This window comes from Eschrichtius robustus, chromosome 14, assembly GCF_028021215.1.
Source record: "Eschrichtius robustus isolate mEscRob2 chromosome 14, mEscRob2.pri, whole genome shotgun sequence".
In the NCBI taxonomy this organism is placed as follows: Eukaryota; Metazoa; Chordata; class Mammalia; order Artiodactyla; family Eschrichtiidae; genus Eschrichtius; species Eschrichtius robustus.
This window is the reverse complement of record NC_090837.1, coordinates 49,059,653-49,348,010: the sequence shown is the minus strand read 5'-3', so window position 1 is coordinate 49,348,010 and position 288,358 is coordinate 49,059,653. Positions and strand designations below refer to the sequence as shown.

Here is a 288,358-nt window from a genome sequence, read left to right as displayed (position 1 = left end):
CACTAAAAGCCTGAGACGGAATCATAGGCCTATGGAAGGTTTCCCCTCCCCCACCACACACCTCAAAACCACATCATTTACGGCCTATTTACAACAGCTCCTTATACATAGTACATTGAGTGCGGCCACTAAGAAATATTACAAGGCATACCAAAAGACCAAAAACACAATTTGGAGAGACAGAGAAACAACAGAATCAGACATGGCAGGGATGTTGGAATTATCAGACTGGGAATCTTTTTTTAAACTATGATTAATATCCTAAGGGCCCTAATGGATAAAATAGCATGCAAAACCAGATGGGCAACGGAAGCAGAGTGATAGAAATCCTAAGGAAAAAAACGAAAACAAAAAGAAAGCCTAGAGATTAAAAAAAAAAGCTGTAATAGAAATAAAGAATGCCTCTGATAAGCTTATTAGTAGACCGGACACAGCTGAGGAAAGAATCGCTGAGCTACAGGATATACAACAGAATTTTCAAAAACAGAAAAGCAAAGGGAACAATGACTAAAAAAAAAAAAAAGAATTAATGAAATTGAAAATAGGAAATCAATAGAGAAAATAAGCAATATCAAAAGCTGGTTCTAAAAAAAAAAAAAAAAGCTGGTTCTTTGTAAAGATCAGTAAAATTAATGAGCCTCTAGAAAGTTTAAGAAAAAAGAAAGGACACAAACTACTAATATCAGAAATACTAATACCAGAAAGAGGGGATATCACTTCTGATCCCATGGAAATTCAAAGAATAATGAAGGAATACTATGATCAACTCTACAACCACAAATTTGAAAACCCAGATGAAACAGATCAACTTCTTGGAATACACAAGCTGCCAAAAGTTACACAAGAAGAAATAAACAGTCTGAATAGTTCTATAACTATTAAAGAAATTAAAGTAATATTTAATAATAACATGACTGCACGAAGGGGATGGTGAAGAAAAGAACTAACCTACTAATATAGGAAAACAATAGTTTGACCAGATGCAGAAAGGCTAAAAACAAAAAGATTTGTATACAACTACCACAGTTAGCAAGTGTGTGTCTCACAGCAATATGGGTTAGACATTCTGAAGGTACTTTATGTATGTACTAGAGTTGGACAAACAAGTAAATACATTGTTAGATAATGAAAGCCAGGCTGCTCACTCTTACAGAAGGAAGTTACAAATAAGAAAAAGGGAAAAAAAGAAAAAGGGAAAGCCTAGAATGAACTTTGTGGTATTAAGACTGATCAAAGGTATCAATATATATGCGTTTGCAAGCATAGGTTAGTATACATACATATATACATGAAAATATACATGTGTTTGCATGCATAGGTTGGTGTACATACATATATTCCAACTTCTGTCTGATGACAGGTTTAGAAGTAGTGACACTCTATCTACTAGCGATGAGCACACCTAGGAGCCCAGACCTTGGTTTATAAATATTGTTCTCCAAAAAATAAAATAGAACCAGAGCTCTCTGGAGAAGAAGTGGATTCCAGGAATGGGCCAGGGAAAATGAGATGAGGCTGGGGCGTTGTGTAGTGCCTGAAAGTAAATAACTTCTCAAACAGGATGTAGACGTGATGAACAAGCACAGGAGCCACTCCAAAGGAGCTCCCAGTGGCCACAGCTGGAGTGATTTAAGCAAATAATAAATAACTACAATATTGGATTATAACACATAGAATGAAATAAATACTCATAAGTCCATACTGACAAATGTAAATTAGTGAACAAATTATGGATGTATGGAGGATTCTTCCTTCCAAACTTTCAATTAATAAGTGTTGAAGAAATAAGAGAAAATCACCATTAGAATGCCCCAGTAATAATTATTACAAGCAAGATCCACCAGTGGGGCAAAAGTTTGAAAAGAAAGAATATTTGGATAGTGTCAAACTGGGAAGTGTGAAACTTGACACAACCTTGGTCTAGTGATCAAGGTTAACATCACTACTGATAAGATGTATCAAACTCATATGCCCTGCGATGTGATGAAGCACTAAGAAAGTCACATCACTTGTGTGATATTCTTGCCCAAAATGCATAACCTCAGCCTAATCATTAGAAATGATCAGACAAATCCAAATTGAGATACAGTCTATTAAAAACTGACCAATAGAGAATTTCCTGGCGGTCCAGTTGTTAAGACTCCGTGCTTCCACTGCAGGGGGCACAGGTTCAATCCCTGGTCAGGGAACTAAGATCCTGCATGGCGCGCGGTGAGGCCAAAATAAAACAAAATAAAATTAAAAAACTGACCAATAGTCTTCAAAGATATCCAGGAAAGACTGATAGACAGTCACTGATTGGAGACAACTAAGTAGTCATAACAACAAAATGCAATGTGGGATTGGATACTGGGAAAGAAAAGGGATGTTATTGAAGAAACTGGTAAATCCAAATTAAGACTTTAGTTAACAGTATTATGCCAATGTTCATTTCTTAGTTTTGATAACTGTGCTATGGTTATACAAGATATTAACGTTAGGGAAAACTGATTGAAGAGTAAACAGGAACTCTGTATTATTTCGTAACTTTTCTCTAAGTCTAGAATTATTTCAAAATATAAAATTTTAAAATCTTTTTAGAAACATGAGTATTCAGGGAAAATAAGGGCTCAGTTAATAAACTCCAAAAACATTTTATCTCCCAGCTCAAGCTCAAAGACATACTAATATAACATTACCAAAATAAACATATTACAACTGTATTAAAGTTGTGCAGGAAATGACATTCTGCCTCACAGCATGTAGATATGTGTTTTATATTTGTGTAACTGCAGGCTAATTCCTGGAGTTTCCTTAACATGAAAGGAAAATCTGCCCCAAGTGTGTGTTGAAATTACTATTTCTAGAAAAGAGAGGAACCGCTGGCAACTTGTAGATGACAGTTTTTCCCCATGTCTTCTCATCAAGTTTCCAAATCCTCATGTCTGGATTCCTCCAGGGCAACCTGTTAACAATAATATAATCTGGACTTCACTGTATGCCATGTATGTTGTGTCAAAAAAAAAAGACTGTTTTCTGTGGGTTAATTATAGAGCCTCATGATATCTCTGCAATGGAAATGAGATTTTATAAGTGCCAAAGCCTCCACTTCAAAAATTGAATAGGATGATACTTACCAAAATTCAGCTCGCTGAATTTAGGGCAATAAAATGAGTCCAATCAAGAATATTCTCTGGCTTTGGACCCACCTCATTTCATTTGATTGTGAATAGAATACATTTCCTTTCTCAATAATCACTTGCCTTCTAGTACTTGGCTATTCTTAGAGAGGCAACAAGTGTCAATAACCATATTTGGTCCATGATAGCTGTTTTTTCACATGAAGGATCTATTTATGCTTATTATTGCCAGTTCATGTTGGCCACGTGCTTTCCTACAGTTTACTAGAACAATCAATCAAGATGTGTTTCTCTTCCTTGGTTTGCCTGGTGTGCAGTTTGTACCTATGCAGTCCCACCCCTTCTCCTGTTTGAACTAATGTGTCTTCTGGTCCCAATGCAGTACTAGAGACTGAATCAGAGATTCCGAGCGCATCATATATTTGGTGCAAGTAGAAGAATATAAGAATGCCAATGTGTTTTATTATTCTCAGTTTTCCACCCTTCTTGAACCAGTTTCCCCTTTTCTGTCTTATTTTGTGCAGACTGGAGGTCCCTACTTTCTGGCTCTCATGTGAGTGTGACTAATGAGGGTCACAGAAAGCAATCAAGAGGTGGGAAGAGATAGGTCACAGTATTTCCCCTTGTCTTTCTAACTGCTTTGCAACTCTCTGACAGGGATTGCATTCCCAGTATTCTAGACATGGATTTGCCTTCCCTTACTAATATGCTCCTGCGAAACCATCATACTTGGAATGGCTGAATGTATTATTTACTGCCATAGTATCCCACATGACATCATCCTTGACCTTGGGACATTTTATGGCAAAAGAAGTTTAAAAGTATAATCACCCTCAATTTTACTTGTCTTACAATGGACCCCATCATCCAGAAGCCACTAGGCTTTGGGGGGTTTTTGGAGATGTTCTTTATTAAGTTGAGGAAGTTCCTGTCTAGTCCTAGTTTGCTCAGAATTCTCAACGTAATGGGTGTTGAATTTTGTCTTTTTTTCCCCTGTATCTGTTGATATGATCATATGATTTTTCTTCTTTAGCCTATCGATGTGGTGGATTACATTAACTGATTTTCAAATGTTGAACCAGCCTTGTATACCTGGACTAAATCCCACTTGGTAGTGGTGTATAAACATTTTTATACACTGCTAGTTGATTTGCTAATATTCTGCTGAGGAATTTTGCAACCAAGTGCATGAGAGATACTGGCCTGTAATTTTCCTTTCTAGCAACTTCTTTGTCTGTTTAGGGTATTACAGTAATTCTGTCCTCATAGAATGAGTTAGGATGTTCCATTTGTTTCTATCTTCTGGAAGAGAGTTCAGACAATTGTTATAATTTCTTCCTTAGATGTGGTAAAATTCATGAGGGTACCCATATGGGCCTGGTGCTTTCTGTTTTTGTAGGCTATTCATTACAGATTAAATTTTTAAACTGGCATAGATCTACTCATATTATCTATTTCTCCTTGTGTGAGTTTTGGTAGATTAAGATAATCTTGAAGGAGACTTTCAAGGAATTGGTTCATTTCATCTAGGTTATCAACATTTGTGGGCATAGAGTAACGGTTCATGGTATTTTAATGTCTATGGAATCAGTAATGATGGCCCCTCTTTCATTATCAATATTAAAAATTTATGTCTTCTCTCTTTTCTTTCTTAGTAAATCTCAGTAAAAGTTTATCAATTTTATCAATCTTTTCAAATAACCGGTTCTTGATTTCATTGATTTTCTCTATTGATAGTCTATTTTCAAATCATTGATTTCTGCTTTTATTGTTATTACTTATTTTCTTATGCTTACTTTGGATTTACTTTGCTCTTTTTTCTGGTTTCCTATGATGGAAGTTTAGATATTTGATTTTAGATTTTTGTTCTTTTCTAATACATGTATTTAAAGTTATAAATTTCCCTCAATGTACTGTGCTTTTGCTACATACCATGAATTTTGATAATTTGTGTTTTCATCTTCATTTAGTTCAAAATATTTTAAAATTTCTCTTAAGACTTCTTTTTGACTCATGCATTATTTAGAAGTATATTGTTTAATCTCCAAATATTTGAGGGTTTCTCAGCTATCTTTCTTTTACCAATCTAGTTTGATTGTAGTGTGGTATGAGAGCACACTTTGAATGATTTACCTATTGTAAATTTGCTAAGATGTGTTTTATGGCCCAGAATGTGGTCTGTCTTGGTGAATGCTCTGTGTGAGCTTCAGAAGAATCTGTATTCTGCTGTTGGACGAAGTATTTTATAGATGTCAAGGACTGCTATGTCTTTTTGGAGAACTGGCTGCTTTATCATCATGTGATGCTCTTCTTTATTCCTGATAATTTCACTTGCTCTGAAATCTGCTTTGCCTGAAATTGAGTTACTCCAGCTTTCTTTTGATTAATGTTAGCATGGTATATATTTTTCTACCTCTTTACTTTTAATCTGTGTCTTTATATTTAAAGTGGGTTTCTTGTAGATAAAGTACAGTTAGTTCTTGTTTATTTATCCCCTCTGTCTCTGTCTTTTAATTGGTTTATTTAAACCATTGACATTTAAAGTGATTATTGATATAGTTGGATTAATTGCTACCATACTTATTACTGGTTTATATTTATTGCCCTTGTTCTTTGTTTCTTTTGTTGTCTTTCATACTAAATATTTTTCTTCTCTGGTGTTAAATTTGTCCTTTTAAATAATTCCATTTTTTCTCCTCTCTTAGCATATCAATTTTACTATTTTATTCCTTTCATCAGTGGTTACCATTGAATTTGCAAGTACATTTGCAACTAATCCAAATCCTCTTTCAGATAACACTATACCACTTCACAGGTAGTGTGAGTACCTTCCTGATAACCCTCTCCCATTCCTTATGGCATTGCTGTCATTTTTTCGTTCATTATACAAGCTATTCACTGTTGCCATTATTATTTTGAACAAACTTTTGTCTGTTAGATAAATTAAGATTAAGAAAAATAAGAGATTTCATTTTCATTTATTTATCTTCTAATTCTTTCTTTATGTAGATCTGAATTTTTGACATAAGTCATTTTCTTTCTTTCTTAAGAACTTCTTTTAACATTCTTGCAAGATTGATCTACCGGCAACAAATTCCCTCAATTTTTGTCTGAGAAAGTCTTTATGTTTTCTTCACTTTTGAAAGATAAATTCTAGGTCGGTGTTTTTTTTTTCTTTCAACACTTTTAAATATCTTACTCCACACTCTTCTTGCTAGCATGGTTTCTGAAGAGAAGTATGATGTAATTCTTTTCCTTGCTCCTCTATATGTAAGGTGTCTCCCCTCCACAGTTTCTTTCGAGATTTTTCTTTGTCTTTGATTTTCTGCAATTTGAATATGATAGTCATGCCTACATGTAGTTTTTGGTATTTATCCTGCTTGTTGTTCTTTGAGCTTCCTGGATCTGTGATTTAGTGTATATCATTAAGTTTTGAACATGTTCAGACATTACTGCTTTAAATATTTCTCTTCCTTTTACTCTTTCTTCTCCTGATAGTTCCACTGTGTGTAACTTCCAACTTTTGTAATTGTTCCATATTCTTGAATATTCTGTTCTGTTTTTTCATTCTTTTTTTTTTTTTTCTCTGCCTTTCAGCTTTGGAAGTCTCTATTGACATTTCTTCAAACACAGAGAACTTTTTCTTGGCCATATTAAGTCTATTAATGGGTCCATCGAAGGCATTCTTCATTTCTGTTACAGTGTGGTTGCTTTAATTTCTAGCATTTCCTTTTGAATCTTTCTTAGAGTCTTCATTTCTCTGCTTCCATCACCCATATATACTTGCATTTTGTCCACTCCTCTACTGGAGTCCTCATAATGTTAACGACAGTTTTAAGTTTCTGGTCTGATAATTCCAACATCTCTACCCTATCTGAGTCTGGTTCTGATCCTTGCTCTACCTCTTCAAACTGTGCTTTTTGCCTCTTTTTGCTGAAAGCCAGATGTGATGTGCTTAGTTAAAGGATCTGAGTGAAATAGTTTTTAGTGTGAGGTGTTACGTTTATTTGGCCAGGAGTTAGTCTGTGTTTATGGTTTGCTGTAACTGTGAGTGTCAGAGGCTAAAATTTCCTCAGGTGTCCTTGTTTTCATCTCTGCTGCTGTCTTTGGTTTTTCCTAGAGACTTTTTAAATAAGTCTAATTCATGCGGTTCTTTCTGCTGTATTTTCCTGTTATTACACGGGAGTCCTGTTGACGTCATGTAAGATGTGGGGAGAGCATAGCACAGTCTTAGAATTAGGTCTCAGTCTCTTAATGAGCTGTACCCCTGGTCTGTGACCTTTACCAGCATTTCAGTTGTTTCCCCCTTAGGTGAGACAGAAAGGCCAGAGGGGTCTCGAGTTAGATGTTTCCCTTGTCTCAGGTCCATTAGTCTCTGGTAAGACACCAGTTGGTTAGGCTCTGGTAAAATAGTTTCCCTTGATGATAGGCTTTGTTAAGAAGAACAGAAGGCCCTGGACATATTTCAGTATGGCTACTTTCCCCCTCTCCCTGCCATAAACAAAGGGAATTTTTTTTCTGATGTTTACTGTGAGAACCTGGTAGGGCTTCTGGAGGTAAGACTCACAAAAGTATCAGGCCCCCCTGAGGCTGGGCCCCCTGGATTTGCCTATCCTGACCTCTAGCAATTTGTTAATTGCAATTTAAGTTTTTCTACCCTGGTACTTATTTCTGAGGATGTTTCTATTCCTGGGCTTTTGCTCTAGTACCTGGGATACTCTGTGTCCACCTGTCTGTCTCTTCTGTTTTAGTGTCAGCAGTTAGTCTTGTGACTTCAATTCTCTGATAAATCTAAGAAGAGTTATTGATTTTCAATATGTTCAGCCTCTGTGAGGATGGGAGTGATGACTTCCAAGCTTCTTACATGCTGGACCAGAAACCAGAAGTTCTCAACATGTTATTTTTAGTCCTGAAAAATTGAAAACACATGAATGTCCATTACCTGGAGAATGAATAAATATATTGGGTTATAGTTATATAATAAATTATCTTACATCATAAAAATTAACAACTAATGAACTTGAAATTTCTATCTCAACACGGATGAATATCATAAACATTTTGCTGAGGGAAAATATCAAATTTATTTTGATACTATTTATATAAAGTTTAGAAACATGCAGGAAAATATTATATAGTGTTTAAGCATACATAAATAATGTAATAAAAAGTAGAGAGTACAAAGAAATGTGAAGGAATAGTAAATTCCAAATTCAAGTTTGGAGTTACTGGAGGAGGGGAGGGGCAGGGAGGGATTGGGATAGGGTCATGGAGGGTTACATAGAGAACTTCCATGATATTGGTAACATGTCATTTCTTAAACTGGACAGGGATTTTATAAGAAGTAATCCTTATACCTTTTATCTTAGATATTACAAAATAAATGAACATCCATATTTTGTAATACTATATAGCTATTAAAATGAATGAAGTAGAATTATGTATACAGAATTGGAAAGATCCCCAAAACGTCTTTTTAAGAAGGCAAATCATACAACCATATGAATGAAATGAGCATGTTTGAATGTGAGTATATATGGATATAACACACATGAAAGTTTACATATCAAACTTTTAGTGATGGTTACCTCGGAGGGGACAACTTCAATTTGGAGGAAAATAAACAAAGAAAAAAAATCATGTTAGACTTTGCCTATTTATGTATTGTTTGAGTACTTTACCATAAAATATATATACTACGTATATAATAGAACAAAATGGTATTCTTTCTCTCTCCTAAAATGTTTAAACTCTGTATATGTGAATAATATAAGCAAGAGGAAGAAACTAATGAGGAGGAATGATAAGAAGATTGTGAGAGTAAACAGGGTAACAAAAAGACTTTAAGTTCCAAACTGAAACACTTAAGTTTTGAAATGAGGAATCCCCTCTCCTTTAAAATTCATTACAGTAGAGAGGTCATGAATTGTCAAGGTAGAGAGGACTCAAGAATCTGTGGGCAGTAAATAGAGTAATGGATGAAATGATGGTTCAGCAACCCAGGGACGTGAATTCCTTGGAAAAGAAATTCCTGGAATAGCATTATAACACCTTTATGAAAAGCCTAGTGGTTTGGTTTTGTTTTCTGTTTGTTTATAGGGTATAGTCATGAATATGACCCAAGGAACACCTCATTCAAGGAGACTCCCAAAGGAGGAGATCTGCCATCTGAAAAATGTTTGCTTCCTTTGTAGTTGGTTAATAAATCTCAAAGAGGCATTTACTCCATATTTTGGATTTGTCTAGGGAAAGGACAGAGATTGTCTAGGATAGCTGGTTATGTTCTTGAATGGTTGCTTAACATTTAAAGTTTTACCAGAGTTTAACATTCACATTTTGGAGATAGAAAACATAGTTGTAAAATTTTGATCCACTGTTGTTAAAATTGAAATAAACTATAGGTCACAAAAATATTTTATAAACTCTATGGAAGAATAGTATTGGTCAATAACATTTCAAAGTTATAATGGTAAGGTTAGAATATTTATATTCGGTGATCATAGACTCAAAGCAAACTAAGTGCAGGGCAAGAGACATGTCAGAAGGGGGAAAAGGTTCTATTTACATTTGTGAAGGCTCTGTCTCTTGCTATGTCTTAGTTATGATACTACAAAAGCAGCAATATCTTCAGGAGATACTCAGTGGGAATTGCAAGTTAGTTTGGTGTTTGTTCTGCTGGGGCACTAAATAGTTCTTGTTTCACCTCCCCAAAACAGAACATTCAACATTCATGAGGCATGCAAAACACTGGATTTTTAATTTAGTCTATAGAATACATTTGTTACAGAAAGTGGAGTATTTTCATCAAAATTGTAAATGAACTGACCAGCCTTGTATATCAAGAAATAAATTATATGGGATACTTTGTTAGAAAAACACTAAGATCTCTGGATCTAGTTTTCTCCTATAGATTACAAATAAAATACAAGAGTGCCTCTAGCAGATCACAATTATATTTCAGTGAAAACTTCTCTGATCATCATACACAAAATCACCCTCTGCATGTATTGGCATAATTTTAATTATTTCTTTCTTCTGTAAATCAAAACTATTTAAACTAACCTGGGTGGTAATTTCTTTATGATGAGGAAATGTCTATTCTAATTGGCTATTCTTTTCCACCATGCCCACAGGTCCTTAATCATTAATATCATTCTTTTAACTATAATAATCACTTTTCTTAGCATCTCTTTCCTTTTTTTATTGACTATCTGACATGGAAAGTCCATAAATATTAAGACATTAACATCCTAATATAAATTCAGATTTCATCTTCATTGATTATTACATTAGGAAAACCCAATTATGAGATTTTATATTTGCAATATGAAGTTTTCACTTTTTTACCTAGGAAGGAAATAATATTTACTTTCTGGAGGTCAGAAGTTAAATAAGAAAGAAAAGGACTGTGTGTTGTGGGTTTTGTAGAAATCATTTCTTCAAAAAAAAATTACCTATGAAAAGAAAATGAGTTAAAATCTAATTTTAATAGTTAATAACAAGAGTTAGCAATTATTTACTGAGAGCCAGGCTCTATTTTAAACATTTGCATTGTCTATTGAATCCTTTCAGTAACCTTATGAGATATAAAATTTCATTTCATTTTACTAAAGATGAAACTGATCAACAGGGAACCCAACTCGTCCAAAACACACAGCTGGAATTGCAAGAAATCAGAGCCAGTCAGTTTGGCTCAAGGTTGACCTTGTAATCTTATCATCATTGCTTCCAACATCCTACTCACATCAAGGGTGCTGCAGTATAGTATCCAGTCCACGCCCAGTATCCTTATTTATCTGTAGTTGTGGCCAGTAAAACAACAATGAAACAAACTAAAATTGTAAATATGTACATCAAAAACAAACACATGCAGGGACTTCCCTGGTAGTCCAGTGGTTAGGACTCTGCACTTCCATTGCAGGGGGCACAGGTTCCATCCCTGGTCGGGGAACTAGGATCCCGCATGCCGCGTGGCATGGCCAAAAAAATTTTAAAAACAAAAACAAAAACACGGTGAAACAAAACAAAAAAACACATGCCAAACCTACAGTACTGAGTCTTTCTAAAGCCTAAAGTGAACAAAGAACAATTTCCCCTTTATTTCTATTATGTGTAAATATAACCTTAGGCATTTTATAAATATATTTTTATATTTTTTTCTGACATATATGTTCTATATTTTCTTTACAATCTTTTTGTTCCCCACATCGTTCATTATTATTGTTCTTCCTGTCTCCTTACCAAGAAAATTACTTTTACTCTTTTACATTGTTTCCTATAAAAACATGGTCCTGCTTTCCCATAAGACCCACTGCCCCATATCTCTATCTGATAAAGTTAACTTCTTATAGTATCCATGATAGGGCGTATCTTTGGATTGTCGCAAGAGACAATTTTCTTTCCTGTAGGTAAATTCTATCTGCTTCTACTTCACATCTTTTTAGTCTTCTCTTCCTATGTTTCACAATGGCAAAATGTCACATCTATATTATAGAAAATGTATATTTGCCACCTGGTGTTTTTCCTGATTTAAAAAATTAGTTTCTCCACATGGTTTAAAAGAATTTTTAATGGGGGCAACATAGATTCTTAGCAGAAACTTGGAAATGGAGGCATATTTTTTCTCAGGTATAATAACCTCTAGATTGTTCTGTGACAGTTTTAAAATATTACCTTAAACACAGTGGTGAACACTAATGAAGGTTCATGCCAGATGAAATGGGAAGTTGAAGGTCATATGAAACTCAATATATTTAATAAAACTAACTTTGCATTTCACAATTAAATCAGATGGTTATGAAATATTTCCTTGAAAGATGGGGAGGAGAGTATCAAAGATTCACATTTCATCCAAAAGCCTTTCTCACAGAAAAGTAATAAATCATTACTGAGTGGTTCTCTACAATAATAAATGCCAAGATGTGGTCAGTTTCCACCTCGGTGAATATGAACCAGCAAGGGTGCTCTTAGAATGAACTTTATCTCCTGAAGAAATTTAAACTAGATTTGAATTAAAGAAAAGAAAGAAAAATCACAATTTCTCCAGTGCTTCACTTGTGTCTAGTATTATCCTAGGTGCTTTTATATATTGCCATTTAATTGAAATTCCCTCAATAGTTTTTAGCTGAAGGTGTTGATATTCTCTCCATTTTCACAGATGAAGGAACAGAGCTTTAAAATGCTGGACCTAGTTGGCAGATAGCCAAACTGGGATTCAAATCACTGCTCCAGCCAACCTTCTGCCTCTCTTAAGGAAATACATGTGAGCTTCATTAAGGATTGACATGAAAGAGCCAGTCATGAAGCATGTGCATGCAAACCAGAAATGCCTTTGCTTCCCAAATACACCCCTCTCTCTTTGCTGATCCTTCACATTTCAGAATTAGGGTTTTGTTTGTTTGTTTGTTTGTTTCCCTTGACCTAAAATGTATTACTTGCTCCTAAAATGCAAATGTTCTAGGAACAAGTAACAGAATATTCTATATCAGTCATTGATGAATGAATAATATGAGTAAGTTCTTAAGCTTCTTTTTGGAAAGGCAAATTTTGGGGGCTTATTTTATTGATTGATTGGCTGTGTTGGGTCTTCGTTGCTGCACGCGGGCTTTCTCTAGTTGTGGCGAGTGGGGGCTACTCTTCATTGTGGTGCGTGTGCTTCTCATTGCGGTGGCTTCTCTTGTTGCAGAGCACAGGCTCTAGGCGCGTGGGCTTCAGTAGTTGCGGCACACGGGCTCAGTAATTGTGGCTTGTGGGCTCTAGAGCGCAGGCTCAGTAGTTGTGGCGTACGCGTTTAGTTGCTCCGCGGCATGTGGGATCTTCCCGGACCAGGGCTCGAACCCGTGTCCCCTGCGTTGGCAGGCGGATTCTTAACCACTGAGCCACCAGGGAAGCCCTATTTTATTTTATTTTTATTTTTTTAAAGCAAACAACTTTTTACTGAAGTAAAGTTGATTTACAATGTTTCAGGTGTACAGCAAAGTGATTCAGTTACACCTAGAGATTATGGTACTAAGTCAGACAGAGAAAGACAACTATCATATGATATCACTTATATGTGGAATCTAAAAAAATGATACAAGTGAACTTATTTACGAAACAGAAATAGACTCATAGACATAGGAAACAAACTTACGGTTTGTTTCCAAGGGGGAAGGGATAAATTAGTTGGGACTAACAGATACACACTGCTATATATAATTAGATAAACAACAAGGATTTACTGTATAGCACAGGGAACTATATTCAATATCTTGTAATAACCTAATGGAAAGGCAACCTTTAATAGAAGAAAGGAAATGGAAAAAAGGGGTGCATGAGGAGTAGGTTGAAGATACACTTCAAATACCACAAACTGTTAGCTCTGTTTAGCTTCCTTGTCTGGGGGCAGAATATCAGGCACTTTTTCAATGGAAAATTAAAAGCACAAAAAATATAGTTCTAAGATAACACCATTAGACTTCTTTATTGAGCTTATTGAGTTTCCACAGCTCTAAGACTGATGGAAGAATTTTTTCCCGGTAGATGGCTAAGACTTGTCAAGCATGTTTTAAAAGGGAGTCTAAATGTGTCTCCTGAGTTCATCTGAGGAGGTTTTAATACCAAAGAGAAAATAGTTGTGATCTAACCTTTGGAATATCTCTAAATTTCTATGTCTTCCACAAGAAGTTTTCCATTGTTCGTGTAATGAAAACTAAAGACCTAAGTCACATTCGTGTTCCAAAAAAACAAATCCAAAAGCTGTAGTAATTCTTTTCATTTATTTATTTCCAGGATGAATGTTAGGTACTTTTCTTATGTCAACTATTCTAAGAAGAAACAAACTGTGACTAAAAGCAAAGACAATGAGAAGCTTTTCGGCAGTGGGAGAAAATAGTCTGATAGTATTTATGGTTTCATAAGTCAGTTTGGTAATGATAATTAATTATTAACATATGATGTCTCTAGGTAACACTTTTTTTTCCTACTTGGGGTGTTTTCTATGCTCTCCAAATACAACCGATAAATGTAAAGTCATAAAATCTTCATAATATCCAAAATATGCTTGTCTGCAGTGGTGAGCAAGAAAGTGCTTACATATATCTCTTCAGCCCTTGGTGGAGGGCACCGTAGCCGTTTCCTGCTTTGTCAGCTAAACCCATAAAAGATTAAATGTTGTGTACATAATAGCCAGTTAGCACAGGTCTGTCTTGGAGGCTGGCAGGTGTTTTCATAAAATTTTGCCCCACCTGTCACAGCACATAAGGAGGCCAGCACCTGGCAACCTTATAAAGAGCACCCTCTTTAATTGCTTTGAAACAGCACAAGCAGCAGCCGCCACTGCCAACACTGTTAAGTAAACAACAGGTTCTACACCTGCTGGAGCAAAATTCTGCCCTTACTATTGGCCAATCATGGGACACCCAGGTAACTCAGGCAGCCTATCCTAATGCGAGTGGCCTAGGAGAGTAGTAGCTGTACATCAGGATTGAGTCTTTCCCTCGGATGCGTAACATTTGCTCCCTGGTTGCCTCTGGAGGGCATTTGATTCAGCCCCTCCATATGAAAATCTGGATAATTAAATTTGTCCTATAGACAGTTCCTTTTTGCTCTTCCTCCTTCTCTCCTCTGCCTTCTTTTGAGGATGATAACAAGAAAAGATGACTTAGCTCTAATTTTCCATTTTCTACATGATCAACAATACCTATTAGAGATCCACAATGGAAGATGGGGATGGGCAAATGAACATGCTACCAATGGCCGCTCAAAGATCCAAGCTTTCAGCCTCCATGACCAGAAAATCGAGCACCACCCCCCCCCCATACACACATATATGATTCTGCAATTTGTGGCAAGATCTATTCCAAGCCTCAGTAAGAAACACAGTTCAGGCTTCAGGGAACAAAGGCCAGAGAAATGGAACACAAAGGGACAATGGAGAAATACAACCCCAAGGTGTTCGTGAGAATGTCCTCCCTCCTTGTTCACATCTTCTACAAGCTGTAGAAGTCTCTCAGCATTGGATTTGACTGAAACACACATGCACATCACTACTTCTAGGTGGGAAAAGTCAAACTACACAAGGCTAATTCATAGAGAAAATTATTTGATACTCTCGAAGTTAGCAGATGATCATGAATTGGGCCTTGGTATGTATTTATTTGTACACCGTTTAATCCTCAGAACAAGTCTCCTTGAGATTTGACTGTTTCTCAGAATGGTAAAGGAAAGGGCTTTGGTTTATCAGAGCTAGCACATTTTCAACAAGAAAAACACACAACAATATAAGCTGAGCCTTGATAAGGAGAGAGAAAAAAAAAGAGTATTGTGAATCATGGGTGGAAATATACCAGAACATGCAATGTTTTATTTTAGGTTCTTTCATTTTCGTCACAAACACAGAAAATTCAACCAAAAGAACAAAGATTGGATAGGCCTGAAGGCAAATGATCAAAAGTCTGTTTCAGATCCTAAAGCCAAGAGAGTATTTTGCCTATGACTTGTTTATACTATTTTGATCAAAAAGAATAATGTAATTGTGGACTAGCCCGAGGTTAAAGAATATTTCCAATGAGGTAAGTTAATTATTTATTACCATTGATTTGGGAGAGCATTTCTGCAAAATCAAGGTATATTTCTTTCTCTACTTTAATATTTCTAAGAATTATATAACAACTCCCCAAAGTTGTTATTAAAACAAATAACAATTTCTGTAACATGAAGCAGTTGGTTAGTGTGCTATATCAGACACATGCATTCATATATATTTTAAATAAAATAACGTATAAGTTCCGTGCCCCATACCTAATAAATGAAGCATATAGGAATGTAAACTTTCACTTTTGGACTTTCTCTTGGGTCATACGAACCACGAAAAGACTAGCAGTGTACGAATGGAGAGAAATACAATCAGAAATTTATGAAGAAATCTCTAGGGTTTGTTGAATCCAGTTTGCTGAAGTTCCAAAGAACTTCAATTAGAGAATTTTAGCCAAGATCTATACGTTATATAAATGGAGTATAAAGAAATAGTGAAACAAAAACACATCACTCCAGCTTTTTCTCTTATTTTATCCTTTCTTTTAACATCTGTAGCAACATCAAAAGGAAAACAGATATTTAGATGCAAAGGGGCAAGTTTTGTGATCTGGATTATAGTAGGACAGAAGGAGCACTATCTAGTCCCCAAAATTATAGAGGAGTATTTTGAGATATATAAATGGAATTATACAGTGAAAACAAATTTTTCGTAAATATGAAAGTGGGGCATGATGACATCTGAATCCCAGAGTTTTGAGGTCTTGATATGTGAATCTGAGAACACTATTTGGCCTGACCATCAGAGTCTTCATCTGTACAAAGACAATAACAAACTGATATTCAATGATTTCTTGTATGAAATAACTGAGAGGGATGACAACGAAAGTCGGATGCTTATCTGTTCATCTCTCTATTGTGCCGATTTCTAAAAACATAGATGTGGCTACATCTTCTCAAAACTAACAAAACAAGCAAATACAACATCTTAAGATCATTATTCTTACTTTAATCAAACCAGACTCAAGAATAAAACAAACGAGATAACTGATAACTGCATGTGGGTGAGAAAGGTGGCGGGCAGGAAGGAGGGATCAATAAGCATAGTTTTAGGGGAGACTAACATCTACATAGAAGGGAAAGACCATCTTTTGTAAGTAATGTGAAATTGTATGCTAAGCTTTCATACCCAGAATTTTGCCTTACACACAGTAGAAACTAAATAATTATTCAATTAAATATTTTATCAGTTTTAATGAATTATAATTTATCTACAAAACGCACAAGTTTTAAATATACAGTTATGTGAGTTTTAACAAATGTATACACTTCTCTAACCAGCTCCTTATAAACAAGATATAGAACATTTCTATCACCCAAAAAAGTTCTCTCATGTCAATAATTCCTGTTTCCCCTCTCACTGTCAACAGGCAACCACACCTAAATTCTGCAACTACACTTAATTTCACCTGTTATAGAAGTTCATGTAAATGGAAGCATACAGTGTATATTCCTTTATCAGGCTGCTTTGCCCAACATGGTTGTGATATTCATCCATGTGATTGTGTGTATCACAAGTTCATTCACTGTCATTGCTGCCTAGCATTCCATTGTATTAATATGCCATAAATTGTTTATTTATTCACCTGTTAACAGATATTTGGATTGCTCCCAATTTTTGGCTACAATGAATAGCATGCTATAAATATTTAAATACAGATATCTGTGGACAGCATTTTCATTTAAGGCATTATTAGTATAAAGTTATTTATAATATTCCCTATTTTCTGTTTTTCTTCTTTGTTTTAATGAAGCACTATTATGATTTCATTTTCTCTCTCTCTCTCTCGGCTCATTAGCTATACTTTGGTTGGTTTGTGTGCTTATTTGTTTTTTTGTGGATGAACTAGGGTTTACATTTCCAAGGTATGTACTCCAGTGAAATAAGTCAAAAGAGTTCTTTTTACTTCTCCCTGGTCCATCCCTCATTACTCCAATCCCCTGTTAAAGGTGATAAATCTGTACATTAAACTTTCCCTGTTCAAATTTCTCTGTGGTTTCTGTCTTCTGCTTGAACCTTGATTGATAGATAATTGTCTTCAGAATGATACTTTAGGTAAGGTAGGCAGAAATCTGACTTGATTTACTGTTCTGCTGAGTTCAGTTTCTAGACCTGACTTCAGCTTGATTCGATCAAAGGTTGAGCTGGTTTGGAGTGAGGTCGTGTCGTGGCTTTAATTCCTCTAACAGATCACTGGAATTAGAACACCAGGAGTTTACTAAATCCCTCTTTGCTCTTCAGCCCCACTTCTTATATGGATGCAGCACTGATATACATGATCTCATCACAAGTTGAATTGAGTGGGAGTTTAGTTATGACTTTGATTAGACTCAGTTCATCTCTGGCTTCAACTGCTTTGACTTTGAGTTAACGGTCTCCCTACAGTAGGGCCCTGGGACCAAATCACAAAACAGGAGAACCTCAAGACTGCATATCTGTGAAACCATGAGACTGTGAGACCATAAGACTTCAGGACTTAGGATTGCAGAACAGAAACCTGCAGAGATCTCTTTCTGTTCTCCAGTCCCACCCCCAGCTTCTCCTTACTTATTAAAATTCCTATGTAAGACAATTTATTGATAGAAAAAATTTGTTTTCTGCTCTTGAGCCTCCTACAGTTTCAAATCCAGCATCCAGCATACCAGGGCATGGGCTTGTTCAAAGGTAGCTGGTTTCTCCTTGTCTAAACAAAATACTGCAGGCTTGAACCACTACGAGCCCTGCCACCACCTCCAGCAATTGGTCTCAGAGGGCTTATCCCTCTGGAGTTTACTATTTTTTTGTTTGTTTGCTTGTTTTTTAGATATTTTTGTATCTATAGGTCTTCATTAACTTTAAAGAAATGTATGATTTTTGTTGTTGTCTGGTGATTTCTTTTAGTTTCAGTGGGAGTAAAGATTCCATCTGAAGATTATATATGGCCAATAGATATATAGAGTGTCCATGCCAAAGCACAGAAAAATACCTTTATAAGGTAAAGGTCAGATACTAACATTAATAAAAATTAATTTTTAAAGACCAAAAGCTACAAAAGTCACCCTTAAAATCACCCACTTCTTTTTAAGTATTTATACAATGAAGTAAAATTTTCACTGATTTCAGACCTCAAAGGCAATCATTATTAACATTTTGGTGAATATAGTTTAAGATATTTTCCCACTGGGAATTTTTCTTTTTTTTTTTTTTGCCGCCCTTATACAGACATTGCCACATGTACATATAATCACATCTATATTTTTATAAAAATTGATTATACAACATGTATTACCCTATAACTTGCTTCTGTCACACTTCCAGACCAAAATATATAGGTTTTTGTTTTATTTAACTGCTACAGGGAACAACATTGCCCAAACCACAACTTATATTAACAGCCCTCTATTGATAGCCACTCATGTCCTTTCCATTTTCACTACATTTACTATTCTTAAAATTATATATTTTAAGCATTCCTAAAAAAAGGATTTCTAGAACCTAAAATGTAAGTTTGCGGGGCGGGGAGGGTAAGGGAGAATGTTCAAAAGAGGAAAGAAAAGCTTTTTGTCTCATAGGTAGAAAAAGCTGATGAGTGGCAAAATAGTAGGCCATTTTAAAATAAATGATGATGTTCTTATATACAGGGATAATTTTGTTCTCTAAATGCCAAAAAAAAGAGGAAGATCTCAGTTTCATATTCTACTGGTCAATTAAGCCACAGAAAACAAAACCAAGCAAACAAATTGCATTTTCCCCTTTTGATGACATAGTATGAATCCATCTTTAAATCCATTCAAAGAAATTTTCTGCCAAAATCATTACTGCTCACTGATTGCACTGCAACTATTTTCCTATACAGAGCAGAGTTATAATGACTAGAGACATACAATTTCCTAAAATAAGGCCATGTGATAACACTCCCCTGGATACCATATGACAAGGACAGACAGACAGGAGGAAGCCTAAATAACCCATTGCAGGTAAAACATCTCCTTAGACTTTCAGCTCTCCACTCCTGCCCCTTGGAGCCTGTGCTCCTCAAATGTCCCTGCCAAGCCTCGAGGGACAGAAATCCATTGAGTCCTGAGCAAAGACTGACAGGCCCCTTCCACTATCCGCTGTGTTGCACACAAAGTGTCAGCTATGATGCATTTCATGAACAGGCTAATTAATTGCACACTGAGCCGACAAACTGAGCTGTGGAGAAAAAAAAGGTATGGGTGGCAATTCCACTCAGCTGCCTTTAGTGGGAGCAGAAGATGGGTATCAGAATTGAGAGTTTGAGTTTCAGATTTCCCCTTGCATGTCCAGATACAGAGAAACAGAGAACAGCGAATGAAAGGATCCACTAACGAGCAAATGTCATGATGCCTCCCACTCGGCCTTGTTCTGTGTCTGGAAAACTCCGTAACCACCGCTCAGTGACTGATGATGCCATTACCAGATTTCTCTGTACATAAAGAATAAGTAAATCAGCTGTGACCATGGAAATATGGGCCAATACTTTTTTAAAAATTTGCTTTCTGCAAGATTTAGTGCTCAAATTCCCTCTTTATTTTGTACCCTTTTCCCCCAAGTTTTTTATAACCCAGGAACAGGAGCTTTTAACCAAGCTAGACTTTAAGGAGATTTCTTTGGGATCCCTGTCTTACAGCATCTGGGAAAGTTTTGAAACAAAGCAGAGAACTGCACATTACCTTTATATATGTTAAGTTTTTATGCCTAACAAGTAGGCTGGGGAGGAAACCCCATAATGAGAACAATTACACAGAAAAAAGAGAGACACATGCACAGTCAATAAGTCTTTGTTATTGTGGGATACACTTGCCCACTTGTCTATACCAAAATTAAAAAAGAATGAAAGGGGAAGAGTTATTTTTCATTAGGTGTCAAAGGCAGCCTTAGCAAAAAGTTACCATATTAAAAAAAAAGAAAAAAATTACTATATATCATTGTGCTAGGCACGGGGAGGGGAGGTCAGGATCCTGCAAAGCCTCTGCTTAAAGACATTCAAACAAATCAGTGTATATTGTTCTCATTACGTTTTTCTTTTTAATTATAAAATATTAACAGCTGTAGAACTTCCTTAGTTGATTTATTTGTTCATTCAACCCATCAACCAATATTTTCTAAGAGTGTGTATGTGTGTGTGTGTGCACATGTGTGTATCCAGTACTGTGCTAAGAACTGGGAATCCAGGACTAACACACTCCCTGCCCTTTAGGGGTTCACAGCCTAGGAAAGAAACTGAGACTGGTAGCCCTAGCGAGTCCCAAGCACCGGGCAATATTTTAAGTTTGTGTCTTGTACCAAACCCACGCAGTAGGTTTGTGAGATGTATGTATTTAATAAATGAGGATACCAGGGCTCAGAGACGTGAAGTAATTTACCCCAGGACAATCAGCTTCTAAACAGAAAGAGTAAGATGCAACACAGTCTCTGCGGCTCCAAAGCTCGGGTTCTTCCCTCTCTACCACACTACCTCTAGTGGGAAAGACGAAGGCAAACACGGCACAACACAACCCAGAGCGTGATGGACATAAAGAACTCTCCAGCATCATGTGATTTTTTTCTTCCTCTCTCTAAAATGGTATGGGCAGGTTAATCAGAAGGAAAGTCAATATTATGACTGCTTGTTTTTATATTTCTGCCTGACAGTCCAGATAAAAGGCTTTAATTCTGAGTATCTTTGAGAACACAAAGCCTCGGAGCTCTGAAGCATTGCGTCAATAAGCACTTCTAATTAAATGGTTTAATAGTCAATTCTTACTTAGTTAGAGTCATGAAAAATTTACATATGCATTCCATACCCAGCCCCCATTATGCTCAGCATATCACATTTCCTCCAAGAGTAAATGGACCGGACTTTTCCCCAGCCCAGAATTCTGTCTATATTTGCAGCCATCCTAACTTCTTTCTTTCTGATCTTGTCCCTTCAAAGTCCAATATCTTCATCTCGCTTCCACACCACTTTCTCTGGTTCTTTGTATTCCAGCACTTTCTCCCTCCTGTACGTTCAAAGTCTCTCTCCCCTGACTGAAGGAAATTCAACCCATAAACATGCTAAAGTCTCTTCTATTTAAAAGTAAGAAATAAAGCAAACAGAAACAAAACAAAACCCTCTTAACTTTGCATCACTCTTTTTCTATTGGTCCTGCCTTCCCATTTTCCTCAGTTTTCTGGCAAGTTTTTGTCTGTATTTGCTGTATTCAGTTTCTCACTTTTATTTTATTTATTTATTTTTTTAAACATCTCTATTAGAGTATAATTGCTTTACAATGGTGTGTTAGTTTCTGCTGTATAACAAAGTGAATCAGCTATACGTATACACATATCCCCATATCCCCTCCCTCTTGCGTCTCCCTCCCACCCTCCCTATCCCACCCCTCTAGGTGGACACAAAGCACCGAGCTGATCTCCCTGTGCTATGCAGCTGCTTTCCACTAGCTATCTATTTTACATTTGGTAGTGTACATATGTCCATACCACTCTCTCACTTCGTCCCAGCTTACCCTTCCCCCTCCCTGTGTCCTCAGGTCCATTCTCTATGTCTGTGTCTTTATTCCTGTCCTGCCCCTAGGTTCTTCAGAACCTTTTTTTTTTTTTTTTAGATTCCATATATGTGTGTTAGTTTCTCACTTTTTATTCATTCCTCAACTGCTATGTTGTGACCTCTGGCTCTTCAAAAAATACCTTGAATTATTGGAGGATTTTATTTTGTACTCATTCAGTCATTTAATATATATATATCCCAAAATGCTTTGGAAAATCTTAAATCCGTGATTCCAAATACACAGGATATCTTTACATCCTGACTTTTGCTGGTATTTTCAGCTGCATGTGATATTGCTGACACTTGCCTTCTATGACGTTTCTTCTTGTTCTTTTTTTACTCAAACCATTACTTCTTGGTCACCTTTGGGAGTGCTTGCGCATCCTGCCCCATTTATACAGGGGTTTCCCAGAGTTACGTCCTCAGGCCAATGGTTTCTTCTCTCTACACACTATCCTGGAACATTCTCATTAATTCTAATGATATGAATAATTATTTATAAGCTGAGGACATGCTAATATTTAGCTTTGGCCCACATCTTTTTCCAAAGCTGCAGAATCATTTAGTCAATTGTCTACTACAATTTTGATGCCTCACAAACACATCCAAGTCAATATGTATCAAATTGAATTTTACACCATTCCCCTAAATGGACTCTCCTCCTTTGTGGGATAACACAGATATCAGTGTGTTTTGTACTCAACCCTGAAAACTAAAGGTTATCCCAGTCTCATCCCGTCCCTCATCCACTTATTCATTCCCTCCCCACTACACACAGGTTAAGGGGGTTCCAGAATCTTGTTTGTTCTAGACTCTACACATCTTCCAAATCTATACCGCGTTATCTCTGCTGGTAGGGACCAGATTCTCATTATCTCTTTCCTGAGTGACTGTAAGAGTTCGCGAGTGCCTCTGTCCATTGTCTCACTCTTTTTCTCCACGGTGACATCAGAGTTGTTCATCCAAAACATAAAACCAACTGTGAATCAGCCCTGCTGAAAATCCCTCACTTGCTGGCTCTCACCCATGGGATAAAGCCCTAACTCCTTAGTGTGGCACAGGGGCCCTCCACGACCTGACTCCTGTATCCCTCTCCAGCCTCTATCCCCCACTACTCCCTACTTACACTTTAGGTTCCAGGAACGATAAATTGCTTAAAATTGCCTGTCTATGCCAAACTCTCATATGTCTTCCTAGTCTTCCTTTGCTTGAAATATTTATCTCCATTTTCTTTGCCTGGATAAACCCTACTCAATAGTCAGGATTCAGATTTAGTGTTGTTTCTTCCAAAAGCCACTTTCCAATCCCAGCTCTGACTTAAGTGATGGTTCTCTGTACAGCCATAGCTACCTATATCATAGTATCTGTCACGTTATTTTGAAATTTCTGTTTAGATGCCATCTTCCCATCTAGAACTTGAGTATACTGACCATTCTCATCCAAGTGTTTATCTCCATTGCCTACCTCCAGGCCTTGCTTATGATAGGAACAGTGTGAAATTTTGCTGGAATGTCCATTACTACTTCGGTGCTGAGGAATTTGTTCTTTTGTGTGCTTGTTGTTTAAAACGAAGTCTAATTCTACAGTCCAGCTGAACCAGACGGAAGAGTCACAACATTCCCAAAACAGCTTACCGTTCATTTGATTACTTTTAGAGTCATCACACACATCATGGGTAGTTTGCTATGAGTTTCCTGTTGGGAATCTCTATTCTCTCTCCTCCTTAGGCTTATTTTGAGATCCTCACAAAGACGCCTAAGGCATACTTCTCTAAAAAAATACAACCACAGAACTTATCTATTATTAATGCTTTCAGGGAAAACAAAGAACTTTATGGTAAGTAATAGGCTAAAATATTAAACAACTCTCTAATATTTGCTACTCTCCTTCTCCTTCATAGTTAAACTAGCCAGTTTAGGAATCTCTAAAAATCCACATGGTAGCTAATTCTTTGCTGAAAGTTTCCCATTCGATGCCCCAAATACACATATACCCCTGAATTATAGTATTTGTATTATTTTATATGACAGTGATTTGCGAATATCTTTAGAGTAACAAATAATAAAAACTCAGATTTGTATAATGACTAGAATTTTCCAAATAGTTTGCAAATACATTATCCCAATCTTTAAGAGAGCCCTTAAATAGATTATCAATATACCTATTTTATAGCTGTAAAGATGTGAATCCATTGAGAATATTAACCAAATGTGTGTGGTTTTTTTAACATCTTTATTAGAGTATAACTGCTTTACAATGGTGTGTTAGTTTCGCTTTATAACAAAGTGAATCAGTTATACATATACATATGTCCCCATATCTCTTCCCTCTTGCATCTCCCTCCCTCCCACCCTCCCTATCCCACCCCTCTAGGGGGTCACAGAGCACCGAGCTGACCTCCCTGTGCTATGCAGCTGCTTCCCACTAGATAGCTATTTTACGTTTGGTAGTGTATATATGTCCATGGCACTCTCTCACTGTGCCCCAGCTTACCCTTCCCCCTCCCCATATCCTCAAGTCCATTCTCTAGTAGGTCTGCATCTTTATTCCCATCTTGCCCCTAGGTTCTTCTGACCTTTTTTTTTTTTTTTTAAATTCCATATATATGCGTTCGCATACGGTATTTGCTTTTCTCTTTCTGACTTACTTCACTCTGTATGACAGTCTCTAGGTCCATCCACCTCACTACAAATAACTCAGTTTCATTCCTTTTTATGGCTGAGTAATATTCCTTTGTATATATGTGCCACATCTTCTTTTTTATTTATTTATTTATTTATTTATTTATTTATTTATTTATTTATTTATTTTATTTTTATTTTTGGCTGTGTTGGGTCTTCGTTTCTGTGCGAGGGCTTTCTCTAGTTGCGGCGAGCGGGGGCCACGCTTCATCACGCTGCGCGGACCTCTCACTGTCGTGGCCCCTCTTGTTGTGGAGCACAGGCTCCAGACGCGCAGGCTCAGTAGTTGTGGCTCACGGGCCCAGTTGCTCCGCAGCATGTGGGAACTTCTCAGACCAGGGCTCGAACCCGTGTCCCCTGCATTGGCAGGCAGGCTCTCAACCACTGCGTCACCAGGGAAGCCCTGCCACATCTTCTTTATCCATTCATCTGCTGATGGACACTTAGGTTGCTTCCATGTCCTGGCTATTGTAAATAGAGCTGCAATGAACATTTTAGTACATGACTCTTTCTGAATTATGGTTTTCTCAGGGTATATGCCCAGTTGTGGGATTGCTGGGACGTATGGCAGTTCTATTTTTAGTTTTCTAAGGAACCTCCATACTGTTCTCCATAGTGGCTGTATCAATTTACATTCCCACCAACCTTGCAAGAGGGTTCCCTTTTCTACACACCCTCTCCAGCATTTATTGTTTGCAGATTTTTTGATGATGGCCATTCTGACTGGTGTGAGGTGACACCTCATTGTAGTTTTGGTTTGCATTTCTCTAATGATTAGCGACATTGAGCATCCTTTCATGTGTTTGTTGGCAATCTGTATATCTTCTTTGGAGAAATGTCTTTTTAGGCCGTCTGTCCATTTTTGGACTGGGTTGTTTGTTTTTTTGATATTGAGCTGCATGAGTTGCTTCTATGTTTTAGAGATTAATCCTCTGTCAGTTGCTTCATTTGTAAATGTTTTCTCCCATTGTGAGGGTTGTCTTTTCGTCTTGTTTATGGTTTCCTTTGCTGTGCAAAAGCTTTTAAGTTTCATTAGGTCCCATTTGTTTATTTTTGTTTTTATTTCCATTTCTCTAGGAGGTGGGTCAAAAAGGTATCTTGCTGTGATTTATGTCATAGAGTGTTCTGCCTATGTTTTCCTCTAAGTGTTTGATGGTGTCTGGCCTTACATTTAGGTCTTTAATCCATTTTGAATTTATTTTTGTGTATGGTGTTAGGGAGTGTTCTAATTTCATTCTTTTACATGTACCTGTCCATTTTTCCCAGCACCACTTATTGAAGAGGCTGTCTTTTCTTCACTGTATATTCTTGCCTACTTTAACAAAGATAAGGTGACCATATGTGTGTAGGTTTATCTCTGGGCTTTCTATCCTGTTCCATTGATCTATATTCCTGTTTTTGTGCCAGTACCATACTGTCTTGATTACTGTAGCTTTGTAGTATAGTCTGAAGTCAGGGAGCCTTTTGCCTCCAGCTCCGTTTTTCTTTCTCAAGATTGCTTTGGCTATTAGGGGTCTTTTGTGTTTCCATACAAATTGTGAAATTTTTTGTTCTAGTTCTGTGAAAAATATCATTGGTAGTTTGATAGGGATTGCACTGAGTCTGTAGATTGCTTTGGGTAGTATAGTCATTTTCACAATGTTGATTCTTCCAATCCAAGAACATGGTATATCACTCCATCTGTTTGTATCATCTTTAATTTCTTTCATCAGTGTCTTATAATTTTCTGCATACAGGTCTTTTGTCTCCTTAGGTAGGTTTATTCCTAGATATTTTATTCTTTTTGTTGCAATGGTAAATGGGAGGGTTTTCTTAATTTCACTTTCAGATTTTTCATCATTAGTCTATAGGAATGCAAGAGATTTCTGTGCATTAATTTTGTATCTGGCTACTTTACCAAATTCATTGATTAGCTCTAGTAGTTTTCTGGTAGCATCTTTAGGATTCTCTATGTATAGTATCATGTCATCTGGAAACAGTGACAGCTTTACTTCTTCTTTTCCAATTTGGATTCCTTTTATTTCTTTTTCTTCTCTGATTGCTGTGGCTAAAACTTCCAAAACTATGTTGAATAATAGTGGTGAGAGTGGGCAACCTTGTCTTGTTCCTGATCCTGGAAGAAATGCTTTCAGTTTTTCACCATTGAGGACAATGTTGGTTGTGGGTTTGTAATATATGGCCTTTATTATGTTGAGGAAAGTTCCCTGTAGGCCTACTTTCTGGAGGGATTTTATCATAAGTGGGTGTCGAATTTTGTCAAAAGCTTTCTCTGCATCGATTGAGATGATCATATGGTTTTTCTCCTTCAATTTGTTAATATGGTGTATCACGTTCATTGATTTGAGTATATTTAAGAATCCTTGCATTCCTGGGATAAACCCCGCTTGATCATGGTGTATGATCCTTTTATTGTGCTGTTGGATTCTGTTTGCTAGTATTTTGTTGAGGATTTTTGCATCTATGTTCATCAGTGATATTGGCCTGTAGTTTTCTTTCTTTGTGACATCTTTGTCTGGTTTTGGAATCAGGGTGATGGTGGCTTTGTAGAATGAGTTTGGGAGTGTTCCTCCCTCTGCTATGTTTTGGAAGAGTTTGAGAAGGATAGGTGTTAGCTCTTCTCTAAATGTTTGATAGAATTCGCCTGTGAAGTCGTCTGGTCCTGGGCTTTTGTTTGCTGGAAGATTTTTAATCACAGTTTCAATTTCAGTGCTTGTGATTGGTCTGTTCATATTTTCTATTTCTTCCTGGTTCAGTCTCAGCAGGTTGTGCATTTCTAAGAATTTGTCCATTTCTTCCAGGTTGTCCATTTTATTGGCATAGAGTTGCTTGTAGTCATCTCTCATGATCCTTTGTATTTCTGCTGTGTCAGTTGTTACTTCTCCTTTTTCATTTCTAATTCTATTGATTTGAGTCTTCTCCCTTTTTCTCTTGATGAGTCTGGCTAATAGTTTATCAATTTTGTTTATCTTATCAAAGAACCAGCTTTTAGTTTTATTGATCTTTGCTCTTGTTTTCTTCATTTCTTTTTCATTTATTTCTGCTGTGATCTTTATGATTTCTTTCCTTGTGCTAACTTTGGGGTTTTTTTGTTCTTCTTTACCAAATTGCTTTAGGTGTAAGGTTAGGTTTTTTATTTGAGATGTTTCTTGTTTCTTGAGGTAACGTTGTATTGCTATAAACTTCCCTCTTAGAACTGCTTTTTCTGAATCCCATAGGTTTTGGGTCATTCTGTTTCATTGTCATTTGTTTCTAGGTATTTTTTGATTTCCTCTTTGTTTTCTTCAGTGATCTCTTGGTTATTAAGTAGTGTGTTGTTTAGCCTCCATGTGATTCTATTTCGTACCGACTTTTTCCTGTAGTTGATACCTAGTCTCATAGTGCTGTGGTTGGAAAAGATACTTGAGATACGATTTCAAATTTCTTAAATTTACCAAGGCTTGATTTCTGACCCAAGATATGATCTATCCTGGAGAATGTTCCATGAGCACTTGAGAAGAAAGTGTATTCTGTTGTTTTTGGATGGAATGTCCTATAAATATCAATTAAGTCCATCTTGTTTAATGTAACTTTTAGAGCTTGTGTTTCCTCATTTATTTTCATTTTGGATGATCTGTCCATTGGTAAAAGTGGGGTGTTAAAGACCCCTACTATGATTGTGTTACTGTTGATTTCCCCTTTTATGGTTGTTAGTATTTGCCTTATGTATTGAGGTGCTCCTATGTTGGGTGCATAAAGATTTACAATTGTTATATCTTCTTCTCGGGTTGATCCCTTGATTATTATGTAGTGTCCTTCTTTGTCTCTTGTAATAGTCTTTGTTTTAAAGTCTATTTTGTCTGATATGAGAATTGCTACTCCAGCTTTCTTTTGATTTCCATTTGCATGGAATATCTCTTTCCATCCCCTCACTTTCAGTCTGTATGTGTCCCTAGGTCTGAAGCGGGTCTTTTGTAGACAGCATATATATGGGTCTTGTTTTTGTATCCATTCAGCCAGTCTACCTTTTGGTTGGAGCATTTAATCCATTTACATTTAAGGTAATTATCCAATGTATGTTCCTATTACCATTTTCTTAATTGTGTTGGGTTTATTATTGTAGGTCTTTTCCTTCTCTTGTGTTTCCTGCCTAGAGAAGTTCCTTTACCATTTGTTGTAAAGCTGCTTTGGTGGTGCTGAATTCTCTTAGCTTTTGCCTGTCTGTAAAGCTTTTAATTTCTCCATCAAATGTGAATGAGATCCTTGCTGGGTAGAGTACTCTTGGTTATAGGTTTTTCTCTTTCATCACTTTAAATATGTCCTGCCACTCCCTTCTGGCTTGCAGAGTTTTTGCTGAAAGATCAGCTGTTAACCTTATGGGGATTGCCTTATGTGTTACTTGTTGTTTTTCCCTTGATGCTTTTAATATTTGTCCTTTGTATTTAATTTTTGATAGTTTGATTAATATGTGTCTTGGCGTGTTTCTCCTTGGATTTACCCTGTATGGGACTCTCTGTGCTTCCTGGACTTGATTAACTATTTCCTTTCCCATATTAGGGAAATTTTCATCTATAATCTTTTCAAATATTTTCTCAGTCCCTTTCTTTTTCTCTTCTTCTCTGGGACCCCTATAATTCGAATGTTGGTGCATTTAATGTTTTCCCAGAGGTCTCTGAGACTGTCCTCAATTCTTTTCATTCTTTTTTCTTTATTCTGCTCTGCAGTATTTATTTCCACTATTTTATCTTCCAGGTCACTTATCTGTTCTTCTGCCTCAGTTATTCTGCTATTAATCGCTTCTAGAGAATTTTTAATTTCATTTATTGTGTTGTTCATCTCTGTTTGTTTGCTCTTTAGTTCTTCTAGGTCCTTGTTAAACTTTTCTTGTATTTTCTCCATTCTATTTCCAAGATTTTGGATAATCTTTACTATCATTATTCTGAATTCTTTTTCAGGTAGACTGTATCTTTTCTCCTCATTTGTTAGGTCTGGTGGGTTTTTGCCTTGCTCCTTCATCTGCTGTGTTTCTCTGTCTTCTCATTTTACTTAACTTACTGTGTTTGGGGTCTCCTTTTCGTAGGCTGCAGGTTTGTAGTTTCCATTGTTTTTGGTGTCTGTCCCCAGTAGCTAAGGTTGGTTCAGTGGGATGTGTAGGCTTCCTGGTGGATGGGACTAGTGCCTGTGTTCTGGTGGATGAGGCTGGATCTTGTCTTTTTGGTGGGCAGGTCCACTTCTTGTGGTGTGTTTTGGGGTGTCTGTAGCCTTATTATGATTTTAGGCAGCCTCTCTGCTAATGGATGGGGCTGTGTTCCTGTCTTGCTAGTTGTTTGGCATAGGTTGTCCAGCACTGTAGCTTGTTGGTCATTGAGTGGAGCTGGGTTTTGGCATTGAGATAGAGATCTCTGGGAGATTTTCACCATTTGATATTACGTGGAGCTGGGAGGTCTCTTGTGGGTCAGTGTCCAGAACTTGGCTCTCCCACCTCAGTGGCACAGCCCTGACGCCTAGCTGGTGCACCAAGAGCCTGTCCTCCCCATGGCTCAGAATAAAAGGGAGGAAAGAAAAGAAAGAAAGAAAAAAAGAAAGAAAGAAAGAAAGAAAGAAAGAAAGAAAGAAAGAAAGAAAGAAAGAAAGAAAGAAAGAATAAAATAAAGTAAAATAAAATAAATGTTATTAAAATAAAAAAATAATAATTATTAAGAAAAAAAATTTTTAAGTAAAAAAAAAAAAAGAACAGACAGAACCCTAGGACAAATGGTAAAAGCAAAGCTATACAGACAAAATCACACACAGAAGCATACATATACACACTCACAAAAAGAGAAAAAGGGGAAAAATATATATATATCGTTGCTCCCAAAGTCCACCTCCTCAATTTGGGATGATTCGTTGTCTGTTCAGGTATTCCACAGATGCAGGCACATCAAGTTGTTTGTGGAGTTTTAATCCGCTGCTCCTGAGGCTGCTGGGAGAGATTTCCCTTTCTCTTCTTTGTTCGCACAGCTCCCGGGGTTCAGCTTTGGATTTGGACCCGCCTCTGCGCGTAGGTCGCCTGAGGGCATCTGTTCTTCGCTCAGACAGGACGGGGTTAAAGGAGCAGCTGATTAGGGGGCTCCGGCTCACTCAGGCTAGGAGGAGGGAGGGGTACAGATGCGGGGTGAGCCTGTGGCGGCAGAGGCCAGCGTGACGTTGCAGCAGCCTGAGGCGTGCTGTGTGTTCTCCCGGGGAAGTTGTCCCTGGAACACGGGAGCCTGGCAGTGGCGGGCTGCACACGCTCCCGGGAGGGGAGGTGTGGATAGTGACCTGTGCTCGCACACAGGCTTCTTGGTGGCGGCAGCAGCAGCCTTAGCGTCTCATGCCCGTCTCTGGGGTCCACGCTGATAACCGCGGCTCGTGCCCGTCTCTGGAGCTCCTTTAAGTGGCGCTCTTAATCCCCTCTCCTCGCGCACCAGGAAACAAAGAGGCAAGAAAACAGTCTTTGTCTTTGTTTTTTCTTTTTTCTTTTACCCTACCCAGGTACATGGGAAGTTTCTTGCCTTTTGGGAGGTCTGAGGTCTTCTGCCAGCGTTCAGTAGGTGTTCTGTAGGAGTTGTTCCACATGTAGATGTATTTGTGGGGAGGAAGGTGATCTCCACGTCTTACTCTTCCACCATCTTGAAGCTCCTCCCAAATGTGTTTTATTCCCTCCATTTAGTCGTGTTTCTAGGTGGTGTTTCTGCCATTATAATTTCTGAGAGAGAAACGGAATAAATGACACACTGGTAAGGAAGAGGCCATGTTGTAGAATGGAGTCATGCAAAAGAAAAAGAACAAGGGGAAAACTAGGCCATTCTTCTTGGCCCTGAGCGGTTCCTGAGATGAAAAAGGAGATAAAATGCAGAGGCTGCTAGAGAGACGAGGTTGTCACGAGATTGTTTAGCTCCCTTTGAGCTAAAATTCCAGTTAGGTACGTTGAGAGCAGAGTCAGAAGAGAGGCTTTTAACATTGACTATTCGGGACTCAGAGGGAGACTTGTCTCTCAGATTGGTCCTTACCCTACGAAGAGCTACATGAAGGATGTAGCTTCCTTCCAGATGCAGATTAAATAGGCGGCGTGGCCATAACTGTGGAGGTCGGCAGTTTCAGCAAGGTTAAGGTGGGGCTGGGTCAGCAGAGATGACTATCAGAGCCAGGAGAGAAAAGGTCATTGACTCACTAGTCACAGAGCTCAGCTGCTGACACCTGCTGAGCAAGCAGTAACCAGGTATGCAAGTCACACCTCAGGGAAGATCCAAGATGTCACCAAGCAGAACAAGAACCTAGGAATAGGGGGACCTTCAAGATGGCTGAAGAGTAAGACGTGGAGATCATCTTCCTCCCCACAGATATATAAAAAATATATCTACATGTGGAACAACCCCTACAGAACACCTACTGAAGCCTGGCAGAAGACCTCAGACTTCCTAAAAGGAAAGAAACTCCCTACATACCTGGGTAGGGCAAAAGAAAAAAGAAAAAACAGAGACAAAAGAATAGGGACGGGACCTGCACCTCTGGGAGGGAGCTGTGAAGGAGGAAAAGTTTCCACACACTAAGAAGGCCCTTCACTGGGGAGACAGGTGGTGTAGGGGGGGAAGCTTCGGAGCCACGGAGGAGAGCACAGCAATAGGGGTGCAGAGGGCAAAGCAGAGAGATTCCCGCAGAAAGGATCAGTGCCAATCAGCACTCACCAGCCCGAGAGGCTTGTCTGCTCACCCACCAGGGCGGGTGGCGGCTGAGAGCTGAGGCTCAGGCTTCGGAGGTCAGATCCTAGGGAGAGGACTGGGGTTGGCTGCGTGAACACAGCCTGAAGGGGGCTAGTGTGACACGGCTATCCCAGAGGGAGTCCGGGAAAAAGTCTGGACCTGCCTAAGAGGCAAGAGACCACTGTTTCAGGGTGTGCAAGGAGAGGGGATTCGGAGCACCGCCTAAATGAGATCCAGAGACATGCGCGAGCCACGGCTATCGGCACGGACACCAGAGACGGGCATGAAACACTAAGGCTGTTACTGCAGCCACCAAGAAACCTCTGTGCAAGCACAGGTCACTATCCACACCTCCCCTCCCGGGAGCCTGTGCAGCCCACCACTGCCAGGGTGCCGTGATCCAGGGACAACTGCCCTGGGAGAACACATGGTGCACCTCAGGCTGTTGCAATCTCACATTGGCCTCTGCTGCCTCAGGCTCACCCCGCATTCTGTACCCCTCCCTCTCCCTGGCCTGAGTGAGCCAGAGCCCCTGAATCAGCTGCTACTTTAACCCTGCCCTATCTGGGCGAGAACAGACACCCTTAGGTGACTGACAAGCAAAGGCGGGGTCATATCCAAAGCTGAACCCCAGTAGCTGTGCGAACAAAGAAGAGAAAGGGAAATCTCTCCCAGCAGCCTCAGGAGCAGCGGATTAAATCTCCACAATCAACTTGATGTACCCTGCATCTGTGGAATACCTGAATAGACAATGAATCATCCCAAAACTGAGGTGGTGGACTTTGGGAGCAACTGTAGACTTAGGGTTTGCTTTCTGTACCTACTTTGTTTCTGGTTTTATGTTTATCTTAGTTTAGTATTTAGAGTTTATTATCATTGGTAGCTTTGTTTATTGATTTTTTTGCTCTCTTCCTATTTTTTTATACACATATTATTTTTTTCCTTTTTCTCTTTTTGTGTGTATGTGTATGCTTCTTTGTGTGATTTTGTCTGTATAGCTTTGCTTTTACCATTTGCCCTAAGGTTCTGCCTGTACTTTTTTTTTTTTTTTGGTATAGTTTTTAGCACTTGTTATCATTGGTGGATTTGTGTATTGGTTTGGTTACTCTCTACTTTCTTTCTTTCTTTCTATTACTTTTTAATTTTTTTTATTTTTAATAATTTTTTTATTTTAATAACTTTATTTATTTTTTTCCTCCCTTTTCTTCTAAGCCGTGTGGGTGACAGGATCTGGTGTTCCAGCCAGGTGTCAGGCCTGAGCCTCCAGGTGGGAGAGCTGAGCTCAGGACAATGGTCCACCAGAGACCTCCTGGCCCCTCGTAATATCAAATTGTGAAAGCTCTCCCAGAGATCTCCATTTCAACCCTAAGGTCCAGCTCCGCTCAAGGAACTGCAAGCTACAGTTCTGGACACCCCATGCCAAACAACTAGCAAGACAGTAACACAACCCCACCCAATAGCTAAGAGGCTGCCTAAAATGATAATCAGTTCACAGACACCCAAAACACACCACTGGACGTAGTCCTGCCCACCAGAAAGACAACATCCAGCCTCATCCTCCAGAACACAGGCACCAGTCCCCTCCATCAGGAAGCCTACACAACCAACTGAACCAACCTTAGCCTCTGGGGGCAGACACCAAAAATAATGGGATGTACGAACCTGCAGCCTGTGAAACCCCAAACAGAGTAAGTTAAGCAAAATGAGAAGACAGCGAAATACACAGCAGATGAGCAAGCAAAATAAAAACCCACCAGACCAAACAAATGAAGAGGAAATAGGCAGTCTACCTAAAAACAGAATTCAGAGTAATGATAGTAATGATGATGCAAAATCTTGGAAGCAGAATGGAGAAAATACAAGAAACGTTTAATAAGGACATAGAAGAACTAAAAAGTAAATAAACAGTGATGAACAACACAGTAAATGAATTTAAAAATTCTCTAGAAGGAATCAGTAGCAGCATAACTGAGGCAGAAGAACAGATAAGTGACCTGGAAGACAAAATAGTGGAAATAACTACCACAGAGCAGAATAAAGAAAAAAGAATGAAAAGAATTGAGGACAGTCTCAGAGACATTTGGGACAGCAGTAAACACACCAACATTCGAATTAGGGGGTCCCACAAGAAGAAGAGAAAAAGAAAGGGACTGAGAAAATATTTGAAGAGATTATAGTTGAAAACTTCCCTAATATGGGAAAGGAAATAGTCAATCAAGTCTAAGAAGTGCAGACAGTCCCATACAGGATAAATCCAAGGAGAAGCATGCAAAGACACATATTACTCAAACTATCAAAAATTAAATACAAAGAAAAAATATTAAAAGCAGCAAGGAAAAAACAACAAATAACATACAAGGAAATCCCCTTAAGGTTAAGAGCTGATTTCTCAGCAGAAAACCTGCAAGGCGGAAGGGTGTGGCAGGACATATTTAAAGAGATGAGAGGGAAAAAAATACAACAAAAATTACTCTACCCAGCAAGGATCTCATTCAGATTCGACAGAGAAATTAAAACCTTTAAAGACAAGCAAAAGCTAAGAGAATTCAGCACCACCAAACCAGCTTGAAAAAAAATGCTAAAGGAACTTCTCTAAGCAGGAAACACAAGAGAAGGAAAAGACTTACATTAACAAACTCAAAACAATTAAGAAAATGGTAATAGGAACATACATATCGATAATTACCTTAAATGTAAATGGTTTAAATGCTCCAACCAAAAGACATAAACTGGTTGACTGGAAACAAAAACAAGACCCGTATATATGCTGTCTACAAAAGACCCAGTTCAGACCTAGGGACACATACAAACTGAAAGTGAAGGGATGGGGAAAGATATTCCATGCAAATGGAAATCAAAAGAAAGCAGGAGCAGCAATTCTCATATCAGACAAAATAGACTTTAAAATAAAGACTATTAGAAGAGACAAAGAAGGACACTACATAATGATCAAGGGATCAATCCAAGAGGAAGATATAACAATTATAAATATTTATGTACCCAACATAGGAGCACCTCAATACATAAGGCAAAGGCTAACAGGCATTAAAGGGAAATCGACAGTAACACCATCATAGTAGGGGACTTTAACACCCCACTTTCGCCAATGGACAGATCATCCATAATGAAAATAAATAAGGAAACACAAGCTTTAAATGATACATTAAACAAGATGGACTTAATTGATAATTATAGGACATTCCATCCAAAAACAACAGAATACACATTCTTCTCAAGTGCTCATGGAACATTCTCCAGGATAGATCATATCTTGGGTCACAAATCAAGCCTTGGTAAATTTAAGAAAATTGAAATCATACCAAGTATCTTTTCTGACCACAAAGCTATGAGACTAGATATCAATTACAGGGAAAAAAATCTGTTAAAAATACAAACACATGGAGGCTAAACAATACACTACTAAATAACCAAGAGATCACTGAAGAAATCAAAGAGAAAATCAAAAAATACCTAGAAACAAATGACAATGAAAACAGAACGACCCAAAACCTATGGGGTGCAGCAAAAGCAGTTCTAAGAGGGAAGTTTATAGCAATACAATGTTGCCTCAAGAAACAAGAAACATCTCAAATAAACAACCTAACCTTACACCTAAAGCAATTAGAGAAAGAAGAACAAAAAAACCCCAAAGTTAGCAGAAGGAAAGAAATCATAAAGATCAGAGCAGAAATAAATGAAAAAGAAATGAAGAAACCAAAGAGCAAAGATCAATAAAATTAAAGGTGGTTCTTTGAGAAGATAAACAAAATTGATAAACCATTAGCCAGACTCATCAAGAAAAAAACAGGGTGAAGACTCAAATCAACAGAATTAGAAATCAAAAAGGAGAAGTAACAACTGACACTGCAGAAATACAAAGGATCATGAGAGATTACTACAAGCAAATATATGCCAATAAAATGGACAACCTGGAAGAAAACCACAGCCTTCTGAGACTGAAACGGGAAGAAATAGAAAATATAAACAGAAAAATCACCAGCAATGAACTTGAAACTGTGATTAAAAATCTTCCAACAAACAAAAGCCCAGGACCAGATGGCTTCACAGGCGAATTCTATCAAACATTTAGAGAAGAGCTAACACCTATCCTTCTCAAACTCTTCCAAAACATAGCAGAGGGAGGAACACTCCCAAACTCATTCTACAAAGCCACCATCACCCTGATACCAAAACCGGACAAAGATGTCACAAAAAAGAAAACTACAGGCCAATATCACTGATGAACATAGATGCAAAAATCCTCAACAAAATACTAGCAAACAGAATCCTACAGAATCCTAAAGGGATCATACACCATGATCAAGTGGAGTTTATCCCAGGAAGGCAAGGATTCTTCAATATACGCAAATCAATCTATGTGATACACCATATTAACAAACTGAAGGATAAAACCATACCTTAATCTCAATAGATGCAGGAAAAGCTTTCGAGAAATTCAACACCCAATTATGATAAAAACTCTCCAGAAAGTGGGCATGGAGGGAACTTACCTCAACATAATAAAGGCCATATATGACAAACCCACAGCCAACATCGTTCTCAATGGTGAAAAACTGAAATCATTTCCTCTAAGATCAGGAACAAGACAAGGTTGCCCACTCTCATCACTATTATTCAACATAGTTTTGGAAGTTTTAGCCACAGCAATCAGAGAAGAAAAAGAAATAAAAGGAATCCAAATTGGAAAAGAAGAAGTAAAGCTGTCATGGTTTGCAGATGACATGAAACTATACATAGAGAATCCTAAAGATGCTACCAGAAAACTACTAGAGCTAATCAATGAATTGGGTAAAGTAGCAGGATAAAAAAGTAATGTACAGAAATCTCTTGCATTCCTATACACTAATGATGAAAAATCTGGAAGATAAATTAAGGAAACATCTCCTTTACCACTGCAACAAAAAGAACAAAATACCTAGGAATAAACCTACCGATGGAGACAAAAGACCTGTATGCAGAAAACTATAAGACACTGATGAAAGAAATTAAAGATGATACAAACAGATGGAGAGGTATACCATGTTCTTGGACTGGAAGAATCAACATTGTGAAAATGACTGTACTACCCAAAGCAATCTACAGATTTAATGCAATCCCTACCAAACTACCACTGGCATTTTTCACAGAACTAGAACAAAAAATTTCACAATCTGTATGGAAACACAGAAGACCCCGAATAGCCAAAGCAATCTTGAGAAAGAGAAACGGAGCTGGAGGAATCAGACTCCCTGACTTCAGACTATACAACAAAGCTATAATAATCAAGACAGTATGGTACTGGCACAAAAACAGAAATACAGATCAACGGAACAGGACAGAAAGCCCAGAATAAACCCATGCACATATGGTCACCTTATTTTTGATAAAGGAGGCAAGAGTATACAATGGAGAAAAGAGAGCCTCTTCAATAAGTAGTGCCTGGAAAACTGGACAGCTACAGGTAAAAGAATGAAATTAGAACACTCCCTAACGCCATACACAAAAATAAACTCAAAATGGATTAAAGACTTAAATCTAAGGACAGACACTATAAAACTCTAAGAGGAAAACATAGGCAGAACACTCTATGATATAAATCACAGCAAGATCCTTTTTGACCCACCTCCTAGAGAAATGGAAATAAAAACAAAAATAAACCAATGGGACCTAAGGAAACTTAAAAGCTTTTGCACAGCAAAGGAAACCATAAAGAAGAGGAAAAGACAACCTTCAGAATAGGAGAAAATATTTGCAGACGATGCAACTGACAAAGGATTAATCTCCAAAATATACAGTCAGCTCATGCAGCTCAATATCAGAAAAACAAACAACCCAATCCAAAAATGGGCAGACGATCTAAATAGACATTTCTCCAAGGAAGATATACAGATTGCCAACAAACACATGAAAGGATGCTCAACATCACTAATCACTAGAGGAATGCAAATGAAAACTGTAATGAGATATCATCTCACACTGGTCAGCATGGCCATCATCAAAATATCTACAAACAATAAATCCTGGAGAGGATGTGGAGAAGAGGGAACCCTCTTGCACTGTTGGTGAGAATGTAAATTGATACAGCCACTATGGAGAACAGTAATGGAGTTCCTTAAAAAAATAAAAATAGAACTACCATATGACACAGCAATCCCCCTACTGGGAATATACCCTGAGAAAACCATAATTCAAAAAAAGTCATGTACCACAATGTTCACTGTAGCACTATTTACAATAGCCAAGACATGGACGCAACCTAAGTGTCCAACAGCAGATGAATGGATAAAGAAGATGTGGCACATATATACAATGGGATATTACTCAGCCATAAAATGGAATGAAATTGAGTTATTTGTAGTGAGGTGGATGGACCTAGAGTCTGTCATACAGAGTGAAGTAATTCAGAAAGAGAAACACAAATACTGTATGCTAACACATATATATGGAATATAAAAAAAAAATAGTTTTGATGAACCTAGGGACAGGACAGGAATAAAATTGCAGATGTAAAGAATGGACTTGAGGACCCAGGGAGGGGGAAGGGTAAGCTGGGACGAAGTGAGAGAGTAGCATTGACATATACACACTACCAAATGTAAAATAGATAGCTACCAGGAGGCAGCTGCATAGCGCAGGGAGAACAGCTCAGTGCTTTGTTCCCACCTAGAGTGGTGGGATAGGGAGGGTGGGAGGGAGACGCAAGAGGGAGGAGATATGGGGCTATATGTATGCATATAGCTGATTCACTTTGTTATACAGCAGCAACTAACACAACATTGTAAAGCAATTATACTCCAATAAAGATGTTTAAAAAAAGAATAAATGGAAAAAAAAAAATCAAACAACATTTGAATAAATGGAGAGATGTTCCATGTTCATGTTGGAAGGTTTAATATTATTGCCAGTTCTTCTCAACCTGATTTATAGATTCATTGCAAGCTCAATCGTGATCCCAAAATGGTATTTTGTCGATATTTATAAACTAATTCTAAAGTTTATACCGAAAGGCAAAAGATCCAGAAGCACCAACACATCACTGAGGAAGAAGAACATAGTCATAGACCAATACTAAAACTACAGTAATCAAGTCAACATGGGGTTCATGAAAGAATAGGCACATTGATCAATGCAACAGGATAAAGAGCCCAGAAACAGACCCACACAAATATAGTCAACTGATCTTTGGCAAAGGAGCAAGGGAAAGTAGAGGAAGGACACTCTTTTCAACAAATTATGCTGGAATTGTATGTTCATGTTCAAAAAGTAAAACTAGACATAGACCTTATACCTTTCAGAAAAAAGAAAACATCTCAAAATCAATCAAATACTTAAATGCAAAAAGCAAAACTATGAAAGATCTAGAAGAACATAGAAGAATATCGATATGACCTTTGGTTTGCAGGTGAATTTTCATGTATAACACTAAAGCAATGATTAATGAAAGGAAAAAAGTTAGATTTATCAAAATTAAAAATTTCTACTCCACAGAAAACATTGTAAGAGAATTAAGACAGCCATGGTTTCGGAGAAAATATCTTCAAAACAAATTTGATAATGTACCTGTATTAAAAATATACAAACAATTCTTAAACCTCAACAATAAACAAACAACTCAATTAAAAAATGGACAAATGATCTGAACAGATACATAAGAGAAATTCCTACAGGGGGGATTCTATAAAATTCCTTACCAGTACTCCTCAAACTGCAAAAAGCCAGGAAACTGTCACAGCCAATAGGAGCCTATGAAGACATATTGACTAAATGTAATGTGATATACTAGATGGGATCCTGGAACAGAAAAAGACATTAGTTAAAACTAAAGAAATATGAATAAACCAGGGACTTTAGTTAGTAATCATGTATTGATATTGTTTTATTAATTATAATAAATATACCATAGCAATGTAAGATGTTAATAGGCAAAACTGAACACAGAGTATATGCAAACTCTTTCTACTGTCTCCTCTATTTTTATGTAAATGTAAAACTGCTCTGAAAAATAAAGTCAAGTACTTTTCTAAAAGAGGGCATAAATAATTTATAATAATTGGATCAGACAGAAGTTACCAGATTTGACTAAATTTAATTTCTAAATTTCCCTCATGCTTTCTTCAGTTAGAATGTAAAGATGATAAATTTTCTTTGCACTCCTGAATGTAATGTGTGTAAATTCGGCAAAGAAATTAAGAGTCAGAGAATTAAAAATCACGTAGCTCCTAATGGCAGAGCTGTGACTCAAACCCCTGATTTCAGACTCTAGAGTCCAAGTTCTTTCCACTTTACATGTAAAAAAGCACTCTGGGAAGTTAACCAAAAATAAAAACACTCTTTTCTTTCAAACAAGCTACATCATCCTTAAGAAAAACACACTTGAATGTGAGAAATAGTAAAATTCAGACAGTCTGAGAAAGCCAGGAAATATATTTCAGGAGGATGGTACAAAGAGAGCCACAGTGTAGACAGAGAACGTGTAAGATATATATTGAAGATAATAAGTCACATTCATATCCGTATGGTTCAAAGAACCATACTTAGGAATGAAATGAGAACAAAATGAATTCAATCATTCACATCAAAAGAATCTTTCTTGCTGTGTTTTTTATGAGCTTTGTCTGGGGTCTTCTGGTTTCTATGGATCAAAAGCTTAAAGGCTTCACCTGTAATCTAATTTGTTATGGTTTGTTACTATTTTATTATCTAAAGGATGAGAAAAATGCAATTAGTTCACTTTACAACATTCAATTTTTTAACATCGCAGCAGTTAATTGTCCAATATCTGAAATATCCTCTTCTTTTCAAATTCTGATCATCAGTACTTTTCTTTTTTTTAACATCTTTATTGGAGTATAATTGCTTTACATTGTTGTGTTAGTTGCTGCTGTATAACAAAGTGAATCAGCTATACATATACATATATGTCCATATCCCCTCCCTTTTGTGCCTCCCTCCCACCCTCCCTATCCCACCCCTCTACGTGGTCAAAAGCACCGAGCTGATCTCCCTGTGCTATGCAGTTGCTTCCCACTAGCTATCTATTTTACATTTGGTAGTGTATATATGTCCATGCCACTCTCTCACTTCGTCCCAGCTTACCCTTCCCCTCCCCGTGTCCTCAAGTCCATTCTCTATGTCTGTGTCTTTATTACTGTGCTGTCCCTAGATTCTTCAGAACCTTTTTTTTTTTTTTAGATTCCATATATATGTTAGCATATGGTATTTGTTTTTCTCTTTCTGACTTACTTCACTCTGTGTGACAGACTCTAGGTCCATCCACCTCACTACAGATAACTCAATTTCGTTTCTTTTTATAGCTGAGTAATATTCCATTGTATATATGTGCCACATCTTCTTTATCCATTCATCTGTCGATGGACACTTAGGTTGCGTCCATGTCCTGGCTATTGTAAATAGTGCTGTAATGAACATTGTGGTGCATGACTCTTTTTGAACTATGGTTTTCTCAGGGTATATGCCCAATAGTGGGATTGCTGGGTCGTATGGCAGTTCTATTTTTAGTTTTTTAAGGAACCTCCATACTGTTCTCTATAGTGGCTGTATCAATTTGCATTCCCACCAACAGTGCAAGAGGGTTCCCTTTTCTCCACACCCTCTCCAGCATTTGTTGTTTGTAGATTTTTTCATGATGGCCATTCTGACTGGTGTGAGGTGACACCTCATTGTAGTTTTGATTTGCATTTCTCTAATGATTAGTGATGTTGAGCATCCTTTCATGTGTTTGTTGGCAATCTGTATATCTTCCTTGGAGAAATGTCTATCTGTACTTATTTCCACAGCATGATTTAGAAAAGTAGAGAAGACAAAACTTTAAATTTTTAAATTGTGTATTAGTATTTATGAAGGCAAGTGTTCGCCAAAATCTTGTTTAGTGATTTTGTGAGCAAATTCAAAAGTTAGCTTGAGGATATTATAAATATAATACTATCAATTCTATGAATTAAGTGCAGTAAAGTTAACTCCATATTAAATTTGTAATATATGAGTCCATGTATATGTAAACAAAGATGATACAAGATACTTAGAATAACACACTTATTCAATTATATAAATTTCATTTCAAAAAAATATGTACTTCTGGTTTCTACACAAGGAGATAAATGACATAAGTCTAGCTGATTCAGCATAAGGGCTGATTACAAGTTGGAAAATAAATTAAAGCTAAGAGACTTCACTTTTAACCAACAGGACACATTTGCTTTTCAAGTGAAATGTTCTTGAATGAAAAGGCTAATAGAAAATAATATTAAGTACATGAAAACTCATAGAGTGGATTTTAATTTGCCAAAACTTACTTTTATCCCTGTACTCAAATAGCTTATGGGGTGAACAGTCAAATAAATTAAAAAGGTAAAATGGAAGAGACAGAACCCTGGAGCTGAAACTAAATTGAAAAGGCAAAGGAAAGGGGAAAAAAAAATCATTTGCCAATGTGTAAAACTGTGAAATGACCTCATTTCATATGTTTGGAAAGTCTCATATGTTTTTTCCCAAAAATCCAACAAACCATCCTCCTCAATGGTAAGCTTACCTGTCAGAGGTATTGATATTATGGCTTGCATTGCCCACTTTTCTCCAGGAATTACTGACTTCTAAAGGAATTATTAGAGTTACACTACATGTCTGAATATAATAAAAGCAGATGACAAGCACATACTGTAAATCTCTAGACTATGTGTATAAGAATTACCTGAGTTGCCTACTGCATATAGAGATTCTTGGGTTCTATTGCTGATATACCAATTCTGATGGCTGAGACCCAGAATCTACCTTTTCAACGAGCATCCAAGTTGATTGTTGCCACACTAATACTTAAGAACTTCGCTTCAAGCTAATATAATTGATTACAGTGTAAGATATATAACTACCAAATAGGAACTAAAAGTGGAAACAAATAAGATATAAAGGTTTAATGAGCTAACAACGGGATTTGTTTGTTTACAAAGTTAAATGAGAATACGTCTAAGAATATCACAATATAAATTAAGTAGTAGTAATATGGTTCAAATCCCAGATGGATTTCAGTACTGGTTGAAGACAGTTTGTGGTTGAAAAAGAGTCCTTTTTTCCTTCTTCTTTCTTTCTTTTCTTGCTTAAGTGAACCAATCTCACGCTGAGCTAACTCTGAGATCAGAAAAAGATAAAAGCATCATATCTATGTTATATAACTGATCGCTGTGCTTTTATTCTTATCCCCCATTCTTCAAGCTTTGTCTTTGGTAATGATAATTATACAGAAGAGAATAGAGCAGGTAAGGGGAAGAGAGAGAGGTGACTGGGGAAGGCTACTGTATACAGGTGGTCAGCAAGTATTCAATTTTATAAAGACATAGAAACTAACACTTTAATTGGTCTTAATGTATTTCCTGTATTGTTTACTCAACATTGGTAGTTTCAGAACTATATTCAGAATTATATTCAGAAATATAAATGTATACCAACTGTTACTGTCCTGAAACTAAGAAGATAAATTTTGTATAATTGATTTTCGAACAGTTCAGAAACAGAATTTGAACAAAAATGTGGTCATTTTACATATTCTTAATTTAATAATAAAAATCACTTATGTGTTTAAATTGATCAAAAGAAGGCAGTCAAAATCCTACCTTTTTAGGTTTGTAAGAAGTTAATTCTCCAAGAAGACAGAAATAAAAAACAGATCTCCATATGTCTTTGATGTCACAGCCATCCAAAGTCAAAAATCTGTCAGGAACAAGCCAAACCAAAAGAGTGCTTTAAAGACAAGAGTCCTGGGACACACACACTACACACACACACACACACACACACAATCAAGTAAAAATCATGCCTATCCCTCTGAGCATAAAATGGCAGCCTGGGCCAAAAAAGCTCTATTCATGAATGAAAGACTTTGAGATGCAAATCTTTACAACTGACCAATCCCTGTTCTACCCTTCAAAACCTCCAAAGCCACTTCCCTGATTTAGAATTAATGACACATAGGTATCAGTCATGAGTATGATTTTCACAATTACTGAAGGGTTTTCCAGTCTGCCCCTGTTCAGAGCAACTATTGTTGGACATTGTGGTTCAATTAGAATTTGAACTGTGCCATTATTCCATATAAACACTTTTTTACTCATTTTCCTTTAGCTCCTAAATTACTTTTGACATTGCCCTTTCATAAGCTCGACTTAGTATTAGCTTCAGTTTCGTGAGATAACTTTCAGTCAGATGATACCTCTGTCTTAACGTTTGTTGACCTGGTTCTATTTGGGCCCCAAGTTGCCCGGCTTCGTGTGGAAGCATCTCTACCTTTCCCCTTTCTTACATTCATGTCTTTTTTGGGAAAAATGACCCTTTTACAGCCCTGAAGACAATTTCAGTTTGCTTTTTTCTCTTCCTACTCAAAGAAATACAAGAAGGAGTCACTAGACCAATACTTATTATATTCTCCTTCATTTCACAATAAATATTTCATAGGGTTTTTCAAAAAAATTACATTTACTGTTATGTACGTTCACTGTAACAATCAAAAAAAGGAGAGAGAGGAGAAAGGTAGTTTTCTCCTTTTATTCCAGCGACATCATGTAACCAATGATAATATTTTGGTATTTATCTCTCCATTCTTCTCCCAAGGCTTTTGCAAACCTATGTAAACACTGATTTACATATCTGACCTTTACAGTTTTCATTTGGTTCTCTAGATGTGGCTTTTTTTCTAAAATTTCCTTGCACTGGAACTGGAACTTGTTCAGGTATTATTTTCTTATTTTTCCTTCATGATTTTTTTACATATTTTCATTTACATCATACTCTGGGGACCTTGCTTCAGCTCTTAGCAGAACTGCCAGCCCCGTTTTGTCTAGCTTTGCCCTTATTGAACTGCAGGTGTCTGCCCTCTGGAGATGTCCAAGTGTCATTTGGCCTCATCCCCAGCTTTTCTCTTCTCTGAGAGTTAAAAGTGACTGGATCCAATTCAGCGAGCAGGTGTTAAATGCGACTGTGTGGCAATGGTCCCTTGCATGGGACTCATGGAATATTAGCTCAAGAAGGACTCTGTTATAGCAAGAAAGAGATGCTAGAATTTGTGGAACAAGCAGGGTTGTTGGAATGTTACTTACGTGGATCCAAAACATCTTAGCGCTGATCTGTTGAAAATTTTTTTTTATTACTTGATAAGGTTTAATTGGTCATTCTCAGAGCTGGAAAATCACGGCTTCTTCCAGGAAAGCTGATTTTACCTACAGATGTCGAGTAACTTTACTGGTCAATTAGCTAGGTGAACAAAATATGTAAAACAGCTTGGGCAGCCACTGGGTGGCAGCAGAAATTTGATAAATATACTGCATGAATATACTTTCTTACTGTTTATCTTATCTCTTACAGTTTAGCATACTAAAAGACAACACTTTTTCAACAAAATATCTTTTGATAGATTATATTCATCTAACTTTTCTCCCTAACATAAACTAGCATATTCGACTATGAGAAAACTTCAAAACATTAAACCTTATGACCCATTAGTCTATGAACATAATATGAAATTTTAACATTCCTCAGGATAACTTTGTAGATGGACATACATTGTTTTCCTAATAATTAAAAGTTGCCATTACTTTTAATAGCTTTAAAAATCTACTAACAGAAGTTTTATATATTCAAAGAAAAAATGTTGAAGAATTCAGAAAGGAGAAAGAACAAAATTACTCAAAATCTCCAAACCTAAATTAACCATTGATAGTCACTTGTTATTATTTATCTTGTCTTTTTCAACAATAATAATGTCTATTTTTACATAGCACTTTAAACTTTTCTTTTTTTCTTTTAACATAATGTGAATTATTTCCCCATGTCCTTCAATATCCTTTTGCAATATTATATTCAGTTATTCAATAATATTCTCTCACATGGCTAGAACAATTTATAACCAATTCCTTCTTGTTAAGCATTTGCCAATTATTTACCAATTTTTCTAGTATTTACTCATATAGACAACTGTTGCTAATTTTGAAGGCTAGATAGCTGATGGTTTTCAGCCTTCCAACGTGAGCTGGTAAATTAGTATTTCATATAGTGAGAGATCCTGGTGCAATGTGTTTTTTAGTCTTCTGATCAGAACTTTTGATCAGATTTACTTGGATTGGTTCTAAATCAGAACTCCGGGTTTGAGGCCCAGACTTCTGCAGTTTTTAACAAGCTACCTGAGCTATTTAAATGCATACTGAAGTTTCAGAACCATTCACACTCTAAATAAAACTATATGGTCAGAGGCCTCAGTAATACTGTTAACAGGAAATACACAAACTTGGAAAAACATTTACATTTCACTTGTTTCCATTTCTTCCTATATGAAATGGAAATGAATGATAAATCCTAAGGTTAGGGTAAGGTCACTGGAATACTGATATTTATAAAGAGTTCATTTCCAACTAAAATGCAGGCATTGGAGACACTGTGGGGAAGAATATGTCTCTTTGAATACAAGAGGTCATGTATCTTGAGTGCAACATGCAACAAACATTATGCTAAGCTGTTTTATATGTATCGTTATCTCTCATAACAAATTTTCCAGGTTACATGGATAAGCTCAGAGGTTCAGACTGATTAAGTAAATTAACCTAGATTACATTGTTTGTCAACATCAAAATCTGAATTCAGTGAAGTCTTTCTGGTGCTATGACCTATATTCATTCATCTCTAGGACTCTGTAAGGCTATACGCAGAAAGGTGCACATATAGGTAGGCAGATGAAGTTTCTTCCTGGTTCAGTAAAGGGTTATTGCATGGTTATTGCTTTGTCTCCTCCCCATGCTGTTTACAAATGGCAAGGGAATACTTCAGAGCTGATGACTGAGAGGCAAAACTGTTCTTTTGATTTTTTGTAAGCTTTTGCATTTTAGATGGTGCAATTATCGATAACAGGTCAAAAAGTGGTGCATATATTGTTCAGAGGTTTTGAATAAAAGATGTAATAAAATGCTCTACGAGACAAAAACATATCCCGGCTGACAGTTTCTTTAAAATTGACAGCTACTCATAACCAGAAGGGGGCTATGACAGAGAAGCTAAATCTGGAGTCGTTCACGCATGTTGACATGTACCCAGGACTGCATGCTTTACAAACGGCATGGCCTTTGGAGACAGAGGGTCCTTTTCAGTTGACTTAATGTGTTTGACTCTTACTTTCCTTATCTGAAAATGCGGATCATACACTTTCTTAGCTCTTAGAGGTGGCTTTAGAGCTAGCAAGGCAGTAGATATGATATATGATGCCCTTTTAATATCTTGCATGGTGAATAAATAAATAATCCAATGTTTTATTAGAAGCTAATAACATGGGCAAAGGAAAAATAATTGATTTCAATTATTTCCTGGGAAAGTTACACTTTATTCTCAAGTTGGGTCTTTGGAAAAAGCTGATCCCATCAGTCACGCAAGAGTCTTGGTAAATGGAAGGCCTAGAAGTTCACTATTTTGCCTTGTGTGAGAGCTTCCCCTTCTTTAAGGGCTATTCTGAGAATTAGGATAATTATATGTAAATTATCTACCACAGCATAGAGACCTAGGATGTTACATTTGCTTTTGCCTACACCCTGAAGGCTCTCCATCAGATAGATGCCCACTTGGCATACCTCTGCACCCTCATACCTTCTTCAGTTCTCTACTCAAATGTGCCCTTTATATTAGCTCAGGAAATCACAATAGACCATGGACTGGGTGGCTTAAACAACAAAAATTAATTTCTTACAGTTCAGGAGGCTGGGAAGTCCAAAATCAAGGTGTTGGCTGACTTGGTTTCTGGAGAGACCGCCTTCTTGCATGTCCTTACATGGCAGAGACAGAGACAGAGAGAAACTCTGTAATCTTTTCTTACAAGAACACTAATCCTACAGTATTGGGTCCTACCTTTAGGGCCTCATTAAACCCTAATTCTCTCTTTATAGGACCTCCTCCAAATATAGTCACAATCAGGATTAGGGCTTCAACATATGAATCTGGGGGGACACAATTCAGTCCATAGTACTTTCTCAATGAGGCCTTCCCTGGGAACCTATCTGCATTTACGACTTCTACACCACTATCCTCCTTATGCCCTTACTAGACTTTATTTTCCTTCATAGCACTTTCCATTTTCAAACGTACTGTGTATATTATATGTTCAACTCTTTGCTACCTGTTGCCCCACACGAAAATAAAACTCAGGGATTTGGGGCTGTTTGTTCATTTTGGTACTTGTAGCAGCCATGACAGAGCGTGGCACAGAGGAAGCCAACAATATAGACAATGCTTGCTGTGCCCATGGATGGACTATTCTCTCTGATGCACAACGGGACCTTTTAGAGATACCAAAACAGATGAGATGCTACAAGCTGCTCTTCAGTAAGTTTCAGTCCAGTGACATATACGGGGCTTGCTGTAAATGAATGAAGCTTCCTAACTATAAACTGTAATGCAGGAAATGACCAGAAGGAAAGTAGAAATCTGTGCTGTGCACAGTTCAGGGAGACATCAGCTTCTCACACAGGAGCTAACCTCTTCAGAGCTGCATAAATCTATTTGCTGAACTAGGGCTTAGGAAATCAGATTTCCCGTTATTCAATTTATCATTCCTTCTTGGTAATATTTATATGTATATCAAATCTATATGCTGAAGTACGTTTTAAATATCCATTCTCACAGGCAAATTATACACAGAAATAGCCCCTGTGACAATATTTTAAGAAATGACCATGTGTAAGAAGAGCCAATTGCCCAGCCCAGTTTTTCCTTTCTGATAAATTAGTATGATATTCACTAAAAAAAAAAGAGGAATGATTTGCTCGACCTCAGCCAGAGGGCTTTTTCAGTCAAGTCATCCTGAATTTTATTAAGCTTGCAAAGGTATTTTTAAAGCATTGCCTCACTCACTTGAATGTTAACTATAGGAAAAATAATCTCTTATTTCATTTTCCTGCTGAAGTCTAAAGAATGGTATTGACATTGCTATCTATTATTACAACAGTGAACCCAAAATGAAATGAGATGCTGATTTACCTTCTCTGGTGAGTCATGCAGGGCATGAAACCACAATTCTGAAGCCAACCAGACCATCTGTGCTGTTTTCTCCAGATGAGTCGAATTTGGTGACAAATCATTCTCCACACAAAGGAGTTCTTTCTTTTCATTTTTCTATTTTAAGTGAGAAAGTGTAATTCCTCCAGTAGAAGTTGCAGAAAAGTATTTTGCTTCCCATACTACATTGCCTAAATATTTTGACTCCGAACCTAAAGTAGGCAATAAATTAAATTATGACTTCAAAGGAGATTTCTCTCTCTGAAACTTCGATTCTCTCATTATTCCTCCCATCCACACCCACGCTGTTCTGGGAAATAGGATGCTTCCTGGAAAGGTGCATTTGAATGACATCTTCTAAGAAAACTCCTTCTATCTTATGACAATGCTTCGTGGCACAATGCTGAAGCACAAAACACTAAAAACATGTTTGGTAACTTTATATTTCTTGAAGGATCAAGTCATCAATAAGAACATTTGTCTTATATAATTCAGCACCCAGCATAGCAATATGGATCAGTAAAATGTTTGCTCATTGAGTGTTGGATGAATCTTGGCACCAGAAGTGCCCCAATTGTTAGAATCCCCTTACAAGCTTTATGGGTCAAGGAGTAAGCTCTGCTTACCGTCAGTGAGACGACACACTCTCAAGTAGAAAGGGAAGTTAAAGCATCTATTTTTGGAAATAGCTAAATGAAATTTTTCACACAATCTAACCTTACAAATAAATTGATTGTTACTTTGACAGGTCTTCAAATATTTGCTTATTAAATACTTAAACTATTAGCTTGCCAGAGGGCTTTAAGAAACATTTACAAGTAAGAGGTGATAAAAGGTGGCTTTGTCCTGGGGGTAAGATGGTGAGTCAGACACTGAATAGGAGTGTGAATAATTCCAAGTCATGTTCTTACATCAGTGGCATAACAGACGGGGGGTGGGGGGGTGGGGGGCAGAGGCTACTGGGGCTCCCAAATATTTTTCTCTGTATGGTGGCAGCTTATCACCCATGTTCCCAGTTCCCCGGGGCGGGAATAATTGGGGCTGTAGGACTCACTTAACCAGTCAAGATTTGCTTGGAAAAATATGGATACTGGTGATGTTTATCTCTGGTACTGTATGTCCTGGGGTTACCTGTTGACCGCCTCTTCTGTGCTTTTTCATTTCCCCCAATGGTCAAAATGTTTCCCTCTTGTGATTACCAGCAAATCGGGAAGCTTTTATTTCTCAGAAGTATTGGACAACACACTGTGAGTTCCCTGACTTCAATCAAAACCTGCAACTTGCAGGTGCAGGACTTGTTCTTTGTGTTCTTATCAGAACCCTATTGAATAACATGAATACTCAGAAGAAATGTCAACTCCTTAAAAAAAAAAAATAGCCCACATTGCAATGTATATCAGGGCACTGCTATTTTTTGCTATAGTCTCTGTAATATGATTTGACTTTTTAATATTGGAACATGTATTACATTGATTTTTAAAAAGTATTAAAGAGTATCATCAACACTGGGTACCACAAACATTGTTTTCACATGCTGTTAACTTTTACAAAATCAATTGTCAATATTACCAACTTCCAAACAAATTCCTAGAGTCATGTAAGAAGGGCTTGGTGACAGGGCTTCTGAAATGTGTAAAGGATCGTACATCCTGCAGAGATCATTAGCAGGAGGACTGATACTGATGAACACTGTTCAAGGGAAACGACTGGGGTGCTGGCAGGGAAGAGCGTGCCCTCCCTCCCGGTGGGACTGCCCTGAATCTGTGTCAGGTGCGGCAACCGATGCCCCTCTGGAGGTTTCATTCTCGTGCAGTTGCAATCTTAAATGGCTTCATCCAATCAGCTACTTTTCCCACTGCACTTTGTACCTGTCTTGGTTACACTCTTGTCATCATAAAATTGTTGATCATCTTTCCCACTGGCCTATAATTTTTTAAGATTTTGGGACCCTCTGATTTTTCTCAGCATCCCCAGTATTTAGCAGTATGTGTAGCAGCCATGGTGTCTTATAGCAAATAAGAGGATGGGCTTTGGTCTCTGAGAAACCTTCTTTCACACTCCAGATCTTAGCTGTGTATTCTTTTCTTTAAACTTTCTAAGCCTCAGGTTCTTTGTGTGTTCCATGGATATAATAGCAGTGCCGCCCTTATGGGATTTTTCTCAGGATAAATGTGATAATTAACACCTATGAAATGCTTTGCAGCACTTGGTACACAGCATTTCACAAGTATTATCTATTACTATTTTTTAATAAGGAAAGTCTGCATTTTGGGAACTCTGGGAAATTGCCATATTCGGGGTAGTACATAGCTAAATCTCTAAAAGTTTATTTATATGAAGAGAATTTATAAAGTCTCCTTCATATTCAGATCATGAAGGCTAAAGACTTGGAAAGGATTTATTTATTACTAAGAGAATCACAGTTAGGAAACTGAGATTGCAGAGTGTGGTGTCTTTGATTACTCCCAGTTTTTGCCAAGGAAAGCATTTTGGACAAAAACGATTCCACAGAAGAACCTTTCCAAGCTCACAGATACGAGAATAGATCGTCAGGTGGTTGTCAGAAGTCGGGGGAGTGAGGTGGGTGAAATGGGTGAAGGGAGACAAAAGGCACAAACTTCCAGTTATAAAATAAATAAGTCTTGGAGATATAATGTATAGCATGTGACCATAGTTAATAACACTGAATTGCATAGTTGAAAGTTGCTAAGAGAGTAGATCTTCAAAATCCTCACCACAAGAAAAAAAATTTTTGTAACTGTGTATTATGATGTTGTTAACTACACTTACTGTGATGATCATTTTAAAATATATTCAAATATCAAATCATTGTGTTGTATATCTGAAACTAATATAATGTTGTATGCCAATTATACCTCAAAAACAAAAACAGAGAACCATTTCAATGTCAAAATATAAAAAAAAAGAAAAAGAAAGAAAGAAACTGTCTGCTACCAATCTCACATTGTCCTTCTCTTGGTAAAAAGATGTCTGGTATGCTCTGGACTGGCCCTCTAACAGTAAGGAAATTACATATTTGAAGATTAGAGATAATGAATTATCCATAGATTCCTACTCTAAATGTAGTTTTTAAAATGGGTTTTTTTTTGAAATATTGAATTTTTTAAGATGCCAACTCATTTCCCACAGCTTATTCCCCTGAAAAATATAAATTATTTTACCAAAAAAAAATAAAAATAAAACCAAACAAACCTATGTGGTACAAAAAAAGTCTACATTGAGCTCACATGTTAAAGGAAGAAGAGGTATACAATGTGTCAGTGGCTTCCACTTAGAAGCCATCATGGAGAACTGTTCCCACTCAAGCCTTTCAATTCCACATTACGAGATTTAAACTTATTGGCAAATGAATTTTATATTACAGTAAGAAATCATGTTTTTTAAATTTCTATATAAATGGACATGCATAAATGTTGCCACTTATATATAGGAAAGGAACATCCAGGAGAAACTCTTGTGGTCCGTACAGTCATTGAGGCCAACCACACTCTCCCATCTCTCTGTGTCTGGAAGATGTTCCAGCATCCCAGAATTGGACACTGAAAGCCAAATGAATCAAGGAAAATAGAACCATAGTTCTGCACTCCTCTGAAATCCCTCCATGTTCCCTCGTCATTAAAAGAATGAGGATTTGGAACACAGCGTTTTCCTGAAATAAAACCATAATTTGAAACTATAGATATAAGTTTGGATCAAAGGTGAAACCTATTTTCCATTTACCAGCTTATGGTAAACAAAGACGTCGTGATGAGTACCCAGAAAACGAGATGAATCTTACTTGATCTCAAGTGTCCAGGACCTTCTGTTGAAGCAGCTGGATGTTCCCACCCTTTAGCCAAGTTGCTATTTATGGGTCGTGTCCACCGAACAAGGTATCTGGAAACAGCAAAAGGGGGAAATGCCTGGACATTTCGTTGTGTTTGGGTTAAAGCTCACCTTTGAACCACCTCTAAATGATTTCCTTAAAAAAAGAGAGAGAGATTGTAGATGGAAATTTTAGCTTAGAAAGGTACCTCAGAAACAAACTTTCCCCTAAGTGCAATGGATACACTAAGTATAAATCCTAACTATTGATAACAGCAGATTCAGGGAGCTCCTTTGTTCACAAAACTGATATTCAGCCACTCTTCATTGATTTGTTGTAATAGGGCCATCTCTTTGGATATGTCTGGCATCTGTTTGGATTGGTCTACGCTTTGCAGGATTGCTAAATATATTCAATATCAGCTTTACTGGTAGTCAGGTATCACAATGGGATATTACTCAATATAGCTGAAAAACAATAAAACTATTCTAAATAAAATGGCAAAGAAAATCAGCCTCTGCTTTGTAAATCAGGGGACCTTCCTCCAGTTAGTGAGAATGTATGTAATTTATTGCACTGGCAACTGGAGAAAAGTTTCTGCAGGTAAAAATACTGGGTTCATTGCCCAATTTAGACTTCCAGATTAGCTGTGACATTGGAGGACTCCAACTTCTGATTTCTGCGTATCACTGTGGATAATTGCGTGTGCTCTGAACTTGAAATATTAAGTCTAGGCAAGCTACAACCAAAGTCTTCAAATAATTTTAAGGAGACACACTTTCTAGGACTTATGTTCAACTGTCTTCTGCGGAAAGAAGTCCAACTACTCTCCTGGCTAAGCTCTTTCTAAATAACGTACATAAGTTTGTTGAATCACCGGGTAAATCACCTGTTCTCAGATAAACTCTATGGTAGATACAAACACATACTTTAGATCCTAAGAGCAATTGTTACTCAAATTAGGTCACATTAATGTATTAAGAATAATGAAATATTTATATAAAAATTGTTTAATGTTGTACCTATTATGAGACTAAATGAATTAAAACATATAAAGCACGCAGATAAATTTCAAGAAATGTCAGCTTAACGAGTGCTTGACTGTACAATTTTCTGTAATGAAATTTGGAATAGATGATGCCTGGGGAGTAATGCAATGAAAACAATAAAAAATTTCCACGATGCTAAATAAAATTAAGAATGCATTCTGTAAATATTTTAATAGGAAAAATAGGACAAAAAAGGGAATGCCAGTATTATAGTGAAAATAATTTAATGAAACTTAGAAGTATCTATCTTCCATTGTCTTACTTGAATAAGTTGTACTTTCATTATTATAATAATTTAATTTATGAGGAGGAAGAAGCATGTTTTTAGGGTTTTTTTTTTTTTTTTCCTGCAAAGTAAACACCCTCTTTTGCCATCTGGTGGCTAAAGATAGCATTTTCCGTGTAGATAAAAACAGCTGAACTCAGATTTAACAGCCAGTTATGTTGAATGCTTTCAGATTCATCTTGCTGTAAAGATATGCATATTTTCTTAACCAATGTAAATGTAGCTGAGGCAATTTTGTTCTAATGGTTCACAGCATTTTATTCAAATCACTCTAGCTGTAATATTTAATGCAAGATAAGAAAAACTAACCAGAGCAATTCTTCTAAAAAGAATTTTGAGAGGTAATTCATTTTAAAGTTAAAATTAAATATGGTAGTAACAATTTGCTTGACTTACCTGTCTTTTGGTATAAAGAATTAACAACATCTTTACAAAACAAAAAGGTTCAAATATAATTTTAAATAAGCACAGTACAATAGACATGGTTAATTTCAAAGAGGTTTCAACAAACAATAGTTATAACTGTATGTTGACAATTCACCAGACCAAGAAGGGTAGAAAGTTTAAGACCATATGGTTTGTTCTCCTTATAAACTTTTTGTTAAGTAAAATTGTGAATGTATTTATTAGTATCTTTTATGTGTATATATTAACTACCTCATTTCATAAAAAATTAAAGATGACAATAATTGAAGGTTTAATTTCTTTATTTTCTCCCAGAATATTTTAATATTGAAACCCAAATTGTTACTTTAGAGAAAGGGAAAAACGGAGAAACATGAAGAGACAAACATTTCATTTCATTTAACTTATGGTATCGTGAGCAGTCACTTTTGTAGGCAACACTTTGTTTTTTCTTTGTAGAAAAGAAATAAAAAACAAACAGCACCATTAAAGAATGCATGATCCCTGAATTCTAAACAAAACACCGTCTAAAAATCGTTTCAATGCTTGTTGCACTCCGTCACATTTAGTCAGGTATCAAAGCAAGCATAACAGTATTAAATTGTAGCAGTCTTACTGATTCAACTGCTCCCCTTCTGAGGATTTTACACACCTTTTCTGAGTTTTTCCTGTGGGAATAATATATTCTTTGGTAGAGGACTGAAGAAGGGTTTGACTTTTCTGTATGCTGATACAAAATGTCTTTGTACGTTCAGGGACTTTGCCCCCCCATCTGTGTTTGCCATGCATGTTATGTTTGGGTTGATTCACATTTTGCTGTTACACTGTAAGAGTAATACCGCCTTTTAAAAAAGGCATTAAATGGCTAATGTTAAACAGATGTAAACATTCAGAATACTGACCAAAGGAAAAAAAATACTCACAAACACATTAAAAAACAACAACAACAACAAACAAAAAACTGTACTGAGAAGAGGAATCAGATTAGGTTTCCATGAAGCCAGGGGGAAAAATACAGCAGTACAAGAAAAATTATGGCAAGCAAGTAAAGCACTTTTTTTTTGAAACATTCATGAACAGTACAAATACAACAAAGTTTTTCTACAGTCTAAATTATTCTGCAACTATCAAATAGGGTACAAAGCGAAATAGTATGTGCTATAAAAAAAGCAGCTCCTTTAAATTATAGTAAAAATGCTTTTTGTTTGCTTTACAGTGACAAAGCATGAGGACTGAAGACAAGATTTTTATATTCAGTGACATTTTGGCTACATAGGCCCCTGACAGTCTGATGAGTTCCTTTCCTAGGACTCTTCACATCGTTCTCTAGAAACATAGACAGTGACTCTGGGCTTGGCGTGTTCAGCGGGCTCACTCTCTCCAGACGGCTAGCGCGGCGCTGACTTCCACACCACTGAGAGGGTGCAACCCTTAACGGCGCTTCAGCTTCTGTCACCTGGGACTGGACCAGACCCAGGAGGAACTGGGAAACCAAGGCCACAGTAACTTCCCCTTTTGAAATCGTGCAAGAGTGTTTGTAAAGGACATGGGGCTGTAGCATCATGTATTCTTACTCTTGGCTGCTTTATGAAGCACTGTACACACCAGCTTGTTTGTATCTGTTTATTTTGGATGAATAAGAATATCCAAGCTCTAGAAGTCAGCTAAACCTTCCATAGCTCATCCCAGAAACACATACCACCACAAAGTCTTTATAGCAACCAGGCTCAACCTCAAAGGTTTGTTTTCAAGTTTTTTCTTCAAACTAGACCTTAGCAGGGAAATAGTCTATATAATTACGGTGCTCAGGTCACCGACATTTCTGCCATTCTCACTTTGGGGAAGGAAAACTATTTTCATTCTGAAAATGAATTTGCATCAGAACGTTTGTATTAACATGCCCGTTAACTACCTAAATGTCTTTGTACAACCTCAGGCATATGAATACTGTATATAGGAGGGGGATCAGGGAATAGCAGTTTTCTTCCTTCCCCTGTTCCAAAAGTGCTACTTAGGGAAATACATCCTTTGTGAAAATAATAATTAAAAATTACATGTTAGATGTGCAAGCTCCATTCCTGATAGGGATATCACAGTGTCCAATCATCAGGATAATGCACACACTAAAATTTGCACATTACACCACAATAACCGTGTACTAAATGACATACTCCATTTGCACATAGGCAGATATCGGTGGATATCAGGAAACTAAGAACCTGCTCGCCTAGTCCAAATATACTGGCTTTTGTGTATATATTAAATGGCCACTTGTAACATATCTGACCCACTTTTTACTTCTGAATTTTTCTTTCCATTCTTCTAGCCCAAAGATATTAATTTTTCAGTAATATAAACCATATGCAAACACTAGGAATTTAAACTGGGGCAAAAAAGAGCAAGGGCAGAGAAATATTACGCTCTTTGGATCAGGGTGGTACAATGCACGTGTGATCAGCAATTGATTTTCCAAACTAATTATGAGAAAAATCAGAACATAGAGAAGGATACTTTTCTGTGTTCCCAGTAAGTAATCTGCGCGCAGTATCCCACAATGATGGAACTGATAATGGGCTCGGTATCATATCAACCTCAATTTTGCCTCATATGCAGAGTGCAAAGGTTTTGAAGACCACAGTTTCAACACGGTGTCAGTTACTGATGTGGTAGTGTTGAATCTGCTGGTGTAGACAGTATCTGACACTGGTAGAGCAGCAACTGAATTTGGAAGAAGGAGCTAGCATGCAAGCGTCTATATTATAGGGGTGCCCCTCTGTGAAACTAGAGCATGCCCTTCTGAACCAAGATGGCATCAGAGCCAAGCAGACCACAGAGACACCGCTGACGAGGACACGACCCAAACCACCTGGTGCAGAGTGAAGTAGGGATCTGCTGGAACTAACGCTGCCTTGCTTGGGAAGGGCCGGTTAAGTGCATTGCTAATATTCTCAGTCGTTAATTCTGTTAATTGTTAACGTGAAAAACAGAAGTGACAGCAACTGAAGCACCGAATCTCAGCCGCGGAGGTAGGCCTTCTTTGCTTTGCTTTCTTTCTAAGATAAAGTATCTTTCACTATCAGCAATTTGTTAGTAAAAATAACATCTCTATCACCTAATGATATTTGGCAACATCACAATAATAAATATGGAGGAAAAAAATATACCATGGTTGATTACTATAAAAAAAAAAAAAAGCACAAGTTTTTTTTTTTCCCCAGGAAGGAAATTTCTGCTCATTCAATTTTTAAGACATATTTTAAGGGAATGTCAAAAGTTAACATTGATTAGGATGAGCCCTTGCGAAAATATCTGTCAAATTCTTACCCTGGATACAGAAGGTTTTCCCCCGTATTTTTTGAAAATTCTACAGCCACAATCAACCAGTGGGTTAATGGTACTCCACATTTTGTGCTCTGTAATCGGAAGTTAAATGGACATGGTCTTTGTTCTTTCATCTTCCCACAAGGTGCATGTGCTTTTGAACTTGCTTTAGGGAACAGAGCCTGCTGAACTACAGCTGTTCTCTGGCATGAGGGTGGCCACAGTACATGGAATGGAGCTCAAATACTCAACACCCAGACTATTGGATAAACACTGACAATAGTTGTAAGATGCAGTATCCCTTTTTCAAAAGCAGTTCCACTCCCCCAAATATGAAGAATGTACTGAATTCACCTGAGGGGGGGGGGGCGGGAAACAAAACATGCAACACCCAGAACAATTTTTTAAAATAAGGGCTAGTTTAGAGTCAAATATAATTACATAGATCGTGACTCATGAGGAAAAAACTGTTCAGAAAAATGTTGACACTTCAGCCTTCTATAGTCCCTCTCATCATCAATGACGCTTTAAAAAAAAGAGGTGGCCAACCTCTGCAAAGTCGGAAGCCAGAATGCACTGTTGTCATCAATAAAGGGTTACGATTATTTCCCCCCCAATTTTAATACCTAGTAATTGTATTAGAGTGAATAGAATGGACCGATATTTACATCACCAACCCATTTAGGTGTGTTTGCATACACAGCATTTTACTTGTTTGCTTTGAATTTTAGGGCATTTTTTTTCATACTTGCTCTTAGAAGCCACACATGAAGCTCTGAAATCCTCTGGGCCTATGGCTCTGTGTTGTCCAACTGATCTTACAGTCTCGGGTGTCAAAGGGCTTGAATCCGATTGCTGGGCATGAGGCCCACACTGCAATTTCAGGTGGAAAAGACATTTCACTACAATACGTGTACCATGTCCAAGGCAGATCCAGAGAATCTGCCAGTCTCTGAAAAGAGTCAAAAGGGAGGAAGGAGAATAAGGACAGTGGAGTTCATTAATGGCATACCTCCTTTAATATCTTTTGTGATATGAGTAAATACAAGGAATCATACACTTAAATCAGATTCCCTTTTCCAAATATGATGTAATCAGTACGGTAAAGGTAGGTCCAAAGGAGTCAACTGTTGGAACCCTCGCTGTAATGGTTAATCTACAGAAGAACGCATCACCGCCTTAAATTGCTGTTACCGATCTCTCTCCACATCTCCATTTCTGGTTACCATTAAGTAATTTAAAATGTCCTTTTCCTGTCTACACCTGGATTAAAAAAAGAAAGAAACAAATTGGGAGTGACCTGTATACACACGAATAGAAACTTTCCAAAGCTGCAAGTGGCAACTAAATATGTAAAAGACATGCTGTTGAGCCCCTCGGCTGGAATGCGATCTCTCCTTTCCCAGAAATGCAAGAAAATAATCATCTAGAGAAAAGATCATCTGTTCCAAAGTAAAATAAATTAGCACGCTATAAACCACTGAGCTGTTCAATTTGTTGTTGCTGACGCCGTGTGGCTTTTCCGTGGTGAAAAGGGATACTGCATCTTTCACTCAGCTCTTATCGCACAACCAGGCAAGCTACACAGAGTTTAGAAGGCCCTATGCAGTCGTCGTGGCAGAAGGCCCCGCAGCCTTTGCACACAATCATGGCTTTCAGCCGGCAAGAGCATTTCAGTTCCAACTCCTCCGCGTTGCTGCTGTCGGCAAAGTTCTGAACGGGCATCTGAGCGTTCTGACCAGGCAGACCCGTGGTGGGATTGGAGCCACTTCCCAAAATCCCAATGGACTTTTCAATTGCAGATGCTGCCCTTTTGAAGCTCGTGCTACCGAAGTGTATTGTTGGATAATTTCCACAGAGCTGCTGTTGCTGCTGCACCTGCATTTTCTGAGCAGCTAATTGGGTAAAAGGCTTCTGTGGCTCAGAAAGCAAATAGGAAGAGAAATCTGCATTTTTCAGCGCAAACGCCTTCAACTGTTCCTTCATTTCATTCTGGTCATAGGAAACTTGTTTCATGGCCAGTTCACAGCTGCTGCTTAAACCTTCCTCAAAAGAAAGAGGTTCCGATTTTATATTGCTACATATGCCCGTGGACTGTGGCCAACTAAGTCTCTTAGTGGTTTCCATGGTAACTGGCGGTTGTTTTTGATCGGAGGGGACTTCTGGATTAGGAAGAGGTGGAGGTAGTGGCGGTGGTGGAGGGGGGGGTGGGGGCAAAGCCAAGGGGGGAGGGGGCGGGGGATGCACTAGTGCTTTGTGCGGCATCCCGTGCGGGGTCCCCCCCATGTCATCACCTTCTTTAATGGGCATGTTGGGGGGCACCATATTGGCTAACCTTAGCTGGTGAGGTGCTGAGGAAAGGCCAGCCTCTCCCAGTCCCGTTTGCTCAAGATGCCTCTTGAAGGAAAACGTGTTACAGCCCACGGGGGCTTTGGCAGAGGCTGGTAACAGAGCCGCGGTAGGAATGGGGCCCCTGGCAGCCAGAGGCATTTGGTAAAACTGCTGTCTGTGGGAGGTCCCAGCGTCGGGGTGGAAGCCGCCGTTCTTGTCGACGTGAAACAGGTTCTGCTGGAAGCCACACGAGGGGAGCAGCCGCTTCTGCTGTTTGACCTCAGGGCTGTGAGCCATCTTGCTCTGCCCAGGGTGCTTGTTCAGCCACTCCTGCTTCAGCGGCTGGCTGAGTCCCAGCTGATTCATGCCGGGGCTGATGACACACGGCCCCCCTTTCACATCTGCGTCCGCCAACAACTTCCCTGGCTCACATTTCACTTGAGTGTGTTCCCCCCCGGTCCTGGCGACTCTCTTCTTGGGGTGGTTCTCCCGCTTCCTCATTGGTAGTGGTGCGAGAGCTCCTGCCAGGTAGCCTTTCCCGTCTGGATTGGGAGAGCTAGGGGGCATTTCAACCACGTTCCTCTCGGGGGCTGTTTTACCCACTGAGGTAGTTTGAAGAGGCAGAGGAAGCCTGTTGATTTCGAGCTTGGCTCCCAGTCTGGGCTGGGGCAACACTTTTTCCAAAGGCAAGTTGCCCTGGAGTAACTGTGTGACGAGGGGATTGTTCGCCTCCACCGATGACAGACGGCAGCTGGAGCTCCCTGCGCTGGGAACTCTTTTCAGGGTGTCTGTAGCCAGAGAGATGGCCTCTTCCATGGGACCAGAGGTGGGGGCCTGCACGCTCTGCGTCTGCTGCGCACTCGGGGCTGCCCCTGCAGCTGCAGGATGCGGCTCAGGGCCAGGGAAGTCGCCGGCGTCCATCCTAAAGCCCTTGTCCACGTCGTGAGGTTCGGACTTCACTGGGAGAGGGACGCTTGTGATGAGATTCCTGGGGTGAAGTTCCGCCACATGCGAGGAGCTGGCGTGCTCGGTCTTGATGGCCTGCGGACAGCCCTGCTCCAGATATTCCTTCTGTTTACTGGAACCAGGGTGGCAGAGCAGAGGCTGTCCTGCGCTCCTCACCCCGTCCTCGCCCCAGCAGATCCGGCCGCCCGGGTTATACTGATGGCCACAGGTTGTGTCGGCTTCACTTTTGAACGTGGTTATGCCACGCGCCTGCTCAGCAAAGCTGTGACTCAGAGGAGTCCCCGCGTCTAATTTATCTGGAACCACGAGGGGTCCTTCACGGAGACCCGGGCAGGTGGCCTGCATCGTTTGACTGTCTTGTTTTGCCGCGGAAGCAGCAATGAAACTGGGACCGTGATCTCCGCCTTCACTTGCAACCGGCTCGGGCCTGCTGATGACAGACACCTGCGGACACGCCACGGGCTGGACGGCTGCTTCCGTCCTCCCGGACCTGCTCTGGAGGTCCAGGCCGGCTTCCGTGCTCTCAAGAGAGACAGTCAGAGACAACGTGGAGGTCAGCGTGGTGCTGTGGTCGACGATGACTTTACACGGAATCGAGCGGTTTATGGCTGCTGGTGGGAACCCCCCCGGGGGTGGCTGAGGTTTCCCAGAAGTGTCTGCCCTGTTCCGAGTCCCTGAAGTTTTGTCCAAGCTTTCAGCACTTAACGTGGGAGGACTGTCGTAAGAGTGTACAGTCAGCATGCTTCCAGTAAACGCTGCGACAGGTGGGCGTGCCACCAGGGCGTCAGTGACTGCGACGGGGTCCCTGCAGCCGAGGGCGGCCCTCACAGTGGTGCCCATGGACATGGTGTCCCGTTCTTCGCTCCCAGGCATGGCTATCTTCTCAGAAGGAAATCTGTTGTTCACTCCCGTTGGGGGAATCAAGACAGCGCTAGTGGAGAGATGGTTTGGCAAGTTGCTTCCGATGGAGGGAGTTGGCACAGAGGTGTACTGACTGGAGACCAGGCTGCCAGCGCCGCTGCTGGGTGCCAGCAACCGCTTGTCATCCCGGGGGCTCGCTGCGCTGGAGCCCTCCGCGGCGGCCGGAGGAGGGGTGCTCTCGATACATTTTGGTATAATGGCTATGCATGGAGTGTCCGTTCCCTGGATGGTTTTCAACATGCTTATGTTACAAGCAGAAATTGTGGTGTTCGCACTGTCAACAGACATTAGGACAGAGGATTTATCAACAGAACTCACAAAGGGATGTTCTTTAATTGCTCCCGACATAGCAGTGCTGCAGACAGACACGGGGACGGGACTTTTATTAAAAAGCACGGGCACACTGCTATTTTCCGAAGAGGTAGATGAAACAATTTTCTCAGACAAGTGTGACACAGGTGTGTTTTCATCAGAACTATGCACAGATAAGTCCGTGGCAATTTCTGGAAGTTTGGTCGGGTTGAGAGACTGCTGTAGTACAGTGGTGGGCTCCCGGAGGTGCGCAGCCTTGTTGCTGGGAGATCGGCAGTTTGGATTGACAATGATGACACCGGGCGAGCCTTCGATTTTTGTTTCAGGGGCAGAAGACACTTCTGAGCTTGGAGGCCCTTCCTTTGAGCCGAGGGGAGGCAACCGGGGCTCTTTAGCGTTCTGGAAGAGGTGGGCTCGGGCTTGATGCTTTGCGAAGAGCTTCACCTTCGTCTGCTCTTTGATATGCGCCAGAGTTCTGGCCTTTCCGCCCTCTCCTGGGCTCCCCATAGCTCCCGAAACGATGCTCGCGGCCGCCGCCACGGCTGCGGCTGCTGCCGCCTCTCGCTGGGCCCTTGCTTGCTGGGCTCGGGCCTTGATGTCCGCCAGGGTCCTGGCTCCCGTGTTCCTCCCGCCACTGACCGATGTGCCAGATGACGCGCGAGCCTCTGGTTTGGAGACTGGTTGGCTCTTGATAATAAAGGGTGGCCCGATTTTGGAAAGCTGGATCTACAGGAAGGGGGAAAATGGAAAGATAAAGTGCGTGTACACGATCACAGACAAGGCGCGTGTGCACGTGATCACAGAGGGACGTGGGGACGCAGGCACGCGAGGGCGGGGAGTAGCCGCATCCTCTCCTAAGGGGGCAAGAATGGCACCTAATACCCTGAATGGGCCTTTGGGGTATAAGGCAGCAATAAATGCAGCACGAATGTGAAAATTAAAAATTTTAACCTCTGTTTTTAATCTATAAAATATTAACCGGTGACTTCATTTGGCTTGGAAATGAAACGTCTTTTAAAGCCTCATATAAATGGAAACAAAACCCAGGCTTCTTAAAATGAGGTGAGCTAAAAAGAGTTAGAAATAGTTAGCTTTCAACTTATCTTCCTGGCTGGCATGAAGATACTCAGGCCAGCCAGGAAGAATAGAGATATTCAAAACTCTATTTGAATTTATCTGCCTTAATTTATCTGTCTTAATTTGACACAAAGGAAAAAGGAAAAAGCCCTAACCAAAGGTCAGAAGACTAGAATTCTCAGCCTGGCTTGACACAAAGGAATGCTGTGAACCTAGGCAAATCACTGTGTACTTCAGTTTCTCCAATAGTCTCCCCAAGTCAGAAACTCTGTAGGTTTTATGGGGTCCCATACCACCTAGCATGCCGCCATATATATATATACATATATATATATATATATATATATATATAAAATATATATATATATATATAAATAAAATAAGCACACAATATGACTTTGTAAACTGTAAACAGTAAGACTAGTTATTTCTGGTCTATTTCTTTCACAGAGGTGTTATAAAGATGGAATGAGACTATACTTGTGAAAGTGCTTTGCTTTCCAAAGGGATTTTATTATTATTCTTACGTTTTCTTGAAAGCAAGGGCAACTCTAGTTTTCTGCCTCCAAAAGAGAGTATGGGTTGGGCAGCTTATTTGATATTGGAAATCTACAATTTGCTGAATTTAGTAAACGTCGCAACCCACACTGTTCACCCACTCATCTAATTAAGAGACTCAGTCATCACCAAATTCATGAGTCACAAGACCTAACAACAAACATCCCAAAGCAATGCCTATGATGCTTTAGTCACTAAGAATATTCCCAGAGTCACAGATTTGTAAAGCTGGCAGGGATCTAGTTAAAGCCCTTCGTTTACAGTTGAAAAAACCGAGCCCCTGGAGATGGGCTGCCCTGGGTTCATATAACTAGGGAGTGACAGAGCCTTTGGGCTCCCCATTCTGTGCTGTTGACACGTACTATATTTCCTTATATTTTTTCCTCTAGAAACAACTTTCCTAGAAAACTTACACCTCTCTTCTTAACATATGTGCATTTACATATATTGACATTATAAATACCTGACACATACTACAAGATCGTATCAATTTGGAATTATGCTTTAGTACTTTGGTAGATGGATTATCTTCCTGAGCTATCTCGTTTCTCATTTTCAAATTTCTGATGGCTCTCTTCTAATCCAAAGGTTCCAAAGATAGATGAATTTAGAAAAGAAATTCAGTTTTACCTTTTAAATATTTCCCTTAGTTAAAAAAATTAAAAACATTAAGCCTAACGAACATTAAATATATATATTGTATCTGTCTATCCATCTATCTTTACATAAAGGGTATATCACTTTGAAAATAAGCTTTTGACAAAAAAATTCGACTGAAATGTTTAAAAATATTTCCTATGGAAAGCATGCTTATATTTTTCTTTTCATTGCTTCAGAAATTAAAATGCATAGCAGGGTTTTAATGGGAGCTTAATAGTCATCTTTTATATCTCTAGAATCTTATTTAATAGGGACTGCTTTATTAAATAGAATAATTACAATCACACCCCTAAAAGTCAACCTTAGGGAGATCATGAGTCACATATTAAAAGTAGATGTCAGAGCAGAGCAAAATAAAGAGAAAGATTACGAAAAACAAATCTTGAGTATGTTTGTAATCCTTTGAGTTAACCTTAATTTTTAGTTTAGTTAGGCAGAGTCAATTTATATACAAGAGTTGTTTTCTGAGAGTTAAAATCTACCTGGGATCAAAATAAAATATATAAATAGGAATGTTTGTCTACAGGCTTTATTATTGTATGAAGTTAAATACTTCTTTATTATTTTGGAAATAAAATAGTAGGATTTGTATACCTATGTACCTATAGCATTTTCCTCAGGGTTTGTGAAGTGATTTCACTGATTTATTCAAGAAATATTTAATGAGGCTCCTTCAGAAGCTAGATCCTCTCTGCTAGGCAGAGGGGGTGTTCCAACATTTGTTGGAAAATGAATGAGGAGATAACACGTACCTTCATTTCTTGAGTGCAAGCCTCTGACTTTTGACTACTGCTTTCTCTAGTCCTACTCAACTTTTATAGGATGCTGAATTATCTTTCAAATTTTTCCAAGTTTATATAGGTCTCTGTCCTACACTGTGGAGTCCCCCAGAGACCCGGTATCTCAGTGGCCTGTGGGCTCCTCCAGGCCCCGTTCTCCCTCCCCCCTTCTTTTTCCTTAAATGCCAAGGTCTAAATATGTACATCTATCTAAACTTATTGTATGAGCTCAGTGCAGTCTGAAAAAGGATCTTTTAATATTAGACTGGTGCTGGGAGTATTAGATTATAAACTGCTACATTTATTTTTTTGAAAAATTAAGTATCTAAATAGAAAAAGCCTATCTATGGAATTTCCTTTTTTTAAAAAAAAATACCGTACCTTGAGAGGTGGAACCCTTGGTTCCTCTCTTGGAGGCTGTTCTTTCTCAGATGGACTGCTGGAGGACATGTTCCGGCTTGACTGGTCATCTTCTATCCTAGCCCTCTTCTCCTTACAGATCCCAAAGCTGTGATGCTCTGCGGTTTTCCTCTTCGATATCTCAGACTCTCTACTTTCATTTCTTACCCCATCTGGGGACTTGGAGGGCTCTGACAACTTGGAAGTATGAGAGGTCTCCAACCGATTCTGTGAGCTCCCTGGCTTATGCATTTTATTTCTAGAGCCTTCGGAAAACGAAGCCTTATCCACTGATGAGATGTATTGCTTGTCCTGTAATTTAGCTGATGGGAGCTCATTTCCCTTACTCTCTGTCTCTTCAGAAAAGACAGGTAATTCCAATGGTGAAGACATCGCTTTCTTTTCTGTTCTTTGCAGGACATTATGATTTTTAACTTTTATCATTTCTATAGAAGGAAGTTCTGGAATCGAAGCGGGATAGGGCTTCTCAGTTTCAACATGGGATTTACAAGGCTGCTGATTCAGGGTCTTATTGTGCAATTCTTCTGATGAATATGCTTCAGGAGCAATGGAAGAAGAACCCATTTTGATAGGTTCAGGAGTATTTGATAGAGTCTTCTGCTGAGAGGTAAGGCTCTCTCCCAGGGGCTTGGCAGGGGCAGAACCTTCATCTTTCTGGGGGGAGAGTGGTTCTTCAGATATGGAAGTCGACTTTCTTTGTTGATGCACCATTCTTTCATTCATGGAAGAACTGGAAATTGGAGAAGTTTCTGAAGGAAGTGGCAAACTGGATATAAAAGTGGTCTCAGATGTGAGAAGCATGGAAGACACTGAAGAAGTTTCTGATGTCAAAGGTAAATCAGACATGGGCGAGGTTTCTGATGTTAAAGGTAAATTTGATACTGGGGATGCTTCAGATGTTAACGGTAAATTGGACATCAAAGACGCTTCTGATATTTCAGGTGAAGTGGATATTGGAGAGATTTCTGACATCAAAGATGCATGAAGATTTTCATCAGTGGCATTTCGCTGATTGTATTTGTCCACATTTTCAGTGCTGGACACCTCAGAACAAAACGTTGTCTCAAGGGAGGCTGGGGTACATGATTCTTCTGAAGTGGATTGGGTTTCCCCTCCTGGGGATGTCAGGCTGGTACAGGCTCCCTCTGGGCTCTCGGAAGAGAAGGACGTTTCAGAGATGCAAGCATTTTCAGAAAGCTGTTCATCAGGATCACTCTGCAGCTCCATATCTACAGCAATTCCTTCACTTGGAAATTGGCCTTCTAAAGACGATGACCCTGTTTTAATTTTTGGAGTGTTGGTCTCTAGTGCAGTTTCTGGCTCCTTATGTTCTGTGTCATTGACATGAATCACAGATGAAGTGGAAGGAACGAGAGAGTCACAGACTTCCAGCTGATCAATGACAACTGACATCTCTTCCTGGGGAGATTCTGATTTCTCTTCCACTTTAACTTCAACATGAGGCAAAGTTTCCAAAACATCATTCATTATAACACAGGATTCCAAGTTATCTTCAGGAGATGCTATCTGGGGCTCCTCATGAGAGTTGGCTGGACTTTCTGACTCCTCAGAAAATTCAGGTATTGTCTTGTGATTCTCATCCTGGCACTCACAGATGCTAGTCTCTACCTCTTCCTCAATTTCCTCCTGAATCACAGATTCTTCGGGGATCAAGATGTCCTCTGATTCTGACTCTGTCATTACATCTTTACCTACGTCTACCATGGGACAAAGTGTAGCACAGAAATCAGGCTCTGGAGAAGTTGGACTTTTCATGCTTTTTGGCTGTTGTTCTTTCAAGGGAGTCTGTGCAGATAGACCAGGAAGGCCAGAGGTCCCACATGAAGAACTACTTTCAGCTCCATCATTGTTTGGTCCAGATGTGAGCTTTATAGAGTCCTCTCTTGACATGCCCAACCTGAACAGAAATTAGAAATATTAAATTATTGTTCAACCACAAAACATGAAAGGTACAACTTGGATCTCTCACCAAATATAGTATTCATAGAGGTAAATGCGTAAAATTAATTTTATAATCACTAAGTAACATGTTTAGCTTATGTAAACTAGTTTATGATGGCTTAGTTTTTCCACTGCTTTTATAATCATAACTAAAATAAACTCTACTTCTGTTTAAAAAGTATTGATTTTTATTCTGTAAGCAAGGGAGATTGCATACTAAAAAGATTTTTAAAAATATGGGCTGAAAAGCAAAAGAATGTATAAGACCTAAATCTTTTAAAGTCAGAAAGTAGAAATATGTCCTTATACTAGAAAATTACATAGTCCTTAAAGGATGCAACATAACCAAATAATTAAGATCAATGGATGATGGGTATGTTGTAAAATCTTGAAATGGAAATGACTTCCAAAGATTAAGTTCTCTTAACCCAATGTAAAAGGTGTCCATCACCATATTTTAGTACAATATCTAAGTGTCTAACCTAAGACAAGATGGAAATTTCACTAAAGAATAATAAACATATTTGGGGTCATCAAAGTTGATTCTACTAGATTACATTCATGTGAGGCAAGACTTTTTAAAATTCTTTCATGTAGATCTCTTACTGTAAAGATATTCCATAAAAAGTTAGTGTAGTTGAGAGTCTGCCTGCCAGTGCAGGGGACACGGGTTCGAGCCCTGGTCTGGGAGGATCCCACATGCCGCGGAGCAACTGAGCCCGTGAGCCACAACTGCTGAGCCTGCGCGTCTGGAGCCTGTGCTCCACAACGAGAGAGGCCACGATGGTGAGAGGCCCGCGCACCGCGATGAAGAGTGGCCCCCGCTTGCCGCAACTAGAGAAAGCCCTCGCACAGAAACGAAGACCCAACACAGCCAAAAAAAAAAAAAATTAATTAATTAAAAAAAAAAAAAAAAAGTTAGTGTAGAATATCAAGAAATAGCCCAGCCTAATGTTCAGGTCATAAGGTAAAGTTTATCAGAATTGCAATCAACAATATTGTAAATCACTAATTCCTGTCATACTAAGTTACAATGTCAGCATCAGATGGTAGGGAAATATGCTGTTCTAAATGAAGTTAAATTAGAGTACAGGCAATTAGAAAGATGAGCAGAAGAGAGAACATTCCCAGAGGAAGAAACATATTTGAGTGAGGAAATACAGCTATAACAGGAAAATACCTCAGTAAAATCTTCTTCAAACTTTTAGTTAAATTAAATCCCCAAAATGAAAGGGAAATAAAGTTGAATACACTTTTTGGGTATTTGATCATTGCCTTCTTCACTAAAATTCAGAAGGCTGAGAAAGGAAGATAGAGGACACTTCCTTCATAATTAGTCTCTTTTCTTTCAACTTTCCCTAAGATGGGTTCAAATTAAACCACAATTTATATTACAGTGAGAGGAACAGAATAATATAACTACACTACAGATGAATTTAGAGCAGAATAATCAGCTAGGAATAAGGTCTCTTGGGGCCAGATCAAGCAGAGATACCACTGATACTAGGTTAGATGGAGAACACACAGAATCTACCCACTGGCAGCCAAATTTCAGCTAGTTGATTAATAAGAATATTATTAAATATATTTAATATTACTAAATATCATATATGTATATAATATATTTATATCTCATATGGAAAACAGCACTGTATAAAACATACATGTAAACATTTTATTATTTTCATGGGAAAATAGATTTAAGGTGGCATAAGGCATAGAAGGAAGACGTTCACAGCACACCACATAACCACATAAAGGGAAACTCTGCCCGCCTGAAATCTAGACCGCAAATCAACAGACCAACTCCTATAATTTTGAGTTAGCATATACATGGGATCCCTACAAGTAATTAAAACGAATATAGGACAGTACTGTATTATAGGCAGAAGAAGCCAATAAGAACCAAAATAAAGATCTCAAAGAGCAGAAAACTAAATCAGACAGATCTTAACTAAAGCTGAATTTCAGTGGTAACATTCTTGGGAAAACTTAGAACAATGAGAAGGCACATGGTGTCAGTCAACTGAAAATTATCTGATGCTAGGAAAATATCCCTCACATATTGAGGGAATGTAGGTAATCTAGAAGTAACAAAATTAGAAGGGCAGTCAATGAAATGTCCAAAATACATCCGTCATCCAATATGTAATCAAAGATAGGAAAAGACAAGCAAGAAGTCCAGGGATGTAAGGGGACAGAAACTCTATGGATAAACTACAGCAAGAAAAGGGTCAATCAAGTAAAAGAACTGTTTGTATTCAGAACTCAGTGATGTTGATGGGGAGTCATGTTTACTCACAGTATTGTAGCTGTCCCCTTCCAGGACAGGAGTCTTTAACCTGATACCCATGAGAGTCTACAGAGCCTCCAAATTTCATGCAAAAAACTGTAGGTGTGTGAATTTTTCTGAGAAGGATTTGCAGGTGAGCAAATTACTTAACCACACCATGTAAAACTGGGGAAATTACTTAGTTTCACTGCCTCTCAGTTTCCTAAATCCTTTTTAAAATAAGAATAATAATGGTATCCACCTTATAGGACTGTTGGGAGGGTTAAGTGAAACAATATTTGCAAAGCTCTTAGAAACGTATCAGAGCCAGAGTATGTTCAATGATTATTCGCTGACTGAGGAAAAACTCTCTGTATGGTCTCTACAGTGCTGGCTGTCTGGCATCTAGGATAGTGTGTGGCACGGAGGCGATGCTGCATGAATACTGAATTGATAAAAGCACAGGCCCAACACTCAACAAAAATTAAGGACCAGTTTTTCGGAGGTAACTAACTTGGTTATGCTTCCGCCATTACCGACAAGAGTGCTCCCAACGTTCCCTTTGTCAGAAAAGGTAAGGAAGGCAGGGTTCTTAATCCTGCTGGACATCAGCACGATGGGGAAGCATCTAAAAATTCAGATTCCTGGGCTCAACTCCTGGAGATCACCCATCAGTACATCTGGGGTGGGTGTCGGAAATCTGTACCTATTTGTAAAAGCTCCAATGAAGACTGTGATGTCGCCAGGCTTGAGTAATACTGCTGGTAACTAGCCTGTAACTAGCCTGCCACAATTTTAATTTTTGAGAAAGGACATTAATTACCTCCTTTTAGCTTTGCTTCAATATGTATATGCATCCAAAGTCCTAGGGCAGCAACTGAAAAGGAGGCTTCCTACTCAAACTCAGGAGCACAACTTAGCACAACTCACCAGAGGCGAGGCTGTTCCGAGTAAGCAGGCTGTTCATCACGTGATGTCTTTTTACAACGAGCGCTCAGGTGAGACTCCCCCTGACGGCTTTCCCCATTTACAGGGGGAGTTTTGTGAAATTAGATCAAATGGTACAGGTTGTGTTGCCTGCAACCGCCTCAGTGTCTTTTACACAAAACAACGACTTTCAAGCATTAATTGTGTATGTGGGAATTAAAGCACAAATTCCTCTACCCATGATGATCTAAGGTTGCTGTCAATTGTCAGCTCTTAAATCCTTCTTTCTTTCTTAGGGATTTGATTGTCTGTGAGATTCAAATTCTGCCCAAGGAGAATATGTTCCTGTTAACCATGAGGCAAAGGAGAAACTACTTTCAAATTAGCTCAGTCACTACCATACTTAGATGTGACTGGTATTATTTTTAAAACACACACATGCACAAATAAAAATAATAAATTAAAAAGCGGTTATAGCCTCCTACACTATTGGTGGGCACGTAAATTGGTGCAGTCACTATGGAGAACAGTATGGAGGTTCCTCAAGCTAAAAGCTAAAAATAGAGTTGCCGTATGATCCAGCAATTCCACTCATGGGCATATATCCAGAAAAAACTATAATTCAAAAAGATACATGCACCCATATGTTCACAGCAGCACTATTCATAATAGCCAAGACACGGAAACAACCTAAATGTCCATCAAAAGATGAATGGATAAAGAAGATGTGGTGTGTATATATACACAACGGAATATTACCTAGCCATAAAAAAGAATGAAATAATGTCATTTACAGTAACACGGATGTACCTAGAGATCATCATACTAAGTGAAGTTAAGTCACACAGAGAAAGACAAATACTGTATGATATCACTTATATGTGGAATCTAAAATATGACACGAATGAACTTATCTATGAAACAGATTCATAGACACAGAGAACAGACTTTTGGTTGTCAAGTGGGGCTGGGGGCAGGATGGACGGGGAGTTTGGGATTAGCAGATGCAAACTATTATATATATATGTAGAATGGATAAACAAGGTCCTACTGAACAGCACAGGGAACTATATTCAATATCCTATGATAAACCATAATGGAAAAGAATATGAAAAATAATGTATATACATGTATAACTGAATCACTTTGCTGTACAGCAGAAATTAACACATGGGAAATCAACTACTTGAATAAAACACGTTTTTTAAAAAGTGGTTTTACATAAAGAGGAAAATGGATAGAGGAAAGGGTAATACCTTAGGCTCTCCCCCAAACAAGGACTAAACAAATGTATATGGAGAGTCAAAATTTTTGGAAAAAAATGTGAGAATTAAATATGTGTCCAAGACTACTTATCTCTAACGCATTTATTAATGAAAATGCTTAGATTTAAAAAAAAAACAAACAGGAGATTTTTACTAAAATCCAGTTAGGAACGCCAAAATTGACTTCTATAGAATTTCATGTGCTATTTTCAGTCCAAAATGAATTTTCATGGACGAGTTATAAACCCTTGAAAATGCATTTTTAAAAATTTAAGTGCTGATATGCCACTATAATTTTACCTGCAATTTCTTACACTGAGAGACTATTGCCTTTTATCACAGGTTTATAAAGTTTTATAGCATATGATTGTGCTAAGTGAAACAGAGAATTACATTTTCATTTCCTTCCAAGAGAAATAAGAAGAAAATACTCTAGTACTTACTTTTCTCCGTAAAACCTTTCGAAGAATTTTTCTTTCCAGGGTTCTGTTTTCTTTTCCTTTTCAATTTCTTGCCTTATCCGCAATTGCATTTCTGGAGTAAACTCTCCTAGAAAGAAAATGCTTAGATATTGAGTAAAAGATGTCATATGTTTTGCCAGTTAATAAAGAAAACATGTAACTAATTTGAATAAACTTTTATGGATGCCAAAAGGTAAAAAAAGTTGAGTACTGATAATATTTCTACAGCTTCTTTTTTTATGAACATCACTCAGTCATTTAGTCACACACAGACTCTAAAGCATTTAGCAAATGTACTGAGTGCTAGGGGTTGCGAATGAAAGTGTATATTCACTGTCCTTGATGAAACCAGTCTGGTGAAAGAAAAAGCACACAGTTGAGTATAATAACACAATGTGGAAGCCCTGTATAGGTCATAAGAATAAATGGAGGGAAAGTACTTAATTCTCCGTAAATTGATTAGGGAAGACCATACATAGAACCTGATTCTTGAATTAGCTTTTGAAAGATGACCAAGCTTTCATAAAGTAATTAGTTCACAAGGCACAGAGGTACGAATACGTATATTTATGTGCTTTTGAGTGGCCAATTATGAGTAGAACACAGGATGAAATGAAATAGGAAAGGTAGGCGGTGGCCAATTACCCAGCACATGTTTTAAAGAGAGCCCTGAATTTTTCCTGTAAGAGACAGAGGGAGGTCCTGGCGGTGTTCAGTGAGGGAGGAATATGGCCAAATAAGCAACTTAGAAACTGGCTGGGAGGCTACTGAGTAGCGTAGATGAGAGATGGAGATTACAGTCAGGCCAGCATCTTGAGAATGTTGAAGAAGATTCAAAGACACAAGTAACAGTTCATAACCAGATGGACCTGGGGAGAAGGAAGAGGAACAAAGACATCATAAAGGTTTCAAAGTGAGGAGCTGTGAGAAAAAGGGGTGACCTTAGTAGACAGAAGACAGAAGAAATAGTAGACATTAAAAGGGAAGAGAGTTTAATACTGGCATTTTGGTTTTAAGGTGCCTGATACTGGAAAGATCCAGCAGGTTTGTGGAATGGAGCAGCAAAGGTTTGGGAAAGAGGAGTTCCAGCCAGATTTGGACATTTTCAGCATGTGGGCTATATAGCTGAAACCATGGCTCTGAATGAGGTTCTTAGAGCACGTGAACAGTTACAAAACCAAGTAGCAGGGAAGAGAATGGTGGAGACATCACCATTTACCATCAGGTGGAAGAACAGGAGCTCCTGAAGGAAGCTGAGAAAAGGCTGTCAGAAAGGTAGCAAGAGGACACAATTTAAAATATATTATGAATGTCGAAGGCAGATGGTTTCAAATTAGATGGGGTAGAAAACAAGTGAGACATAGGAGAAGGAACATGAAATGCCAAGGACTGAGAAGAGGAAAGTGAACTTTGCAATGAGAAAGCCATTCGTATTCTCTAGAAGGGATTGTTCCCATTGTGTATGGTGGGGTCACATCCAACCATAAAAATGTGAGTGGGTAAGGGAGTAAAAATGTGGTAACACTGGGTATTTTTTAGTCTTTCATGAAGCTTGGTGACTAAAGGAATGATAAGATGAAGTGGTGGCTTCGGGGGAAGACTGTATTAAAAGAAGATTCTTCCAGGCTCTCGGACATCAGAGAATCCACAATGCATCAAACACATAATTAAAATGATTATTCCAAAGAAAATCTTGCTATATCAAAAATTTTTATTATGTTCCAGATAAAGTCATGCTTTCTTCAAAAATACTGGACATCAAAAATGCACAGTAGGGCTTCCCTGGTGGCGCAGTGGTTGAGAATCTGCCTGCCGATGCAAGGAACACGGGTTCGAGCCCTGGTCTGGGAAGATCCCACATGCCGTGGAGCAACTGGGCCCGTGAGCCACAACTACTGAGCCTGCGCGTCTGGAGCCCGTGCTCCGCAACAACAGAGGCCGCGATAGTGAGAGGCCCGCGCACCGCGATGAAGAGTGGCCCCCGCTTGCCGCAACTGGAGAAAGCCCTCGCACAGAAATAAAGACCCAACACAGCCAAAATAAATAAATAAACAATTATTTTAAAAAAATAAAATGCACAGTATAACAAAAGAATTAATGAAGTCACTTGAAATAGGATGTGAGTTTTTACTCAAGTATACTTCAGGGGGGAAAACGACTTGGGAAACAGAGAAAGGTGCAAATCTCAATACAGTCTGTTGACTCAAATATGTCAAATAATAATGGAAAATAGAAATTTACCTTCTGCCAGTCGCTGTTTCCAGCCTTGTGCTGCATATGCAAAGAATTCATTATTTAGAGCTGAAGTACTGAGGCGTAAAATTCCATCACTTCCCATCTAGGAAATAAGCCGACAGAAACAAGATTCCATCAAGAATAATTCAAAGCAAAAGTATGCAGGAAAGAAGCAAAAACTGAGGGTGTGAGTGTGTGTGTGAGAGAGAGAGGAAGAGCGAGAGAGAGAAAGAGCAGGGTAGAAGGCAGGGAGGAAAGGAATCTAACGAAAGATGAATTTCCTAGTAGGAAAACTGCACCGCTTACAGTGACTATTATAGTGACTAAATACATCAACTTAAAGGAAATCTGTATTAGGCATTTCCGTTATCAGTGGTGAGTATAACAAATGTATGTGATTTAATCAAAAAATTTATATCTTTGTCATTTTTATATGCCTTAAATGATACCAGATTAAAAATCTGCATATGTGTACACCTTTAGATTATTTTTTTAATTAAATTCTCTAAAATTTGTGGAAGCTAAAGAAATCTAGTCCGATCACTTGGATTCTTCCACTGTCTGAGGTTCAGACGACAAAGTTCTGAAACATTAAAACAAATACGCCCACACTGTCATACATACCCTTCCCTCTATTCTTCTCACCTCTTTGGGTGCACACAGAAAACAGGTATACAAAGTTTAAAATCTGTGCAACTATATGCTACTAACCTTTTTCCTCAAATTTATTATTTTTCAAATTCATGTACGTATAGAAGAGATTTGGATAAGCATCATCGAACTGGATGCTTTTAACTTTCCAACTATTTATTACATCTGCCCTGTGCATGTATTCTGCTTGCTGACACAGGGGATACAAATAATTAGTGTTGTCCTTGGCTGGCTTCTTATGTAGTTGAGGAGTGAAGACAGAACACATAAAAAGTTAAACAGTGCCGAGCATGAGGTGAGTGGGAATTAAGAAGGGGGAAAAAAAAAAAAAAAGCTAGGGGAGGGTATCTAGGTGGACGTGAGTGGTTAGGAAGAACTTGATGCCAGAGGTGCAGTGGGTTAGGGTCTTGGGCAAGTAACAGGACTGGGGCATAATGGTTTTATATAAAGCATACAATACAGAGTGGGAGCTTTGTTGTAGAGGCAGAACAACACAAACAATCAGTAACTGGACCGTTCATGAAGGCGTGAAGATGTTTTAGCCTGCTATTGAGTCGGTTTGGCAAACTGTAGCTCCAGTTACATTTTCAAAGATTTCTTCTTACTCTCATAGACACCCCCGTCTGTCCTAAGCTCTAATAAGTCACTGCTATCTGAAAACACACTCAGACACGTCTTAGCCCCATGTTTTCGTTCGTTTGCAGTCTTCTCTACACCCCATTTTCACCCACTGAAATACTGTCCCTCTTTTAAAATTTAACTCAAATCATGCCTTCATGAATATGTCAGCTAAACCATCATTTGGGAGCAAAGGAGAATACTGAGTCTAAAAGTAAATATTATACTAGCAACTCAAAGCCGGATAATGGTCAACAAATCCAGAAAAGAGAGACACTGAACAGATGTGAGACATCCTGGGTGCTGCCATCATGACAGCCACAGATTTAAGATCCTGAGTTTCCTCATCTAAGAAGATACTGAAAACCGTACTAAAATATTCAATACACTTGGAAAATTTCAGGCAAGACTTTGTTCACTCATGGATTCACTGTTTACTCACAATTATTTCACCTTCATTCAGTAGATACTTATTAAGCCACTCATATGAACCTGTATACCGGGCGTTTTTTGGGTGCAGGCAATACGGTGGCAGTAAAGAAAAAGGCTCTGCCCTTATATTCTGAACATATTCCCCATACAGCAGATGGTCTGGTCCCTGTGCATCTCTCCCACCCACCTGAGCTCAGCACGGCTGTGACGTACAGTGACATCGCCATGCACGTGTCCCACCTCAGGGTCTTACCACAGCCCCAAGACGTGAGTGGCTAAATGTCCTCGCCTTCCCACCTTTTAATTGGACACTTCTAGGACACTATCCGCTGGCACGCAGTATATGAACTGAGTCAAGGGATGCCATTTGGTGCTGTGTCCCCAACAGTTAGGACTAGAAGGTGGAAGGCAAGTGCCCTGAAGAGAAAAAGGAATTGGTTTACTCTGAAGTACATTTATGGAAGGCACAATGGAAAAGGTTAGATTTTCTACATTTGAGAACATGCATGGTGCTTTATAATTTGGAGTCCATGCACAATGCCTATTATATTGCAGGTACTCAATAAATGTGTATTGCCAGGACACTGGCTTCGTGTAAGTGAAAGATTTAAAGTTTAACTCCGGTAGCTGACATATAGGATTTTAGTTTGGTGTGTTCTGCCAGGCCAGGGGAATGATTAGTTATTAATTGAAATTTCAGCATAATTTTAAAACACAAAGAAATACCAGATCCAGATTAGCTCTGACAGAGTCTCAAGATTTCAGCACATGAAAATGCAAGGCAGTGTGAAATGAACACATTCAAGAATATGGAAGCTAGCCCGGGAGGAAAATGTTTTTCTTTTAAAACTGAAAAATAATATTAACTGCCAGCCTTCCAGCCTGTCTGAGACAGCACAATTAAACACTAGGGCTAAATTAAATATGTGCCAATAAAACTTTTAAAATACACTATTGATTTTATGGCGTTTAAGAAATACTGTCCAAAAGACATGGCATTTTAATGAGCTGGAACAATAAACGTTTCTGAAAGTTTTATTTATTTATTTATGGCGGAGCTATAAATTCTTGTTTTTCTGATTACCCACAATAGAAACATTCATTCTAAAAACTCCCCTAACTCTCTTATAGTGAAGTATCCAAATAAGCTATTGATAAGCTATGCTTCTTTTTTAATTAGAAGGAGAAAAACTCTGTGCTGTTGTGGAAGAAAATAAGTATGGTTAAAGGAAAACTTATTTGCGGAGAGATCCTTTCACAAAGATTTAAGTCTCTATTGGTGCGTATATCATTTGCCTTTGGGGTTGATTATATTAACGTACATTTTATGGGATGGATATCAGTGGAATTCAAAGGATTAAAATGTTATTGCTACTTGCAAACCATCCAGTGTTTGAAGTTTGAGGAATGTTAATTCTGTATGAGAATATATCTACATTTAATAATAATCCTTTGCACCTCTAAAAGATTCTTTATCCCTTTTTTTTTCTAATCTGGGGTTTCTTGCAAGTGATTCGGAATGCGTGGCACGTGGGTTGCTTAGAGGAAGCGTGAGAAATGTGCTGGAGAGTCAGAAAGTGGCTAAGTCATAACAGGACACCTAGATATACACAGCAATTTGGACTTCATCCTACAGGTAATGGGGAGCGATTCAAAGCGAAGCCAAAACAAGACGAAAAGGTTTGTGCTGAGTGTGTGCGGGGAAGTGGACTGCTGATGTAGATGATGTGTCCAGGACGAGCCTCTCTAATGCTCACTGTTGATCAGGACAACAGAGCTGACACCTGAATGCGTGAAGAAGGAGCCACGCAGCCATGGTTGGGGGAGCGTGCTTGGTGGAGGGATGTAAATGCAGAGGCCCTCAGGTGGGGCTTGTGAGGAGGCCCTAAGAGATGGAGAGACCTTAGAAGCAGGAGAAACAGGGGCTGAGGGGCCAGGATCATACTGGGCCTCGGAGCACACTGTAAAGACTGGCTTTTCCCCCACGCGAGCTGGAAAGCCTCTGGGATTTTGGCCTGACAAATGAAAAGATGTGACATTTCAAAAGGATAGCTCTGACCGCTGCATTTAAAAAAGACTTTAGAGCTGTCCAACAGCAATATAAACATTGGGCCACATCTGTGATTTTAATTATTCTAATAATCACATTAAAGTAGTAAAAAGAAACATGAAATTAATTCTAATAACACATTTTATTTAATCCAACCTATCCGAAATGTTATTGTTTCAATATATAATCAACACGAAATATTATTGAGATATTTCTCATTCTCTTTGTATACTAATTTTTTCGTATCCAGTATATATTTTTATAACACATCTCAATTCAGATCACCCATAGTTCTAAAGCTCAATAGTCACTGCTGGCTAGCAGCTACTGTACTGGAGAGCATAGTTTCAGAAGACTCACCAGGGACTTGAGTATGTAGTTACTGAGATAATCCAAATAGTAGCTTGACTAGGTTGACAGCTATAGAGGTGGTGAGAAATGGTTGGGTTCTGATTATATTCTGAAGGTTGAGCCAACAGGACTTGATGATGGATTGGATGTGTGGTATGAGAGAAAGCAAGCAGGCAAGGATGACACCAAAGACTTCTGGCCTTGGCAATTGAAATTACGAAATTGCTATTTATTACAACGGAAAACACAATGGGAGTACGAGGTTTAGTTTTGAACCAGTTAAGGTTGAGATGCTGATTATAATTCCAAACTGATGTCTTAGATGTATCATTCTGCATGTAGTGTAAAGAATGCCCTGGATAAAGACAGGACAAGAAACAGGGACTTCTGTCAAGAAGTTCCAAGAGAAGGCCATGGAACAAATGATGAAAAGTCTTAAGACTGTTCAGGCAGTGGGAGTAAAGATGCATGTCCTCCAGGAGGAATAAGGGAACCAGAAATGATGGGGCTGAGCGAGCATGTGTGTAGGTGGTGAACGAGATAAAGGCATGAAAGATGATGGCCAAGAACAAGGCTTGGATAATTTGGTAGATGCTGGAAACAGCCATCAGGACAGGAAAAGGCACAGGAGGGGCAGTGTCTTGGACAAAGAAATGATGGGTCTTTCTTTGGATATGCTAATCTAAGGACATCATGAAGGCATCCAAGTATAGATGATCTAATCAAGAGCCGAAACTCGGGGAAGAAGCTCAATGGTGAGGAAGGAATCAAACACAGAAAATTAGTCATTAGTAGCAAAGAAAGTGTAACTGCAAACATGGATATGGATGAGAACACCCAGGAAGGATTTACCAAAAGAGAAGACGGCTTAAAGCAGGGCCCTGAGGAACACCAACGTAGGAGGAATGGGCAGAAGAAGTAAATCCTGTTAGGAAGACCGAGAAAAAGCAGTCAGAGGTAGGAAGAAAATCAAAGCAGACGGCATCGTAGCTGAAAGGAAAGAAAGAGTTTCAAGAAGCTCTGTAGTGTGTATGTGCTAATATCTATCAAGCCATGTGCAATTACTTAGGTCAACACCGTGTACAGTACACTATACTAGCTGTTGTGTCCAATGAAACAATCAATAGGGTCTTTAGAGCAAAGACAACCTAGTCAGTGAGAGGCCAACCAGGAGTCTAATGCAAAAGCAAAAGAGTAATGAGCAGAGAGACTATAAGCTGTTATTACTGACCCTCTTCTACCCTGATCAAGCATCCAGTGCCCTTGTATTCTATACCCCAGTAGGAATTAAAGTCAGGATGTTCATTCTTTCTAAAGGGTAATTTTTCATCTTTTTACCTTACCATTAAGTATGATTCAGATGGCTCAGGAGACTCTACATAAGTACAGCTCAAGTTTAATCCATAAGAGAAAATGTAATTCTTTAAGCATAAAGCTAGGCATAAGAAATGAAAGAGGGCTTCTGAGAAAGACAGTATCAGTAAGGGAGAGAGGAGCAACGGTATACTAAAGACAGTTTGGCCAATAATTTTTGATTGCTATTTCTAAAACTGCATTAAGACAATATTTCCCAAACTGTGCTTTGCAAAATAGCAATTTTAAGAGGTAATTATAATTTTAATGGGTAATCTATCTAGAAGGAAATTGATTCTACCATCCAATAAATATAGCCTATATCTACTAAATATGGTTAAATGGTTTTCTTTACTATAAGTATTCTCAAATATGCTAGAATTTACTTTAAACCCTTAAGAATATATGTATCATGCAGTATTTCCCAAACTTTTAAACCCTGTAATCCTCTTCCAGAACAATTATCAGTATCTCATGCAACAAGTACAAGTGTTCTCCAGAATACAGTCTGGGAAATGATGCATTAAAAGTTGTGAAAGTATTATTGTCAGAAGCAGTCAAATGAGATAAACCTAGCACAATGAATTTGCACACACTAGGTACTAAATCCTTGTTAAGCAACATGAATGCAAATTTCTAAGATCTGGACATGGGATAATTTTCAGGATACTGCAAAAATCAAATGTTAAAAATAAATAAATAAAATAGTGAAAACTAGTAAAGGATGACGCTATAAGCCTAAACAACCTCAATTTCAAAGCCCACTGCAGAAAACAATTATTCGACATTACTTTTAAAAATTATATCAAACTATAAATACATATAACAACTTTTCTTTAAATACATAGAGACCGTCATTATAAAGTTGTAATCAAGACTATCTGGAATTATATGGAGGTTAAAGAAAAAAAAACGCAGCACCATTTTCATCTTCCCTCCACCTCGTTTTTTTTTAGGTGTGCATGGAATTAAGCTAATGTGAACAAAAGAGAAATCTCAGAAAATATTACCCCCCAAAATCAACATTTAGATGGAAAAGTAGAAGGCTTTTGTCATCACTGTTATGATAGGCCATTAAAGTTGATTTTATAATAAAAGCCTCTCTTCTGAGTCGAGCTGGTTCCTTTTCTTCCTACTACTACTTGCTGCTCTGGGAATCACTGCTGAGCACTGGGCCAGAAACCACAAGGTATGAAGTTCAGCAGGGAAGAATTTGGGAGATGGAAGATCCACTGTACTTAGGATGACGGCAGGTGTAATTGTTATCTAGAATAAAGTCCTTGAGGCAGAGGAGTGGGTAACATTTAATTATTACATGAGATGTTCAAGTATGTAAATTGCAAAGGGCTTTGAAAACAAAAGAAGGTTATAAAATGACAAAATAACAGCTGGTCTTGTGGGAAGAGATTATCACCTCATTAAAAAATACATATAAACATACATATGTGCATGTATCTGTATATCTATATCTATACATTCATATACATCCATATGTGTGTAATAAAGTTTTCTTCCTCTAGAAACACAATCTGTAAACAACCCAACCACTTAGCTAAGATAACCATTGCCTTTGGAATGGAATCTCTCGCACCTCCCAAGAGAACCGTCCTCCCGTCCACCAGACACCTGCCCAAGCCTCCAGGATGGCACAGGAGGTCTTCAATTAGAGGTTGGGAAGGCCATCCCCTAGAGTAAGACCTGCTGGTAAGCAATTTCTCAGGCCCCAATTAACAGGGAAAAGGAATTCCCTAGAAGTAAGAGAAAAAGATATTCTCATAATTGGTGCTACGAATTTCAGCATATACAATCAGAAGATCCACACTTGAGGGATGTATATGGTATTAAAAACACATGAAAAAAGAATCCTGATATTGATTCTTAAAAGACTTTAATTATTGAGTTTCGATTACTTTACTTACATGGGATTTCCCTTAATCTTCTGGATTAAAAACAAAACTCATTTTCTAATGGCATTGTTTTACACAATTTACATTCTGCCACTTTTGCTAAGAATCACCCGGCTTTAAATTGCAGAGGGAGGAATCTCTTTTCAATAATGTCTCTAATGTGCCAGCATCCTGCTCAGAAGAGATGTAGCCTGTGGTGAAGTAGGTAAAAATAACGAAATAAAGACATCTACAGACAGAAGTCAAGTCATGGACAGATCAAGCTTTAATCAACCTCTCAAAATTAGAGAAATATGTTTTGATGTTTACGGTTCATCTCTTTCATTAAACTTTGTGGACAACCCCTGGCCACACACTGGGACAACCTGATAGGCCTTGATGAGAAATGACTTATTTTTTTGGATCCAAATGAATATAAATACAATTTAAACACGTTTTAGCAAATATGAGAACGTGTGCATCTTAAAAGACATTCTCTCATAATTGTATTTTCATCAATGTTCCCTCTGTGGGAGGAAAATGAAAAAGCAAACTTCCAATGCAACCACAGAACACTAGGGCTTTATTTATTGAAAAAAAGCTCATGTCCTTGTAGAGATAAAATAAGGTTCTGTTATAAGGTTGTGGGAATCAAAATCACTGTTTCCACTTTAATACACTGAACAGCTGTGTTTAAGTGACTATCTATTAGTCACTCATTTCTTTAACAAACATCTCATAAGCAGCCAAGAACTACTTGCCAAGAACTGTGAAATGGACATACAGCTTCTGCTGCCGTAAGAGCTTAGTACCTAGGATGGGACCGAAAAAAAGTAATGTTCGCTATAACAGTACGGTAAGTACCTAGAGAAGGAAAAGATGCCAGAAGAACTCCCAGGCCTGGGTACCAGTATGCCTTTAATTCCCCCTTTATAGTCTGTTAATATCTATGCCTGAAGTTTACTCCTCTCCCCAGTTAAACAATGGCCCAATCTACTATTGTTGAGTTACAGCTGTATTTATAACCATAATAACGACTCTAATTAATTTAGTAGCTACGACCAGGGAGGTAGGTAAGTGGTGAAACAGGATTTGACCCCTCAAAATAATACCTTTTCTATTATACCATGGGGCTTCCTTTAATTAACATGCAGGCATTCATTCTTCTACTCAAAACCTTTATGTGCTAGGTGCTGGGAAAAAAAATAATAAACAAAAAGATAGGTCCCTGTTCTATAAAGTTATAACGACAAACTGTTTTGAGGCCCCGGAAGGGAAAGCAACATGTACAGTGAGAGAATGTTCTAAGTGCACGTGTATGTAGGAAGGATTCTCGGAGGTATTAATTTCTAGGCAAAGATGTATGTGAAGGACGGGGAGGAGTAAAGGTGAAGGTACCAAAACTCCAAAAAGGGAGGTAAAGAATACTGTTATGAAGAGAAATGGAGTGACACTGTGGTAGCTGAAAGGTTATGTAGCATCTAGAACTGTTGTTGTTGTTTGTGCATGTTCACTTTTTTTAAAAAATGGATATTCTTAGCTGAGAAGGATCCACCTCTACATGCTTCAGTTTCATTACTTGTAAACTACGGATGACAGACTATTCACTTCATAGAGTTTTTGTGAGGATTAAATCAACAAATATATATAAAATGCTTTGACTAGTGCTTGTTCAGGGCAAGATCTCAAGAAGTTTAGCTATAAGAATTATTATTATTGGGTAGCAGGTGTGACAGACACACCCCAGAGTACCCCCAATGTGTCTGTGTTTGTGCGTGTGTATGTGTGTTTGTGTGTATGTATCTGTGTACAGGGGATTAAAAGAGAGAATACAAGACTCCAAGCAGCATTATCAAAGAAGATGGATTATAAAGAAAGAACAGACTGTAATCTCCATGAGGACAGGGATTTGCACTCCATGAGAGAGTAGGTCCTTAACAAATATTGTTGAATAAAATAATTTTGTTGTGGTTTAGCTGTATCACTATTTGATGCATCTATGTAACCTTATCCAGTCTTTTGATGATGGTACCCCAAAGATACTTTTGTTAGGGTGAATAAACAATTGATTTTATAAGGAATGTACACAGAGCAGGAGCTACTTTTAGTTATTGTTTTTGATGTAAAGTAGCAAAGAGGAAAAAAAGCAGACAATGGATTTTAGCCTTCACCTACGGGGTTGTCAATACCAGGGTTATGTTACTGTAATACAACGTCCCAAAGTGTGCACAATGTATATTTTCAAATTAAATCAAGCAGTTGTGCAGCAAAACAGAGAACGGAAGGAATACTCCGGTAGGATTTAAATTGTATGTATATACAAAATATTTAAATCCTACCAGAGTAGGATGTAGAGGTTGCGCAAATAAATTAAAACAAAAAACAATAAACAGACTTCTGATATGTGCAAAGGTGTTCTTGGCATCCTCCTTAGGTAAGTAACCCAGCATGTCACAGTGGAAAGAGGGCTGGATTTAAAGTTAGAAAATCGGGCTGCTGATCCCAGGTTTGCATTTTCATATCTGTCTGAAGATGCTTCAGGTTCCTAATAACAGCTTCCTAGTCTCTGTTTGTCTCATTATTCAAATGGAAAAAGCAAACATACTTGCAACGCTGTTACATGAATTAGAAATAACAAATGTAAAGAAACCAACCACTACCTAGTGAGTGCAATTTTAAAAGATACTACTTACAAAGAGTGAAGTTGCAAAAGATCAATATATAATAATACTAGCCATCCCTTACTGAGTGCTTAGTCTCTGATCTTTTATATCTGGGAATTCTTAAGTATGTCCTTTATTAAGTTTACATCACTTGAACACAGACACCATGATATCCAAGAAGCAACATTTGGAAGGAATTATCTGCTTTTGAAACTAGGTGTCACAGCTGGAGAGCCTGTGTACCAGGTAGGCATTGCTGCCTTAGTGCTGGCTGGTCACCTGAACTCTACTATTCCCTTCTGAGAAATCAGCCCCTTAGCCTTGAGCGATATCAGTCCTGCTACCCAGACCAAAGCTCGTTGGTCCAGAGATCAGTGTCAAAGACAAAGCTGTCACAGAGAGACATTCTATGAATTAGGATAACCAATTAATCACCTCCTCCCTGTTTCAGGGAAAGAGATAAGGTCTGAAATACCATAATAGATGTCCTGAGAAGAACCAAGATATCCCAGATCACACAGCAAAAGAAGAGAGACGTCTATGCACTTAACTCCTTCCTCCTCCCCCGTACTTACTTAAAGTCCCCCCAACTCTCAGCTCATCAGATCTCTATTTCTTGCAACCTGAGCAAGGCTGGATGAATACAGCTAAAAAAGTACTACACTGAGTAATCTATTAAACATTTTCCACTTTGAAGAGAGCGTGCAGTTCATTGGAGAAAGAAATTACATTTGCAAAGAGGGCCAAAGACCATGAAAAAAGTTGGACTGCAATGCAAATTAATAACAAGCCAGCAGTTCAACTTATAGCACATTATAAGGGTAGAGTTTCATAAAGATAAGACTCTAAATCAACTTGTAAATTTTTATAACAAAATGCCAAACATGTCACCTAAATCAAACTGACACCAAGCACCTAAATGAAAATCCTAAGACACACAACTCTCTTTTTGTTAGTAAGAGAATGCCTGCCCATCCCTGATATTTGAATTACTTCTGTCACAGACATGACACACCTAACCTTCATTCCTTTACCTCCTCATTTCCCCACTACATTCTATGACAGGAATCCTTGAGATATTCCTCGGGAAATAATTTTATGTTCAATTAACTTTGTTTACACAAAGTTCAACAATTTTCTTCACTACAGAACTTTGGAGCCTTTACTATGCCAATGAGAGTGGCCTTTCTCAAACTCCTGAAAGCTCAGAGCATTGCTCCCCATAGAATATTCTGTGGGAATGATATTGTGCAGACTGTGTTCACTATATAGGAAAGGTTACCTGGTATCTAAAGTAGAGCAAGTCAGAGCATTAGAGAATCACAGAGTGAGACTCTATTACTCTACCCCTCAACAGACATGTCTTTAAAACTCCAATTCAGTGAACTCTCAAACTGTTGTCAAAGGCCAGAATAAAAAAATGGCCTTTCTGAACCATGTTCTGGTCACTCTTACAAAATTGCCATTGAAACATAATTCAAATGCTGTTGGGTTTTTCCTACATGTACACCTATTAGTCTCTTTTTAAAAATGAAGTCTATGTGACTTTCTGTGTTTGTACTCGGCTCCAGAGTATGGACACCGTGAACTGCCTCATTGGGAAGCAGGAATAAAATAAAATAAAGTGAAACACCGAGACCTCACTTGAGCTTCATGTCCACGGTTCTGAGTCACTTGCTGTTGAGGGGTGTGCTGAGAGGAGGGAGAGACGGACCATCTGCCAAGCGGAAGAACATCTTCACCTTCATTCGAACTCACTGCACTTCAAACTGTGCACTCAACTTGTTTCCAGGTAAGGTACTTTACCAACTGTAAATCTTAACTAAACTTGTCACCACAAAATGGACAAGGGGCTTGGAAAGATTCCTTCCAAGAAATGAATTCAGCACTAACAAGCAAATTTAAGCAAAAAGAAATAGAGTAGAGCTGCCATGGGTCCTCCTAGTGTAAATCCACCATGGGCCACATAGAAAGAAGGACCAGTATGAGGAGGCTGGGGGAGACTTGGAGAGAGGGGTGGCGGGGAGACGCACACACCATGGGTCTAGAGGATACCGTCAACTCAGGGAATGAGTTGTGGTCTAAAGCTGAGTGAAGGGAAACTTGGACAGTATAAAAAAGGATGCTCGCTTCTCAAGGGAAATATGGGAGCAATAATTGGCCTGCTTTAGAGTTAGAACTAACCATATGTCCTTAGGCAAGTTACTGTAACCATGTGAAACTCATTTACAAGGTCTGTAAAATGGAGTGATTAAAACAGAAGGCCTCGAATGTTTCTTCCAGGCCCAAGGTTCTACGACATTGGTAGAGGGAAGGAAGAAAGAACGACTGTGATCCCAGAGATCAAGCCCAAAGGAGCGCCTGTTAATGAAAATAGGGTGAAACGAAGTAAGGAAGAAAGTAGGTGCTGACAAGCTCAAGGAGTGGCGTGATTCCAGCACTTGTGGCCACTTAAGGCGATCTGAATCCTTGAAGGTGGCATCCTAAAGCCTGTGAATAGACACCACTGAGATGCAAGGACCAAGTGTGTATGTGAGTGTAGGGGTACCCCCGAAGAACCGCAGACAGCGGGAGACAAGGATGACGTCTAGCAGAAAAGTTTCTGGAAATAAGAATTGCCAATTGAAGTGTGTCTGCTGGGGAGAGTGGGGTGGGGAGGTATTTTCACATTTATGGGAATATTCCCAGCCTTTTAGAGGGCAGAGTGGAAAGATACAGAGGCCCAGCAATGGGCCCACATTCACACGACAGAGAAATGCCCTGCACCCCATATGCCTTAGAAATGACTCAAAGGACATGCATGCAAGGCAAACGCCTGCTATGCTGGTCCAAGGCTAGAATATAACACCATCTTTTTGCATGAGTTTTGATACCTACTGAGTTTTCTTTCTTGGAAAAACTCAGTAGATATCAAATGCATCTAATGTGTTTTTTGAGAGAAAACTGCAACTTGCTGTGTTCAGAACTTCTGTGAAAGTTGTTCATGGAAAACTGCATCACTAAAGTTAACTCCAAACCTCTATCGACAGTCTGCTATATGTGTATCAGTCTCCAACTGCAGCCATGGCAATCACAGTCACTCCACATATATGTGCATTATTCTACTCCCCAGCAAGCCTTCCCAGATGCTTATGCCTGGCCATTTACATTCTGGAACACATAACATTTCATTAATAATAATTTCTGTTTACTTCTCTTGCATACTATAATTACAATACATAATTTATATTTTTAAAAAATATGTGTGTAGGAAAGTTATTTTTTTCTGTAATTTTTGTTTTAAGACAGTAAAAGAGCTTTACAAAATATGCATTTAATATAGGGTCACTATTTCTGAGGAATTTACATCAGTGGTTTTAAATGTTTTGGGTTCACAGTACCTTTTCTATATTTGATGAAAACTATGGATGAAACTACAGATGAAACCTCTTGTGTGGCAGGCTGCTAATCTCTCAGCATCCATTCTGCCCTTTATCCTTGCATAGTTTACACACACTTCCTCTGAGTCTGAGCAGCATTAGAGAGGATATTTCCCAGACTCTCTTGTAGTTCGATGTGGCCATGAGACTAAGTTCTCAACAAAGGAATGTGAGCAAACATGATGTGTGTATCTTGTATGTTACTTCTGTAAGCTTGCCCTCCACAATCCTTGAGCTAGAACACAGATGTGCTGGCTTCAACCACTGGGAAAGAATAACTCTAAAGGGTAGAACTGCCCAATCCCCACGGACCAACGCCACTTGTGCACTATCATGTGAGAGAAAAAACTGCTATTATGTTTGGGTTGCCCTTTTCTGGAACTCTCTGTTACAGCAACATAGTCTCTACCTTGACTAACACATCTTGGAAATAAATAAAGAGACAAAAGCACACGTGTGCGTGCACACACACGTGCAACATAATGCACACAATTTCAGGAATTTCATAGACTCCTAACGCCTTCCTTGGTGCTCTGAACCAAAAATTTTGTAGTAGTTTTTGTAGTAATTTTGTAGCAGTTTTGGTAGAAAGTCTCCTAGGAAAACTAGCTTAGAAAACATCAGATGAGCATTTGCTGTGGAGCGGTCACAAGAAAACTCATTTTGTCACCTAGGATTGCAATCAACAGGTGAAATAGGAAAGCATTCTGAAATATGAAAGCATGGTAAATGATTGGCTCTTTCCTCAGTAACCTAAATTCTTCCATATCTCTCCTCTCTATGTTCAGGACTGCAAGCCAGTACTCTTAATGAATGTCAAGCTTACTTGGGTGTGCCAATGTAAATATCAGGAGCAACAATCATTTAGACTTTAAAACTAAAATACAGCTCTTCTTTAAATGAGAGAAATCGCTAACATATCATAATCCATATTCTCTTTCTGTCCTTAATATAGGGTGAATTACTAAAGTGAGCATCTTGCAATAAGTATGTAAAGTGGAAAACAAAGAGCCAAAATCATACTTTATGACTAACTACTATGAACAAATACACTTTGAAAAGGAATACGAGAATTTTAGCAAAATTACAGCAACTGTAGGATCAACAGTAGTTCTCAATTTTTTCCAAAACAACACTATTTTCCCTTTAATTCTCTATCTCATCTTAGCAAGCAAATAATAATGCCTAAAGAATAATCTATTGTTCATAAATTAGAAATTGCAGGAAGATGCAAAACTAATTAATTTCATATAGTATGAAAATGTAAGACAATAAGGATTGTAAATTTTATGACTGTATCACTGTTTTTCCAGCAACTACAGGAGTGGATAGAATTTTAATCTTTTTGACAGAAGTTCTGTATTGCTGAACAATATACAAATGACTAGACCAAAAATGTGAAAATATGGGAGCCCAGAGAGGAATTTTTAGGGAAGCAGTACTGTAAAAATGCAGCACTGCCTCTGCGAGGGATACCCACAGACCTCCACCCCACCACAAACACAGAGTGATCTAATCACACCATATGCTCTCACCCACGGGACACGTATGACCTACATGCAAACAATCAACTCAACCACCGAACTGTATTCAAATGATAAAAAGGACGAGTGGCTTTTAAAATTCCAAGCTGTTTAAAAATCAGTTACTGGTGACAGTTCATTATCGTAATAACTGAAAAATGTTTCCATCTAAATAAATAATAACCATATACTAACAAGTGAACAATCAGTCATTTGGGAGTTTGGATAGCCCGGGATATGGTTCTTACCTCATAAACAGGAATCAAGTGCAGTTAAATAAATATTCTACACAATTAAGGCAGGGGAGCCAAACTAAATTTTGGAAGAAAATCATGTGTATTTTGAAAGCCAGTTTGAGGCATATGGCACAAAATCAAATCAAAAATTAAATGGGAAGAATATTCACCAGATTTACATATAAAAGCAAAAAAAAGGAGCAAATGTGAATGCCATCAACATTAGAAATTTTTTAAAAATCCGTTTCCCCAAAAGGAGTAAATAAGTTATGGAAATAAAATAAATTCAAACATCTGTTTACAAAATAATATGTTATTTAGTTAATTCAGAAATCAGGAAAAACCATAATATCTACATTAATTCTAAAATGACAAAATTGCTCTCTCGGGCTAAAATACAGGAAATCAAATAGAAAATCTAAATGAAGTAATAAATCTGGAAAAATGAAAAAGGGAAGAACGTCTTTAAACAACATTAGAGAAAAGAATACAATGATATGTATAAGGCAGTGTTTTATATATAAATTTACGTTATCATAAATTTTTGTAGACATTTTATAAAATAAAGTCTTGGTAAATTTTTTTTCCAAAAACAATCAAACAAAACTTCCCAAATATTCAATAAAAAAATAGAATCAAAAGTATCGTATGGTCAGGTAAACTGAAAATCTATATATTTCATTATATGGTTAAAGGCAATAATTTAATGCATAAACCTCTCATGTTTGAATGAAAAAAATTGTTAAATTTTTCACCAATAGATCCATATCTAACTAAGCAGGGAACTGTAAATTAGATATTCTAATCAGGGACAAAAATTCAAGGAAAGTTTTATATTGGTTGGAATGAATACTATTTCAAACAGATTTTTTTTTTAATGGTAAATGTGGATCTGACTCTATACATTTATTATTTGCCTTTTTAAAAATGAAACTTTGTATTTTGAGATAATTGGAGATTCAGTTGTAAGAAATTACACAGAGATCCCCTGTACCCTTTACACAGTTTCCTAACTATAGAGATATATGTCTTTAATAAGATGAATAGGGAGAGTCTACTTTTTGTGTCTTTGAATACAGTATGTTTTCAGAAGTTCATAGGCATCCCTCCCCGAGTGAATATAATCAAGTGAAAGAGGAAACTCAAATTACAAAAAAAAAAAGTTAATTATGAACAACTCTCTCTAGTCAAGACATTCCAATTGTGGACCCATGTGGACCCAATTTTTTATTCTGACACTAATACTAATTACAGTTTCCTAGCTAACCTTAATGAGTTACCTATGAAACAAGGTACAACAAGAAGGGGAAAAATAACACACTTTGTCTAGATCAAAAGCCATGGCTCAGCTTCTAAGACAGACCTAACGAACTTCGTGATGTTGTAGCTGGGGGTTGTGGTGGGAGTGGAGTGACCAGGAAGTGGTGGTGAGAAGGAAGAGTAAGAGAATTCTCCTTGCATGTGTGATAGAACAGATTGGTTATTGCAGAGCCAAATTATGGAAAGAAAAATAACTGGTTTTTTAAAATTTGTACAACTTCTCATTGAAGTGCAGCATATATAGAAAATGAACAAATTACAAGTACATAGTTTGATCCATTTTCACAAACTGAACACTTTCATGTTACCAGCATCCAGTTTAAGAAACAGAATAGTGCTACCTCCCAAGTACTAATCCCTAAGTATAATATAACATGACAGATTTGTTGTGTCTGTTTTGACCTTGGAGATCGACTACACAGTACATATACTTTTGTATTGGGCAGTTATGCTCAATATGCTTGTGAGATTCATCCACACTTATGAGTAGAGGTAGTTCATCCATTTTCATTGCGGTAAATGAAAACACTGGAATACTACACAGCCATTTATTTATAAATAAATACCATTCTGCTGCTCATGGGTACCTCAGTAGTTTCCAGGTTTTGAATCTTTCTAGGTTTTGAAACAGTTTGGCTATAAACATTTTTGCTCATGTCTTTTGGTAAACATATATATAATTCCATTGCGTATAGAGGAATTTAAATGCTGGATGAACTTTAATAAATATTGTCTGACCATTTTTCAAAGTGGTTGAAAACTCCTACCAAAGCAAGAGTTCTATGTGTTTCACTTCCTCACCAATATTTGTTATTGTCTATATATGATTTTTAAAAAATTTTTAATGTTTATTTGCTTGTAATACTAGCCATCTTCCTGGGTGTGCAGTGTATTTCTTTGTGGTTTCATTTGTGTTTACTTCATGACTAATGAAGCTGAGAACCTTTTCATATGTTTATTGGACATTTTTATAACATACTTTTTGAAGTGCCATCTCAAGGTTTTTTCCCTAAATTTATAAAAATTATTAGCATTAACAAGTAAATTTAGCAAAATTGTTGGATCACAATCCATAGAAATCAATGTCATCACTAAATGCCAGCATCAAATAGAAAATGAAATTTTAGAATGACACAATGGCATGAACACTACTTTGGAATAAATAAATCCAAATGAAAGATGTGAGACAGATCCTCTGTACCAGTGGTTCTCAACCTCTTAGCCTTAGGATATTTGTCCCCCTGGGGACATTTTGCAATACCTAGAGAATATTTTTCACTGTTAGGACTAGAGGTGTGGGATCCTACTGACATCTAGTGGGTAGAGACCTGGTGTGCTGGCAAACAGCCTCCAACGCACAGGGCAGCCCTCCCCCAAGCCCACTTCCCACCAGAAGACGATCCAGTACAACATATCATTAGTGCCAAGGGTGACAAACCCTGCTGTACACTGAAAACCACAAAACATTTAAAATATTAAAGAATATCTAAGTAAATAGGGAAGTGGGGTATACAATGTCTTATGGATTAGAAGACTTTACCAAGGTAGAGAGGTCAGAAAGCCATGAGGAAATTCTCCGGGGTGACGAGTATGGTCATGATTTGAACTGTAGTACTGGTTCCATGGATGAATATGCATGAATACATATATCAGCTTGTACACCTTCAATGTGTGTGGTTTATTTTATGTCAACTATACTTCAATAGAACTGTTAAAATTTTCGTAATTCTCAAAACAAAACACCATAATTTATAAAAACTGACTGAATTTAAGAGAAGTTCTACATCTACAAAAAATTGAATCTGTAATTCAAAGTTTCCCACAAAGAGATTTCTATGCCTAGAAACTTTGTAAGTGAATTTTTCCAAGCATTTTGGGGAAAAAATCCTATACAAACTTTCCCATCAAATAGGGTATTTACCAAATAATTTTAAGAGTCCAGCATTACTTTTACTAGCAAAACCTGACAAAGACATTACCAGAAAGGAATTACTACAAGCCAAATTTTCCCTCGATCATAAATGTAAAAATCCTAAGCAAAATATAAGCAAATTGCATTTATATGTATGTATGTGTGGGTTTTGTTTATTCTAGGAATACAAAGTTCAATGTCTGAAAAGCAATTTGTCACTTATCACGTTAATATAATAAAGGGAAAATCATACTAATAGATGCAGAAAATACCATTTGTGATTAAAACTCAGAAAACTAGGAAAAGAACGAAACTTCCTTAATATGATGAAAACCTTCTTTTAAAAAAATCTGCATTAAGCTTCTTGCATAAAGGTGAAACCATAAAATCTTTATCCCAGAGACTGAAAACAAGATACAGAAGGCAGCTAACACCACTTCTATTTGAAACTGCACTGAAGATATCAATATTATCCAGTGCAATAATGCAATAAAGAATTTTAAAAGAATAAGTAAAACTGTAAGTAGTATAGAAAATATAATTGCATATTCAGAGAATCCAAAAGAAACCATATACACTTTTTAGAACTAATAAGTGACTTAGTACATTGACTAGGAAAAATCAACAGACAAATATTTACAGCGAAAACTCAGCAAATATGGAGAAACTAATCTACTGAAAGATGTATAAGACCTTTCCAAAGGAAACTGTCAAATCATTGAGAGAAGTTAGAGAAGACCTAAATCAATGGAAGGACAAGCTACTATTCACTGATTAGAAGATTCAGTGTGCAAAGTTTTAATTCTTCCCTAACTTAGTCTATATATTAGATGTATTCCCTAATCAAAATCCATGTACTTTTATGAAAATTGATACTGTTATTCCAAAATCTCTATGAAAATACAAAGGGCCTCTGATAGGTAAGGAAAAAAAAATAAAGTTGGTGGATTGCCTCTGCCAGATATTAAGCTACCAATGATCAAAATAAAATGATTTGGGTGCAAAAACAGACAAAAAGACCAATGCAAAAGAATCGTGTCTGTAACAGAAGTAAACATTTCTGGTCAAGTGGTTTTTGACAAAGGTGACATTACAGTGCAATCGGGGAAAGAATGCCCCATTCAATAAACTATGTTTGGCAAATTGGATATCATTTAAATAAATCAAACAGTCTGTATCTCATATAACACTCTTATTCAACCCCAGATGATTTGTAGATGTAAATCTAAAGGTACCATAAGGACATTTCTCATCATCACACAAAAAAGCTTAATATAGCAATAAAAATCAACAAATTGGGGTACATTAAAGTTAAGAACCTCTCTTCATCAAAGAACACCATTTAGAGAATCAAAAGACAAGCCACAATGTGAGAGAAGAAACCAGCAAGAACAGCCAAAAATCAACAAAGAAAAGATGACTGAACTGGACTAAAGACTTTGAACTGGTAATTCACCAAAGGGACTATCCCAAATATATAAAAAACATAAAATACTGTTCAACCTCATTAGTCATCATAGTAATGCAAATTAAAACCACAATATAAAATTATAAACACTGACAATTTCCAGTCTTGGTAAGGATGTGGAATAGCTGAATGTTCACAAACTCCTGGTAGAATTGGGGTAACCACTTTGGAAAGCTGTTTAATACTATTTTAAAAAGCTGAATATATACAAATTTTATTATCCAGCAAGTAGACCATATACTCCAAAGACTTTTGTACTTAGGCAAACCAAAATAGATACAATAGTGTTCAGAAGCAGTACCACTAAAAATAGTGCAAACTGAAAACAACCCAAATGTCCATCAAAAGATTCAATAAGGAAATAATGATGTAGTCACTCACAGGAATACTACACAGCACGAGAATAAATTAATTACTGCCTCACACAACAAAATGAATCTCACACACACACATAATATTTAGCTTAATAAAACAGAGTACAGGGCTTCCCTGGTGGCAGAGTGGTTGAGAATCTGCCTGCCAATGCAGGGGACACGGGTTCGAGCCCTGGTCTGGGAAGATCCCACATGCCGCGGAGCAGCTGGGACCGTGAGCCACAACTACTGAGCCTGCGCGTCTGGAGCCTGTGCTCCGCAACAAGAGAGGCCGCGATAGTGAGAGGCCCGCGCACCGCGATGAAGAGTGGCCCCCGCTTGCTGCAACTAGAGAAAGCCCTCACACAGAAACAAAGACCCAACACAGCCAAAAATAAATTAATTAATTAATTTAAAAAAATAAAATAAAAAAACAGAGTACACATGGAATGATTTCATTTACATAAAGTTCAGAAACAGACAGAACTAGTTGATGGTGACAAAAGTCAGGATATCGGGTTCCTCTGAGTGAGTGTTAACTAAAGGGGGCAAAGCAGAGTTCTGAAATGCTAGGATACGCTCCATCTTTGTAAAAAATCTGTATGCCAGTTTTAAGGATATGCTCACTTTTCAAAAATTCATAAATTATACAAATATCAGATGGGCACTCAGTTGTCTGAGTCTTCAAATAAAACATTTACATAAAAATGAAGTAATTACATTTTCCTTCCATTACTCCCTCATTTTAAGAAATAGCTGACCTATAGGACAACAAGTAAGAGAAATGTGGTTGCTGAGAAAGACCTAGCACTGATAAAATCCGAAAAGGCCAAGGTAAATTTGGGGGCTTGCTTAAAATAATGCAGGTTTAACATTTTCTGCAATTATCTGTAGCTTGGCATATGTTTTAAAAAAAGCTAGAGTAAAAACTTGATTTTGCTGCTGAATATGGTTCCTTTTATATAAAGTGAAAGCTTATAGGAGTCCACTGACCACATTAAATTTAAATAAAATTGTCAAACATTTGGTATAAGGAAAGTATTTTCAGTTAAATTTAAAAAAAAATTGCAGCATATCTTCAAGTTTTGAAAATGTATCTGTGCAAAGTTGGTCGATGGTATTTTCCAATACTTTTTCTTCCCTAATGAAATACTCTTAATTGATATTAAGAACACAATAAATGTTAGCTTCATTATTGCTATAAAATTATTTTGCCTTTTGTAACATTAAGTGTATGCATGTGTATTTTAAGATATTCAGAGGCAAAAATATTCCTCATTTCTTAAGAACCAAATGTATATCAATATATTGAAATATATTAATATAACAAATATCTCTAAGCTATTAAACATATCAAACAATACCTGCGCATCAGTAAGAGCTTAGTCAATCCTGTTTAATAGGTTTTTTCCTAGCTTCCTTCTTTTTCTTTCAATAGAATCTCTGAGTAGATAAAACATCAGATGAATAATTTAAATGAGAACACAGAGCACAAAAAGTAACATTCTGGAAACAATCCCAAGAGGTAGTTAAAGAAAATGGGGAAACTGAACCACCTGAAGCATTTCCTCAACCCTCCATGAAGGCATTCATTCTTTCACTCACCATTTATTTAATGATATCTTATGCCCAAAACACCAGATATAAATAACCAAAATTTTGGCACTAAAACATCAATTAATAAAAACAAATTTATAAAGGCTTGATGCAAAATTACTCTAGGCAAGAAAAACAAATGAAATATATATTCTACGAATCTTTATCACCTCTGAACTCCCACATTTCAATAGCACACTTGTATTTTAGAACTTATCACACTATTTTCGAAGATTCTTCTAGCTTGTAAAGTCCTTGAGTACAGGCCTCTACTCATTAATTTTATCCCTACTGCTTACCAAACAGGATACATACTTAGAAACAGGCTCAGTATTTATGAGTTGCAAAATGCAATTTTATTGTGACCAGTGAACATACATTAACTATCCTATTCTCCAAAGCAAATATAAACAAACACCTCAAAATTATGGAAAATAATGATAAATTAAAGGTACAATCAAAAGAAATATTCTGCTTCTTTGAGGAAAAAGTACTTTAAACAATTACTACAGGTAATTAATATAGGTATTAATAATACTGTCAAGTTCTCTGTGTTGTTTTTTAGGTTGCTGTTTTTTAAATCTATACTTTAATACAACCCTCTCTTTATAAGCTTCTGTAAAATAAAAGAGCTTAGCAAAACTGCAATTTTTCTCTTTGAAGTCTGAATGTGAAATATAATCTAAGGTGCCAGGAAGAATGTAAAGCAGTTTTTCTGAGGTATTTTTACTCACAGAAATGTTCATTTAAATTTCATTTAAAAAGTGTCTATTGAGTACCTATTGCCTTATAACATATATCAAAATATCCATGCATTATTAATATGTCACTTTTAGATAAAGGATGGCTTATTCAATAAATGGTTCTGGCATACTTCGTAATCCAGCAGAGAAAAACAATTTGAACCAATATTTATTACCACCTATAAAAGTTACATTAAAATCTAATGGTAATGGAGTTGCCTTTGCAGAATGGTGGTGTGAGGAAGTCTGTGAACCTGTCCCCAGTGATACAACTATAATGGTGAAAATTATTTAAAAAAACCCAAAAACAGCGGTGCCTTCAAGATGGTGGAGGAATAAGACATGGAGATCACCTTCCTCCCCACAAATACACCAAAACTACATCTACATGTGGAACAACTCCTACAGAACACCTAATAAATGCTGGCAGAAGACCTCAGACTTCCCAAAAGACGCCCTCAGGTGACCTACACGCAAAGACGGGGCCAAACCGAAAGCTGAAACCCAGGAGCTGTGTGAACACAGAAGAGAAAGGGAAATTTCTCCCAGCAGCCTCAGGAGCAACAGATCAAATCTCCACAATCAACTTGATGTACCCAACATCTGTGGAATACCTGAATAGACAACGAAACATCCCAAAATTGAGGCGGTGGATTTGGGAGGAACTATAGACTTGGGGTTTGCTTTCTGCATCTAATTTGTTTCTGGTTTCATGTTTATCTTAGTTTAGTATTTAGAGCTTATTATCATTGGTAGATTTGGTTATTGATTTGGTTGCTCTCTTCCTTTTTTTAATATATATATTTGTTTATATATATATATATTTTTTTTCCTTTTTCTCTTTTTGTGAGTGTGTATGTATATGCTTCTTTGTGTCTGTCTGTATAGCTTTGCTTTTGCCATCTGTCCTAGGGTCCTGTCTGTTCTTTTTTTTTTTAGTATAGTTTTTAGCACTTGTTATCATCAGTGGATTTGTTTATTGGTTTGGTTGATCTCTTTTTTCTTTCTCTCTTTTTTTATTACATTTTAATGCTTTAATTTTTAATAATTTTTTTATTTTAATAACTTTCTTTTCTTTTCTTTCTTTCTTTCCTTTTTTTCTCCCTTTTCTTCTGAGCCATGTGGCTGACAGGGTCTTGGTCTCTGGCCAGGTGTCAAGGCTGAGCCTGAGATGGGAGAGCCGAATTCAGGACATTGGTCCACCAGAGACCTCCTGGCTCCATGTAATACCACAGGGAGAAAGCTCTCCCAGAGATCTCCATCTCAACACTAAGACCCAGCTCCACTCAATGACCAGCAAGCTACAGTGCTGGACACCCCATGCCAAACAACTAGCAAGATAGGAACACAAACCCACGCATTAGCAGAGAGGTTGCCTAAAATGATAATAAGTTCACAGACACCCCAAAACACACCAGCAGAAGTGGTCCTGCCCACCAGAAAGACAAGATCAAGCCTCATCCACCAGAACACAGGTACCAGTCCCCTCCAACAGGAAGCCTAAATAACCCACTGAACCAACCTTACATACAGGGAGCACGCACCAAAAACAACGGGAACTATGAACGTGCAGCCTGTGAGAAGGAAACCCCAAACACAGTAAGTTAAGCAAAATGAGAAGACAGAGAAACACACAGCAGATGAAGGATCAAGGTAAAAACGCACCAGACCAAACAAAGGAAGAGAAAATAGGCAGTCTACCTGAAAAAGAATTCAGAGTAATGATAGTAAAGATGATCCAAAATCTTGGAAATAGAATGGATAAAATATATGAAATGTTTAACAAGGACCTAGAAGAACTAAAGAGCAAACAAACGATGATGAACAACACAATAAATGAAATTAAAACTTCTCTAGAAGGAATCAATAGCAAAATAACTGAGGCAGAAGAATGGCTAAGTGACCTGGAAGATAAAATAGTGGAAATAACTACCACAGAGCAGAATAAAGAAAGAAGAATGAAAAGAATTGAGGACAGTCTCAGAGACCTCTGGAACAACACTAAATGCAACAACGTTCGAATTATAAGGGTCCCAGAACAAGAAGAGAAAAAAAAAAGGGACTGAGAAAATATTGGAAAAGATTATATTTGAAAACTTCCCTAATATGTGAAAGGAAATAATCAATCAAGTCCAGGAAGTGCAGAGAGTCCCATACAGAATAAATCCAAGGAGAAACATGCCAAGACACATATTACTCAAACTATCAAAAATTAAATACAAAGAAAAAATATTAAAAGCAGCAAGGGAAAAGCAACAATTAACATACAAGGGAATCCACATAAGGTTAACAGCTGATCTTTCAGCAGACACTCTGCAAGCCACAAGGGAGTGGCGGGACATATTTAAAGTGATGAAAGGGAAAAACCTACAACAAAGATTCCTCTACCCAGCAAGGATCTCATTCAGATTCAACGGAGAAATTAAAAACTTTACAGACAAACAAAAGTTAAGAGAACTCAGCACCACCAAACCAGCTTTACAACAAAGGCTAAAGGAACTTCTCTAGGCAGAAAACAGAAGAGAGGGAAAAGACTTACGATAACAAAACCAAAACAATGAAGAAAATGGTAACAGGAACATATATATCGATAACTACCTTAAATGTAAATGGATTAAATGCTCTAACCAAAAGAAACAGACTTGCTGAATGGAAACAAAAACAAGACCCGTACATATGCCGCCTACAAGAGACCCACTTCAGACCTAGGGACATATACACACTGAAAGTGAGCGGATGGAAAAAGATATTCCATGCAAATGGAAATCAAAAGAAAGCTGGAGTAGCAATTCTCATATGAGACAAAATAGACTTCAAAATAAAGACTATTAGAAGAGACAAAGAAGGACACTACATAATGATCAAGGGATCGATCCAAGAAGAAGATATAACAACTGTAAATATTTATGCACCCAACATAGGAGCACCTCAATACATAAGGCAAATACTAACAGCCATAAAAGGGGAAATCGACAGTAACACAATCATAGTAGGGGACTTTAACACCCCACTTCCACCAATGGACAGATCATCCAAAATGAAAATAAATATGGAAACACAAGCTTTAAATGATACATTAAACAAGATGGACTCAATTGATATTTATAGGACATTCCATCCAAAAACAACAGAATACACTTTCTTCTCAACTGCTCATGGAACATTCTGCAGGATAGATAATATCTTGGGTCACAAATCAAGCCTTGGTAAATTTAAGAAAACTGAGATCATATCAAGTATCTTTTCCAATAACAATGCTATGAGATCAGAGATCAATTACAGGAAAAAATCTGTAAAAAAATATAAACACATGGAGGCTAAACAATACACTAATAACCAAGAGATCACTGAAGAAATCAAAGAGGAAATCAAAAAATACCTAGAAACAAATGACAATGAAAACACGATGACCCAAAACCTATGGGATGCAGCAAAAGCAGTTCTAAGAGGGAAGTTTATAGCAATACAATCCTACCTCAAGAAACATGAAACATCTCAAATAAACAACCTCACCGTACACCTAAAGCAATTAGAGGAAGAAGAACAAAGAAAGCCCGAAGTTAGCAGAAAGAAAGAAATCATAAAGATCAGAACAGAAATAAAAGAAAAAGAAATGAAGGAAACGATAGTAAAGATCAATAAAACTACAAGATGGTTCTTTGGAAAGATACACAAAATTGATAAACCATTAGCCAGACTCATCAAGAAAAAAAGGGAGAAGACTCAAATCAATAGAATTAGAAATGAAAAAGGAGAAGTACAAAGTGACACTGCAGAAATACAAAGGATCATGAGAGATTACTACAGGCAACTACATGTCGATAAAATGGACAACCTGGAAGAAATGGACAAATTCTTAGAAAAGCACAACCTTCCAAGACTGAATCAGGAAGAAATAGAAAATATAAACAGAAGAATCACAAGCACTGAAATTGAGACTGTAATTTAAAACATTCCAAAAAACAAAAGCCCAGGACCAGATGGCTTCGCAGGCGAATTTTATCAAACATTTACAGAAGAGCTAAATCTATCCTTCTCAAACTCTTCCAAAATATAGCAGAGGGAGGAACACTCCCAAACTCATTCTACAAGGCCACCATCACTCTGATACCAAAAGCAGGCAAAGATGTCACAAAAAAACAAAACTACAGGCCAATATCACTGATGAACACAGAGGCAAAAATCCTCAACAAAATACTAGCAAACAGAACCCAACAGCACATTGAAAGGATACTACACCATGTTCAATGGAGTTTATCCCAGGAATGAAAGTATTCTTCAGTATATGCAAGTCAATCAATGTGATACACCATATTAACAAACTGAAGGAGAAAAACCAAATGATCATCTCAACAGTTGCAGAAAAAGCTTTTGATAAAATTCAACACCCATTTATGATAAAAACTCTCCAGAAAGTGGGCATAGAGGGAACCTACCTCAACATAATAAAGGCCATATATGACAAACTCACCGCCAACATCGTTCTCAATGGTGAAAAACTGAAAGCATTTCTTCCAGGATCAGGAACAAGACAAGGTTGCCCACTCTCACCACTATTATTCAACATAGTTTTGGAAGTTTTAGCCACAGCAATCAGAGAAGAAAAAGAAATAAAAGGAAACCAAATTGGAAAAGAAGAAGTAAAACTGTCACCGTTTGCAGATGACAGGATACTATACATAGAGAATCCTAAAGATGCTACCAGAAAACTACTAGAGCTAATCAGTGAATTTGGCAAAGTAGCAGGATACAAAATTAATGCACAAAAATCTCTTGCATTCCTATACATTAATGATGAAAAATCTGAAAGTGAAATTAAGGAAACACTCCCATTTACCACTGCAACAAAAAGAATAAAATACCTAGGAATAAACCTACCTAAGGAGACAAAAGACCTGTATGCAGAAAACTATGAGACACTGATGAAAGAAATCACAGATGATACAAACAGATGGAGAGATACACCATGTTCTTGGATTGGAAGAATCAACACTGTGAAAATGACTATATTACCCAAAGCAATCTACAGATGCAATGCAATCCCTATCAAACTAACAATGGCATTTTTCACAGAACTAAAACACAAAATTTCACAATTTGTATGGAAACACAAAAGACCCCGAATAGCCAAAGCAATCTTGAGAAAGAAAAATGGAGCTGGAGGAATCAGGCTCCCTGACTTCAGACTATACTACAAAGCTACAGTAATCAAGACAGTATGGTACTGGCACAAAAACAGAAATACAGATCAACGGAACAGGATAGAAAGCCCAGAATAAACCCATGCACATATGGTCACCTTATCTTTGATAAAGGAGGCAAGAATATACAATGGAGAAAAGACAGCCTCTTCAATAAGTGGTGCTGGGAAAACTGGACAGCTACATGTAAAAGAATGAAATTAGAACACTCCCTAACACTATACCCAAAAATAAACTCAAAATGGATTAAAGACCTAAATCTAAGGCCAGACACTATCAAACTCTTAGAGGAAAACATAGGCAGAACACTCCATGACATAAATCACGGCAAGATCCTTTTCGACCCACCTCCTAGAGAAAACGAAATAAAAACAAAAATGAACAAATGGGACGTAATGAATCTTAAGAGCTTTTGCACAGCAAAGGAAACCATAAACAAGACGAAAAGACAACCCTCAGAATGGGAGAAAATATTTGCAAATGAAGCAACTGACAAAGGATTAATCTCCAAAATATACAAGCAGCTCATGCAGCTCAATATCAAAAAAACAAACAACCCAATCCAAAAATGGGTAGAAGACCTAAATGGACATTTCTCCTAAGAAGATATACAGATTGCCAACAAACACATGAAAGGATGCTCAACATCACTAATCATTAGAGAAATGCAAATCCAAACTACTACGAGGTCTCACCTCACACCGGTTAGAATGGCCATCATCAAAAAATCTACAAACAACAAATGCTGGAGAGGGTGTGGAGAAAAGGGAACCCTCCTGCACTGTTGGTGGGAATGTAAATTGATTCAGCCACTATGGAGAACAGTATGGAGGTTCCTTAAAAAACTAAACATAGAACTACCATACGTCCCAGCAATCCCACTACTGGGCATATACCTTGAGAAAACCATAATTCAAAAAGAGTCATGTACCCTAATGTTCACTGCAACTCTGTTTACAATAGCCAGGACATGGAAACAATCTAATTGTCCATCAACAGATAAATGGATAAAGAAGATGTGGCACATATATACAATGGAATATTACTCAGCCATAAAAAGAAACGAAATTGAGTTATTTGTAGTGAGGTGGATGGACCTAGAGTCTGTCATACAGAGTGAAGTAAGTCAGAAAGAGAAAAAGAAATATCGTATGCTAACACATATATATGGAATCTAAAAAAAAAAAAAAAAGTTTCTGAAGACCCTAGGGGCAGGACAGGAATAAAGACGCAGACATTGAGAATGGACTTGAGAACACAGGGAGGGAGAAGGGTAAGCTGGGACGAAGTGAGAGAGTTCCATGGACATATATACACTACCAAATGTAAAATAGATAGCTAGTGGGAAGCAGCCGCATAGCACAGGGAGATCAGCTCGGTGCTTTGTGTACATTTAGAGGGGTGGGATAGGGAGGGTGGGAGGGAGATGCAAGAGGGAGGAGATATGGGGGTATATGTGTACGTATAGTTGATTCACTTTGTTATACAGCAGAAACTAACACACCATTGTAAAGCAATGATACTCCAATAAAGATGTTATAAAAAACAAAACAAAATTAAAAAAACCAACAACAATTTAATGTTTCTGGAATCTGTCCTAAGGGAATAGAGCATGTGAAGGAAGTATTATCCAAGAAATCTACTAAATCTTGGTAACCACAGCAAGAGTGTGCCAATGAAGCCCCAAAGCAATGCCTCCATCCAACAGGTTTCTGTGATGGAAGCTCCTCTCCAGAGAGAGCCCCTCTTCTGAGGGAAAAGGGGCTCCCTCTTTCCTCAGCTCCCAGTAAAGGAATGCAGTAACTCAATGGGAGGGGCAGGTCAACAGCTTTCCTCATCCCCTTCTACCCCTGACGTGCAGAGGTTAAATTCCTGGCAAGTGTAGCCAAGAGCTCGGTGGCACCTTTCCTCTACCAGTGATCACTGTACGATGGTAGCTTTACCCGAGGGGAGGCAGGCCCGGAATACTGGGACCTTGAATGTCCTCACCTAAGCCACCTGTAGGGTGGAGGTTCCATTCCAGCAGAGGCAAGTTGTGAAGAGCAGAGGCTACCACTCCCACCAATCTCTGCTACTAAAGCAGGAGTGTCACTCCTGTCCCTGCCTCTGGAGCAGTGGCTCTAGATTTTTCCCAGGCCAAGAGGGAGTTGATAAGAACAGAGACCTTCTAAGGTTTCCCCCCAAAAGCTGATTTTACTTAAAACAGAATGCAGGGAAGCTTAAGCTGAAGAATGCTCTTGAAACAAATGGAGATTTTGCTGGTGAGCAATTAAGAGGAGACTGGTAGCTCTCTAAGAGCAACAAGCTAGACCATAGGTCAACTAATTTATCAGAGAGAACCAGGGAAAGATACAGGTAAGAGGTGCCCTCCTGGAGTTCAAACAAATCTCAAAAACTAGCCTCAAAACCATCCCTGCAAAGGGGTCTAATTTAATTGGATCAGACTGTGGACAAATTTATGCCCCAGGGCATTGTTAAAAACAGTAAAGCAATTAGGCAGCAATTAATGGAGCCTAAGGGCTGAGTGTGATACCAAATGAGATTGTAAAATTCTTTAGCACAGTCATTATATCTACCCATTAATTTTATCCCCCTTGCTTACCAAGGAAACAGAATACTTAGAAAGAGGCTAACAATGTTTGTGAGTGGCAAAATGTAATTTTATTGTGACCACTGAAAACCTAATGTAAATTGATTATCCCATCCCCCAAAGCAAATATAAACAAATTCCTCAAGATTATGATAAATAATGATAAAATTACAATCAAAATAAATATTCTCCTTCTTTAAGGAAAAAAAATACTTTAAAAACTTACTAGATTCAGCATAGGTATTTATAATGGTTTAACAGAGAGATCAGGGAAAGGAACAAAGAACTTCAGCATGACTGTGATCATGGCCAAGGCTGTGCTCTTTGAGAAGAAACATCAGAGGCTTCATAGTGCAGGAAAAATCAATTTCACTAAAATAATCCAGCCAAGTCTCTAATCAAATTAACAAGAAAACAACAACAAAAACAATCCCTGGAGAAGGGTTTGGAGTGGAATCAGTATACAGATGCAGATAACCTAAAATGTCCGGGGGTGGGGGGTGGTGGTGGGGAGGAAGGGAGAGGAGCATAAAGAAATAGGAAAGAGTGACCTATAGGCTGGAAAACAATCAGGCAAGAAAACTGCTTGTAAGAGGCCCTGATGTTAGATTTAACACAAAAAGGCTTCAAAGCAGCCGTTATAACTACCTTTAAATAATTAAACAAAACCATTCTTAAATACATTGAGGAAGGTATGATGACAATGTTTCATCAAACAGAGAATATCAATAAAGAGATAATGACTATGAAAAAGAACCGACTGAAAATTCTGGATTGAAAAGTAAAATAACTAAAATGAAAATTTCACTAGAGGGGCTCAACAGTAAATTTGAATTGGCAGAAGAAAGAATCAGCAAACTTGAAGGTACAGCAATAGAAATTATGCATTCTGAAGACAACAAAGGAAAAAGGATGAAAAAAATGAACAGAGTCTCAGAGAAACATGGGAAACAATTAAGTGTATCAATGAATACATAACAGGAGTAACATAAAGAGAGGACAGAGAGAAGGAAGCAGAAAAATAGTCAAAGGAATAATGGCCAAAACGTCCCAAACTTAATGCAAAATGACCTAAAAAATTGAAGAAGCTCAGCATACTTTAAGTAGGATAAATATGAAGAGATCCACACCCAGACACATCATAGTAAAAATGTTGCAAGCCAAAGAGAAAAGTTTGAAATAAACAAGAGAAGAAAGACTTATTATGTACAAGGGAACTGCAATAACATTAACATCAATCCAAAAATAAAATGAAGGGAAAAAATCCATTTACAATAACATTAAATATAATAAAATAGTAAGGGATAAATTTAACAGAAGAAATGAAAAACATACTCTGAAAACTAAAAAAAAAAAAAAAAAAATAGTTGAAAGAAATCAAAGAAGATATAAATAAATGGAAAGACATCCCAAGTTATGGATTAGAGGACTTAATCTCGTTAAGGTGGCAATATTCTCAAAAGTGATCTACAGATTTAAGACAATTCCTATCAAAATTACAACTGGCTTCTTTACAGAAATTGACAGGCTGATCCTAAATTCATTTGGAAATTCAGGGTCCCAGAACAGACAAAACCACCTAGAAAATGAAAAAAAAAAAAAAAAATTGCAGGACTCACACTTCTAAAAATCTAAAGGAAATTTTTTTTAAATATAAAAAAAAAAGATTAGAACAGTTTAGGTATTGACACAGAGAATATATTCTTAAGCTAGACACGAAACTCCACATCATACATGAAAAATCAAATTTTCTACAGAGCTATGGATAATTTAAAAAGAGACTATAGACGTTTGAGGAAAAACAGAAAAATCCCCAAAGCTTCTCTATCACAATAGCATTTAATCATATATTATTCTGACCCAGCTCCCTCCTTCCAGTTTGCTTCTTCACCTATTCCTACTATGACCATTCTTGGACTCATTATGACCTGCTGTCCCTTCATCACTTTAATTTCACCCAGTCCATTGTTCCTCTCTTTTCATCATTCCCTTCCTTGTCAAGTTTAGATTTTCTGGCTCATCATGTTCCTATGATTCTTGCCCTTCTCATCATCTGGATACGCCCATATGACAAAAGCCCAATCCATGGTGGACCTTGCCATTCTACAGCCAGTACTTTTGGAAAAATCCACTCTTTAAAGCAGACAGGTTTGCTAATGAAGTCTTCAACTCCAGGCCACGTATCACTCACTCTCCAGCTAGCTTATTCTGCTGCTTTCAGTGAACTCAATTTCTCACTCTTCAGTGACTATTTCAAGCTCCATTCACCTCAAGCTCTTTACCTTCCTCCCTATCTCAACATACCCATCACTACCAGTCCATGATTTTGACTTCTACCTTTTCTAGGGGGAAGAAGAACCTGTGGTGATCAGATGGGAAACCCCTAGACTTTCTATTACCAAATGTCACACCCATCTTCTTCACCCGCTTTCTTCCTTCCTTCCAGTTTTCCTGGAAATGGTGCTCTGCTTCCTTTCTAAGGAACACCTCTCCACCCGTGCTCTGATCACTGCCTTCTCCACCCCTGCCTTTTAAGAGATCATTATAATAGGCAACCAATTTCCATTTTTACTTTGACTATTTAACTGCTCCCTCTCAATGGGTCCTCTACTCCTTTGACAATAAACATACTAAATCCTCCCCCACATGAACAAAATTAATCAAACAAAACCCCACCTCTCTTCTTCAGTCATGCTGTTCCAGTTACCCTTACGACTGTTTACACTTTATAACAAATTTCTTAAAAGACAGGCCTGTCTCAATTTTTTCCTTCCTTTCTTCTTTAAATCAATCCTGAACCTATTCCAATCTGGCTTTCCTCACTATCAAATAAACCAAAGAAATGGTTCTAAAAAGTACACTAATTGAGAAACAAGGAATTAAAATGATCATCATTTGTAAGTGATATGATTATCTGGAAAACTCAAGGGCATAAAATGAAAAACAATGAAAAATCATCAAAAATTGAGTAAGATGGCTAAGAAAAAAAAATAGCTTTCACATACACAACAATTCTATTACAGAAGGAAAGACCCCATTTACAATAGAAATTTTTAAAAGAGAACAATGGCCTCAAGGTACTCAACAAGAAATTCTTAGATCTAAGAATTTTCTCAACAAGGAATTCTAAGATCTAAGAAATTCTAAGATTTACATGCAGGGGGAAAAAATGAAGCAGTCTATCCAAATTGTCTCCTTCCATTCTCTTTTGAAGCCACTTCTAACTGGTTTTTCCTCCCTATCATGCCTCCAAAATTGCTCTTGTCAAGACCACCAGTGAACTACACATGTGAAATCTGATGGTGACCTCTCCATCATCATCTATTCAATACTTAAGCCTTAACAATATAAACCACTTACTCCTTAAATATTTACTCCCTTGATTTCAGTGATACAAACACATGGTTTTCCTCTACCTCACTTCATTGGCTATTACTTTTCAGTTTTATTTGCAAGCTTAATCCCTTTTATTCAGCCATTAAGATATGGAAATCTCAAGGCTCAGTCTTGGGTCCTCTTCTCATTCTATTCTATAGTACATGTCATTTATATCCATGGTCTTAATTAACATCTATATGTTGGTGGTTCCCATTTTTTTTAAAACTCCTGCTTAGAACTCTAACCTTCAGACCTATGGAGCCAATTTCTTATTCAAAATTTCCATACAGACTTCTCAAAGGCACCTCAGATGCAACATGGCCAAAACTAAAAACATGCTTTTTTTTCCAGTTTTACCTACCCCAGTAAATGGCACCAACCCATTCATCTATTGGCCTAACAAGACACTGAAGCTGAGTATCAGAGGAAACCAAGGCAGTTATAGTTTACAGGAAGAGAATCATAGGACCAAAGAAGAGAACCAGAGCACCACAGAGAGAAAGTTCTGGACTTCTCCTTGGAGGAAACAATCAGGGGCTGGGCAAGAACTACTCACAAAGTCTGTTCTCACCAGGCAGACTGGAAAAACACAGGCCTCAGTAATGGGGAAGAATCTGCCACGGACTGAACACTTCTGGTTCTGCCTAAGACAGCTTAAGGTTCCAAAGTATCGAGCTATTTACAAATACAGGCATATCTCATTTTGTTGTGTTACACCACTTGACAGATACTGCGTTTTTTACAAATTGAAAGTTTGTGGCAATCATGCATCAAGCAAGTCTATCAGCGCCATTTTTCTGACAGCATTTGCTCACTTTGTGTCTCTGTGTCCAATTTTGGGAATTCTCACAATACTTCAAACTCTTCCATTATTATTATATCTGTTAGGGTGATCTGAGATCAGTGACCTTTGATGGCACTATTGTAATTGTTTCAGGGCACCACAAACCACACCCATATAAGAAGGCAAACTTAATAAATGTGTGGGTTCTGACTGCTCCCTCTGAAGGCTCAGATGAGGGTTAGCATTTTTTAGCAATAAAGTATTTTTTAATTAAGAAATGTACGTTGTTATTTTGGATATAATGCTGTTGTGCACTTAAGATACTAAGTAGAAACATACTTTTATATGCACTGGGAAACTAACAAGTTCACGTGACTTGCTTTACTGCAACATTTACTTTATAGTGGTGGTCTGGAACCGAATCCAAAATATCTCCGAGGTCTGCCTATACCTTAACTACATCAAGCTCACTTCCATGCCTGCTCACAAGCTTCCTCTCTCTTCTTGAAAATGATATTCCCAGGGCCTTCCTGTACACTCCCTTCTTCAATGTTGTTTCTCCTGCTAGACTATAAGCTCGGTGAAAGCAGACGCAGGAAAATCTCATGTAACATGGTACCCCCAATGTCTAGCACGTTGCATAGCCCACTGTAAAACTTCAATTACCATTTTAAATACAACTAATTTTTCCTCAGTCGTCTTCAGCTTACTAATAGATATTGTCGAAATCATTTTTATTGTTTCAGTAACACACAGAGGGTCTTGTTCTCTGAACTGTCACACTGGGTCTATTTTTTGAACTGCCACATCTTTCCTATGTCGCATTATTGATCTGTCTTTTCGTCGTAAGACAGGGAGGTCAGTAGGTGCTGGATCATTACTGGATATTGAGGTGGTCTCTTCAGAAACTCTGTTGGACCCTGTACAAGTCTTTCAGGCTCAGGTAAGGCAAAAGTGCATGTTTACCCCACTGATGCTTCCCCAAGTAAAGGTTTGCCCTTGTGGGGAGTAGCGATTCACTCTTTAATAAAAAAACGTATTAACCACATGTTTAAGGATACATCAGTGAGGCTAGGCCTCCCTTTAGCTGGCAAAACAGCCAGCCTTTGGACATAGAAAACCAGCCAACCCCTTAGGCAAGCATAGACTGGAAACATTGTCTGCAGTGGTAAACGTCCGCAGTTGAGAGACTAAATCCTAGGGAACATTTCCAGAGAGCAGGAGCCAGATAGAGATTTGTTTCCCCCGAAGGCTCCACTCTTGCCTCTGGCCCTGACAACTCAGCTGGCTTTGTCTAAGGTGATTTCTACAGTCCCTTTCAGTGAAATCCCACAAACAGTTCTCTATAGGCAGTCACTTGCACTTTGGACACCTCTTAGTTCCATCTACTCTCACCTCCATTGTCTCCAGCAGAAGCTCCTCACAGTTTCTGGAATCTGGATGGCATTCTTCCCCCAGGTTCCAGGACTGATAAAGAAATATACTGATGGGAAAAAGCCAGTGTCATTTTAATGGGAATCTAGAAGCAGAGAAGTAAATTAAATATGCAGACTTATACTGCCACCTCAATCCAGAGGCTCAAACGTTATTAGACTGTTTACTTCCTGCCTATAATTGATTCTTTATTCCTTTACACTGACCTTTAATAAATTTTACAAATGGAATCAAAATATTTTCTCAGGCAACTTTATTTTTTGAATAGGGTTTGATAACTACTATGAGTTCTGAAGGTGATTTAATAAGTGAAATCTGTTCTCTTCTTTCCACTCTCGAGCCTAGTTTAAGGGTAAGTCATTGTATGACACCTGTCCCTAATGGTCCACGGTGACCTTGGCATTACAATGCCCCTTATGAAAAGGAGAGGCACTGATATGTAATCTGCCACGTGCATGACTCCCTTTCTCAAATTCTAGTCATTTGTATGATAAAGCAAGGTTAAAGTTCCTTATTCTCCATTCCTGTATAAACTGGTAGTTAAGAATTAAGCATACACATATTACTAAATAATTTATATAACAAAAGGTAATTATGCAAATATTAGATGACAATAGTAAATATTTATTAATCTGATATGCCAATGGCTGGTGATCATACAGGGCCAAAGACACTCCCACAGGCCACAGGGTGGCCACTTAGTATTCAATATGAAGGAGAAAAAAAGTGGTTTAATGCACAGAATGGGATGTTGTCCAGGTTAAATAAGTTTGTGCTCTTCAATTGACTACCTTATGCATGGGACAGAGTAGGCTCCATTTGTTGGATTGCCTATTATGTGCAATTACTTGCACATCTGTAATTCAATCCAGTCTAAACATTATTTGATATACGCTGAAGCAGATCCTGATAAGCATAAGTTGATGTTAACTATCCAGTTAGCTAAGAAATGAATAATATCCAGATGAAATCACTTCCCTGCGTGAGCGTAAAGCTCAAATGGCGAGAATGGAAATAGCAAGGCGTGGTCTGCAAGGATATCTTTGGCCATGTATGATTTACTATCACCAGTAAGTGACTTAGGCTGGAAGGAATATTGGACTTCCTAAGTACTTTAAGATATGCTTTCAGAAGCAGGGAAAAAGCCAAAGTGTCAGTTCCATTAAAATAATTACATCTCAGGTACGTGCTTACTTCTACCTAAAGGCTTAAGATATGAGTATTTTTTCACATCTTTAATAGTTTTAAATTTTTATAATGTTTGGTAAACTGACATTTCATTGCATATGCTATCTGTAGAATAAAATAACGGTATAATTTTAAAATCAACATATACAGTACATAGAGCAATCTCTAAGAGGAGCCTGAGTTATTGCAAGTGTATGAGCTACTTCCATGGAAGAAAAAGATGGAAAGCCCTTTCCCATTTGCATTTATAAAGGCTGCGTGACTCTTTAAATATATACACTGATGCCAACAGAGCCATCAGAAATCAATAAATCACATTCTCATGTGCTGTAAAATGTCTGACACACACATTCATTTTCCTGGTCCGAAATGCTCTGCAAAAGGGACAGTGTAAATGTTCCATTTTAGTTTAATGACATTCTCCACAGTTAAAATGATGTGCATTATTGCCAGTGAGTTCAAAAACCTGAAGAGCACAAAGCTAGATAGGGTTTTATAGAGACTACATAGTACATATCCTTCATAGTACATATCCTTCAGTGGCCCGTCATTTAACAGACCACAGACACACAGATATGAATGCAGAACCAAATTGGGAGATTAGTAAGAATGGATTGAAATGCTGCAAGTACCATTTGGACAAAAAAATAACAGGCATAATTTATTTAGAAGCAGCTGGGGGATGGTCCTATAAGTATTTGGAGAGACAGTCCTGATAGGCCTACGCCACCGAATGGAGAAAGAGATGAACATCACTTAAAAATGATACAGACGACAGAAATGACAACAACCTATTCATCAGTGATGTTCAACCTGAAAGTGTAACAAAAACCTAAATACGACTCCACTTGAGTTGACATTTATTCCACCAGCTGCCGTATATTTTAAAAAGGTCTCAAAATTGTTCTACGTAGACATCGTTTATTAAGTACAAATTCTTAAAGAAGGGATCTGTTATGTATAATCTAGAAGGTTCTAAGAATTCCACAAGCACATCTTGCAGAGAGCTAAGCAGAAAAGGCACATCTGAAATAAACCCAAGCCCTGAATTTATTAAGCCAGTATTCCTACGTGGGGACTGAAGGAAGAAGTAGCTACAATTCTGCCTGCTCACTGGCACCGACCAGTGTTGCTCTGGCCTCTTGTTTCTTTGTATTTGATCTCTGAACCAAAATGCTGTGGCCAAGGAGATGACATTTGACTCACGCGTTTACCCAAACCTGATCTTATTCAAAGTGTGTTATTCTGAGACTCTTCATGCAAAATGTAGCTTTCTTCCTTTAATCCACATTTTCCTTTCCCTGAGACCTCCACTCACTCTAGCTCCTCTGACCTAACTTTTCTTCCTATCCAGCCTGGACCCCATAATCAACCACCCCAACAAGCATCTCACAAGTCCCCTACAACCTTTCAGCTCCTTTGTAAACCTCCAACAACCCTGGCAAAATCCAACTCCTGGCACCAAGCTAAATGTACCAATATTTAGCACTGCGGGGTGGAAAACACAGAAGCAGACCAAGTGTGTCTGCTGGCATCTAAACTCAGGTGGGGCCTCAACACTGTTCAGCAGCCACTTCTTCCCCAGGATGAATCCATAGTACAATCCATCAAGCTGCTTTCCAAAGCCTTTAACTCTTGCGAAACCCCTAATTCTCTAGTCTCTGAGAAGACAAATACACCACCACCCAGCTGAAAACCCCTCACTCTCCACCATACTCTTCACACTTAGTTATTTCTTCACTCCTTCTTTCCTGCTTCTCTCCTCTCTGATCTCAGAAATCAACACTTCTTTTTTTCTTAAACCAGCTTCTTTACCAATAGAGTCCATTCCTTTCCATCTCTTCTAAGACTTTCGACCATAAATCAAATCCTCTCTCTTCTATCTTCAATTTCTTCTGACAACTGCCTCAATTTTTAGGACAAAAACATGTTTAAGCCTATCCTAGCTTTAAAAACATACCAATCTTTTGCTACTCTCAAATGCGTAATAAATACTTACTGCCTAAAAGGGGTATTCAATTCTTCCTTCCCCCTCAAATCCAATTACCAAGTCATGATGATTTTATTTCTAAAATGCCTGTATTGGATAGAATTGCCCCCCCCCGCACAAGTTCATAGGTTGAAGCCCTAACCATGTGACTATATTTGGAGACATGGCCTTCAAAGAGGTAATTAAGATTAAATGAGGTCATATGGGTGGGCCCCAACCCAATATGAAGGGTGTCTTTATAAGAAGAGAAAGGGACACTAGTGATGCAAGCATGCAGAGAAAAGGTCACATGAGGACACACAGAGAAGGAGGCTGTCTAAAAGCCGAGTAGAGAGGCCTCGGGAGAACCGAAATATGCTAGCATCTTGAACTCGGATTTGCAGCCTCCAGAACTGTGAGAAAATAAATTGCTGTTTCTAAGTCACCCAGTCTGTGGTATTTTGTTATGGCAGCCTTAGCAAACTAATACAATGTCTCATGAATGAGGCCTTTCCTTTCCACTCTTTGGCTTTGGCAAAAGTTCTTATGTTTATCAGATATGTTAAACTGGCTTTATAAGTGGCTTCCCAGGCTATATTCAATCACTAGGAAAACACTTAACTGAGCACTTACTATATGCCAGGCACAGTGAATGGGAGAAACAGAGCCACTGTCCTGGGGCTGTTTATTTTCATGAGGAAAGACAAATGAACAAATACATAAACAAGTTAATCATAGACTATGACAAATGCAGGAAAGGAAATAAATAGACAACTAAGACAGAAAACATCCAGAGAGGCTACTTTAGATGGGAGGGGAGGAAAGAAAAGCCTTTATGAGGAGCTGACATTGAGACTCGGTGGAGAAGAATGAGCTGGCCTTGGCAAATGATGCTGAGAAAACATTCCTGGCAGAGCTGTGAGCAAGCACAGAGGCCGAGAGAGAACACAGGCTGAGGTTTGAGGCAACAGGAAGGAAGATAGTGTGGCTACACCACAGCCAGGTGGAGAGTGGGGGAATCTCTCCTCTATTCCATGCTTCATTCCTCCAATAGAGCTCTTTTTCTATAATATAATCTAGTAATGTCATGCTCCAAATGTAAAATCTTGCTATGTTCTACATGGCCTTTTTCACAGGCTTGCTCCAGCCTTCCTTTCTAGCCTCAAGTTTCTCACCCTATGCCCCAGTCATCTAGAATTGTGCGTGGCTAGACATCATATACTTCTCTGCCTCTTTCTTGGGTGCCAGGGAGCATCCTGTAGGGAAAGAGCATCAACTTGGCACTAGACAAATCTGTGTTCAAATTCTGGCTCCCGCGTTTTTACTTGGAAGAAGTTAGGTTAAGTCCTTTTCTCTCCCTGATCCGCAGTTTCCACATATAAGGTGGGGTTAATAATGCAGACTCTTTGGAGAGTTACTGTAAGCCTTAGTGCTCATCTCTGTAGGAGGCCTAGCACTGTAGGTAATCAGTATTATTATTGGCACATATGTTTCCTCTACTAGGAATGCCTGACACACTTCTTAACTTGGGAAACTTCCTCCATTGTTTCAGACCTAGTTCAGTAATACCTTCTCTTGAAACCTTCTCCAACTCCCAGAGACAGAACATAATCACCTCCTCTATGTCACCTTAACACAATGCATATACTAACACCATGGCATAGTTCTGGACCTACAGGCCTTCACCTCACGCCCACCCCCACTCTTCTCTAACCACTACTTCCCTCAAGGTAGGAAGTGGAACTTATTAATGTTTATATCATCAACGCTTATCTGGCACATAATACATGTTAAATAAACACTGGTTGAATGAATGAACTATATATCCTAGTCCTCCCCCAAACCATCAGAGTCTGCTTACATCCACAGCATTCTACTTCCTCAAAAGGTCTGTCATTCAGGAGCCCGGCAGGTACAGGTGGCGCATTCAAGTCATCATCATTCAAAGAAAGTAGATGAAAGTGACTGTTTAGAAAGGTGTGGGCAGGATGCAGCGAAACCACAGAGGACAGTGCAGTAAACCAGAGCTGACGATGGGGGCTAGTATTTGACCTGGACGGTAAGGGGAGAAGGGGGTGATTGGAATTTGGACGGAGAGAGCTGTGTGGCAAGGGCCTTCCGACAGAAGCTGGTAAGCGGATGTGGCCCGTGCTGACCTCACAGGGCAGGTGAGGGGCTCAGCCTCACTTTCCTTCCTCCACCCGATCCCCTGTTGGGGCTTCCCGAGAGCTGAAACCTATTAGAATCCAGAGGGCCTTCTCTTCCGCCTCCTGAGGAATTCAGGCCTGAAGCTAAAATTAACATCGGCCCCTGCATGAGGGGCTCCTGATGGCTCAGAGTGGGAGCACAGCGCCCAGCGGGGTGAGGTAGAGGGGAGGCCTGGGGAGGAGCTGCAGAGACAGAGCGTGGTGGCGGGGGGTGGGGGGAGTGGTGCCTGTATAGGACGGGCCTGATAAGCAGTGTCAGGGGTCAAGCAGGAAGCGGGGGAAGGTGCCCAAGCAGGGTGGGTGGGTACGTGGGCCGTCATGGAAAGTCAGAGCCTCAGGGCAGTAAGGAGACCATCCCCATGGGGAGGTATGCTGGCCAACATGGAAGACTGGTTACCTACAAGGGGATTAATCGACTATTTAGATATATTAAGGGTAATAGAAACTGAGTTTCTCACTGTCACTGTCAAACAGCTTTGGAAAGGGAGAAAACTAGAATGAACTACGGGGTATTAGATTAGCGTTGAAGGTATTAGTGTGAATTCATGGTTTACAAGATATAGAGGAACATATCGAAATAAATGTAGATAGAAATTGTGCTATATTTATATATAGGCTCATACTCTTTCTTCTATAAGGTGTTCCTTATCTCCAAGACACAGAAGGAGGTGTTCACACACACATGCACACACATGTATGGATGTATGCATTCCTATATATACATACATATATTTCCTAGGTCTGTCATAGATCTGGGAGAAGCAACACCCCAATAGAAAAAATGTTTCATGAGATATTGACTTCGAAATACCATCTTCCACTAAAGGGAACCATGGCTCCTTGGAGAAAGGGTTCATTCCAGGGCTGAGACAGGGAAAGTACAAGATGAGACTGAAATAATTCCATGTATTTTAAAGTAATGAAGTGCTCGAAGAGTGATGGAGACACGTCAGAAGACACAGGAGCCAGCTTGAACAGGGTCCTCGTGACCAAATGTGGACAACTGGGCATAATAACCTACTGAAAAACTAGGAAACAAGGAAACCATACAGATAGGAATAAGTGGATAAATTGAGAGTCTGAAGAACAGGATATTTGCAGTTTAAAAGAACATCCTCACAAAATACTATTTAATTACAAAGAGGGAAGAAGTAACTTTACACTGAAGAAACTCGGCAGATACATTTTAATCAAATGATCGGGAGAAATCAAAATCGTGTGCTACCTCATAGGTGCAAGGAGAATATAGCATCATTTATCATATTCCTCCCAATGGTACACAATCTGAATCTGCTCACTAGGAAATATGACACAAACTAACATTAGCTTATAATCTTCAAAAGTGTCAAAATCATGAAAGTCAAGAGATGACTAAAGAACTATTCTAGAATGAAGGACACTAAAAAGATATGACAACCAAATAAAATGACAGATTCCATACTGAATCTTGTTGCTAAAAGTGGCATAACTGGGACAGGTGCCTAACTTGAATAGAGTCTAAGAATCACACGGTAAGAATGATCAATGCTAGCTTCCTGATCTTGATTGGCTGCACTGTGCTTATGCAAGAGGACGCCCTTGTTTGTAGAAAAAAACAGGCTTAAAGTCATAATATACTGGGGGCGGGGCGTGGGTGGGATGGATAACGAGGCTTGAAACTTCTTCTCTAATATATCTTTAAATCTTGTGAAAGTTTATGATTATTTCAAAATTAAAAAAAAAAAAAAGAAAGGAAGACAGAGGCATCCTTTCTCTTGATGCAGTATACGTGGATTAGTCTCCATATACAGCTTCCTGGCACAAAGCAGAGTAAAGAAGGTGGAGGGTGGATCTAAAGGAACAAAGAAAAGATGTCCCACTTACTCCCCAGTGACTTCCTAATGTCCATCTGAGACACTTGCCTGTACATAACCTCCCCATTGATGATCTCTCATGGATTTGCTATTTTCTATCTATTCCCTGGCTCCTCCCATACCCTTTCTAATACACACTTTCTTACAAATACATGTATTCCTTTGGGATGGCCATGATATCTCACGGTCTCATCAAATCCCATAGCTGACAGTATAATCTATGTAAATTTTAATCACTAATTCCATCTTCTCCAGTCACAAAACCTGAATATATATATAGCCATCTTTGGACATTTCATATAGTTTATAGAAGCATCTCAACCCAACGTGTTAAAAACCAAACTCAATACCTACCCTACTACAGTGGACACTGACAGTCGACTTCTCTCCCACCCTCCATTTCATAGTCTCTAATAGAACTTCCTAAAAACCAGATTTCTAAAGTTTTCCTGACATCTCCACAGTGCACCATTTTACTTCAGGAGTTGGTGAGCACACTAAAATTCAGGAGTAGGCCTGGTTCCTTTAAGCCAATTTGCATATTCCACTTCCTCAGCTACAGTCATTGTTTAAGAAGCAGTCACTGTGATCTACTGATACATAGTATCATTCATGTGACTCAGGTTTGTCTTTGAAATACTGGGACAGAAGTATTTTCCCCATGAATGTGAACTAATAGGCAAATACCCATTTTTTGATTCAGGTAGCCATCCTACTACAAAGGGATTCGTGTTTAGAATAGTGCCAACAAGGGAGAGATTTTTTTAAATGAATTCATTAAACACAGTTAAATGGGTCCTTGATAATAACTGAATTCCAGGACCAGCAACCAGAAGCCCACTCTAACCTCCATCTTATAATTACCTGAGCCAATAAATCCCCTTTATATTTAAGTCAGTTTGAGTTCAGTTTTCTGTTACTTGCAGTACAATGTGTGGAAAGCAAACTTAAATATAAAACTAGTTGTGACAATATTATAAAACAACTAGAAGTATGTAAAAAATGTAATCTAAGATAACAGACCTCTAGAAAAAGAAAGAAAAGTACAAATATAGAAAAAAAAAAATACAGGTTGGCTTAATGATAGTTGGCACTGGCAAGGTAAATGGGAAACCTAGCTTCCCTTATTTTAAAGATGTAATAATGAAATAAGCCTTGGCTTCATTTGGCCCAGAATAGGACAGCCTGTAGGACTGCTTCAGGGGAGAAATCAGGCAGAAACCTGGGGGTAGTCAAAGGAGGGAAACGAGAAAACTGGGAATTTCAAATTTTGTAAAAATACGTGAAAACAAGCTTTCGTACAAGTGAAATTCATAGGTATTTCACATAATTACAGTACCTTCCACTTGCTCAAATAAATCTGTGTAATCAGATTCACATTTCCATGCCTTTTCTACTCATTCTGGCCTAGAAAATGGTGATGTTCAGCGCCTTTTGGGTTTTTATAAACTGAAGTGAAACAGACCAGTTTTGGAAGGTTGTTTCATCAAGTTGCCTGTTCCTTTCTGCTGGGAGATAGGGCTGAGCTCAACTCCAGCAGGGCCCGGAGAAAGAGCTCTAAACTTCTTGATGTCAAATGTTGATAGGCCCACAGTGTCTTCCTGTCCTCCCAAGTCACCCTAAATAAAATCTCCATTTGCCTTCCAGACCTTCTACAGACCTTCTTCTTCCAGACCATCCCATAGGCAGTGTCATTTACTCCCACTCTTCTGGGTTGAAAATATGCCGGGAATTCAGTCCTTTCTTTTCTTTTCCAAGGCCAATGTCTAAGGTCAGACTCTTATCTCTTATTTCCACTACTGTGACTGTCTCTTACCCAGTCTCCCTGGGTCTTATCTTTCTGCTTCTCCAATACATTTTTTACAGGGCTACTGGCTCCTAAGAGAACATAATGACAATATTTTATTTATCCTTTGGATCTTCTTCTCCTACCCTATGTCCAGGTACTAAAATATTTATTTAAATTATGTTATGTATGCTGTTTCTCATTTGAGAAATCTCTGATGGTGCCCACTGGTTTCAGACAAAGTTAAAAGACCTTAATCTGCAACCAGGGTCATCGAGGTTTAGACCGTATTACCCTTTAGCACAGCATCCTACCACACACACAGCAAGTCTTTGTAAATGACAAGCTCTCCCTCTGTAAAATTCACTTTCCCTTGGCTCTACTTACAAAACACCTATTAGTCCTTCAAGGTTCAAGTTAAGTATCTGTTCCACCATAAAATCTTCTCCAATACTACTTTCAGATTAAAGTTCTTCATCCTTCGTGCCTTCTGAGGACTTTATATTTCTATTTGACATTTATGTTACTCTGTCTGGTCTTATACTAAATTTGGTATAGATCTATCCAGTTATCAGACTTCTTTCCTAGTAAAGAGGAAACTGTATTTCAGCATGAGGTTTTCTTTCTCCTCCGTCTGTTATTCCTCTGGAAGATTCATTCCTGAAGTCTCTGTATTTAGCACAGTATATGCAGCACATAATACATGCTCAGTAAGTATTTCTTGAATAAATGATTTCCCAATGGACTACATGTTCTTTGAGAACAGGTATTGTGCCTTATTCATTTATATTTCTCACAGTGACTGGAAAAAACTGAGTAACAGAAACTGCTACAGGTTGAATTTAATATTAGGCTTATTGAGACTGCCTCCTGGGTTACTGAAATATTTGGCTAATCCAAGGACAATTTGTCATTTCTTCTTTCCAAAAAGATTTGAGTACTTTATATAAGCCAAATCTTATTCCAGGAGCTGGAGGTACAACTGTAAACAAGACAAATCACACATATGCTGAAGTGCAGGCAACAGTCACATAGCTAATAAATCCACCTCCCCCTGCCAAAAAATAAAGTTTTTCTAAACACCTGAACTCAATCCTCAGTCACACCAGCTTGAAACCCAAGAATGATCAGTGGCTTCTCTCTATACCTTGCTTCAAGTGTTATTTGACAAAATGTAAAATTGCCACCACTGGATGATGGTGCTAATGATGATGGTGGTGATGATGAAGGTGACTGCACGGTCCTACTCCTCTTCAAGTTCAATGCTATTCTCCAAATTCAAGCCCTCATTCTGCCTTTTGGAATAACTAAGGTTGCTTTCTAACAACACTTTCATGCTTCCCATCTCTAACATTCCCTTTTCAGTATTGCCAGAATAATTTTCTTAAAAAGCAGTGATCTTATTACATTATCGCTCTGTTCAAAAGCCCTCAGTGTCTTTGCACTGAAAACACAGCGTGAACACTGTTTAGATTCTTTAGCCTCATACTCAAGGCATCTTCCAAAATTGACTTCTAATTTGTCTTTCCAGACTCATTTGCACTGTTGTTCCTATAATCCAGACTCCCACAAAATTAGCTTTTGATTTTGTGTATTTGAATCTTTCACATAAAATACATCTCCATCTACTTTATTCAAATTCTGCCTATACCTCTAGTCCCAATTCAAGGATCTTACATTTGTCTCTGATTTTTTCCCTTCTACATATAAAAGCTCAATTTACTTTGTGCTCTCCCCCCTAAGCTTACCTGTTTCTACCTCATATTTTCATTATTCAGGAATATAGCTTCTGTATCCAACTAGAGTGTATTTAATTATTGATTCAATAAACATGCAATAGGCACTTACTAATAGCTATTTCCATTATTCCAAAGCACCAAACATGTATTATATTCATAGTAAATACTGAACAAATTTTCAAACAAAAATGTACTCAAAATCAAAATAGTATTTTTCTAAATATGAACAATAATCTCCACCAAAGAGATACATAAGAATGATAGAAGACAGCAGCTTATCAAATTTTAAGTATGTATGAAAGGGTGGGTAAGTTAGGAGAAAACAGAATCAAATAAAACGCTAAGAAAATTTATTCAAAATAATATGGAAATATTGAATCAATCTTGCCCATTTCAATTTATGGATGTACCTATCATTTTGAGATGCAAATTCATAAACACATGCACATTATGTCCATCAACTGGAAACTATATACAGTGTCAAAATTTACTGAAATGAGAATCACAAGGAAATGTAATAGTTTTGTGAAATTTAATAAAAGTTTACGCGATGAAATATTTTTTTTCTTTTCAAAGGAAACAGCTTTAGAAGATGATTGATGTCTCCTATTATGAGTCTATATTTGTATTTCCTTATTTTACAGGCTTTTAAAAAATACAAAAATACACTTAAAGCATTTTTAGTTATACTAAAAAAAAAAGATAAAAGGTGATTATTTATAGGCAATCATATTCACGATGATAGACTCTCAGAAGCCAAATCCAAACATAAATTTTAAATGGTTTTTGGAAAGAATTGAGAATGAAAATATTTACATAATTTCTTAGAAACCCTGGCTTTTTATTGCTGCACTTCAGTATTCCCTCAGGGCAAAGGGGAAGCTACTTCAAAGATTTATTTGATAATGGAATGTTTGATTTCTTTGTTTTTCCTTCGCAATGTGGGTAGGTCTGTTGTTTTCACTCTGTGGCAATGTGCTGTATTTTAAATTTTGAATTTGCTCACTAGTGATAATGAAAAATGAGTCTGTTTAGGCAGATTAAGCAAACACACCAATGCTAGCATTTAAGTATATAAATTACATAAATATACTAGATTATTAGAAAACTATCCATCCATGTATCAGTCATCTTCAATAACAGACCTGCAAGTTCATAATAATATAACTGGTGACTAATACCAAATGTCTGAAACTTCTACTTACCTGCCTATCCACTTCTGGGAGCAAAAGCAGGAGGTATTGTTGAAAATGCTGAGGTAAGGAAGCAAACGTATGTTTATTTATTAATGCCCTCAAGTTAGTGTTGACAAGAATAGATCCCGGGGTTTCTATGTCAATATCCTCAGCTTTGGTCCATTTCAAGTGTCCTGTGATAAATAAGCAAGAGGTATGAATTCACTATAGATTGGGAAAAACATACACCTGTACACACACATATGTATACTGACTATATATATATAGATATGTGTATATATATATATATATATATATATATATTTGATAATGTATTTAATTCTATCTCTTTTAAGAATGATATTTCAGAACGAAATCTCCAAAGTTTCTTTGGGTTTCTATCTTGCCTTAGTTGTCTTTAATTTTCATAATGTCTACTTCACTCAATACCATCTGTATTTTTAACTCAAAGTAGCACCAGGTCTAGATAAAGAAGTATTTTAATTATGGTCTTCCAATTAATCAGAATCCTCAAAAACTTTAGGAGCATAAATGGTAACAACTACAGTTTTTGTAGATTCTATAAGACCTAGGATCAATGATAACAATAAGAGTGCTGTTAATTTTAACAGAGATAATGAGAGCATTATAGCTGATAGCTGTGTGCTCCCCAAGTGTCATGCAGAGCACTAAGCACTGGAGTATTTCAGAAGATTCCTATTCAGGGTAATTTAAGGGTAATACTTTAAAACAGCAATCCTTTATAAAAACATTAGCTGTGAGGCCTGAAATGCCAGTATGCTTTGTAGGATCATTCTACAACTCAGGTACAATGACCTCCAACAGATGGCTGTATATAGAGTCCACAATTCGAAATTATGACACACAAGGGAAAAATCCACCATAAGGGACAGTCAGCTGATGCATCAAACAGAAGAATTACCACTCTCAGTTGCTTGAGTTAAGAGAGTCACTTGAATGTGATTTTAATAGAGTGTGATTTAAATCAAGGGGCAGCAAATTATTGCCCATGAACTATATCCAGTCCAGTGGCTGCTGGTAAATAAACTTTTACTGGAACATAGGCATGCCCAATTGTTTAGATACTGTCTAGATGTGCCTTCGCACTACAATGCTGAGTTGAATAGTTGTGACAGAAATCGCATGACTCGCAAAGCCTACAGCATTTACTCTCTGGCCCCTAACAGAAAAACTTGCTGTCCCTTGTTTTAAACAATAGAAACAAAAATGGAAATAAACTCATTATGAAAAAACAGGACACTGTAATTTTAAAAATAGGCAGATTTGAAACAGAAACAGATAGAACTTCTAGAAATGAAAATTTAGTTTAAAATTTTTTTTAAATATTCCATGGATACAATGAAATAACTATTGAATAAATATAGAGTTGATGAAAATATCTAGAATGCAGCATTAAAAATGATGAGTCAAAAACGCAGGATAGAGAAAAAATAAAGGGAATGGAATAAGCAGTCAGGATACACATTTACAGGAGTTTGAGAATGAAAAAACACAGCAAATGGCAGAGAGGCAATATTTGAAGAGCTAATGTCTGAAAGTTTTAGAACTGAAAAAATGACAAGAGTCCTCAAATAAAGCAACATACCAAATCTCAGAAAGGATAAATACCCATTCCTCCATCCGATGTGTTGAAATAGCAAAATATCAAAAATAAAAGGAATACCTTAAAACAATTTTGAACAAAAATAGATTACCTCCAAAGGGATCACAATAAGACACAGGAGCCTTATCATCAATAAATTACAGATGACAATGAAATATCTTCAAAGGGCCAAAAGAAAAGAAGCACTGATCTAGAATTTCATTAATAATAAAGTCCCTTCAAATGGCAATGATATTAACGATATAAGAATATTTTCAGTATCCAAAATGGAAACTATCCCTTAAAGAATCTTGCTGAAAAAGTACTAGTGGATGTTCTTAACAAATAAAGAAATTAACTCAAAGGAGGAATGAGTGGGTTGCAGAAGCAATGACAAACTAAAAGATTAACAGACATGAGTAACTACAAATAAACATTAACAGTGAAAAATAATACTAACAACTAATGAGAATTAAAACAAAATGGAAAACAAACAAACAAACAAACAGGAGACAGCAATTGCATGAGAGACAGGAAGGTGTGATTGAAATGAGAACACCATATAACCCTGGCACTGTTTGGAAACAGGAGAGATACTGTTAGTTCTTCATTTGTTAAAACTCTATAGGTAGTGTCCTTCTTTGTTTCTTGTAAGAGTCTTTCTTTTGAAGTCTATTTTGTCTGATATGAGAATTGCTACTCCAGCTGATTTCCATTTGCATGCAAGGGATCAATCCAAGAAGAAGATTTAACAATTGTAAATATTTATGCACCCAATTTAGGAGAACCTCGATACATAAGGCAAATGCTAACTGCCATAAAAGGGGAAATTGACAGTAACACAATCATAGTAGGGGACTTTAACACCCCACTTTCACCAATGGACAGATCATCCAAAATGAAAATAAATAAGGAAACACAAGCTTTAAATGATACATTAAACAAGATGGACTTAATTGATATTTATAGGACATTCCATCCAAAAACTCTATAGGCAGTCAATGGGAGAAATGGAAAAGACTTATAACTTCCAAATAAATTCATGGAAGGAAAACTCAATCACATGAAGGCATAAAAGGAGAAAAAAAATTTTTGATTAAGTCCCCAACACAGTAAAAAAATACAAATGGATTTCATATTAGATTTTAAAAGTAACACAATCTGATTATATGCTGCTTTACAAGAGACATACTTAAAATAAAAATCACATGGAACAGAAGAAAATGAGGAGATAAACCAAGAAATACCAGGCAGACATTCAAAACAACAACAAAAAAGCAATACTACAATATTAACATCAAAGATAAACAAAGGTAAATAAAACCTTATTGGGGATAAGAAAGTAATTCCTTGAGTATAAAAGGAATAATTCACTGGAAAGATGCAATGACCTAGAGCCTGCATCCATTTCAACAGCATAGCATTCAAAATTTAAAATTGAGAGAATTAAAAAGAGAAACTGGCACTACATAATGCCAGTGGAACATCTGAACATATTTTACCAGACACTGAGATAACAAGCAAAAAACTTGTCTTATGAATACCAAGGACTTTAAAAACTCAATAATCAATCTTAAACCAATGAATTTAACATAGGACACTGCACTGAGCCCTTAAGAGAAAGCAATTTTTTGGTCAGCACTCAGGAAACAGTAAAGAAGACAAAAAAACAACAAAAAAACCCAAAAACTGACCACTGAGTCTCAACAATACTGAAGAATAATATAAAACCTCATCTCTCTAGCCACAAAGAAGTAAAATTAGATATCAGTAACAGAAACATAGCAACTCTCCAATCTTCCCACACTCATTATATATTTGGACATTTGGAAGTACACTTCTAAGTACCTCATAAGTTAAAGAAATGGTTTGTAATGGACATTACAAAATATTTACATTCTAAATAATAATGCCAAAATTTGTAAAATGCACCGGAATTTGTTTTAAAAATAAATTGTATATATTCAAGAGTAGAAAAAAACTGAAAATTGAAGAGTTAAGTGTGCAAATCAAGAAGTTAATGAATGAACTATAGAATAAAAACTGGAGAAAGAAGAAAGGAGAAAGATTGTAGAGGAGCAGCTTCAAGATGGCGGAAGAGTAAGACGTGGAGATCACCTTCCTCTCCACAGATACATCAGAAATACATCTACAGGTGGAACTGCTCCTACAGAACACCTACTGAACGCTGGCAGAAGACCTCAGACTTCCCAAAAGGCAAGAAACTCCCCACGTACCTGGGTAGGGCAGAAGAAATAAGAAATAACAGAGACAAAAGAATAGGGACGGGACCTGCACCAGTGGGAGGGAGCTGTGAGGGAGGAAAGGTTTCCACCCACTAGGAAGCCCCTTCGCGGGCGGAGACTGTGGGTGGCAGAGAGGGGGAGCTTCGGATCAATGGAGAAGAGCGCAGCAACAGGGGTGCAGAGGGCAAAGGAGAGAGATTCACACACAGAGGATCGGTGCCGACCGGCACTCACCAGCCCAAGAGGCTTGTCTGCTCACCCGCCGGGACAGGTGGGGGCTGGGAGCTGAGGCTCCGGCTTCGGAGGTTGGATCCCAGGGAGAGGACTGGGGTTGGCGGCGTGAACACAGTCTGAAGGGGGTTAGTGCGCCACAGCTAGCCGGAAGGGAGTCCGGGAAAAAGTGTGGCGCTGCCGAAGAGACATGAGGTTTTCTCTTGCCTCTTTGTTTCCTGGTGCGCGAGGGGAGGGGATTCAGAGCGCCGCCTAAACAAACTCCAGAGACGGGCGCGAGCCGCGGCTATCAGCACGGACCCCAGAGACGGGCATGAGATGCTAAGGCTGCTGCTGCCGCCACCAAGAAGCCTGTGTGCAAGCACAGGTCACTCTCCACACCGCCCCTCCCGGGAGCCTGTGCAGCCCGCCACGGCCAGGCTCCCGTGAGCCGGGGACAACCTCCCAGGGAGAATGCACGGTGCGCCTCAGGCTGCTGCAACGTCATGCCGGCCTCTGCCACCTCAGGCTCACCCCGTATCCGTACCCCTCCCTCCCCCTGGCCTGAGTGAGCCAGAGCCCCCGAATCAGCTGCTCCCTTAACCCTGTCCTGTGTGAGCAAAGAACAGATGCCCTCAGGGGACCTACCCACACAGGCGGGTCCAAATCCAAAGCTGAACCCCGGGAGCTGTACGAACAAAGAAGAGAAAGGGAAATCTCTCCCAGCAGCCTCAGAAGCAGCGGATTAAATCTCCACAATCAACTGGATGTACCCTGCATCTGTGGAATACCTGAATAGGCAACGAATCATCCCAAATTGAGGAGGTGGACTTTGGGAGACAAAAGATATACTACTTTTTCCCCTTCTTCTCTTTTTGTGAGTGTGTATGTGTATGCTTCTGTGTGTGATTTTGTCTGTATAGCTTTGCTTTCACCAGTTGTCCTAGGGTTCTGTCCGTCTGGTTTTTTTTTTTGTTTTTTTTTTTTACTTAAAAAAATTCTTTTTCTTCATAATTATTTTTCATTTTAATAACTTTATTTTACTTTATTTCATTTTATTTTATCCTCTTTCTTTCTTTCCTTCTATTTTTTCTCCCTTTTATTCTGAGCCATGTGGAAGAAAGGTTCTTGGTGCTCCAGCCAGGAGTCAGGGCTGTGCCGCTGAGGTGGGAGAGCCAAGTTCAGGACACTGATCCACAAGAGACCTCCCAGCTCCATGTAATATCAAATGGCAAAAATCTCCCAGAGATCTCCATCTCAACGCCATGACCCAGCTTCACTCAACGACCAGCAAGCTACAGTGCTGGACACCCTAGGCCAAACAACTAGCAAGACAGGAACACAGCCCCATCCATTAGCAGAGAGGTTGACTAAAATCATAATAAGGCCACAGACACCCCAAAACACACCAACAGACGTGGACCTGCCCACCGGAAAGACAAGATCCAGCCTCATCCACCAGAACACAGGCACTAATCCCCTCCACCAGGAAGCCTACACAGCCCACTGAACCAACCTTACCCACTGGGGACAGACACCAAAAACAATGGGAAGTACGAACCTGCAGCCTGCGAAAAGGAGACCCCACACACAGTAAGTTAAGCAAAATGAGAAGACAGAAAAACACACAGCAGATGAAGGAGCAAGGTAAAAACCAACCAGACCTAATAAATGAAGAGGAAATAGGCAGTCTACCTGAAAAAGAATTCAGAATAATGATAGTAAAGATGATCTAAAATCTTGGAAATAGAAAAGAAAAAATACAAGAAACTTTTAACAAGGACCTAGAAGAACTAAAGAGCAAACAAACAATGACGAACAACACAATAAAAGAAATTAAAAATTCTCTAGAAGGGATCAATAGCAGAATAACTGAGGCAGAAGAATGGATAAGTGACCTGGAAGATAAAATTGTGGAAATAACTACTGCAGAGCAGAATGAAGAAAAAAGAATGAAAAGAACTGAGGACAGTATCAGAGACATCTGGGACAACATTAAATGCACCAACATTCGAATTACAGAGGTCCCAGAAGAAGAGAAAAAGAAAGGGACTGAGAAAATATTTGAAGAGATTAGAGTTGAAAACTTCCCTATATGGGAAAGGAAATAGTTAATCAAGTCCAGGAAGCACAGAGAGTCCCATGCAGGATAAATCCAAGGAGAAACACACCAAGACACATATTAAACTATCAAAAATTAAATACAAAGAACAAATATTAAAAACAGCAAGGGAAAAACAACAAATAACACACAATGGAATCCCCATAAGGTTAACAGCTGATCTTTCAGCAGAAACTCTCCAAGCCAGAAGGGAGTGGCAGGACATATTTAAAGCGATGAAGGAGAAAAACCTACAACCAAGATTACTCTACCCAGCAAGGATCTCATTCTGATTTGATGGAGAAATTAAAACCTTTACAGACAAGCAAAAGCTGAGAGAGTTCAGCACCACCAAACCAGCTTTACAACAAATGCTAAAGGAACTTCTATAGGCAGGAAACACAAGAGAAGGAAAAGACCTACAATAACAAACCCAAAACAATTGAGAAAATGGGAATAGGAACATACATATCCATAATTACCTTAAATGTAAATGGATTAAATGCTCCCACGAAAAGACACAGACTCGCTGAATGGATACAAAAATAAGACCCGTTTATATGCTGTCTACAAGAGACCCACTTCAGACCTAGGGACACATACAGACTGAAAGTGAGAGGATGGAAGAAGATATTCCATGCAAATGGAAATCAAAAGAAAGCTGGAGTAGCAATTCTCATATCAGACAAAGCAGAATTTAAAATAAAGACTATTAGAAGACACAAAGAAGGACACTACATAATGATCAAGCGATCGATCCAAGAAGAAGATAAAACACTTGTAAATATTTATGCACCCAACACAGGAGCACCTCAATACATAAGGCAAATACTAACAGCCATAAAAGGGGAAATCAACAGTAACACAATCATAGTAGGGGACTTTAACACCCCACTTTCACCAAGGACAGATCATCCAAAATGAAAATAAATAAGGAAACACAAGCTTTAAATGATACATTAAACAAGATGGACTTAATTGATATTTATAGGACATTCCACCCAAAAACAACAGAATACACATTCTTCTCAAGTGCTCATGGAACATTCTCCAGGATAGATCATATCTTGGGTCACAAATCAAGCCTTGGTAAATTTAAGAAAACTGAAATCGTATCAAGTATCTTTCCGACCACAACGCTATGAGACTAGATATCAATTAGAGGAAAAGATCTGTAAAAAATACAAACACATGGAGGCTACACAGTACACTACTTAATAACCAAGTGATCATTGAAGAAATCAAAGAGGAAATAAAAAAATACCTAGAAAAAAATGACAATGGAGACACGACGACCCAAAACCTATGGGATGCAGGAAAAGCATTGCTAAGAGGGAAGTTTATAGCAATACAATCCTACCTTAAGAAACAGGAAACATCTCAAATAAACAAGCTAACCTTGCACCTAAAGCAATTAGAGAAAGAAGAACAAAAAACCCCCGAAGTTAGCAGAAGGAAAGAAATCATAAAGATCATATCAGAAACAAATGAAAAAGAAATGAAGGAAACAATAGCAAAGATCAATAAAACTAAAAGCTGGTTCTTTGAGAAGATAAACAAAATTGATAAACCATTAGCCAGACTCATCAAGAAAAAAAGGGAGAAGACTCAAATCAATAGAATTAGAAATGAAAAAGGAAAAGTAACAGCTGACACTGCGGAAATACAAAGGATCATGAGAGATTACTACAAGCAACTCTATGCCCATAAAATGGACAACCTGGAAGAAATGGACAAATTCTTAGAAATGCACAACCTGCCGGGACTGAACCAGGAAGAAATAGAAAATATGAACAGACCAATCACAAGCACTGAAATTGAAACTGTGATTAAAAATCTTCCAACAAACAAAAGCCCAGGACCAGATGGCTTCACAGGTGAATTCTATCAAACATTTAGAGAAGAGCTAACAACTATCCTTCTCAAACTCTTCCAAAATATAGCAGAGGGAGGAACACTCCCAAACTCATTCTACGAGGCCACCATCACCCTGATTCCAAAACCAGACAAAGATGTCACAAAGAAAGAAAACTACAGGCCAATATCACTGATGAACATAGATACAAATATCCTCTACAAAATACTAGCAAACAGAATCCAACAGCACATTAAAAGGATCATACACCATGATCAAGTGGGGTTTATTCCAGGAATGCAAGGATTCTTCAATATACGCAAATCAATCAACGTGATACACCATATTAACAAATTGAAGGAGAAAAACCATATGATCATCTCAATTGATGCAGAGAAAGCTTTCAACAAAATTCAACACCCATTTATGGTAAAAACCCTGCAGAAAGTAGGCATAGAGGGAACTTTCCTCAACATAATAAAGGCCATATATGACAAACCCATAGCCAACATCATCCTCAATGGTGAAAAACTGAAACCATTTCCACTAAGATCAGGAACAAGACAAGGTTGCCCACTCTCACCACTATTATTCAACATATTTAGGGAAGTTTTAGCCACAGCAATCAGAGAAGAAAAAGAAATAAAAGGAATCCAAATTGGAAAAGAAGAAGTAAAGCTGTCACTGTTTGCAAATGACATGATACTATACATAGAGAATCCTAAAGACTCTACCAGAAAACTACTAGAGCTAATCAAAGAATTTGGTAAAGTAGCAGGATACAAAATTAATGCACAGAAATCTCTTGCATCCCTATAGACTAATGATGAAATATCTGAAAGTGAAATTAAGAAAACACTCCCATTTACCATTGCAACAAAAAGAATAAAATACCTAGGAATAAACCTACCTACGGAGACAAAAGACCTGTATGCAGAAAATTATAAGACATTGATGAAAGAAATTAAAGATAATACATATACATGGAGAGATATACCATGTTCTTGTACTGGAAGAATCAACATTGTGACAATGACTCTACTCCCCAAAACAATCTACAGATTCAATGCAATCCCTATCAAACTACCAGTGGCGTTTTTCACAGAACTAGAACAAAAAATTTCACAATTTGTGTGGAAGCACAAAAGACCCCGAATAGCCAAAGCAATCTTGAGAATGAAAAATGGAGCTGGAGGAATCAGGCTCCCTGACTTCAGACTATAATACAAAGCTACAGTAATCAAGACAGTATGGTACTGGCACAAAAATAGAAATATACATCAATGGAACAGGATAGAAAGCCCGGAGATAAACCCACGCACATATGGTCACCTTATCTTTGATAAAGGAGGCAAGAATATACAGTGGAGAAAAGACAGCCTCTTCAATAAGTGGTGCTGGGAAAACTGGACAGGTACATGTAAGAGTATGAAATTAGAACACTCCCTAACACCATACACAAAAATAAACTCAAAATGGATTCAAGACCTAAATGTAAGGCCAGACACTATCAAACTCTTAGAGGAAAACATAGGCAGAACACTCTATGACGTAAATCACAGCAAGATCCTTTTTGACCCACCTCCTAGAGCAATGGAAATAAAAACAAAAATAAACAAATGGGACCTAAGGAAACTTAAAAACTTTTGCACATCAAAGGAAACCATAAACAAGACCAAAAGACAACCCTCAGAATGGGAGAAAATATTTGCAAATGAAGCAACTGACAAAGGATTAATCCCCCAAATTTACAAGCAGCTTATGCAGCTCAATATCAAAAAAACAAACAACCCAATCCAAAAATGGGCAGAAGACCTAAATAGACATTTCTCCAAAGAAGATATACAGATGGCCTACAGACACATGAAAGAATGCTCAACATCATTAAACATTAGAGGAATGCAAATCAAAACTACAATGAGATATCATCTCACACCGGTCAGAATGGCCATCATCAAAAAATCTGGAAACAATAAATGCTGGAGAGGGTGTGGAGAAAAGGGAACACTCTTGCACTGCTGGTGGGAACGTAAATTGATACAGCCACTATGGAGAACAGTATGGAGGTTCCTTAAAAAACTACAAATAGAACTACCATACGACCCAGCAATCCCACTACTGGGCATATACCCTGAGAAAACCAGAATTCAAAAAGTGTCATGTACCAAAATGTTCATTGCAGCACTATTTACAATAGCCAGGACATGGAAGCAACCTAAGTGTCCATCGACAGATGAATGGATAAAGAAGATATGGCACATATATACAATGGAATATTACTCAGCCGTAAAAAGAAATGAAATTTAGTTATTTGTAATGAGGTGGATGGACCTAGAGTCTGTCATACAGAGTGAAGTAAGTCAGAAAGAGAAAAAGAAATACCATATGCTAACACATATATATGGAATCTAAGAAAAAAAAAAAAAGTCATGAAGAACCTAGGGGCAAGACAGGAATAAAGACACAGACCTACTAGAGAATGGACTTGAGGATATGGGGAGGGGGAAGGGTAAGGTGGGACAAAGTGAGAGAGTGGCATCGACATATATACACTACCAAATGTAAAACTGATAGCTAGTGGGAAGCAGCCGCATAGCACAGGGAGATCAGCTCGGTGCTTTGTGACCACCTAGAGGGGTGGGATAGGGAGGGTGGGAGGGAGGGAGACGCAAGAGGGAAGAGATATGGGAACATATGTATATGTATAACTGATTCACTTTGTTATAAAGCAGAAACTAACACACCATTGTAAAGCAATTATATTCCAATGAAGATGTTTAAAAAAAAAGGAGAAAGATTGTAAAGAATAAGGGTAGACATTCATGAAATAGAAAAGAATGAAGACCATCAAGAACAGAAAAAGGATTTTTTTATTAAGACTAATAAAATAGGTATAAATCTAGTGAGAGACGGCATAAATAAACATGAATAGGAATGAAAGGTAGGCACATAATTTGAGATACAGTATAGATATACCAGGCAAATAAAACTATAATTAAAATTTGATTTTAAAAAGTATAATATGCATAAAAATCATACTAGTATGACTTTAGCCAATATCTTTGAAGACATAAAGTATTTCAAGTTTGCAAATTTTCAAATTATATTAAAAATAGCAAACCTCAATAAATTTTTGAAAACTTTTGTGAAATAAATAGACAACCCCTCCTTCCCCACATACATGCACAGCACATATTACAAATAGCTCTAAAGACGAATTTTACCAATGCATCAAGGAACTCTCCCACCACTCATTTTATACTTATTCCAGTGAATACGTAAGGAAAGCTCTTCAGTTCACTGTACGAAGTTAATATAACTTTTATTCCAAAATAAGGACAAAGACAATATGAGAGAGAAAATCTGTTAGCCAATCTCACTTATAGACACAAAAACGTACAAAAATTTCATCTATTTTTTTTTTTAATCTAAAGCATGCCCAACAAACTCCTAACATTTGTTAGGAATGAAGTCAAGGTGACAGGTATATAGATGTATGTTTTATTAGCATCTCTATTTTTCTATATGTTTCAAGTATTTCACAGGGAAATAAAATAGACTACAAGAAGAGAAGAATTAGGAAGAAGCTTATTTTCTCAGCAGAGAAGGCAAAGGCAAAACCTAGAGACAGAAATGCTGAAAATACAGGAAAGGAATTTGCTTAATGCTTACGTATGGCTGAAATACTCTCCATATGAGGGAGTTGAGGTCATTTACCAAGAGTAACTTTGGGAAGGAGTATTGGGGAAATGAGAAGATCATAAAATTTTAGAAACATGTATTATGGACAATGTGAGAAGTAGAACTTATGCTGTTGGTTACTATTTGGTATGGTTCAGCATATTTAAGGGTATCAGGGAAAAAAAAAGACTATGTGCCTCTCTAAATGTTTTATGACAAAGTCAAAAGAAGATCTATTTCAACGATGTCCATCTAAGCAAAAATATGTTTTATAGTTTTGGAACAAAGACAGAGCAGATGAACTTACTGCTAAATTTGTTGCCACACAGGATGTTTAATTCCATTTTAATTATCCTTACATACTCTTAATTGGCTTAAGAACAAGCTCATTATATCTGATTGTCTTATCTCATTAAAGCTGGTACCTCATCTCCCTACACTAAGCAGAGGAAGAAAAGAGGTAGTCATTTTAGCGTCTAATTCCTGGACACTAGAGAGTATAAAGTAGCTGAGGTCCGGAGAAGCAGAGAAGAGAAGCAACAACTGCCAAATTGCCACAACAAGTGTCTGTGCTATAGCAGATGACACTTTGTAGTCATAATAAAAATCATGGGAAAGTGTCTGATCAGGATGAGGGAAATTATTATTTTGACCAAAGGGAGTCGAAGAGCACCAATCTGAGTAAAGGCTGCAGACTTTGGAGACCTTGCTGGCTTAAAGCCTCCTATTTCCCAGAAGGGAAGCCACACAGGATTTGTGCATGAAATGTGCACACAAGATGCACTCACATACACTCACACAGAGGGAAGGAGCATGTGAAAGAGGCAGACCAAGGCCTTTGGTTGCAAGAGGAACTGCCCAAAGAAATACAGAAAGAACTCAAAACGAGAGTTCTCCGTTGTCTCAAAGAAATTAGAGACGAATGGATTCTGAAAGAGCTCAGAGAAGAAAAATAGGCTTTCAAAGAGTAAAGTCTAAGGAAAAAAAATTATCAGAGGGCAAAATCTAATCATCTATGACATAAATCCAAGTGCCCTTTACAAATGAAGAAATTGTGTAAACAGTCTACCGGGGAGCACTGAATCCATTACCATATAGTACCAGGGGGTTAGTGAACTATGGAGATTATGGTAAAAAAAAAAAAAAAAAATAGATTATTAAATGTTAACAACCCTGATGTTTAAAAAATAATATAACAAAAACATGGAGTTAAGAGGGACTATAAGTATAATTATCTCCCTATCCATTATAATATATTGTCCAAAGCTTGAGTAGTTAAAAAGATCATCACTCTTATTTCAGTTTTTCATATTTTTAGTATCTTTGGAGAGAACTTTTAGATATGAATATATCTCGTGGTGATGTTTAGCAATTTTGTTTTTGGTTTTACTTCCATTCTTTTTTATTATTCAGGCTAAACTTACTTAAATTTAGTACTTTAAATTAAAATGATATAATTCAATTTCTCTAAGATGACCCCTGACTATGGCTACACATTAGGAGAGGTCAAATAATATTTATAAAACACTGGGGGAAGTTATTTTGATGATAGCATTTAGGGTTACTATTCAAATTTATTTTTATTTTCCTGCATTAATTTATTTTAAAAGTATGTAACATTTTATGAAACCAGCAAAGTTGTAATTCTTCACTACAAAAAGATTAAACCAAATAAAATATATTGGAATGAATCCCAGAAGTTGAGCTCAGCGAGGACATTTATTAAAAACCCCTCAGAGATATCCATTAGAAGCTTGGATTTGTTTAGTAAGTAATTTTTAAACTCCTACTGTGTGATTGGGTAGGAAGAAGCATTATTAAAAACTGGCGGAGGTCAACGACCCCTAATTCAAGGAACTTACATTTTAGTTATGATTCTAAAATGCTGCACAGAGCAGAGAATCCTTTACTCTGGAAGATTCCTAAGGTCACAGAACATCAGAAACATTACTTTCTAGAAGACACATGGGATTCTATCTGGAGATGGTTACCTTTAAGGCCCTTTCTTTCCTTTTGCATGTTTCCACTTTTCATTGTATGGTGCTGGGCATATATTGGAGGCTTAATAAGTACTACCAACTTCATTTGCACAAAATAAGCCATTGTACTCAGCTGCTTGTTGGGTTACTCAGTCAGTCAGCGTTCCTTCCTAGTAATCACCTTCAGGTTACTTTTAACCTTAAATCCCACCTTCTTCCTCTGATTTTACAGGATCAGCCAGGAAATCTTTTAGTTGCTAGCTCTCCTTCTATGTGTAACTAGTGTACCTGCATTTTAACACCCATGGCAGGCTTATCACGTCATAGATGCTATGCTACTCCTCAGTGGTGCCCACAGGTCTACAACATAGGCTGGATGATTATAGACACTCAGAACATATTCCGAAATAATGGTTTGGACTCTGGAGCTAGCTGTGCCTTGGCTTGTAAAAGCTGTGTCATTATGGACAACCCTCTTAACCCTCTGGGCCTCCGTTTCCTCAGCTGTAAAATAAAAATAATTCTACTGTACATAATTGAAGTAAATGAGATAATATGTCAAAGTACCAAGACCACTGCATTAAATACGGGTAGTTTTCCATTCCTTCATTAAAGTAGCTTCCTTATTTCTACTACTTAGTAGTCTAAAAGAAAAAAGCAGGTTAAAAAGAACATGGTGGTCTCCTTTATCGCCTTTTAAATTTGCTAACAAATTAGCTGAAAAACCTTTACTGTATGATTGTTAACCTTTACTGTATGATTGTTAACATGTAAGATGTTAAGCGGCGTGCAGGATTCCTAGGTTACAACAATTAGAACAAGAGATCCTGATTGAAGACCTGAGCACCTGACAGAATCCTGACAAGAGTACAAGCCTTGTTGAACCCCAGCCCTGAAGGCAGCTAAGTAAAGAAATGAAGAGGTCCCCATGCCTTGAATTTTCTTAAACTCATGATATGGCATTGACTTTCCTGAGGTTGGTAGCAGACTGTTTTTAACTGAAGGTCACTGACTTTTAAATTACTTAGGGTAACATAACATGATATTTGGGGGGGGGGGGCTTCTTTTTTTAGTACATTCTTTACATATCACTCTCCCATTACAGTTTCCAGCTTCAGAAGCTACTCAAAGTACTTAATTTAGAAAACTCAAAAAGACTAGGAAAAATCATGTCAGTATATATGTAGGTGTTTATAAACTAACACATATGTTTTGGGCTAGACAATAACTATAAAATGATTTAGCCTTGGAAACAATGAAAAAGATAATTATGCTATGTTTAAATAATTTAAAACAAACATAAATTCTGCTTTTCCAAAGATCTCTTACATAAGGTTATCTAAACCCCATTCAAAGACTTTACTGAAAATATGTTCCCAGAATTTAACAAAATCCTGGTATATAGTAGGCACTCAATAAATCTCTACTCAATAAAATAAATGGGTTAAAATCTTGCTTGAATTTTACAAACAGATAAACTCTGCAAATAAGAATTACCCTAAGTTGCCAAGAAAGTAAGTGGCAGAACCAATAATAAAGTTCAGGTCAATAAATTTGTACTTTCTACCCACCATTTTACAAAATGTTACAATGATCTAGGTCATTATCATTACCCTAACTCAGAGATGAAATAACTGAGAGAGAGAAATGAAGCCATTAGGTCCAGACATCCAACAAGGCAGGTTTGGTCTAGAATTTTAATGTTCAGCCTAGGATACGTTTATTTTCCTCTTTTTAGTTCCCATATTCCTTTTCCCCTGAATGCTGCTGTTGAGTTCCTGATGAAAAGTTATCAGGAAGGAAATCTTCAAAAGAAAACTGGTACTGACTTGCAAGACCCAGTAACTGTGTCTGCCACACTTCTCGGCAATTGTGCACTGTTTTTCAGACAAGCACTATTGAATATTTCAAACAGCATAAGATGAAAAGCAAGGCAGAGCAGTTTTACTGCAGCAGACCCCAATGACAGTGTACTCTTCTGTTCAATGAACACTTTATAAAAGTTGCATTTTCCCCCCAATACAATGTATTCCGATAAAGTGAAACCCAGTTGCAGGAACAAAACACTTCACGTTAGACAGAATTATGACTTGGCAGATAATTACTTGAATACATAGATCGTTTTAAATCTCTTATCTTTAGCCTCTGCTTCACACAATAGTATCATTCACGAATTTAGCAACATGCTTAAAATCATTCCATTGTAATATGTTGCCTTCTTTAGCACACTTTTTGGTTCAGATAAATTGGGAAGATTTAAAAATTTCCTTAACTATTAAAGAAAAAAGTCCCCATAATTTCATTCAACAAGATTTAAATATCTAAAATATGAAATGTTATAGTATATTGAACACTCACCTAAACCAGACTTTTTTAATCGTTTTAAGTGCTGACTCGTTTGCTTTCCAGTGGGGGATTTTTGCCCATGTTTCATTTCTTTATCTGAACTGTCTGCTTCACCATTTTTAGATTCGGATCCTAAAAAAGGAAATAGTTATTATGTCATTATCTTCCTCTTGCTGTCCTTGAAAAGAAAAATCTCAAATTGTTCTACAAACCATAGATATTATCTCCTTTGCTAAGAGTTAATACACTACCTTTGGCCACAATCTGATTCCTCTACTGTATATAAAGAGAAAAGCGCAATAAATCAATCAAACAGAACAAAAAGCATGAACAGATGGCCTGATAGTGGAGTCAAAGACACGTTCACTGATCTGATAGCTTTTCAAGGAAGCACTCAGATCTTTTGTGAAAATACACGAATAAGCTTCAACAATACTATGCCACTTGGAGACGATGCAAGACCGAGACAGAAAGATGAAGGATGAAGGGAGGCTTGGAGAGAGGGAGAGATCATGCCTTTATTAATAACTTTATGTTGAAGCAGGAAGAGAAAACGCAAACATCACTCTATAATATATAGAATGGTACACGGCTGATAAAGTGACAGAGGTAAATTAGAAGAAACGGTCGGGCTGCACTGAGGTGAGAAGAATGCTGCCAGAACACAAAAACTAATAAAAGATTCCTGATTTTGCAGCAGAGGACAGAAAAACAAATTCACACTCACGGAAGAACGGCTTTTGATGGCATTACACATCAGCATGGGGTCCACCATTAAAGTTCAACATTCAAACAAAAGCCAAAGCAACAACAAAAAAATCCACCTAGCAGTACTACACATTTTCTTGCATCTATTGACATTAGCAAATGAAGTCCTTTGCTGATGAGCACGCTTTTGTTTTGTTTTGTTTTTAAGAGCGAAATACGCTATTATTTTTGAATCCCTGAAAGTGTCTAAGGTATAAAAAAATGAAATGAAACCTCAAGTGGAAATATTATTCAGTTCCAGAGAAAATTCATGACATCTCTCTTGGTGAGAAAGCCTCCTCCGGGAAGAAACTGGCCAAGCATACAATATTTTAGCTCTTTACCTGAAGGCGAATCCGACTGCTCATCAGACACCTTTAATGGTGTCAAAACAACACGAGGAACAGTCTTGTTTACCATCATTGAGACTCCATTTCTTCTTTTCTGCTGCTGCCTCAAAGCCTACAAAACATGATAATAAAATAGAACATAAAAATAGAGTCAAAATGATTTCTCATAATTGAATTAAATGATCCACTTGCCCATCATTAGATAGAACCTCTTAAGAGACTTAAATTCCACACAGTCACTCATTTGTCAGGACTCTTTTAAGCGTCACCTTCCTGTCATTTTCCCTCAAAAGCATAAAATCAGGCTTTGGCAAAGGGTATAAACCTGAGACCATTTTCGGTAGAATTCTGAAAACAAAGCAGCACGTAAAGGTTTGTTCTACCTGAGCAGTGTGGCTTGAGAGCCCATGGAATTTGAAACCATGACTCCCAAGGAAAAGAAATGTAAAATAAATGTTTCGAGACCAGGATAAAAATATATGTCTGCACTTCTCTTGCAGGTGCGTCCTCTCCAGTGGGCTGCTCAGTCAATCAAGTTAACACCGGGTGTCATCAGTATGTACAGCAGGTAAGGACTACAGTATTGATGCACTCACTCAGCCGCGGGGAGCGCTGCACAAAATCACTGAACATGGCAGGAATCATTTATTTCTGTGAAGGGAATCAGTCCTAATCTTGGAAACCTTGCAGCACTTGGCTTCTGTCTGCTTGACTTTGGGCATTAACCTTCAGAACACGAACATGACGGCATTCTGGCAAATCCAGGGAAAAGAAGACCGATACGAGAATAAATTGCTCCAAATGGGAGTGCTTTGTGTTTCATAAATGAATCAACCACGGTGATGATAATGTAATGAAAAGACACTGGAAAGTTTTGAAATACAGCTTATCTAGCTGATTGTTTTACACAGAAAATTACCTGTAATAAAAAGGGTCTTAAGCAGACACAATTGAAGAGACGTTAAATTCACGGTTCCAGGAGTGCTAAAACTCCTCAAAAGGTTAAAAGGCTGACCACAGACAGTCTCCAACCTTTTAATTCCTTGTTTCTGCGTGATTTCTACCAATTTTATAACATTTCAGTAACTTGACTAATGCCCTTTGACCAATAGCTGTCACAGTCTCCTGAAATACTGCATTGACTGTATATCCCCTTGCTGACAGAAACAATACCATTTTATTTGCAAAGGGTTTTACCTGAATGCCCAACTCGTTGACCATAAGATTTAGCAATCAAATAACTACAGATGTGAAAAATTAAATATCACTTAAATGAGAAAAGACATATTCAGATGAGATTTAAAACCACGTGGGAAAGTGGATGGCTTGGGAAATCGCTTACAAATGATACTGTTGCTAATAATAACGGGATACATCTTCCCTTCAATTCTTGCATTTATTGACCTTTTATAAAGTACTAGGCACTGTGGGCGGACAGGAGGTACAAAAATGAGTAAGAGGCCATCCTCTCACCTTTAGCTTGCTGTCAATAATATTCTGAATGAGAGCAGGTGTGCTATAAAATATTTATGACATTTACTCTTTCATTAAGGTGTGTACATAATTGCATAAGTCTCTCTAGCCTTGTGTGAGAACTCCCAGCACTTTGTAGACATTAACCTATCAATCCAGTGATAAAACAGAATGAGGCAACGCAGTACCTGAAATTACAATTAGGCCCATCTTTGCCCACTATGTAAGACTTCACAAAACAATTAAAACCTGTATAAAGAGTGATTAGTTTTTAGGAGTCTTTACATCATAGATTTCAAACTTTTCCCTTGGCAATCCAAATAGGCACTTTAAAAATATTCATGTTATGGCACGGTGGGGAGGTGTATTTTGGAAAGTGTTGATTAAGAAAAAAAGAGATGATATAACAAGAGGCTTAGAAGCTGGAATCATAAAGTCAAAGATGACATGTCTTTTTACAGTGTTTGTAGTAAGTAATTATTAAAGTAACAAAAATTTTGTCCTCAATTTTTAGAGCGGAGAAGACTCTATTATAGAAAAATTAGCAGTTGGACAGAAATAAAGTATGATATACATAATGTAATAAGAAGAAAAAAACCCATGGCTATTCTGAATTTTAAACAGCCAAGCTGGAGCCAAGGTAGGGATAAGGAACGCTAGTCAATATGGAGCCCATTTCTATGGTCTCAATGATTTTTTTACTGAACATGTATTTCCTGCTCAGAAATTTGAACAATATTTCTTGGTACAACGTTTTCTTAAATACTGAAATGCAAGACTATGTGCCTGTAAGTGATAAAAACTATGCCTATCATTTAAATGATTGTTTTAAGTGCATTAAAAATACACACTTTTTTTTTTTTTTTTTTTGCTTTACCTCTGAAAAACAAGCATTATTTTTTATCCCAAATAACGTTTCTAGGGTCAAATAAGCAAAACTTGGGAAGCCTTTTTTTACTATGACGCCAGTCACAGTAGTAAAGCCCGCAGGCTAGTAAACACACTCAGGAGTATCCGAGTTCAGCTATGAGAAGGGGCAACTTGATAGCATTTACTAGATCCATAGCCATTTTAGGCTACCTTGAGGATTCCAATTCACTTTCTAGAGCCATTTTAGGCTACCTTCAGGATTCCAATTCACTTTCTAGAAAGCAGGATTTATTTGACTGTGGACCCTGGGGATACCCTCCAAGCAGATCAGAATGTGGATGGAGGGGAAAAAAACAATGTTGACTCAACTGAGATGTCTGGGATGGTTTGGGCTGGCTCCAAACAAGAGAACTCTAGCTCTTGTTATGTCCACAAGGCAGGTAGTAGTATAGTGATTCCTAGGTTCCTCGCTCCAGGGCATGCATTCTGCAAATAAATAGGCTAGCTGCTTATGGTTTGCGTGTTTGTTTTGGTTAGATAACTATATTTCGGCAACTACGTGCCCATGGGCGACTCACACATGCTGTGTGTCTCCTCCTCACAATCTCTTGAAAAATGTACAATTATTTTTGGACCACACTAGCTGGGGTAAGACAATGACAAGGGAGAGGCTGAGAAGTGGGACGCATATACCCCATTGGAGGTGGTAGCAATGACTCAAGAGAAGCAATACAACTGGATTTTTAGGTGAGTTTTCCTGTTTTAAACAATGTGCCAGACGAAACAAAGAGGTCTCTGAGCCAAATTCAGCCTGAGGGCAGCAATTTTTGATACCTGCTAAACACCATTACCAAAGTTCCTCACCTCCCCCCAAAAATGAGTCTGACCACTGCCCAAGAGAGGTATTAAAAGCTCCCTCTTCTACTGTGCTGACTTGCAGCAGAGTTGCAAGAGTTGTCTTAATGACTGCAGAGTTGTCTTAACGACTGTGAGTTATGAGGCTGTAGAATCAGAGAACTAACTAGCTGAGTAATGCCGAGTAAATTACTTGGGTAAATGTCTCTGTAAAACAGAGACAGCAGTGTTGGTAAGGCTTTTTAAATAGGAACTCCACAGAGCTATGTTTCATATAGGCTTTTGGGGGATGGTCGATGGACACCTGGCCTCCTCTCAGTAAGTCCTTTGAGGTTGTGTCTAGCACCCTGCTTCACAACAAGGTACTCCTGTATCCCATTATCCTTAACTCTGAGCTGTAGCTAAAATTCCAAGAGAACAAGAAAACTTCCTATTTTATGCTACAAATATAATAGAGGTTAAATGCAATTTACCTTGTAATTATCTAAGTTTGGGTATCCCAGCCTGGAAAATATACATCCATGTAATAGCTTAAGAAAATACAATTAGGAAGGCCACTTTTGATGGTCATGGAAGATTTGCTCTGCACAAAGATACCCTGAAAGGGGAGATTTATTTGTTGTTGTGACAACTTGGGGATGGGATGGCTTTCTCTATTCCACACCAAAGGTTTTAATTAGCTAGCGGTGGCCCTGTTGATCAATCTATAGCATGGTTTTATTTTGACACTAATATTATACAATAAGTCTTAGTATATTAGTCTAGATTCATTTTAGGAAGATGATATCAATGAAATACCTCCAACTACTCAACCCTTAGGTATACAATGGAACGCTAACGGAATATCTTGTTGAACAACTTTAAATCCTAATTTCAATTCTAGAAAGAAGCAATACCGAAATCTAAGTAAACAAGCAGATGGCAAGTGTAAATGCAGTCTGCTATAAAGGCTTGTCTTTCAAGCTGCCCAGACATATAATGTCCTCATGCCTGAACTACACAGAGTACATTGGACTTGCCAAGTTTAATACTTCCAGGTATCATTCAATATGAAAGAAATTTACAGGCTTACACTTGGAATTAAACTTACTTATTTAAGGAAACCAACATAACAGAGCTAAACCAGTCTAGAAAAGTAAAGATCATATCACACAATTACAATTCTGGCTTTAAGTGAAAATCAAAAGCTGCTGAGTGAGTATGCTTTCCTCTAGAGAGGTATCACGACATTCTCTTGTAAAAAGAGACAGAAAACCTTTAGATAAACATTTTATTTTTTAAACAGAAAGCTTGGGATAACTCTAAAAACCTGGAAGAATTCTCATTTCCACCCCAACGAAAAATAAAGTAAAATCTAAAGCCAGAGGCCTTCATGTTAACTTGGAATTTGCATAAACAAGTAATACCTTCTTTGTTTTCCTAGAGAAAGAATACCAACAATGTAACTTAAGAATGCACTGGATGCAGTAAGCCCTTCACTGAGAAATCGGAAAATAGCACATGCCGTGAATGCTAAAATAATGAGAAATACACACATATGAAACAGCTGGCTGTGTCAGGCACCAACAATGTGCATTGTTGCTAGAATGCTAAATGTCAACGCCCACGTCCAGAAACTGCTATCATGTAACATAACCTTTGGAATTTCACAGTACTGGTCAAACATATAAAGCGAAAGCAAAATACCAGGAATATGTCTGTTTTGCGATATGAAGAAGGAAAAGGATCTGCAACTTAATGAATACACTCTACCACCCTAAATAAATAATGCAGGAAGTCAAAGAAACCAACAGGAACAACACAGAAAGGTTCTGTTCTCCATCATGTTACCTTCCATCATAACAGACCTCAACCCATCCTTTTTTAATCTTGTATTTGATTCTGCTGTTTTGAAACTTCCCAAATTTAATCTTTCTTAATTATGCTTCCTTGAAATTCAAAATCTAATCATTTCACACCTTTTAGGATCATTAAAGCTAAACTACCAAGGCAGAAAGAAGACAGGGAACAAGGTAATAATCAGCAATCTGTTATTCTCCAGAGGCTTCTGAATATGCTTATGGTGAAGATCCTATTCAGAAATATAACTACTGAAATAACAACATGTTATTCATGCAATTACACCCAACATATGATATTAACTAATGTTTTGATGATTAGAAAGTTAAAAGGACCCAAACATTAGGAGCCATGAAAGTACTCTACATCAATAGCCAAGGGGCATTATCGCCTCCATATGGTCCAGCCTGTAATTACACTGCAATCAACAGCACTGCAGAGTTAAAGCACCCACTCTCTGCAGCATCATGCTTTGGGTGGGGGTGAGGACTTCAGAGCTGGGAAATTATGTCTGGCTTATTTTGCATGAGGTTTGTTTTAAATTATTTTTCTTCACTAGACTTATGCATATAAAGCTACTGGGTTTTGTTTTTGGTTTTTTTCACCTACTTCTTTCTAAGAATCTACGCTGGACAAGCTATAGTTGAACTACTAAAACCCCAATGACTCAGAATATACTTCTAGTAACATGGTAAAAGCTAACACATCCAAGTACCTCCCTTTAATATGTGCTGATACTGAACATAAGCAGTCTGTGTCAGGAAATAAGAGTCTTAATGACTATGTTTTCCTTGCATTATACAAATACTCAAGAATGCAGATTTCCTTGGATAATGTCAAAAATCCATCTATCCTATTATACAGCATATGCTAAAAGGAACTACTAGTTAAGAAGGCAGAACCTGAAACTGTGATTCTGGGTTCAAATGTCATCTCCAAGATTTACTCACTGGACAATCTTGTGTAAGTTCCTCTGGGCGGTATAGCTTCCTCATTTGAAAAATATTTTAAAGGACTATTTTAAAGGCTTCGTATGAGGATTAAACGGCATAGGGCCTGTTAATGCAGAGAATAATGTCTAGAATTCATAAAAATAAATGACAGCTAATGTAACTATTATTAGGGTTATTTGGCTGGCCCTACCTTGGTGAGATTATGATTTGTGCCTGTATGTGTACACACAAAACATATTCACAACCATGGAATGAATATATATATATATATATATATATATATATATATATATGGATATATAATGGCACATACACTTACAAAGAATTCTACATGGTCACAGCTATTCAACTATCAAAAAGAAAGCTGCAGATTTGCTGAGGCTGCTGCAATTTAAAATGCCGCATGTTCAGTCAATTTTTGAAATGCTGTCTTAAGAAACTCAGCAATTACAGGGAATCTGGGCAAAATTCTGCAAGAACAGCTTTTCTTCTAAATGTATTGCCAGTATGAATTTGATTATTAATCAAACATTAGCATATCTGCTATATAGTGTGCCATATTGTATGGGTAACTAATTTGTTACTTGGTTATACAACAAGAAGTTTTAAGACATTAATAAATAGCTCTTTGAGGACATTAAGAAGCTTACAGGGCAGGTTTCTTAAAACAAGGCTTAGACCCTAATCAAGCAAGTGGCACTTCCCACAAACATGTGCTCTACAACAAAACAAAATAAACAAACAAAAATACCCACTAACTCAAAGCTGTGTAATGTTTTGGTAATTGCAAAAAAAAAAAAAAAAAATGTTCAAAGGATATGAAACCAAAACGAAGAAAGGAAAAAATAATGAGACATGGCAATACAGAGATGTGAATGTTAATCTTTACACTCACAGGGAGGAAGATTTCACAGTGTATAAACATTTTCTAAATCACTGCTTTTCAGAAGTATGAGTTTCATTTATGATTGCATCTATGTTTCTTAAATGCTACAGTTACCAGTATCCAGTTTTGTATCTTTTGTTCCATCCTGGTTAGTGTTTTAGTACCTGCATCCTATTTGCCACTTGAATCAGCCTTTTTCCAGGCTTCCCTACCATCATACATTCTTTATTTCACCAATTAAAAAGGGATCTCAACACTGAATTCAATTTTGCTCTTTGGCATCTATGACATTTCTCAAGAGCAATGATACAAATGGCAAGCTCAGTAAAGAGAATTTGACCTCTGTAGGATGAAACACTGTTACTACCCTAAATATAATACCAATGAAAGGAAATACTGCAATTTCAGTAGTTAACACAGAATTTAAAAGTAACAGAACTCACTACAAAAATGTTAAGTTTCTTTCCTAAGTTTCCTTGTCTGTAATAGAGGAGTAGGTGGAGACATTCTAAGTCTAGGGGATTGGATGTGAACATTAAGTAGCTTTACAGGCTGGTGGGACTTTAAAAACATCTTAAACTTTATTTAAAAACATGGCTTCTCCTCCCTTGCTATAAATATATCACTTAGAATGACACCTGTATTCCTAGACTTGGTAACGGTCAGCAAGGGGTGAAGTGGAGGTGGCTGTCTCAGAAGGATGAATATAAAAAATGAGGAAAGCAGTTAAACAAGGGAAAACCATGAATTCAGGACTAAATATGTAAGCTTTATATTTATTGACCTTATTACTATTACAATCATGCAATGTTCCCCTCTAACCATAGCACCTCTTTCTTTTCTTCTGGGAACATTCAGCATTTCTGGGGTGGGTAGCAGAAGCTAACGTTTATTGAGTGATTATTATGGACCATTCACTCTACCGCATGCTTTCAGTGTATCACCTCACTTAATTCTTGGATCATTCCCATGTGAAGGGTACTTTTATTTTCTACATCTTCTAGAGAAGGAGTTTAAGATCCAGAGGAGAGAAGTGGCTTACCCAGAGTCACACAGTAGCAAGGGTTGTAAGCAGCTTATGTCTGAGCCCAGAGCCCAACATTATAACCACACTTCCCAGCACTTGTCTCTGGACAAGGACACACAACTCAAGACTGCTTACGTAATGTTGGGATGATACTGCAAAGTTGACCTCTATTCAGCACCAAACGCACTAATGGATAGCCTACATACAAGCAAGGCACGATTGCTATTTTTCTTATTTATAACAATGCATTTCAGTAATAGGAAAGACATTACATTTATTTTGACGTCGACTATCAGATAAAGACAAGACCATAAACGGAGACATTATTTTTAAAACATGCAACGTGTGTATGAACCCAATATATCTGCTGTAAAACACACACACACAAAATCTTAGTTCTATATGATTCCAAACACATTTTCCCTCTTCTATTTTACATCAAAGGTCTCAGCCAAGCCTCTCCTAGTTTTTAGCATAGATTAAAATCAGCGTATTGAATATTAAGGGATTAGTTGAATCTAGGACATCTCTGTTGCTTTCTGATTACTATGTTCTTACTTATTTTACTTTCTATGCATAACTTCCATTACCTTAAGTAGGTAGAACTGAGGGACAAAGAAGAAATGCCAGCAACCTTACCTGCTTGAGAGCCTTTTTGGTATGCTGCTGAAAGGAAGACACTAACTTGCTCTGCACTGCTGTGTTAGGAAGGCTTGAATCTCGAGTGGAAGATGCCTCATCAGCTACCTGCTTTGCACAAACTAGAAACAGAGAGATAATAATATTACTAATTTGAATTCCTTTTTTTATAGCCACTGTAATTACCTCACTTGGAGCTTTTCTCCAATTGAAAATGGATACCTAAAATAAGGCAAAATAGCACAGTAAAAAGAAGAGTATCTCGATTTAAAAGAAGGGATCATTTAATAATTGTGCGGCCACGGTTACATTGAACCTCTCTAAGCCTCGGTTTCCTTACCCACCAATTGATGATAATTTCTATGTTTTGGGCTATTGTATAGACATAACGAAGAACACATTATCTGTCTCAAGAGTTGGGAGTCAGCAGGTACTTTCTGGAGCTGAGTAGGGAGGCTGGGCAATGCACAGCATTCTGAAGAAAGAATCTACATTAATGAAATTGTCTTCAATCTACCAACCTCAGAGGTACTATGATTCTTCTATTTAATAGCCCTCCTTCTATAGAATCTATGGTCTACTGGGGTGTGTGTATCCTCTTCTATGGGTCAAGGCAAACAGCATGGAGAAGGAAAAATGAAATCTGAGATGCTGGGTGTCAACTGAAGATAACTGCTTTCAAGAAAATCATGTCCTCTGCAGATTACAATATAATCTGCTCATTTTTTTTTTTTACCAGAGTCAAGCTTTCCGGGCACCTAGTCTATGGAAGTCAAGCCCACCGTCACTTTCTGCTCTATGACACCTGTGCTGGAGCTCCAACGCTTCTTTCCAGCCTCCTCAGACATTCCGCCTGGGAGACCAGGTTTCACACTTTGGCAGCAGTGTAGATGCAGGCCTTTTCTGTGCACTTGATGGGAGAAGGAGTTTATTTGGAAAATCAAAGTGAGGAAGCACTACGGTTAGTGGCAGAATGAAGACATATGTCAAATACAGGAGGCAAGGGGAAGTTCGATGGAAGAAAATAGCTTGAGAACATATTGTAAAATCTCAAAATAAGACTTCTTAAGGGCACCAGGGTTAACGCTAATCCAAAAAAATTTTCCAGGGAACAGTAACTTGGGAGGATTCTGACCTGAGTTTTAAAGGAAGGTGGAGGAGTTAAAAATGATTCTAGTAAAAAATGGAGGCATATGCAATCCCACTACTGGGCATATACCCTGAGAAAACCAGAATTCAAAAAGAGTCATGTACCACAATGTTCACTGCAGCTCCATTTACAATAGCCAGGACATGGAAGCAACCTAAGTGTCCATCAACAGATGAATGGATAAAGAAGATGTGGCACATATATACAATGGAATATTACTCAGCCATAAAAAGAAACGAATTGAGTTATTTGTAGTGCGGTGGATTAACCTAGAGTCTGTCATACAGAGTGAAGTAAGTCAGAAAGAGAAAAACAAATACCATATGCTAACACATATATATGGAATCTAAAAAAAAAAATGGTTCTGATGAACCTAGGGGCAGGACAGGAATAAAGATGCAGACATAGAGAATGGACTTGAGGACACAGGGGTGGGGAAGGGTAAGCTGGGACGAAGTGAGAGAGTAGCACTGACATATATACACTACCAAATGTAAAAATAGATAGCTAGTGGGAAGCAGCTGCATAGCACAGGGAGATCAGCTCGGTGCTTTGTGACCACCTAGAGGGCTGGGATAGGGAGGCGGGGAGGGAGACGCAAGAGGGAGGGGATATGGGGGTATATGTATGCATATATCTGATTCACTTTGTTATACAGCAGAGACTAACACAACATTGCAAAGCAATTATACTCCAATAAAGATGCTAAAAAGAAAAAAGATCAATATACCTCCCACCAAATACTTTAGCCTCCATGTTACTAACTAAAGTTCAATACTTATTTAAAATATTTTATTTTGATATGAAACATAAATACAATAAAATGCATAAATCGTAAGAGTTAATAAAAAAAATGGAGGCATATGCACGAGGTAGTGTCGAGAGCACTGCTTTAGACGGACTCAAGCTCATGTTGCCTAGAAATGAACATGTGGTCCATGAAAGAGCATACTTGGAAAAAAGAGTTAAGTTTTGTTTTAATAACAGAAAGTAATCAGGAAGCCAAATGAACAGGTTTTGGAAGATAAAATAATTGTTAGTTATTAATGCCAGGCGCTGGACATATGTGATCTCATTTCATCCTCACAGCTTCCTTACGAGATGGAAAAGTATCATCTCCACATTGGAGAGAGAAAACTAGAGCTCAGAAAGGGTCAATAACTTGCCCATGGTCACACAGCCAAGTGAAACAGCAGAGCTGGGGTCCAAGGCCAGGTCCATAATCTTCCGCTTAGAATATTTGGCTTCAAGGCCAAGAAGTGATACAAAAAATTTAATGTCTAAAGAAGTTTAATTTACTTGTGTCATGTTGGAGGACCTGAAACAGGAAGTTAATAAGGGTACAGGGAACAAGACGTTGAGCTCTGACAAGAAAAAACTGAGAGCGATTGGCCCAGGAAACACTAAAGTTGAAGCTGCAAAAGGATTTGCCCAGGGATACAGGGAGAGAAGTCCTTGAGTTTAAGACCAGGTAACTTTTTTCTATTCAATACAATATGACATTTTTCACTTAAAACAGTCTAAATGTTCTAGTAAAGAAACATTTTATAACACTGCTTGCATAAACTATGGCTTCTAGGCTTCTCTCCTTGGAATCATCACTAACTTGTAACACTTTGCCAAAGCTTACTTATCAAGAAATATTAGAAATAATCATCGGTTTATATTCTAAAGATAAATTTATTTTTGTACTGATTACATAGATGGCCTTTTCAATGTGCTGGAGTCGATACGAAGTGTGACAAACTGGGGAGGTGAGAGGAAGGTGGCACACAGGATATACGATCCCAACTGAACAGACCTAAATGGATGGAATGTAAGCCCAGCCAGAAGTAAAGTGTGCATTAGCAAATACGTTTTATTACCTTCACATTCTTAAATTAGTATTGCCACCTAGAAAAATACAAACTTAATGGTAGTTAAAAAGGATAACCAAATGCAGTACATGGGTTTCAGGAAATTTGTGGAAAACAGGAGAATGCTTCTGCTTACTGGACATAGAAACAAATTTACTAATTTTCTTAGGAAATGATTTTATTCATAAGTGTTTCAAAGGTAAACTTCAATGCAGCAGGATCAAAAAAACAACAAATACCGAATCAGCGTAGATGTAATCAAAGCTTTATGTCTTATATTTTGTGACTGCTACAATAAGCAGTATACAATCAGCTGTCACGTCCTGAGGATAACAGATATCTAAGTTACGACTTGCTCTATTTGTTTCTGACCTAGGAAACCACAGGGTATTGTGATACCTATTTCAGTATACTCTGAATATTCATTTAAATTCACTACTGCACTGTGTTAATAATAGTGATTCACATATATTTACATACAGTGTTTCCAAAAGAAAGATACTGTTCAACTTCCCCAGAATTTCAGTTGGCGGGCAGGACAATAAAACTGAAACAAGCATCAAGGAATACTGTGAAGTTTTTTCTTGAGGTGATTCAATTTCCTTTAACTCAACTCTGTTTTACTCTATCTTACATTCACATTCCAGCCTAGACCCAAGTGAAGCATCATGAGAATTCCTTTACTACAGAGTCATTTTCCTACCCGATTCCTCTTTCTGAAGTTGGTCCTATTTCTCTGGGTCAAACCATTTTCCCTAATTATTTATTTCTGATAAAATAATTATAGAACCTTCAAGAAAGTAAATGTAATAGAAAATAAAATGTATGAATGTTCCTTTGGATCTAAAACTTATTTTACAGGGAAAAAATTCAAGAATAAAAATGATTAGGACACAATGTAATGCATCCATAGGCCCCAAACAGTGTGCCTGCATGTATGTGTGTGTGTGTGTGTGTGTGTGTGTGCACGCCCATTGACAATATAGACCCCAAACATGAGCATCTAAGCGACTTTATTCATTCTTCCGCCATATATCTGATGAGGGTGGCTGATTCTCAAAACTGCCGTAGTTAGAGAGGTAGTTGAACATATTCTTGCATATTCATATTCCGACAAAACACACAGTTTTCACTTTTACTTTATCCTTGCAGCTTTCTTAACAGATATGATAAATAAATAATACAGGGCCTTATTTTAAACAGTTGTCTGAAAATTTATCTAAGGGGCTGAGTTTGGCCTCTGAAATACAAGCCAAAGAAAAATTAATGTTCGAGAAAGGACCAGGGGAAATCCCCTGTATGTGAAATTACAACAGGAGCCAGGAGAGTGAAGAATTAGGACAGATGTTTTATCCAATAAATATCTAACACTGACATGAAGCTTAGAAAGTGATATCTTCTTGGCATTCAGGACAGAATAGAAGCTTTTTTTCTTTTTTTTTTTCCTAACTGTACACTGGCACCATCACAAAACGCATGCCAGGATTTTATACCTGGAAACCCCACAAGACTGCCTGCCCTTTTCACAGCTGGACAAGCCGAAGACGAGAAAACATGTGTTAAAAGGTATAGAAATATTATTTCTGTCTACGTTTTGCTTGCCTGCCCAAACCAGGCAAGCCAAATGCATAGTTAAAAGCTAATCTGCTAGTTTTTAATTCAAACAGTTAATGGGATTTTCAGTAGCTGTTGCTCATCTACCTCTACTCTCATTCACCCTCAGATTCCCAAACCCCTCCTCCAAAATATTCTACTTAGAAGGCTCGGACCAAAGGGAGACGGAGGATTACAGGTAATCATGAGACAGCCTAGAAGGCCAGAGAAACTGCTGACTGTGTTCCAACAAGACGGGATTTCAGCCTCTTTTCTCAGAGTCCCAAGTTGTCCCTTTCTCCCTTCTTTTTCATTCACCATTCAACTTGACAATGGGATTGAACTGGAAAATATGGCTTAGAGCTCACATTTTTTAAGTTGAGTGCTAGAGAGGGTATGGGTGACATTCCCCCCAATCTAAGTACGAATCCACTGACAGGTATACAAGAGGGCTCTGACCTTTAGCCCAAGACACAAAGAAGGGAGAAAGCAGAATGCAATCTTGACTCTTTATTTCTAGTCTCACATCTGGTTGCCTCCCCAACTCCCACCCTCTCTGATCCAGTCAGTCGAGACCTTGTGCCATTTCTTGAACACAGATACTTGCTGTATGTCTCACTTGCTCTGACCGTCCCTCTTCCACCTTTCTGCCTAGCAAACTCGACAGACCAAACTCAAACAGCTTCCCCAAAGCTTTCCTGACTATCCCAGTCTCCGAGGTAGACTTACTCCTCCCCAGTCCTTCCTTGGAACTTAGTGTATGAATCCATGACAGTCCCTGCAATACTGGTGCTTGCATCTGCCTTGCCACCCACAGGCCCAGCAACTCAGGGACTTACTTCTGTGCAAAGACAGGCACAGAGCCATTGGTCTATAAGTGTTTATTAAACTAAACTGTCCAATTTGATTTTCATTAAATTTTTCTAAAGTATCTGTTTTTGAAGTTAACTTTTAATTACTGTTTTTAACAAGAATTCATGAACGGGGAGGTCAGCAATGCATAGTTTTCTACTGTGCAAAAGTATACATAAAAGATGAATTTTTAAAATTTGAAAACAGAAACTTTATTAGAATTTTTAAAATTATCCTACAGTCAATTAGGGAAAGTACAAAAACCAAACTACAAAACATCCTATGCAAGTCAGTTGGGAAGTCGTATGACCTGCCACTAAACGTGGATACGTTTCCTTCTGCCATCCTTACTCGTTGCCTTATTTTAAGAGGAACAGTCAGAGTCTGGAGGTTTTGCATGGTGAAATAAGTATCATTTAAAAGTCAAAATTAGAAATCACGATGTTTACTTGAAATGGCAGGAGCTGGGTGGGGGCAGAACCACAAAACAGCCCAGGATCTGGGTACAAGAGAGTCACTGCAACAAAGATATTAATCTTTATATGTTGATTAAACTACACACTAAGTGACTGGCTATCATCCAAGGTAACCGGGGTTCAAAGGGCTAATGAAGGCAGGGAGAAGAGCATCCTTTGACCAACTTCACTTCTATCAGTTCTTCCTCTGACCACTTCCTTTCGATTTTCTGAACAATCAAACTAGATGCACTCAAATCAAAAAACAGTTTTCTATCAAAATGATCCTGACATACACTATAGGCTTAATAGAGTTTTTATAAATAAAATTGAAATTGAAGAGCACACAGTATATTAGGGATGATACCGTGGCACACTGTGAGAATTCAATCACATTTTAAAAGAGGGCTGGGTCTTAGAGGGGGCTTAATTGTTTATTTATTAATCATTCATTCAATTGTAAAACTTTTATTGAGCACCTTCACGCCAAGGACTGTGTAAAATGCAGGGGAAAACAGCGACTAAGACCTAAGACCTGACTTTGAGACCATAGGTTGCTTAAAAAGACTTTTTTTTCAAAAAAGAATGGCATAGAATTATTAAGTCTGCCTGAGAAAAACCAAGTCTACGAAGACCTAGTGGTGACAACTAAAATTTGTTTTAAAAGATCAATAAGCAGGTAATTCAAAAGTATCCCCAGATTGGCAAATCATCAAAAAAGCCTATGTTTGGATTGTAATATGTTTTATGTATCATGCTTACATTTGAAATTGTGCATATCAGATATTCTGGATATACACAGCAACAAAATACATGCCAAAAACTGTTAAAGGTATCTTAATGACAACCAGACAAACCCATTTGACCCCAGCTAAATATTTCCAGGACTCAATTTCTTTCAGAGGAAAGACAATTCCTTAATCCTTTTTGGATGCAGACTAAGGAGAACCACTTCTCTCAAAGCAGTCCTTATTCCCAGATAGGTCTAGGTAACTAGATTTAAACAATTTTCCTTACTGCATTAAAAGAAAACATTCGAAGGATACGAGAGGCAAGCAATTAAATAGAGAACTAATAGCAATAAAATAATGCAAACAGCAATTTTCCCTGAAGACTTTCAAGGGAGACAGTGTCCAAACATCTTAAGTATTGATATTAGATAATATTTGAACATTCTCTATGAATAAAATATACCTAACATAACTAAAAATGTTACTATACTTTAGAGCCTGCTTCACTAGGCCAATGAAGTCCTCTTCTTACTCAGAAGAGGTCTACAGAAAAGGGAGCAAACTAAACCAGGAGGAATAAAGAATCGGATGATAATTATACCAGCCATGTGTATCAGTAAGAATGTGCTCCAGAAGATGTAATCATGCCGGACGCCTTAAGGATTTGGGTGGCTGATATCATATGCTACAAATGATGCTTATGTGATATCCCGGAACTGGATGTATCACGATTTAATTGCAATGCCCACAAATGGTTCACAAACACTTTGGTTTGCACCGGACAGGACACTGAATCTCCACAGGTAACTAGGAGGAACTGAAGGTATAGGAATCCCTCTTAACAAGCACTCAATTTATCATCAGGGCAATTTAGTTGTACTAGTACCTCTGGATAGCCATAAAAATATCCCTTTAAACTCAGACAAGGAAAGAGAAACGCAAACCCAGAAATGAAAATATTTAATAGGAAAAGCATATCTGATAGGTACCAGCCTCTAACCACCTAATTGCTCCTACCAGAGAACCAACACAGATTCCTCTCAGAATTATGGAGACTAATAACACAGTAAGCTGCTGTGAGGGGGGAAACATTCGAAGCTATGCTCTTACATCGAACAACACCTGTGATCTTCTACGCTGCAGCAATTTCCTGAAACATCTACACAGAAATACAGGAACCCACCTAGAAAATGAGAAATAGAAAAAAGCATGCAGGAAGAATATCATTAAAAGGTTGGTACAGGTCAAGGATAAGCGCTTCATTCATGGGCACTAGTACTTCATTCTTCAACATATAAAAGATAACTCCAGTGTACAAGAAAGGGAGTTAGATAAACAGATGGTTAACTGTTTGAGAAATGGTTACACACTGTCATTTTAGAGAAAACGAAAGAATGGATTATCTGGCATCATGGAAAAAAGTACTTCATTTTAAGAGCGTGGATGCTTTTGTTCCTCTATACCAATCACAAACTATATCAATCAAAAAGAAATCTGGCTTGTCAGGATAGGTAATTGGGTGAGTACCTTTAATTTTGGTTTTATTTGAGAGGGAGTTTGCTTTTATCATGAGACCATACTCTATTTCCAGTCTTTATATTATGAAATATTTCTCTCCTAGCACAAGAAAAGAGGGGGAAAGTACACTTAAATGGGTCACTTTATCTGCACTTAAAAAGAAAACTTTTTTTTCTTCCATGACTCTGGGCTGTTAAAATCGACCAAAATCCATTTACACAAGAACAAAGTTCATAGTCCATGGGGAAATATGTAAGAACAAGAGGTCCCTGATGGGTAAAAGAAATGCAAAATAGTATCTATAAGTAATGTTTGAAAGGGCTGGGACAAGTTATTTGGAGAAGTTAAGATGAAGGGGGTGATATCTAGATGATGCCCAGCTGTTCCCCATCATCAGAGGGGAAATAAAAGAGAAAATTGGTTTAATTAAAAGCTCAAGAGATTTCAGCATAAGGAAAAATTTCTTGACTATAAAGGTTATCAAAAACACAGAGAGACAAATATAAATGAGTCTGTGAGATTCCCATCCCTCTGGGCATTTACTATAAGAATGATGTCTACTTTAATTGACTGGCTTAAGTAAAACGCTGGCATGAGAGAGGATCCAGGCCTGCGTGAACTTCTGAAGTCCCTCATACTTCTCCTGAACTGGGAAAGCTGTGGGCTGGGATGAAAGAAAGGAGAATGAGAAAGAGTGGGCAGAGAAAGTTTTATATCCTGCCAATGATCATTTCTGACTGTGAAGAGTATTCTTTTTCCTCTGTATGTTCTTCCACGTGTAACTTAAACAACATCATTTTCACATACTTAAGTTTCCCTGGCCCACCAATGTAGAACAGGTGTCTGTATGAGCCAACAAAGCTGTTAACGAAAATGCAGACGTTGGATAAAAGACAAAGTAGCCTAACCTACTTTGACAAAGTAGCCTAACCTCAGAAAATCAGGGGACCTGACGCAGTCACTGAAACAATTCCCTTCCCTCCTACAAGATTCTCAGGAATGGCTGTCAGGTGGAAATGGATGGTGAACACAAAGAAGCCTCATGTGTCATCTGATGTGAAATCACACGGGAGCAGTCACAGACAAGCTCCTGAAAACCCTCCAGCAAGACCAGACATATAACACTGAGAGCAAAGACACACCAAATAGTTCGGCGACATCTTCGAAAGTTACTTGAACGCTCCCTTCACAGCTCCAGGGTCCCCTCATTTTCCTTTCTCTCCCCTCGTATAAACCTGCCACTGATAAACTGTCAGTGTGAATACTCCCTGAGGGCACCGAAACCTTTATTAGTACCCTTCTCACTTCCTCCGGGAAGCTCCTCATCTGTGTGTAATTGATGTCTCAAAAGAGATCCTATGCATACACTTCAGGCCATCTTAAAGCACTTTTCACTTTTGAAAAAAGACCCCTCTGTGGCCTCTGAGCCAATGCAAACAAAGAGTGAGCAGAATAATGTTTCATTAAGTTAACACGACTCCTGCCAAGAATCATACAGTCAGAAACCTGCTTATAAAACTGGCCATAAGGAATAATGAAAAGGACCACAGAAAATTCTTCAAATGTTGGAATCATTATTCACCCTGGGATCTGAGGACTAAAACATAGGATGTGTGTTCTCTATAATCTTTTTCCCTAAATAGAGACTTTGAAAATACTAATTCTCCAGCTAGAGTGCTGCTTCCCCCCTGAAAGCCATTAGGGTTAATAACAAGCAGAACCTTTTTTGATCTCTATGGATGAAAATTGTACATTCTCCAGTTTCCTCATTTTAAAAGATTAAATAGGATGGTTGCTTTTGATTTTAAACATGAAATATATCAGGGCCACAAAAAGAGAAGCTCATTTTTTTTTCCTGTTCATAACAATTTAGAAATAGATGGGGAAGAAAGTGAAGACGATCTACTGAGTGTGTCATTTCCTATAAAATATGTGTGGTTTCTGCAGCCAGCAATGTACTGTAAGTCAGCTTAATATGTGTAAGCAAACTCATGATATACCAATGTATTATGCTCAGAAAACAACTCAGACACAAACATAACCGTAAATCTCTGACTAAAATAGCCCATAAAATTCTACATATTTTCTTTGGGTGACATAGATCTATACTTATATTGGCATAAACGGTCATGGGCTGTCAACAAAGATATATCAAGTGATTCACCTAAATCACTCTTCGATCTTAAGAGCTAAGCTTGTAAAATGTGAAGAGTTTACTTTCTTGAGTCTCTAATTCTTATTAACTTGAAAAACTGTTTAGGAGTCAAAGAAACATAATGCACAACTATAGTTTTGTGTCTTGTAAATTCTATAATTGATAATGTATCACTTTTCCCCGCACTGTAAAAATTTTCAACAAAACGTTAAAACAAAATATCTTGGCAAAGCACCTCTCATTTAAAAACGAATCTGTTTTGCTGGCCAACTGATTGAAAGAAGAGGACAAAAACATTACTGTTATTATCTTAACTCTCCCTAAAGACTCAACTGTTACTGACTGGAATCAGGCTGCAAGATCTCTTTCTGGTTGTCAGTTTTTGTAAAGTGCTTTCTTTTCAAATACTTCACTGTGTTTCCCCTTTGGTGGTGCAACAAATGTCAACTAATCTTTGTTAATTTGAAATCGCTCAATGCTAGCAGAGGCTTATTCTTTGGACTGCCACAAGCATATCCTACCAATTGATAGTTATTATTCACCTTGATACTTTTCACTCTTTCATCCCAAAGGAGGAACGGGAAAAGGAGAAGGGAATAAAGATTTAAAAAACAGATGGTGGGACCCTCCCCTCCCCTCCTCCCCTCCCCTTGCCCTTTCTCCCATGCCCCTGCAACCCCACACATCCCCACCTTCCCTCTCTAATTATATTTTCAAAGTATATTTGTACAGCTGTACGAAGTGTGGAAATTATATCCATTCTAACTGCTGGTTCAAATACGTATTAGAAATAGAGTAAGCAAGGAAATCACCTAAACCAGTTCAGGTTCATAGTATTTATTATCCTTTTGTAAGAAATCATGTGGTAGCCCACTCCTCCATTTGGATAAGCTCAAGTTTATAATGAGAATAGAGTTGGACAAATGTTGAGAAACCAAACTGCATCCAAGACTCCTGGCTCAGAGTGTTCCCCACGGTCCCAGGCGGAGTCAGCAGTCAGAGCCTGGCTTTTGGTGTCACTCACATCTACCTGGGCTTGACACTTGGATGAAATATTTAACCTCTAAGTCCGTTGCCTCACTGGTCAAAAATAAAATAAAATTAAAATTAAAACTAGAAAAATTAAATAAAACACAGTAACAGAGCCTAGGAAGATTGACTATCTCAGGAATGTTGTCAGGATTAAACAATCTGCATGTAAACAGCTCACAAAGCCTAGGCATTGTGAGCACTCAACATATCTTCAATATCTAGGTTTGAAAATGTATCCTAAGGTTAATGGACTATACACAGAAGTCTACAGTATACACACGGAGAGGAAATAAACTTGTCCTATAAGAAGCAATTGTGGTTTGCAATAAGACGTAAGAGTGGGCAAGTCAAGGAATACCCAAGGAAATAAGCTATCTACTATTCTTTCAGTGATTCCTCAAAGCAATTTCCCTAATACAACTTCAAAGGAGAGGCCAGGAAATCTAGTTTTGGTCACATTAACTGGAGATGTGTGGGTATGTGTTATTCGGTGAAGTACCTATTCACATTTCAAATTAGGGGAGTTTGCTTATCCCTGCTTTGGTTTAATTACCGGCTAAGTGCTCTCACCCTGTCCCCGACCCCTTCCCAGCCACTAAAACCCTCCCACTCTTTCCTCTGACATTCAGGATTAGTCGTTAGCAAAATCTCTGATTAACCTCTATCTTTTTCTCTGAACTCCCTTCGCATCTTGATCTACCAAACCTGGCTCTCTCCCATGGACACTACTTCCCCTGGAACACTCTCAGGTAGCAGCCTGTTTCTTTTCCATGCATCTTGTACCGCTGGGCCTGGAAATGGGACGAGGGGACTCTATTCTCCTTCCCCGCTCCTTAGATGCCTCCAGCATCAACAGACTGCTCCTCCTTACTAATTATTTACCAACGCCTGGATTACTCCCTTTCATTTTCGGAAGATTTTAGCTCCTAAATGTCACAGCCTTTCCATGCTGGTTCTATCATAATTGTCTGTTTCAATATCCACACAGACGATTCTCTAATATTTCATGGCAGGGCCACCACCAGCCTTTACAACATCTTTGTGCAAATAGGAAAAGGCAACATTTCCTCCAAGTAGACCCGGCTCCATCCCATGACACGAAGCTGGGCAAAGGAAGGCCTGCTGAATTTCAGTCACTCATGGCCACCTCAGCCAGGCCACTCTGAAGAGGGTACACACACTGCCTAACCATTCATGACAGCCTTCAAGCTACCCTCCCTCTTTCATCTCAGACACGCATCCCATATCACCCTAACCTCAATTTCACACATTCCACTCTTACATCACCTATCCTTCCAACTCGTTTCCTCTAGAACACCAAATCAAACAATCTGTCCACCCTAGGGAGACCTCCACCTCCTCCTTCACACCATCCCACACACAATCGTGTCTTCCCTCACCTCCACAACCAGCTGAAATTCAACGGAGACGGATTTCAATGTTCTATGTCACGTACCCTCAACTGTGTCCCGCTCTGGCTTCAGCATTCACACCTGGCAAAATCCCAGCTCTGGTCCAATCCAACTCTGTACTTACTCCACACTTGTACAGCGATCATGAACATGACTGGAGAAAAATGTACAACTATGCTGGCTGGTCTCATGTTAAATTCAGGATTAGCCACTTCAGGAGTGTCCTTAATGCTGTTGGACTTGAGACAAACATTTTCTATCTTCTCCTTAGATCTACAAAGCTACTTCCCCGTCTTCACCCTTGGCTGAAGAACTTGTTTCCTATTTCACTGAGAAAAATGGAGCAATAAGAAGTGAACTTCCGTACCAGGCCCCATAACTTCTCTAACACTGTATTTTACCATCTTCTCCCTTGCTCACTCTGGACTCCAACTACACTGGCCTCTTGATGTTTCTGGAACATTCCAGGCACTCTACTGCCTCAAGGCCTTTGTAATTGCTCCTTCTTTTACCTAGAACTCTCTCCCATCAAATGCCTGCTCCCTCACTGCCTCAGGTCTTTTCTCAAATACCCCTCTCTCACTCTTCTCTCCTTATTTAATTTATTTTGCCCCATATCTCTTGTTGGCGCTGAATAAGCTGTAAATTTTACATGTTTATTTTGCTTATTGTCTGTCTCTCTACCAATATAAAATCCATGAGAGGTCTCTTTCTGTTCTTCTTTTTCACTGCTGTAACTATAATGTCAAGAACAGTACTCGGCACATAGCAGAAACTCAATATATACGTTGATATACGTTAACAGAGAGGGGGTGGGGGAGGGAGAGGGAACAGGCAAGTGGTCATGCAAGCAGGCAGTACAGCAAGAGGAGTGACCCAATAAGATTCCCCTTCATCCTACTGAAGGAGAAGGGTGTGCCCCTTCCAGAAATCCGGAAAATGTCATGCATCTCTGCTTTGTTCTCTTTCTAACCACAAGGACCTGCCAAAGTTCACAGCGCTACTACAACAATGGTGGGGGGCTTAGTTGAGTTTTCAAAAGGTATAGGAATAAGGATAGCAAATTCAATGAAAGTTGGCTAAAAAAAAGTCTAGAAAGCCGACTTCAGCCATTTTACTAAGACAAGAATCTGTTTCCTACATTAATTCAGCACCTCGGCTGCAGGTCAGATAGCACTGGAGCAGAACCGGTCTCTTGGGGACTATCAGAAAGCACATCAGTTTAAAGGGTAGGAGTGGCCAGTCAGAATACAAAGGGACTCCTATGACCATTAATAAAATGAATGGCTTTGGGCTATTACTGAAATATGATTTTTCTGCAAGGATCCTTTAAGGTTTCTTTGTTTGAAGATAATTTACTGATTTCTATGAGTCCACCGACACAGACTTTAATGACACACTCTTCCTCCCAAATCATGATCTGGGCCCACTTGGGGGACCAGTGAGTAGGGTTAAAAAAAAGTACAGCAGCTTTTGTGGAACAAAGATTTGCCAAAACTGCAGTACAGAAATTACATACACCAACAGAATCACAATGCAAATGTTTTGAGAAAGACAAAAATGAATCCACATGGACCGAATTCAGAGGTGGAAAATACCCCCTTAGAATTCTAGAAGGGTTTCTCACTTTTCAAAAGCATTTCAGAAGAATATAACTTATTTGGTCATTGTTTTGCTGTCAGGAATGTTAACATTAAGCTTAATTTATTAAGGACAAACCTAGGAACAAAGCTATTATAAAACTACTTGTGATCACAGAAAAAATCAGCACAATCAGAAATAAAACACTGGCATTCTCAGGCCTCACTTATATAAGAATAAAACCACGACATACCCTAGTAACCCTCTCAGCTTGCAGGAGAAATATACTGATAACACTCAAGAATACTATCCAGGGAAATCCATACTGCTAAAAACCAAAATAAAACAAAAAGCAAAGAGCTGTTTACTTTTCTTAGGTGCTAACCTTTTGAACCAGAATTGTTTGATGATAAATCTAAGAGGTAGTAGAAGCTTAGAAGAAAACGGTATCTATAATGGTAGGGAATTCAATTAGTTAGTTATTGGAATTCTACATAACCTTTATGAGAACAGGATTTGTATCCTGAAATTTGTCACACTTACCTCCATTTCCTTCCCCGTTGGCACTGACCTCCGCCATCTCTGTGCCTTCCAATTCAGACTCACAGCCTAAATCCAATGTTCCATCAGCTGAGCATGACGACTCCTCTTTCTATATTATTTTAAAAATAATGATTTATGGAGATGTATTAGCAACTGAAAACATTCAAAATACTTCCACAGTCCTAAGGAATTATCACAGTTGCTTGTAATTTGGAATTTCAATACTGATTTACTTTTTAATGTAAAACCACTCCTTGGTGGGGGGGGGGGGGCGGAATTACTGGGAAAAGCACATTGCCATAGTTGATTTTTTGGATAACCTTTAAAATCTATACAAAAAACAAGGTTTTTTTTTTAACATATGTTGTTTCCGTTTTTCTCAATTTTACCTTCTTCCTTACTTTAGAAAATGGCTTAACGACTCAGAATTTTAATCATAAATTAAATACCCAAGTAGCTACAAAAATCAACTGAAATAATACAAGTCCTTTGATTAACCTGTATTGTTTTCTGAAACACACACAGTTTAAGAGCCTGACGCTAAGTAGCTGAGAAAGAACCCCTGCTTCTTTGCCAGGTATAACTTTTAGCATTAAAAAAAACCAAAACCAAAACAAAACAGAAAACTTCTCAAAGGAAATTAATGAACTTTAAATGTAACCCATCATTTATTAAAGCAGACTTTTTTTAATTTATAAGAAATAATACATTGATTTTGCTTGATGCAAGTTATGCAACCATTTGCAGATCATCAGCTTTTGTTCTCTGGAATTTTGCATCTTACATGGCATTTCCATTCTAGATGGAAATGGGAATTACACTAAAATAATTAAGACTCAGTTATCCGAAGCTTTTTATTTCTCTATTCTTCTCATATAACAAGTATGCATTATTAGTAAAAACTTCCCGGAGATCAGTGGTTGTTTTAAATTTGAATAATTGATTTAAATCAGCAAATTTTCAAGACGAATGGGTACATTTCTTATTTTTTTGTAAAAGACAGGCATACAGGTGTGAAGCCCATATATCAACTGACGGTCATTAAGTCAAATGGTATTTGGCAACTGTGATCATCTTAAAACTTGGCTCATCAACCATGGCACTCCTCCATGTAAATTTTTAAGAATCAAGAATTTTAAGGAAGCCACAACTATTTTCCATTACCATATGTTAGAGTGAAACCACAGATATGTTTTCTTTAAAGAAAATGTCATTGTTTATTCGTAATATGAAATCATTTTTAAGACATCTGAAAACATTTAAAAGGCAAAGGAGTCATTCTACCCTTCACCCAAGTCTAATTTTGTTTACCTTCACATGTAAATGCATGATACATAGTAATAACAGACATAATACGCAGAACAGTCCAACTTACTTTGAGAGCATAGAGGCCTGACTTTCCAGGGATTTTGAAGAATGTTCCATCCCCTATTCGAGTGTTAGTGTGAAGCATTGCATTCAGACAGGCTAATGGAGAAGTTCCACTAGAAAATAAAAGTGTGCAAAAAATGAAGCAGTCTGAGACGCAGTTTCTGTGGCAAAACTGTTCTCAGTCTCTTAAGAAAAAAAAAAAAAGACCCCTCGTATGCCTTTTTAAAATATCCTCCCAACCCCGAAAACATCTACATTACAATAACAGGCCAGTCCAGTTTCGCCAAAGTTAATCAGATGCATCTGTCTTATAGGCTTCAGGCAAAAAGTCTCCTGAATTGAAATTATGCTTTTATTCATAAAGCAAGCAACACTATATTTCAAAGAAACCAAAGCCCAAACGTTTGTGTGGTGTTATTTTGCAAATAATACCACGTAGCCTCAGGTTTTAAATATTACAGACAACTTGATGGTTGCACTTGAATGATCAAATAAACCAAGTTCAAGGACAGCTCCATCCTATAGGTTCAAAAGCAACAAAAGAATAATAAACCACGGAAGAACTGATTTGAAATTACAAGTATTTAAGTTACTCATGGGATTGCATTTCTCACAACGCCAAATAAAAATCTATATCTGTGTTTATATCTCTGATACAACTTCTTCAATGACATCCTTTCCTCAGTTCTTTATTTGTCAAATAAAGAAATACGTGTTTGGGAATTCTACCCAGCTAATAATTATGTTCGGTAGTAAAGATGCAAGTGACTAAATTATGAGAACAGATTTTTTTAAGAAACCAAACAGCATTACACTACTGATTAAAATATCAAAACACATACATACAAACATTATTGAAATGTATTCATATACTTAAAAAGATGTTTATGAAATGTATAATATGTATATATTTCCTGGGGTACACTTTAGAACTTTTTTTGTGTTTTGTTTGGAAACTGATATTTTTGTACACTAGAATTTAGAGGTAGAATTGTTACTTTCATTTACTTATGTTTCCACATACATTTTACTTCCTAATATGCTAAAAGATCAATATTTGGTTGAACCAATAACGATTAGAAGCCCTACTCCACCCCATTTACCTAGTAGGGGTTCTGGGTATGTAATCCAAGATATCCTGGGACAAGAGAACCTTTAGGATATTAAGGCTTCAAAGTTTGAATTTCTGTGATAGAAACATATTTTTATGTCACTAACTAAATTAAAAGTTTTCTAAAAACCAAGATTATCCAATCTCTTACTTACTATGAATACTCACCAATAAAATGAAAAAGCCAAATTTGCTGAGCTGACACAACACACAATAGCAAGGCAGCATATATACACATCATGGTCATAAAGGTTTATAAGTATTGTAATAAGAAGAACACTCTTTATTATTTTAGGAAACAGCTTCTCTGTGCCAACACATCAATATGATTCCATTTGGTTTGACAGGAAGCCAGAGCCCTAATATAAATTTGGTCATAGAACAATGCAGTTAGAACACTGAAGTACACATAGAAACAATGCTGGACGTTTATGTAGTATCTTTCCTCTCGAAGCTTCTACAAGCTTACAGACCTCATTTCATTATTTTTCTTCATAAAAGATGTTCTGCTCATATGTAAAGTGGGCCAGGCATACCTTATAAAGTAAAATATATTCATGTCCCAGAAATAGCTGTCCATGAATAAATTCCAGATAAATAATGCTATACATGGTATACTGAAGACTGCAAAATATATTTTTTTATCAGCATTCTCTTCGGAAAAAGCACAGACAATTTGAAGCTGGGAATTATTATGCCAGATTTGTGGAGCTTTAATTTGGTGAAACTGTCAGAAACACAGATTTTTCTGTAGGGACTTGGCAAGAAAATGTTAACACTGCAAGTAAAATAGAATCCTATACATAAAAATGAAACAATGTAGATGTTTTAAAGATATAACTTAATACAACTGTGCACCTATCAAACCTCACACACACGCTTCCTGTTATTTATTCCTAAGGTCTTAATACACACAATTCCAAGAACTCAGATTTAGAATATTAGAGAATAATACAGATTTAAAGACAACTAACAGATACTGAACGAATATTAATTTACTATCACTAGAATTTACATTTTCTTTCTAGGGTACAGTAAACCAAAGATAATTGTAGAAGATAAACTGACTATTAAATAGCAGTTTAATGCTATGCCTGCTGCAAACATAAGTGATAAACACCCAGTTTCATATAAATAATAAGCTCTGTTGAACATGAATATATTATTAAATTATACTGTTTATTAACTCAATAAACTCAAGATTTACTGTGGAAATATTTTTTAAAATATGTAATTTACAATCACATGACAATAGATCTCCAAAAGTCTCAATGACTACTGTAATTTTCCCAAATCTTTCCCAAAACAAACATATGAAATTCGTTTTATTTCAAAACTATATAACATTTGCATTTCAGAAGAATTAAAAAATACTTTGCAATCAAATGCAAATTTTACTGCTCAAGTCAGTGGTTGATAGTCACTTAGTTTTAAACATATCACTTGCCTTTCTTCATAGAAAAAAAACCAAATTATATAGTCCATTTTATTTAAAACAATAAAACATTAGCATCAAAAGAGTGAAGTGCTTACTAAAAAGGTAACTGTTTTATCCACTGCATATACATAGGAAAGTGAATTTTAAAAATCTTTCATACCCTTTACTTATTGCTATTATTCTCAACATTTCCATAAGGTCTAGAAATTTTGGACTGCTTTCCCTGAAAACATGAATGTCTTAATTAACTGTCATTGAACAGGAGTAAATAAAAGTCTCATTTATGTATTTTTATTATTTTAATATTCAGAAAAAACAGAACTAGCAAGTATACCTAGGCCAGCTTTAAAAAAGATACAAACATACATTTATACATTTGTATATATTAAAAAAGCACAATGACTTACTGTGGGTATGAAAGAAGATGAGGCAAGTATGTGTTAAAAGTCTGTATTCTTAGATAGCATGGACATCTTCTATGCAATATTTCTTAGTTTTAATTAAAAAAATTTGTTCACACTTAACGCAAGAGTTAATCACCTCAGTCAGAATTTAAAAGCTTAAATTTCTGGAATAGAATACGTGCATGTGTACACAATATATGCAATAATAAAACAACATTTAAACCAAAAAAAATCTCTAAAATTTCAAAAGTTACTTACTTTCTAAAATGATGAATTGGAAGAATTGCGATATCCCAATTTATAAAAAGAAAACAAAAAAGAAAGGAAGGAAAAAAAAGTTAGTTTGCCAACTTAAAATGCAATTCTACATCTTACCATTTCAATAAATAAGACAGTGTACAAGAAACACACCAAACTCTTAGATTTGGCTGTTGGCAGGGAGGAAAACACTGGAGGACTGGGGTAAAAGGTGAATTCTACTTTCTTCCCTGACACTTCCATAATGTTTTCATTTTGTCCACAAGCCTCATATAGTTCCATACTAGGAATATAATTAGGAGTAAATAAGCAGGACACTATTTGCCCCCAATTCTTTTCTTTCTGCCATTCCCTGTAATTGAGCCCTTCCCTATACACCTGCCAGGGTAGATATACACCTTATTCTATTTGTTTGTTTTCCTCCTTAGACTGTAGGGTTGTGGAACCCTTCTGGTTTGTTTTCATTTCCCACAACCCCTGAAGCAGAACGGGGTGGAATTTGGAGGCAGGGGAGCAGGCATAATTTAAACTGTCTAGACATCAAAGAACCCCCAGAGATGCTTTGCAGAGCCCCAGTGCTGTGTGAACTACAGAAAAACCATTGCTTTATCACATCAAATTGTTGACAGAACACATAAAATTTTACTAATAGTGTACACTTGGTGAAGAGAATGGATGGCCTGTCTATTTTAATAATTTTAAAAACCAGAACGAATATCTGGGGAATGCAATTGGAAGAATATTTACACACGACAAAGAAAATATCATCGTTGTGGTCCTCTGTTCCTTTCCATATAACATAATAATGCTTTACAAGACAGTACTTAAGTAATCCAAATCTTAAACTACTTTACTAAGTATCTCTTAATAATAATTTTAGATGAAAGCTATTTCCCGCAAACATTTTAAAATCTCGTTTTGCAATTATGGGAACATCAAAAAAGTAATCCTGAACAACTGAAGTCTAAAAATTCAGCAAATTTAAGGAGCAATTATTAAGCAGCATTATTAGTCTGTTATTGTGCTGTCTTATTAATATGAATTAATTGAAACAATTTTATGTTTACTCTTTCAAAAAAATTAATAATAGTTCCTTTCAAGTATTTTCAGTGTTGATAGCCTAGAGAAAATGTCTTAATTTTAAAGGATATATTTTTAAGGGGAAATTATGTGGGCCTCTGGGGTGGAGGTAACGTTTCAGTTCTTTATACATAATCTTAGTGTTCACTATGTGAAAATTAGGATTTGTGCATTTCACTTTATATATGTCACATTTCACAAAAAAAATGTTTTTAAAATGTTAAAAAAAAAACCAATAATGCACCCTTGGATTTACTTACGTATTTACATATTTAATGGGCAGGTCACTACTACTAATAGAAGAATAAACTATTTCTACCATTGAATGTGGATGAGTCTTAAACACACATGCACAAGGGTTATATCAATTGATAAATCAGTAACCTAGATGATTAAAAACTACCCTAGAATGTCAAGCCAAACAAACTTCTTACTCTTGAGAAATATTACTGCTAGTTTGGAACCCCCCAGAACAATTGAAAAATAAAAACTTAAAAGTTAGAGTCCTTTATATATATGTTATCTGAAGAATCCCAGCACATAAAATATTAGCCAAAAAATGACCTACAGCAATTCTGAAATTTGATTTTGAAGACAAAAACAGTGTCCCAAACTTCACAATCCCTCTAAGAGGATCACTAGTGAAAGTTTGTAATGGGCACTGACTTGTGACAAATAACAAATATTAGAGTTATAAAATGTTAAGTATGATTCCCAGTTTTGCAGATATAACTGAGACTGAGAGGTTAAGAATCTTTCTGCAGTTAAATAGCTAACTGATACAGCTGAAACCCAAATTCTACTCCGATTTCAAAGTCCATATAAACATATAAAAATAAATAGGAACAACCAGTTACCTCAAGAGATGGGTCATATTTAAAAAGAAGATAGCTTGCATTTTTCTATGTAAAGAATACCTACATGATTTTCAATATTCAGCATGTCTGTAGGGTAAAATTAGAGACTTAGTCCCAAGTACTCTTTTATGAGGTGGGGATATTGAGGCAAGAAATAAAATTACCAAGTGACACATGTTGTACAATTTAATTCTTAAATTTAGAGAAACAGTTTCAGATTCTAAACCTAGACATGCACCTCTGATTGGCTTGAACAGTATAAAAATATATTATTTGGGGAACATGAACAGGCATTTGAACTTAGACTCTGTATCCACTTTATGGACATTACCAAGCTACCACTAGATAGACTACAGTGATTCATACAGCCATATTCACTAAACAGACCTTTTGTTTTAGGAGACAAGAATTTCAAAACATCAATACAAGGACCAAAGTTTGCTTGGTATTATTTTAGAATAGGATCTATAAGGAAATTAAGAAATGGCCCTGAAAACGTGTAAGCTAAAGCATATAATCTAAATTATAATTTTTAAAGACCTCCAACTAAAATATGAGGTGAGGTGGTTATCTTTGATTATAGACATTAAGGAAAGAACACACTGCATGTATAGCTGAATATTGGCGATTGTATCTCTACAGCTATGCATGTCGTGACATGCCATATTACCACTGCTATACTAAGAAAGGCAGTGGAATACAATGAATAAGACTGTGACTTCTGGAGCCCGTCAGCCTGAGTTCAGCTGAGGCTAGACCATTTACTAGCTCTATGACTTTGGACTTCACCTCTCTGGGTCTCAGGTTTCTCAACTACAAAATGTGGATAACAAAAGTCACTATTGCCTAGGGGATCATTCTGAAGATTTAATGAGTTAAAACATGTAAAACACCTAGAATTATGTCTGGCATATTGTACGTGTTCAAAAACTGTGAGTTATTATTATTAGTATTATTATTTATTTCTATTATGGCTCAAAGTAACCAACATCTAGAGGTACAAAGGATGGCAAATGGAAAGAAATTACATATTCTGCAGCTTGTTTAAAGAATTGGTTCAGGTAATATTTTGTCTGATTTCATTTTTGTTTCATTAGTAAAAATAAGTGAAGATATGCAAGTGTACACACCCCTATCTCACAGCCTTTCACATGTGATAAATATTGAAAATAACTTATTCAGTAAAGGTAGAGAGAGCAGAATGATAATAATAAATATCTATTATTATAGGTGCCATTTATCGAGCATCCCTAATGCAACCGGGCTTTCACAACTATTATCTATATTCCTCACAGTCGCCATAAAATGTAAACATGATTCCTAGTTTTACAGATGTAACTGAGGCTGAGAGGTTAAGAATCATAGTGTAGTCAAATAAGAACTAAGTGACACAGCTGAAACCAAATTCTACTGATTCCAATGTCTGTGCTCTTTCCACCACCCCACATTCTCTGTCCATAGAGTTGTTTCTTCCACTTAACTACCCTTGGATACTACAAAAGAATATTTAGCACTTGAAGGAAACACACAAAGAAAAGCCAGATGCTGGAAAATGGTAAGACGTTGGCTCCATCTTCACTCAACGTTGCCTATAACAATGACTCCCCCAGTAAATTTCAAATAATAAAAAGAAAGAGCTAGATTGCAGAAGATGACACTGTTGGTTGTCTTGTTCAGGTACTGCTACCCGATGAAAACTAAGGAAGAAAGACCTTTGAGAGAATATGGTAGAGAATTCAGATCCGTAATTGAGATGCCTCTTTGTAGAACTAGATCATTAAAGAATAACACAATCCATTAGTTGAATAAATATTTATTGAGCACATTATATATGCCAAGCTAATCTCGAAATAAATTTGCGCTCTGACAGTGCTTTGTACGGGACAGAAATGCAGGCTGAGCTGATCTGAATTCTCTGAATACATATGAAATGACAAGGGATTCAGGAGAAAGGAGCCTTGAGGCATGTGCCACAAAAAGAAGAAAATCATTTGGAATTTAGATGTTATCCCTAGTTTATTCTAAGGAGATGACTGAGATGGTATCATGTGTGGATTTCTTCTATCACTAATTCCAATGCAGAGGCAGCCAACCCATGGCCATTGATGGCTCTTCAGGACTTTATACTACTTCCCCACAACTATAATCTCAAAGAGAATATTTTCACTTATGCCCAAAACACCCACATATCTTCCAAAATAAAATAAAACAGTGGATTTCATATATTAAAGAACAGACATTGTAAATATATTTGGTATGATAAAACAGATTCATATAAAAATGTTAATTTCTATGTTCTACTTGTAGCTACTCATACTCTCCCATTTTGTTAGCAACGGCTAATATTACAGTGTTTCTGAATGTGTTCTGTGGGATATTAGTCCCAGGTGATGCTCAAAGAACTGTCAAAGGAGTTTCAGAAAAGCTGCATTCTCCCTTTGCAAACCCACCAAATACATTAACAGTACACACTAAAGTCTCTGAAAAATCTTACATAACTCCAGAAACCTACTTAACTCAGTGTTTGCTAAGCATATATAATTTTCAAATCCTCCCCACAATAATATGTACCAATATCCCCTATTACAGAATGCCAAGAAATATATGTGGGGAAATGCTAAACTTTATTTATGGTTAGGGTCATTAGGAAAAAGTACCTAGCGGGGATACTCCCAGGAATACTTTATTAGCAAAATGCTTAAAAATTATTTTAAAGTTATATAAAATATTTGTTTCTCTGTGAAAAAATAAAGCAGTGTGATGATTCTTTTTCCCTGTGTAGATTTATAAAATTGAAAAACACCCAGGCGCTTTAAATAGCATTGAAAAATTTACAAACAGTATCCACATATAAATGAAAATACTATATATTTGCAATATTATATTACCCAACATAAAAGTCATCTTACTCATCTCTCCCAGTGGAGATCTTCCTCCTGATTCTCTATGTCTCTCACTCGGTGACGGGTACCCTCCTCTTCATCACCCAGGAATGGAGCATTTCTCAGACTATTTGAATTATTCTGCCTCAACAACGTTCATCTTTCAATATACTTTTTTTACTTCCTCACATCCTAATTCAAACAATCTTTACGTCACAAGAAGACAGTTCTATAGCTCCTACCCCTACCCCTGCTTTCAATATCTCCCTGCTGCAATTTGGTCTACCCACTGGTGCCAGAGCAATTTTCCTATTAAAAAAACAAAAACAAACAAATGAAACACTGCTCAGGCTTCAGGCCACGCCATACACCAGATTGATTGACTGCTTTTTTCTTAATCAGTGCTTTTCACTGCCCACCAAAGGAAGCACAGAGCCCTTGGCTGACATTAGGATCCTCTACAGTACACTTGGCACCTCCTTCATCTTCATCTTCCCCAACTCTCAGATTACTCCCCGATTCCCAGACTACTCTCCTCTGATCTGATCCAGCTCAGTAAACCATGTGCTTCTGTGGTTTCCCATCTCTCTATTTTGGCTCCTGTGAAACCCTCTGCCTGGAACTTCATCCCACTCCTTGCTCCATTTACCATTCAAAATAAAATGCTTAACTACCACCTGTATGGTGCCAATAAATTAAATGGTCACCAGTAGGTTATAACTATAGATATAGATATACTTTGTATATACGTAGCCTTCTGTGATACCAGGGTATCTCCCTCACTGTATTACAGTCTCAACACTCTGCATATCCCTCATGGTTTCCTTCCATCAAAATTGTTTACACTTCTAGCTCTCCTGCCCTTACAACTTCCAACCAGTCTGGGAACTCCACAGGGGAAAGACACATATTTATTTATTTGTATTATCTGACAAACAATCCCAATGTACTCAAAAGGTGTTTGTTGAAATGAACTTAATCACTGTTATAAAAATTGTTACAATCACGGACTTGTAGACATAAAGCACTCACAATGAATATCATCTATATTTTATTTAAACTCCTGACTACAATTACGTGTCTCAAACACCCTACCTACTACACAGGCTACATGGCCATCTTATATTGGCACGCCCTGCATTCCTTTCTCTTAGGAACTTTACCTTATTCCAGTTCAGCCATCAGTGAAATGGTCCTGATTTCCCCACCAGAAAGGCTAGCCATGTTAAACTATCTGGCCAAATTGTGGGAGTCTGAGTATCTCTGGGGAAACTGATATGGAAAATAAAGGGGATGAGCATACATTATTTTCAGTAAAAACATAAGCTTACTGTAACGGTACAAAAAATATTAGCTAGTGACTACCTCTGCTTCCACAAGGATGGAGCCTGCTGAGAACAAAGTTAACCACAGGCAAGCAGAGCGAAACATAGGAAGAAAACATGGGGGGGAAAGATGACGTCACTTGGACTCCTGCATTATCTAGTCACGTTGAAGTTCAGCCTATTGGATGTACAAGTTAAATAAGCCAATAAATCCCCTGCTTATTTTATTTTGGACACTTGTCTAATAGGCTAAGTGATTTATACAAGCTTATCTCATTTTTCTAGGCCTCGATGTTCTCATCTGTAAAATGATGAATTCAAAACAGGTATGCATTAAAGCTCTACTAATATCTTTCTGGTTAAGGCTTTAAGGACAATTAATAATGGTTGGACAATTGGCATACTGTTGATTCTAGCCACGCCGCCTGCCTTTATATTCCCTTCATCTTCAACATCGTCTGTTCTCCTCTCTTCCTACTCATTTGTCAAGGATGCCTCGCCTTCACCTCCTAAAAACTCCTAATTAACTCTCCCGTCCATAGTGATGGTTTCTGAACCTCTGTAGGCATCACAGCCTGTCCTGTGACTGCAGCATTTAGTTCTGTGCTATCTAATACCTCGTGGCTCAGTGGTAATCAGCTCCTTAGGACTTGTTCCCCTCATAGGGCCCTGTCGGACTCGGATGCTCAGAAAACATTCAGTGGCTGGTGATAAGCTAACATTTCATGATTTACAGAAGAGAACAAAATTTGAAGCTTGGCAATACCAAACACTGGCTGAGGATGTCCAGAAATAGGAACTATGAAATACTCTAGTGAGAATATAAACTGATACAACCAGTTTGGAAAGGCATCTGGCAATATCTAGTGGAAAAAAAGAAAAAAAAAAACAGGTGCGCATGCTTTACAGATCAGCAATTCCACCTTTTGGTAACAGTCCCTGGAAAAACTCAATGCATATTCACAAAGAGTCATTATTTGTTCAGGAAAAAAACTGCCAATAAATTAAATGTTCACCAGTAGGTTATAATTATAGATATAGATATACTTTGTATATACATCGCGAAACTATAAAATTCTGAACCACAATAGTACACAGCAAATCTATGACACTGATTGCCTCTGAGAAGAGAAGGAAATCAAGGGAACTCCAGCTTTTTCTGCCAGACTTTATTTAAAAGAAATCCAAAGCAACTATGACAACATGTCCACATCTGTTAATTCCAGCTGGTGGTTGTTGGTCTGATATTTTGCTGTATTTTCAAAAAAGAAAAAAAAAAGATTGTTGATGATTTTGTTCTTTTACCCATAATTTGGCTTCTCTCTGATTCTATCAGAGCCTTCTCCCCTGTGTCAACTTATATTAAGGTTTAAACACTTTTATGCAAGCAAATAAATAAACACATGGAAATTATATGAAAGTGTAAAGGTACATCATTATACAGAGTTAAAAGTAATAAATCCCTCTCAACTTCCCCCAACCACACCCATTGCTTCTGAAGTAATGACTATTAAAGATGTGCCATGTTGTTTTCCCAGAGCTTTTCCTATTTTCATTCATATATATGCATATATTCAACTCTATGGTTTTGTATTTTAAATTTCTTTTCAACAGAAATGAGAGCTGTTAGTGCATACCAGTAGATGCATGCTTTTTTACTTAATAATATGAATGAGAAAATTTCCCATAGAATATTATTTGCTCTTAATGTTCTATAGAATATTAAATGCTCTTAATATTCATAAAATGGTCTTACTATCTGATAGAGTAGATATGTTGTACTGTAACTTTTAAACTATTTCCTTATTATTTAACATGTAGCTTGCACCTAATTTTAACCATTCAAATAGTGTTGCCATGAAGAATCTGGTATATATGTCTCCTTGTAAGTATGCTATAGACTGAATGTTTGTGTTCTCCCCAAAATTCATATGTTGAAACCTAACCCCCAACGTGGTATACTACTGGAAGGTGGAGGCCTTTGGGAGGTGATTAGGTCATGAGATGGAGCCGTCTTGCATGGGATTACTGTTCTTATAAAAGAGACCCTGGAGAGCTCTCTCCCCCCATTCCCATGTAAGGACTCAGTGTGAAGTCAAACATCTATGAACCAGAAAGCAGGCCCTCACCAGACTCCAAATCCACGGGTGCCTTGACCTTGGACTCTGCAGCCTCCAGAACGGAGAGAAACAAATTTCTGTTGTGTATAAGCCACCCAGTCTACGGTATTCTGTTACAGCAACCCCAACAGACTAAGACAGTAGGTATAACTATTTCTCTAGGATAGATTCCAAACAGTAGAATTTTTGTATAAAAGTGCGCTTTAAAAATGTTGATAGTTACTTCCAAATTACCTTCGCTGAGAGTAACTATTTTCCCCACCCTAGTCCATGGTGGACAGTATTCATCTTTAAATTTTGCTGATCTAATCAAATGAAGGTAAAGAGGTCACTCCAGGCAGAGAGAGCAGCATGAAGAGGGCATACAGGGACAGAACTGAACATGATCTGCAGAAACGTGATTATTTGATATTTCCAGAGCAGTGAGTGGGAGGGAGAACAGGGTTGGGGTCAGATTCCAAAGGGAAGGTACGCACCATGCCAGGTACATGACAGTTATACCTCAGTTTAAACTCCCTGGTGAGGAGCTTAGACTCCATGCAGGAGATGATGGAGAGCCCCAGAAGACTGTAAGGAAGGAAATACCCTTGTCCTGCTGTACGCATGAGGATAGATCCAGAATGAGACAGGTCTAGAAGAAGACAGATCAATTAGGAGCCTGCAGTACTAGACTGCAGGGAAGATAACGAGAACCTCACCAGAGAAATGATGGTAAGGAAGAGATGTGGAGAAAGAGTCAAGAAATACATGAGAAGAAATATGGGGGACAAAAACCAGGAGGTACAGAAACTCACAAGATGTGTATGATGAGGTAGCAGAAGGAATTTAGGATTGCTTCAGGGGCTGGGGGTAAACGCTGGTATAATGAATTAAAGTCGGCAACATAGAAGAGACAGTTTGGGAAAAAATATGGTGCATTTAGCTCTGGACTTACTAATTTAAAGGTATGCCTCCAAGATTCACATATACACATGCATCACAGAGTTAACGCTGGGGTTAGAGACAAACACTGGGGAGCCATCAGCATATAGATGGTATTTGGAAAGGTGAAAATTGAAAGGCACAGATGTAGACTAATAAAAGAAGAGAAAGTGACTGACTTGAGCTTGTTACATTCCAAAGTCAGAAAACTACGTGAGAAAATATTTCTGAGATGAAAAAAGGAAAAAAGAATCCCATGAAGAATTTCATTACAATAATATGAGGTGTAACTCTAACTTCAGGATATGACTATTTTAGAAGTCAGAATAAATCTCTGTATTCATAGGTGGACACAACCCATAAGTAGGAAATTACCTAGAGGATCTTGCCAGCAGGAACCCTTCTTTTAAATATAGTTTTTCTTTTAAAGGGTAATATAGTACACACTACCAAATGTAAAATAGATAGCTGGTGGGGAGCAGCCGCATCGCACGGGGAGATCAGCTCGGTGCTCTGTGACCACCTAGAGGGGTGGGATAGGGAGGGTGGGAGGGAGACGCAAGAGGGAGGGGATATGGGGATATATGTATACATGTAGCTGATTCGCTTTGCTATACAGCAGAAACTAACACACCATGGTAAAGCAATTACACTCCAATACAATAAAGATGTTAAAAAAATAAATAGAAAAATAAGAATGCACATAAAGAAATAAATAAAATAAAATAAAATAAAATAAATATCAGCCTGATGGCAAGCGCCTCAGGTTTGCATCTCCACAGGAAAATAATCCTAATCCTGTATTTTGACCAAAAATCAGTAGATGGATAACTTAGATCCTTGGCTAGTTTGATTTGGTATTCTTTTATCTTGACTTCTACTAAGAACATTGCAAGACTTTTATAAAGGATATAACTTATATTACTAGAACCATAAAAGATACTAAAATAAAGCTACAGACAAAATTATGAATAAAATATATATAATGAAGACATATACTTACATATTGGTTATATGTAAATAACATATTTTAAATATTTTTGTATTGTTTTTGCAATTTTTTTTTTTGCTATTTATGATGTTTGAAATGTTAAAAAGCACCCAGAATAAAAAATTTGTATTAAACTTAAAAAATAAAAAATAAATAAAATAAAAAGTAATATAAGAACATTACTAAAATATCTGTCAATTGAAGAAAAGATGAAAAAATAACTAAAAAAATCTCAACTCCTTAAAACAACTCTGAGCATTTTACAAACTTTCTTCTAGCCTGTGTTTCTGGCAGGTTTCTATTTTAAAGTTATAATTTACCTAAATATTGAATCACAGTATTTTATTTTATATTACACCCTGCTGAAACTACTACACAGCCATAATAAATATATCGAATGGTTAAAAATGTTCTATCAACTTGTTTCAAGCCAGTGGTTTTCAATCTGGCTGTGCATTAGAATTTTTAGGGGAATCTTTTGAAATGCAAATTTTGAGGTAACCCCAAACTTATTAAATAAACATCTCTGGTGGAGCCAAGGCTTCAGCATTTTCTTATGTTTTTCCAAATGATTTTACTGCACCGTCAAGTTTGAGAATCACTGATATTACTGGTGAGCATTTATGTTCTTTATTCATAATTGAAATAGCATTGATGTGAATATTTTAGCGTATATGACACTTTTTTCCTTACATTCAAAGATATTTTAAGATAGGCTTGCAGAAGTGGCATTATTAATTCAGGAGATATAAATTATGTAATGACCTTTTGCAAATAATGCCAACTGGCTTTTCAAGTGAGTTGTTTTGGTTTACACTGTCACCAGGAGTATATTAGTAGAAAGCATCATTTGGAGTCAGGGTGAAGTGCTTGCACTGATTAATTTATTAGGTAAACCAAAAGACAATCTCCAGTGGCTCTTTACCTTGCATTTCTGTGATTATTAGTAAGATCAAATCTTATCCACACACTTGTTTATTCCCTAGTTTTATGCATTGAAGCTCCTCTGTTCATGACCTTTGACCACAATGTTCTAAGGTCAACATTTCTTTCTGTTTTAATAATCTTTTTATATAATACTTCTAGCTTATATTAGCTAAAAATATTAACTACAAATATTTTCTCCATTGTCACTTAATATTTTGTTTTTGATCTGCAAACACATAAAATTTTATGTAGACAGTTACGTTCATCTTTTCCTTTGTAGTTTATTTTACAGCTTCTGTAAAAAGTCATTCTCTCTCAAAGGTGAATTCAAAAGTTAGATTTGAATTTTTCTAAGTTTCTCCAATGCTATGACTTTTCATATTTAAATTTTCAATCATGTCTGTATCTTCCTCAATATAAAATACAACTAGCCATTACATGTTCCATAAACACTTAAAATGTTTATAAATATTTTTGTCCATTACTTCATCTCTAATTCATCCTCCTACCCCTTCTCTGCAGAAGACTCCAGTACTACTCATAGGAAATTCCTTGATCAGCAGAATGTCAAAAGAATTCAACTCAGAGTTTTGCTGGCTATGGGAAAATTTTTACCTTTAAATGTTTGATAAAAGAAATGTTTAAAAATAACTACATCAACTACTACTGTTAAGATCGGCATTCATACCACAGGACACATGTCCATTTAATTTAGCTTTCTTCTCCCTTCCTCCCTCCTCCTCATCTTCTTTGACCACTTGCATTCTCAAGACAGTTTGTTCAGTGGCAGTTGTCTGCTTTGATTAAAAGTATTCCCATAAAAAGATATTTAATAAACATAGCCTTTTGCTATAAAATAGAAGTACTGTGAAATTCAAACACCATAATTACTTGAGATGGCATGAAATACATCCACAAAATTCAGACAGAATTATAAAGTAAAAGCAAACTTGAAAAAGGAAGAATAAATACAAAGGCCAGTGAATTTAAGCATCCTTTCCTTCCCCAAACTTAGTATTCGACACCTAAAAATACATCTAAGAATCTGGCAGTAGGCTTAAAAGAAATTTAATACACCTAGTTCTTGTTTTAATTTCACCCTCTGGGAAATATGATTCATTAGAGACATAGTTGGGAGTAGGGATTGCAGAAAAGCAACCTAAATTAATACTCTTCCGTACAGAGAAAAACAGTAAAATAAAGGTAAGAATGGCTAGGACCAATGCAAATGTAAAAAGAGAATAAATAATACTGTTTCAGGCTAATTTTGTTTGAAAACTATAAAATTATACACACATACATGTTAATAAATTCCAGAAGTAATGCTACTAATATGTTATATATGTATTACCTCTGTTTCACAGAAATAAACATCTTCCTTAGGAAAAAATGCGCATTTTGATGACCCATGGGAAGAAATCTATCTTTAGACAAAACAAGATTTCCTGTACATTATTTAACAGCAATATCAATGTTCCAACTAGGCACACACAGAGACCCTCCAAACAACAACTCCAGCAACAAAACGAGAGAACAATATGTGAATATAATCGGGGTGGAAAAGAAGAGACTTTGTGACCCAAGGTAATAATTCAAGAAAAATTATTTTAAACCTGGGGCCCTATTTACTCAACTAACTAAATGGCAACTGATTAAACAGTTACTAAAATTATAGAGAACTATCTACGCTTATGTAACAATAAGACGAAACGGTCTTCTGCCTTCATTCTTCAGTGTTTCAAAAAAACAAACCTTTGGGTATCGTGGCTTCTGTCCAGTTGGCAAACATCTTATTCAAGTAAGCACAACTCCAAACCACTCGTTTAATCTGCTTTAATATTCTTGAGGGTTTAAATAGCCACTTAAAACTTTCAGGAAATAGTTCCTCGATGCACCTGCCACCTCATTTCATGAAATCAATATTTCGCTTAAGCTAAGTCAGGAAATCTTAAAGTGCTGAATTCAATTATGACCATTACTTCATGAGCTGCTAGTAGATAAAACACAGCACTGAAGTTGAAGATCATTACAGTTAAAAAGCTTTACTTCTTTGGGGAAGTGGGGCGTTTTCTAAGGTACCATTAACATAATTGATAAGAGCATATCATGTTAGGATAACAGTAACAACTTTAATATATAATATAATACCTTTCTATTGCCAAATGTTAGTTTATAAGCACAGAAACAACATTCTCCCTGGCTATGCCTAAAATAAATATATTGGGATGGTGGGAGACAGCTGTCTATCAATGTAAAAAGGAAAACTAAATATTGATCCAAACTTCATCTAAAGATGTAAATAAGTATTTAGTAAAATCCACATATATTACTAGTTAAGCAGAACACAAAAATTCACCACGTCTTCAGTCACAAGCACTATGTTATACGTGAAAGGCAATGGTAAGCTGAGGTTCCACATAGAAAATCTTGTAGACACATTTAAAAGAATAAAAAGCTTTTATAAACAGTAAACACCTGGTATTGGTCTTCAACTGCTGTCTCTCCTCAGATAACTACTAACTACCTGATTGGCTTCCATGCACTGGTCCTTCTACTTTCCTAGGGTCCAATGTGGGGTATCATGACTTCAATTTCCAAGCAGAAAATGAACAAATGTCCAAACAAAGAGATAAAATTTGAAATTCTAAACCTCTTCATCCCATAAATGCTAAACATTTGATGATCGTAAAATTGTTCCTTTTGTCACTTGGCTTGTTAAACTGAGTTTTAAGAAAACTCTGGAAATTTTCAAAATAAATGTTATGCTAGTACATTCCTATGTCTCTCATTTCCTCCTTGATTTGTTTATGCCTTCTAATAGGCATGGTTTTTCTTCTTCTTTTTTTTTTTCCTTTGGGACCCCCTCTTCAAGTCTAACATTTGCCTGGGGCTTAACATTTGACTGGATGGAAAGACTGAGCTTTGGAACCAGCCAGATCCAGGCTCAAATACCAGAGCTTCCACTTATAATTGTGTGAAGTTAGGCAAGATACCTAACTTCTCTCAGCATCAATTTCCTCATCTGTAAAATGAAGAAATAACACCCACTTCTCAATGTTACCCTGTGGATTAAATGAGCTAAAAAATAGAAACTGCTTGGCTCAGTGCCTGACATGATCAGTTACTGCATAAATGTTAGTTTCCTGCCCTTTTGCCAAAATGACAGTCAACAGACAGTTCTGATGATATTTACAGACACACAGATCTGTTTGTTCTTTTCCGTTCTTTACCTGTATTCTACTCTTAATCCTAATAAACTTCCCCCATGTTCAACACTCAGCAAGCTTTTCATTACCGTAAAGGAAAATAACTGAAATAATATTACATAAATAAATAACAGCAAAGAGGAGGCACCAAATTTCTAAAGAACATGTTTGAAATTGAAGAAACTCTGGCACATTCTCTCTAAAAACTTAAAATGCCTGAGCAGTTTAAGGAGAAGGAGAGGCAGTATTTACTAAAAAAGTGCAACTCAATTTGATTCTTAGTAAAACAGGATTAGAATATCGAAGTGCTCTCAGTGAAGATAAAGCAAAACATTCACTGGGGAAAATCAGCCATCACCAGCAAGAGTATTTATTAATGTAGTCAGACTGCTTAAAAGAGCCCCGAGCAAAAGGGTGAACAAGCAGACTACAACTTCAGCAAGAAAGATCATGGAGATGCAGTCAGTGTTCACAGGGAAGAAGGCTCCGGATATATACCAGAAAGGAAAATAAAACTTTTCTGTCTAATGTTGCAATAGGATTTTTGTGTGTAGATGAATTTGGAGTCAAAATATGGCCATAGTTTACACAAACTGTAATTCAGATAGAGAAATCAGAAAGCACAGCAGGGCCTCCCAACTTTTCACTTTCCAACAAGTCACACTTTCTCAGTTTCGATTCTAATCTGCACTGTCACACGGACAAAACAAAAATAACATATGTGAGCGACACCAATCTGAGAACCACCCTCATAACCTTCTTCACAGTCATTCAAATCACTGCCTGGCCTCCAGGTGGCCAGTTGTCTCCTCAAACCCACTAAACATGAACCGGGGAATGAGTGACAACGACGGCGTTCCTCCATACGGGGGGACCCTTGATGTCCCTTTTCACCCAACATCACTAGCTGGTACCTACCCGGAAGGAATGAACGGAACCACTCCAATGCAATCCCAGCCACTCCTGCTAGTTCAAGCATTCGGTTCAGCATCACCTCATGACCAACACGAAAGCAGCTGAGGCTCTAATATAATCATCATGGAAAGTTGTCCCAAATCCTTCATTCGAGGAAGATCCTTCATACACACCAACGCTGTCTCCAAGCCATGCCGGGGTCTGAAACCAGACTGGAAAATATTATATATGTGTATATATAGTAAAACTCCCACAAACCACTCTTCTACTATGTCACATTTATTTACAGCTGCTTAACCCCTCCTAAATATATATATATATGTATATGTATATATATATATATATATATACATATATACATATATATATATGTATATATATATATATATATATATATATAGCCTTCTCAAGGTGAAAATATGAACATTCAAGGAAAGATCCTTTCCATAGTAGAAGGGAAACTGAAAGTATATGAAGACCTGGTGCTGCCTGGTAAGGTAGTTGAGGTGGTCCCAAATGGAACATACTTTGTCCTGAAGGGAAAAGAGAAAACACGATATTGGTTTCCAAGGCTAGTCTTCGAAAGTTGGTATATAGGATCAAACTCTTCCGATATTTACAAAACAAAAAACAAAACAAAGCAAAAAAACTTGGCTTTTTCAGGAGATGGGAAAGCAATGCCAGATGAACCACTGAAGCTTTGTTTGGTATTACCAAAGTGCCTTCTACCTCCTGAATCCCACTGGGGGTCACCACTTTCGTAATCCTAACTACCATTGCCTTGACTGCATTACTAGACTCTACTGATGCAGGAGCTCTATGCTGACTGCCCTTGCTCACTGTGCAGACACAGGCAGCAACCTTTAAATGAATAACTACTTCGAATGGTAGGAATAATACAAAAAAAAATGATCAGTGGGCCCCAACAGCTATTATATGTTAAAGAACACGAACAAACCAACTTTAAGAATACCAATTTTCCTTCTCACTTCTTAATGAATAGGCTTCTTAGAAACAAAGTGACATTACATAGAGTTTTCAAAGTTTAACCAGAGAATTCACTATTTTTATCTTCTTGAGACTTCTGTTAGAAGATTTAAGACTATATATTTCCTTTTTGCTTGCCCCTTTCTCCTGAACTAATGTAATCCTGAAAACTATAACTTTCAATCCCAGTGCAAAATTTTACTAAGTTTCTCATTTCCAGAGTGTGTCTAAAATAAAATTAATTGGGTTAAATCACTGCAGCAGTTTTTTCTATGTGCTTACCCTAAAATATTATCTTCATCAAGCAAATGGCTATCTATATGACTGTTCATCACATACAATTCCATTTAAAATTAATAGAATTGTTTTCTAATCTCCATTTCATTTACTCTGCTGGCCAAACTCATCCCATCCTTGCCAGTCACTAAAATGAAAAAGTTTGGTAATGTCCTTCGGGGGTACTATTTCCTCTACCCACTCAGTATATACTTTGCTTCTCAAGTCAATTATTCCATTGATGTCAAATATCCAGAAACTGTGTAGACAGATTTGGACCTGAGATTTATACCAAACATAATACTCATTATGTTTTTCTGGACACTCTCCACTAACTTCACTGCATCTCATAAAAAATGACACGTCTCTCATAAGGAAAATGCTGAATGGATCACCTAGGCTAAGGACTCAGAAAATGCTACACTGAAAGGAATAGATCACTTGATTGCTTAGCTCAAACTTACAGTCCTCTTGGTGCTTAGTAACATACAATGCTTTTCCTCCTAAATTTTAAGTCCTCGTGTTTGACATATTGACCCTCTGTTGCATAACCTGTGGGTCTGGCCAAGTGCCATGAGTATAAGAGTCTTCTCAAACCATCCCTTTTACAGATATCAGCTAACAATGTCTATGAGTAATGTATGTTCAGTCAAATAAATACCTGCTGAGATGTCTGCCATGATCTAGGAACTATACAGGATATACAAACATGAGTAAGATATGTCACTAGCTGTCTTGGAATCCATAGTTTAGTTGGGAGAAAAACACATAAACTAAAAGAACTGTGATAAAGATACATTAAAAACCACCCTTATAAAAGAAGGGACCATATTTCTGCCTGGGAATTGAGGGGAAAGCATCCAGGGGAGAAAATCTGCATCTTAAATCATGAATAGCTATTACGGTGGCAGTGACAGTAATAACCAACAGAAGCTAAGGCATTAGCATATATGTAATTTACAAAATCTTGGAAATCAGATCACTACTCAAAAGTAAAATATATTCTATCCTATAGTATTTAGTTTACAGACAGCAAAACTATTTCAGTATAATGGAAAACTCCCAGTATGATATGAACATTCAATAAATACTAAAGTCAAAACTGTGAGAACCTTAATGACAGAAGCACACAAATAATGACGTAGATTTTCCCAGAAATTAATTGTTTCCTACATATTTAAACGCAGACCTCCTCAGAGAGAGCAAAGTGGTTTTGTTTACTAAAGTCTCTTCTCCAAAATTTAATTTTGTGTATGTGAAGCTTCTCAATCAAATTTCAAACAAAATTTGGATGAGAGTACAAATACACAGGACTCTGAGACACATCGTTTTCCCTCAAAACATACAAATTAGATAACTAATAGGAGGCACTGTCAGGATATGACGTTTTTTACACATATAAGTTTGGAGAGTGGAAAAGCAGAAGAAATACTACACCTATACTGTACATTCAAAAGGCTAACGTGGCCCAAGTATGAGAGCTAGCTAGAGAAATGCACCTTCCAAGTTACAAATAAGATCGTCCTCAAAGCATTTCATGTAATGAAAAACAGTTTACCCACTGGTACATTGTAAATCGGGAAAAATCCCTGATCCTAGAATCCCAAAATTAGTCATTGGCAGATATCATATTAAAAACAATTCAGGCTCTGCTTCGTCAAGTAACAATGGTTTTAAATCTAACCACTGAATCTGAGTTAAGAACACAAACTAATTAGAATCCCTTTCCTAACTTCTCATAAAATTTTAGATTAAAAATTATGTATTAAATCATATCATATACTTCTTATTGAAACGTGACTCTTTTGGCATCAGTGTGCCAAAATACTACTGTGAAGTATCTTAGAATACAAATTTGACTTGATAAGCCATTCAATCTTGATTAATTTTTCCAAAGTCCTACTAATGCAACAAAGTGTGAAACCTCACGAATCAAGTATACAGTTGATGGTACATTTTAAAAATTATTTTATCCTCATTTCAGCCCTACCATGCAGATAAAGAGCTATAATTTTCCTTATTTCACTGGAGAAAAAAGACAACAAAAGAAAGAAAGAAAGAAAAGAAAAGACTGAGTGACTTATCCAGGATAACATATTATGTTGGAAATAGAAACAGAGCTGGAATTCAAATTTCCATTCAGAAAATATCATGAGCCTATTACATAAAGGGCACCATGGGGAAGAGAAGATCAATGAGACATAAACTCTACCATTAAGGAAAGTGCAGTCCTATTATAACAAGCGAAAATTTGAGACAGTTTATTAGATACAACAAAGGAACACACATATTATGTTATAAAGGAATAGCAAGGATACAATGATGAATTAAAGCTAAAGAACCCTTCACTGAGGGGGTGGTATATGACATTTGAATTGGCTTTGGAGTGGGTGGGTAGAGGACAAGAAATAGTGAAGGTCGTTAACAGGCTGAGTAGAGTCAGAGAGACTTGGAAATACATGTTAATATTTGCATAAAGTTAAATATATAGGTATTTTCTCAAATGTCACAAAATTATAATACATATTTAACCTAAATCAAGCCTAAGCATGAGATTTAACTTAAGAATAGATACAGCAGAGGCTGGTAGTTATTCCCCAGTAACTACCTTTCCCTACCTCCCACTTTTTAGCTGGGAACCAGCCTCCTGCAACAGACTATACTCTCCAGCTTCCGGTTCAGCTAAGTGCAACTATGTATCTGGCCAATGGGACATGAGAAAAACGGATGCACTCAACGCTTAGAACAGAACATATCTAAAGAGGGACTGTGTCTGCCTCTTCTTCCACCTGCCGCTTGGAACACGGATTTGGTGGCAAGTCATGTTAGACCATGGGATGAGGACAAAATACTAGGGACAACAGAGCAACACGACAAAAGGACCCTGGCTCCTTGGATATCCTGATATAACAAAGCTATCTTATCATTCCTGGGACTCCCCACCTTCAGACTGCAATGTGAGAAATGAACTTTTATTTAATTTAACCACCTATTTTGGGACTCCATGACACCCATGCAAACCTATACACTAGCTTACATAAACACCTATGCTATAAAATAAATACAAATTCAAAGTATATTCTTGGACCTCAATTCTCAGAACTTGAGAAAAAAAATCTGAAAATATTTCATTGCAAAGGATTTATTATAATCAGCAATATGCAGTTGTTGTAATAGGCTTTCAAATCTATTTTTAAATTTTAATCTATATGACAACTCTAAACAGTGGAAAGGTCAGGGATCAATATTATCATATTAAAGGTGAAGAATAAAACAACAGAGCAGGAATTCATTACAAAAAATCTTTGGCAGCTCCAAATTGTATTGGGTTTCACTTTATTTAATCCATAAAATATTCATTACATATATTTCATACTATATTGATATACTGAAGATCCATTTATAAAGAAAAGTCAAATGAGTTATTAATGCCAGAAAAAAGAATCAGTAAACGAACACTGGATTTCTACTGTAAGTTCACACTAGTTGACAATGTTTTCATTTACCCATTGGACTTCTCAGGCCACTCAATTTTATTGTGATTACATTTAAATATTGCTATTCATTTTTTTACAGAGAACAGAGGAAAATTTAATAAGTAAACATAAATTAAATATATTATCATGGCGTGAATGAAGAAACAGAGCAGGCTGCAAGAGTCCAGAGGGAAAATCTGAAAAGAGAAAATGGGGGCTGGATGGCCTGTGTGCATCAAATTGTCTGCAGGCAAATCTATTCTCCCTTGCTTCACAAATTACTCATATTACAGACCTTCTATAGAATAACTGGATTAAGCATATTCAATAAAGTGATCCGTGGCACTGTGTCTTACCGAGCTCACTGACTCTCTACATCAGCCCACAGAGGCAGGAATGCAAGGCAGCCACAACCCCTTCCCTTGTTCTTCTCATAGTCCTCCTCTGGGCAAGGTCTTGATGGCAACCGAAAGCCAACAAGGCCAGAATCAAGAACATTGGATAACCATCAGAAGTACAAATTACAGTACAATCTCTCTTGCACCCCTAACTCCTGCCAAAATATGTACTATTGGAGGCAAATAAAACCAGATAATAAAGCGTGACTGGATCAATGAAAACCCATCACTTCAGGAAAATCAATTGAAAGACATGTCCCTTCAAATACTACCTTAGAATAGAAGATTTATCTACTTTTCTTCTCTTTTTATGGTCTGTCCTTCACTTACTACTGAGCTTTTGCACATTCTTTTGCACTTCTCAAATTCTGAAATGATCACCCTCTTCTAAGTTAAAGATGGGTCACATATTTACTAGCCATTCTTTAGACTATCCCACTAGCAACAGCCTATTCCAACAAATATTCATGAATGCCATTTTCCTACATCTAGCAACCAGTAGGTCACCTTCAACAAACACAAATTAAGCAACAAATTGAAAACTAATCATTGTACAAAATGTTGTATTTCACTCAGACTGGTTAGAGAGGAATGAAGTCATGGATTCAGGCTATCTGCAGTGGTCTGATGGAGAAAGTGCTCTACCCAGACATCTTACATCTGTCTTTTGTAAAAATAAGAAATAAAAATAAAAAGGAAAGAGTGGTGTTCTTCTATCTCCCAGCGGAACTACAATGGACGGATGAGATGAGGAAGGATGGATAAGTGGTCATGATACAGATTACCAATAACAGTAAAGTTTATCTGATTATTCTCTGCTTAAGAAAACGTCCTAAAGAATGCAGTAATGCTGGTTTGGACGCTACTTATCTGTTCATTTGTACCTTTTTTCCTTTCCCTAGATGCATATCTTAAAAACAGAACAATGTTAATAACTTAGCCTCCTCTACCCCCCACCTAAGTATCGTTTAATCAGTCTCATCTATTTTCATTCAGTTATTTCATAAAGGTAGTAACTGCCACTCTCTAAAACTGCCTTTTGTTAGCAATTAATGCTTTGAGTGGTCACAGTTAGCAAGTTCCCCAGAAACAATCTGTAAGTCCAATATCAACAACAAAACAGTGAGAGTCCTACAAAGTCCTTGGTTCTTCCATTACCTGAAGTATGTTTCCCACCCTTACAGCATCACCTTCTAAATAAAACAGTAAGAAGTTACAATTCAAATATATCTTGCTGCTATCCATAAGCCCAAATCTTCACTAAAGATCATCCTCCTCATGTTGGACAAGCATAACAGTGAAAGTTCAGGAAAGGCTTTGTATCTTCCAAATCTGGGTTATGGAAATGGAATTTTTTAAAAAATTTCAACCCTATTTACAAATAGGCTATAAATCGAGAGTCTCAACACACCTATCTACAGGCTAGACTTTAATCTCAGTGAGTAACATATATATACACAATCAACAGTTAGCCAGAAAAGCTGCTAAGGGGGCAGGGGAGTATTTACTCGATAGAATCATATAACCAATACTTTTAAAATCAAAATATTATTAGGTTCAGGCTACAAACATTTCAAAAGGTTAAATGCAATTGATTCTGAATCAGACATCAAATCCCAGATATGTCACTTGCTAGCTGAATGAACTATCCCAAGTTACTTAATCTCATCTGCCTCAGTTTCCCTATCTGTAAAATGATAAATACGATATCACTTTTTTAAAAAGATAATTCATGTAAAGTCCTTAGTATTGGGTCTAGTATAAGTAAATGATAAAAAAAAAATAGGTATTCTTTTAATCATCAAGCCCCCACTCATTAATCTGCTTGACATACTGCATAAAGCATGGTATCTCAGCACCAGGCAAAATAAATGACTGAATACACAGATCTGTGTCCCTAATCTTAATGAGCTTGTATTTGTGATGCAAAGACAGCACTTCCTGTTATGTTAGAATATCATATATTCTATTAAGAATTCAAGAGAGAATTTAGAAATTCCTAAGTTTAATTTTTTTAATAAAAATAAAAAGCCATTATGTACTAGGCTGAAGACATACTCCACAGAGGAGAGATTAAAAGACGTAAATGAATGACTCAGAGAAGGGTCTGGAACTACACTGTTAAACCTTCAAAAGGAGGAACTTCACTTTACTCATCTATTAATCCAGCAGCTTCCACAGTCTCAAGAACATAGCATGTACTTAATAAATGTTAATGGGATGAAGACATGCGTTAAAGCTTCCACAAAACCCCCAGGACTTTACACAGTGAGCAAAAAGGAGGCACTTAGTCGGTATTTCATTGATTAAATTCTACATGTCCACACTTGTTTTCCTTTCTCTGATGTTCTCTCATTTGACTAGTAAGCACCTGGGAAAAGCTCTACCCACACACCTGAGTACCCTGAACCTGGCCAGAAGATGGTTACCAACAAACTGAAGAGAGAGCAGAGCCCAAACACAAGCCTTGCGCAGCACCTAAAACAGGACTTAACTTTTTTAAAAAATGTTAATAAAAATCATCTGGGGCTTCCCTAGTGGTGCAGTGGTTGAGAATCCGCCTGCCAATGCAGGGGACACGGGTTCGAGCCCTGGTCTGGGAAGATCCCACATGCCGCGGAGCAACTGGGCCCGTGAGCCACAATTACTGAGTCTGCGCTTCTGGAGCCTGTGCTCCGCAACAAGAGAGGCCGCGATAGTGAGAGGCCCGCGCACCGCGATGAAGAGCGGCCCCTGCTTGCCGCAACTAGAGAAAGCCCTCCCACAGAAACGAAGACCCAACACAGCCAAAAATTAAAAAAAAAAAAAAAATCATCTGAATTTCAGACAGAATTATCTATTTGATTCTGCATAAGGCATCTCAGGAGGTGTAGGATAAATAGTCCTTAATTGTCCTGAAAGAGCTAGGACTTATTCTTAGGAATTATGCACTTGTAGCTTTTAGAAAACCTGGCTTAACAAAATGTCATAATTTTTATTCCTCTGAAAACAAATCAACTATAAAAAGAAGTCCCCATGTCAGCACATCAACCGTTTTGCATTTGAATTATGTTGTCAAGTTCAAAAGCATTTAGGCATGTGGCAATTAAGAGCACAAGCAATGAAATGAGGAGATAAGGAGAAAAACACCACCTAGAAAAAAAAATTAAATAATACCACCCCAGTTAAATACCTATTTCTCCCCAAAGATCTTAACCTGCATAGGATACTTAGAAAGACTCACATACAATGTAATATTATATCCATTTCTGCTCCTATTCCTGCACTGAAATATTTATAGAGTGCTCAGTATTTCTGGAGTAAATTATACCTAGATCTCAATAAAGCTGAAATCACCTAAATTACCTTTTTTGTTCAATTATTTGGAAGGATGGAGAAAGGAAGCTTGACAGAATAAAAAGTTGTATTAAGAAATGGCCATTTCACAGCTATAATTGCATACGTTAGTGAATATTGATGCCTTGAGGGTTATACACAGTCACCACAGCTATTTTTACCAAAGCCTTCAAATAAAATCCAAATCAATTTATGTTATGTGACTCTACACATTATATTTGGACACAAAACATAAGCCAAGTATTCTACCGGTTTATATGTTAGGAATAACATATGAAAACACGAATGAGTATGTAAAAACAGAAGCACAGTACAGTGTTAAGCATAGTGTTATGAATACCTTCTAAGTTGAATCAGATACTCAAAATTCTAGAAAAATTCTATGGTATGCCACGAGCTCTGGAAATGTAAAGTTCCAAATTCTTTTTTTTTAAAAATAAAGTTCCAAATTCTGAATCACGGTTGTAGACTGAATTTTTGTGTCTCCCCCACCCCAAGTCTTATGTTGAAGCCCTAGTGTGGCTATATTAGGAGATGGGATCTCTAAGGAAGGTATTAAGGTTGAAAGAGGTCCTAAGGATGGAGGCTTGATCTGATAGGGGCAGTATCCTTATAAAAAGAGACACTGAAGAGCTTGCTCTCTCTCTCTGCACATAAACACCCAGGAAAGCCCATGCGAGGACACAGTGAGAAGGTGGCTGTCTGCCAAGCCAGGAGGAGAGGCCTCACCAGAAACCTATCCTGCCGGACACTGATCTAGGATTTCTAGCCTCCAGAACTAGAGAGAAATGTGAGAAAATACACTTCTGGTGTTTAAGCCGCCCAGTGTATGATGATTTGTTATGGCAGCCTGAGCAGACTAACCAATCACTGTTATTATAACTTCAAGCTGGGAACCAGGAGGAGTCCTGTTGCAAATTTAGTACATTAGTTTGAGGCATTCTACCTGAAAAGTGCTCCCTCCCCATTCGGCAGTCCTTTTATGGAACAATATGAAAATTACCAGCAGAGCGTGCAACACACACACACACACACACACACAAAACATAGTTCATGAATGTCTCGTGGGCTCTACTTCTACTTTCCAAATTATGAAAAGATTATGGGGGAGATTTCACAGCAAAAGGCAAGTATAGTTGACCCCTGAGCAACATGGGAGTTCATTTGCATATAATTTATTGTCGGCCTTTCATATTTGTGGTTCCTCCATGTCTGCGGATTCATCCAACCACAGACTGTGCAGTACTGTAGGATTTACTATTGAAAAATATTCGTGTATAAGTGGACCCACAAATTTCAAAAACCCAGGTTGTTCAAGGGTCAGCTGTAGTCAACTGTGGCTCCAACATCAGATGCTTGACTACAAAGGCTTTAAAGTTGCCCAAGACCAGGTTGATTAGGGTTGTGCTGAGGAGTTGAAATCTGACCTTGTAGGGTAATATTTCACGCAATTATTTTCTAACTCAGAGAATGCTTTCACAGTAATATATCACCTTATCATCCCCTGAAGAATTATCTCAATCACTATGTCACTATAAAAAAAAGTAACTTTAAGTTTAAAAAAAGTTTAATTATGATACATTAGTTGCTTTTTAAACAATTAGTGATATCCATGTATAAATTATGAATACTTATTTAATCAGTTTTATACCATTTAATTTAAAACTAATTAATTATGCACAAACAAAGCATATAATACTAACAAACAACATTTTAAGTGACATATTTTGGGAAGAACCAAATGTATATAAAAATGACCAGATTAGAGATTCCAAATCTCATCTAAATGTAAGGTATAATGTATGCATTCACCATTCACATCATAAACCCTACATAATCAGAATATCACGCATTTATTCAGATACCATGTGACTAGGAAAAAAGTATCATGCTTGATTTCCTCTAATTATATCCAAACATACAACTGACAATAGCTTTTGATTCATAGCTTATTAGGCACAATATATTCTCCTGGATATTTTGGACTATCAGTTAAAAAATGCTACTATAAATGGGGTAGTGTTTGTTTGAGAAATAAATAGATTTAAAAAACGGGAGACCAGGTTTAAAGAGACCAGATAAGAAGATACTGCATTAATCTAGTTGAAAAATTTTAAGTGCAAAGAATGAATGGCAAAGAGTAGGGATATAGAGAAAGAAAGATGTAGTTAGGACACAGAACGAACACTACACAAAAGCCAACTGGCCATGGGGGGGATGGGAGAAGAGAGTTAGGAATGACCCTGATTGAGATTTCTAATCTGAGTAATGACAAGTAAAAGTTTATGTCAACTAAGAGATAAATTATTCTAAAGGCTTGCTCACACACACTCACGTATACACACCTAATATACACACATAAATACATGCAGATTCCCCTATGATTCTGGTTAATAACACCATTGTTTCATTCATCCTTCTCTAAGGATGAATCCCTCACACCATTTACACAATGAGAAAATTAGACGTTAGCAAATGGCAAGGATGACACCATGAGTTAACACTGTAATTCTAAAATGCCCCAACACAAACAAACGAGACCACCGTTTCAGTATGAAAGAAGCGATACCAACATGGAGTCTGGAGATAAGAATTGATTTTGCAGTTGAAATTATTTGTGTTTCTTTCTTATCTTTAGACAAAACATTTCAGCAGCGAGAAAGAATCATCTCCTAAAGTGCTAATTAGAAACGTAAATCTCACCAAGAGAAATGCCAAGAAATTTTATTGTTTGTCACTATATATGGTAATGGAATTTTCTGACATTTTATCCCCCTAGAAAAATCTTTAATAAACCACAGTACAAAGTGGAGATCCTAATTTCAGCATATCATGACAGAGACTGCAAAACAGAAATCATGAAAGACCTTAAGACAAGTAGCTTAAAACAAATTTATTCTAAGAATTACCGGGGGGAACAAAAAGTTCTCATTGATACTGGCATAATTACAAAATCTTGGGTTGTCAAGTGCATGCTTCACATTGCAAAATCAAAAATATGTCAGTGAATAATACCAAGCATGAGAGAGACTGTTTATAAGCCTTTTCAAATGTCCCTACTGTGATATGTAATTATAGGTTGCTGCTCTATAAATGGTCAATGAAATCTAACATATTATTTTTAAAGTAAGGCATCTATAGTATTGTAAAAGTGTACCTTATAAATATTGCCCTGCCCCCAACCCAACAGAGGGTTTTTTAATTGCTCTGTGATTTTTTGGCCTTTATTTCGTGACTGCCTCACCTCCATTAGAAAGCAATTTACCTATTATCAAGTAATATGACAACTATATCACAGTTTTTGCTACATTAATGACAGGTATCCTGTGATAATAATGCCCAGCACATAAGAAATTATCCCCACTGACAAATGGCTGCTCTGCTCTTGCTAGGTAAGTGCTACAGACCTCACTCCTTGACCTTGCTGCCCCAGGTGTGTCACTAAAACAGAGCGCATATTTCTTCGAAAGCATCACTTTAAGAATTACATGAACAGAGAAAAACATATCCTGAGGCATCAAAACTCCCTCAGTCCTCTTTGTAAAGGAATTATAACTTCTGAATAAGCAAACCAAAAACAGAAAGGCAGAATTAGGACAACCCCCAGAGTCCTTCTCCTTTTCTATGGACATATGTTTAATTACTGCAGACAAGGCTATAGTCTACAGTAGCACCCTCTCTCCCTGAGGAAGTGGGAATGTTTAGCCAAGCAGTCCAAACAGGCATATCAAATATCCATCCATAAAAGCCGCAGTCTGGAATATACACATTTCTATCCTCTCTATGCAAGCAACACGGTTCTTTGATTGATTATAAGATTCTGATCATCTGAAAAGCATTCCAAATAGCAGTGTCTTATCAGTCGTTGACAACTCATAAACACAAAGTAACAGAAGCCTGGAAATACTCAGAATCAGTAAAGCAAGTACAATATAGATGGACCAGAATAAAATCATATTGACAAAAATCTTCTATCTTATTATATAGAAGGGAATTAAAACTTACAAATATATTTTTATTTAAAAAATTTCTAGGAAATCATGCCATGATCATATTATTAATTTTTTCCCAACAAAAACCATATGTCCTTCTGACAATTTATTTTATCTATATACCTTTTTGTAAACCACACAGAGAGTACTTATTTCAGTCTGGCTTTTCCAAATAGAGTTTAATCATATACTACACATTTCATCAATAACTTGAAGAAGATACACAGAACATGATATAAAAAGCTGTCCTCGTTTTATCCTGTCTACATGAAAATTATGCAATTTAAAGTGTCACTGGAAAAGAGGAAAAGGTACCATAAAATGTCAAGAATTTTATCTCAGTCAAATAAATTAACAATATCACGTATACTGAACACATTCAAATACTCATATCAGCTTTGCCAAAATTATTGGTTTATTTTTTATTGTAAGTTACAAGTTTAAACCAGAGGCACCTACAGTGTATGAAAACAGGCAACAGCACAATAACCTTCCTCAAGTTCACAGCTAATCTGCCAGAGGCTATCCGCATGCATCTATTTAATGGAATTCCCACAAAGCTGGTAGATTCCTTTTGATTAAAACAAACAATTAAAAATAGGATGGAAAATACAACTTGTAATGTTAAAAAGAAGCTTCTAACTCTAAATGCAAGCCAAAATCATCACTAAGGACCAGCAAGTTAACATCTTGAGGAAGATTATTTACTCAACAAACATTTACTGATTATCTTCTGAGTGCCAGGAGTGTTGGGTACCCTGCCCTTAAGGAGCTCACAGACCAGCGGGAAGACAAACAAGGACAAATTTACAGTCCAGTGAGGTCAGTGTTACAGGAGATCTGCCTGACACACAGAAGGAAGGGCCACCACCACCACCCCCAACCCAGTATTTGAAACAAATGGTGTTATTTTAAAACAAATGGCATTGGAATGATGATGGATAAGGGGCCAATCTTCTCTTTTCCAGAAATGCCAGGCGCAGTGGTGGACTGTTTGGGTGAGGGCCACTAACATGACCTCTCATTCATAGAGACCACTGGGAGGTTATGGACACATCAGTAACTTTCACAGTCACTCCCCTACAGTTAATCAGGCATATCTGAAAGCCTGCACATCTTGAAAAACACATCATTAATAAATATCTAGAAATGAAACAGCTATGTTTTTTGACCTTATGATGAAGGAATTTCTAAATGTAACTTTACTTAAGAAAAACAGATATAGTTACACTTAATTTACTCAGCTACCATAAATACCTGGAAAACATTTAAGAATTTGGAAGGTAGCAAAAGAGTACATTAAGTAGGCAAAATAAATGTCAGAATCTGCTGCCTAAAGCAATATACACAACAGGTAGGAAAGCTGAAACTCACTCAGAATCTACATACTACTTCTATTTTTTTACTTATTTTCTTATTGGGGTATAGTTGTTTTACAATGTTGTGTTAGTTTCTACTGTACAGCGAAGTGGAATTCCCTGTGCTATACAGCAGGTTCTTATTAGTTATCTATTTTATACATACTAGTGTATATACGTCAATCCCAATCTCCCAATTTATCCCACCCTCCCACTATTTTCATTTTAGAGGTGAGTCTAATAAGCAAACTAGATAACAAGGGGAGAGTAGTCACAGATATACGAGCCATAAGTAACTGTCACAACTGACAGGAGGGAGAATTCAAAGAAACAGAAAGAAATGAGAACATAAAATGCATATTCTGAAGCCCTTTGCACAGAGCTGATTTTACAGAGTAGAACTTAAAATAGAACTATGGTCTCTTTCTTTGCCTGGTCCCTTTCCTATTTAACTTGTGAATTCCTTGCAGGTACTTTCAATAGTCCTATAGGGGTTCATCAGTACTTGTAACAACAAACTTTTTTTTTTTTTCTTCACAGAAGGACACAATAATGGGGGAGGGGATGAAGAGGGAGGGTTGTATTTAGAGGAATAGGGTATGTTTTCCTTTTCAATGTTCTTACACTTTAAAGCAGCTGCTTTGTGTTTTGTTTGTTAACATATACTTAAAGCCCTTTAATATACCATTCTGGGAAGACCAGCATCTTGAAAAAAATACGAAAAATGTTGTTACAATGATAAGTGTAATTAAGATGCTGTTCATGGCCATGGTACAGGGGTTTTATATCTCAAGGTACATAATAGCTGATAGTGGCCTAGTCACTCCTCTGGAGAAGAATATCATGATGAACAAATTTCAAATGTCTGCTTATAGAAGCTTTTTATGCCTGCATTCTCAGGTTCCTCTGGCTCAGAGCCCACATCTGACAGGAGCTGAGATCTCTAGATTTTTACCCCATTTTTTCTTTTGGCTGTAGCACAAACATTTCCAGTGCTTTCTAAATGGCATAAATATTTTCAGGGTTTCTGACAGGCAGTAAGGGGAAAATTAACTTCCAGGTGTCCCCATTTTGTTCCCTAACTCCTCACACTGGCGTCTGGCTTAGAAGCAAGGATCCCCCTGAATAGCGCTTAGGCTCTGTCAGCAACTTCCCTCCGCAGTGTTACCTCCACGTTGCGGAGGAACAATTATTGCAAACAGGGTAGTTACATTAGCTCAGGCTCTTTCTTCAGAACAGGCAGAAAAAGCCTCCAAAACGGAGACGAAAAATTGAGCCTAGGTGTCCTCTACCCCACTAGATTGTGATGTTCAGGGATCAAACTTGCAAGAGATGCATTTTAAACAGCTAGAAGCTGATGTGATTCACATGTTACAGTAATGGGAATTACAGGTAATACCAATTTTTTAGGAAAAGTTGGCCTCGGGAGGACATTGATTTCTCTCAGCAGGTTCTATCTCGAGATCAGCTTCAAAAGGTAACTCAGCAGATTTAATTTTCACCAAGTTGAGACCACTGCCTTCTCAATGGCTTATAGGTAGACAACTTCATACAATTAAAAAAATTCACTCTATGTAACAAGGATGAGTAGATACACATGCGACAGCCCTATGGTTATTTTACCCTGTAACAAACTTTTTTCCCTCCTTGAGTAAGATCATTTATATGACCCTAAACTGCTGGATAAAGCCAAAACTGTAAAATTCATCACTAAATAAAAATAATCATCATAGATAAAATATAGTATATCCATACAATAAAATATTATTTGGCAACAAAAAGAAATGAAGTACTGATTCATGCTACCACATGGATGGACCTTGAAAACATGATGCTAAATGAAAGAAGCCAGTCACAAAAGGCTACATAGCGTATAACTCCAATTATATGAAATGTCCAGAATAGGCAAAACCACAGACATAAAAAGTACATTACTGGTTGCCAGGGGCTGGAGGGAATAGGGAATTGGGAGTGACTGTTAAGGGGTATGGGGTTCCATCTCAGGGTGATGAAAATGTTCTAAAATTAGATAGCAGTAATGACTGCACAGCTTTGTGAATATACTGAAAACCAACGAATTGTACATTTTCAAAGGGCAAATTTTATGGTATATGACTATCTCAATAAAACTGTTATTTTTTTAAAGACTCGATAATTGATTAATGAGGCTCCAAGTAGAGTAATTCGAAATACGAGGACTAAATTTTCAACCATATTCGTTGGTACTTCGAATTTTATCAGAGTGAGCTCATCTTATGTCTTGGGATCTATCTATTAAGACTGTAAAAAAGTTTCTCTTTCACTACTCACTTTCAGAAACAAAAGTCTCCTCTTACACGAAAGAGAAAGATGAGTAACTCCAATTAGAGGCTAATTCACACAGTGCGGCTCTTTGTTAATGAAGTACACTCTGTATCAATCTGTCTAATTTATTAAGCAAACAGGTAGTTCCAAGGAAATCTTGGGTCACCCAAATATTTGGTAGTCACAAAAGAATTTGCAGGTAGTTACTTAATTCACAATCATCTACAACATCAAAATCTAGATACCCCTATTACTTTGCAATCAGTAGCAATTATTAATCAATGAAAACAGAAAATGTAAATATGAATACTGACCTTGTTTCTTTTAACCCTTCTTTCTGAATGACTTCCAATATCTGCTTTGCTGTCATTGGTGAGTTGGGGTGTTTCTCTAGTGCCTAAAAAAATAAAAATAAACATAAGATTCCTAGATTACTGCATAGAAACGTACAAGATGAAAATGTGTGTGAATCATGCAATGTTTCCTTAAAATTTTAAAAAGGCTGTTATGCCAAAATTAGGTTCCATCACACAGATCAGGTGTCCAAAGTGAGAACATAATTTTTTTTCTGGACGTTTATGGCAATTTCTGCAACATATAGGGGTCATTCTGCAAAAATGTCACAAAGGCATGCACACCAAAAAAAGAAATGTGAAACCTGAAAACACCAAGTTCATAAATGTATATAATTTCCTTTATTAAAAATTGCTAACATTTTATGGTTAAAATCATGTTTTCAGGCTGTTAAAACGTTTCTTAAATTTCTAAGACCTTGGAAACATGAGCCTGAATACCACCAAGAGCAGAGAACAAAGTGCTGGTCAGAAATAACCTCACTGGATTCATATTTTGATCAACTTCTCTTGTATTAAAAAAATAAATAAAAACCCTTCATGGCCAAAATGGAAAAAAGCATACAGAAACCCAAGTATCTCATTACAGTGTGTTTTCCGGTTCAGCTCAGTTTCCTTTCTTTTGCCTTTTCCAATTCATTTCAAGTAAATCCCTTCCTCTTCCCATTCAGCCCATCTCAGCTTTATGAACTGAGTCCTACTCTCTTTCTCTCCCCTTCTGTCCTGCTTATTTTTGAGTGGAAGTGAACTTTTTTAAACAAAGTATGGGGAATATATGGGACACAGTTAATTATTTCCACAGGCATTAGACCATCAGCCCTGGAAAGCAAGCCCCTTTTATTTACCCAGGGACTTCACATGTAGTGAAATCCGTAAAGAACGATGCCCACACTGCTCAGCAACAAGGTCCATAGGACAACCTCTGGGTACAAGAAACAAGTGTACACACATCTTCACAATGACTTCCTCCAAGGGTAGATGACACCGACTTAAATTTTCTGTACAGGAGCTTCTGCACAAGTCATGGCCCCACGCAACTTAATAATTCTAGAGTCCTAATTTATGATTATTATGAATATTAGACCAGAATTCTCATAATTATTAAGAATTAACAGGGTCACTCTAAAAACGAAAAATTAAAAAGGCTTCCAAATATGTTCAAAAGAGCTCTGTGATCTCTTCTACGATCAATGGCTAAATTTCAGCTAGGGCACTAGCAAAGGTTCTGCTCCTCAAGGTTCTCCAGTGAGTTACATACACAGCCTGCCCTACCTCACCATTAGGGCCACTTTCCTGTTCTCCCCTTTCTAGTTCCCTGGAAATTTCCCCATTTTTCCTAGTCTGGATCAGTCTCTTAGTTGCAGTTGGTAATTCTTTAAAGAATAGCGAAATATGAGTTACACTGGAAAGAGAGTGTAGCAACAAGTATGTCAATAGGAAAGAAGGAAAACTGTCCTCACAGAGGATGCTTTGGAGAGCTGAACTGTCAAGGGGGTAAGACACATAGGCATAGCTGTATAGGAAGAGGACTAAAGTGTGCAAATATTGGTTAAAAAAAAGGCAAGAAGGAAACTGCATAATAGAGCTGAAAAGGGGAAAAGATTAGGTCACAAAGAAAGGCAGGAACGATACAGACGTGAAAATGAAATAGCCGACAGAGTTTTTAAAATAAGAAGAACTGTAAGTAGAACAGTGCATACTTATGAATTACTGAAAGGAGATGCTGTGGTCACATGGACTGTATACAGGGTGGGTGTCACCCCAAATGATAGGCAATGCTGGGGACACTAATGGTCTCTCATAGAAGATATGGGCAGAAGGTCAACAGACACAGACATACACAAGTAAGCAAACAAGGAAGAGGGAAACTGGCGGGGAGAGACACGGGATGGCAGAAAGAGGGGGACAGAGGAGAAGGGAGAGAAAGGAGGAAAACTGAGCTGAACTGGGAAGGTCCAAAAGGCAAACTGATGAAATCTAGAAAGGGCCGAAGAGGAAACTCCAGTGTACTGGGTAACGTTTTAATGGGAAGTTGGGCACGCTCGAAAGTGGGGTTACTCACTGTGGAGGACTCCCTGTTTCTCTTCCTGATTACAGGCCCCTCAGCACACCTGGGCAGCTCCTCCCAGCAATTGAGAGAATTTGGATAGCCCTGTCCCCTTCTCTATGACATCACATCCTACTCTACAAAGGAAGTAAAAGTGCCAAGAATTACATCGTGAAGTGGATGAGAGGCAGGAAGGAAATGATGAAGCCACACAAACACCAGAAGCCACCCTCAGTTCCTGCAAGACAGAGAAAGGGGACAGAGAAGGAGAGGGTCCTGGATGTGAACAAGCTTCACTGAACTAGCTGTGGGAACATTTAGAGAACAAAAGATAGAGAGATGACTTTCACGGAACAAAACATGGAGAGCGTCAAAATAATATGACACATGGCAGAGACATGAATCAGACTCGCAGGCAGCCATACTCCAACAGGACAGTGGGAAGAAGCCACAGTCAGAGTGAAACTACAGCCCCAAATGTTAAACTGAGGAACTGCCCACGCCCCAACGATTGATGTCTTGGCTATGAGGTGTTAACGGTTTCATACGTCCTGCAAAATCATACTCCCTGGATTATCTTTCTTGACATTCTCAAATACAACTAGTATTTGAGTATGTCTTCCTGGTTATGTAATACTTATTTTGAATTTAGCATGTTCTTCCAATTGTTTTCCACCTTGTACCTACCTCTTTAGAAACAGGGGACAAGGATGCAATAGAGAAGGGAAGGGAGTAGGACTATCCACAAGTTTTAAGGTCATGTATCATAATAAGATTTTTCTAGAAAGAGGGCCAATAAATATTTTGGATAATCAAAACAGGTTCAAACCGACTTGGGCAATAATGATACAATTGTAACAAAATAGGAAATCCAATTTCAAAGTCTGCCATAGATAATAATTATTAATAAAATCATCTTGTTTTCTGGTTGTAAAAACTGGAAAAATGCAAACTCATACCTATATTATAGAAAACAAAGTGCACTCATAAGCTTACAACCAAGAATATTAAGCCCTGCTAATATTTGTGTTTTCCTTCTAGTTTTTTCTATTCATACATACTTTTAAAATATAATTATAATTATATAAAGTACATGTATGCATAGTTAGCTGTCTTACTTTTCTTCATGTAATTTAAATTCTTCAAAATGGGCATCATAATTAACACGTAACTGAAGATAGGCATTTACGTTGTTTTAAAACTTAATTAATAAAAGTAAATTTCCAAAGAATATAATGAATGTAACGTTCTTAGAATATTATTGAGTCAAAAGGATGTGAGCTCTGTCATGTCTCTTGATACACTGTCAACTGTTTGCAGAAATATTATAACAATTTATACTCTCACCAAGCAGAACTGAATCTGCCTCTCTCTCCACAAATTTGCCAGTATTAAATCTTATCTTTTCAGCAATATTTGCAAACATAGTAGGACAAAGAAGTTGCAATTCATTGTTACTCTAATTATATTTTTGTAATACTAAGGAGGACAAAAACTTTATTTCAAATGAATATCCTATGGGACATGAGATGGGATATTTCTGTCTTTCTCATTAATGTGTAAAAAGCTATTTATATAGTAAGACATATTCACTGTTGTGCATGTTAATAATAGATTTTTATTCCTTTTGTTGGTTATTTTTTGGATATTTAGGGAGATAAAGTTTTCTATTTTCACATGAACTACTCCATCAGACTTTTCTATTGTGACTTCACCTGCTCTTACATTTAGAAGTTCCTTTTATCCAGAGAGCGTGTAAATATCTGCAGATGTTTCTTGCGGGTATTTTATGTTTTCATTTTTTAGTTCATCTGGAATGTATCTTTTTGCACCCAGGTGAAGAACTAACTTAAGCTCCCACCTCCTATTAATGTTAAGTCAAGGTTCCCCAACATAATTTGTTTCATAAGCCGGTCATGGTTAGTGAGGCATCCTCTGGCATACAGTAATATTAGGGCAATGAAAACTCTTTTGGATGTGAAACCAATATATAAATGTGGGAACCCAGTATATAAAATGCACAAAAGCAGAGCTGCTGCTGAGGTAGAGATGAGAGGGCTCAGAGCCCCCAGAACTTACTCCCTCTAATGGCTGAAGGCACTTCTGGGAATTTTCAGGGCCTCTGAAATAAACTGCAAACCACGATCCTTGGGGCTCATCCAGGGGTCCTGCTATGCTCCCCTGATTTTCAATCAATTCCTGTGCCAGCACCACCCTGCTTAAATTGCTGTAATATTACAATACACTTCACTATCTGGATAGGACACAGCTCTCATTACTCCTTCTTAAAATTTTCATTGTTCACTTCTTTATATTTCCAGATGAAATTTAGATAGGAATTAAACGAGACATCTAATTAAATTTTTAGGAAATGTACACACATTGTTCCATGTGTTGAAGTTTTATTTTATAAACTGTAATAAGCTTTTTATTAAGTGTTTTATATTTTGGGTTGCAACGATGAATACACTTTTTTTATAAATTATCCTCACATTTTATCGTTAATACATACAAAAGCCATTGAACTGTGATAATTATTATCTATTATCTATCTATTATCTATTATCTATTATCTATCTATTATCTAATTGAACTCATAATAGTTCTAATAGTATAGAAGTACAGAATCATATTTTCCACAAATACCATGAATTGTTTCTCCTTTCTAATAGCTCTGTTTTCTTTCTCCTACATTATTTACTTTGGCTAAAGAAGTGATCTTTTCTAGTCCCTTTCAAAAAATTTTTTGCTGAAAATGGAAATGCTTTATAACTTATTTCCTCAAAAACAGGCTCTTAAAACTGCTGTTTCCCTAAGAAAATCTGTAGCTAGAATTATTAGAGCTCGCACTGCCAAGAAAAGGCTGTAATCAGAAACCATTGGCCAGATATCACTGTCTCTTCTATACAAATCAGAGTCTGTCACAGTGTTCAACCTTTACATAAAATGCCCTTTCTTTCTTTGTGAAACAAATTGTTCTGCCGTGTTAGAGCTATATTTGTGATTCCACTTGACTCTGTCTCCCTGAGTTGTGTTTTATATCTCTCATGCTTCCTTCTCATGCACTAAAGTCCTCGCAATTCTCAACTATCTTCTTTCTTCCGCATTTTTACTCCCAACAGGTTGCAAATTCAGCACTGCTCTCCCAAAAGTGGAATTTCCATGGCTAAGGACACAAAGCACACACACAATCAGTTACCTCCCTAGCAATGGATTCGCTTGTACTTTTCAGAGGATATGAACAGATGTGCAGAACTGGCAAAACACCACTGGATGTCACCTTCTTTACTAATGTGACTAACTATATCAGAGCCTATCTCAAAGACATTTAGATTCATACAACTTTGAGGCAAGACAGACTCTTGTCCCAGAAACCTCTTCTCCAAGACTTCTACATGCCCCAGTAGGAGGAGAAAAAGAAACTTGCAGACAAGGATAGCAATATAGTTAAGAGAAGGAAACAGATATTTGCTAAATCACTGAGGACACAGGCCATGCTAAGAATGTATTTTTCTGTTTTAGGTTCATTCTTTCAGCATTTTTCTGGTCCAGGAATACTATGTATCAAACATTTTAAAGCTTACTCAAGCTGACTCAGAAAAGTCATTTCCAGTATCCCTAAGATAAACACATTAGACCAGTGTTCATCTAATGGTTAAAGTCTTGGTCCTTCAGGCCCTGAAGAAAATTTTCTGAGCTTACTTACTTGACTGTAAAATAAAAAGATCTCTACAACTTAAAATCACATCAATGATACATGTTTAGATCTTTCTCTAACATTAAAGTGTCTTCCCTTAATCCATATTGGCAGTTCATTAAAATGTTTAGCTATTTAAGGTCTCATGTATTAGGTAAACGATTTGGAGGTTATAACAATAAACGATTATATAGCTCTCTACAATTACAGAGTGTTTACACACAACATATATTATTTCATTTGCTTACATACAACATATATACATATATTTTTTAATTTGACCCTGACAACAACTCAATGAGATGCATATAAGAGGCAGGATTAACTTCCTCTGAGATGCACTAAGTTGAAGTAATTGGTCCAAGGTCATAAAGCTACCAAGTGGAAGGACAGGACTTGTACACATTATGATATTGTTGATGACAATGTGTAAATACAATAAAAGCAGCTAATACATATTAGACAACTCTTCCGTGCTAAGTCTCCAGAGGTTTTACTTGTATTACAATAGACTCCTAGATTCATATATTTAACATTCCCTATTTCCACTGTTCTTGAGATACCTCAAAGGTCCATGTCATTTTGATGAGACATGAATTTGAATGGCTGGTAGTATTCAGATGAGAAAATTAACCACATAGAAAGTGACAGCATCTTGCCCACCACCTAATATCTGCACCTCAATTAGGTTGCTGTCTGCTCCTAACATATGTGGTTACTAGTTAAGGGTTTAAGGGTGATGTTTACAATTTCTCTATTCTACTTGCATGCATTTTATGGGGAAATTACATGCTATAGTAATATATGTGAATGTGTGACTTAAAAGATGCAGAATTTTTGTTATAATAGCCTTGAGAATCAGGCCTATTTCACCCAGAAAAAGGGGATGTCCAAGAAGATAGAGTGCCTCTGAGACCTGGTACCTAGGAAGGGATGGGTCTAGCGAACACTGAAGTCTGCTCCTTTTACTAAGTTAAATTACTTATTGTCTTGAGCACAAGGCTTTTACAGAAACTCTGGGCCTACAGTCAAGATATTATATGCAATATCGACCTCACAATCCCCATTTCAGCAATCTCACACTTAAGAACAATCAGATATTTCCTTGAACTCTCAGATAACGGTTTAAACTGTACTTTCCCGTGGTAGCGCCTGTCATTAATTAACATTATCTGTTTAAGGATATTCTTCCAGCTACACTGCAAGCCTCATGAGATCCAAGTCCTTGGTCCTCACTCATGTCTGTAGCATCAGATTACAGCACCACTAAGTAGGCTTCGATGAAGACCAAGTTAGTTTGGAGTTGCCATATATTAGGAATTTTTATAGAATAATAAAGAAGGTTATGAGCTTTGGAGTCAGATGAAGCAGGAACACCTACTTACTAGCTGTCTGATCTTAGATATTTAACATTCCTGAACTCAGTTTCTTCATTTCCTCATTTATAAAAATGTTGTGAGGACTAAATGAGATCGTAAGTGTAAAAGAACTGATTATTTCCGTATGCCAAACGATTGCCTACAGCAACATGTGTTAGTAAACACTGGCTAATACTATTGGCTGGGGGGGAAAAAAAGCCCCCTTTGAGCACGGCCTAGAAACAGGAATCTTTTCAACACAAAGAAGAGAGCTATAAAAAAAAATATGATGGGGGCTTCCCTGGTGGCGCAGTGGTTGAGAATCTGCCTGCCCATGCAGGGGACACGGGTTCGAGCCCTGGTCTGGGAAGATCCCACATGCCGCGGAGCAACTGGGCCGGTGAGCCACAACTACTGAGCCTGCGCGTCTGGAGCCTGTGCTCCGCAACAAGAGAGGCCGCGACAGTGAGAGGCCCGCGCACCGCGATGAAGAGTGGCCCCCGCTCGCCGCAACTGGAGAAAGCCCTCGCACAGAAACGAAGACCCAACACAGCCAAAACTAACTAACTAAATAAATAACTTTGTTAAAAAATATGATGGGCATTACCTAGGGGTGTCTCTGAGATTTCCTGCATAACCTGCACTAGGGTTTCTACAAATCAGGTTAGACACATATTGCCACCCCTTGTCACCTGATCGCGGCCAAATTTATTCCCTCTGGATTCAGACGTAAACCTGCACCATGTGGTGTCTGGTTTCATCACCCCACAGTCTTCCTCCTTGTGTTTAACGAGAGGGATTATACACCACGGCACTCTTTTAGACACTGCTCTGTTACCTAGGAAGACAAGCACCCTGCGGGGACAAATTATCCTGTTGTGCCTGTGTTACAAATCAAGTGAAAATAGAGACTATCAGCAGCAACCACTTACTTCCAACAATATATACGTACAGACAAACTTTCCTGCAACTATGACATATAGTATCATAGAATATTCATCAGAAGGAAATTCTGTCTTACAGTTAAATTATTTTGGTTGCCCAGCTTCATAAAACCCGAGCAGAGCTGAGAGGAGAGAGATGGCTTTCTGAGGCCTGGAACAGTTCAGAGAGTGATCACTACCTGAATTTGAAGATAAAATTCCATGCAACTGAGAGTTGACTTCTAATTTATGGGATTGTGGCAACCTTGTTCTACCTCAGCAAGTTTCTAAGCTTTACAAACAGTTTATATTCCTTTTACACACAGAAAGAAAACGAAAGTGAGAGACACCCAGAATTTCTACAATGTTCTAAAAAAGGTAAAAGAACAATATTAATAATTATTTAAATGATGACACATACAAAACCTGCTTTAAAAAGTCAGACATCCCTTTAATGAAGAAGAAATACCTATACCCCAAAAATATGCAAAGTCTATTTAGAACCTACTAATTATTAAAAAAAGTCTCTTCTGTGTATCAAGTAAAAATTCTGCTTTCCTATTACTTCTACTATGTAGTCCTAGTTTTTGCCTTTGAATGTGACATATATTTAATATTCAATTACAAGCACTTTGCTATCATAAAAGCTTAAAGTAAGGTAATTGTGTTACACGAATTTCTAAAATGGGATCCAATAATTTATTCACAGGATATATTGCCACCTATTTGAAAACACTATTAGGGGCCCAGCCTCCCTTTATCCCCAGGCTAATGGATCCTTGGTTTCTTCCATCAGTCCTCATATAAAATAGCTTGCAGACTACCTTCCGAATCACCCTTCTTTGAATATTCTTGAGTTTGCCAGCGTCACCTGTAAATCACACCTTTAAGAATTATACTCATTGAAATAAATTAGCTAAATACCATTGATAAATATTCTAAATGTAGTCTGATTGAAACAATCTGTATGGTAAAACTATTACTTCTCTTTTTCTAACTCGTATAATTACGTTAATACAACCTAACACAACACTTGCTCTTTTTCAGCAGTCTTCACACTGTCAATCAACTAAAACTTCCAGATCGTTCAACATTTGCTTCTGAAACCACATGCATAATTCTGTGGTGTATTTTCCAAACTTGCCAGACATAAATGTATCTCTAATGCACTAGTGTTTGTTTCAATCCATTTTTGCAGGCTCTGAAATCCTATTATTCCCTAATACCTGATTATTTAAGGTAACAGGTAAATTTTGTATTATCCGCAAATTTGAGAAATATTTATCCCAGTTAAATTTCATCTTTTTAGGTGCAGGCTGTTCATTCACGCTTATAAACTTCTTTTGGAATCATTATTTCCTTGTCCAACTGTTCAGTTTCCCTTTTTATTTTCTGATATCCACACATTTGACAAGCATGATTTGATGGATTCCTCCAAGTTATTCATGACAGGTGAATAATGCAATGAAAAACAAAGCAACAAACCATGTGGCTGCCACTGGGATCTCCTTTCAGAATGACACTCATTAGCCAATCGGTATAATTTGTCTACAGAAGTTCAATCTGCTAAAAATTCATTTAATTATACTATCGCCCAGTTCATATTTGCCCATCACTTTTAAAAGAGTCCCACAAGAGACCACATCAAATGACTGGCTGAAATTTAGCTCCTACAGGCACATCCTCCTGCTGTATGTCTAACAATCCTATCAAAAATAAATAAATTTAATTGGACATGAATTAACTTAGAGAATCCATAATGCCTTCCAGGGATCACTACTTCCACTTCTGTTTAATAATGCACTCTAGAATTTTACTGGGAGTTGAGATAAAGATCTACAGTCTGTAATTTCAAAAAATTTCTTTTCCTTCTTTGTATAATAATAACAATAGAAAATACACAACAGTTACTCTGCATCAAACTCTATTCTAACATACAAGCTTACTTAATCCTCCTAACAACCACCTTATCATACTTAGGTGACACCATTATCACCCTCATTTTACAGATGACAGATGAGGTAACTAAGACGCAGAGGTGTTAATCTGACTCTCCCAAAGTCACACAGCTACAAAGTGGTTCAATTCTTGGACAACTGATCCCCTGTTCTCTGTGATTTTCCCCATGATTATCAACAGCACTCCTGATCACATCTGCAGATTTTTTCAGTGTCTTGTTTGTCATCAAGCTCATATTTCGTCATTTCTTATCCCATCTAAAAACAGTGGATATAACTTTTATATTACTTTCCTTATCACACCTTCTTCTAAAAATATGCATTAGTTTAAAGAAGAAAAATACAGTGAAATATTTCAAAAATGAGAAATCATGCCCGATGATCAAGTTGCTGTGACTGTGACCTAGAACATGGTACCAATTCCAAGGCAGCTAAAATGCAAAGGCAAACAATCAGTTAACTCCTGTTAGCTTAGAGACATTGGTTTATCAGAGTAGATAAGGTTTTCCTATTCCTAAACTAAGAGAATCATCTCATATGGAAATTCATACAGAGGCACTGGGTGGTAATAGGATCTTCAAAGGCAAGCACAGAATATATATAAATTCTATTGTTGAACCTCTCATAAAATCTAAACATAACATAAAAATATAATAATTGAGACTAACTAGGTGAAATAATGCAGTTAGATAGTATTCCCAAAGCCCAGTATGATTAAATTAAGAGTATATACCCTAATGACGACTTGGAGTTTATTTATATTTTACTACTATAGGTAGATATGACAACTCTGAAAAGCACACTTGCAGATGGTAGAATATTACGAAAATTAAGAAGTTTAATGTGTATATTTGTCCACATGTGGGAGACTAAACACCTGTCCATATGGAAGTCTCTGGTCAAAGCCAGCATTCTCCTCAGGATAACATTCTGAAGAAGCAATCAGTTGAGACCCCAAATTTCCTTATCTTGGAAATCCTTACAAGGTGCTCAATAATACCTTAATAATAGCAAGTAGTACTTACATGACGCCAGAAAGCATTTTGTAATAAAAATAGGCGAGGCACTTTTCTAAGAACTTGATTTATGTTAACATATTTAGTCCTCAAAATCACCTATCAAGGTAGGTATTATTTTTCTGTAGATGAGAAAATTAAGATGCAGATATTTTAATTCACTTATTCCAGGCCAGTCCCAAGTAACAAGCAGAGGGGAGATTCAAACTCACGCCCTTGAACTCCAAGTGTTTCACCACCACAATATGCTACCACAATATGCTACCTTGTAGCAAACAGTCCAAACTTACTTGGAGGGTAATTTAGCAGTACTATTAAAATGTAAAAGGTAGGTGGTCCCATTTGTTGAACCTGGTCTGTCTTTAGGTATTTTTCTTACAGAAATCCTCAGCTCTTCCTGCATGTTCAATAAACCATCATTCAAAACACTTTTTTGAAAGACATAATGTAAGAGAGAGAAACGGTTAAATAAATGAAGCCACATACATACCACAAAATAATACACAGCCATTAGAAAGAAAATATGTACTGACTGATATAGGAGGATATCCACAAGAAAGTGATGACTAAAAATAAGCAAGCTGAAGAACAATACGTATAGGAAACTTCCCTGGTGGCCCAGTGGTTAAGAATCCACCTTCCAACACAGGGGATGCGGGTTCTGATCCCTGGTCAGGGAACTAAGATCCCACATGCCGTGGGGCAACTAAGCTTGCGCACCGCAACTACTGAGCCCATGCACTCTAGAGCCTGTGTACCACAACTAGAGAGCCCACACGCTGCAACTACTGAGCCCGCGTGCTCTGGAGCCCGTGTGCTGCAACTAGAGAGAAGCCCATGCACTGCAACGATAGATCCCGCATGCTGCAACTAAGACCCGACTCAGCCAAAGAAATAAATAATTTTTTTTTTTAAAAAAAGAACAATATGTATAGAAGAGGAATATATTCAAGTACATGTGGTATATATACAAATACACCCACAAACCCCCCCACACACACATTCACACCAGATAAAAATATTCAAACACTTAACAATTGTTACCCTGGAGAGTGGCAGAAAAGCAAAAGCAGGAGGAGGAAATTTTATACTTTTAAAATATCTTTGTATTTAGAAGCACAAATTACTTTCATAATCTTTAAACTGTATATGAAGATAATCTCTATATTATACAACTTATATAATAGATGCATCTATCATATAATATTTAATAACTAACTTAAAATCAGTTCCAAAACAAAATACAAATGAATATTCAAACACCAACGAAAGAGTTATATGCCCTATACTCTAAAGCACAATGGAGAAAATAAAATGCAGGTATACTGAATTTTTTCCAAAGCAAAGATTACTCATCATTCAGTCTGAGTCAGGGGAATTCTTCAGTGTTATCCTCACAGACTAGCCTGAAATGACACAGCATCCAGATGTAGCTGCCAGAAGGAATTAGTTGCAAAATATATCTTGAGATAATTGTAGAAAATGACTTTGTTATATGGGATTATTTGACTCTGACCACTTAAATGTTGAAGAATGACAAAAACAATGACGTTTGCTTTGTTACAGTTAATAGTAATTCTTCTCCTGACAGTAGTTAGACAATAGCATCACCTCCTTGATAATTCATTGATTTAACAAATATTTACCAAACACACACACACGCACACACACACACCCCAAAATGAAATACAATAAAACATGCCATCACCATCTCTGGAGACACTTAACCTCTGGTTTACTATAGTTGAGGAGGGAAGGGTGAGAAACATCTAATTTACTTACAAATGACTTAAAAAGAAGGAGACTAAGCCATGTCTTCTTCCATATCCATTCAAAATGCTGGTTTAGTCTACACAGAAATGACCCTTTCCTACCATATTCCAGTGATGGATGGTATTATAAGTCAGATTCTATGGAAGTAGTGATGATAATCATGGTATTTTTTCTTTTTGGTCATTGCTATATTTCTTATTACCTGGCACATGGTAGGCACTTAATAAAACTTGCCTAATGAATGAAAACAAGATAAATAAATGGCAAGGAAAAAGTGATATACTGAATTTCTTGTTTTGTGGACATATTATTCTCTTCTTCTGAAAAATACCCTTTTATACTTTTATTTGAATGGGAGCCATTCTATTCCTGTAGATACTGAAGAGTTGCCTACTAATGATTGGGTGGTGTGATGGCAAGGGGAGGGGACACAGGGAGGGTTAATCATTGATCTTCCCCAGGATACATTAGCCTAAAACTCAAGAAAACAAATATCGATTGCTTTCTGGTAATAACGCCATGTGATGAAACCATGAGACTTGCTGGAAGCCATGTTCCTAGTCATGTGGAAGAAGCCAGACTCAGAAAATAAGGCATCTGTACAGAGAGACGCAAAGATCAGAGAGCCCTGAAACACTCATTCTTTCTTTCCAGGTGTTACTGAGGAACTTCATTCACCTACACTGGTTATGTTTATACAAGTCTTCTAATAAACTCTCCTTCTCACTAAATTGGTAAGCATTGGATTTTAGTCACTGTTTGTGACCAAATGTTCATGACCAAGGTGTCTGTTATACCAATTATTAAGCCCTCAGTCGGTTCCTTTCACAGGACATAAAAAAAAAATGTACAAAATAGATTGTTTCTAAACATGATGTTAATTTTTGATTCCTTTAGAAGATGAATAGAAGAGTAGCTATTACTAAAAATTCTTAACAAATAAAAATCAGAAATGCAGAGTTAGTCTTTTGTCAAGCATGCACTTTGAACATCCAGAGACAACAGTTAAAAACTTAAACAATTGTATAAAATTAGGAACTCACCAGGCAAAGCTATGAATAATTCTAGCAGTAAGAAGTCTTTACCTAGAACTCAACTCTGATGAATAATAGTTAAAAGAACTTCTGAATCCCAGGCTTCAGAAAGAGGGCCAACATTTAAAAAATATGAAGCAGGTATCCTAATATTTTAACGATATGATCTATAGGCTTTCTATAGACCAAAAGGTTTATGTGACATGTGCTTTCCTGTCTCTAATTGGAATCATACATAAAAATCTACCATAACTATTTATACTAAAAGCCAAGTCAAAGATCTGCCACCAGATTTACTGTACTCAAGTAATTAAGATATAATTAAAGTATCTGCATCACAATTTATACTAAATACATTCTTGGGGCAATTACTTTGATATTCTACTTGATGTATTACCCACCTTAATATTAGCCAAATTTTCCAGGTTTCCATCCAACCCTCCTTTCTGGTCCTGTTTCTTAAACTAGGCGCTAGAGAAATGAAGGCCATATTTATCAGGGCACAAAGCAACAGAACTGGTTTCAATCAGCCCATATTTGTTGATATGAAGTATGGGCTGAGTCTCTTTAAGGAGGCAATGGAACATTAAAACGTACCTTTGCCAACAAAAGATTCTTCATGAAATCAGATAGTCCCTATTGCTTTTTAGCCGTCCTCAGTCCTGATTTTACCAGCTGAGTTTTGCATACAACCAGGCTGGGAGCTCATTATACCATAATGCCACGTTTATGTCAGAATGAAGAAAAATGATTAGCTCCGATGTGATCAAAATATCTATCCCTTTGAAAGAAATACAAATAAGAGTTACCTATTAACCAACTCTAAATTAGTGCTTACAGAAACTCTTACTTAGATTTTTCCTAGAGGTTGCCATTCAGCATTATTGAATTACTCCTGAAGATAAATTAGGCCAGATGTTTTTCTCCTAGATTCACTCAACTACAGGCAGTAGGCACTAAGCCCACAAGGAATCAAATCCTCCCTGTAGAAACTATCTGTAGAAAAAGCTTTGAGAGTTCTGTTAACCACCTTGACGTTCAGGTTTTAAGAGCTAATTACACCTGCCATCAGGTATAGAGAACCTATAGGAGAACAAATACTGGAATATTCTGTAGGTTACCTGGTACAAAGGGAAGATAAAAACAAAATATATCATCTCCATATTATTGGGAATTAAAATGAGAAGATGAAAAGTCTGCTTTGTGACCCTAGCAATTCAGTGGTGGCCTTGCCTATAATAATTATAACGAAGTAGCTACACCCCCATACAAAGGCCAAAAAACTTTGAAGATAAGGAATTCATTGTGAAAATCAATGTCTCCTACAGATAAATTATGCCGTATTGAAAAATACAGTTTAACACGTAAGGGATTGTGCGTCAACAACTCCACTGCCATTTGAGCAAAAGACTGGTAGAAAATTCTAGGAAATCTGGTTTTGAGTTTTTGCTTCTGAGCATGGAACGGATAGGGCTGCATACTGGTGAGTTCAAGGGCTGGACAAACATTGTTCGTCTGGTTTAAGATGCATATGGTCAACACATTCCTTGTGGTATGAAAGTCTGCAGGCTTTCAAGACAAGTTTTCTTCATTTTTTCCCCCTTTTCCTACATGAAAAGGTAGGGCTCAATGGGGAGTCTGTCAGCTGTCAGGAGTTTCTGTGTGCTGTATCTAGAGAAGAGTGGAAACTGGTGGGAAATAGCCCGAGGGTGACCAAGCCCTCAATGGAAGGGAAATGGAGACAGAACTCTCTGAGACAGACTGGGAAATATAATCCTTTAGTGGGGGTGTTCCTTTCTACCAGCACTCCTCTAGGAAAAAAAAAAAAAAGAGAGAGAGAAAGAGAAAGAAAGAAAGAGAGAGAGAGAGAGAGAAAGAAAGAAAGAAAGAAAGAAAGAAAGAAAGAAAGAAAGAAAGAAAGAAAGAAAGAAAGAAAGAAAGAAAGAAAGAAAGAAAGAAAGAAAAGAAAAGAAAAGAAAGAAATGGAAAAAAGAAAAAGAAAGAAAGAAAGGAGGTGTTATTACAGTATCTGCTTTCCTCTTCTCAGTGGTGTGGAAATCTGGCCATACCTTTTCAATGTGAAACCGACTTTGTCTGGACTTGGGAACCTGAACTTGCTGAAAACGTCCAGGTGCCCTTTTTCTATCTCTTCAACTATTTTAGAATTCAATTCCCTGTTAACAATAATTGTTCCACTCTTTCTGGTTAGAAAACTGTCCTCCTCAGTACACAGATGGAAGTAAAAGCAATTATTTTATCAGGAAAAAAATAAACAGAATTATCTTAAGAGAGAATATAAAAGAATTTTCTGTGAATGAAAATCCTCTATTGCTTTCTGGTTTTAAAATATCAAAGATTTTTACTGGAGAGGATGATTTTACAAAGCAATTTAATGCAATGAAGAAGAAAACAGGGACTTAACCTTGTTTGCCTTCCTTACCTCTTAAGCATGTAATGAAGCATTTAGTATCTCATAAACAAAGGGAAAAGGTGGCCTGGAACAAAAACATCTGTTTTGCTATCAGGACTGTGTCTGTCAGGACAGGCAGGGATATGAAACAGTAAAAACCAACCCCCAAATCTTAGTGGATTAAAACAGATGTTGATTCCTCATTCACACCTGCATGTCCAATCAAGACACAGGGTGACGGAAATTTCATCTTGTCAGCAGCTTCTGGGATCAACAGAGCCGGGAAAGAAACAGGGGAATCAAACCCTGACTAGAGGGAATAAGACCACGCACCTGGTAACACCTGACTTCAAGGGGCAAAGAAGTTCCGCCCTGTGCCAACCTACTGCCTATAACAAAATAGCCAGTCAACCATTCATTAAAGACAGAGGAAGAGATTAAAAAATAATAATAATTTAGTAGAAAACAATCTTTTTCTCCCTGTAGGGTCTCTCCAACACAACCGAAAATAGCTGACCCTTGAGCAACATGGGTTGGAACCGCGCAGGACCACTTACAGATCTTTTTCAGTAAGTACGACACGATCCACAGCTGGTTGAATCCATCGATACGGAACCATAGATGCAGAGGAACTGCAGGTAGGGAGCACCAACTATAAGTTATACAGATTTTCGAATCTGTGGTTGGTCTGTGCCCCCAACCTCTGTGGTGTTTAGGATCAAGTGTGTATGCAGAAACACACAGAAAAAAAAAAAAATTATGACAAAACACTAAGCTTTATTAAAGTCCTACTGCTTGTTTCTTCATCATTCATTTTTCTGGATGACACCTTTAATGTGCTTCAAGTTGCTTCTTTCATTTGTTAAAAGCTGCCTATGACTATCACCTAGTACCAGGAGAATAAGAGACAACAATTCTTGAAAAGATGGACTGGGAAGACCGGACCAATTTAAAAAGGGCCTCATTCTCCACTAAAGCTTTGAACAAATGAAAATAACTTTCATGAATCTTGCATTTCCTACCATGAAGCCAAGCTCAGTTAATAGTGAGTTCTGGAAAAAGGGGGGAAAAAAGTCATTAGAAGATTAAAAGGTAACACAATATCTATATTTGCTCATTGATTTTTGTTTTTCAGTGCCTCTATTCCCATTTAGGTATTAGAACTTGGTTTGTGAAGATAGCATTAGCTAAAAGTGGTAAAACAGACATATAAAAACTGGAGAAAGGATGAGAACAGGAGATAGATGATATTTTTGTTTATATTTAACAGTCTTTATTTATTTTTCTCATTTCCTCATTAAAGATCCTGGTGGGTTAAATGTGTTTTTCTCTTTATACACAGTAGCATCTCTGCCTAGAGCAGACCATGAATAAACATCAACACTCAGTGCCATCCACCTTCATCCAAAATGAAAAGGTATGGGGATTTCCCTGGTGGTCCAGTGATTAAGACTCCGTGCTTCCAATGCAGGGAGCGTGGGCTCGATCCCTGGTTGGGGAACTAAGATCCCACATGCCGTGTGGTGAGGCCAAAAAAAAAATCAAAATCAAAATGAAAAGGTATGGTTAAATTTCCACAAGGCTAAGAGCCATTAAATGAATAAATAAGAAGTGACAGCAATAAGATTGTGATGCCCACAGAATTCTATATGAAATAAGGAGTCATTATCTTATGCTGATCTTATCTCAATATTCAGAGAAATGAGTGAGGATTTACATTATGTAAAAGAACAGTTTGCTCTATTTCGCTAAACTAACATCCTCTAAGGGTCATGATCATCCCCGTGAAGAAAACTTGGCATTTAGTCAGCGAATAAAAATATTTACTTGCAGCCAGAAACTACCTGGAAGCTTCATCCAGAATTATGTATTTTGTGAATTGTGCTAAACTATGTTATAAATATTATATAAAGACCATTAGAGTATAACTCTATTTAAAGAAACTTGTCTGTCAGGGAAAACAGAACAGAAACCATCCATTGTAACTTCTAGCCTCTAAATCAGGAAAGTTAGTTGCAGAGGAAACACTCCAAAGAAATCTTCAGAATCTTCGCAATGGCTGCCTAGGCTTTAACATCTTGAAAATGTGAAACAAATATCATAAAAACAATACCAGAAAGAATGAATAAGAAAGTGTCTAACTTTAATATGTTTAATCTAGAGCTCTTAAGTTGGGTAGAGAGGGGTTTTAATCATTGCTCCACTACTTACTAGCTCAGCAAATTAATTCACCCTCTCCAAAAGCCCAGACAGTGGCATTTATAATGTTTTCCCAGCCCACTTTGCATCTTTATTGGTGCTTTTGTGTAATTTTCTTCTGCTGCATGTGATCCCTGTATGGTAATCAATCATGTTACCTCATCCTGGCCATTGCTGTCGGTGAGGGATGGTTATATCAGCCAAGTAGGACAAAGTAAAGACTTCCCTGGGAGGGCATTTACTGAATAAAATAACAACAACAACAACAATAATAATAATGAGGAGGAGAAGGGAAAGAGATTCTTTTTATGCTGGTGTGCTAAGCTTGGAGGATGCAGGTCTGGGGTGCAGTAACCATCTTATCTTGACCAAGACTTCTATCGGACCCTGTCTGCAGTATGAGGCCAAGAGAAAACAAAGACAAAAGATGGAGAGAAAGCAAATACTTTGATGACATTCTCTGTATCTCTAAACCCACTTACAACCGAAGTCCACCCTTGAACTTCTCAGTTTTGTGAGCCTTTTTGCTTAAACTAGTTTTCACTAAATTTATTTCACTCGCAGCTGAGAGAAACTCAACTGACACTCTAAATCTCAATCTCTTTATTTAAAAAGGTAGATAATATTACAATGTGTCTCCTAGGTTTGCTCTTAGGATTAAACAATATAATGCATATAACAAGTTAGTGTAGTATCAGGTATACAAGTACCCAATAATTATTAGCTGTTATTAGCCATTATTAGTCATCACTTTAGTAATTGTTATTTTAATTATTAGTTAATTTAGTACTAGTAATGTTTTATGATAACTGATATACGAAGTCTGTTCCATCATTATATCAGATTTCTACACTCTCAAAAGGAGGCTATGACATTAAGCTTATAAATATTTTACTTATGTGTATAAAGGAGATTATTTACTTTGCAAACATTTCCAATCTGTGTTATAATCAATATACTAGATAATTCTCCTTTTGGTTTGGGAGTCATAGAAAGCCTTTACAGATCATCATTGTACCTTATTAAAATCAAACATAAAAGAAGATTACTTTTAGGTTACTGAATTTCTACTACACCTTGCAACTTTAAATTTACAAAAAAGTATCTCTTGGGCCCTAATCGTTTTTTGTTTTTTTAATGTTAATTTCCCAAAGGTCAAGGTTCATATCTTATTGCATTCACATGGTACCTAACATATTAATGGCAGGAACTGAATATTTTTCATTGCCATTGATTTCATTAAATTATTATCCCAGAGTAATAAAAGAGGCTAGTGAATTGACAGTAGACACAGATTTTCAAAATCTATCAGTTGTCCAACTGAGTCTCAGGAAATTTGATCCCTTCTCTAGATTGTACAACGACAATTCAGCAATGACACGGAAATAAATCAAGAAGACAGAAGTGTTACAGTTCTACAGATCTTTTGAAAACTTTTTAAAACTTAGCTCTAACAGCTTCTCTGAAAAATCTTCTTTGACTCATTCACTTTATTTAACTATAATAAGCACCATCTTAACATGAGGTAGTGCATCAGGCACTCAGGAAAAATTATAAACAAGAAAGTAAACAACTAATTATAATATACTGTCCCAACTATGAAGTGCTTTGGGAACGTATAAAAACTTCTCAAAGGAAGCTGAAATCTGAAGAAAGTGTGGGAATTGACCAAATGAAAAGAAACAGAGAAGGGGAGGGAGGGAGAATTTTACAAAGAGAAGGAACAACATGTACAAAGTCAAGACAAAATATGGGACAGTATGATAAATTCAAAGATCTAACAGTACTTTTATATGACTGTCATTTAGAATGCCAATGGTAAGAGAATCAAGCAATGAAACTGGAGATATAAGCAAAAGACAAACCTGAAGGATCTTGAAGCAAGTGGCACAATACTCTTAGAATAATGGGAAGCTATTAAAGGGTTTTTGAAAAAGAGGTACTTTGTATATTCTTCATTAGCAACTCCAGATTCATTTTTTACCCTTCTCCACCCAGCTTTGTGACCCAGTAGGCTGACAACTGAATTTCCTCAATGGAGGTCCTCTGTCCTCTGACTAATGGGTGGGTTCAGCCAATAGGAGGCACCAACTGGAGATCAGTGGACGGAAGAAGAGTGGAGCGAGTGTCAATGTGCATGTTTTCCCCTCTTGCAGGGGTGAGGGCTGGCAGTGGCTATGTTCCACCACCTATGGTCACAGTGTCTTGTCAGTCACCCTTCTCCTATAATCAGAGCCCACATCACTGCAAGAACCACTCCCTGCTCTTCTTGGCCCTTCCAGTCTAAGGAGAGTTACATCCTTCTGCTGGTGATATCCCCGATTTGTCTCACTATCCCTTGTTCTTTTCTTTTATTGTGCCCTAACTTTCTTCAATCACCCATTTTAAGATAATGCCATCTGTTTCCCACAGGAACTAAGTCAGACTCAAGGGGATACCATGAACCAGCTCTACCTTTGAAGAAGCAGCTGTGGATGTAATAAGGAGAATGAGGGCTTCCGTGGTGGCGCAGTGGTTGAGAATCCGCCTGCCAATGCAGGGCACACGGGTTCGAGCCCTGGTCTGGGAAGATCCCACATGCCGCGGAGCAACTGGGCCCGTGAGCCACAATTACTGAGCCTGCGCGTCTGGAGCCTGTGCTCCGCAACGGGAGAGGCCGTGACAGTGAGAGGCGCGCGCACCGCGATGAACAGTGGCCCCCGCTCTCCGCAACTGGAGAAAGCCCTCGCACAGAAACGAAGACCCAACACAGCCAAAAATAAATAAATAAATTAAAAAAAAAAAAAAATAAGGAGAATGATTCTCAGTGGAGGCAAGTCTGGAGTCAGTGAAACCACTTACAAGGTGCTTGTATCAACTTAACAAGAAGATGGGAGCTACCAGACACTAATATTAACCGGAACCTTCTGATGTCAGACACTGTACTTAAGTACATTATGCATATTATCTTATTAAATATTCCAACCACTCTGTAATGCCATTATTCCCTTTAATAGACAATTGAACTAAAATTGAGAGATGTTAAATAATTTGCCTAAAGTCAAACACATAGTAAGTAGCAGAATTGAGACTCAAACGTACATCTGCCTGACTTTTAGGCCTGTCATTAATCTATACTCTTTCCCAAACCCACATACTGCCTGAGTCAGGGTAAATTACAGTGGAAATGGATATAAGTGTAGCATATATTTGAGAATTTGAAGATTTGAAGAGAAGGAGATAAAACTGGCAGAACTCAGTGATTACTGGATAAAAAGGAAAAAGATACAAAAAGGCATTAATGATGACAAGAAAGTTCCTGCTTTGAAGAACTATGAAGATGGTGGTGGCTTTCATAGAGAGAAGAAAGAAAGGGGGAGCAGACTTGTTGGGAACAGGAGGTGGGAAGAGATGTGGCATTCAGTTTTAACCTTGTTGACTTTATTGCCACTATGGAAATGCGAATGGAGATGTTTCCACTACAGTAGCGAAGAGGTTGTGTACACCTTCTCATCAGTCCCTGGCAGCTAAGGTATAGATTTGGGAACCACAGTCTGACAATTAGATGCATCTGCCTGTGAATTTGAATCTTGAGTCTGGGATGCAAAGAGAGAGTGGATTATGATACATCCATATGATACACTGGGAGCAAAAGCAGTGTCCTATGTCAGCACTAAGTCACAGTGGTGACACGAGTGGTGCCAGTGGTACCACAGCCATATCCCAAGTAGACTGTTCTTATAGCATGACTGTGTGTGTTTTTGCTGCCCAGCCTCTACCAATCCCTGCCTATTTTTCCAGCCTTTTTTTTTTTTTTTTTTTCCGGATCCTTCCTGATGATTATATGAACTACTTTATGGCCTCCAAAAAAAACCTCATTTTCTACTTAAGTTAGCGAGAATTGTTTTTTGTTGCTTGCAATCCATAATTCTGACTGGCAAAGCCAGCACATTCATTGTTGTATCCTGTTCCATATTAGGGGAGTGCTTTCCACATTGTTTCTAATGCTAACACATAAGCTAAACTATGAGATGCTGTGGGAACTCTTAGAAGACTTTAAAGAATTCATGGCCTTCTGGGGACATGATACAATAAGTAAGTTCTATACCAAAACGTGATTAAAATTTTAAAGCATAAAAAGGCAACAATTAAGTACACTCTAAAAAAAAAGTATAGGGGCTTCCGTGGTGGCGCAGCGGTTGAGAATCTGCCTGCCAATGCAGGGGACACGGGTTCGAGCCCTGGTCTGGGAGGATCCCACATGCCACGGAGCAACTGGGCCCGTGAGCCACAGCTACGGAGCCTGCACGTCTGGAGCCTGTGCTCCGCAACAAGAGAGGCCGCGATAGTGAGAGGCCCGCGCACCGCGATGAAGAGTGGCCCCCACTCACTGCAACTAGAGAAAGCCCCTGCACAGAAATGAAGACCCAACACAGCCAAAAATAAATAAATTTTTTAAAAAGCTGTTTTAAAAAAAAAAAAAAGAAAGAAAAAGCAAGGCAGTCCACCCACAATCAGAAAGCTATAAAAAAATAAAAATAAAAAAGTATACTCTAGGTACCAGGTAGAATAAACACAAACATTTAAGACAAAGCATTAAAACTTCAGAACTTCAAGGATAAAGAGAATATGTAACAACTCTCATATACAAAAAGCATATTACCTCTTAAAAAATAAACAATGAAACTCACCACAGACAAGGTATTACAACCACTGATGCAAGAACAGAATGAGGAAACATTTCTGAAGTACTAAGGGTAAAAAACGTTGTCAACTAAGACTTTTACAACTAGTTAAATTATCACTCAAAGGTGAGAGCAACATAGGATCTCTTAGTTTTTTCCTACCAAGTCTCTCCAATTTTTTTAAATGGAAGATGTGCTGAGCTTTGTGAAAAGAATCTCTTTTTGAATTATAATCCACATATTTGGGGGATAATGCTTCCTAAAGGCTGATGTTGACCACTTTTGTATACCAATCTTGACTGTATTCAGATTAAAATTATGAGAATATGGAGGGTTTGGGGAGAAGGTATGGATGACAGGGAGAGGATTTGGCCATTTGCTCACTCTTTTCTTTTTTAATTCTTATAACTTCATGTGAGTCTAAAACTAACTCAAAATACAAAAGTTTAATAAGAAAGATTTTTAAGGAGTGGGCAAAACAAAAACATTTCAGAAATACAAAGACTGTTTATGAACCTGGAGACCCTCAATTAAAAAAAAAAGAAAAAGCTGTTGAAGGAGGCAACTTGGAGAGTGAGTGTAATACAAGAAATAAAGTTGAGCACAGAAGTTGATAAAATATGTTGATGAATTTAACTATCTCATGTTAAAAATAACTACTTTGTTATGTTTCAAAAGAATTTAAAATAAATCTAAGGTTGCAGAGATTATTACACAATGGGAAGGTTGGTGCGATGTATAATGGACAGAACATGCTAAATTCTGCCTATTATTAGGGAAAGCAATCATACATCACTTAACAAAAGGATTTCTGATATTGAAATGGGCTTCCCATGACCTGCTGGACTTTAACTTACAGGTAATCACAAAAGTGTAAGCAGAGGAATGATTCAGTAAGATCAGGTCTGTTCTAGAAAGATAAATACAGCTTCAGTAAGTAAGATTTGGAAAAGAAATTAGTGATGAAATTAGTTGGAAGGTCAGAACTCAGTAAAATATAGAGAATGAAAAGAGGAGGAGCTAAATGTGAGCTATATTTAGAAGGCAGAATTTACCACTCTCCACAGACACCATGTGTTTACGTTCATACAGATTAAGTCTCCTCCAGACAGGAGTGCTGTCCTTTCCTCTTTGTGGACCCAATGCATGGTACATTTGTGGGAGGTCTCTAATGAATATTTAACTGAACTAGATAAATTTCATTTGAAATATCCATAGTACATAGAGATAAACAATAGAAATTGTTAGTATAAGTCCAAAATTTAAGAAAAGGATCAAGGCTAGAGTCCTTATCCTGGTACACTTGCCATTGAGGTGGATGAGACTGCCCAAGGAGAGGCGAATAAAAAGGAGGGGGGGAGACAGAATTCTGAGATATACCAGAACTAAGAGGGAAACTGAAAGGAGACCCTCAAGCAAGCAGGAAAGAGCAAGAGTAATGGAAAAGGAACAAGGAAAATATCAAAGAAGTTTAATTCAAAAAGTTGAATTGATTTCTAGGATTGACTTAAAAGAGATAAGAAATTAGACTAAACAGAGAATTTAGGAATGACAATTTCTGACTGCGATATTTTGAAGATATGATAACACATATTTTAAAGGAAGGAGATTTTCTTATAAACACATTTTCAAATAAGAGAGTGTCTGTTGCTTGTGCATGGTAGGGAGAGGAAGCAGGGAAGGTCATACAGAGTCCTGATGGTCCAGTAACTCAGTTCTGCAGCTATGTCAACAAGGTTTCCATACATGCACAAATTACATGCATAGCCATTTATTTTTGACATTAAAAAAAAAAACCCCTAAGAATAACCAACAGCCTCACTATATCATGTCTTCTCTATGACTGAGCTGAAAAAACAAGCGCAAAGATCCAATCTCAATTTCTAATTCCCTGAATTTACTAAGACAGGTTTCAAAACACGATAGTTAACAAAATCTTGAAAATGCCATCTGTCTTCTGAATAAGATGAAGAGGGTCCTTCCTATTCCCTTCTTTAAGTCATAAATAATATATTCCGAAATCAACTATTGGATTAGTAAAGAAGAATGGAACACTTTCCAAAAAAATCACTTGTGGAATTATTTTAAAAATCATTATCTAAGTTGTTTATGGACTAATTTATGCTAAATATAAGCAAAATAAACCCATGTTAAATAACTGCATCATAAAGTAAATTATACATCTATATACTTAGACAAAAATCTTACAAGTTCTAAGCTTGTTCATTAAGTATAAATTGCACTGCCTTGGAGAATTCCTCAGGTTCTAAAAGTTCCACCAAAGCTAAGGTCTTGGATGTCATTTAAGTTATATATTTCAGCTATTAAAGTCAATGTTCTGACAAGCCCTTTGGCTCTAACCCCAGGGCATGAATTTGCCTTAAAACTACAGAAGAATGTGTCAGAGGGCTATATGTCAATCAACCAGGAGAAGTGCCTATTCCCAATTTAGTTTTGTCAGTTGCTGACATTAAAACCAGCAACAGTTAACTGTTAACCACGTCAGGTGGGAATATGCAGGCAAGAGGAAAGGTAGGTGTCTAAGTTCAGGCAGATAAAGCTGTTAATTGCTATCCTTTTATGGAGATTTGTTTAATAATGAAAACAATGTGGCTAATCATATAATGTTTCTATTTGTTCCCCAAGGGCTCTTCAGGGAAAGTTTCAGTCAGGGCTAGATTTCCACAGCTACCTACTGTGCGGGGACAAAGGCAGAACAATCAAGGCACTCAGTGCTGGCAAATAGCGGAAAGTCCTTCTGTACAGGTGACGCTCCTCCCAGCCCCGGCAGGAAGGAGCCAGGATCTGCAACTGAGGACCTCAAGGGTGGGGGAGAAGGGATTTTAAATTATAAGTGAACAACCACCGCCACCACCATGCAAAGTTTTGATGCTTAGAAAAAGAGAGAGAGAAAGAGAGAGAAATGAAAGGCAGGCAATAAGTGTGACGTAGGCTTGGATCCTCCCCATGCCTCCATGCAACAAATCCGTTAAATTCACATCCATTAAAATGCTTGTATTATTTTTAAAAAATCAGAAAGACAGCACAGAATTTTTAAAAAGATCTATGCCAGCCCTGCTCCTTACAAACAAGGTGAAGATATTGGGCACATCATTAAACCCCACACTAGGAGAATGAGTCACTGAGATAACCCTAGCTACCTACTGATCTCAAGAGAGTATTTTTGGCAAATGAGTGCCCTGTATACATTTTCTACAGCTGTAATGTATAGTACTTACTAATGTTTACTATCCCTCATTTGGCAAAGGCTATGGGACAGAACAAAGTTGTGTTATTTAAAATAAAATATTTCTAACATCAATTTTGCTTTTCGACTCTATTTCCAAGTAATGGAAGCATTCAGAGACACCCTCATTCCTTACACCCTCTCTATAATGAAGAGTCATTTTGGGGTATGTGTGTGTGTGCTGTGTGTTTCTACTACCCCCCACCCCCACCCCACCAGACCCATGCTACAATTTACAAGGTCCAACTGTCTTAAAATGACTTTCAAAACCCTCCCCGATCGGGTCACAATTTAATTTTCAACTTTATTTCAGTGCCCATGCCCTCAAGCCTTCTGAGATTTCTAGACTGGCCTGTTCATTGTTCCCTGAACCCTTCCTCTCACCTGACACTACACCTTTTGCCCATGCAGTTCTCTTTTCCTAGAATGCTTTCTCATCATCTGTTTAATCTTATTCAGATTTCAAGGACAAACCAAGCTTCACCTGATCCAGTAAGCCTTCTACAATCACCTTCTCCCTTCTGTAAATCTGTAAACTAGTGCCTCTTGATCATTCATGCGATGCCCACGGTCGGTGTCTGCTCAGTCACCCTCCAAGTTCTCTAGTCTCCACCACTGAACTCTACACTCCTTAAGGATATATCTTAGTATCGTCCCTGGCATTTGAACCATATGCTATGTAGGAGCCCTCAAAATATTTAGGGATCATACTTCACATTTCCAATGCATTTCAGTGAAGTGTTGAAATGATTACATTATTAAAAATTAAATTTAATTACTTTATCAGTTAGTTTTTCTGTAATGAAATTCCAAGTCTAAAAGCTACCGTAGGCTCATCTGCTACTAAAGAATTTGTCAAAGAGAGAAAAACTTAAGAAAGAATTCTTAAAATTCTCTTTCATGTCGGCAGGAAATAAAAAATTAACAACCTATACACTGGGCCCAAGTTCACATTCCTCATTATTTCAAACACATTTTTTTCCCAACTTGAAACTCCTTCTTTTTTCTCGAGAGGCATACAGCTTGCTCAACTCTTTTCCATCTTGCAAATTGCAAAATGAAAATTTAGGTTCTGTATCTGAAAGAAAGATGATGAGATACAGACGTAAAGAGACGAGGCTATGTGTGAATCACAGAAAACAGCTGAATCAAACCAACCAAAATGTAAGCTTTTGAAAATAAAACTCCGTTTGCCAAACGCATTAGCCAGGCTCCCAAACCAGTAAGCACTGTCACAGTTATGGCTTATGTGCACCTTTGGGGCTTACCCCAAATCACAAGTCAAAATGTTCTCAACTGTTACGAAGGCCTGGTCATAACCTAAAATCTGAGCTCCACTAGAACAGTGAGAAAATGCCAGAACTAGGACCAATGCTCTCCCCTCCATCCCTATGTTCACCGCCCCTGAAAAATTATCTTTATTTCTAAAATACAAAGATAAAAGGCAAGGCAACCAGTACATTAACAATTATGAATTGTTTTCTACTTTAACAGCTACCATTACCATTCAGCTTTATTTGACAGAAACCCTAACGGTTTATTTAGAATATAATGCATTATGCAAAAGAATCTTCACTGTGCAAAAGATTCACACAGATTTCCTTTAATTAATAAACCCCTACCTAATTTTTAATAGATTATGATTTACAAAATTTCAATTTACTTAAAATCTTCAGTAACTCTGCTATGGCATAAAGGGGTATGTGCCTGTTTTCTCCCAACAATGAGGCAAATTTGCCATTAAAAATTTGTCCAAAGGTCACCTTGAACTACCAAAAAAAACAAAAACAAAAACCCCACTGATATTCATTATCTGTGTGAATGTATCTAAACTATGAGCAAATAAATCAGCCATGTTACCAAGCACAAAGCTACTGAAGATTAAGATTTATTTTCAGGTGCCAGTGAGACTAAACAAAGATTGTAAGGAATGAAACAAATAGAAGGAAACTCAGGGAACAAATTAATACATGGAACCATTATCTTAACAGCAGCATTCCCTATAGAACAAACTGATTAAACTATCAAAAAGCACTTCTCAAAGCAACAACATTTTTGCATGTCAAAAAAAAAAAAAGAAGTAACCTAGAATAAACATACAAATAACAGTATGTTCTGTGGTCAGCCAGTAACAAAGAAACCCCTCAGTGCAGTGAAACAAAGTCCTGTCAAATCCTCATTTTTTACAAAGAAGCATGAAGACGCTTTCACAATGGTTTAAACTGTATTTATAGTAACAGAGTGAAGACTTGAGATAAAAGTCAAAAGGATTAAAGTCAAAGCCCCAGCTCGACATGAGTTATGGTTTTGATTTTTATTCTTATTGTGGGCTACATATATTAAGACAGAAGATACTTCCATGTGATTGTGGGATCCTCTGAGACTCTACAACCTCAGAAGAGCAGATAAAACAGATGAAAATGCATCTGGTTTGGGAGCAGAATCCATATTAAATGGCCCTGCGCTAAGTAACAACCACAACTGCAGAAGGCCGAGGGGGATGGGGGGAGGCTGAAGGCTGAAATTTCTGCAACTGATGCAGGGCAGAAAGAAAATAAAAGATGTCAGATTACTATTTAAAAATGGCAGCCTGTTAATAATCACCGCCTTCTTGAAAATATAGGGGAATTCTGCCACCATCCCTCCTTTCCTAAGATAAACAAGCCCACCACATCCAAACAGGACATACTTCTATGAGAAAACTGGTAGAGCTTGATAGCTGCATCTCCATCTAAAATAAAATCCCTGGAGCTGACACTCAGAGGGTCAGAGTTTACAGATTTGGAGGCTGGATACTTTTCTCACAAAGAAAACCAAAATTCTGTTGTCAAATGGAAGTTGTTAGTTACTCTCGAAAGAATTGTTCTTCCATATACATTTTTCTTAAAAGTGAATACCAAGCTACATTTAAGCATAAGCTTTTGGTCTCAGTTCAAAAAATCTATTTTGCATTTCCTCTGCTTTGATATCCTCTCGTTCAAGATAATCACATGCAAACACACACACCAGTAGGATATATATATATATATATATATACACACACACATACACACATATATGTATATAGATAGATATAGATATATAATACATAGTGTACACTGGATGATTTGGAAGGTTATTCTTAACGTTAATTTGGATACTCTCTCTTTAGTTCATATATTGCAAGAACCACATACTGAGTTGCATATTTTCCATCCATCTTTAGTCTTTAGTTTTAAAATCAGACATCTGGTTTAACATTTGACGGAGAAAAGGCTAAAAATCCGTAACAACAATGACAGCAAAATCAGCAGTGGCAGTGTAAAAATACATAATAGTATTTCTATCACAGAAATGCTAAAAAAAAGCCTCCCTTTTTCATTGAGTATAAATTAATACTCTCAATTATAAGAGTAAAATGTTTTTCATGCAAGTTTGGAAGAGAGTTTAAGTCTATATGCATTCATGTAATCATAAAGAAAATGTGAACAACTGTCACTATTACCCAGATGGAACCATTTCTCCTTTTTCACAAAGTAAGTTAAGAATGCTCATAAGTCACTACTACAAACGGCAAATTTCTGAAAAAGATATTTCCAGTAACAATTACTTGCTATTTTATTCAGTATTTTATTTCAACTGTCACATTTTGAACACATACATACACATTTGTACAACTACCAGGGGAAAAATAACTTGAACCAAATTGAAAAATTACCATAACTACTAGTTCAATATGTCTGGTTAAAATAGAGACATCTGGTCTATCATTAATTCTTTTGCGTTGATGACTCCTAGCGTGTCTTTTCCCACCAATGAACTTTGCAAGAGGAAAACGCAACTTTTAACAAAAAACTGTAACTCGGAAACCTATTTCAAGATTTATCAATACAATATAGTTAGATCAAATAAAGCACAGGACTTTCAAGAATAGCAACATATACTGATTGAATACAAATGGTTAGCTTTAAATTCCATCAGAATACTGTTACTTATTAAAGAACTCTCTGCAGGCAGATACAGCTGATTCATCAATCATTATTTTAAAATATTTATAAATCAACTCATTGTTCACTTGTTTAAAATACATACACTGAAGCTCTATAATAATACTCGATTGCCGCTCCAAGGAAACTGAAGAAGGCGTTTTCAGAAGCCTTTCACACCCTCACACAATTCTGAATTAATGGCTCAGCAAACAATAAGTAATGCACTCTGCTTTAGCAAAAATTCAGTGATAACATCAATCTGGCATCTACTTAACGCTTCCTGCTTACTTTTCACATATTCCTCACAAACAAGTTTCCTCTCCCAGATGTAGTTCATTAGAGAATGACTATCACCTGCCCATTCATCCACAGACAGTGAGTGATTTAGCAGTTAACACGATCACAGATTAAGGGGAGAAATCATAACATACCCTATTACAAATTAAAAGATGAAGTAAAGGGGCCTGGCCACCTCAGCTACCAATAACTAGACCTCAATTAAAAAGGACTTTTGCCACTTCTTCGCAGGGCAATAGGGTCCATTATCTAAAACCCTTTGCCAGAATCCAGAGACATACCAGCAAGGCCCTTCAACCGAACTCAGATAATTACTTTTGACAAATGTTCTCCTTGAACATGATGTAGTTACTCAAAAGCTTTTTTTAAAAAAAATAGCAAAAACAAGCAAACAAAAAACCCCGACCACAGTTACAGTAAAACAACCCTTACAAAGTCAACCCAGTAACATATCCTGGGGTCTTCCCCCCCATCCTCCCCCCGCACCCCCGCTGCATGCAGTCTGCTTTCTTTTGGTCAATTTATAACTGATAGTAAGTTGGTGAATAAATATTTAATTTATGCAGCCGAAACCCTGAAAGGCTGAGCTTCAAATGTAATGCCTTGCATTCCCGTGAGACACACTGTACAGAAATATCCTTTAAAAAAAAAAAAAAAAAACAACCGTTTACAGCTGTCCGTTAAAAGAAGAAGATGAAGGGAAAAAAAGAAAAACCCACACATACACATGCATCAAACCAAAGTCGCCGACGCCCCTCTGCCAACAAGCATTTCTATAGAGACATTCTTTCGCTGATTAAAACGTAAGCTCCGAAAGGTTAAAGAAAAGGAAAAGCAGCCAAGTAACACCGCCCAGGAAGCCAGCAGTGAAACACACCTAGCTGTACACTCTTAATAACCTCCCGCTACAAATGACACTGACCCAACTTCACCAAACACACACACCCGGACACACACACTCACAAAATTGCACACACGTGCATGGAATGTACACACAAACATCGGGCAGAGCACAATACCTACAAACACCAACGAACTTGGTCCACACAAAACACGCACGTATCAGTGTGCATACATAATGCACACGACACGGCACACAGACACGCAACGACCTAGGCTACATGCACACGCCCCACAAGTCCGGGTCGGACACACACCGTGCATGCACGTGTAAAATGTATGAACTCACAAACGCCGAACATACACACAGACCGTGCACAGAGAGTTATTGATGAAATTCCGGGGGGTGGAGGGGCCGGGAGGGAGTGGTAATTGCCACACAAAGGTCTCCGGAGCGGCAGAGAGGGAAGTCGAGCGGGGCCGAGCGCTCGTAAATTCACCCGTGGAGGAGGTACAGCCGAGCCCCGAGAGCGAAGTACCGGGAGAAGTGTCCCGGGCGGTCCCGGGCGCGGCGGGCGCCGGGCTCCCCGAGATAATCGCTGCGCCCCTCCGCGCGCGCACGCACGCACACACACACTCACACACACACACACGGGCCCCCGGGCGAGCCCACTCCCGCAGAATAACAAAGAGCAAGAGCCCGGCGAGCGGGCGGCGGCTCAGGCTGGAAGTGGCCGTCTCCGCCGCCGCAGGCCGGCGCGGGGCGTGCGGCGGGGCCGGCGGGACGCGCGGGCGGCGGGCGGCGGGCGGGGAGCGGTACGTACCAGGCGGGCAGCCTCGGCCCAGGTGCGGTCCTTCTTCTTCCTCTTGTCTTTCATGTTTGCATCTCATTGATGGTTCTGATGATGACGTGGGGGATTCCACGGGGTGCTCGGGGTTCGGGCGCGGAGACAATGACCCAGTGACCCGGTGACCCGCACTCGCTCCGCGGGGGGAGGCGCGCGGGCGGCGGCGGCGGGTGGGAGGGATGGAGCGAGGGGGTGGGGTGGGTGGGGGCGCGCGGGCGGCGGCGGCGGCGGCGCGCGGCGGGCGGGCCGGGGGCGGGGGCGGTGGAGCCGGGGACGGGGGCGGGGGCGGCGCCGGCCGGGCTCGCTCGCTGGGGGCTCGCGCTGCGCCGCCGCCGCGGCCGCCGCGGTGACAGCTCCGGGGATGCTCCGCTCGGCCCCGCTCACAACAATACACTCTGACGTCACAGGGAATGGCGACGCGGCCTCACACTCGCCGCGCTCACACTCGCCCTCTCGCGCGCGCACACCCGCGCACACTCGCCGCGCGCCCCCCACTCCAGCCACGCCCTGAAACCCTCACGAGACCCCTCTCCCTCCAACCCAGCCCCCTAGACCCTCAGGGCGCTGCCCGCTCCGCGCAGGCCGTGCCTTTCCGGCCCCCCTAGGGCCGACTACCGCGGACACGGTGGCCTTTGGAACTTGTGTACGAGTCCGCTCCGCAACTCGATGCCTCTGTCCTGTGCGCTCACACACACTTACACACTCACTCTGCACTACTCCCCTCTGCTGGACTCCTTTAACCCTTTTCGGCTGGGTTGAGTAGATTCCTAAAGCCTTGTTGAAACAGTGGGGAAAAAAAAAAAGCCTCTTCTGATACACAACTAATATTAAAGGTGCAACTTGACACAATGTTGAGCCACCTACATCATCTTAAACAATGCAAGACCGAAGCTCCGTGGCCGTGGATCAATGCCATGCAGTGTCTTAGCACTGGTTATTTTTTAATAGCGTCATCATTCTGTAAAACATGATGAATATGTAAACAACTGCACAACTAACGCTTATGTATTTTAAAAATTATTTGTAATTCTCAGGTTTGGTGTGCACGAAGAGTTGGACTGTTAACCTTGTTAGCGAACTACAAAAAAAAAAAAAAAGTGTTAAGCCTTGAAAGTTTACTGTAACCTTTCCAAATTCTTAGATCGCTGGTGAAGTGTTTAGGTCAATAAAGTTGTTAGGCAAAGAAAAAAATGGCTCTATGACCCACACATTAATTATGTGTGTATTGATCTTGAGTATCTAAAAAACAAAAAGAGCACTCATTCTGAATGATTTATGTAAGGTTATTTCCTGGCTGTAATAATAAAGAATGTAAATAGTACTTTGTGTTTTTTCATATACATTATATCATTTGATCCTCGAAACAGCTCAGTTAAACATACAGTTTTCCCTCTACTGCACAAAAGAGGAAATGAAGCTTAAAAACATTCCATTGCATTCAAGATCTCTTGCTAAATCAGTTTTAAGAGTCAAACCCAAGTCTTTTGACCCTAATCCCATAGTTTCTATTATTCTAAACTGCAATGCTTAAAAATAAATACTCCTAACTCGAACATTTACATCTAATGAAAAGACATATGTCTAAGAACGAAACAATTATAGTAAGGTGATTCCTTTGAGAACAGTGTCAAATGACTGAAGTAATAAAAATGTTTGAAATTAAGCAGAGGCAGTACATAATCATAAAGAGCTGATTATGCTAATTCTTAAAAAATACGTAACTTATTAATTCATTAGAATAAGAAAAATCTATGCATCTTTTTTTAAATATCAAAAGATTATCTCCATTTTTTTCTTTCTTTCTTTTTTAAAATGGATTTAGAGAACACACTGAAGTTATCCCTAGGTCAAAAATGTACCCATGCAATTTGCATAACTCTATTCTAGCGTATTATATTTTTACTTTACATTTCAAATACATTAAATTTGAATTATCTTCACATCTGTATTCTCATTCCAATGTTTTCTCTTCTATTAAGGAATACCTATTTTAAGCAATCAGCCCATAACATACATATATATGTGTGTATATATATATATATGAACATATAATTTGTTATTTTTGTGAAATAGTGCTTAAGAACTTTTGGAAAACATACATGTTCAGTGGCTTTGCAGTAAATTATTATTCTTTAATAACCAATTCTGATTATTAAAGAAGAGAAAATATATCATCCCACTTAAAGCAGGTATAAATTGATCATATTTTTAAAAACTAGCTGTTGTTTATATATCCATTCTTGGACAGTGAGCCAAGTATTATGAACTGACTCTTTAGATTCTACCTCTACTTTTGGATATTTGAGTATAAATAGTCCATAGTAAGTAAGTCTGGTTAAAGATTTGATCAATTTTCTATGCCCAAATAACATATATTTCATATAGCACCAGAATAGAAATGGGCCACCATTCCAGGTATGCTGTTGCAGTTGTTACATTCTTTTCTTCTACGTATACCTGTCTACATTCAACCATACTCTTCCTTAGGACTCACTCAGTCTCTAGATAAATGTGGTGAGAAGAAGAAACATGTGGATCAATTATAGATCTTTTATAGTTTGCTAAATTCCATGTATATCTTTTTTAACAGAGGTAGAGAGTGATGAATGTCACAAGAAATGTACAAGTAAAATTTTGTGAAAATTAATAAGAGAAATAACTCTCTACTGGGGAGATTAAAGAAGGCTTTAAGAAAGAAATGTCCTTTGAAATGGGATTTGAAGGATGGGTAGGATTTGAACATTCAAATTTGTACGAATGAAGAGAAGCTTTTCCAAATATAAGTGCAGTAATAGTCAGGACAGTTTAGAAGTAGGAAAATATTCAAACAGATAGATGACATCCACCAAGCACTGCTAGCATTCATTTAAATTTCTTATAAGATCACATGTATTTCAAGAACCCTTCCTTTAAATGAGGAGAGAAAGGTAACTCAAAGAGCACAGGCTCCAGTTAGAACTGCCCTATAAATTCTTCCTTTTCTAAGATCCCCATCCCAATTATATAGCAATAGGGGTAGCTCAAAAATTCATTTGGCATGTAATGGCACCTTCTCTGCATTCCCCTGCTTTTTTATTTCCATTCCTGCTTTTAGGTTCAGAATTCAACAATTCAACCTCCTGGTGTTCATGTCTCTCCTCATCAATTCCAGCAGATCTTTTTGTCTCCTGGAATGTTATTTTATATTGTAAGATATTTAACCATTGATAAACATTCAGTACAGACCAAATCCAAACAGTAATCAATATCAGCTTGTATAAAACAAAATAGAGGTTATGCTGTACTGGGAAAGGGTTCACCTTCCTATGAGACTCCAATACTAAGAGAACAGAGACTGCAGAATCTGGGGACAGAAGTTGTTGTGTCATGACTGATCTCTCAGGAAATACAAGGTTTCACCTTGGATCCTAATTAAAGTGTTGACCAGGCAGGAATAAGGGACTGAGATTTAGGTGTTTAGGCAGGAATAAGGGACTGAGATTGCTTCCATTGCCATTCCACATGCCCATTGCCTGTGGAAGTCTGGAATGAAAGGAAATCTCTTATACCCCTCCCCCATACATGCCCACCAGCAGACACAACACAGAGCAGAAAGTGGGGTGGGGAAGGAGTAATAAAAGTTGAAGGGAGAGAATAGAGTCAAGGGTTGCAGGGGAAATGGGAGAAGTCTTAGGTGGTCTTGATGACCATGCAATATTTATGTCTGAAATATATGTATTATGCCTAAGCTGAGAATCTCTGAATTCTACAGATAAGAACATTTAATATTCTGTTTTTCCTAAACATCTTTTGTTAATGATCAATTAAGATCGAACTAGTCTGGAAATTCCATGAAGGTGGTTGGTGACCTTATCTTCTTTCTCCCCTGCCCAACTGACTGAATTTCCAGCACTAAGCAAATTACTTGTCATAATCCAAGCCACAATAAATATTTACTGAGCAAAAAATAAATGATTGGAAATTTAGGAAATTAATTCCTTTTATTGTAAATACAATAAAAGTCCAGCCAATCAAGATATATTTCCTTTTTTTCCTCTTAATAGCAAAATGCCACCCTCCACCAATTTCTCACTGAGTAGTTCAGGAGTAATACAAAGCAAAGTGAAATAACGCCAAATATCAGCATTATTAATCAAGTACAGTCAGAATGCTGATAAACACTAGCCGCACTCCAGGAACATACAGAAGTGTTTTAATAATATTATAAGACTAATTTTATCTAAAATATTGACAATTCTTCCACTAGGAAATAAGCAGATTAACTGATTATTTTGTTTTTGTTTTTGAAATCTACAACAGTTTAATATTTTAAGATTTTAATGCACTCTAATTATAGAAATATATGTAGCTAAAAAGAAAAAAATTGTAAATTTTCTTCAAAACTTTCCTGTAACTGGTTTTATTTGCACTGTCAATGCATATAGTTTTCCTCTTTTAATTGATTAGAACTATTTTGACACTCATTTTAAATTCTCTGGTCAATTAATAGTATTATTGCATTTCAGTCACTAATTAAAAAATAAAAATTTTCACCTTGTATCCAGCCCCTTTAGCAACTAATGCATTCTTAAATCTGAGGAGAAGTAGAATAAAATGGCTGAAACATTTTCATACTTCTCCTCTTTTTCATTCTCTTAAATTGCTCCTTTTTCTGTTTTATCTCTCTACTTCCTTTGTGAAATAATAAACTCTGCTTCTGAGTAGAGCCCTTCATTCAAGAATTTACCTTTTTCCGCTGTAAACCCTTAATTAGGCATAGAGAACACAGTCTGATTTATGGCCTAGTGTTTAACAGGACTCACACTTAATCCATTACACAAAGAGGGATACACATACTCCCTAACAGCACCACTCATTAGTTTATACAAAATGAAAAAAAAAAAAAAAAAAAAAACACTTAGAAAATGTAAATAAAGCTTTGCTTGATACTATCTTCTTATGCATATGTAATGTGATCAGAATATCAACATTGCAGTCTAACAGCTTTTTGCTTATTTTCAAAACTACAAATTAGATTTCTCTAGGTAAACTCTAATTCAATCACACATTTAGTGGATAAGAAGGAAAATTACATGCTGCTAAATTCATCTTTGTGTGGAAAGAATGTTCTTAGTTCACAAGGGAGAAGACTAGAATTCTGATTACAACTACTATCTCAGACTCTAATTCAAAGGAATATTGGCCATGTTTCTGATATACTGCTTGCCTCAGTTTCCATGCTTACCAGAAGAGTAACTTCTGTGATTGAGACCCCCAGAAAAAGTGCTTCTGAGGAATCACTAACAAGTAATTTATTCCAGTAATTTTTCACCTAGCTGCTATTTTAAGTTGTACAGTAAGGTATATAAAGTATATACTGTGGATATTAATCTAGTAGTAGGACTTCCCCTGTATTCCATTCACAGCACCAAAAGCTCAAAGGAAGATATAAGGCCATTCTGAAACTTTTACAAGGACGGATTGAAGTGATGGGGAGATAGGGCTCCTTTTGTAACTGAAGAATTCTTATTGCTTTCCCGTTGAGTTTTATTGCAGGGGACATGGCTGATCATCTTAGCCAACACACTTCCAGTAACCATGGGGCGACATGATTGATTAGCTAAATAGCAGGAATAACTGGAAGATCTCTTAGGAGCCCCATTGTAGCCAGGGAAATGCCATCTAATTGTCTACTGGTTTATGTGACGACGGAAAAGAAGTGTGTGTGTGTGTGTGTGTGTGTGTGTTCAGGAATTGCCACCTCCACTCAGAGACCCACCTAGGAGTGAGGAAAAGCAGCAGGACTGCATTTCAGAGAACAATGACCCTGAAATGTCTGAAATCTCTCCAGGATTTTCAAACCTCCCTGAGGTTTGCGGTGGGGGTGGAGCTAAGCATATTTACCTTTTGTGTGAGAATAGAGAGATGCAGAAAAAGAGATTCTTACTCACCCACTCCCCCTGATTTTCTTCCACTCTATCACATTTAGGTAAGGTATCCCCAAGGAAAAGGATCAAAGATAGTTATGACATTTAGGTGTCAAAATAATGAATCATGCATTTTCCACAATACCTGGATTGAGTTGCTCATAAGAATTTTGATCAATGCGCATTTTTTAGTAGAAAATTCTTTTCTCTAGAGACGCTCCCCCTTAATCACCCAGAGGTGATTAACTCTGTAGTAGATCCAAAATGTCTAGATCACAACTCTTCTGCCTAACCCATAATCATTTATTTAATTTCCATTTCATAAATCGAATTCCTTCTTCCTTTCTATTTGTGGGCTTATTGCTGATTTCTCTTTCCGGGCAAGGAGTGTTTGCTTTGTAAAATTTAAATATTTTTTAAAATTTGTATTCTTTTTTTTTTTACTTGAGGTATAATTATCATAAAATAAAATGCATATGTCTAAAGTGTTCTGTTTGATGACTTTTGATAATTGTATACTTCTCAGTAACTATCATCCACAACAAGGTGCAGAATATTTCTATCAGCCTCAGAATGTTTCCTCACGTCATTTCCAGTCATTCCACACCCCTCACAGAAATAACCACTTTCACAATTCAATCACCAAAGATGAGTTTGGCCTGTTAATGGACTGTTAATATTTTTCCCTGGCTGTAGCTTGTTTATTCATTTTTGTAATGGTCTATTTAATGAGATCTATTTTATGATTTTTTTTTTCTTTTATGATTAGGGCTTTTGAGTATTGTCCAAGAAATCTTGGCTTATCCTAACTTCAAGTAGATATTCTCCTATCTTTTATGCCCCGTTTTGATATTTTTTATGTTTTTTGGAAATAATATTTTAATTTTATTTTTGTATTATTGGTTGATAATATATAGAAATAAAATTGGTTTTTGAATATTGATCTTGTGTACTGTCACCTCACTAAATTCATTTACTGGTGTTACAGATTCAAGTAGAGTCCTTGTGTCTATAATTATGTTGCTTACAAATAATAGAAGTTCTACTTCTTTTCTGATTTAATATATTTTATTTCTTTTTCTTGCTTTATTGTACTGGCTAGGACCTCTGCAGCAATTCTGAATATAAGTGGTGAGAGTAAACACACTTACCCTGTTCCCAAACTTTGGAGTAAAGAGATTCATGTTTCACTTAAGTATCATGCTAGCTGTGTGATTTTTGTAGATGCCCTTTATCTGATTGAGAAAGTTTTCTTCTTTTCCTAGAAAGCTAAGAATTCTGCCCTTCCCCATTATGAGTGAGTTTTAAATTTTATCAAGATCTTTTCTGCATCTACTGAGATGATCATAAGATTTTTTTATCATTCTATTGATTTTCTAATATTAAATCAAGCTTGCATTTCTACAATAAATTCCACTTGGTCTTTTTTATTATACTTTTATATGTTGCTGGATTCATTTTTCTAGTATTTTGTTAATTATTTTTGTCTTTATGTTCATGAGGAATATTGCTCTTTAATTTTATTTTTTGAGCTTTTTTGAGATATCTTGCTATCATGGTATTGATGAACTCATAAAATGAATTGGAAAGTTTCTTCCTCCTTTGTATGCCAAAATACTGAGAGAATTTTTTTTTTCCTTTGGATTAGTGTTATTTCTTCTTTAAATATTTGGTAGAATTCACTGGTAAAATCACCTGGAACTGGAGTTATAACTGTGTGTGTAAATGTTTTTGAGAGCAAATTCTATTTCTGTAATATATGAAAAGCTGTTTATTAATTCACTCCACTGCTCATTTGAATTCTATTTTATTGAAGTTTTATCAGTTTTACTGAGGTATAATTTACATACCACAAATTTATCCAATGTAACTGTACAGTCTGATGTTTTTATTTTTGAAAATTTAGACAGTTGTGCAACCATCACCTAATTAATTTTAGAAAGTTTTGATCATCCCCCAAAATTAACCTCATGCCCAGTTGAAGTCAAACACCAGTCCTACCTCCAGGACATGGAATTACACAGTGTGTAGTCTTTTATATCTGGTTTCTTTCACTTAGACATAATCTGTTTTACATTTGTCAATTTTGTTGCATGTATCAGTACTTTCTTTTTATTTCTACGTAGTATTCCACACTGTATGGCTATACAACATTTTGTTTATCCATTCACCAGTTTAAGGACATCTGGAATGTTTCCAGCTTTTGACTATTATAAATAATACTGTTATGACTATTTGTATACAAATCTTTGGGTAGACAAATGTTTTCATTTTGCTTTATTAGTGGAATTACTGTCTCATCTTGAGTATACGTTTGAGCTTTCAAATTGCTGTACCTTATTTTAAGTATATGTCTACATTTTTAAGAAATTGCCAGACTGGTTTCCAAAGTGACACTATATTTGATGAAGTGTGTATTCAAATATTTTACCCATTTAAAAAATCATGTCACTTAAGCTCTTATTATTGAGTTTTAAGAGTTCTTCATATAATCTGTATTTGAGTCCTTTATCGAATATATGATTTACAGATATTTTCTCCCCGTCTATGACTTATCTTCTTATTTTCTTGTTGGTATATTTTGAAGAGCAAAATATTTCAATTTTGATAAAATCCAATATATCAATTTTTTTTTTAAACAATCATTTTTGTTATTTATTTATTTATTTATTTATGGCTGTGTTGGGTCTTCGTTTCTATGCGAGGGCTTTCTCTAGTTGTGGCAAGTGGGGGCCACTCTTCATCGCGGTGCGTGGGCCTCTCATTATCGCGGCCTGTCTTGTTGCAGAGCACAGGCTCCAGAAGCGCAGGCTCAGTAATTGTGGCTCACGGGCCCAGTTGCTCCGCGGCATGTGGGATCCTCCCAGACCAGGGCTCGAACCCGTGTCCCCCGCATTAGCAGGCAGACTCTCAACCACTGCGCCACCAGGGAAACCCTATCAATTTTTTAATGTAGTATCCTTAATGGTGTCATGGCTAAGAAATCTGCCTTACCTAAGATCACAAATATTTTTCTTATGTTTTCTTCTAGAAGTTTTCTAGTTGCAGCTTGTAAATATTTGTATATGATTAATTTTGAGTTATGGTGTGGATTTTGGGTATGGTGTAAGGTAAAGGTATCTGTTTATTATTTTTGGCATATGGATACCCAATTTTTCTAGTACCGTTTGTTGAAAAAAAATGTCCTTTCCCTCATTGAAGTATTTTGGCTCATTTGTTGAACATCAATTGACCATAGTTATGTAGGTGTTTTACACACACACATACATACCAATAGGACACATACCAATATCACAATGATTTAATTATTGCACTATTATAAATTTTGAAATCAGGTAGTGTAAGATTTTCAGTTTTCTTCTCCCTTTTAAAAGCTGTTTCATCTATTCAAGATTCCTCAGATTTCACATAAATGTTAGAATCAGTTTGTCAATTTCTGCCAAGAAAGGATTGGGAAGAAGCTACTGGTACACCACCCCTATCAAATCCCTCCATTGTCTTTTCACTTGCATTACTTTTTGATGAGCAATCTTCAGTAATCCTCATCTTTGTTCCTCTGTTCATAAGGAGTCTTTTTTCCCTTGACTGTTTTAAAATTTTTTTAAATCTATTAGTGGGTTTTAAGCAATTTTATTATAAATGTTTTTGGGTGTAGTTTGCTTCATATTTCTTGTATGTGATGTTCATTGAACTTCTTGCATCTGAATGTGTAGTTTTCACCAAAGTTGGAAATAATTCAGCCATATATTCAAATGGCATTTCTGTTCAGTATTTAACCCTTGCCATTCTCCCATCTAACTGGATTCTTTATAAGGAAAGGAACAATGGCTTTTTTTGCCAGCACTGTAGCACCATGACTAGCCGAGGGTTTAGTACATATTAGTTGTTAGCTAACATATGAATGAACTAATTGCATGAACTTCCAAGCAACAAAGACAGCATTTGTTGGACTCATTTTGATTAAGCAGTGTGTCCCTAAATATCACTGCATGAGTTATGAATAATTAAGTGATTATATCCACCAGTTTGGATTAATATAATTCTCAAGTTTGTGCAATTAAGTCCAACCATCTCAGGCCAGGACACTCTACTATGACCTCTCCATTTTTCCTTATATTTCTTTTGTAATCACTGTCACTCCAACCCTTGAACAGAGCAAGTAAAAGAAAAGAAAAAAGAGTGAGAGAGAAAGGAGTGGAGGGGGAGAAGAGAGGAGATCCACTTGGATTCAAGCTTTCAAACTCTTAATGATCAATATGGAATTGTCTGACTGTCACATCTACAAAGCTATATTTAGAGAAATTTTATTGACTTATTTTTATGTATCAATATAGTCAAATATTTGCCCATGTTAAGGACAATACGTATGTGGAAATGGATGGTTCTTGGCATTATGCCAATTATAACAACACCAACATAGATTGAGCACTGCTTCTGCCATAGGGGCTTGTTATAAGAATTTGTCTTACTATCTGCAAGAACATTATGAGTTATATACAATTATCATACCTCTTTTACAGATGAGGGAGCTTGATTGCAGAGAGATTCAGTAAATTGCAAAAGTTCATACAACTTGCAAGTGACAGAGCTGAGATGAAACTTGAGGCAATGTGAGTCAAAATTTCTTAACTTTCACCTACTCCAACTAAGCACACCTCAGCACAATGGTGTACATTTTTTTCTAGTATAAAATATTTCTTCTTTTGTTAAAAACTGAAACTAAGGCTACATGTCTTATGGTATCTAGGATTCCGTTGAAATATATGTCCCACAAATAAAGATACAGAATCAGTTAAATTATTGACATAATTTTCCATGTATATTTGTAAAAGAAGCATGTGGCTCCCTGTTTTCTTCATGTTTGTGTGTGAATATATATGTTTATTTAGAAAAGCACACCTAACATGTGCTTAACTTCTTGAGGACCTTTGAGAAATTCCTGTTTATAAACCTTGGATTTTAGAACAGTTTTATACTTACAGAAAAATCACAAAGATCTACAAAGAGTTCTCCTATAGCCCACACCCAGTTTCCCATATTATTAGTATCTTTTATCATTATGGTACATTTGTGACAATCGATGAATTAATATTGATACATTGTTATTAACTAAATACTTTTTAAATGTTCGCATTGTTTTTACCTAATGTTCTTTTTCTGTTCCAGGATCCCATCAAGGATAGCATATTACATATAGTCATCATATTTCCTTTGGCTCCTCTTGGCTGTGACAGTTCCTCAGACTTTCCTTGGTTTTGATGAGCTTGACAGTCTTGAGGACTTCCGGTCACACATATTTTCAGGTATTTTGTAGGATGCCCCTCTACTGGAATTTGTCTGATGTTTTTCTCATGACTAGACTGGAGTTATGGTTTTTGTGATTAAGACCACAGAGGTAAACTGCCATTTTCATCACACTGTATCCAGAGTATATACTATCAACGTGATTGATCACCCGGCTGAGGTAGTTTTTGTCAGATTTCTCCACTGCAAAGTTCTTTTCTCCCCACTCCTTTCCATACTGCACTTTTTGGAAAGTCCTCACTATGTGCAACCCACACTTAAGGAAAAGTGGGCATACATTACTGGATTCTTCTGCATGAAATGTTTTTTTTTTATTCTCCATGTTTTATTGATTCAATCATTATTAACATCACTATGAAGTCATGGATATTTTATACTTTGGGTTACAAATCAATACAAGTTTTTTTATTTTGGTGCTCAAATTGTTCCACTTTTGGCCATTGGGAAGTCTTTCAGTTGGCCTCTGTGTCTTTTGATATACCTCTATTACTGTATTTTTTGTTTTTTCTTGTTGTTGGTTATTTTTTTTAAATTACATCCTTTCCTTCTGACACTACAAGATGCTCCAGGCTCACCTTGTATATTTCCTGCTCCAACCTTGGAATCAGCCATTTCTCCAAGAAGCCCTGGTTCTTTTACTGGAGAAGGGTATCCAAAATGAAGATCTGAGTGTTATCTGTGTTTGTTGCTCCTGAGGTCTTTTATTCTAGCCCTTCTCAGCTGAAAGAGCAAGGAAATATATGTGTGAATACTAACCTATATACTATTTATAAATACTAACTATATTTCTAAATGTACCCATCTGTACCTGTTTAAGTTAAACACGAGTTCATATACTTAGTCTTCAACTAATTCATTACCACATCAATCATTCTAGCCTCCTCTCCTTGCTTATTTATAACCTTCCAGCACAACAGTTAGAAACCTAGCTCCCACCATCTGCCATCTATTTAATTGTTCAATTCCAGTATACACGCATAACTATATTAGAATTGTTAACCAGCACCCCCATGCAAAAAAAAAACTTCAATAAGTAGACTACAATCCTCATGTACAGTTCTTTTTTCCTTTACTCTTACAGACTCCACACATCTCCAAATTTAGTTAGGTTAACAATATTTCCATCCAGCCCCTTCAATAATATTGTTTCACACATTTGTAATAAAGTTAGATTACTTTGTCATATTCCACATTCCGCTTTGTCATTCTATGTCATGTATCCACCATTACATATCATACTGAATATTTTCACTGCCTTAAAAAAATACCCTGTGCCTCATGTATTCCAACCTCTCTTACCCAACCTCCCTGAACCACTGGCAAACACTGATCAGTTTACTGTCGCTACAGTTTTGCCTTTGCTAGAATGTCATGTAATGGGAATCATACAGTATATGCCCTATTTAGACTGGCTTTTTTCACTTAGCAATATGTGTTTAAGTTTCATCCATCTCTTTTATTGGTTTGATAACTAATTCCTTTTTCATTGCTGAATAATATTCCATTATACAGATCTTCCATAGTTTGATTATCAAAGGGAATCTTGGTGGCTGCTAGTTTTTAGTAATTATGAACACATCTATAAAAACTTAGGTTTTGTGTGGACATAAGTTGTCAACACGTTTGGGTAAACACCTAGGAATGCAACTGATGGATCATACAGTAAGACTACTATTTCACTTTGTAAGAAACTGCCAAACTGTCCTCCAAAGTGGCTGTAAGATTTTTCATTCCCTCCAGCAATGAATGAGAGTTCCTTGTTGCTCTGCATCCTCACCAGTTGTCATTTTTTCCCCTGGATTTTAGATATTCTAATAAGAATGTAGTGGTATCTCATTGTTGTTTACATTTGCATTCCTCTAATGACAAATGATTATCTTTTTAAATGCTTTTATTTGGCATCTGTATACCTTCTTTTATTTATTTATTTATTTATTTATTTTTGTATACCTTCTTTGGTGAATTGTCTGTGCATATCTTTTGCCCAATTTTTGTTGATTATTTTATTGTTGCATTTTAAGAGTTCTTTGTTTATTTTGGATGCATGTCCTTTATCAGATATGAATTGCAGGTATTTTTTCCCAGTCTGTGTCATGTCTTTTTACTCTCTTAATAAAGTATTTCTCAGGACATAAGTTGTAAATTTTTAATTAAATCCAAACCAATTTTTTCTTTCATGTATTGTAGGTTGTGTGTGTGTGTGTGTGTGTGTGTGTGTGTGTAGCTAAAAATTCACCACCAAATCCAAGGTCACATAGACTTTTTCTCTTATTTTTTTCTGAAGTTTTATAGTATTGCATTTTACATTTCAATCTATGATCCATTTTGAGTTAATTTTTGTGAAAGGTGTAAGATCTATCAATATGTCTAGGTTCATTTTTTTGCATATGGATGCCCAATTGTTGAAAAGACTATTCCTTCTCCATTGAAATATCTTTGAAACTTTGTCAAAGATCATTTGAGACACAATTATTTAATATGTGTATGTAGTTAACTCGATTGTTGAAAAGATGGTGCTAATGAGGTCAATATTGAAGTTAAATCTTAGACAAATAATTTGGATTCATACAAACTAAATGTTTGGACACATGTGCCTCTGTATGCTGGGAGTCCTCCAGTCTTCTACTCTAACTCTGCCTGCTGATTTGCAGATGCACATACTTGCTTATAACGTGATAAAATATTCTATATAGCTTACTCAGGTAAAACCTAACACCACAAAGAAAATATTATAAAATGGTGAGTCTTTATTGCCCTGTTGATAGAAAACAAAACATAACAAAAAATACTCGGGAGATAGGTAAACGTGCTGGATTAGTAGCCAAATAAATATTAAATACTCTGGACATCTTGTTATTTCTCAGTATGCAGTAGAATTGTAGGCTACTTTTGATACTGCAGCTCACCATCCTAGCTCTTACAGCTAGAGGAAAGGGTGCTATGAAGAACTGAAGAAGAAATATGTGTGTGTGTATATATATATATATACATATTCTGCTTTTTTTGCCAGCGCTTTTCCCAGCAGTTAGGAGTCATCCTCTTGCCCTAAACTTTGTTGTTATAGCAACTTATACTACTACTAGATGAAAGTGTTTCTGATCATCATCGGTTAGTTTTTCCTTCCTAATAAAAAACACATGCCTTGCAATTCTTGCAGCAAAAAAAAAAAAAAAAAAATTAAACCACGAATGCTTAATACTAAAACAACAATAACCTATCCACATTCATTTTGCAGGATAAGTCACTTCTATATAAAAGCAAATAAAAATAGTACCAGCCCAAGCACCATCCTGCCTCACAGCTTTGAAATGCACTGAATAATGAAAGAGGTTATGATGATGTCTACCTCTGAAAGCGCTGCATCTCTTCATTGAATACACAATTAACACAAAGGTAATAGGCACGTCCATAAGTGAGTTCATAAAACCCACTTCGCAGTCCAAATCAATGTCAACAAATTTCTCTCCTGTGAGATGTGCTCCTTTAGAATTTTGTTGGCTTGTCAGCTGTTTCATTAATATTTTATAACAGAAAGTAAATGTCTTGAGATTCCAAAATCATCACAAACTGCCCCAGCTTCACTCTATTGGTTATTATAATGTCATCAAAATCCTTTGCTATATGTATAGAAGCCTCCTTACAGGGAATAGTTTCTATTCTCAGTTTATACATATGCAGAAGGAAGAAAACCAATAAAATTCAACTTTAATTCCATTGAAGGTTTGGAAGGCTATTTTGGAAATCTGGGTACATTTTTGTCTTCTGGATGGTTCCCATGGTGAAGAGTATTCAGCACCTTTTTTCGGCCAACATCAACCCTCTTGAATTTTTCATCTTTTTTATCTGGCCTCCTGTTTACAAATTGATAAAGAAAATATTAAAATGGAATGAATATAAATAGCAGCTGTAGAATGTATTCTGCCAAGAATAAATCCCTGTTAGAATTGCTAATGTATTAGAACTGTTTTATAGGGAAAAAATGCTTTTTATGACATTTCTTACTCAGTGAAGATTCCACTCCAGCTGTAGTTGAAACTTAGAAATATATATATACATACACATATGTATATATATCTATGCATGTATATATATGCAGGCAGATTAAAGTGAGAAATTAAGGCAAATAGAAAAGTTTCCTTTGAAGTATATGTCTTCATATCACAGGAGCCAAATAATTACTTGTTGACTAGACGTGATATTTAGGAAATAAATTAATATTGAAAAATAAATTTTTCATAAAGTATACATAGAGAGCTTTATTCTTCAAACTTTTTACCTTAAAATGTTTAAATAAAGCTAAACGTTGAAAGAATGAACACATATATTGTTCACTTAGATTTAATAATTATTGTTACTATATTGTTAACTTTTGCACTTGTTCTGTGCGCGTGTTTATGTCTTTATGTATAAATAGCGTTAGCTATAAATTTGTGAATTTGTGATGAGGAGCTTTTTTTGGTCTCCTGTTCACATTGGTGTGGAGTCCTAGGGTACAATTAGCCTCAGGGGACACCTAGAGGGCATCTACAAGGTCAAATGCGGTGGTTTTACAATATATTTTCCCAAGTGCACACCCCAAAGAATTTTTTAAAATCTTGAAATTCACTACATGTGATACTATAGTACTGACTAGAATATCAGTACAGTAGCAAATTTATGTATTATCAAACATACAGAAGTCACAAAATAAAAAGAAAGTTCTAAAGATTAAATAAGATATTTGTCCTTTTTCATTTAGTTAATTTATTAAGGATACTAAACATTTTTGTTCTCATTGAAATATCAAATAATCAATAGTAGATTTTAGTGACAGCATGTAATTAAAAATATTTTATTATTTTTTAAAATATAGTTTAATTCTGAATTAAATTTATGAATTAACTAAATTAGAAATAAAGCTAGTTGAGTTCTAAATTAGCTTTACTTCAAGTCCTGTTTCTAATGGCTATAGAACTGAAAAAGGTATTTCACAAATATACATAAAACTAAGGGAAGAAGAGTTTCATTGGCTGCACTTATTAAATGATAATGTACATTTTCTTATTTATTTTGTTTTTTTAAAATTTTTATTTTACATTGGAGTATAGTTGATTAACAATGTTGTGTTAGTTTCAGGTGTAGAGCAAAGTGATTCAGTTATACATTTACATGTATCTATTCTTTTTCAAATTTTTTTCCCATTTAGGTTATTACAGAACATTGAGCACAGTTCCCTGTGCTATACAGTAGGTCCTTGTTGGTTATCTATTTTAAATATAGCAGTGCGTACATGTCAATCCCAAGATAATGCACATTTTCAGCCACATTCATCAATAATGAATGCAAAGGTTTGTGTTAGTTCAACTAATGTATTTCCATATAATGCCAATGATTTGCTTTAGCAAACTAATTGGAAGATGCTGGATTTTAATCATTTTAGCAAATTGGTTAAAAATAAATTCCTGAAATTCTTCATTTGGAAGATTAACAGGTTAGAAAATTATGTTTCCAAGTTTCTTTTTTTTTAAATTTGACCAAGTATGAAAATCTTTTATTTAGAGTCGAAATACTTAATATCATGTCAGTAACAAAATTCACCTAATGACAGTAACACTTTCAAACATCTATTTTCAACATTCTTTTTTATTCTATGAGATTCTTTTGGAAAAGCAGCTATGTTTTCAATTATTTTTTTAAAAATATCTCTCCCTTAAAGCAATAACTATAACTATATGTATATATGTATAAACTATATACATATAGTTATAACTGTTGACAGCCATGTATATCACATAAAAGATCTGCAAAAGTAGAGCTAATTTATTTTTGTTAAAAAAAGAAGTGTGTAACTCATCTTTAAGCTCAATGTCTGTTTTAAGTACTTCACTATTGGATAACCTTCAAACTCTTGTATGGTACAAAAGGTTTTCATGGTCACTCCTGATTTCTTTACAAGGTGTTCTCAAGATTCTGCTATTTAAAATCATGTACATTTGGCCCTCTGTTCCACGGCTTCTGCATCCATGTGGATACAGTAAGCTATGATACTTTGCCATTTTATATAAGGGACTTGAGCATCTGCAGAATTTGGTATCTGTGGGGGTCCTGGAACCAATCCCCCCGCAGATACCAAGGGATGACTCTATTCCATCAGTCTGTTACTTCACAGTAGACTGAATGACTCGAAACTGAATCAATGATTTAGAAGGCCACTATCAGGCCCTTCGTGTCATATAATTTCTTTTATTCTCTTCTCTCAGGATACCTGACATTCTCTTCATGACATATATACCATTATCACTCTAAGTATCAGAAATAGGAATGCATTTATTATTTCTTTTTCTTTCTTTTATCAGAAAAAGTTATAAATATGGACAATTTAATTTGTGCTTCCAGATCCTCAATACGTGATTTTTCATGCTCCTTGAGACATGTGTATCCTTTTTTTGGAGACCACAAATATAAAGGACTTTTCAAACTTGGGTGTGATTCAGGCAGTCTTCAGTAACAGGATACAATATGCCCTGAAGAACATCTATCTCAGGAGGTCTTAACTTTGGGTCAGGGCTCAGGAAGGCATCTTTCCAGGAGATCTGCCAGGATTAACAGTAACCCAGCAGATCCAGCCCTTTGGAAAGAGGACTGGGCAAGAAAGGGCAAGGACAGTCAATTCAAAGAAACTGTCATTCATATTACAACAGAGTATTGCACCATGAAACTCATGGATTGGAAATCAAGATGAGCGCAATCAGATAGACCAGGCTGAAAACCGGGAGGCAAGTGTTCATGTGGGGCTTGCCCTGGCATACCTAATCAGGTTTTAGTTCATAATGGAGAAGTCTTATGGGAGAGGAGTGGGAGGGAATGAAGGAACACAGTAGCCATGACAGGCCATTATATCCCAAGTATGAGTTTGACTATTCCAACACCCATTGGAGGATGCAGTAGTGGCTGTACTATTTACTTCTTTCGTCAGTCAAGACTGGTTCCAAATTTGAATGAGATTATTAAGCCTGCAGCATGTGAGAGAAGAAACAATAAGAGGCTGATTAAAATATGGACAATAAATTTACTAACATTTTGTAAGATATTATTATAAATGTTTGTGAGCCATTGGTAGTATGATGAAAGCTACCAACTCAGTCAAGCTTCATATTCAGTGTAACTATCAAGTTGTTTTACATGCTTATCTTTATCTACTAAGTTATGATTCCTAAAGAAATTACAGGGGCTACTGAATAAAAAAGACTTCAGATTCTGACCAAATTCCATCATTTACAACCTGTGTGAACTAAGAAAGTTGTATAACAAGTTTGAGTCTCAGTTCCTGGATCCTTACCTCATAGATTTGTTCTGAGGATTAAATAGATTATTTTTAAAGTTCTTAACACAGTGTTTAACATACTCTAAGTACTTAATAACTGGTAGCTATCATTATTACTTTTAAGTCTCAATATTTGGTAAATGAAGGAACAAGTATACCTAATTTCAAATGTTTACATTTTTAAAACCAACTATCTAGACTTATACTGAAACTATTTATAAAATAAAGAGGTTTTTTCTGAGGACAGCAGATTTAAGGAAGATAGAGTACACTATTCATACTTTCTCCTATTCCTCATGCTAAGTACAGTTTAAAAACCCTGGACATTATATATAAACAAACATAAGAAGACTCTGAAGTGTGGAGAGAAGGAGGAAGATTGGCTAGAAACTTTGGGACACAAGTCCCAAAGTGATGAATTCCCTGGGTTTGTTTTTTCTCACATATCCCAAACAGGGTATTGGAGAAGTAGACTACCCAGAAATGCCAAAGAGTGCAGGAAAACCCCCCACCAAAGGCCTGCTCTCTCTCACCAATGGGACAGGAAAAGGGTAGTCTAGTAAGACAGAACACTTTTAGACAATCATTATGCTATTTCAGCCAAATACCACCAGGAAAAAACTATGACTGCATCCCCACCCATTCCAGAAAAGGCCATGTGGGGAACCTATACTTCCACTATCACCTGATTATAATGAGATACCCCACGTTCTCCTGTCCCCTACCTCCCCTGCCTCAAGCCAGGGTTGTGTCAGAAAAGACTGAGTGCAGATCTGGAACTTTCATCCATGCCAGGGGTCAAAAATTTTTTATTTCTGTGGTGTTAGTGGAGACCCCTTGGGGAGCCTGAACCTTTACTCCCAAGGTACCCCTTTCCTTCCCTGCTGGGATGATGTCAGAGGAGGCCTAAGAAAGAGTCAGGACTTTTGCCAGGGCTCAGGGATAATAGCCATATTCTTGTGATGGAGGCTACATGGAGAGAAAGCCTGAACTCCCACCCTGTCCAGCAGTAACAAGGAACCCCTCCTTCCACGAGGTGTTAAAGAGGCTAAGTGGAGAACCTATACCTTCCACTACTATTTGGCAGGGAGAAGGCTGAGTCCTCGTTTACCCCTTGAGAGCTGTGACAGAAGAGACCTGCTAAAACATGAAATTTAAATAAGATCCAAAAACTCAGTAAGTAAATAAACTACTGAGTAAAAGCTGCTCTGGAGTCAGAGAGATCTGAGTTAAATAAGATCCAGAGTCTCCTAACATAATAGCCAAAATGTTTAGATATGCATAAAAAAAAATCACTCATACCAAGACTAAGGACATCTTAATTGAGTAAGAAAATGCAATCAACAGATGCTAACACTGAGATGACAAATGTGTCAGGATTATCTGGCAAAGATTTTAAAGCAGTCATCATAAAAATGCTTCAAGTAGTAATTACAAACACACTTGGAACAAATGAAAAACTAAAAAGTCTCAGCAAGAAATACAATATATAAATAATAACCAAATGAAAATGTTAGATCTAAAATATATAATAACTGAAATAAAAAATTCAGTGGATGTGCTCAATAGCAGAATTCAAGGGTAGAACAAGAGACATTATACAATCTAAAAACAGAAAGAACAGACTAAAATGAGATGAACAGAGACTCAGGGTTTGTAAGATTTTAACAAAAGATCTAACATTTAGTATTGGAATTCCAGAAGGAGAGAAGAAATATGGTGGAGCTCAAAAAGTACTCAATGAAATAATGGCTGAAAATTTCCTAAACTTGGCAAAAGACAAAAATCTACACATTAAAGAAGGTGTGTAAACACCAAACCCAAAGAAGTCCATGGCAAAATACACCATAGTCAAACTTCTGAAAACTGAGGACAAAAAAATTTTTTTTTAGAAAGTAGCCAGAGAAGTGATGCATTACTTATAATAGAACACCAATTTGAATAAACAGCAAAGTTCTCACCAAGAACCAGGGAGGCCAGAGAGAAGTGACACATATTTCTAAAGTGCTGAAAGAAAAGGACAGTTAACCCAGAATCCCATATCAGGTAAAAATCCATAAGAAGACAATTTTCAGATAAAAGAAAACTAAGAGAATTTGTTGCCAACAGACCTACCCAAAATGAATACCTAATAAAACTCTCTAGACAAAAAGGAAATAATAAAAGATGGAGTCTTTGAATATCAGGCAGGAAGGAAGAACATAATAAGCAAAAATAGGGATAAATACAGTAGACTTTCCTTCTCTTGAGTTTTCTAAATTATGTTTACAGTATAAGCAAAAATTTTAACAATGTCTAATGTGATTCTCATAGTATGTAGATATATTAGAGACAATTTATTATAAATGAGGGAAGGTGAATGTATTATAAATAAAGGGAGGTAAAGTTTCTAACTTCACTTGAATTGGCAAAATTTCAACACTAGTACTCTGTAACAAGTTATGTATATATAATGTAATAGCTAGAGCAACCACAAAAAAAAGCTATACAGAGACACTAAAAAACACTATGAATAAATCAAAATAGAATGCTAAAAGATCTTCAAATATGCACAGGAAGGCATGAAAAAGATAAGATTTTTGGTAGACATAGACAGAATTTTTTTAAAATTTACATGGAAAGGCAAAAGAAATGGAATCACTGACATAATAAATTTTGAAAAAAAAAGAATAAAGTATGAAGAAATCAGTCTACGCTATTTCACAAATTACATAGCTACACTACTCAAGATTGGTGGTATTGGTAGAGGGATAGAAACATGGATCATTGGAACAAAATAGAGAACAAGGAAATAACCCAAACAAATATAGCTAACTCATTCTTGACAAAGGTTTGAAAGTAATTTAACGGAGGAAGAATTGTCCTTTCAACAAATGGTGCTGGAATAATTAGATATCCATAGGAAAAAAAATAAACCTCAACTTAAACCACAAACCTTTAACAAAACTGTCAAGATTTGACTGGGAAAACTTGAAAAAAACACTAGAGGTGAGCATTTAATGTAGATAGTTGTATATCTAAAACTAAAACAAAGGTGGGTACAAGAGTGGAAAAGTAAAACAGAATTTGCAAATCTGGTACAAGACAAAGTAGAACTCAACTGAAAAAGCATTAAACTTTGACAATGAAGAACATATTTTAATTCTAAAAGCCATATTTTACAATACAGATATAACTTATGGATATTTTGGCCTCCAATAACACAGCATCCACATTTTAAAAAGCAAAGGATGGAAAGAAAAATAGAGATAAATACTAGTTATAGGCTATTTTAAACATACCAGTCTTAATACAAGAACAAATTACAGGTCAGGATACAAAAAAATGAAGTAACATAATGAATTACTATATGTTACGGATATATATCAAACTTTAAACTGTGACAATAGAGAATAAACCACATGCAAGTCCCTTCACTGCAGAAAGGGAGAATGCTTTTATAGAGAGGAAAGGAAGATGGTTGGGGGGTGGGGGCTATTGTAAACAAAGAATCCATGGCTTTTTTTTTTTTTTTAGCAACTTTATTGGAGTATAATTGCTTTACAAGGGTGTGTTAGTTTCTGATTTATAAAAAAGTGAATCAGCTATACATATACATACATCCCCATATCTCCTCCCTCTGGCGTCTCCCTCCCACCCTCCCTATCCCACCTGTCTAGGTGGTAACAAAGCACCGAGCTGATCTCCCTGTGCTATGCAGCTGATACCACTAGCTATCTATTTTACATTTGGTAGTGTATATATGTCCATGCCACTCTCTCACTTCGTCCCAGCTTACCCTTCCCCATCCCCGTGTCCTCAAGTCCATTCTCTACTTCTGCATGTTTATTCCTGTCCTGCCCCTAGGTTCTTCACAGCAATTTTTTTTTTTTTTTAGATTCCATATATATGTGTTAACATACGGTATTTGTTTTTCTCTTTCTGACTTACTTCACTCTGTATGACAGACTCTAGGTCCATCCACCTCATTACAAATAGCTCAATTTCGTTTCTTTTTATGGTTGAGTAATATTCCATTGTATATATGTGCCACGTCTTCTTTATCGATTCATCTGTTGATGGACACTTAGGCTGCTTCCATGTCCTGGCTATTGTAAATAGAGCTGTAATGAACATTGTGGTACATGACTCTTTTTGAATTATGGTTTTCTCAGGGAATATGCCCAGTAGTGGGACTGCTGGGTCATATGGTAGTTCTACTTTTAGTTCCTTAAGGAACCTCCATACTGTTCTCCATAGTGGCTATATCAATTTACAGTCCCACCAACAGTGCAAGAGGGTTCCATTTTCTCCACACCCCCTCCAGCATTTATTATTTGTAGCTTTTTGATGATGGCCATTCTGACAGGGGTGAGCTGATACTTCATTGTAGTTTTGATTTGCATTTCTCTAATGATTAGTGATGTTGAGCATCCTTTCATGTGTTTGTTGGCAATCTGTATATCATCTTTGGAGAAATGTCTATTTAGGTCTTCTGCCCATTTTTGGATTGGGGTGTTTGTTTTTTTGATATTGAGCTGCATGAGCTGCTTGTAAATTTTGGAGATTAATCCTTTGTCAGTTGCTTCATTTGCAAATATTTTCTCCCATTCTGAGGGTTGTCTTTTGGTCTTGTTTATGCTTTCCTTTGCTGTGCAAAAGCTTCTAAGTTTCAATAGGTCCCATTTGTTTATTTTTGTTTTTATTTCCATTTCCCTAGGAGGGGAGTCAAAAAGGCTCTTGCTGTGATTTATGTCATAGAGTGTTCTGCATATGTTTACCTCTAAGAATTTGATGGTGTCTGGCCTTACATTTAGGTCTTTAATCCATTGTGAGTTTATTTTTGTGTATGGTATTAGGGAGTGTTCTAATTTCATTCTTTTACATGTAGCTGTCCAGTTTTCCCAACACCACTTATTGAAGAGGCTGTCTTTTCTCCATTGTATATTCTTGCCTCCTTTATCAAAAATAAGGTGACCATATGTGCGTAGGTTTACCTCTGGGCTTTCTATCCTGTTCCATTGATCTATATTTCTGTTTTTGTGCCAGTACCATACGGTCTTGATTTCTGTAGCACTGTAGTATAGTCTGAAGTCAGGGAGCCAGATTCGTCCAGCTCCGTTTTTCTTTCTCAAGATTGCTTTGGCTATTCGGGGTCTTTTGTGTTTCCATACAAATTTTGAAATTTTTTGTTCTAGTTCTGTGAAAAATGCCATTGGTAGTTTGATAGGGATTGCATTGAATCTGTAGATTGCTTTGGGTAGTAGAGTCATTTTCACAATGTTGATTCTTCCAATCCAAGAACATGGTATATCTCTCCATCTGTTTGTATCATCTTTAATTTCTTTCACCAGTGTCTTATAGTTTTCTGCATACAGGTCTTTTGTCTCCTTAGGTAGGTTTACTCCTAGTTATTTCATTCTTTATGTTGCAGTGGTAAGTGGAAGGGTTTCCTTAATTACTCTTTCAGATTTTTCATCATTAGTGTATAGGAATGCAAGAGATTTCTGTGCATTAATTTTGTATCCTGCTACTTTACCAAATTCATTGATTAGCTCTAGTAGTTTTCTGGTAGAGTCTTTAGGATTCTCTATGTATAGTAACATGTCATCTGCAAACAGTGACAGCTTTACTTCTTCTTTTCTGATTTGGATTCTTTTTATTCCTTTTTCTTCTCTGATTGCTGTGGCTAAAACTTCCAAAACTATGTTGAATAATAGTGGTGAGAGTGGACAACCTTGTCTTGTTCCTGATCTTAGAGGAAATGGTTTCGGTTTTTCACCATTGAAAATGATGCTGGCTGTGGGTTTGTCATATATGGCCTTGATTATGTTGAGGTAAGTTCCTTTTATGCTTACTTTCTGGAGGGTTTTTATCATAAATGGGTGTTGAATTTTATTGAAAGCTTTTTCTGCATCTATTGAGATGATCATATGGTTTTTATCCTTCAATTTGTTAATATGGTGTATCACATTGATTGATTTGCGAATATTGCAGAATTCTTGCATTCCTGGGATAAACCCCACTTGATCATGTGTAGGATCCTCTTAATGTGCTGTTGGATTCTGTTTGCTAGTATTTTGTTGAGGATTTTTGCATCTATGTTCATCAGTGATATTGGCCTGTAGTTTTCTTTCTCTGTGACATCTTTGTCTGGTTTTGGTATCAGGCTGATGGTGGCCTTGTAGAATGAGTTTTGGAGTATTCCTCCCTCTGCTATATTTTGGAAGAGTTTGAGAAGGATAGGTGTTAGCTCTTCTCTAAATGTTTGACTGATTTCTCCTGTGAAGCCATCTGGTCCTGGGCTTTTGTTTGTTGGATGATTTTTAATCACAGTCTCAATTTCAGTGCTTGTGATTGGTCTGTTTATATTTTCTATTTCTTTCTGGTTCAGTCTCAGAAGGTTGTGCTTTTCTAAGAATTTGTCCACTTCTTCCAGGTTGTCCATTTTATTGGCATATAGTTGCTTGTAGTAATCTCTCATGATCCTTTGTATTTCTGCAGTGTCAGCTGTTACTTCTCCTTTTTCCTTTCTAATTCTATTGATCTGAGTCTTCTCCCTTTTTTTCTTGAAGAGTCTGGCTAATGGTTTATCAACTTTAGCTTCTCAAAGAACCAACTTTTAGTTTTATTGATCTTTGCTCTTGTTTTCTTCATTTCTTTTTCATTTATTTCTGATCTGATCTTTATGATTTCTTTCCTTCAGCTAACTTTGGGGGTTTTTTGTTCTTCTTTCTCTAATTGTTTTAGGTATAAGGTTAGGTTGTTTATTTGTGATGGTTCTTGTTTCTTGAGATAGGATTGTATTGCTATAAACTTCCCTCTTAGAACTGCTTTTGCTGTATCCCATACATTTTGGGTAGTCGTGTTTTCATTGTCATTTGTTTCTATGTATTTTTTGATTTCCTCTTTGATTTCTTCACTGATCTCTTGGTTATTCAGTAGTGTAGTGTTTAGCCTCCATGTGTTTGTATTTTTTACAGATGTTTTCCTGTAATTGATATCTAGTCTCATAGCGCTGTGATTGGAAAAGATACTTGGTAAGATTTCAATTTTCTTAAATTTACCAAGGCTTGATTTGTGACCCAAGATGTGATCTATTATGGAGAATGTTCTGTGAGCACTTGAGATGAAAGTGTATTCTGTTGTTTTTGGATGGAATGTCCGATAAATTTCAGTTAAGTCCATCTTGTTTAATGTATCATTTAAAGCTTGTGTTTTCTTATTTCATTTTGGATGATCTGTCCAATGAAAGTGAAAGTGGGGTGTTAAAGTCCCCTACCGTGATTGTGTTATTGTCAATTTCCCCTTTTATGGCTGCTAGGATTTGTGTTATGTATTGAGGTGTTCCTATGTTGACTGCATAAATATTTACAATTGTTATATCTTCTTCTTGGATTGATATGTTGATCATCATGTAATGTCCTTCTTTGTCTCTTGTAGTAGTCTTGATTTTAAAGTCTATTTTGTCTGATATAAGAATTGCTACTCCAGCTTTCTTTTGATTTCCATTTGCATGAATATCTTTTTCCATCCCCTCACTTTCAGTCTGTATGTGTCCCTAGGTCTGAAGTGGGTCTCTTGTAGATAGCATATATATGGGTCTTGTTTTTGTATCCATTCAGCCATTCTATGTCTTTTGGTTGGAGCATTTATTCCATTTACATTTAAGGTAATTATTGATATGTATGTTCCTATTACCTTTTTCTTTATCGTTTTGGGTTTGTTATTGTAGGTCTTTTCCTTCTCTTATGTTTCCTGTCTAGAGAAGTTCCTTTAACATTTGTTGTAAAGCTGGTTTGGTGGTGCTGAATCCTCTTAGCTTTTGCTTGTCTGTAAAGGTGTCAATTTCCCCATCAAATCTGAATGAGATCCTTGCTGGTTAGAGTAATCTTGGTTGTAGGTTTTTCCCTTTCATCACTTTAAATATGTCCTGCCACTCCCTTCTGGCTTGCAGAATTTCTGGTGAAAGATCAGCTGTTAACCTTATGGGGATTCCCTTGTATGTTAATTGTTGTTTTTCCTTGCTGCTTTTAATATATTTTCTTTGTATTTAACTTTTGATAGTTTGATTAATATGTGTCTTGGCGTGCTTCTCCTTGGATTTACCCTGTATGGGACTCTCTGCGCTTCATGGACTTAACTATTTCCTTTCCCATATTAGGGAAGTTTTCAACTATAATCTCTTCAAATATTTTCTCAGTCCCTTTTTTTTTTTCTCTTCTTCTTCTGGGACCCCTATAATTCAAATGTTGGTGCATTGAATGTTTTTCCAGATGTCTCTGAGACTGTCCTCAATTCTTTTTTATTCTTTTTTCTTTATTCTGCTCTGTGGTAGTTATTTCCACTGTGTTATCTTCCAGGTCACTTATCCGTTCGTCTGCCTCAGTTATTCTGCTATTGAGTCCTTCTAGAGAATTTTAAATTTCATTTATTGTGTTGTTCATCATTCTTTGTTTGCTCTTTAGTTCTCCTAGGTCCTTGTTAAACGTTTCTTTTATTTCCTCCATTCGGTTTCCAAGATTTTGGATCATCTTTACTATCATTACTCTGAATTCTTTTTCAGGTAGACTGCCTATTTCCTCTTCATTTGTTTGGTCTGGTGGGTTTTTACCTTGCTCCTTCATCTGCTGTGTGTTTCTCTGTCTTCTCATTTTGCTTAACTTGCTGTGTTTGTGGACTCCTTTTCGTAGGCTGCAGGTTCGTAGTTCCCCTTGTTTTTGGCGTCTGCCCCCAGTGGCTAAGGTTGGTTCAATGGGTTGTGTAGGCTTCCTGGTGGAGGGCACTGGTGCCTGTGTTCTGGTGGATGAGCCTGGATCTTTTCTTTCTGGTGGGCAGGACCACCTCCAGTGGTGTGTTTTGGTGTGTCTGTGACGTTATTATGATTTTAGGCAGCCTCTCTGCTAATGGGGGGGGGGTTGTGCTCCTGTCTTGCTAGTTGTTTAGCATAGGGTGTCCAGCAGTGTAGCTCGCTGGTTGTTGAGTGGAGCTGGGTCTTAGCGTTGAGATGGTGATCTCTGGGAGAGCTTTTGCCATTTGATATTACATGGAGCTGGGAAGTTTCTGGTGGACCAATGTCCTGAACTTGGCTCTCCCTCCTCAGAGGCACAGGACTCACAAGCGGCCAGAGCACCAAGATCCTGTCAGCCACACGGCTCAGAAAAAAAGGGAGAAAGAAAGAAAGAAGGAAAAAGTACAATAAAATAAACTAGAGTTATTAAAATAAAAAATTAAAAGAATTATTAAAAATTTAAAAATTAAAAAGTAATAAAAAAGAAAGAAAGAAAGAAGAGAGCAACCAAACCAAAAAACAAATCCACCAATGATAGCAAGTGCTAAAAATTATACACACACACACACACACACAGACGCGGACAGACAGAACCCTAGGACAAATGGTAAAATCAAAGCTATACAGACAAAATCACATAAAGAAGCATACACATACACAGTCACAAAAAGAGAAAAAGGAAAAAAGTATATATATACCTTTGGGAAGTCTGAGGTCTTCTGCCAGCATTCAGTAGGTGTTCTGTAGGAGTTGTTCCACGTGTAGATGTATTTCTGATGTATTTGTGGGGAGGAAGGTGAGCTCCATGTCTTACTCCTCCGCCATCTTGAAGGTCTCCTCTAATCCATCACTTTTTATTGGTTAAGTCCTTGTCAGGAAAGAAGACTTTTTATTTTCCTGTTGGGGTCTGTTATCTTTACAGGGCATGAAAGCTCCCTCTTCTGGTGTCTCAACTCTATTTAATTGAAGTTTCTGTTTATTAATTTTTTGCTCTTCCCCCCTCTGATCAAGATCTTTTTCCTGAAAGCATCAAGAGTGTTAGTTTTTCTATTTTCAGTGACTTTTTGTCCCAATACCAGGAACGACCTTTCCTGCGTGTTGTGTCTCACATTGGAGGGAAAGTGCACAGATTGGAAACCTAGTGAGGTCACACTTGAGTAACAAGGAGGGATAGGAAGGAGAATACTCAGGCATTTTTTGGTCTAAGCTCTACATGTCATCAAGATCATAAACAATGGAGGTCCCCTGAAGTGTTATGGCATCATCAAAGGTTTGGCAACAAAATTCCAACAGGCCTGGTCCGATTGTCTTGAGAGAGCTTTCTCATCAGATGTCCTTTGCTTTACTTCTGGGAAATCTTTATTTTCAGGTCACCAGATGATGTGCAGGTCCAGACAGCCTTCAGCATCTTCTTTAGGTATGTCACATGAATCCAAGAGTCTATACTTTGGAGTTTGGAGGCACAAGAGTTGGTTAGGAATACCTAATAAGGACATTTTCGTGAGGTTGAGTAGTGTTCTGGAGGTAGCTTTTCCAATAGATGAAATCTCTAATTTGAAAGGTGTGATGCTTAGGGTCTTCATCTCCTGAGAGCAAACTATGAAAAGATTGTTCTACCAAAACGTGGTTAGTTTTAATAGAAGCAATTAGGCCTTTGCAATATTGGAGTTATCTCTCCTTTTGTTGGTTGTATTTCAAAAGAGGCAGGAGCCAAGTGCATTGGGCATCCTGTGACTGTCTCAAAGGGTGAGAGATTAGGAGTTCCCAAAGGGGTGGATTTGAAATTTAGAAGGACCAGTGACAATGCTTTGGAGGTATTTGGAGGGCCTCTACAAATTTTGCCAAATGAGTCTTAATAATGCTGTTGGTGAATTCAACTAAACCAGAGGATCGAGGGTCAGTAACCCATAAAATTGGGTCGGGTTGTTTTTATTTAATAAAACATACAGAGGTTTGGCCATAAGAGAAAAATTTGAAATCCAATTTCAGCAATTACCAACTAGTCTGAGAAAACCTCACACTTGGTGCTTAGCTTTGAGTTTTAGGAAACTTAGGACACCATGAAGTCTATCTGGATCCAGGTGTAGCCCTTGTTCTGATAACAGGTGCTCTAAATATCGAAACTGGGTTTGGTCAAACTGCAATTTTTCTTTGACGACCTTAGGTCCCTTTAAGGCTAAAAGCTTTAGCAAGTGGATGCTGTCTTCCTGTGAGGAGGCTTGAGAAGGAGAGCAAAGAACCAAATCATCCACATGTTTCAAGAAAGCAGAGATACTGGGGAACTTTATATCATCCATATCAGCCTTCAGGATTTGCAAGAAATAAAAAGGACTCTCAGTAAAACCCTGAAGCATTACTGTTTAGATGAATTGTTTTTCTTCCCAAGTGAAGGCAAAAAGGTAGTGGTTAGCTTTCTCAACTGGAATACTAAAGAATGCATTGCATAATCAATTACAGTAAAGAATCTACTTCCGGTAATTCCCATGGATGTTAGTAATGTATGAGGTTTAGGAAAAACTAGGGTGTTGAGGGATAATAATGTTATTGCTCAGAAGTCCTGGACAAACCTCCACCCTCAGCCCTTAGGTTTTCTCACCAGTGAAAGAGGACAATTACAAGGACCAGTACAAGGGATAATGAGGCCTTGACCCTTGTAATCTTCTATAATGGGCTTCTTTACTTTACAGGGTATTGATTAATTTGGGGAAGAGGTTTTGAGGCACCTATTTGAATCTTGATGGGAGATGCTCTGTGAGTTTTGCCAGTATCAGTTAGATATTTTGCCCATAAGAAAAATGGTAGCTAATTTAATAGGGACAAATGATCAGTGTTTCCAGAAACTGTTCTAGTATCATCAGAGATGGACCAAATAAAATATGTCAAAGGTTCATTTCATTCACTTGGTTGCTTACTTTGATGACTATTGTCCATTTCTAGAATTACTGCCCCCTTTTGGGATAAATTCCAGTATGATAATTCTCTAAGAATTCTTGGCCTAGTAGTAAATGGATAAGGGTGGAGAAACTAAGGAGAAAAGAATGTGTATCTCTCAAAGGGCCTAAAAAAATAGGAATAGGATCTGAGGCAGGAACATCTTGAAGTTCATTTGAACTATTTGAACCGTTTCAGTACTCTGAGGTAGGGGCTGCATTACAGCAGTGGGGCTGAGCACCGAGAGTGTGGCTCTGATGTCCATTAGGACTGAAAGAGATTCATCCCTAATCTGGAGAAATGTTTCTCTAAACCTATTAAGAAGGAAGTTTGGGAAAAGCTCCTGTAGTTTTTCAGAGCCATATCATTGAGAATAGGGAGGACGCTGGAAAGGCTGGTTAGGGGACTAAACGTGACTAAAGTGCTTAAATTTGTAACAATCTCTTTTCCACTGTCCTGGCTCTTTGCAATGATAGCAGAAACTAGGAGGTTTTTGGTTTCATTTAGGAGCCTTCATTTGCTGGAGTTGATGATTAGGTATTCTAGTGGTCTTCCTTTGAGATAAGTCATCTAGAGTGGGCGAGAGCTCATTTGCCAGATTAACTAAATCTGGAGTACACACAGTTTCCCATTCCATCCTGGTCTTTTTTACTAGAAGGGAAAGGTCATGATTCAGCCCATTAATAAACATAACAATTAAAAGCTACCCAGGTGGAATCAACATCTGCAGAAAGACCAAAATTTTCTTTAAAAACAGTCTGAAGTGGACTGTAATATTCATGAACAGGTTCATCAGATTTTTGCATGCAAGCCTGAATTTTGTTCCAATCAACAGGCTTTTGAAAAGCCCTGGGAATTGCTGGATTAAGTTGCCTAGCGATACTGGAGTGATCATATAATAATTTGTGGGCTGGTCTCCCGGTGGTAATTTTAGAGGCCTTTCAGGATTTTCCCAATTAGCAGTTGTCATCCAATGTTGGGCCTGACATTCATCAACAAGTATATGAACTAGCTGATATAAGTCAGAGAAACCAGATTGATAAATTTGAACGACTATGTGAAAATCCTCATCAAATCTGTGAGGATCTTCAGTTACTTTGGGAAAACCTTTGACTATGGCTCACAGTTCAACTTTAGTCCAGGGAATATAAGAAATTAAGGGTTTCCCCCCTGAATCCTTATAAGGCTTAATTTTAAAGGGACAGGTTCTGACAAGTTCGGAGGAAAAGGGAGTGGAAAGAGTTTCAGAGAAAAGGGGAAGTCTGATAGGAAAATTAGTTTAGGGAAACTGAGGGTAGAGAGAAGGTGTAGATAGTGTAGAAAGGAAGGAGAAAGATGGTGCCAGAGGTGACTCTGACATCAAGGAGCCGAGGAAGAGAGACAAGACAGCAGGGGAGGCAGAGCTTGAGACAAAGAGGCCGAGGAAGAAGAGCCCGAGCCTTCAGGATCCATTTTATCTTCCTCTGATAGTTTGTTTGCCTCAGTTAACCTTAAAATCTTCTCTTGAAGCGAGGCAATTTTAGATTCCTGACTGGAAAGCCTCAAAATATCAATTGAAATAAGCATCCTACTGAGTTCTGGAAATTTTTGAGCTACTGTAGTCCAATTTGGTTTTAAGGAAATTAAGTTTGGGTATTTCAAAAGGTTCCCATAACGGCCACTGATATTCTAAATTGCCTTTGGTCTCCTTGGTCCATTTTGTTAGAAATGCACATCAGGAAGGACTATGGCTTTTAAAAATAAAATCGGCCAAGTCCCTGTAGGGGGGCACCCTTAAAATATTTATATAACTGTGATCTCTCTTCTCAGAGGTTTTTCTCTAGAGTAAAGAACAATTTTCAAATAGCTCAAACAGTTTACAGCTCAAACAGCTCAATTCAAACAAGCTAATCCCAGCCAGTTCTAAAGAGACAGCTTGGTCTGGGGGAAGTCAGGCCAAAGGCTTTTTTAGCCAGTTTCCAGAGAACAGCCCCTTCCAAGAGAATAGGCCAAAGGCTGAAAAATTGGCACAGATTCAGAGAAGCAGCTCCTGCTCCAGAAGCAAACAGCAAAAAAGGCATTTTCAGCCAGCTTTGGTTGAAACAGTCTGATCTCAAAATCAGACTAAAGTGCCAAATGAATACTTGCATATGGAACAAGGCCTTAACTAGAAAGATAAAATCTTAAAATAGATCCCAAATAAAACTTGGAGAGCTCCAGAAGCAAAGAGGGTGGAGCTTGGATCCAAAAGAAAGAGCTACCTTCAAAATCCAGGGTCAAAGAGAAAAGTGGCGAGCAACAGTGGGCTCAATTTTGAGTACCACACCTGTTTGCTCACTGGTCTCGGAGTTGTTGGGGGTCTTCTCCCATCCTTGCAGGGGCCACCAAATGTTGACCTAAAACAAATAGGCTGCCAGATATTTCTCTAGCAAAGATGAGTTTATTTGGGATCAGCAGAGAATTATTGAATACAATTTGGGATCCGCAATGATGACAAGCTACAAGTTAGTTACACACAGCAAGGGAAGGAGAACACTTTTATAGAGGGTAAAAGGAAGTTGGGATGACAATAGTAAATAAAGAGTCCATGGCTTTTCATTGGCCGAATCCTTGCCAGGAAGGAGGAGGAGTCTTTCTTCTTCCTGTTGGGATCTGTTATCATCGCAGGATGTGAGAGATCCCCTTTCAGATCTCTTCTGATCTGAACTCTATTTAACTGAGGTTTCTGTCTATTAACTTTTTACAACTTAAAAATTTGCTTAAAGGGTATACCTTAGGTTAAGTGCTTTTATCACAAAAATAATAATAACAACAAATAAAGAGGGCAAGAGGAACTTTATAGAGGTGATGGATATGTTTATGACAAAGATTGTGATGGTTTCATTGTGTATATGCATCTCCAAATCATTAACTTGTATGTATTAAATACGTACAACTTTTGTATGTCAATCATACCTTAATAAAGTATATTTTTAAAAAAGAACTTCATGTGATAAAGCACAAAAAGTGATAGCTTTAACTATAATAAATATAGTGGTTCTCTGAAAAAATAGCAGAATATTTACCTAATTTAATGAACTTCTACCTAATGGTGCTAGACTTCTACCTAATTAATAAAGAAAGTGAAGAAAACACAGACATACAAAGTAAGAAATGGCATAAAGTTAATAACATTGAAACAGAAGAACTATTTTAAAAAATATTGAAGAGGCTACTTTAAAAACCTCTATGCAAATAAATTTAAAAGCCTAGTGTAAGTTAATACATTCAGGAAAATAACTTTTACCAAAACTGATCTTTGAGAGATAAGAAGCTTAGAACATTAATTTTTGTAGAAGACATCTTAAAAGTTACTAAGGAACTACTCTACAATAAAGCACCAGGCCCAGTTAGTTTGCCAAAAGAAACCTACAAACCTCTAAAGAACAGATAATCACAATGCAAAATAAAATGTTTTGAGTGGAGTAAATGAAGAAAAATGCCCCAACTTTTTTTTGAAGCTAGTTTAAAATCAATAATTAAACCAAAGAAAGATAGCGCAAAAAGTTACAAACCAGTAAATAGAATATTCATTACCCACTATATAATGAAAAGTAAGTGATATTTATTTCAGGAATGCAAGGTTGGTTATTTACATAAATATAGATATAAATATAGATATAGATATATGTTAGGAGAAGAGAAATAGTTCCACTCTCCCCTCTATTGCCTTTCTATTATTTAGTTATTTAGCACTGTAGTGGAGGTATTACCTAAGGCAACTTGATAAAAGAAATCAATTAGAGACGTCTGAATTAGAAAAGAAGTAATAATTCTCTATTAGCAAAAGATACAATAGTACACCTAGAAAACATGAGAGAATCAATTATAATATTGTCAAACAAAAAAATGAGTAAGGTAGCAGGGTATACAAATGATATTTAAAAATCAGTAATTTTCATACATGTTAATAACCAATTAGAAAATAAATGTTAGCAAACACCTCATTTTCAATCATTAAAGAAAATTAAAATACTTGGAAATTAACTTAGAAAATGAGCAAAACCAACATGAAGAAAAACTTGAAATATTCCTAAAAGACACAAATGTAGATTTGTACAAAGAAAACACATTCCTGTTCTTCAACAGAAGTCAACATCATAAAGATGTCAGTTCTCCCAAAAGTAATTTGTAAATCTTATACAGTTCAATAAAGTACCAATAAACTAGTTTTATGCAGCTAGAAAACTTGATATTAAGTTTCATGTGAAAAAATAATCATGCAAGAGTAACTAGGAAAAAATAGAAAAAGAGAAACTATAACAGACTCACAAAATATTAAAACATAAAATAGCCTCTATAATGAAAGCAGTATAGTATTGGCCCATAAATAGATATAGACCAGTGGATAACAGAAATTTCAGAAACAGACCAAGTTACATGTGGAAATTAAGTACATAATAAAGACGGCATCACAAATCACTGGGCAAAGATAGGCTTTGTCTTAAATTGTGCTGAGATCAGTCGCTAGTCATTTTAAAAAGGATAGAGATCATGGTCCATGTCAGACACCATATGTAAGAAAAAACTCCAAATGGGTCAGGGACTTACATATAAAAAATGTATACAAATAGAAAAAGACAAGATGTGTAAGTTCCTCAAAAACCTGGGTGTAGAAAAGGCTTTCTAAATATGACTCAAAATCCAGATGTAAAATTGAAAAATTGCTGAATTCTACTATACTAGAAAAAGCCAAACTTTTGGATGATGGAAACACAATAAAGCAAATGTAAAAAAAATAAAAAAGAAAAAGGAAAAACGACAAACTGGAGAAAAATTTAAATGTACAGCATAGCTAAAGGCTAGTGTCCCTAATATATAAAGAACCGTCGATAGCATCATAGTGACTGTCTAGAAGTATCAGAGCAATTATTCACTTTATTTCTGAAACTTCCTTGTCATAATTATGCCTTTCATATAGACTCATTCGTGTGGTAGTTTAAAAGAAAACATACATTTCCACTATTTGAATTATATTTGAGTGTAGCTGTAAATTCAGAATACAGAGTATAGCTGTAAATTCAGAGCCTTAGGCAAAATTGTCTTTTGGCAAATTGAATTAAGAATCGTTTGACTGCAAAAGTCATATCCACAGCCTGACTTTATGCTAATTGGCTAGGTGACTCAGGTTTTAAAAACAAATTTCTTTCCCTCATCCCCTAATCAATTTACTGCTCTGTCTTTGAAGTTTTACTACACATTCTGGACGAGCCTATGGGTAAATCCACCACAGTCTCTTTGACTAAATGGTTGTTAATGAATACAATATTGAGCTTTTTTGTTGGCTAAATTACCTCTAACAAGATATTTTAGAGTTAATTTAATGAAGTGCACTAGGAAGTTAAGTAAGTGGCTTATTTCATTGAATGAGGCAAATTGTAAGAGAATAAACACAATAAATACTGTAAGGTGTGAGTAATTTTCTTGTTTACAAAGTATTTTGAAATCCTTCAAGTTGAAAATGTCACTCCTGTCATTAATCCCTTCCTTCTATGTCTTATCTCCGTGAATACTGGATTGATAAATTTATTTTATCTATTTCTATTTTGATCCAGGATGATTTCACGTAAACCATATATAATTAGTACATGATGTTACTATGTAACTTTAATAATGGATGTATCCAAATAGTAAAGTAGAAAAAGCAGTATTTTTTACTTATATTACCTATAGGAATACTTGTGTTGTTTTCAAAATGTCAATTAGAATTAAGAGGAATTGCATGGCTATCTTTCCTACTTTTAAGAAATACCTCTCACACTAAATATCTGCATATTGATTTAAAGTTTACATAACATTTTACGTATATTATCACTTGATTCCTACAACAAATCTTCAAGATAAACAAAGAAGGGATTTTCTTTTCTGTTTTAAAGATAGGAAAACAAAGGATCTAAAAGAGGTTAAGGGCATAAGATCATATTGCTGGTATTGCTGAGCTTTTCCTATAAACTAAAGTGCTTCTGTGTAAAATAAAGTTGATTCATTAAATGGTCTGGGGATAAACTGTTGCTACACGCATAAAACAAACATCTGGCGTTGGCTTCTTTAATTTAGATAGTCTACCATCCCTTTGATGAATCAACAAATGCTTCAGGGGAGAGTTTTCCTGATATTTCTAGCACCGCTGGGCAGGGCTCAGCAGTGCATTAGTTGGAGTGCATATGTACTTTCGCCAAATATTATGAACTCTTTTGAACACAGGTAAGGAACAGGGACACCCTCTGGACAATCAGTCCAGAAACTTGTTGACTTGCCACAAACACATGCTGTACTATTGTGTTGAGATGCAAGAAGTCCTGTGCTGGCAAATGTTTAACAATTGGCTCTCTAGGAAACCAGAAATCCTGATTTGTAGGGTTTGCCATCTCTGTTCTGTAAATATTCTCACCATGGCCAATTTCAGACTTCTGACATGGTTATCACTGAACTCAGAGTTGGGAAGAGATGTGCCCAGTCAGCTCTCATGGGCCGATGTGATTCAGCCCCAGCACATTACTGGTTGAAAGTCGCCATTAATTTCCAAGGGTCTGAAGAAGAGTAGCATTTGGAGAAGGGGGAGTGGAGAATATACTTTTGGATTTAGATTTTGTATTTTACCTGGATCACTTGATATTTTTCACCTAATCCATAACCAGTTTAAGACCAGGGAAATGTAAAATGTTTTGTGTTAAATTATTGAGAAATAACCTTCAATGAGGAGAATTATCTTACTCTTCAGATATTCTGTCTAGGTGTCCCTCTGGTTCCCTGCACTATCACCACCAAAAAGTAGAAGGCTAGAAACAGAAAAAACAAAATTCTGTTAATATATCTAGGTAAAATTCTTAGAACTTCCGTTACAAAATTGATCATGTTTAACTATGTGCATAGCACACATCAATGGTTTTCAAAGTGAGGTCCCTGGGGCAGAAGCAGCAGCACATGGGAATAGATTCTCCACCCCACCCGGCATCTACTGAATTAGAAATTCTAGGGGTGGAACCCAGGAATCTATGTTTTAATAAGCTCTCCAGTTGATGTTGATGCAGGCTCAAGTTTGAAAATCAGTGTCTTAGAACAAGTATCTTTAACGTGGAAGGACTTTTTCCCCCTATTGGTTTAATGAATAAAATTCTAGAAAGAGATGTAGGCAATTTTATTTCTTGACATTCTTCCCTTATCTGGAATGGTTTTTTCCTGATTTTTTTCTCCTATGTTAACCAAAATCTTCAAATATTATTTACCTTTTGCTGTTAACTTCTATGATGGAATAAACTCATTCTTTTGTGAAAAAGTTACCTGAATCTTCTAAGACTTCTGAACTACTTCAATTACATTTAATTCTACTTTAAACACAGCACAAGTAGATTTGAATTTTAGGGCTTTTAGAGAGATGTTTATTTTGTAGCTAATAAAGGGTGAGAGTATCCTTACAGAAATTTCTGCTTGAATCCCTGGCCTAACACTTTTATGTGAGGGGTGTCTCTTTAGACTAAATGTAAGTCCTATAATGAACAGTGAAATCCTCTTTTTCCTATTCTTCAGAATGTAGTTTAACTCACTAGCTCCCAAGTATTTGGAGATTAATTTAGAAAAAAGTACTCCACTGCACAGGTGATTAGCAGATCGGGCTCTTACCAAATATTAGTTACATCCATTTAAGACAAGACAGTTTCCACAATTACTTATAAAGTCAACAAAGCCCAGGTTTATTGGACCTTTTTTCCTCTCTCTTTTCCCAGATATTTTACTTCTTTCTTCCCTGCTTGGATTCTTTCCCAAGCCACCTCTCTCTATTTTATCCCAACTTAATTTTTATTTCCCAGCTTCTCTCTTTTTCTAACCCTACTAATTTTTGTGCTCTGAGTTTTATCCTGGTTCCTCTGTCATACACGGGCTGGCTCCAATTATGGAAACCTTATATTTACTCTTTTAAGATCCACATTTGAAAACAGGCTCCTTCACAGATAAGTACACCTTTTGTAAATGGACTACTCTTATTCAGAGAAACTCTTACTGACATGATAAATAAGATTATCGGTTCTGGTTTCAGATAACCAGGAAAGTAAAAACCTTGCCCTATTGACAGGATCTGCTGGACTTTTCCCCCCTTGCTTACTTAATGGTTTATAACTTTTTTTTTTAAACATCTTTATTGAATTATAATTGCCTTACAATGGAGTGTTAGCTTCTGCTTTATAACAAAGTGAATCAGTTATACATATACAATATGTTCCCATTTCTCTTCCCTCTTGCATCTCCCTCCCTCCCACCCTCCCCATCCCACCCCTCTAGGTGGTCACAAAGCACCAAGCTGATCTCCCTGTGCTATGCGGCTGCTTCCCACTAGCTGTCTATTTTACATTTGGTAGTGTATATATGTCCATGACACTCTCTTACCCTGTCACATCTCACCCCACCCCCTCCCCATATCCTCAAGTCCATTCTCTGGTAGGTCTGTGTCTTTATTCCCATCTTGCCACTAGGTTCTTCATGGCCTTTTTTTTTCCCCTTAGATTCCGTATATATGTGTTAGCATACTGTATTTGTTTTTCTCTTTCTGACTTACTTCACTCTGTATGACAGACTCTAACTCCATCCACCTCATTACAAATACCTCCATTTCATTTCTTTTTATGGCTGAGTAATATTCCATTGTATATATGTGCCACATCTTCTTTATCCATTCATCTGTCGATGGACACTTAGGTTGCTTCCATGTCCTGGCTATTGTAAATAGAGCTGCAATGAACATTTTGGTACATGACTCTTTTTGAATTATAGTTTTCTCAGGGTATATGCCCAGTAGTGGGACTGCTGGGTCGTATGGTAGTTCTATTTGTAGTTTTTTAAGGAACCTCCATACTGTTCTCCATAGTGGCTGTATCAATTTACATTCCCAGCAACAGTGCAAGAGTGTTCCCTTTCCTCCACACCCTCTCCAGCATTTATTGTTTCTAGATTTTTTGATGATGGCCATTCTGACCGGTGTGAGATGATATCTCATTGTAGTTTTGATTTGCATTTCTCTAATGATTAATGATGTTGAGCATTCTTTCATGTGTCTGTAGGCCATCTGTATATCTTCTTTGGAGAAATGTCTATTTAGGTCTTCTGCCCATTTTTGGATTGGGTTGTTCGTTTTTTTGTTATTGAGCTGCATGAGCTGCTTGTAAATCTTGGAGATTAATCCTTTGTCAGTTGCTTCATTTGCAAATATTTTCTCCCATTCTGAGGGTTGTCTCTTGGTCTTGTTTATGGTTTCCTTTGCTGTGCAAAAGCTTTTAAGTTTCATTAGGTCCCATTTGTTTATTTGTGTTCTTATTTCCATTTCTCTGGGAGCTGGGTCAAAAAGAATCTTGCTGTGATGTATGTCATAGAGTGTTCTGCCTATGTTTTCCTCTAAGAGTTTGATAGTGTCTGCCCTTACACTTAGGTCTTTAATCCATTTTGAGTTTATTTTTGTGCATGGTATCAGGGAGTGTTCTAATTTCATACTTTTACATGTACCTGTCCAATTTTCCCAGCACCACTTATTGAAGAGGCTGTCTTTTCTCCACTGTATATGCTTGCCTCCTTTATCAAAGATAAGGTGACCATATGTGTGTGGGTTTATCTCTGGGCTTTCTATCCTGTTCCATTGATCTATATTTCTGTTTTTGTGCCAGTACCAAACTGTCTTGATTACTGAAGCTTTGTAATATAGTCTGAAGTCAGGGAGCCTGATTCCCCCAGCTCCATTTTTCATTCTCAAGATTGCTTTGGCTATTCGGGGTCTTTTGTGTTTCCATACAAATTGTGAAATTTTTTGTTCTAGTTCTGTGAAAAATGCCAGTGGCAGTTTGATAGGGATTGCATTGAATCTGTAGCTTGCTTTTGGGTAGTAGAGTCATTTTTACAATGTTGATTCTTCCAATCCAAGAACACGGTATATCTCTCCATCTATTTGTATCATCTTTAATTTATTTCATCAGTGTCTTATAATTTTCTGCATACAGGTCTTTTGTCTCCTTAGGTAGGTTTATTCCTAGATATTTTATTCTTTTTGTTGCAATGGTAAACGGGAGTGTTTTCTTAATTTCACTTTCAGATTTTTCGTCATTAGTGTATAGAAATGCAAGAGATTTCTGTGCATTAATTTTGTATCCTGCTACTTTACCAAATTCATTGATTAGCTCTAGGAGTTTTCTGGTAGCATCTTTAGGATTCTCTATGTATAGTATCATGTCATCTGCAAATAGTGACAGCTTTACTTCTTCTTTTCCGATTTGGATTCCTTTTATTTCTTTGTCTTCTCTGATTGCTGTGGCTAACACTTCCAAAACTATGTTGAATAATAGTGCTGAGAGTGGGCAACCTTGTCTTGTTCCTGATCTTAGTGGAAATGGTTTCAGTTTTTCACCATTGAGGACAATGTTGGCTGTGGGTTTGTCATATATGGCCTTTATTATGTTGAGGAAAGTTCCCTCTATGCCTACTTTCTGCAGGGCTTTTATCATAAATGGGTGTTGAATTTTGTCGAAAGCTTTCTCTGCATCTATTGAGATGATCATATGGTTTTTCTCCTTCAATTTGTTCATATGGTGTATCACATTGATTGATTTGCGTATGTTGAAGAATCCTTGCATTCCTGGGATAAACCCCACTTGATCATGGTGTATGATCCTTTTAATGTGCTGTTGGATTCTGTTTGCTAGTATTTTGTTGAGGATTTTTGCATCTATGTTCATCAGTGATATTGGCCTGTAGTTTTCTTTCTTTGTGACATCTTTGTCTGGTTTTGGTATCAGGGTGATGGTGGCCTCGTAGAATGAGTTTGGGAGTGTTCCTCCCTCTGCAATATTTTGGAAGAGTTTGAGAAGGATAGGTGTTAGCTCTTCTCTAAATGTTTGATAGAATTCGCCTGTGAAGCCATCTGGTCCTGGGCTTTTGTTTGTTGGAAGGTTTTTAATCACAGTTTCAATTTCAGTGCTTGTGATTGGTCTGTTCATATTTTCTATTTCTTCCTGGTTCAGTCTCGGCAGTTTGTGCATTTCTAAGAATCTGTCCATTTCTTCCAGGTTGTCCATTTTATTGGCATAGAGTTGCTTGTAGTAATCTCTCATGATCGTTTGTGTTTCTGCAGTGTCAGTGGTTACTTCTCCTTTTTCATTTCTAAGTCTATTGATTTGAGTCTTCTCCCTTTTTCTCTTGATGAGTCTGGCTAATGGTTTATCAATTTTGTTTATCTTCTCAAAGAACCAGCTTTTCGTTTCATTGATTTTTGCTATTGTTTCCTTCATTTCTTTTTCATTTATTTCTGACCTAATCTTTATGATTTCTTTCCTTCTGCTGGCTTTGGGGGTTTTTTGTTCTTCTTTCTCTAATTGCTTTAGGTGCAAGGTTAGGTTGTTTATTCGAGATGTTTCCTGTTTCTTGAGGTAGGCTTGTATTGCTATAAACTTCCCTCTTAGCACTGCTGTTGCTGCGTCCCATAGGTTTTGGGTCGTCGTATCTCCATTGTCATTTGTTTCTAGGTATTTTTTGATTTCCCCTTTGATTTCTTCAGCGATCACTTCGTTATTAAGTAGTGTATTGTGTAGCCTCCATGTGTTTGTATTTTTTACAGATCTTTTCCTGTAATTGATATCTAGTCTCATAGCGTTGTGGTCGGAAAAGATACTTGACACGATTTCAATTTTCTTAAATTTACCAAGGCTTGATTTGTGACCCAAGATATGATCTATCCTGGAGAATGTTCCATGAGCACTTGAGAAAAATGTGTATTCTGTTGTTTTGGGGTGGAATGTCCTATAAATATCAATTAAGTCCATCTTGTTTAATGTATCATTTAAAGCTTGTGTTTCCTTATTTATTTTCATTTTGGATGATCTGTCCATTGGTGAAAGTGGGGTGTTAAAGTCCCCTACTATGATTGTGTTGCTGTCGATTTCCCCTTTTATGGCTGTTAGTATTTGCCTTATGTATTGAGGTGCTCCTATATTGGGTGCATAAATATTTACAATTGTTATATCTTCCTCTTGGATCGATCCCTTGATCATTATATAGTGTCCTTCTTTGTCTCTTGTAATAGTCTTTATTTTAAAGTCTATTTTGTCTGATATGAGAATTGCTACTCCAGCTTTCTTTTGATTTCCATTTGCATGGAATATCTTTTTCCATCCCCTCACTTTCAGTCTGTATGTGTCTCTAGGTCTGAAGTGGGTCTCTTGTAGACAGCATATATATGGGTCTTGTTTTTGTATCCATTCAGCCAGCCTGTGTCTTTTGGTGGGAGCATTTAATCCATTTACATTCAAGGTAATTATCGATATGTATGTTCCTATTCCCATTTTCTTAAATGTTTTGGGTTTGTTATTGTAGGTGTTTTCCTTCTCTTGTGTTTCTTGCCTAGAGAAGTTCCTTTAGCATTTGTTGTAAAGCTGGTTTGGTGGTGCTGAACTCTCTCAGCTTTTGCTTGTCTGTAAAGGTTTTAATTTCTCCATCAAATCTGAATGAGATCCTTGCTGGGTAGAGTAATCTTGGTTGTAGGTTTTTCTCCTTCATCACTTTAAGTATATCCTGCCACTCCCTTCTGGCTTGCAGAGTTTCTGCTGAAAGATCAGATGTTAACCTTATGGGGATTCCCTTGTGTGTTATTTGTTTTTTCTCCCTTGCTGCTTTTAATATGTTTTCCTTATATTTAATTTTTGACAGTTTGATTAATATGTGTCTTGGCGTGTTTCTCCTTGGGTTTATCCTGTATGGGACTCTCTGTGCTTCCAGGACTTGGTTAACTATTTCCTTTCCCATATTAGGGAAGTTTTCAACTATAATCTCTTCAAATATTTTCTCAGTCCCTTTCTTTTTCTCTTCTTCTTCTGGGACCCCTATAATTCGAATGTTGGTGCGTTTAATGTTGTCCCAGAGGTCTCTGAGACTGTCCTCAGTTCTTTTCATTCTTTTTTCTTTATCCTGCTCTGCAGTAGTTATTTCCACCATTTTATCTTCCAGGTCACTTATCCTTTCTTCTGCCTCAGTTATTCTGCTATTGATCCCATCTAGAGTATTTTTAATTTCATTTATTGTGTTTTTCATCGTTGCTTGGTTCCTCTTTAGTTCTTCTACGTCCTTGTTAAATGTTTCTTGCATTTTGTCTATTCTATTTCCCAGATTTTGGATCATCCTTACTATCATTATTCTGAATTCTTTTTCAGGTAGACTACCTATTTCCTCTTCATTTGTTAAGTGTGGTGTGTTTTGACCCTGCTCCTTCATCTGCTGTGTGTTTTTCTGTCGTCTCATTTTGCTTATCTTACTGTGTTTGGGGTCTCCTTTTCACAGGCTGCAGGTTCGTAGTTCCCGTTGTTTTTGGTATCTGTCCCCAGTGACTAAGGTTGGTTCAGTGGGTTGTGAAGGCTTCCTGGTGGAGGGAACTAGTGCCTGAGTTCTGGTGGATGAGGCTGGATCTTGTATTTCTGGTGGGCACATCCACGTCTGGTGGTGTATTTTGGGGTGTCTGTGGCCTTATTATGATTTTAGGCAGCCTCTCTGCTAATGGATGGGGCTGTGTTCCTGTCTTGCTAGTTGTTTGGCATAGGGTGTTCAGCACTGTAGCTTGCTGGTCATTGAGTGATGCTGGGTCTTGATGTTGAGATGGAGATCTCTGAGAGATTTTTGCCGTTTGGTATTACGTGGAGCTGGGAGGTCTCTTGTGGACCAGTGTCCTGAAGTTGGCTCTCCCACCTCAGAGGTACGGCCCTGATGCCTGGCTGGAGCACCAAGAGCCTTTCGTCCACACGGCTCAGAGTAAAAGGGAGAAAAAATAGAAAGAAAGAAAGAAAGAGGCTATAATATAGTGAAGTAAAATAAAGCTATTATAAAGCAAAGCTATACAGACAAAATCTCACCCAGAAGCATATACATATACACTCACAAAAAAAGGAAAAGGGGAAAAATTAATATATCCTGCTCCCAAAGTCCACCTCCTGAATTTGGGATGATTCGTTGTCTATTCAGGTATTCAACAGATGCAGGCACATCAAGTTGTTTGTGGAGTTTTAATCCACTGCTTCTGATGCTACTGGGACAGATTTCCCCTTCTCTTCTCTGTTCGCACAGCTCCCGGTGTTCAGCTTTGGATTTGGACCTGCCTCTGCATGTAGGTCGCCTGAGGGTGTCTGTTCCCCACCCAGACAGGACGGGGTTAAAGGAGCAGCTGCTTCGGGGGCTCTGGTCACCCAGGCCGCGGGGAGGGAGGGGTACGGAGGAGGCAGGGCGAGCCTGCGGCGTCAGAGGCCGGCGTGACGTTGCAGCAGCCTGAGGCTCGCAGTGCGTTCTCCCGGGGAAGTTGTCCCTGGATCACGGGACCCTGGCAGTGGCGGGCTGCACAGGCTACCGGGAGGGGCGGTGTGGAGAGTGACCTGTGCTCACACACAGGCTTTTTGGTGGCGGCAGCAGAAGCCCCAGCGTCTCACGCCCGTCTCTGGGGTCCGCGCTGATAGCCGCGGCTCGCGCCAGTCTCTGGAGTTCGTTTAGGCGGCGCTCTGAATCCCCTCTCCTTGCGCGCCGCGAAACAAAGAAGCAAGAAAAAGTCTCTTGCCTCTTCGGCAGCTGCAGACTTTTTCCCGGTCTCCCTCCCAGCCAGCTGTGGTGCGCTAACCCCTTCAGGCTGTGTTCACGCCGCCAACCCCAGTCCTCTCCCTGCGATCCAACAGAAGCCGAGCCTCAGCTCCCAGCCCCGCCCGCCCTGGCGGGTGAGCAGACAAGCCTCTCGGGCTGGTGAGTGCTGCTCGGCGCCGATCCTCTGTGCGGGAGTCTCTCCGCTTTTTCCTCTGCGCCCCTGTTGCTGTGGGGTCCGCGCTGATAGCCGCGGCTCGCGCCCGTCTCTGGAGTTCGTTTAGGCGGCGCTCTGAATCCCCTCTCCTCGCGCACCAGGAAACAAAGAGGGAAGAAAAAGTCTCTTGCCTCTTCGGCAGCTGCAGACTTTTTCCCGGACTCCCTCCCGGCTAGCTGTGGTGCACTAACCCCTTCAGGCTGTGTTCACGCCGCCAACCCCAGTCCTCTCCCTGCGATCCGACCGAAGCCCGAACCTCGGCTTCCAGCCCCGCCCGCCCCGGCGGGGGAGCAGACAAGCCTCTCGGGCTGGTGAGTGCTGGTCGGCGCCGAGCCTCCGTGCGGGAATCTCTCCGCTTAGCCCTCCGCACCCCTGTTGCTGCGCTTTCCTCCGTGGCTCCGAAGCTTCCCCCCTCTGCCACCCACAGTCTCTGCCCGCGAAGGTCCTTCCTAGTGCGTGGAAATCTTTCCTCCTTCACAGCTCCCTCCCACTGGTGCAGGTGCCGTCCCTATTCTTTTGTCTCTGTTATTTCTTTTTTCTTTTGCCCTACCCAAGTATGGGGGGAGTTTCTTGCCTTTTGGGAGGTCTGACGTTTTTTGCCAGCGTTCAGTGGGTGTTCTGTAGGAGCAGTTCCACGTGTAGATGTATTTCTACTGTATCTGTGGGAAGGAAGGTGATCTCCGCGTCTTACTCTTCCGCCAACTTCTCCCTAACCCTCGGTTTATAACTTTTTGAAGGTAAGTTCTTAAAGCCAGAAAGGTTTAAAGCTATCTTCTGGGCTTCCACCCACCTCTTGTCATTTTGTTTATCATTCTTCACAAAGTACAGGTAATTGTTTCCTTGCTTTTTAAAGATACATTATTCAGATTATTTTGAAGGGAATAACATCCAAGAAATGCTGTAATTTTCACTGTTTTAATCTATAAATTACAACTGTAACATTTGCTGTTTTAATTTCCGAATACCCTACAAAGGATCGCAATGTTTCTCTCTACATTTTCTTAGACAACATAAATGTTACACATCTATCACTTCTTTAAGTTTGAAATACTATAAAAATCTGAAATATTCATTTATCAGAACACTAATTCTTTGGTCCTTCAGGTTGTAGGTGCTCTTCTAATGTGCAAATATGTGGAAGATTATCCTATAGCTCCTCTCCCATCTCAGTGCAGTTGAGAATTCTGACACTTTCTTGGCACTCTTTAAATTTTGTATCTCATGCTAATGCTTAATTCTCATTAATTTTGTTGAATGAACTCATTCTATCCTGCATTAAATTAAGTAAAGGGGCAGTGTGTTCATTTAGTTTTTGTTGTCACTTGTATGATCAAAAACTAATAGTATCAACAAATACATAAGAATTTAGCATAGATTCTATGACTGATTCAATCAAGTATATTTTTAGATTCCTAAATATTCATACTTACTTCAAAGTATATAAGTACTTAGATGTTCTTATATACCACATATTTCCAAAATTATTTTTGAAAAAATTAAAAGTAGGGAAAAGTACACAGAGATATCATAGACAATTACATATAGAAATTAATAAACACTAGCATTTTGTGTTATTTGCTTCATAAATTTTAATAAAAGAAAAATTATAAGTACAGTTAAAATTTCCATTGTCAAAAATATTTCCATTGTCCACCATTCCCATTCCTTCCACTCTTCACTATTATAAATTTGATATATGTTCTATCAGTTCTTATTTTATATTTCAACATATATATATGTGCATCAATGAATAAAATACAATTTGTAGCTGCTTCAAAAATTTTATATAAATGGCTATTATTTAATCACTCTGCTACTGGCTTTTCAAAAATTTATCCTTGCCAAAGTATAGACTTGTTTTATTTAATTTACTACTGTACACTATTCCATTCTGCTAATCCTCTACATTTTAAAACCCATTTCTGTACTGACAGCCATTTTTTTTGCTGTTATAGACAATTTTTCAGTGAACAACTTTGTATATGTCTCTTTATGACCTTGTTGGAGGTATTTTTCTATTAGGGGAGACATCATGACACTTGTTGTGTCGTAGGGTATGGATATTTCCAACGTGACTAGATTCCCTTAAAGTGTTGAACAACGTGGTTATACCAATGCACACTTCCACAAGCTCTGAATGAAGTTTCAGTTTCCTTATTTATTAGTCAATATATAATGATGGTAGACGTATAACATTTATCAGCATAATGAGTGAGAGATTTTCTTATGGCATTAGTTGCACTGTTTCTGATACTCAGACCTTCTCTTTTGTGACTTCCCTATTCATATCTTGTTTATGTTTTATTGCATCTTTTGTCTTTTTCTTGTTTATCTGCATGAGTTCTTTATGTATTCTAGATTTAAATACTATCTTTATTTAATATGTTGCAAATATCTTTTAGTATGTTGCTTATCTTTTAACTTTGATTATATATATATAACTTGTTAATTATTAAAAATGTTAATTATAATGTCTCTTCTGATTGACCAAGAAGTATAATATCAATAATTTGTGTTCCAATTCTCCTTGACTTATAACTCTAATTTAATATTTAAGTTGAGAAGTAATATTTAACTTTTAGGAAAAATGTATTTGGAAAACTGACCTCATTGGGAATAATTGTAATTATTATGCTTCTTTGATCAATGACATCAATGAGCTTTGAATTCTTAAAAGATATGGAACTATATGGTACTGATTAAGGACTAGTTTCCCAAAGTTTCTACATTTTGGCACTGAAAGGACCCTTAGAGATCATCTTTTTCTTGCTTTACACAGGCTGGAACTAAAATCCAGAGAATGTGGTGACCAAAAACCCAGTATCCATGGGGACATGCAGCCAGAATCAATGCCTATTTATTACTGGTTTGGGGTAGTTTCCACTGAACCACAGTCAAAGCAGCTCCAAGAGCAAATAGATGAATTTCACTTTTCAGAGTTAAAGTTAATGGTATTCCTAACTAGCATATTTCCTTTCCTTCCAGAAATGAGTAACATTGGACAGTCAGTTCTCAGATTTTAGATAATACCAACTTTCTTTGTAATGGGGGAAGGTAAGAACGTGATTCAATTAGGCTCTTTAAACAAGTGAGAAGGGCACACACACCACATCATTGCTCTTCCTGGCAACTCCACTCAGCAGGTGGCAAGGACTGGAAATAAATCTAACTTGCAGAAGTTTTACCAATTTCAGCTCCTAGAAAATTGTTCTCTCATTTAGAGAAATTCTCTAGTAAGGCTGAACTAATCCCAGGTTTCCATGTGCAAAAGTTAAGTTTTAAATATTGTTCATAATATGGAGAATGTTGACCACAGAATAATTACAGTGTAATTATGTTTGTCGTATGTTTACAACAAATTCCTATAACAGGAAGAGCAGTAAACATTGCATATGCTTAACTACTTACTTTTACCTTTAGTGCATCTACACCATACATACACATCCATTTGCTACAGGAATCGATTTATCCATTCAGTTTTGTTGTTGCTTTTCTAGCTGAAAGAACCTGTGGTTGGTACAGGGATTAAACAAATACAACTAAGAATACAACTTTGGATCAGTGTGTACCTATTTTAAAGGGGAGCTGAAATGCCCTCAAGCATAACCTGAGCTTTTTATTCCCTGAGTTCTTTGTAAGTAGGCGTCCTTTCATCTTTTTATGGTAGTTCACCATTTATTTACATCTTTTAATAGTATATTTTGTAGTTCTGACATCAAGGACTATATGTTCTTTCCAGTGTGTTCAGGTTCAGATCAAAATAAAACTAGAGGGTATTAGAGGCAGGAAAAAATTAGCATTCTAACGCTGTAGTACTCTCACGTAGGAAGGAAATCTACATCACAAGCAAGTATACATATGCAATTCCTATAGCATAAAGCACGCTGAGTCTTAGAGGTCAGTTTGTGTACCCCATGATATCCTCCAGCTGCCATGGCAATTACTTGTTTTCACTGGGTAACTGAGCGAATGGCCACATCTGTTCTTGCTGAGCTCTTCCCCCCCCCCCCCCCAATACAGAGCATAGGGAATAGATTCACTTCTTAGTGTTCAAAGATTTACGTGCATGACTGTCTCCACATCAAGGAGAGACTGTAAATCTTAGGTCAGAAAGTCACACTTGTCCTTGAGTCCCTCCTTTTTTTCTGCCCCAAAGTTCTTCTGTTCTTATATAAACACAACCAAATATGCATTTATTCAATGGAAAAGGAGACATAACATTCCCCTTAGGCAATAAAGAAATATATATATTGAAGAAATGGTAACTTGTCCACTGGCACGATGATACTCTGGAATTCAAAATAAAAGATTCTTTTGGATAAATTTGCATTTATTTATTTTTCTTTTTTAAGCAAATATGTCTTAATTGATAAAGTCCTTCAGGTAAGTATTCAGACATCTTAATTCTGATGCCAGTTAGGACTAGAAGACATTTTTGATAAATTTGTACCAGCCTCACTGAAATAAGTTAACAGCTGCACTGAGTCAATTCTTTTCCATTTCCTGCATCCCCGGAGAGAGAGAAGTGACAACAATGATGTTAGAGACATTCAGGCCAACATTTGACTCACTAATACTGAAAGTCATGAAAGAGATAATTTCTGGTATTTCTCATATCTTTTTTTAATCTGAGGATCACAAGATACCATCTGAGAGAAGAGACAGCACAGGGCTTCTCTTTCTTCCTCTAGTTATCAAGCACTTTTCTAAGGCTAAAACCTCATATTCGTATTCTCCTAAAATGGTAGAAACTATTCTGTATATTTTGCTAAATTTTTCCTGGGAGGATTAGGTTGAATCCTCAAGATCTAAGAGATTTTCTAAAGATGTTGCTTTGGTTGATTTGAAGTTTTCTTAAATACTTCTGGCTAGATGAGGGAAGTCTGAAATTCTTAGGTACAAGAAATCCTATTGGCCAACTCTACTCAACTTGAGAGTCAATTGGTTTTCTAGATATTTTCATAAGGTGTGAAGGCAGAAAGTTTAAGAAGCAGAGGGACTCCATGGTGGCGAAAAATTCTGACTGAGAAAAGTCAGACACCTGTTCTCAAGCTGACCTAACAGTTAAGCCAAACCTGAGGAGATAATGGGAGCAAGATGAAAAAGTGAGCATTTGAGCACAAAGGCAGGGATGAGCTTGATACATGGTGAGAGAACCCAACAGTAGAATCCAAACAAAATTCAAGATTCAAGCTATTCATCCACATAGGCAGGAAATTCAAAGAGGCCTAGGCATGTAAGAGTTTAATTCCTCTTCCTGAGGAGTTAGAGTAGGTCTGAGCAGGATATCAGGTCACAATGGCTGAAAATGCAGTTCCAGGAATAGGCACTGGGTTATACATTATTGGGTTATCCAGAGCAACCAAGAGCAGGAAGAATGGAAGGGCAAGTTCAGGAGAGTACTACGGTCCAAGGATGAGAGTTGAATTATGTGCTGTGCAATGCTTGAGCATGGGGCTTGAGACAAGAGGCCAAGTAAAAAGCTCAGAACTCAGGGGTGTACTGGATTGGCACAGGGAAGTAGAGGCTGTTGGAAAGGGGAGAGTACCAAAGGGATTACTTCCAGCAAGGCTAGTGTGCCTTTGAGTGGGTCAGCCTGATTTCAATGCACCGTATCCAGCTGGGCATATGAAAGTTCTGAGAAATCAGTGTAGAGAGTCAAGAGATTCCTGTGTCAGACATGGGCTTTATGAAATTTACATATGATAGACGTTCATGTTCCTCTGCTGAGTCCATGGCTAAAAAATCTTAGCCCTGGCTAATTCAGGGACTTTGTCATTATCACAGAAAATAGGCCAAAGAGCTGAAAGCCACAAGCAGATCCCTCAAGTCACTGCTGCTGTGGCATGGTCAGAAGGCAGGGAGCTATATGCACTTAACAACTTGCCTATCGGTTATCACCATGCAGTATTTAAAACTAATAAGTCAGATTAGGCCAATATGTTGGATTTCTCCCTTCCTTTCTTCCTTCATTCAGTAAATATTATGGTATGCAGACTGTGTGCAAGACAGAATGCTAGGTGACACGGCGATGATGCACATGGAAATGGTAAAAAGGCCCAGTTCCTCCCTCAAGGGGCTTAGAGTCTTGCAGAGAGACAGATGTTACATAGCTCACTTTGCCAATCAGGACTCTTCCTTAATCCACTTCTCTAGGTGATCTCTATTTCTGCCTTTTTCTTTCATCCCTGACCAATTATCCATGCATTTTCTATCACTTTTTGCTCCTTTGATTAGTACTGCCTTTCTTGCCCTACTCTAGAGGCTCCTCCTCATCTGTGCTTCTCCTTCCCCTCCTCCCCACCCCGCCCCTTACCCTTGGCACTTTCAAGTGGTATCTAGACTCTTACGAAAATGTGGTTGGATAAAATTTAGAGATTTACATCTGACTTGAGTTTTCAGAACGTTTCCTGAGAGATGACACTGACTGGGTTGATGATGGAGATGGGGAGAATGGGGTGATTGTAATTTAAATATTTATTATTTGTGTAATTAGAGTATCTCCATAAAGTTGTTCTCAGATCCTATTAGGAGGTAATTCCATGAAGGCAAGGATGGGGTTCTTTTAGTTCACATTTGTAGCCTCAGTGCCAAAACAGTCCTTAGCACATCGTAAACACTCAATATTTGGTGAATGGATGAACACATAAATGAATGAACAATTAGATGAATGAATAGTGGAGGACAGGGCAGGAAGAAATAGGAAGGACTGGGAAGGCATTTCTGCTGGCTCTTGGAGTGAATGTCAGAACGGATATGTTTACATTTGGGGCATGGTACGGGAAATAAAGCATTAAAAAGCCTTGAGATACTGAATCAAAATTCTGTCCACTTCACAGATTTTATTGGAGATGGTCCTTGCTCATCTCTGCAGGACTCTGCAGAAAAGTCAAAATCTTGTGTTTACTCATCTCATAGGCCTTGGAGTCAGCTGGACCTGGCTTTACATGCCATAGCTCTGGGGCAAGTTACCTAATCTTCATCCCCAGACCCATTATTTTTGAAACTGGAAACTGATGATTATCTGACAGCATGTCTGTGCGGGTTAAAAATGAAGTGGCCAGAATCATTTCATATAGATGCTCAATGAAGGCTTTCTCTTTCTTTACAGCACTCGTTGTTCTTCCTGCCCTTCCCCACTGGCTGCTCACTCATCATCAGCTAATTTTATTTCCAATTCAGTCCATATTTTCTTTGTTAATGGAAAAAGTAAACTATTTAAATAAATGATGACAATTATAGCACATTTGAATTTTAAAGAGAATCCTGGCAAATAAATTCTGGATAAAATGGATAATTTCAAAGACTAAAGCCAGTCAGAACAAATAACACAAGACAAATTATATGAGCAATTATTTGCAATAAAGAACTGAAAGTCTCAAGTTGTTCTTTCAGAGTACACTTGAGTTCTTATTAGTCATAACTTTATATTTATACAATCAACATAAACGAGGGTTTCAAAAGATTTTATTAGCATTAATCCATCTTCACAATTGGTGCTATTTTATCCCATTTTCAGACATAGAAGGTATTTAAAGTTACAAAAGAAATAAAGCATTCTTTTGGCTTCCAAGTTTCATAGATCTTTTTTTTTTCAGGGAAATCTCTGGGGTTTATTTAAAACAATTCTTTGAGTGAAATTAAACGTTAATTACCAAATTATTATTTCATGTTTTAGCCACATAGATGAATGCACTTTTGCACACAGATTTATAAACTTTTAAAAAAGCAATAGCTCGACTGTTATACAGCACAGTAGTTGTCTTTCATAAGTATGAACCAATATAAAATGAACAATCTTTATTCATCAGTACATTCTTACATTTATCTTAATTGACTAAAAGTATCCCTTGATTCTTCTGCATATTGATCAAAATATTGTGACAATGACATAGGGAAGGAAATTATCCTATTTAAAATACTGGTAAAAACAAAGTTACTCTGAACCAAGCTTTATTAGATATGTCAAATAATCATCCATTTTTTAAAAACTATATTTTCCTTTAAAATGCCAAGAAGATATAATTAATTCACTACATGTTCTGCTTAAACTAGTAATAACTATAATAAATATTTGAAGGTAAAATTATAATCTAGATCTCTTTATAAAATTATCTCTGTGCTTATTACATTTGTGAGTGAAAACAATCTAGTTTAAGTGAAAGGTAAATAAAACGCAAGTTGTAAAATAAGTAAAGGGCAATGCTTCACTTGAGATTTTAGATTTCTTTTTCTGTCAAGACTCAGACCTGAGACTGAAATACCTTTTTATTCAGGGAGAAGTAGGAGTCATAAAGTGCTTTTGTCTAAGCACTGGTACATCAGGGCTTTTCTGCAGGATTGGAGGGGCAGTGTCCCCCAGAGACAGCCTGTCCAGTGGCCATCACCACAGTTCACTGTGTGCTTCCGGAGAGTACCTGGGATGTAAAGTGTTTAGTCACTATACCTACTCTATTCTTTTTCTCTTCAAATAAAGTCAGTTGTGAGTGAAAAGCTATTTCTTGGCATTTCTTAAATTTAACTCATTGTGTGCCTTTGAACATGACAAAGCCTATTCTTCTTATAGGTAAAACTTCTCTAAGAAAGTACTTTCTCTCCAGCTGTGAAACTGACTGATGATTTTATAACCCCTGAGGAACTTCTGCTGGCAGCTAAGGGTGCATTTTCAAAGAAGAAATAGATGTGGCATGTGTTCTTATGTAAAGAAATATTCTTGATTTCTACTTGAATAAGCAGCATCACTGCACAGGAGGTACTGAAAAATCAGTGCAATTAATCAACATTTAAAAATTGATTTTACTAATGCTTAAATATTTTAAAAATTAAATTAAATTAACAAAAATATTGGTATATTTTTAGACTACTATAACACTGCAGAGATGGCCCAGCTATGAATGACCAAAATGCTGTATTTTTTAGGAGGTTGTTCAGAGCCAGAAAAGTCATCAAGAAGCTATTTAGTAGGGATTAAATACATGGGAATATCTCTATGGATACTTTGAAATATCTGTGTTATTGGAAGAAAGGAGAAGGAATACAAAGGAGGAGAAAGAAAGGAGTACAAAAAAATAATCAGATTTCTTACTTCCGATTTTAAGGAAGTATTGCTGTCACCTGAGCCGTCCATCTATAATTGTGGCATTCTTCAATAATCCGAGGTAGGTGAGAGCTTTAGGGATTTCTCACACAAATTTTAAACTAGGTTGTATATTATAATAAAAGCAATTTTCAGACAAATTTTGCCATAATTAAATACTTATTAGCAGGCAAGCGTAAAAATACTAAACAACCTATTCTTTCCGACTTGCTTAAGTTCCACTTTATCCTTAAGGAACTGTGATAAGTACTTTGCACGGAAATTTTATTGGAGGCAGACGCTCCAATGTTCTAACAACAAGATCAGATAATCATTTAATCGGACGGGGAACAGAATTCTCATGCCTAAATGAACTAACAATAACAACTATAATAAATATTTCAAGATAACATTATAATGGAGATTTTTAAAATGAACTGATCTCTATGCTTATTAAGTTGGTGAATAAAAACAACCTAGTTGAAATGAAAGGTAGATAAGACACAATTGTAAGCTAAGTAAAAGGCAGAGCAGAAGAGAGTCCTTGGAGACGAGATCTCCTTTCTAAAGAATCTTTGAACACTGTTCAGGCAACAGGGCAGATACTTGTACATTACTTAGCAATCTAATTTAGGCTTACAAGATTAGGACATCAGAGGTATCAAGAATTTTAAAGATATCAATTTCGTGACCACAAACTTCCATATATATCATTTCCTAAAACCATTGATTCTTCTTTTCTCACCTGCCCTTCACTCATCCATAATTTTACATGGTGCATTGCCCTGAGGACATCAAATTTGGATATTTAACAAAGAGACAATTATAAAATAGCGTTTCAGGGAAGTGTCCTTTAAATATAAATTAATGCAACTGGCTTGTAACTTTTTTTATTTTTAAAAAAATTTTATTGAAGTAGAGTTGAAAAAATATGGACCGCTTCATGAATTTGTGTGTCATCCCTGGGCAGGGTCTATGCTAATCTTCTGTGTATCTTTCCAATTTTAGCATATGTGTTACCGAAGTGGGCACTATAACTTTCTCCCTTAAAAATTTTTTTGTAATATAGCTTTCTGGTTTTGGTATCAGTGCGATGCTTTCTCATTAGGTGAGTTGGCACATGTCCCCCTTTCCTCTACTTTCTGAAAGATTTTGTATAAGAATGGTATTATTCCTTATGAAACGTTTCATAGAATTTACTATTGAAGCCACCTGGGATGGAATCTCCTTGTGAAAGTCTTTTTACTTGTAAATTCAATTTTTGTAAGGAGACATTGGGCTATTCAGATTTTCCACTTTTTCATTGAAAGCTTGTTTTTCAGACTTACGGTGCATTTATAGTGCTTTTCTCTGGATTTCAGCCATTTACTAATACATGCCCCTTCAAGGGTCTCTTTTGAATTCCTAGGGTGTTCTCCAAGGAGTCTCTATTTTGACTGATTGGAATGCACGCGTGTCCAGCTCTGTGTGAGCTCTGTGAAATATGCAGTTTACACCGTCTTGGTTATTCTTTGAACACACTTGAAGATTTCTGGAGCCATTTTTCTGCATGGATCTCTCTTCTTCATTACAATGCGTTGC

General features: G+C 37.4%; 1 protein-coding gene and 1 non-coding gene across 2 annotated transcripts; both read right to left on the bottom strand.

Moving 5' to 3' along the window:
* Positions 1-60,084: 60,084 nt before the first annotated feature.
* On the bottom strand, positions 60,085-200,431 carry ASXL3 (ASXL transcriptional regulator 3). The gene is made up of 11 exons (XM_068563662.1): positions 200,355-200,431; positions 165,483-165,591; positions 164,108-164,216; positions 149,230-149,351; positions 140,682-140,799; positions 139,603-139,722; positions 123,579-123,742; positions 75,677-75,773; positions 73,418-73,523; positions 66,510-68,466; positions 60,085-63,780 (listed from the first exon to the last, which is right to left on the bottom strand). Exons 1-11 carry the CDS (start codon positions 200,408-200,410, stop codon positions 60,085-60,087), a joined length of 6,654 nt encoding a protein of 2,217 aa, XP_068419763.1. The 5' UTR covers positions 200,411-200,431.
* An 87,271-nt stretch (positions 200,432-287,702) lies between these two features.
* On the bottom strand, positions 287,703-287,809 carry LOC137777095 (U6 spliceosomal RNA). Its single transcript, XR_011076423.1, has one exon. It is a non-coding gene; the product is annotated as a U6 spliceosomal RNA (small nuclear RNA).
* Between the last annotated feature and the right edge of the window lie 549 nt (positions 287,810-288,358).

Bases quoted from the DNA above. Each gene is read 5' to 3' on its own strand.
- ASXL3 (XM_068563662.1), bottom strand. From the start codon at position 200,410: ATGACAGCAAAGCAGATATTGGAAGTCATTCAGAAAGAAGGGTTAAAA. The intron at 123,743-139,602 runs GTGAGTGTTCAA...TATTTATCACAG, and splicing joins ATTAAAAAAGTCTGGTTTAG to GACACTTGAAATGGACCAAA. The intron at 68,467-73,417 runs GTAAGTACTAGA...ATTTCTGTTCAG, and splicing joins GAAAGGTTTTACGGAGAAAA to GTTGGGCATGTCAAGAGAGG.